Below are 258625 nucleotides of genomic sequence, written 5' to 3'. Positions count from 1 at the left end.
AAGAGTGGAACGAGTTGATCGAATTAATTTGAAAAGGCAACACAAACTGCGGAAAATAGTTAAAGGAATCGTTCCACAAATGATGAATTCCGAATGTTTCAACCAAAATTTCACATCGTAAACAATGGACCAACGAAAAGTTGCCGGGCCAATACGGTACACTCAAACACGAAAACGAACACACATTGCATCATAAATCCACGCTTTTTACAAGTATTGATTGGCGACGGATGAGGCAATTCGCCAATTTGTAATTGATTTTAGTGTAAGGTTTTATTTCGCTTAAAAACTGATTCAATAACTTTCCGGATTTCTCTTGCACAAAACATTTTAAAAATACACACGGAGATCAATGACAATGCTTTGATTCATACCTGGACTGCCGGTTCGTTTTTTCTGTCAACAAGGTATGAACGTTAGAAAAGTTATTTAAATGCCTTATATCAGGTAAAAAAATCAATTTCTATTTTCTAGTTTGTCAATTTGGACACTAATGCATACGGAGTTGAATACTTGAAAACCGCTTTAATACAAATGAAGGAAACATCTCTTAGAGCAATGAGGCACTCAAAGCATGTTTATCCGGAGGAAATTGAGGTTTTCCTTTTCCTCGTCTTTCTATATACCACATAAATTTTCCCCTTGTTAGCTCTTGTAATTTACTGGCGCACCGGATTGCTGCAATCATTCCTGGGTCTTTATCGACAACCATTCAACCTGCTGCTTCTTTAAAATCGCGCTACTGATTTTCTTAATTCCATTCATCGAATCATATTTCCTGCAATGCCGAACGTTCTTTTTGACAACAGCCTGATAAATTTACAGGATTATTGATTGAATTTTTTTGAAACACCTTTAGACAACACAGACCTATCTGATTGCAATAGAGACAAATGGGCGCCATTAACTAGAATCGACTTGACTACATCAGACGTTGCATAATTTACTATCATATTTCAATTTATTATGATGAGTCTGAAACTGTTGTCATTGCAAAATGTTGCCCAATTATAAGGCAGCAACAGTCACCTACCTCTTTGTTGGCTGTTGACTATCTCTCTATTTTTCTTACACGCGCATTTAAGTCTCTCACTCGCTAAAGCCCAGAAGTTCGAAACACCCGGACTAAACGTGCGATTTAACAAAGCGGTTGTTCGATAGATTTGTAACACCAAACTGCCGATCATAAGATGGGACTTTTTTCCAGTGTAATAGTTATAGCAAGTGACGATGTCACAAGTGGCCTTCTTGAGTGATATCTGAACATTTTTTTCGAGTTAAGACATCAACCGAATTACGAGCATGAAAAAAAAAGGTAGACAAGTGGTTTAACCCAGCGAAACTTTCAAATTACTTCAACGCCACTTGGCAACATGTAAAACATTATGTTTGCCGGATTCCTCGAAAGTTCCGACTCCTTGAAAGTTCGTGGAGGGAAAATGAGGGTTTAGTCTGCGGTTTGCCAACTCCGATAGCGGTCCGCTGAGCGACCACATTACGACAGACAGGAGGATAGGTGAGAGAAGATGCCGTTTGTTTTCGTATCGAATTATGATCCCTACACCTGACCGTTCCAACGGTTTCGTCGTGCTTCGGCACAATGTCGCCAGATCGTCCATTGTAAGTCCTTTACACCACATTGTCTTAAGATTGAATATGCGGTTATTTATGCCACCATTTGATAACGATGCGCACCAAACGTCTCGCGTCATTCTTTACATCTACATACTTTTAAAATGTTGGCGTAGAAAACCAACTGATTGAAAGCATCGACTAAAAAAATATAGGATTGGAAATTATCCCACCATTTGATAGAGCTCGTATCTACCCTTACTTTACTTGCATTTAGCTAAGGCGTCGTACTCCGAGCTATTCTTTCGAAACCTTCCTTCCTCAAAAAGACTCATGATTTAGTGCGATGACAGGAATCTCACTACAGCTCACCAGAAAACGGACAATTTTTGCGATTTTCGAGTGAAATTCAACAAAGCAACTTTGGAATTGGGTAACAGAAATTTGAATAATAGACATCCGACAAGAGAAAATTATTTCAACAAAACTATTTTAAATTAGTTAAAGATCTACAAAAACTTTACTCAAAAAAAGTTAATTTTTTGCTCTGCAAAAGTCGATTTGTTAGGTTATTTACTTCTTTCTCATTCCAAGTATTGGTGACTGTAACTTCTCTTAAGCAAAGATGAAGGGCGCTTCTATAAATGCTCGAGGAGAAGAACTTCCTTCTAAAAGAAAACATCTTTTCGTGACCATTAATAGGGAAATAGACCTAAACGCAAATCAAGAGCCTGAAACTGAGATATCCACGGACACTTTGACATCACAATTTCATTGTGCTTTGGGCACAAAACAATTTCAATGCAAGCAATATTTATAATGTCTCAAAATTTGTGGTTCACAAAACGCGATTTTGAGACAAGGCCATTTGATATTTATGGTTGTCAAGTTGAAAAATCTATATATCCTCCATCTAGAAGGATAAAAATTAAAACTGACAGTGAATGTTGCGTTTGAACTAGTCATGACGTATCCATGCATTTAAGCGAATCTAACTGGCGTCATTTGGTGATGATGAATCCGATAAAATTACGAGGGATTTGTAACAGTTTTTCCCCGGGATTTTCCATGAAACCGTCTAGTGCAAATGCAGTTTAAGTGGAGAAGAAGGTATAGCAACAATGCCGTGCTTCGCGAAAAGAGCATTTGTACATAGGGGATTCCACTGGAGATATGCCTTTTTTGCTACGCCTGGCAAAATATTGCGTGATTCTTTCCAATCAATACGCTCAAATACGAGGGCAATTTCGAGAAAATTGCCTATTAGCCCTTCTATTTGATATCATTATTGTTACGGAAGGGTCTTAAAGTTCCTAAAGTTGCTCGACAATGATCGGAAGAAGTACACACTCTTTGTAGGAATTTTTAGAAATGCTAATATCCCCATCCGTTCTTTTAATTGAATTTTGATTATTTTATTATCCTTGCAAACTTCGTAATTTTTCAAGAGTTCGATGTGCTCATACGTTTTTAAACCCTTTGGATCAAAAATATTTGAATTATATGCTCATATGAACAGTTAGAATGACTCATTTTCAACAATCAATTTTTAACTAAATTTTTTCATTTGGAATGATAAAAATATTTAAAACATTATACTTAACTTCATTTTAAAGTAAAACTACTCACAATCAGTATCGATATTGAAAAAGTATGAGCCATTTCTTCGTAACATCTACGACAAAAACATATTACAACGGTACTGAAAACCATTGGCGATTAACTCTTCGAAAGAGAGAAAAGTTGTAAAAGCACCCTTTACTTAGACCCAAACATAAATGACTCAGCAACGCACAGTTCCTCATGCAATACAAACGTTTGCGACGAATTGAAAAAAAAACAAGCACTAAACAAAAAATGAACTTGATCCAAGTTTTGAGGTGTGTGTAGTGGTAAACCTCCTCGAGGGAACTAAACACAGCATGCAGAACTGAAAAAATGCAAATCTCTGATAAGACGCAAGATCCAATTGGTTCACTTTTGAGGTTTCAATGGACTTTTGCTGAATTCACTGCTGTAAATCCCTTCGAAAAGTGACACTTAAACCCGCAATCAATGCTCGATGCGCTCATATTTTCCACTCGAAACAATGAAGGGACCGGAGGGGGGGGAGAAGAAGAAGAAGAAGAAGAAGAAGAAAAAAAAAAAGAGAGAGATAAAAAACCGACAAGGGTATTGAAAATTTTTAGGAAAAAAAGGAATAGCCTGCATCATCAAATTCGTTACCCGTTACGAATATTTCTGATGAACATGAAATGATTACACTGTTAAAATCACTAAACCAGATGATGAAAATAGTAGAAATCAACACACAGACACAAAAGTTATCCTTGCAAATATCATCTGGGTTGATGGCCGTTGACGAAGAGATTAACACTGGAGGACTACATACCTAAAGCACTAAAACTATATACAGTAGGCGGCGGAGCGGTTACGAAAAACTAGTGCGAAGACGTGTGGATGTGTGGATATATACGCAATATGCAAGAATCCGTTAGTGACCTGCGTGGAACTCGATGCGCAGCTAACGTACCACTGAGGATGGCCAACGGGTCATTGCTAGCGCGCCGAGCTTCAAATCACTTTTAACTTTTTCTCCTCCGACTTTCCGGGGGACGGCGGCCCCCGAACCAACCTCCCCCTCATTTGCCCCCTCTCGCAAGGTCTCTTCCGAAATTAATTCTGCTCTGTTTCACAGCAGCCACTGTTCTCGTGAACGGTTCAAACGTATGACCATAAACAAGTTTTTAGAAGGGATTCGGTAAACTTTTCGGACTCCTGTACTGGAGGTGAAATTTTCGGGACACAACTCCTCCCTTTTCGATAGCCTCCCCCCGTCCAGACAAAAAAAAACGAAAAATATTATTAGGTCGGATTTCTTGTGGGACAAATGATTTTGCAGCTCCTAATTCTCGTCTGCCACACCCAAATTCGTATTTTATTTACAAAAGGAAAAAAAATTCTCAAGGGACAAAAAATTGGGAACTTTGGGAGGACAGGCATATATGGCGTTTGGGGGTCACAGATTACCAGAGTGCGTTGTAAGAGCCACTTTGTATGTATATAAAAAATTCTCGAGCACTCCTTCCCTACTTTTTGACCCTATGAAGCGCCATTTGGATCCAGCTTCGGATCATACGCAGAAAAATGCTGAGGACTTTGCTTTTATTATAAGATCTCCTTTGCAGTCTTTGTTCGTAATTAAGAAAATACTCGGTGCATCAAAATCACGATTAGTTTCATCGAGTATAATTTTAATGATGCCGACGATAGTTTTTATCTGAATCGAGGCTAGGTCTCTACACTGAAAAAAAACTCCGGCCGTGGGAGCCGCAATTACGGGCTATATAGACATACCGTCCGTCCCGGGCTCAAAGGCCGAATATTCCGGCTGCTGAAGCCGTAGCTTCGGCCTCTGAACCCGGAGCAATCGAAGCTACGCCTCCAACAGCCAGAATTTTCGGACTTTGAGCCCGGAACGGACGGTATGTCTATATAGCCCGTAATTGCGGCTCGCACGGTCGGAGTTATTTTTTTTTCAGTGTATAGAGAATTTTCGTGTGCCACGTGGAAAGAGAAGTTCTGACAGGGAAGTTTCATTTTTTTTCTATGTGTACTTTGGAGGCACCCTATGGATTCACAGAGAGCGGAGGTGAGGGCGAGAATAATTATTAGTGGGAGTATCAAGTGCCGTGAGCCGGCGGCGGCGGCGGCTGTGGACGGGCACGGCATAACCAAAAGCCGGAGCCGCGCTGCCGAGCTTGGGAAGAACCGCGCAACTGCGCTCGCTTTTCATTGGAGTTAATCGGATCTTCCCTTTCGGGGACCGAGACAAAGGGCGCTCGGACCCGAAGCTCGGATCCCACAGAGGAGGTCGACGACCGAGCTAGAACGTCTGCAATTTGCTGGCTCCATCTTATATCCAAGTGGATTACAACTCATTGTAGTGAGCAGGAAATAGGAGTAGCGGTGACCCATCGCTGGTCCCGTCCGTTCGACACCGACCACCGCTCCAACGGTTCTAGTGCACCGGGAGTCTGTCCGAGTGCCTGCCCTGAAAGTTTTGGAACATCCCGACCTCTTGCACTGAGGAAATTCGATTCATTACAAGAATCAAGACAGTTTCCTTACACGCGTCCTGATATCGATAACACTCGAAGACTTTCAAAGACGATTTATGTTATCTAATGAACGATTCTAGCCATGTTCAAGGTTTGATTGATAATCGTTTTAGGCACGCAGTTTCTTAACCTCCTAGACGAGATTAAAGTTTAGTGCTTAGCCTGAGTTATTTAACTTTGAGCGCATGAAAAATTACGGTACATAGACAGTCGTTAGGTGAAATACACAGGCAACGGTAATTTTTACAGATTAGAATAGGGACACCCTCTGCGTACGAGTCACTATTTACTGTTCACAGCTTAAGAAAAATCAGCTTCTCTCCTGTCCACAATCAAATGAAATAATTTCCAAAGAGCTGAACAAGCAAATAAGATGTATGTAATTAGGACAGGCACATTATCTATCATCATATCAACACCCTTAGACAAGAATTTGATGGCGTATTGGGGCTGATTGCGACTTTTTACAACTATCTTCTCAGTGACTTCAACGAAAGGATAGGAAAAAATGCCAGTTTAATATTTATGCGAGGTTGCGTTCCTAATTGCCTTGCATCATAGATAAGAATTTTCCAGCGTATTAAGGCTAACTGCGGCTTTTTACGGTCATCATTTCAGTGACTTCAACGAAAAGATAGAAAAAAATGCCAGTTTTATATTTATGCGAGATTGCGTTCTTCATTGCCCTGCGCGACTTTTATAAACTCAAGAAACACCCTGATCCTAGTAATACCTTGCGAGATTTTTAAAAATTGACTTCAGTTTAGGTCACTACGGATATCTTTCGAGTCATTTTACTTCGAATAAGGGTTGGTTTCTTATTTTGAAGTCACGCCGTAAAACGAACAAGCCAATCTTGATTGCATGTATGCTAGCGTCGCCTCTTAAATTTTTGTTGTTAGATTGAAAGTAAGGTAGTACTTCCGGGTAGCAATTAGAAGTATATAGGCTACAACTGGCAACCATGTTCGTTTACAATAGTCCCTGGGAATTTTCCTCTCTCACGCAATCACCTAACGGTGGTCAAACGGTTTTTACTAACAATGATATGAAGTATTTCTCGACCGTATAGTTTTTCACTCAAAGTTGCCGAGGGGGCAGTGGGGTATTTAAAGGACATTTTGCGTTTAATGTACGCGCCAGAGGGGGCTTGTGAAAAAAATTGTCGCTCACAAAACAGATAATAGATTAACTTATGGATTCAGTTCCGCTCAGAGCTTATAACCACCACAAACCACGGATGGATTAAAACTGCTATAAAAAGGCGGTACCATATTGAGGTGAGATAACTTTTCTCTAATTATCCATGAAATTGGAGCTTTCATTAAATAATTACTTTATTTAATGATATGTTAATTTTAGTTCGATTCTCTTGTTTTCTCATACCAGCTGATAGAGTTGTGTCTGTTCTCTAATCAGGTACAGTGCAACGAATAGTTCAGGGGCAAGAATTCACTAAAACTGAAGTTAAAGTTCATTGGGGTTTTCTGGCCGGAAATTGAGAGGATAGAGCACGATGTATTAACATTCGAGAGCGAACGTACAAGTTAAGCCTGCTCCTACTTCGCCTTCAATATTCGAGGTAGGCCACTAATCATACTCCGTCCAGAGATGGTGATCTGTTCGAGAGTTCGTACCTCGTATTGGCAAGAAATCTTGCTTTGCGGTGTATTATGTGAGGCTCCTTCTGTCTACTTTTATCAAAATTATGAGTCAATATGTTATGAAACCTTTTTCTTATCGATTTTTCCAAAATTTTAATGCTCTTACTATTGGAATTTTTAATTTGGAAAAATCAGTAAGAGAAAGGTGTCATACATATTGATAATTATGACCGATAGAGTTAATAAAAGAAGTGAAAATTATAAGTTACTCCAAAATTCTTTTAAAGAGCGACAAGTCTCTAAATTACACGCGGGAATTTCCACTGATTCGGTTAAACTTTAACGTTTTCTGGCACAACTTGACGCCAACGAGAGGAGGGTAGCTGACGGGGGCACCAAGCAGTCAACTCCAAAGCTCGAAACAAAGCGGGGTTGCCAAATTCAACGAGAATCACCGGACATATCCTCTTCGAGCGGGGGAAAAATAAGCGCAGTTAGGCATCGCTCGTCTCGCTCCAGAACTGGATTCAACTTTCTCCTTGGCCGCGACCGCGAGCGCGGGCCGGAGCCGCGCCGTTGAACCCCACGACCTTCACCTTGACTCCTTACACTTGATCCCACTAATTTCATTTGTCACCACCCTCTCCCGCCTCCCTCCCTACAACCACTAAAAAACAGTTAACAGCGTTGCCAGGCGAAACGCTTTACTTAGTTTTTCCCGTCTCGACGCGTGCCGAGAAAAAAAAATATGTCGCACGAAAACTGACAACTTTGAATCAAACAACATTGTCAGTTTTGGAGATTCATATCAAAATATTCAGGAACGTATTCTCATCGCAGTTCGCCTTTCCTTAGGGAGGTCGTGTGTGGTTTACATTGTGATTCAGGGAGGTTCCTTCAACATAGCATTATAAAATGGACAATTTTACGAGGCTTATGTAAATTCAACAGTTCAACATTGAAAGTAAATCCTTACAAAAGCCCAAAATGATTTGTAATTTCAAAACATACAAAATACCAAGGAAAATGTTGCAGATATTGCAAATATTAATGTGGGACTCAACCTCCATGATCATAGAATATTTTCTTTTGTGATTTCCATACGGCGCACACTGGACCAAATCAATAGGAGAAATCGGACAAACTTTAAAAGCTTATAACTCCGTTTAAGCAGAACTTTGAGGTGCTGAAAGTGGTTCCATTGGTTTCCTCGTGGAATTTTTTTCTAGAAGACTCCCCTTTAATCCAATATATGACGAAATAAACATCAAATTTTGCAGTTTTGGTCAAAAATTTCATGTCCGATCTCTCTGATTGACTCGATCCACAGTGCGGACGCTTTTACTCAGCGAGGTGGTTTTATGAATGGGAGCGGCAATCTCTTAGCGTCGGCATTAAAACTCGGTCGATGGGCCGTTTGGGTTGCTACCGCTACCCGGCCTTTCGAAGGAGCCGCGCCGGTCATTGACTGCATTCCTACGTGAAGATATTTATAAGCAAGGGCCTCAGCGAGAATCACTAACGAGTTAGATCAGATCAAGTGAAAGCGCACACTTATCCTCATGGTGTCGGAATGAAAGGTGACCATAACGAAGTATAAGCACATTTATGAGATTACGTCGAGAAATGGGGCCAAAAAATATTTAAAAGTTTGGGACATCTCTTGCAGAAACGACGTAAAAGCTTTGCAGAGTGCATAGATTGTGAAAACGTAAGTTTGAGGCAGACTTAAAAAACACACATGTTAATTACTTTAATCGAGAGAATAGTGATCATAAATCTGTCTCAACATACGACGAACGAACTCCGGCGTTTATTCATCAATGAGAGACATTGTAAATCGAACAAAACAATTCGAGAGAACGTATGAAACAAAGAAAAGCTTAAAAGCCATTTCTACCGACTGATACTTAATCTCCGGACTGACCCAGTTAAATGTCGCCGCGACTGAATGATTGCCAATATTTCCACATAAGCTCGACTCTTACTTTTACCGGCTCCATATTTGGTAATAGACGTGAAAGCGAATGGAATTGAAAGACGAAGAAAACAAGAATCCGAAAGAGAGAGTGAAACGGGAACAGCATGGGAGGGGGGAGGGGGGAAGGGCTCTTCGCTGCAATACCCCTCCTCCGAACAAAAGGTTTGAACCGGCTCACCTACTGCGACAAATTGACCTACCTAATCCGATCTTGAACTTGGAAATGCTGCAGATTGAGAAGAGAGAAAACAAACAGACAGACTGGCGCTGGAAACGCATCCGTCCAATTATCGAGCTCTTTTATTCTCACGAATTATATTCTTTGCTAATTGCGATCGATGTACGTATTAATTGTCGTCATCTTTTTCCTCCTCTTAGTACGCTTTTACTGCAGATGTCGTTTAATCAGAATCGGAGGCGCGGCCTAATTTTTTTTTTTGGGGGGGGGGGGGTGCATTTAGGGCCAAAAATCTCACGTTGGGGACGGGAGGCTCTGAGATGTAAACTTCTTAAAAACTGCAAAAAAAATAACGTTTATTTGGGAAATTTTCCAGTCGTAGGGTTAGGGGGGAAATCGAAATAAAACAGGCTTGTCATGGGGCTATCTCCAATCTATATCCCCAAAAATCGCGCTAATCGCTCCGGTAGATCTTTAGAACGAATCGTAACAAAAAATCAAAATTTACATTTTTTAAATGGGAGAGGTCACAACTGTTTCATGCAATGTACAAAAACTTCAGTCATAATTATAAAATTTGGATATAGCGTGCTCTTCTGGAATAGGCATCACCTATCATTAGCCACAAAAATCATGAAATGTGACCGTGTGAGAACGGTAGAACGAACTGTGACAAAAAAATTAAAATTCAGAGGGTCAGAGAGCTTTTTAATGATATGGGAAAAAACATGGATCGCCTATCTTTTGGCTAAAATGTGTCCTAAATTGAGGCTGAGTCGAGGATTCCTCTGCCTCGAACGAAGTCAATCGCGAGCTACGCGACGCGACGCAGCGTCGAGAAGAGGAGAAAGAAGAGTGAACCAAGAGGAAGCTCCGAGAGAGGAATGAAGAGAGGAGAGAGAAAGGTCGCAGAGAAGGGGAAAATTGGCCAGGTTCACGACTCAAAAGTCCGGTTGACAAGGCGGAGCAGGCACGGAGGAGCAGGTAAATTAGGAACTTCAATTAACGCCACGGAATGAATGAAAGCTTAAGTTCGTTTCATTCTAGTTTTTGCTCAGCATCCGTTCCGAATAAATTAGATGCACGCTTTCTCTTTGTCAAGCTTTGGCTCCGAGTCGAAATGCGTCTCCTCTGCGGGCCGAACCTGCGTTTTTTCATGCCGTCGGCTCGCACTCGACACACGCGAGAAAAATGTGAGATTCGACGATTAGCATAAATTTTTAACACCGACTAAGGTCTCGGTCGCCGGAAAGGACAACGAAGGAAGCCTGCAAATAACTGTACAAACCCTGAGACTTTTAAATATATCGATTTTGGAGAGGAATAACAGATAGAATTTTGTATTCCACAAAAGATGTGCGGTAGCCCTTCCATTGACCTATAGCATATGATCAATTCTCATCTCAAATTTTCTCATAATGCTCATTTCATTGTTTTCGATCCAATCAGTTGGGTTAGGAAGTTGCCTTAGAGGGTAGCTAAGCGTGAAGTGGGGTTGGTAAAAAAAAAAGCTCTTTCCTATCTGCACCAATTCTCCTCGATTATATTCATCATCCTCTTAGAAATAAGCTATTTAATAACCAAATGGCATCCCGTAGATTCCCACTGGAATGAAAAAAAAAAAAAAAAAAAAAAAAAAAACTTAAAATAAGAAGAGCAGTAGAAATAGCCTATCTATCACGGACCCTCACAAGCTTTAAAAGCGACGCGCAGAATGAATACGCGAAGTGAAACGCAGCCCTCAATAATCGAGGCAATTAAGGAACCATTTTTGAGTAAAAATCGTCTAAGCCTTTAATTTCCAACAGCAAAAAAAGATATGTCTGCTTGCATCGCCTAAGTGAAAGAGAAAAGAAATGGAAGAAATGAAAAAAAAATTCAAGGACAGAAATTACGCATCTTCTACAACTTCTCACTTGTGTCTGTGATTATTCTACAAAATATTTCAAAAATTCAACTTACAAAATCTAAAAGACAAGTATGGCTGGCGAATCTCAATGTTAGAACACGTATTTTTTTATGAAAGCAAGCAATCTTTGATCGGGTCTTCAATGGGAATTTTTGTTTCTAATGGAATTATTTTTTCGAGAAATCTGGGAATCCATTATTTGAATAAAGTTAGTCACCAATGCGTGATTTCAAACAATTTGGAATATTCTTCACTTTTTTTAATATTTCTTGGTTTAATTATGGTAGTCAGGAACGTAGTATTATAGTCTAGTTATTTGAATAGCGTCGTCAATGATATGAATAAGAAGATTTAGATAATAATGCGAAAAATAGAGGTTCAGAATTAAATTTTAAGTGTTTCCCAATTGTGTTGATAATTTTTCGAAGGAATGCATACATAAGAGTGATCAAGAGACTTTTAACTGATAATAAGAATTCGTATTTTTAGGGGTTTTTTTTTTACTATGCAATTTTTGAAATTTTATATTCTTGTTACTATCGTTTCATTGGTGATTTTAAATTTCATGTGAAACTAAATGTAAAAAAGCACGGCATGAGCACTTAAAGCTTGATTTTAGACGCAGATTGACAGTAGTTACAATAATTTAACGGGAATCCACATTGTTTTATTAATAATAAAACATATTAAATTAATTGGTCTTGATCACTTAAACGTTTAAAATTTCCCTCCGCTGAATATTTTTTACCGCACATACAGGGGAAAGAAAATTGTATTTTTATTAAAATTTAATTGCGTGGGCAATATAAATAAGACTGAAAAATTGACTCACGATCATGATTCCGCCAATGATATTCAATCCGAATTTGACGGTTCACAATTCAATCGATCATTTTGAACTATATATTAGAAGAAAAAGCTCTACGGCCATGGAAATATTTTTTTGCACTCGATAGGATAGCAGTATCTTGGACCAAAAGATTTGATAAACAAGAAGGCTTTCAGAGCAAATGGAACATCACGCTTGACAAAAAAAACGTTGCCAGCATCAAATCAAGCGCAGCGTGGAATCGTATCGGTAAGCAAACGAAGCGAACAAAAAAAGAGTCCTTGAGAAAATGACAGAAACACTTACAGTCCTGGTAGTAAGAAGAGGGAAAATTGGGAGCAAGGCGACAAAATGAGGAATAAAATGCGGGAAATGGTTGGAAGGACGAATCTACACACAATACCGTTCGAGGGCTAGCAAGAGTAACACCGCACTGCAAAAGGTCAACGCACGTTTCGGTAAACGGAACTCTTCGCGACGACGTGATGGAGAAGAAACAGTTTCGGAGATCCTTGTCGAAAAAAAGCCACTGAGGAACTCGAAGGAACAAACGACGAGAATACAGTGAGACAGATATGAGAGTAATAACTGTGGTGAATGGATACTTACAAAGGTAATGTGAATTAAACTAACTAACACTAAAAAATATATCTAAGTCGGTTATCGCGGCGGTCTAAACCGTTCGGGCGTTCAACACAAAATAACCGGTGAGCGCTCCAGCTGGCGCGGAGAAGACACAAGACAAGAAACCTGTTAACGAGGATTCCGACTTTATTATAAGTAGGAGGGAGGGGGATAGACGCGCTCAAATCTTCGATGCCTTCGACATTTTTTCTCCTCTTTTTCGTCCTTTTTCTCTCTTCGATAATATTTCAGCCATAACACGCTGCTGCGACACTCTCGCTCGAAAAATGCCTCACGGAATCACTTTTAAGTATTACCAAATTTATCATCGGCGCACCCGGCCCGAAACTACCGCTAGGTAATGCTCCCTGGTTACTCGAGTGTTTCGATAAAATTCGCATTTTGTCATCGAAACTTCCCATCGGTTTTCGAATTAATCAGTAGAAGAAGAAGAAGAAGAAGATGAAGAAGAAAAGGAGAAGATGAAGAAGGAAAGGAGAAGATGAAGAAGAAAAGGAGAAGAAGAAGATGAAGAAAAAAAGAAGAAGAAAATCATCCTTTATTTTTACCCTTCCGGGTTTATGAAGTTGCAAAGATACAAACTTAAGTAAAACATGTCTAAATCGATATCATTTGGTATTTAAAGGTTTAAAAGTTTTCATCAATTTAACAGCCTAAAAATTTAAAAAATGTTAAACAGTGGATTACACATTTAAAAAGAAATAGATTCATTGCTAAAAATTACTAAAAGTTGAGTGCATTTATTGATTATGAAGGAGCGTTTCTTCATTGCAGCAGATAGAAATAAAAACAGAGACTTTATGTGTTCTTTAATGGAACTTTTTTCTAAGATCTGAAGAGTTTTTGGTTTGTCTCTAGGAAAGAAGTTCCTGGCGTCATTATACAAAGGGCAATCAAATCTTTCTTCAAAAATCACATCAAACCAAGGGTGTCACTACCGCGATGGGTGACTTCTTTAAACGAATTTTTCAAAGCGCGATAACTCTGTTAATATTGGACGTAGAGAGTTGATTTTTGGACGAATCTTATTATTTTTAGCTAATCTATAAGAAAAAAAATACGATTCTTTGACCAGCGCAACTGACCCATGGTCAAATTCTATAGCAGCTCCCTATACCCGACGACGCTTACAATTTCCACACTTAAAATAAGCTCGCTATTTTTCTAACCTTGCGCTCAAGTCTCTTTGATTTTTGTTGTTTCAAGATACTCCGATGATGTGCTTCAGATGATATAGCAACTCCCTATACTCGACGACGCTTACAATTTCCTCACTTAAAATAAGTTCGCTATTTTTCTAACCTTGCGTTCAAGTCTCTTAGATTCTTGTTGTTTCAAGATGCTACTAACTTTTGGGGATGAACGGCACAGTCCACCCATGTAGCAAAAAAACGTCAAAAGACAGTGTTGATCTCCCTAAAGCATGATCAAGGAATCGCACAATGACTCTCGCTTCAATATAGGCGCGTCAACGTACTAATTGCATTTTATATGCCATTAAAAGATCAATGGTTTTGTATAGTCTAAGTCTCACAATGACAGCGGTGTGACTCAGTATTAGTTTGTTTCTTTTTAATTTTTTCTTTTTGTGTGTCCAGTTGAGAATGCAGGTGTGAAAACTGCGAAACGTCCCGGCTTTTATTTAATGTTTCATTTTGCAGGCTTAGTCCCATTTATCTTTAATTGATTTAATTAATTTACTTTAGCTAATTTAATTTTTATCAGGCTCCTAAGGAGCGGAAAAGTCTAACGGTGATGAAACAGATGATGTAATCAATATGTCAGCCTTCTTCAAAAATTGAGTACTTCTTGTCCTCGCATCAGAGCCTTTCAACTCGAGTACGGCAAAGTGTACCTCATTATAATTTCATTTTGACTGCAAAGCGTCTTTTTAAAAACAAACGCAGTGAAAGAGAGGCATATGTTCATCACCTTCTCTCCACTGTTGTGCCATTTTTCTTTCATTTTAAACGGTAACAACTGCTCATACAACGTCAAGACAACAGAAATTAAAAGACTTGAACGCAAGGTTAGAAAAGTAGCAGATTAATTAAAAAGTGCTGGAAAAATGTAGACGGACTGCGCCACTTTTTCAGTTTGAAAAATCCCGTACATAAATCGCAGGCCAACTGTAAAATTTGGAATTTTTTGAAATGCCTGGGCGAATAGCCAAATATTCTCACTTAGATTAAATTTAGCATAGTTCGCTTGATTTTGGATGTTCAATATGCTTTGAATACGTAAATAAGAGTTCTCAGTCGAATTTCAGACTATTTACGCGGTTTCAATGATTTCCAGAGCAGAAATGAACTTTCACGTCGAAATTTAAATTAAAAAAATGCCTCATGAAGTAAAAATACAAATCGAAACTCAAACATTTCTCAGGAACAATGTTAAGGGTGAAATTCCGTAAACATCCCCAATTTGAATGGGGTCCACGTCAAAAGTATGGAAAAATCGTAGATCTGCAAATTTGAGCAACTGCCTGGGCATTCGTCAAAATGCCTATCTTGATTACCTGCCTGCTACATATGGATGATTTTTTCAAAAAAATTCAAAAATCGTTCCGAACCAGTGGCATGGCGTATTTTGCGATATATCGATTTGTCTGCCATTTGAACCTAGGAAAAAGGATTGATAAACAGGATGTTCGCAACGAACACCTTAAAGATCGATTCTTCACCATAGCCTCAAACGCACTGAAAAAAAATTCTCGGCGTTTTTACCAAGGTCCGTTGGTACCTTTACCATCTCTCTTTTTTTACCAATTATTGGTAATTTTACCAAGACAGACTGGCAAGCTTACCTAAAAACCGGTATTTTTACTGTTTTTTTCAGGTAAGAATACCACTTTTATTGGTAATCAATTCCCGGTAACTTTGCCATTTTATCTCGGTAATTCTACCACAGTCGATAAAAAATATTGGCGTTTTTACCAAGGTCCAGTAAAATTACCGAGAAAGTTCAATAATTTTACCGAGATTTCTTGGTAAAATTACCAATTCCATAAATGGTAATTTTACCAAGAAAAAACAGGGATCAAATAGAACCCTGAATTCTTAGTAATTTTACCCTTTTCTTAGTAAATACACCGAGATTTTTTTTCCAGTGCGGGGGAATATCGATAATCGATCGTTGACGCCTCGCCTCTGCTCCGAACTGAAGCGACAACGCTGGAGGAGATTATGACGGCGCGTCGCCAAAGGGCCTCTGCTAAGCGCGGCGTTGACCTACTGCCGTCTGGGCTTCGGCAGGCATCTACTATTCCACAAATTTCACTACTACACTATTTTCACTATCGCACGATCTTCGGCCATTTTATTTACGTGCAGCATTGCCGTGCGGCCCGAGTCGAGCTCGTTCTTCGATTGCCTTTATTCGTCTGCAGTCCAGACCTCCCTCCCCTTCCTCCCTCCTAGCGCTCCGATTTCGATTTTGCCGACTGCTTACACGATCCGAACTCCGGGTAAAAGTGTCTACGCAGAAAAGGCTCTTTCCCTTATCCGAAGCCACGGATTCAGGTGTATCTCGTTGGATACGGATTTCAACCAGACATTATATATATTCCAGAGACCCCGGACGGATCTTCTCTATAGTGTAAAATTGACTTTCAGAGGTTAACCCTCAGATTCGCCTGCGGACTGATTGTTGAAATTGATAGACAAAGCTATAGACAAATAGGACATTAATTTGGATCCTATTGGTGGAAGCGGGTTGTTGCAATGGACAAATAAGGTAGGTAGTAGGCGAATTAGCTGCAATCGGTGAGAGAATCTACTGTTAGTCCATCATTTACCCCTTGGTCTGAGAACCACCCATTTCAACCAGTAAGATCGCTCCATACTCTCCTATGTCTTCTTTGTCTGTCACTTTGTCTATACATTTCAACAATCAACCTGCTGATAATGAACAATGACCAATGGGTTTCGCATTCCTAGCCGAATTTGTGAAAACTCGCCTTATAAAGTGTTCACCCCAACTTTTACGAAGACGTTAACACCTTGGATACTACTATCCATGCTCGACTGTTGTTTGCGTTGCATAGCTAGTGAATTGAAGGCGCACAGAGGTTCCGTCCGCTCAACCAGCGCGTACCGAGTTTGAATTGAGGGTTTTATACCGAATGATGATGAAAAACTCGCCTGACAAATTTCTCATCCCGATATGTATCAGTCATTATTCGGCGAATTTTATAGGATTTTTTTTCTCAACAAATTACTCATCAATCAGCATTAAGCGAGAAGTAGCATTGAAGATCACATATGATCACAAGAAAATCGAGTCTACAGGTAAGATTTCGCTCATTATGGGTTTCGAAAAACACCTCTTATTTCAATAAATATTCGAGTCTTTTATGAGAAAATGGTGTGTAGTTCTTGGTTTAGGGAAAGTTTGCTAATATAGGAAAAAGCTCCGTTAAAGAAAGAGTCGATTTTATAAAATCCTTCCCCCTAAAAAAAAATCTGCAGGTGGATAAAAATGTGTTATGCACCATCAAAGTTAAAGATTATTAGGGCACTAATCAATAAAATGTCTGCCAGGCAATCTGCTATCAGAAACATAGTCAGACGGATTAACTCCGTCTGGATCTGTGCGAAAAGAGAGAAAGGGAGCTCAGGAAAAGAAGGGGAAAGCAATGAAGGACCGTCCTAACACAATGACTTTCAATCATCAAATATAATAAAACGATGAAAAATCTAATGGCCTCCCGCCACCAACAATATTTCAATTAAATTTCTCTATTTAGAGGCCTGTAAAAAAGTTAAATTTCATGCACGGCGTCCGAAATGTAAATCTGCGTGCCCCGCAGTTCAGCAGTTACCGGGAATCTCAAATAGGGGGGCAGGGGTGGGGGGCATTGCTCCAAATACGGAGACCTTCCATGTCCCTCTGCATTGGGGGGGGGGGGGGGGGCTAAAAATCATTTCACTTCCACCCGAGGGGCCACTCACCGGTTCCGGTGGTAGTCCCAACTCCCATTTCACCGTCGGCCTTTCGTAATATTTCAGCCTGCAGTTGCCAAACTTTAGAAATTATCAAAATTTGTCCCTGGGTCGATTTCCGGTTTACAATTCCTGATTCTAATTTTTATTTTTTATCTGAATTCCTCTAATTTAAGTGCGGGCCAATCACTATTCTACCGTCCTGTTGCTTACGGTGTTCAGACCATGTTCATGGTTGGTTTTTCTTTAATTTTATTTTGAGCAGATTTGGCAACGGCCTCGAGCGCTAAGCGAAAGTGAGTCGACCGCTGCGACCCCGGCGGATGAGCCGCAAGTTCAAGTTGAAGTCGCAGAATGCAGTCTTGAGCCCGAAATCGCTGGCCCCTAGCCCCACCGCCCCAATGCCCTGGTATAAACGTACAAGTTTGTGTAACGCGTCCTTGGTAATCTCCATGATTTTCTTTAAAACAATTTTGGAAGCTAAAATTTATTTAGTGAAATTGTGTGAAATTCCTTCGCCCACAGAGAAAATATCAGCTTACTTGGAGCGCTAAAGTTTTTGATTCAGATGATCGGATTTTTTGGTTATGGAACCGAAATAGATCAAAATTCAATTTGTGTTAGAATACGTAGATTGGGGAAATATCGGTGAGAAGTTCAAATGTCCAAAAATACATGTCCAGAGTAAAAAAATGTCCAAGGTAAAAAAAGTCCATAGGTAAAAAATGTCCAATACCGGTAACACAGCCAAAATAAAAAATGCCCAAAAATCCAGTTCCTATCAGTCATAATTGATATTGTCATTTACCTGTTTGTAGAAATTCTCCATTGGACATTCAAGATTTTTGGGCATGTTTTACATATGAACTTTTTTGACTTCAGACATTTTTATACTTCGGACATTTATTTTTTGCCATTTCGTCCCATCACCGGAATATTGCCGTTTCCTCTAATCCCCCCCCCCCCAAAAAAAAAAAAAAAAAAATTGTGGTGTTTTATGCTCACATTGAACGTATCCGTACATAAATTGGATGAAGAAAAAAAACACGTCAACTGCTCGGATTTAATTGTGTCTATGCATGGCATATTTACCTTAATCATTTTCTTCAGCCATCCGACAACTTATTTTCATAATGGACAAGAAATCTCATTGAATAGAATTACAATTCATTTTTTAAAATCTTCATGTCATTCTTATTTGAAGTATTTACATATGTTGTAAATCCAAAGAATCGCACTGCACAAGAAAGCGGATTCGCAAAATCGAGAGAAAGAATTCAGGTTACTTTTATTTAAAGCCCCCGAATCCCGGACTATAGAGCTTTATAGCGTATTTGACACTAATTTGCGTCTGTTGCCGTACTATAACTCATAATTATTGAGGCAAACGATTTGGTCAACAGCCGTCGAAGCATAATGCTTCGAAAAATTCCTCGCAGATAATTCATTTCTTCTTTTCTCATACAAAGCTGATTGCCTCTTTGGAATAGCTCAACCCACTTAACTTTCATAGCTTTGATATTTCCACACTCAATCGCAGGTTGGACCTTAGCCAGAAAAAGCAGCTGAATAAAGCTTTAGTTAAGAATGGGCCCTAGACGAGATTTTCTTTCCAAAACTACAGATTATTTTACTGCAAAAGTCTGTGATTTCAAGAAATATCAATGTATGTAAGGACTTACTACACACTTCTCAGAACCTGCATTTTATTTTCTTTCATATTTTGCAATGACAAATCATTGTGATTCCCTGTGAGCAGGGACGTGGTGTCCATGTAAGCAAGGGACACGCTGCTGCCCCTATATTCTTTCAATAGATAATGTAAATTCCTAGGGCCGACAATTGAAAAGATAACAAAGAATTAAGAGACGAGTGCAATTTAAAATAAAAATTGCAGTTTTAGTTATTTCACCTAATCTAGTCTCCGAGAATATCGTGTGAAAAAACGAGTTGTGGAACTCACTTTTCTTTCTTAATGTGTAACGTGTATTGGTGTCGAAAGGTGGACGGTGCCCTATAGCGCAAACCCCAAACGTGAGAAATGCAAAGCTCAATAGCACGAAGGGAGAGTGCCAAGACTCACTCCAAGAGAACAAATCCCTAAATAAAAGAAAACTTAAGAGGGAACATATACATGATTTTTGTTAACGGCTTCACGAAGATTCTCTGGAAGGAACTTTAGGCCGGCTTTCATGACCGTTCTTTGCAAATTTTCAGCTTTTGCTTTTATCAGCTGGTGTGACGCACATTATTTGCACTGGTTGTTCAAAGTGAAACTTGGATAAAAGCAAGGTGGAAGCAACCAAGGGTGTCACTACTGCAGTGGGTGATGCCAAAACCCCGACTTTTCATAAAGGGCGATATCTCGGCTAATATTGAACGTAGGTTGCCGTTCAGACAGATCTTATTAGTTTTAGCTGATCTACAAGAATCAAGCATTCAGCGTTTATTCTACAAAGACATCTCTTAGGGACGAACAGTTGCTCTAAAAATCATGCTCGGCACATCGCCGTACTAAAACATAAGTACAAAACATACTCAAATCCCTCGCCCATGTGCAAGTATGTTTGCGCAATGGATACATTTGTGGTGTAAACGAAGAATGAAAGGCGCGTGCCGTCTTATTTTGATCCTTGCAGTACAACCCGCCGCAACGCTGCGCCCTGCACCGCGGTTAAAGCGGTGAGTTCCTGGAAAGTCAAAACGCCTTCAACTCTGAGCGTATGCAACACGGACATCCGTGGAGTTCGAATAGTTGTATCTTTGCGTTACAATGAAGTTCGTTCAAAGTTCGTCGCACCCGATACTAACTAGGGGTGCTTTGCCTGTTTCTTTCACACCTCAACTTCATTTCAGCGTCGCCCATCGCGCCAATGAAGTAAACATATATTAGTTTTTATCATAACATCGGCCCTTTTCCCGAAAAATGCCGTGTTTCGTATCTTTTTTTTGAAATTGTAAAAGAATTGTGATCCCTCGAAAGTATTCATTACCAAAGTTAATATGTTTTAATTTTCTCCTGACTCGTGCTCTCCTTTGAATCGCGCTGTACAGCACAAGAGGCCTTTTAACTTCAAAGGCTCCTTTGGTCACCATGTAAACCGCACCGGGCGGCCCCCCAATACAAAAAGGGGCAAATTCAATCTACGGTTATAGTTCGGTCTTCAAACTGATTCAGTAAATGTTTAAGAGCACAAGTTGATTGCATTTTGCAAAAAGGAACCACTAGCATTGCAATGTTGCTAAGATTGTGCAACTTCTTTTGTCTTGGAGGAAAAACCCGATTTTCCATTAATAGTTTTTATTTTACTCGCTAAAAACTGTGAATTTAAGACAAAAATTACCATCTAAATTTCATGGTTTTTCACAATTGCCGCAATTTTATTGTAAAAGATGAAGTTGCACAATCTTAGCATCATTGCACTGCTAGTGGTTCCTTTTTGCAAAATGCAATCCAAGTGTTCCTTTTCTTCTTTTTCCCCTTTTTAATTGTCCTGTCCCCAGCGGGCTTATTGTTTAAATTTATTTAAAAGCTATAGACGAAAAAGACATAAGGAGTATGGAGCGATCCTATTGATCAAAATGGGTGGCTCTTATAGACTAAGGGAGAAAATGATGGACTGATAAAGGGTCTCCTACGGGTTGCCGTTAGTTAGACTATTACTTATCTCCTTTGTCCATTAAAACCACCCGCTCCCTCCATATCCTCTTTTTCTTTTTTGTCTATAGCTTTGTCTACCGATTTCAATGATCGGCCCGCAGGGGGGTTGGGCATGAGTGTGCCACCATGCCCCCCCTGGATCCGCCACTTATCAGGTCTTCCCAAGGAAAGGAGCTGTGTGAGGAACGACTATGATTACGACCCTGAATGGCGATGCACCGACAGACAACGGGTCTCTAGTGCGGTGCACTGACCAATAAACGGCCACCGGCCACCGGTCACCGCTTACCGGTTCGACTTCGGTTTGGTCAGTCGCACTCGTCCACGCAACCACCGGATCGGATCGTGCCCATGCGTCTACTCGCACACGCGAGAGAAGTCCAAGTTGAGCCCTGGCTCGCCTAAGAGCCAACCATCGCCACGACTCACGTTCCGAATCGGATACGCCTCTTTGACCACTCGCGTACTGGAGCACCCCGACTTGCGTCGAGCGACCGCTAAGGATAAACCACGTATGGGCAATCCAGTGTTGTCGATTTCTCTCGATGAGACATTGATTTTTAATTTTTTAGGATTCCAACCCGCGTTTAACAAACAAGAAACCAAGCGCATGCGGGGCCGAATACCAACCCCTAGTATCCTAGCGGTACAAATTTGTACCATCAAAAGAACAAAAAATATTTCTTTTTTTTATAAAAAAATTTATTGACGTAAAACGCAACTACTACAAGAATAAGTTCTGTATCTATCGACATGATTTAAATAAACGAAGATAATTTAATTAAATTTACAATGTAACGTTCGATCATAATGATCTGTCTTTTTTTAGAAATATTAAAAAACATAATTTGCTAGTTTAATTACTTTTCATTCTTCCTTTCGCTCTCCATTCACACTCTCATACACACACATAAATAAGATTCAGGGAGGTTTCCGGCATTTTGAAGATTCAAGGAGAGGGGTTTTCAGGAGTTGGCAACATTTTTCTCTGGGTGTAATATTTTACTTGTATGTACATCCATAGTTATGACATAGGTCACATCTCTGTTCGTCCTCTTGTAGCGTCCTCGTGTCTTATTTTGTCCAGCCCTTCTTACTGGTTGTCTTTCCTAATTTTTTCACCCCATTTCCCTGCAAGAAGCAAGACTTCAATAAAATCCCGAACAATTTAAGTTGACAAAAATTTCCGCAGGAGAAATCAAAATTCCTGCCTAAGCAAATGGTCCCCCTACCTGAGCCAAATTAAGCTGGAACGGATGAAAAGAGGTTCAAGTTCGATCCCTCCATATAAAACTCACGTGGAAAATAAAGTTCTACCCCTTTTTGACATTCAGAAGATTCATTCTCGACCTTGACTTTTCGATTGGAAAAAATAATTGATGGAGCTAAAAACCATTTGCAACTCCTCCCCCCCCCCCTCCTCTGACGTGAATTGAGTCTTCTTTTAAGTGCTTTGGTATTCTTCCCTAATTTAGCCTACCTTTTCTCAAGATTTTCGGATCTTAAAAAAACGATAAAAAATTGTATAGAAAGTGTATTGTTCTAAAAAATGCTGTTTGGACGTATTTATGCTAAAAGGAACTATGTTACACGCAATCCCTATGTACATAGTACCTTTCAGCATAAATATGTTCATTTTATGGTTAGAAATCGGGCAGCGTCCGGATGCTCATACGTCGTTTTTCCCAGCAGAGGAGTTTGGTTCGTGCCGGGCTGCTGGGGCCAGGGGCTGAGGGGGGAGGGGGGAGGGGGGGCTCCGTGAGCTGAAGGTAGAAGTGGAGAAATTGATGGCCCGGGACAAGTTCATGTGTGTTTTGAGGTCAACAAGAGTGTGGAAGCCGGAACACGGAGCAACCTAGCCAGGCCATCTGCCCTGCTCGAAGCCTCGCTTTTAATTCCCCGCAACCTTTTTTCTCCTCCTCCTCCGGACCCCTCCTTCTTCTCCTCCCCCCCATTTTTTCTTCAAATTCCGAGCTGCACGGGGACCCTGGGGGCCGACCGTGAGTAAGTTTCGGTTTCCAGTCAAATTCTCCGTTTGGGCGGTCGGGAGATCCGATCGACCGCCCCACTCGCCGGACCTGAAAAAAATTGGAGTATGATTGCCAGGTGGATTTTAAATTATTTTGAAATTTTATCGAAAGACTTGGTAAATAAAAGTTTGAAATAAACACTTAAGAAATAGTTTTTCCCCCTTCAACTAGGGTGTACTTCCCCTGATCGCTTCGCGATCCGACCCCCCGAAATGCTTTACACTTTGGGCATTATGCGTTACTCTTTTAATACAGAGTAGGTTATGAAAAAAGCCTCTCTTTTTGTAACATCGACAGACCAAGTGATTTGTTTTAAACTTAAAAAGAAAAATAAAATAACATAAGAATGAAATCATGATGAATAACATAAAAAAAAAGTTTGTAAGAATTTGAGGCAATTTAAGAATTTTTGTGATTTTAAAAACAATTTTTAGTCGATATTTCACTAAAATAAACCTGTTTTAGAATTTTTTTAAAAAAAATCATTTTTTGTGGAAATTTTAAAATGTCATTGATGTGATATGGGATCAAAGAAACACGTATGTCTCACTAAGAATTGAGCTCTTTATTTTGTTAGAACTTCTGAAAAAATCAGAATGAGTGTTGTTTGTCTGTTAGTTTGGTTCGATGCAACTCACATTCGTAATTACACAATCAGCAGCACTGCACGTCGTTTTTGCCAAGAATGTTTGATTTTACAAAATACAGTTCCCTCGTTTTCCTCGTGAAGATGCAATAGAATCGAAAACTTTGAAACGCCTTAATTATGTGGTGGTATGTGGTCTCCAAATTTAGCCGCGGATATTGTTTCCACGACTTCCACGGCAGATTGTTGAAATTTTTTCAATTTTTGCGTCCTCGTCGGAAGGGGCCAGGGGGGCTTTTTTAGACCAAATCGGCAGCTACGGATTCCGTTTGCTTTCTAACCTCCCGCCGTCGCACCCGTTTTGGAGGTGGCAATTTTTTTCTACCGCCCTCCTCCCCTCGCCCGGCCACTATCGACGAAAGCCTTTGCTGAAATTTATGGATTCCGATTGGATCGGACGGCGTGGAGCGCGCGTACATAATCGCGCGCACGTATTTAGCGCACGTGCGTGATGGTGGCGGCCCGGCGCGGGGTGAATCGCGGCGTGGGACACCTACGTGTCGGGTCTCTTGGAGGCGCAGTATTGTCCTCGGCGGGCAACGTGTTTTGCGATACATCGATTGATTCGGCATTTAAACCTATGAAAAAGGATCGATATGCAGGGTAACACTTTAATATCGATTCTTTACCATAGCCTCGAATGTAGAAATATCGATAAGCGATCACTCTCCCTCGCAACGGAGAGGAGAAAGAAAGTCGTGAAGAGAGAGGAGGAAACATCCGTCGATTAAATGTCCGGCTCGCCACACTTTCGGTGTGCCGTAACCAGGTGAGAGGGTGCGTCGCGAAGAGTGCGAAACATGGAAAGGCGCCAGCAAAATGGTTATCTCGGGTCTGACCTGCGAAGCACCCTCAAACAAAAGTTAATTTGGCACAGAATCCGTAAGAGGATGCTGATTACATCAGTGCGCATGAATGACGGTGATGATTTCTTGAGTCAATCGAGTTCCCCTTCATTTCTAGAGATAGGCAATATCTGTCCTCTACACGCACGAATAGTGGTAACAGGGTGCGTCAGAATGACTCAAAAACGTGAGATAGGTGTTGGTATAGAATGGTGTTGTATGAGGCGGGTACAGAGAAATATTATTTACTGACTCCGGGATCGAAAAAGCGGATGATACAGCAGCATTTCGCATTTTTGGGGGTATTATTCCTTGTATCAAAGCATTACCCCTTTATATGCCAGATTAGGCAAAATCGGTTTTCTTCACGTACTGATGGCGATAACAAAAGATCACAGGGTCCGTTTGAGCAACTCAGAATCATGGGATGACAATAATGAAATAAAACCAATACACCATAGTTGCGAGAATGTCGCGGCGTGCCAAATACCCGCAACCAAAAATGGGAGATACTAACAGCGGAACCGTTAAAGACGATGTTGAATGCGAGATTTGCGCAAGTATGGACTTTTTGAATAAAAAAAAAAAAAAAGTGATCCTCATTTTCTACGGTAGGCATAATCAGTCCTCTGCACTTACGAATAATGGTATCCAGGGCCGGATTTAACCTCTTGCCGCCCATGGGCCGCTAGTATTTTGCCGCCCCCTTCTGATTCGTTTTGAAACATCAATGATAACCATCAAATGAACGCGCCAGCGGGGGAGGGGTGCATAAGACGCTTTTACTGGTGTTGAACACATTTTTTCGGAAAGCCCTGTCAACGCTACTAGCAAAAGTTCACGGAACTTTGCGCGAAAGTTAAGTTTCGTGAACCTATCTCTGTGTGGACAAGGCCTTCCATTCATAAGAAATGAACAAAAAAATTATGAAAGAACAAACATAAATGTGGATTAATGATTTTAACTTCCGCCGCCGCGCTTCGCAGACCGCACTGTGTTAGGCGCAATGCGTGAAGTATTCACGCAGTCTTGTAGACGCTATGCGTCTCACGCTGATCGCACTGTGTTTGCCGCAATGCGTGAGGTATTCATGCATTCTTGTAGGTGCTATCCGTTTCACGCTGTCCGCAATGGCCGCACTGTGTTTGATGCAAAGCGTGAAGTATTCGTGCAGTCTTGTAGGCGCTAATATGTGTTACATGCCTATCGCCGCGCCGAGGGCTTCTTCTTTTCATCTCAAGTCCTCGTCATCATTTCTCTCTAGGTAAGTCGCGCCGTTCCAGTTCAAATTGCGTGTTTGGTTTCTCCCTTAACTCGACTATTTAAAGGTGCTGTCTCTTGTGTCACTGGAAGACGACAAAAGTAGAAATTACAATACTCTCAGAAAATTAGAGATTTTGTCGCCTTTTCTCGTTTGTAATTTTCTTTTCTAAATCCGAATTTTTTTCATACCTACATTTAAAACAATTGCAAAATTTGCCGCCCCCTATAGATTTGCCGCCATGGGCCGCGGCCCATGTGGCCACCCCCTTAATCTGGCCCTGATGGTATGTAAGTTCTCAGTAACATGAGGGAACGTCCTTCCTTGCCTCAACAGCTCTCCTCTTTTTTCGCAAAAATCCGCGAAGTGGATTACGTTTATACGTTTCACCTTTAAAAATTGGCAAAGCGAATATGTTAAATTCAAATGCGATTGAAAACATGAATATTAGATGCGCTAAATTTAGAAATGTTTGTATTTAAGGAGAGAATGGTTGAAATTACAGGTGTAAGCAACACGAGTTCTTGTGAATACCTTTTTACCTAATGGGGAGATGTGACTTTAACGCCATGTCAGTTCGCCTTCAATTTTTAGTGTAGGCAAAATGGGCTCCTTCATGCTCGAATAGTGGTATCGCTGGTAATGTCACGCTCATTCGGTTGACACACGCGAAGAAGTGGCTTTGACGCTTTTTGTAGCTCGTCTGCAATTTCAAATTGCTGTATCGCCGCAAGGTGTATTGTAAGCTAACGTTTGTATGGCCTCCATAAAATGGCAAGGTTATGATAAAAACTAGAGGGTACGCCCCCTGACCGCTTTGCAGTCCAACCCCCGAAGCGCTTCGCGCCTTAGGCGTTATGGGTTGCGCGTCACTCTTATGATTTTATATTGAGATTTTAAATTTGAGAGTGAGGTACGGTTGGAAAAATGGATATTTGAAGCGCTGACCTGAGAAATATGTGTCCTTTTAAGGAAAGAATAGTTGAAAATACTTTTCTCCTATTCCCGGCAATTGATGACAATTGCTGGAGTTCTTTGAATATTGGAGTTAGACATCACTATCATAATCCAGAATAAGCTTTGTTGAAGTTCGTCAGAAAATTATGAACTCAGGATCGTTTTCAAGTTCGTGCTGTTGGTTTTTATGCCCACTTACGCGACATGAAATGAAATACTTGCCGAAGTTCTGAAGTTTAAGAAACAGCTATGAGTCATAATGCCCTTGAACTTACAAAATCAGTGAATCTGATGACTTCCATCAACTTTGTTCGTGAGATGAAGCTGAAGCATCATCTCTGACGACGCCCTTTGCCCTTTTGCCGCTAAGTGGAGAGTTTGTGGAAAAATTCGTCCATCTCGAGAAACGCTCGTCTCTAACTTTCAGACTGGACTGGCCGCTGGTCGGGACGGGAGATTATTTGCCAGATCGGGCCAAAAAATCATCAATTTCTCGTGAGATGAATATTCTTCAACACGCTCTTCGACAACGGCGAGTTTTGAGGCGGGGACCCTTGTTGCCAACTGTTGAAAGTGACACATGGAAGCCGAAGAAAGTTGGGGAGTTTCTCGTGGCGGGAGGGACAACACCGGCGGGGACATCCGGTTTTGCGAGCGGCGATGGTCGGGGGTCAGGGCCGTGGGGCCGGGAAGGGGGCATACCGCCGGGGGGACCGGTTTTAATTTACTTAACCAATCCATTTTTTCGCCGCGGCAAAGCCGTCAATAATGTAGCTTTGCGGGTTGCTAAATTGCACAGAAAGTTGAGTCCAGCTTTCAAAAAATCCAAGGACTCAGCGAGAGTGTCGCAACCGGGGCGGGCAGCGTGGCTCCGAGGGAGAGGGGGCGGGCGTAAAAGTCATCGGAGACATTTTCACTTTTTTCTCCTTTCAAATATTCGTTTTGCCGGATGCGTATGTGCCAAGTGTCGTCTGGCCGAAGACGCACTACGCATACGCGCCGATCATCCCCGAGGCTTGGTCAGAGATGCAAAATTTCAGGAAATTGTATCGAAATTTCATTAAATTGGTTTGGTTGGAAAATTGCGAAATGGGCCTATTTCACGCAAGAGATAGAGCCAAATAATTACATTCGCTGCAGGAAAAATCCCACAAAAATCCACTGGAAGAAAAATGCGCTTGGATCTAGAGCCCAGGCTCTCGAAAACAATGACAAGAAAAAATACTCTTGATTCAATCGAATTTTTGCTTGAATCAAAAGGAAGTCGGATTAAATTAAGATGCTAAGTTCTTGATTTAAGCAAAAATCCGATTGAATCAAGAGTATTTTTTCTTGTCAATGTTTTTAAGAGTCTGGACTCTAAATCCAAGCGACGTTTTTTCCAGTGTCATGCGTCAAAAAAGTCTGAAGTTCATTCCTTAGCGCGTAATCTGTGTAGTTGGTAACACGTTTCTTAAAGTTTCCCGCGTCTGAGAGCAGATTTTTTCAGTCACCACCTGCAAGATTTGCACAGGAAGAGGAGTAAGAAAAAAAGAAACGATTTCACCATCTTTTTCTGTTGTATGATTTCAATTGTTTTCAAGCGTTTGTTTACATTTTCTTTCTTTATTTTGCAAAAACAAGAGCTTGAACCGATTGAAATCTCTCTCTCCGGGCAAACCCGACTACCGGCCGCCAAGAAAAACTGCCCGCATACGCGGTAAATTTGAAAAAGCGTGCACAGAAAAAAATTTAATTGCTGATTCAACAATCTTGTAGTTAAAAAAATTTCCGACATGTTTCAATGTTCATTTTACAATAGAAAAATGATAATTTAACTACCCCCGTGAGTATATTAGCTTTCCACCATTGTAAAATGTACATTTGGAACATGTCGGACACATCTTTCAACAATTTAATTGCTGAATCAGCAATCCATTTCTTCCCGTGATGTTACAAACTACGCTGATTGCACACCAAGGAGTGGATTTCAGACTTTTTTGATGTGCCCGACGTGATTCTTGCGAGAATCATCTCTCAGCAAGTATATTCAGTTGGCTGTATTGTATACCTCTTGCATGCAACAGACCCATTTAAATTTAAAAAAACCCTCAATTTTACATCACGCACATCACAATTTTTAGAAAATATCAAGTTATACACACGAATCCCTCGTCTTTTGATTAAGTGGACGTATCTCAATCATTTTTTGACCGAATGCCATTTATTACCAAAAAAAAACAAAAAAAAAAACGAAAAAAAAAAACGAAAAAATAAGCAGCACAAGTCATACCAATTAGGTCATGAGAATGCTAAAATTCTTCTCATGGAGAATGAACAGTTTACTTTGTCAACCAGACGCTTTCTTCATCAAGAAAGTTAATTCCCTTTCGCTAAACATCACATTATAAGCGAGCTATTTAATTAAAAGAAGTTACATCGCCATCGAAGTTTAGGTGCTTACGTCGAAGTTAGTGAAACAGTAGAGTTAATTGCGCGGGAACGAAGAAATCTTACACATCGAATAGGCAATGATGACATTGTGATCTAATGAATTCTTACAGCAAACCATGCCGCCTTCATTTGAGGGGATAGGCAACAAAGAGCTCTCACGTTTGAATAGTGGTATCAAAATATCATGCTTTACGTTGAAGGCGAATTCATTTCTTCGAGAGCACTGCTGAGTCTCTCATACGTTAATGACTGTTCATTGGTAAAGGGTAAAAGTGCTTGAACCCAAATTCGAACCCAATCTTCATACGGCTGAAAGACCAAAAATTAATAATGTTTAATAAATTGCGACTCTAAAAAAAGTTATCAAGTCGACAAAACATCCGTTGACCGAGACCGTCTGACCGTCCGACTATTCTGCCGTGATAACGAAGAGGGCAGTAAGTGTCAAATTTTCGAAATCGAGTTTCCTTCAAATTCGTCTAATCTCTTTCAGATGGAATCACTGAAATAGCTAAAGCAGCACATTTCATCTTACTTGTACCAAAACGAGACACATGAGAAAGCTGTAAGTGCGCAAAAAATGACGTAGTTTCAGGCAAGGCAGCAGTAAGTGATAATAATCCTCCAGAGAGCCAATGAAAACAGTGATTTCAAGTAAAATGCCGTCCTCTTTTGCCAATTTCTAACCCGATAATGCGTTTGTTGTGTGTCCAAGGCGCCACTACGAAATTATGCAGAAGATAGCACTTACGGCTGTCTTGCCTGACAATAACCTAGCATGAAAATGAAAAATAGGTAGGTTTATAAATAGGTTATAACGAGGTACCTTATCATGTGATTGAAATAAAATCGGTCGATTTTTAATCATCTAAACGATTTCTAGGAGTCTTTCGGATGATTAGTGGCAATTTGACAAAACAAGGAGGCTCCTTTCAATAAAATTTTTCGGTCACCAGCATGGCCGGATTTACCTACTTGCCGCCCATGGGCCGCCTGTATTTTGCCGCCCTCTTCTCATTCATTTTGAAACATTAATAAAAACCATCAAGTGAACGTGCCGGAGGGAGAGGGGTACGTAAGACGCGTTCACTCGTGTTGAACACATTTTTTGCGTAAGCCCTGTCAACACTACTAGCAAACGTTCACGGAACTTCGCGCGAAAGTTCAGTTCCGTAAACCTATCTCTGTGGTGACAATAAGGCCTTTCATTTGTGAGAAATGAACTAAAAAAAAATTAAGAAAGAACAAACATAAATGTGGTTTAATAATCTTAACTTCCGCCGCCGTGCCGCGCTGACCACACTGTGTTTGGCGCAATGCGTGAAGTATTCATGTAGTCTTGTAGGCACTGTGCGTTTCACGCCGCGCCGACCGCTGTTGAGCGTACTGTGTTTGACGCAATGCGAGAAGTATTCATGCAGTCTCGTAGGCGCTAATATGTGTTACATGCCGATGCCAACCGCCGCGTCGAGGGCTTCTCCTTTTCATCTCAAGTCCTCGTCATCATTTCTCTTTGCGCCGCGCCGCTCCAGGCCAACTTACGTGTTTGGTTCCTCTCTTAACTCAACTAATTAAAGGTGCGCAGTCTTTTGAATCACTGAAATACGACAAAATTAGAAGTTAATGAACTCTCAGGAAATAAGAGATTTTGTCACCTTTTCTTGTTTGTAATTTTTTTCTGAATCCGATTTTGTTGTACCTGCATTTAAAAAAATTGCAAAATTTGCCGCCCCCTAATTTTGCCGTCATGGGCCGTGGCCCATATGGCCACCCCCTTAATCCGGCCCTGGTCAGCAGCGTCTAGCCCGTATTCTCAAAACTTCATTTTTGCACTTGCTGCTCTCTTCGCTTTCACGGCAGTATAGCATGGGGAATAAATGTATGTTGCAGAGAACAACATTTCGAAAACTGATGTGTGTATGTGGGGGGGGGGGGGGGGGGTGAGAAAGAGAGGTGAGAGAGAATAATTTCATAATCGAAGTATATAGGTATTTTTGTTGAAAGGCGTTATTTGGCCCTCCGAATGCATCCCGAGAAGTTTCGACACATTTTTGTTCAAACCATTCTGCCTGAAGTGGTAGTGATTACCCACTTCCATCCCGCTTTAAATAATCGCCGAACCCTTGTTGAACCACCCAAGTTGAACTTACCTATCTCAGTTCTAAAACCGGAAACTAATATTTTGTAGTTTGTACGTACTGTACCGCGAAAGCTTGAGCGTTTCCGCTTCCGGTCCTGATCTTGTTCACTGCACGTTTCAAAAACATTTTCTCTGTGCTGACTGCTGAGTTTGTAGGTTATGTTATCACAACATACACAACAACTTACAATGAACATACATTAAAAAACGTGAAAATTCGATTGTGGAATTCCTAATTTTGCATTTCTCTAATTCTTCGTGTCATTACATCGACTTTCTGTGATCAGTCAATGTGAAATCATGCCTTGCGGTATCTTGGGTTTTCGATTATTTTTGGAATAACTAAGCTTTTAATCAAAATTGTCTTTGAACTAACTTATACTGTATTGTTGAAACCCCTAAGTTCTTCCCACCTTTTTGTGAACTCATATAGCTTATGCCTAACTTGCAGGTATCTCCAAATCTTCCTATAGCATCCATATCTTTCCCTGCTTCTGCTGGGTAAGATGTTGTTTGAAGGAACAGTACTGTTTTGGCATTGCATCATCATACAGCACATCGCATTACTCGATCGCCTCCTTGAAGTTAGAACTAGTTGATTCCACGATGGCAGACCAGTATCTAGTTTTTCCTGGCACAGATGAGCCAAGCACTTCCAGACAGCATGGCACCGTGGTCGTACCTCAATTAACTAACAGAAGCGGAAAATTGTTGCAGGTGAGATATGTCAGAAAGTTTAAATCTAAATCTAAACCGAACAAAAACTTGTGAAATGAGCAGAACAAAAGCTAATAGCTCACCTACTCAAAAGTAAATTTCAGTTTAATTTTGAGCGAGTGAGGTTTAATCTTTGCACCATTTATTTTCATCAACTGAATTCTCTCCTGCGTACAAGCATGAAGTGATAGATCATAAGAAAACTTGCCGTCAGAGCTCCCGTCTAATTTCAGCTATCTTGCAAAGTGTGTCAGAAGATGAAATATCTTCACAATATGATTTAGTGTGCAAGTCATTCGATATTTATCGCTGCCTATTTGTTTCAATGTAGGTAAATGGACAAGAGCTCAGTGTACTCTTATGAGGGTGGTGGAATGCATTCAAGGGTTTCTTAGAATCGAAATTTCTTTCGTTTGATGAGGATTCAATTTATTTTTTATTTATTAATGATCTAATAGTAACAAGCTGACAAAATAAAATCTATACTGAATTTGGACTTGAGTTTGCTTCATCGCTTCATTGACACTAGGTATTTAAATTCGATATTTCAAGTATTATCAGAAGGTTGTAGCCTCTGAATCAGTCTGTTTTACCATTTAAACCAAAGGAAATAGAAACTGTTCAACAAACCCCATGAGAGCCAGCTAAGAAATGTAGCAAAAACGTAGGTCCTCTGCAAGGCAGGTACACTTTTACTCTTTCAGCTGGTCTGAAATAATGGGTGCAGAAAGTTCTTTGCTTTCATAGGTATCACTGTCCAAGTGTCCACATTACCTACACTACTTTCCCTTCACATTTTTTGAGGCAGCCATCACATTTTTCCACATAAAACTGGGCGCTTCTCTATTTTCCTTGCATAATAGAGAATGCCTTTCTTTTGATAGGAAAGAGTGGCTCAAAACCATCAAATATTAATTGATTTGGGTTACTAAGGAATATCGACGGTGATACTACCAGTACCTGTATCTTGTTTGCGGTATTTAAAAATCTCTGCTCCCATTTGATGGAGAACAAATCAATTTTGCTCCTTGGTGTTTTTACAGAGTTTTCTTTGTAAGGAGAAGAAAGATTGTGGAAGTTTTAAAAAATTGACGTTGAGTGGTTTTCTATGTAAAAAATAAAGTGTAACAGGAAGTCGACAATGTCGCAAACGGAGATACGTAGTCTGGTAGTTTCACCATTGATATGTGTGCTCTTAAGTTCATCAAAATTATACTATGATAACAAAAAAATGTTTCATAATTTCAAATTGTCATCACGTCTCTGTCTGTAGCAGTTTCTTTTTGAAACATTGTGAATTCTATTTACCATAGTAATGCCATATACGGGAATGGGAAATGAAGAAGGAATTGTACTGATATTTTGGGATAAAATTACATCACATTAAATGCTAAGAATGCATTCATAGTTTTTCACCTCAATGGAATTTTTTTTTTTTTCATATCTTTGTCCTTTACTAATCACTTAAAATCTGCTTAATCAGATAATTTTTTACTACATTTTTAGGCTCTCGATTGTTGTAATTTTTGGCTGATTCATACTAGAATACTTTCTCACATTCATCAAAAGTCTTTCATGCATTACAAAAAACAGACGGGTAACTTTTTTTAACACCCCTGCTTTTTCATATTTTGAGCTGAGATGAGTGCCAAGTAACAGTTCGTACCATCCTTGGAGCTACTAGTATTTAGTGAGTGTTTTTCAAAAAGGAATGGAAAGTAAGATTTCTCTCTGAAAATGAAAAAATTCATTCTTTTGTTTTTTGTTGCAGATTTTGAATTCGATCCCTGATGTTGAATCAGACGAAGAATCAGATGGCGAGGAAGTTAGTTCTCTCGCTCCAGGGCAAAGGTCTGGGTCCTCTTCTCATCCGCCGAAAACTTCATCTCATTCAAAAATGACGGATGTTCTAACCAATCTAGATCAACTCTCATTTTCTTTAGAACGTCTAATTGTTCAGAAGCTTGAAGAAATTGACGTTAGGGAAGCGGAAATTAATGGGGAGTTAATGGAGATTCAAAAGCTGATAGAAGTTGATAAGGTAAGCTACAACAAGAATAGTGTCAGTTGTTTTGGAATGCCGTATTTCAAAACGCTTGACTTGCAGCCTTTCCCAGTAAACGAGGATTACCGTTTAAAACTTGAGAATGATGAGTTCATCTACCATGATTTACCCACAACCACATTCTGGAGTACCAACGAAATTCTGATGCTTGAAAATGCTGTTGGAAAAGAGATAAAGAATGGGACCATAAAGCGATCATATGATTCAAGCGAAGATCCTTGGATGAGGAGGAAAGACCGCATCAAAGCTTCAAATTCATCGGACAAAGCTCCTTTTGTGGAAATTTTGGAACATGAGGATGAAGATTTTGATTGGAACAAAATTGCAACCATCAATTTTCGTGATCGTCATTCGGCAGAAGAATGTAAACGCATGTGGCGCTTATATGCCAAGCCATCTATTCTCAAACGACCATGGTCAAAGGAAGAAGATAACAAGCTAAAGAAAGCTGCAGAAAAGAATAATTACCAAGATTGGGATGAAATCGCTAAGGAATTAGATACAGGACGTTCAGGGTATCAGTGTTTCATGCAGTACAAACGGAGGCTAGCTCCTATCAATAAACTCGGAAAATGGACAGAAGAAGAGGATAAATTATTAACTGACATTATTGAACAGTGTCGAATAGGATCATACATTCCATGGACCAAAGTCTTATACTACTTTGAGCATAGATCTCTACGACAACTGTTTAATCGATGGAAATACTCTTTAAACCCCCAGCTGAAAAAAGGCCATTTCACACGGAGCGAAGACTTTGGATTGTGTGTTGGTGTCTCTCTATACGGAAAAAATTTCAAAAAAATTGCTAGCATTTTGGGCAATCGTAGCGCAGCTCAAATTCGGGAACGGTATAAGGCCAAAATGAACGACTCCAGATCAGGTAGTTGGACAATAGAAGAAGACCAACAGCTGATTGAGTTGTTTAATAAGTATGGTGACAAAAAGTGGTCTCAGATCTCTAAGCATTTGTCTCGCGATAGGACGCAGTGTAGGCTGCGCTATAAAAGACTGAAAAATAAATATAATTTCAATTTAGATATTATAAAGAGAAATGTTAAGTACAGACCTCTACACACATATGAAAAACAATGGTTCAAACAGTATTTTGCCAATGGTAAAGATGAAAATACTTTGAAAGCCGTCTCCAAAAATTTGTCTCTAATTAAAAAGAGAGGACGAAAGGGAAAGTCAGGCACTCTGATGGAGAATCAGCTTGTTGATTATTTCTCTGAGTCATATTCAGAATCACACAAAAATTCCTTCAAAAACCTCACTGTGGTTGATGAAACAAAACTTGAAGGGGCCGCTGAGGTGATTGTGCAACTTTTAAAACTCTTCAAAGCTAACCTATGCTTCCCAAAAAACATCAGTGAAAATTTTATCAGGGCTCGTGACTCTAACCAAGTGGTCAATAGTTCCATGCTCAAACTTATGATGCTTGTTGCTAAATCATATAATGCGGAAGGAGGCGCAACTAGCTACAATAATTTTTCAGTTGACGCGGATAATGATTTTGCTGTGACCGAGCTCGATCCGCTCAAAGAAACGAAAATAGACTATGATCCCTCAAAATTTGCCCACTTGTCAATTAACCTCGAACGCTCCTTTCAGACAAGTTACAACCAAGCCTCCATGTCCAGTTTACTTTACGGTGATACAGGAGAATTCTATGTGGAGCCAAAGCCTGTGGTTACAGAAAATAACGATCCAATTGCAGTTCCTGCTGAATCATCAGGATTCAATTTACAACAGCTCCATTCAAGGAGCAACTTCTCCAACGAAGCAAGTCATCCATCTGTGTCAGAAGAAAAGGCAAAAGTTGAAACGCAACTTGATTATCTAATTCCCCCTTGCGCTTCTTCTATGGTTTCACTTCGGACATACATGTTAGCACGCCGGAAATTGTGGAAAATGATCGGCAAACAGGAATTCCGCGAGCGGTCAAAACTACCAATGCACAACTTACCAAACAAATTGTCACCATTAGAAGCACATAACTTAGCGATCTCTCGGTTTTCGTCCCTGCTGTTTTGGCCTATGTTCCTGTCCGCACATAGGCCATCGAAATTCGGAATAAAAAATTTAGCTGAAGAAAGTGTGGTAATTGCAAATGACAAATCTAGTTTGGGTTCAGGAGAAGATAGTGATGCTGATGCTGAAGATTTTTATGTAAAAACATTTGAACCGCCTGCTCCCCCCAAGAGGATTCCGAAGAAAAATACAGTTCTCTATAGGAAGAAACTGAAGCTAGATAAGAAAGCAGAAAAGCTAAAAGCAAACGCTCATCTGCAGAAAAACTGTGATAGCGTCAAACCTCCCGAATTAATTGGCTGTGATTCAAGTTTGAATATTGAGCAAAATCTGGCAGCAAAAGTGTCACCAGGAAATTCAAATTTGCAAACCTCAAGCAAAGATTCTGAGACGAAAACCAAAAATGATGCTGCCGTCAGATGTACTACGATGAAAACAGGAACCAAACGAAAGAATTTCTCTAGCGTGGGTACCCGACGAAGTCAAAGATTGAAGCAGCCAAAGGTTGATGAAGAAATAATAGCAGATCCAGAAGTGAAAGAAGAACAAGTTGAGACTGTAGATTTAACTTAATTGTAAGACAAAAAGTCATCTAATTGCTTCTAGAAAGTAATTTCACTTTCATCGTTAGGCATCTTACATTTACAAATACGTTGGTAGACATTTATTGACTCCCACCAGGCTCAATGTCACAAGCAGGAATTTCTGCCAGTCTTTATAGTTTTTTTCCCTTTAGTTTCGAAATGAATTGAATCCCGTATATGAGAAGCAAGCTGTTTCATTTTGTTAAATACTTACTCGCACAGCTTTTTCGACCAATTTAAATCCTGCCATTTGCAATTCCCTCTGACAGTAGTGGAGTTATAGAATAATGAAAAAAGTTATTTTTATCAGAGGTAGAAAAGAAGGCTCGGAAGAGATGGCTCGTTTTCAAACGGGGTAATTCAACTAAGTCGGTCTCTGGTAGAAAGGCATGAATTCACTAAACCATTTTACCAATCTATTTATCTGTTAGAAAATTCTGAAGTAATTTTATTCATAGGAAAGTTTATGTAACCTTTTATGCTAGTTTTTAAAGTTCGGACTTTACAAAAGAATTAAGGGAAACTGAGACATTTTAAGGAAATAAAGTAGGTTTAAAAAGAGTTTAGAAACGCGTTTATCACTCCTGTTCGTCATTTATAGATAATGTAGAGTCACTGATCTTCCCAACATATAAAAAGGAAACTTTGGACATCTGATTCAAGCAAGTAAGATGAAACTAAGTTTTGAAAGTTTGGTATATTATTTTTAGAATCACAACTTTTTCGGAAATAATGACACTACTCTACAGAACTGGGTTCAAATGCAGGAAAGCTCCTAAAGTCTTAGTGTGTTTTAAGAAAAAAATGAAGACTCCTTGGATTTTTTTTTACATGAGAATATAAGGCAAGGCTAAGTTCCAAAGGCTTCTGCCAGTGGGACTTCCATAATTTTCTTAAAAAAAGGGCAAGTACCTTTCAGAGGGCTAGAAATGCAGAAAAATACACAATTCGAAAATTTTGTCCTTGCCTTCTTCTACCAGAAACCGATACAATTATAGTCATTATTCACAAAAATTCAAATTCTTAACTTATATCTGAAATCTGTGAAACTCATTAAATTGACGCAACGAAGAGCTTCAAATTAGCCACCATATTTCGTAGCTAATGCAATATGTATGCATTTATTTGAAAACCTCTGTGAAACTCTTAATTTAGGGAGAGTGAGGAGTTTGTAATTATGATTGATGAATCATGTTAAGAAGAGATTCCTGAAATGATAAAATTTACTAATTTTGACCTTTGAATCATTTTGTGAAATGAGACATTCTAATATTATGCTAGCTTTGAAGCACTTGTTCAAGGATTGCTCTTGAGATATTCTATTCTTAAAAGGTTGTATCTCACTCAATATTTTTTGTAATACATATACTTGCATATCTGTTAAGTAAAGTGCACCATGTTGCCTTTCAAGAACTGGATGAGGTAGTGAAATTGGCTTTGATATTTTGATTTTGATGCCATAAGTTGAAGAACATAAACGAGGCAGCGTAATGTTGCATATCCATTCATTCACGTTATTTCTAAGAAAGAAAGAAAAAAACTTCCTTCTTGAGGATTAGCTGTAATTTTTACTTGATTTAGATTGCCTTCGTCAAAAAATTTCAAGTAGTATTCAATGAAATAATAACCATAATATGTTTAAACATCAAAGTTTGAATGTACCTCTTTTGATAGTGAACGTTTGACCTGCATTGTACAAGTACAATCCCTCTCCTCTATTAATTGAAATGCAGTAATTATCATCTGGATATAATTGCGTGCATATTTTACAATATTTCAAAATTTTTGGTGAAAAAGTACAGCCCATAGTTTGTTGGCTTTCATGGAGTTTAGAGTAGAAGTTGGTCCTTTTACTTACAGGAACTTAGGTATTTTCTGAGAAAATAAGTTGCCTATTATTATTTTCCCTAAAGAGGCTGAGGAGTAGAAACTTCAGTTACGAATTCCGAAAATAGGAGGCATAAAATCGAAGTATCCTGAGCATGCATTTTTTTATCATTTTTTTTATCAACTCAGGTATTGTAAAATTTCCTTTTTTAAAAAGAGTATTTTTGTTAATTATGTTATATTAGAAGACAAATGCTGTTACTTTTGTTACATTGGATTTATTTGAAAGAATATTAAAGAAAAATATACCATAAAACATGAAATACATTGTATTATTTTCAGGTTTCACTTGTGATCCTGTTTTCCTTTAACTTGACAGACAATATGGTCCATTTTCAATCATCCAAACTACTTTTGAGGTTTTTAAGATGATTAATGACAATTCACCAAGTACAGAGGATTCTTTGATAAAATATTCACCTCGGATACTATTGGACCCATTTTCTTAGAATGTCATTTTTGCACTCAGCAGTAACATGATAGCACAGGAAAGAAGTAAAGACAAAATACTAGTTTGCAGTATAAATTTTATTTTATTTTCAAAATATTTTGCTGTAATTTACATATATACTCGAATTTACAAAAACAGAAACAAAAGCAGAAATACCTTATTTCCTAAATAATTTCAAAATTAAATTACAACGTAGACTAAGTTATAAACATCCTCAGTAATCTGAGTTTTCTAGGACTTTATATCTCAAATGGACAATGATAACCATGATGAAAGATAAAACATGATTGATGAAAAAAACTGCAAATGGTTGTAAGAAAAGTACTGAGAAATGGCACACGGTTGGAGAAAAATGCTTATTGTCGCTTAGCTTATAAAACCTTTTTAGTATTGTTTCAAGGGAAAATGGCAGCTCTAAAATCGGCTCCACCTTGTTTAAGTAATTGAAATATGTAAAAAAAATATATTTGGTTAGTTATAGTTATTAAAAAAATCAAGTAAATGCCTCTTATTTTGAATCAAAGAAGAAAAAAATAAATGGAAATTCTAGACTGGAATGACTGCTTTCACAAAAAAATATCAATGTCTTAATGTAAATTGTTCTCCTTGATATGAAATGGATGAATCAAATGAAGAAAACTATGAATATGAATGGGTAGGTACAAACAACTACCAGCAATTACAAATTCACAGTGAAAAGTTCATTTACCTTATGAAAACTATTTGTCTAGAGGGGCCTTGAGATTAAAAGCTCTGTAAATCGGTATAAGTACTTCAATTAAGGTTAAGAGTTGATTAGCATTACTGCTGACGAACATTGAAAGGAGAACTGATATACATGTAGGATTGTTGCTGACATTTTGCAGCATCAACGAATTAACTGCTGAATGGTTGCAGGTATATATTTCCTGGGACGCCACCATTGTAAAGAAACCCACCCTGAAAAATGAAGAATCAAACCTGAGAAAGTTTCTGTGGTGTAAATGTTGTCCCAAACCATGTTCGTCATGATACATAATAATATTCAAATGAACCGGAAAAAGGATTTAATTGTTTTTCCGTGACTACTTGGTTAATTCTATCTGATTAACTTTAAATTATCAATTTCATTTGTTTCATTTAATTATTGATTAAAAAGGCATCATAAATATTGAGATCGAAAACTAATTGCTACATACAAATTTGTTCGCATGAACCTTTGATGATAAAAGCAATTTCTTACGAAAACTGCACCACACCAAAAAAGGATTAAAAACTTCTCTTTCAGGACTTACAAGACTAATGTAAAAGGTATTCAAAATAAGGCAACGATCAATGAATCAGTCAAGGTAAGCACATCATCAGCAGTTTCATATTACGATCTTGAAATTTACCTTGCTTATGGTTCGGACACATTGGATTTTCAATAAGAGAGTAGCTATTTACAAAGTATTCAGAGTATACCATGGTTCATGCAGCCTCAAGAATAAAAAGAAATCAAGCACTTCCCAAGCTTTTTAAAGAATTTTCAACCACTTTTCACATTTGTAGTAATTTTTAAGAGAGAAGAAATGCACCGTTTTCTCCCCGGATCGTAAGCCCCATTTGTGAATTTTTTGTACACTTTGAAGGCAAATTGAATTTTTTTTGTTATTGGGATGTCTTTCCAGTTAAAAGGCAGACGCTATGTTATTTCTTGAACATTAAGCTATCAGTGCTGACAATTAGTACAGAGAAAAATTCAAACACTTTTTGGGCATCTTTCAAAACATCAAGCACTTTTAAAGCATTAAAAATTTCAAAATCAGGCACTTTTTAAGGCCGCACGAACCATACATTCAAAGTTGATCTTTCGTCCACTTCAATTTTTTGCATGCTAAACACACTGAAGCAACATCGCTGGAGACTGACACAGTACAATTTCAGTTACAGAAGCAAATTAATCACTTTAACATAATGGAATTACATACAGGCACCTGCTTTGCATGAAAAAATATACAAAGTTTCCTTCTAAATATTATTGTTAGTTCATCTTTCATTTTTTTTTAAGGTTCAGTACATGAATTAAACAGTACCTTCCCCTCACCTTTTTCATCTGTGGAAAATTCAAGGTCATACAAATGATTTTTTCTCAGTCAAATACATTTTTCAACAGACACCACTTGACCATCCATCTATTGTCGGTCCACTAACTAACACGAGGGGAAATGATCTGGTCTGCTTAATTAAAGCTTATGCATTCTGAGAGATTTTACAAAGGGCTCTAAGGCACCTGTTTTCCGGGTATTAGTCACAAAGCGAAATGTTTTATTAAAAGCGATAGAATGTAAAATAACAGTAAGGGTCATTTTCCACAAAAGCTGAGAGGTAAGTTTACAAAAGCACCATTTTTTGAAAAGCAAAAGGAGGAGAAAAATCACAATATTTCATGGAATTTTTTTTTCATTTTGATTTCTATCATCAAGTGAGAAACCGAAGCACAAAAACATCGACATTAGTCTCAGCAAGAGCGTCATTAGTACAAGCAAAACTGAAGGTGAGAGATAGAGCAAGAGAATTTTTTTTTTTTTAATTAACTGAATAACAAAAGACAACCGACAAGAATAGATTCGAAATAGCTACGGTTTTGATCATTTTACTCACTGCTGCTTAAAAACATTCTCAGTTGGCAAGGGTTTTGCACATTTCTTAAAATGCCCATTATCAAAACACAGGCTAGCAGAGGACTTGCACATAAAAATAATAGCACCAACAAAAACATCAAATGCAACAAGGTTATCCAAAAATAAAAGACTCTCGTCAGCACGGTTGTTTCGGCGGTAATTTTGTGGTTAACTGGGTTGTTTCCGCTCTCGGAGGAGGGGGCGGTGGTCTCTTTTTCACAATGGGCACTGAATCAGGGATAATTACAGGGGAAGGGGGGAGATTGAATGTGACAGTCTTAGGTTTATGCGTGCCTGGGTTTGAGTTAGTATTCAAAATTGTACTTTTGTTAGGCGTGGATTTAGCAAAGATATTCTCATACAAGTTATATTGGCTAGAATTTGTACTGCTTCCATAATGCTCTTGCACCCAATTGCTAACATTTGTCTCGCGATAGTCTGCTTCTCCAGGCGGAGGATCTCTGAAACCGAGAACTTCATGAGGTGTCATCTTTACATCTAGTTTACACTTCTGGGCAACTTGCCACTTGCGCCTCATGACTCTCTGCAAATCCTGCAGGAAGTCCTCTGAGGGAGGTAACAGTCTAGGTGGAGGGGGTGGGGGTAAGTCCACCTCATCATCATCTTCATTTAGGGTTAATGAACTTGCAAGAAGCTCAGGAGGAGGAGGGGGTAAGGAACTAAAACTTGGAGATCTTTCAATCATCGCTTCATCGATTTCTCGTTCGACAAACAGATTGGGTTTGTTGTCAACTATTGGCCGTGTGAGAATAGCACTCTCAATAAATTCACCTGAACCTAATCTATGACTATTTTTATCCAGACTATTTTGATGCTTGGAGACAGATATTTCATTTGTTCTTCTATCTGTTCCGATTGAATTCTTATCTAAGCTACTTTGACGCTTGAGAGTCGCACAGTTACCATAAATATTGTTCCGTTCGAGGCTATTAGATACAAGCCTTTCTTTCGGACTGTTTGCAATATCTATACTTACACTCACACGCCTTTCAGAACAATGATTTACATCTAACGGTTCTTCCGTTAGTCTTCTATCTACATTTCCGTAAAGTCCATTACTCCTATCAAGAACAGCTGTGCTGTAAATTTCTTCTTCTCTTCGCAGAGAGAACATGTTTGAATTTGAACTTGCAATATCCTTCAATTGACGAGTGGTTTGTGTCAAAGGGATTTTCGGAGGTTTCCTTTTGATGGTTCCAGACGGGAAGTCTGATTCAAAGGCAACATCACAGCCAGAGGAGCCGGAGTCCGATTGGTCAAGAATTTCGTTATCAACTTCATCCCCATCAAGAACTGAGCGATAATTATCATAAAGCTGACGTCCATACTGAAAGCAAAGAGCATAAAGAAATCATTAAATTTTCATAAACAACTGGAAATTTTCCATGAATTAGAGTTTCCACAGAGGTTAATAAGAAACTTGTCCTTAAATATCTGCAATACAGATTGTACTATTACTTTTCCGTGTGTCCTACAGAATCTAAAACAGAAAGTCTAGCCTAGAGTTGACCAATAGAGAAGGTGCAAATATAAGTTACAATATATCATTTCTCATCAAAATTTCATGCACGATCAAGACCAATCCACACAGGCCAGTCATTCCCAAGACAAGTGTTAGAACTCTACTGTGCAGTGATGTAAAATTGACTGTCTGCAATGTGTTTCTAATGGGAGCAACCAATGTGATGTCACATTGGCTGTTGTCAAGTTAAAGCTGGCCAGGGCAAGGGATTTCAAAAAGATGCGCAATGACAGACATGTGTAGATTGGTCTTATGCATGATTTGAGCAACATTTGACACATTTCGATAACACTCCATTAATTGAAGATACGCCAATAGTAATGTAGTGTGTATAATTTGAAATAGTTTTCATGCAAACTTTGCCATTCTAAACGTCAAACCCATTCTAGAAAGCAAACAAAGGTGACTCGACAACTTTTTCCTGTCACTTTTGTCATTTTTGGTGGAATTTCCAGGTTTTCCAGTTTTTTTTAAATTCCTTGCAATTTTCTGGTTTTCCCCATATTCCCTGACTGTGGCAACCCTGCCATTCTATCGACACTAAAATTTTTCATCCATATCACAAAACTCAACAATCTTTGCAAGTTCTCAAATAAATGTCAAGACTGTAAGATGTTAAAGGAACCAAATTTAGATATTTCAAGAAACAGAGGTGAGAAAAAACATACCTTGACAATGCGAATAGCTATAACCCATCGGTGCATTGTGATTGAATCTTCTGCACACAAATATTTAATGTGCTTTGAGGATTTTGGCTGCTGCAAACAAGGATGCTTGATGGCAAAACCAAACTCTGTTGGTGCTTTCAGTTTCTTTTTCCAGCCTACTCCATAATAGACCTTAAAAGAAAAAAAATCAATACATAAATAACCAGAGATTCAAATATGTTTCTATTTACAAACTATCTGATGGCACTAAAAATAAACCAGACCCTAACGACTTTTCCTTGCTTACAGACGTGGGGGAGGGGGTGGTGGTGGTGGTGGTGGTGGTGGTGTTAAAATCAGAAAAGCATAACATAAAATTGTTCTTGTCATTTAAACTGATCTGTATGATGCCAAACCTGGAAAGAAAGCAGGAAGTAGGAATCTTGAATTCTCAGAATTTAGGAGATATATTTTAATACATGTATCACAACCAAAAAACTCACAGCAAGGGTATTTTGTGGGTTAGTTTAATCTGATTTTGCCCTATTTCAATTTTGATTACTCCTACCTGACCCACCAGGCAATTTCAATTTCCTGTTTGATCAGCTCTTCCTGAGAAACTTCCTTCAAGGTTTTCTTATGGGACATTCAGCTCTAAGAACTTCGAGCACATACATAGGATGCTATTGTTGATGATTGATTGAAAGAGATGCAACAAAATTTTTGCTTACACATGCTCCACAGATTAAAACAGGCAACTGCGAGGAGATTCAGTTTAATTGAAATGAAGCCTAAGCTGCTGACACTTACCTCATTGTTTTCAAATTTGGTCAGGCAGATCATATCCTTCGGAGACCGAGAGGAAGATTTGTCTTTGGGTAAATAGTACAGTCCAGAAGCCCTTAGAATACTCTGATACTTTTTCCAGCCCTTTCGAGATTCAGTCTTAATGTACAGAGAGCCTTCTATGTTTGGGCCACCTGCTCCACTCAGAAGTTCCTGAGAAAAGGCAAATTACTCCATGGTTAGTTGAAAATGATTATAAAATGAGCGCACAGAAGACAGAAAGGAAAATATATACACAGCTGGATGGTATGAAGAGGATAATTAAATAAATTTGATTCATCTTAAATTCTTCCTGGGATTTCGAACATTCATCAGGGGAAAAAATTCCTTAATTGATAGATATTCATTCCATAATGCATCTTAAAAGTCTTAACTTTCATTGTTGTTTTTTCAATGAATGGAAAGTGTGTAAATCAGATTTATCCATGGAGATATTGTCTCCCATGGAGAAATTGTCATAAATCTTAGTAAAAAGTCTTGCCTCCTCAGCAGATACATAAGATCTAATTGAATTAAATGACATACAAAGAATTGAGCTCAAATTGAGGTCACTTTAGGAAGAAGTAGTTTGAAAATTTATTGTTTTAAGTATAAAAGTTTCTGTGCCTACAGTATTCCTTGCATAAATTCCAAAAGAGGCTGGAAATGTTTTGTTAGGTTTTTCTACCTCATACAGTTCAGTAATCTGTAACTTTATGAGAGTGCTACTATCTACAAGAATAAATACTACTTTTGATTCTTCAACTGCCACATTAGGGGTACAAATTATTCTACATCCATCCTCCTTGAGAAGGTTAGGTAGGAACACTGCACAACTAGAAAAACGTTCCAACTTTTTTCAGAAATAGTCAACGGTTTAGAAGTGTGCATTTTCCTTTGAAAGCAATCATGATGTAAAAATTTGAAGCTATCAGCCCTAGTTCTTATTTCTCCATAAAATGAATAGATAAGGCTTAGACGCCGAGCTTACCTCAATTATACTATTCTTAGTGAATTCATCCAAGGGCTCAATCAGCGGCGTGTTTAGGTGATCGTTATGGAACAATTCTGGCCGTTTGAAGAGTAAAGTTCGCTCAGGCCTCTCAACAAAGTAAAGTTTATTTTGAGAATCTCTCGTCCATAACATCAGATTATTGACTAACATTTCGTGATCTTCATAGACACGCTCTACACAAACACAGAAAAAAGAGCATAAACATTATTTTCAACACGACAAAAAGAAAAGGATAACAGCCAAATCATCTCAACCAAAGGTCCTTCGAGGCATGATTTTTTACCGCAAGTGCAATCATCTACAGAATTTAACCAAGAAGTAGGAACTGAGAAGTTTGAACACTCATGGTTCGAGTCTATACGACTATTAGTCTATACGAGTCATTCATCATGATCTCTTCTTGCCAATAAAGGAGATTATAAAAAAATATCTTAAAACATGATGTAAAGATTCACTCCTGTGAGGAATAAATTATTTGTAGACCATGCCTCTATGCGCTGGTAATTTATGACTCAATATTGAGATTTCGTGAACTAAAGTGCCTTTTCCCCAAAACAATCACATATTAAGTGATACTTTCAGGGCTTTAGAGTCTGATTAGAGTTTGGAATAAAAACGTACAATCAGCCAAAATTGAGCACCTTAAAAATGAAATGTAAAGTTTAGAGCTCTTTTGTAAAAGTTAATTTATGGAAAAACTTCATGAGAGAACATTCATGACAGATGATCTGTCTGTATGAAAAAAATCATACTTCCATGAATATTATTGAGAACTTTGTTGATTTTATACTGAGTAAATAATTTTTTCTGTCAGAATTTGAAAGGCTCAAGTCGAACTTACCCATGTGAAGATCGTTAACATATTCAACAAGGCCCCAGGAGGGTTCCAGACTAGTATGATTCTTTTCAGCTAGAAGTCTTGTGACATATCCACACGTCATTGATTCATCAACCAAGAGGGATTTTGCGGATCCATCTAGACTGAATACTTTAATGAATATTTTCTTGATATTTGCTTCCCGCATTTTCTGAAGCGCCAATCGGATTTTCTCTGTTTTCCCATTTTGGCCAGCCTACAAAAGAAGGAAAAAATAAATATAACATACAGAAAGTAAATGTAGAGTGAAAACTAAGACACTTCTGTCACTTTTCTCCATCATAGAAACAAATGTAAATAGGAATTCATCTCTTTTTGGGTGGAGTCACTGTCAACTCCATTCCAATCTGTATATCCTCAATACAAATGGTATGAAAACAAAATAAATGAAGGCCTACACTCAATTTGAGTTCTGGTTCAGTTCTGTTGATGGTCTAGTTGTACAATAACTTACGTACCATAACTGACTTGTTTCAAAGAAATAAATGTGCGGAAGACTTTTTAGATTTTTATTCTAAATTGAAATAATTTACTTCCCTGTCTAGACTTTTTCATAAAGGCTTCCATACGTAATATCAAGAATTTTGGCACTGGCCAAATTTTAGTATTATTTGATATGCCATTCCTAGTGACCTCTTGAGCCCGATAAGTTTTTAAAATCAAACTTTCTATGTGCTAATGCCAAGAAAAGCAGGGCTGAAAAGCGAATTTTTGGCAATTTCATTCTTTTATTCATATTATTTTCCCAGTGAGCGAAGAAAGAATAGCTCTTCCCGAACACTGATTTCCTATTGCAACATTTCTCCTAGTTGATGCATGTTTCAATGCTGAAAACCTTAATTTTCAGCTTTGTTTTTCTCACGATTGACGCAATAGAAGTTTCATTTTATAAGCTGGTCATTCTTAGGTGGTAGTCACAAACATCATATTGAATAATATCAACATTTAGCCAGTGCAGAATTTCTTAGAATTCCATGCAGTTCTTTGAGATTTTAAATAAGATGTAAAATACTGACCTGATTTGCACTGACTGACGAGGATGCTGTGGCATCAGTTCGACCACTTGAGGCAGAACTTTCACTCGACAACAAGGATACACTGTCAGAGAATGCTGAATCATTGTCTGGGCTATCAGTGCGGGCTGGAACAGATCAAAAGTGCATCGTTTTATTATAAGAGATCTCTTGAGTATTCAATAGACAGACTGAACAAGGGATTCCCCATAGCCACAGCCAAAACTCTTCATGAGCGCTCTGGAGGGCGAAAAAAATTTCGACCATACGACTGGGAGGTCCCAATAAAAAAAGGAAACGCCTTAAAAATGGGAAAGACTGGTGCGTTAGCATATAAATTGTATACTCTTCACAAAATAGAGATGAGATTGCGCATCTACTTGCTACAAATAATAACAGTTATTTTGCACATCGTGGAAATCTGAACCGGAAGAGAAAAAAAAGGGCCATTACTATAATATTTTTGAGGAAAATGGGGTTTTTAAAATGGGGAGGCCGATTTGAAAAAGGGAAAGGCTAAGATTCTACATTCCTGGAGAGCTATATGTAACCAGAACACTTACAGGGAAAGGGAGCTGCAGTCATGATTATAAAATCTGAAGGCAGTAGGCTTTCAAAGAGAGTACCAATGTAGGGACCAGGATCCCTAACCTGTTATTAGCCGAAAAATGATGTAGATGACACAGACACCTTTGGGTATTGCAATGATACTTATAAATTATTTTTCCTTTCTCCTTAAAGAGAAAAAAAAGGTAGACCAGGGACAAAACTCCTTGAGAATAAAAAAATAGGTAGATAAAGAAGAAGCTAATAGAAGTTGTGCGTCTTCCCTCATATTTTAACAGAAAAAAAGAATTACTCACCAACACCATGCGCCTCCGATGGACTTCTCCTGTGTTGAGAAATATCTGTTGCACCTGAAATGAAGATGAAAAATATGAAAAGATATGTAAAATAAAATAAAACTTCACTCTTTTGACCGACAAACAGTTACGGATAATGGACAGCTAAGGTTAAAGAAAAATTTTAGTAGAGAAGTTTATGATTGGCCCAGCAAATTTACAATAGCAATATTTTAGCAATTGTATTTTAGCAAATTTTTATGCTCTTCATTGCCCTCTTCCCCCATTATTCTATTTTTGTAAACTTTTAACTGCCATAACTTCGGTTAAGTTTGGCATACCTGGATTATTTTGTTTTACACAAAATTTTTATAGTGCATTCCTCTATACTCTGTGCACCTCAATTTTTCCTGTAGATGTGCTCAAATGTAAATAGGGAAGTGGAATAGAGTATGTGCAAGAGGGTTTCACCGGTGCCCTTTGAGGAACGGGATCATTTTTAAATGGAAACCAAAACTAGTGAATGACACACTATGCATTTTTTTAAAATGACACAAGATTTCTTTAATTTTTGAAGGCAAGAAATTATTTTTTAAAATAAAAACATGAGTAAGTATCGAAGAAAGAAAATTGTTATGAAAGGACTTGTAGTCCTTGTTGTTTGAGCGCTCTCATAGATAATAAAAGGAACCAAAAAAATAAATTACCTGATTTGTTGAGAGAAGTTTGAGACAACTCTTTGTCATACTGAGACTCTAGGGCACAAAGCTCACCAAGAATAGCATCTAAGTCCACATCTTGAGTATCTGTAAACAAAAAAGTCAACAATATTAAACTTGAATCATTTAGAAGTCACATTGCTAATAAAATATGAGGGATTTAAAGGGTACTATGCAGAGACGAAGAAAAGCAAGGATAAAAAACCTATCTGTTTCGTATTATTGTGTTGTGAGTAGCTATTTTATGACAAAGTTTTTATTTCACTGCGGCAGGAGCCTGAATCCAGACCTAAGTCTGTCGATTCAATGAAGTTCTTAGTAAAACTTTAACGAATTTCAAGTTGAATCTGATGCAAAAGAAAATAGTAAGTAAGTAATGATACATTTTGGACTAGCACATTACGCAGGTCTAAAAATGATATTTTCAAGATTTTGTGAGTGTTAGCAGAGAGAACAAAAAAATTGAGTTCAAATTTGGCAAATACTCAATTTACTTGTTGAAGCAAATACATTTTTCAAAGCCTCTTTTAAAAAAGAATAAACACGCCCTTGCTTTGAAAAAATAAATTGACAATTACAACTAATGATCTAAGAATTTTGATTTAGGACTTCGACGAACTTCGGGCTTTGGATCAATTCATTTCTACACTGAAAAGAAAAAAATTAATAACTGCATCTTACGGTATTTCAAATCCCCCCCCTCCCCCCCGCAAAAATTCGTAACGCAGCCGACGTCTCTCATCCACCTGAAGGCGTTACTTATTCTACGGAAAGCTCCGAAAGACACACGGCAAGAGAGCCTTCTACGAGATTGCGCACGAGTATTGCTTATTGCATTACACGGATTTGAAGGCAAAATCTTGACGCACCGGTGCAATGACAGACCAGATCCACACGTCGCGTCGGCTTAATCGCTTTATAAAGCCTGCGATAGGGCTTTTGACAGTTCATCGGTTGCTTTTGTACGCCGATTGTCGATCGATTAGCAGGTTTGTAGAATCACCACGAGGCCTGTTCGTATCAGTTGGTGCTCGAATAATGGGATCATTAAGGAGTTCTCGATCGCGGAGCGGGGCATTGAACAGGGTTGCAGGTTTTGACGAGAAAATAACGGAGTTTTTCCTAGCTTACATAACCAAAAAAATCCCTGACCGTGATGTGAGAATGTAGAAAATGTACCATTTTTGGCATTATTTTCACTGCAAATGATAGAAACATGTAAATCTTTTTTCTTCGGGTCAGTAAGTAATGATTGTTCAATTAACTAAAATTGAAAACCCCCAATGAAAATGATTGCCCAATTCACTACTTAAGAGTGTGACTACAAGCACTGAAACTAGTGCCAGACTGAGTTTAATTGTATGGACAGCGCTAAGGTTTTTCTTTTTTTTTTCTTTTGGATTTTAATTTTCAAGACGTTTCAAGTTTCTAGTGTTTTTCATAAAATTCTCTAATTTTCCTGACCTGATAAAATTCTTCGACCATTTCCTATTTTCTACACCTACAGAAATCCTGTCGACTTTTCCTATTAAAAAATTAACGAAGGTAGTGAGCGATTCGTGCAATGGGAGGTTCGGAAATTGTGCGTCCATCAATTGTGTGTTCACAAAAAGTGTTTGTGAGTCGACTTTGCCGCATTCGTGATTTTCAGATCAGTGAAGGGCCGTAGTCAAAATTTTAGGAAGGCAACGTTTTAACACGATCATCGCATTTTTCGGAAAATGTACGATGACGTGATAAAAATTAGAATTAAATTACTTCATTGGCACAATGGGCGACGCTGGAGTTAAGTTATGTTGTGAGAGAAACAAACACAGCGCCCTCAGTTGATAACGCATGCGACTAATATTGACGAATTCCTTTACAACGCCTGGATACGACTATTCGAACTCCACGGATGTCCGTGTTGCATACGCACGGAGTTGAAGGCGTTTTGACTTTCCAGGCACTCTCTGCTTCGCCCGTAGCGCAGCGCGGTGGCGGGTTGTACTGCAAGGATTGAAAATGACAAATCGCCTTCGAAATCTCGTTTATACTACGTGACATTTGATGGAAAGGCATCTCTTAGACATGAGGCACAACACACATGCGGGAGATGCGAGTATCTTTGATGCTTTAGTACAGAAATCGCGATGTACTGCGATGATTTGTGTAAAGCAACTTTTCACGCCTAAAAATGTCTTCGTTGCATAAAAAAGAGTTCAAGTAGCTACGTCTTTTTCTATCCTCGCGGTGCTGCCCGCCGACGCTGCGCCGCGGGCGAAGCAGTGAGTGCCTAGAAAATTAAAACGCCTTCAAGTCCGTGCGTATGCAATACGGACATCCGCGGAGTTCGAATAGTTGCATGCATGCGTTGTAATAAAATCCGCTCAGCATTTATCGCGTGCGATATTAACTTACAATTAGGGCATTTTGCTTGTTTCTCTCACACCTAGACTTGATTCCAACATTGCTTATTGCACCGATTGAGTAAACAATTACTGATTTGTATCGCAACATGGTCAAAGCTGCAATGATTGTTAAAATTTCCAATCCTCGAAACCGGAGAAAAAAACATAAAAAAGGGTGTCTTAACAAGATTTAAAGGGTTTCCTTCAACCTACATTAAGGAGTCGTCCTTTTTTTAAAATTTTTTCCTTTTCGAAAAATTACTTCAGACGTATAAAAGCGAAATTTTTTAGGAACAATCCTGATGCATCGCACGGAATTTAGAACAAAAACTACGACTTTTCGTCCCTCTAAAGAATGAAATGCGACAGGATTTCTCAATGGCAATATTTGAATTTTGGGGTGACGTTCGATTTTGCCCTAATTTTCCCGGTCTTTTGTAAGTAAATGATTATTGTAATTCCCTGTCTTTTCCAGGCGATCCCGATTTTCTGTTATCTTTGTGAACCCTGTTGACTTACCTTCAAGATTGGCCATCGAAAGGCGGTATGTATCAGTCCTAGGAGGATTCAGATCTGACGCTGGCCGAGGGTTGCACGAATTGGAGCCAACATTATCCAAACCCTGCACAGAAGAACAGACGACACATGTTAGAACATTTTTGAAAGATATAATCATTGAAAGAAGTACAAAACATGTGATCAGAAAATAAAGCTGCTGCGGCTGTGGCAAGGAAAAGTCTTTGTCGCCCAAAACTTTAAAATGTAAACAAATGATTTCCTCGTTTAAAAAAAAATTGTAATGAGTGACGTTTCATTGTCACAACTAAAATTTCACTTGACGCATAGGAGTGGAAGTCACTTCCTTTACCATGTATTTTCCTTGGCACAACGATGGATACTTCGCGAGTAATGAAGAATCCCAGATCTATCAGAGTGATGCATTAATTAATTTTAGCGACGGTAATAAAATCAAGAACTCGAAAACTGACCAGTCCTCATAATTTTTAGCGCTGAGATCATTCATGGTCTCAGAAATTTTGAAACATCAACTTGTAGAATTCCCAGGCGTTTTACGGAATAGGAATGATGATTTCCCTAAGACTTGTGGGGAGGAGGGGAGGAGAGGGGCGGAACTCCGACTGACTCATTTGGAAACAACTTATTACACGCTTTTGGAGGTCGGCTGTTCGACACTGGGACGCCCTGTATAGTGGATGGTTAAACCACCCGGTGAAACAAGCGCTACACTGTATAAAAACAGTTGTTTAAAACTGCATATCTCAGGCATCTTTTGACAGAAATTCAGGACAAAAAGACAGGAGAAAGGGCCCCCGTCGGAGGATACGTGACTTCCCCGAAAAGAGGCGCGGAACAAAGGATCGGCCGGAGAAAAGTGCAAGGAAGATTAACTACCTCCTGTCTGAGCGAGAAAAACGGCATCGATTCTGCAGTGCGGGCGCCGAAAATATTCCACGGGGGGCTACATCCCGAGTCCCGGCCAACTGGATCCTTAAATAAATCCTCCAGCGGCTGAAACCACGGCTCGAGGCAGTTCCAGAGCCTCCGAGCACCGCTTATTTTTAAGCTAACAGCCTCGAAGACGGTAAAAACAGCGTACTCGATTCCCACGTCGAAAAGAGCTCCATACTCCGCCCGACGCGACACTCACGCACAATCCCGGAGCACTGAAACGGGAACAAAATCAGCACGACTCCTGATTTTTCGGAACAAAAAAGAAATTCTGAGAAGAAGACCGATGGGAACGGACCGCCGCGCGGAAATCGGATTTCAGCTGATCCTGCACTTAGACCGCACAATCGAACTTCACACGTCGATTCTCGAAAAAGAATAGACGAGCACAGAAAGTGATGATCTACACGTGATTCATGAAGAACCGGAGATAGTTGTAAACACACTTTCACACGGTTTCAGGGTAAAAAGCCCTGAGAATCTGAACTCACTTGGCGAATAAAAAACGGAGATCAACGAAAGAAACACCGATAGACACTAACACTGTCCTTCGGGGTTAGATTAAGGCGCAAATACTCCTAAAAATGCTACCTTTTTTTATTTTAATCATTTAAAAACCCAAAACAAAGGAACGAGAGAAATACAAAGAGCGCAGTGACAAGTAGCAGAGAACGCACGCACAATCAGCACAAAAATCAGTGTGAATAAATGATAAACCGTACCGCGATTTTTGACGAAAACGAGGGATTCAAAAACACAATTTAATTCAATTTGAAAACGCGAAAGATTTCCGAAAACAACGCTGGTGGCGGAGCGTCGCGGTGCGAGGCGCCGTGGTCCCAGTCGAGCGCGAACTGAGGAGCGGCAGCCTTGGGCCTTGGCCCTCAGAGTTCGCTGCTCGCGCGGCGCGGCGGCCAATGGGAAGGCGGCGTTGCGTCGGGAACGGAACTAACTGAAGGGTGACGGACTGACTGACTGACAAACAGACACCAGGACGCGGCTCCCCGAACTGGGAACCGCGCGAGAGAGACGAAAATACTTTCCCCGACCCCAGCCCCCCGAGCGGCAAGCCTGGCGTAGGCAGATGATGAGGGGACGATGGTGCGGTGCGACGGTTTGGCAACGGGGTTGGAGTTCCAGCCCCGCCGCCGCACAGTGCGGCACTCCGTGGACAAAAATCGAAAAAGTCATCAAAAATTTTTTTTTGAAAACGCACAATTTTTCTTGATATTCATGGTGAGGAACGTTTTTCTGACAAGGAATGATAGTTTATTTGTGATTTTCATTCGTAGATCACCATGGATAAGCGGGAAAAGTTGAAGGAAAAATCTCGGGAATGAACTTCCCCATTGAAAACATATGGGGAAAAGACAAAAAACTTAAAATGACTTTTCTCGAGAAATACTCAAAATACTCCTAGATGTTAACATTTTCTTATTCCTTATGTATCCTACTTTGATCGTGCCAAAGGGTTTTCCTATGTTGCTGCTAATATCTTTGTTATAAGAAGTTAAAGTTTGGGTATTTGACGTTGATTTTACATTGCTAACATAGGGCTGATTCGAGGTTGCCAACTTTAGATGGACTTTTCTCGAGAAATACGCAAAATACTCCTGGACGTTAACATTTTCTTATTCCTTAGGTATCATACTTTGACCGTGCCAAAGGATTTTCCTATGTTGCTGCTAATAATTTTTTTATAAGAACTTTAAATTTGAGTAATAAGTGCATGCGTGGATTTTACATGGGTAGCATAGGGCTTATTCGAGGTTGCCAACTTCAAATGGACTTTTCTCGAGAAATACGCAAAATATCCTGAGATATTAGCATTTTCTTATTCCTTATATGTCCTAGAATGACTGTGCCAAAGGATTTTCCTATGTTGCTGCTACTTTCTTTGTTATTTGAAGTTAAGTGTTATGTTTTCAACCTAAAATGCATCAATTTTTGAAGGCGGCAACATAGTATGGGTTTTCCCATGCGGGAATTCCCAAATCCCACTGGACAGCGTTCATGGTAAACAAAACAAAACATATCTTGTGTTTTGTTCGTCTCGCTTATCAATAGATACAATCGTATTTAGCCAATTTAGCTCAAATCATGTGCATGTGCCGAAGTAAATTCGCTCAGATTTAGCGAGAAAATTGTGATCCATTTCGTTCAGTTAACCGGAAGTGAAACATAGAATAGCTAGCTCTAGAAATGTGTGTCTTGGGTGCAAATAAGTACTTGGAGATTCGTGGATTTCGTTGTTCATTCTTAACCATGGTAACAAATATTTACACCTTCTTATTCAAATGTATAAAGCTTCCAGACAAAGTGCGGATTTCTACCTTTACCCGGCAGAATGTATGATTTTCAATGTTCTCACTCTCAGTGAATTGAATGACCTGATATCTCAGGCCCCAAACGTTTTCCTCCCATAATTGAATGAAGTAAGGTTTCTCTATTGTTCAGGTAAAGTCTGCCTTTACAATTTACCTCCTTTCAGCAAGTGGAATTTCTTGATTAGTGAGTATTGACTGTTACGCTGAGGTCAGATAGTGCGGAACGTTAACAGTATAACCTCTAATTCTCATGAAAGCAAGATCCATTGCTCAATTCAATAGTAGCTGTAAAATTATTTAAACAAATGGCATGATCACATATTGTGCTTCAGCTTTGTTTAAAAATTTAGCAGTGATAATTCATCTATACCTACTTATCGTCACATTGAATACTGTGCGCGTTAATCAAGTCATGTTCGGTGCTTACCATCCTATACAGTTCTTAATCGTTCCTTAGTTTTTGAATCTCATAAAAGGCTGTGCTCCTGCTCGTTTTCAATCATTATGAGAATGAGTGAAATACTCCTGAATGTGGTGTGTGACTAAATACTTACTCTTGAGTATTTTTCCTTCTGGTTTGTCCTCAGGACACTTGCGTGGTGAGTTTCATTTTCTTTCTACTCAATAGAAAATTTATTTCCTCCTTTATATTTGAGCAAATCAGGGCCTGCATTTTGTTTCATTCAGGACCCTTAATTAGGAAGTTAGGTGTTTTAGTTTCCAATTTCTGCATTCTTAAAGTTACCATTATTTCCTGCATATTCGTATCATGATGCCAACCATTATCAGTCTAGTCACGAATATATTCTCCTTGATGATTTGAGAGGGATTCTGTCATAATATGTCATGCCAAGATTTGACCCGTATTAAGTTAAAACTCATTTGCGCTGCAGCACCAATCCTATGATGTCATAATTTCTCATGTAGAATCAGCATTGCCCAAAGCGCAGAATGCTTAAGCGCATACGCAGAGGTTAAGAAAGTGCCTCCACGATGCTACATCACTAATTAATGGATTTAATTACCTACTCCTGCCACTGACTATACTTTGGCGTCAAATTAAGGGAAATATATTTCAGGCTGTTATTTCAGGCTGCATTCATTTGGCCAAAAACAACCGTTTTGGGAGATGGCATGTGTGCAGGTCACTTGGTTTGCAGTGTTCTTCATACAAGTCAGTGATGATTAGTGTGCTTTTGATTCATTTTAATGAATCATGCAGGTATGTGTATTTAGAAATCTGTAGAGGAACCAACTGTGACTTTGCTCATTCTATGATAAAGATCAAGATGGTATCTTTGGGGCATGGAATTATTATCCCTACAAAAATACAAAATAAATATTTAGTTATTTTTCACCCAACTTCAGTTTTCCTCATGAAGAATGAACAAATTGAAATCTTGTGGCTCATAATACTTACCTTATCCGTTTTATTCCAATTTTTCGTTACTTAATGAGGAGATTTTTTTTTTTTTTTTTTTTTTTTTTTTTTTTTTTTTTTTACTACCATACTGCTTTTAAAGCCATAAATTAAGTCCCAGAGAATTTTAGGTTGTAGAATTGGATTCCACGGGAAAAATTACATGGGAATTGACACCTCAAAGACCTGCATCCGTACAATTCAAATTTTGCATTATTGAGAGGATCATTTTGAGGTTTTTTGGCATCCATCTTGTATTTGAAGCCAAAATTTCAGTCCTAGAGAATTTTAGTTCGCAGAATTGGGTTCTATGGGAGAAATTACATACGAATTGATACCTGAAGGACCTGCATCCGTAGAATTCAAATTTTGCATTATTAAGAGGATCACTTTTAGCTTAGGTACTTGGCAGCCATCTTACTTTGGAGCCAAAATTTCAGTGTTAGAGAATTTTTGGCTTCAGAATCGGATTTTACGGGAGAATTTACAAAAGAATTAATACCTAAAAGACCTACATCCGAACAATTCAAAATTTGTATTATTGAGAGGATTATTTTGAGGTTTTTTGGCAGCCATCTTGTTTTTGAAGCCAAAATTTCAGTTCTAGGGAATTTTAGGTTATAGAATTGGATTCTACGGGAAAAATTACATAGGAATTGACACCTCAAAGACCTGCATCCGTACAATTCAAATTTTGCATTATTGAGAGGATAATTTTGAGGGTTTTTCGGCAGCCATCTTGTTTTTGAGGCCAAAATTCCAATCATAGAGAATTTTTGGCTTCAGAATCGGATTCTACGGCAAAAATTACTTCAGAATCAGCATTTTCTTGGGCCAATAATCCTTTTTTCATCGTTGTAACGATTTTTGTCCACATCGTCCATAAGCATGCCGCACTGTGCGGCTGGAGTAACTGTACGCTCCTCTGTCAAACTCGAAAACAACTGACAAATCATTCCGACGCACGCACCGCCTCGCGTTTGTCGGGACGCAGCCCGCAACACGCCAACGCTGCCGAATTCCACCGGAAAACGACGCGAGAGTGGTTGCAGTGTCCAATGATATTCGAGGCGAATTGGATTTGGTCAATTTTAGCGACCAGATCGGCAGGGTTGCAACCCAGAAGAGAAGAACTCTCTGCTGAAGTCAAGAACTAAACTCTGTTGCTTGATGAATTCATGCCAACGTTTGCATCCATACACTTTCCGACCAGTGGTCGTGTGCTCCCGCCCTCTTCCACCCGGCTCGACCGAAAAAATGAGGGGAAAAGGGAAGAAAGAAACAAAGAAAGGGATGAAAAAAGAAAGAGAGAAATAGAGAAAGAAAGAAATGAAAAAAGAAGGAAGAAACGGAGGAAAGAAGAGGGGAGGATGTTGGTAATCATTCATGACAAAATTGACTCAAACTGCAATTAGGATGCTTTAAAATTTTGAAAATTTTCGGGGGAGCCCCCAGGATCCCCCTCTCCCGTTCTAAGTGACTGGATCCGCCTATGTTTTGACTCACCTCGGGAGGAGAGTCGAGAATTTTGGATACTGTCGTTATTGATATCGGCACCAGCACGAAAACCAGATATTAAATGAAGGATTTAACTATGAAATTGCTATCGTAATTCACTTACAGAAGAGAATTCAAAGAGGAAAGTTGGCGAGGGTGGGAAAAACCTACCAGCCAATAGCCCATGTCCAAAATTGAGAATGAAATTTCAGTACCTAGTAAGCGCCATTAAATGTTGCTCACATTAAAAGTGGAGTTCCTCGCTGCAATGGAACCATAATGCTTTCATTTCATCAACTTCTCGTTAAAAACTTTACTCTTACTATTATTACGTCGCGAGAATTATTATTCCTAAAGCCATGACATTCAATAAACGAGAGAGAAAATTTCAAAACTTTAGCAACACCTGACGGCGCTTGTCAGGTTTAGTGTTTCCACCCTTCCGACATAAACGACGATTTCGATTGAGCTGAAGTTGATGGATCGCGCACGAAGCGGCAACAGAGGCACGCACGCACCGCATGACGCAACACTTCTCGAGCGGCCGTTTCATTCAATTACTGGTAATAAGCTTTTGGACATCTTTTAAAGTTTGACACCTCCTCTTTTGCTTAATTGTGTGACGCTATTGAAACCATCCTTCTTCTTCGCTCCGGAATGTGCGGCTCACCGCAGCGCGGTCCCGTGGTAAGGACTAGAAAAGACCAGAAATTAGAATGACCGAGTGTTAAGTTGAGAGTCTTCAAGTGCTGACAATCGTGTCCCACAAATCGACATTCTTTCGACTCCGAGAGTATTTTTTACTTTTTCGAGTACAAAAGAGAGGCAGAAAAGAAATTGAAAGAAATAAAACACAGGTAATATGAGAGTTGCAAGAGGATGGAGGAACGGAAAGAGCTCCCAAAAATAAATAAAAATTAAGTTACGAATAATAACAGTGAGCGATCGAAAGGTAAACGGGATCGGGTCGATGACTATTCTAACTCCCATGTCGAGGGGTGGCATCATCATTTTTCGAAGGCGAATCTAACAATTTAACTGTCGGAAAACTAGCGATGGTTTTTCTTTGAATTTTTCGGAGAATTTTATTCTAAAATTTATCTAATTTTCAAGGTAAAATAATTGCTAAGCTACAAAATACATGAACATATCGTGGGAAATTTGGCAACATCCGAAAGCTCCCACTAGCGTGGCAGTCACTGCACTGTCTACAATGGAGTAGCTGGACCTCCGGGCCTTGCATTGAGCTCATGTGGCGGACCGAAAGGTCAGCCGAACGAAGTGCACCGGGTATCACTCTGGACATCGGGCACGCGTTCTTTGTAGCTTTCGAGAGTGTCTACTAAACTTTGATTATGAATTTTCCTGATTCTGTCTGATACTTTAGACGAAAGTTCTTTATTTTGCGCCCGAATAAATCGGCACTAGTTTGATTTAAAAAATCATCATATTCGATTAATTGAATCAAATTTTTTGAAGAAAAGATTCAGAATTATCTGACCGATTTTCCTTGCATTATCCTGTTTTTTCCGGTTAACATCGAATTTCCTGATATTTTCGTGGTTTTACTGATGATAGGCACCCTGGCACAGAATGGCTGCGACGCACAGAAAAAGGACTGAAGAAATAGATTCCATCAATTGGACTACATTTTGCAATCAGGAACTAAAAGCTCAGGCTTATCCATAGAAACACCTATCTACCTAATGGAACGCATGGCACATACGTTGTTTCTGAAATGAGCCCGAAATTGTAGTTCCCAATTGCAAAATTTGGTCTAATTTTAAATCATCTGCATGCAACGTCCGCCGTTTTTCGGTGCCTAGGATCCTCGTAAAGCGCAGCGGCTGCACCAATCAAAAATGGATCCTCCACTGTCCATTCCATACTCTAAGTCTAACAGCAGCAGTGCTCGAAACTTGGACGTGACATTTTCAGTGTCGCATAAATCATCCGAAATTCGGATGGGCGCGGGCATCAGGGGTCAATTCGGACTCCCGCGGAAGGAAAGAGGTTAGGAGCGCCCGGCGCCGCGCGTGCACTTGTTCCGACCGACAAAAAAACACGACACCCCCCCCCCCCCCCGCCTCATCCTTGTTAATTAATGACTGGAGCAATGAATTAAGTTCGGGAGAGGGGCCGCGGGATTGCAATGAAAATAACTTTATTTCGGGACCGGGCCCGCTCCTGTTCTGCCGCGCTGGTGAAAACCGCCGTATGATCCTACAGACGTTGTCAAATTTCCACTTATAAACACCGGATTTCCTTCAGGACCATCGTCTATTTTTCTTTGAATTCCACATAGAACTTTATTCGCGATCTAATCTAGAGTGTCCGCAATTATCAAAGAAAAATATTCAAAACTTATCGCGGAAATACATATTTTGTCTGAGAAAATTTTGCAGTATGCGAATGTCCATGCGGCGTTTTTCTTAAGCAAAATGGTGTTCTGGGTGTTATCCTTGGGACTGAACAGTCCACTTCTTCGTGCACAAATCGAGGAGCAGCGACAGAGCTCATCATTTCATTTTCCAACACAGAGAGAAATTTCAACACAAATGTTGGGTTGATGCGGGGAGTAAAACACAAAATAACCCTAGCCTTCGGTTTCCAATTTTAAGAGAAAATGCCAGCTGTTTTTCTTGAAGAAATTCAATAAAAAACGAGTGGTGAATACCAACGTTGCAATTTGAGAAATACATTCTCCCAGTCTGACCATTGTTTTCTGCGCTGAATTCACCGCAAACTGTACCAAGATCACCACAAAATTTGTGTTGCTTTGTGTTTCACTTCTCATATTTACCAAAACTAACACAAGAACACAAATATTTCTATCAGTGAAGGAGGAATCTCACCGACGGAGTTCCTGATCAAAATTAATTTTTTGCTCCGATTTATTTAATGTTTGGCGCCCCACGTGACTGCCTTAATTCTATGTCTCATCCGACGAGTTTCGTTGCGAAATCCCTGGAATGAATTCCGATGGGATCAGCGAACACGGAAGGGCTACGCGAAATTTTAATTAATGCCCGGATCGATACAGAACGGGCTCACCGGTTCGGATTGATATCGTGGCGGCTTTGTACTTGCCGGGAATTTAATTGGGAAAGTTGGAGCGTGGCCGCGGGAAATGCGGGAAAAGCGGGCGTTTTATATTTTAGAATAACGTTGATTGATCGCCGCGCCCGCAATCGCTCCGCCGCGAGCGATTTCGTTCCGCGGTTTCCTTGCTTTTTTTCGTCGCCGTTCAATTACCAGGCCGGAGTCTGCGGCTTTGTGTCAAGTCCATGTCGGGCCGGGAGAAAATCCGATTTAGCCGAGGTGCGAGTGCTGCGACTGTGGAGATTTCCCCGTGGAAGGAGGTCCTTTCATCCTTGCTAGTGCTCGAGCCGCACAGTGGATCCAGTCAATAGAGAATTTGCAGGTGTCTGAAATTGTGTGAATTTCATGTTTAAAATGATACTCCTACGAAAACTGAGCATGAGGATATCCTTGGTTTCTAAATTGGACAAATATTGGAGAAAATATGACAAAATAACCTAATCTGCTAAAATGCATGTGTTTAAATGGAAAATGCCGCCAGATGACGTCACAAGGCTGCAAATTACCTCACTTGTAAATAAATTTTTCTGCAATTTCCCATGTCAGAAAAAAATTATGAAAAATACTGCGAACTCAGCTCATTAGGCACTCTCAGATGAAGCAATACAATTTTTGTGTGCAAATTCTCCATTAGAGAGGTCGGACATGACATTTTTGACAAAACTGCGAATTTTGATGTTTATTTCGTCACATGTTGAGGTTCAAGGGGAGCTGCTAGAAGAGTATGGTATCTTTATGACGCCACCCAAGGATCCCTCTTTGACGTCATCAACGAGTGTCTTGATGACGTCACGAATACGGAATACCCCACGAAATTCCGGATGTAACTCGGAGAGAGGGAGGCGGAAGGAGATTTAAATTTCCTCAAAATTAGGTTCTGTCTAAGGTTCTATTTTATTCTTATGGCTAAAAAAAAGCATGGGCGATGATTCCTGTTGAGTTTGAACCGATTTTCGTCGGAGAAGGAGGGGCAGAAGCCGCGGCCTCGCTCTGCGGCTGCGCGCGTTATTACATCACACTTGCGGGTGGCGGGTGTCGAGAGCGAGATTCTATTTCATCGGCCCGCCCCCGCCTCCGCGGATCGAACAGAGAGGCATCGAAAATCGATGGATCGCCGTTTTGACGTTGGGTTGCGCAATGCCCTCCGCGTTTGCAGATCCCGCCGGATCCGGATCCGACAAGGCCGATGCCCAGCCAGGCCCCCCAGAAAATTCAAGTTGAGGATGGTGAGGGAGGAACCGATGGTGGAAGTCGAGATGAGCACTTATTGCCAGATCTTCAAAAAATAGCTCAAGCCTCCGGCTAACGTAGCCAAAAAAATTTCATTCGCTTGAATCACCATCAACTTACATTACATAGTTATTAGTTAGGCTTAGGCGCAAACACGCAGCCTCGAAACCTACTTTGCGCATTACATGCGATAGAATCTTCCCGTCCTAGGCCTCTACTATGGCATGGTAGACGACAAGTGCAGGATGTGATAACCATAGAAGGTTGGCAATAAACACCTCTACTTCTGATTTGTCACCATATTTTGGGGTCGTAAGGGTGTCAATGCGACCCGTTGTTCATCATCTGGACGAGTCATCATCCACGCAAACAGCGAAGGCTCTTTCGCTTAGTAAATGGAGGAGAGAAGAAAACTAATAGGAAGGAAAGCAGAATAAAAGAAGAAGAATAAGAAATGGAAGGAGTTAGAGAAGGGGAGGATAAAAATCAGGTTTTTTTAAAGCGGAAAGAGGTTTCTTTCACGCCATGTCAGTTTGCCTTCAATTTTTAGTTTAGGCAACACACGCTCCTACGTGGTCGAATAGTGGTATCATTGCTCCTATGATAGTAAGACGATCCAAGTAGATGAATTTGTTATCGGCACGATAATTTTTGTTAAATTAAGAAGAGGGAGAACGAGAAAAGGGGGAAAGAAAAGAAGGAGAATAGCGAGTAACGGAAAGAAAAAGGAGGAGGAGAAGGATAAGAAGATAATGAAGAAGAAAATGAAGAGGAGAAAAAGAAGGAAGAGGAAGACAAATATAAAAACGATGCAGAGAATGGAGAAGATAAAGAGGAAGCATATGAGAAAGGAGGAGAAAAGGAGAGGAAGCAAAAGAGGAAGGAGAAGAAGCGTAAAAAGTGAAATCTCTGAACAATTGAATATGTAAAAGGGATGCGCAAAAATGCTGGCATTCTACGCGAATGCGTACTTCGAGTTCCCTTCGCGACGGACATGACTACTTTTTACAAGGCATTGCGACGATAAGTGTCAAGATGCACGGTCGAAGAAGTATACTTTTAAAAAATGTTGAATTTGAGTAAGAGAATGACAGCAAGGCTCGGAAGATCCACTGCGTGGCGAGTGATGAGTGCTGACTTAGCGGCGCGTTTATCCGTTTTTTTATCGAGTTCGCAAATTGACTGCGCGAGCGAGTAGGCTCATCTGAGCCCGGGCCTGGCTCAGCTTCCTGTCTTTATTGTTTTATTGTTTCGTCTTCCTCTCTTTGAAATTGGTAAATTAGTTTCATTCAAATGACCGGCTATGGAGACCAGGCCTCCGCGCGTTACCAAAGCTCCACCATGTTCCTTTTTGCTCTTGCAAAACGGTTTTGCGATTTTGCGAATATCCCGGCCGTTTCCGGGCCTTCAAGTACGTTCTCCCTGTAAAAGTTTCACTCATTTTTCACTTTTTCTTTGTCAAGTTCACTTTTCATTCATAAAGTGAGGGGCTTGGAGGACGAGGCGCATAAGTGCAGTTTTTGCTTTTTCAAGAAATACGTGTTTAAAGTTTCAAAAATACGTGGAGCCTTGTGGCAGAGAGTGTTTATACTCTCTTTTTGACGCTTAAAAGTTGGATTTTAGTTGTGAATTTTTTACAGAATACTTTTTCAAGCTAGTTTTAGTTGAGTTCATGAATATCTCAATTTTTCCAGAAACTGCACTTTTGTGCCTTATCCTCCAAGCCCCTCAAATTATCCACAATTTCCGCAAAATCAAAAGTTCATCCGCAAAAGTGTGATTACAAAGTGCACTTCAAAAACCTTTTTCACGGCTGTCCTACTTTGTTCGCACGAAAAGATTCTGCACCCCTACGACGATACAGATCCAAACTTGCATTACTTCCGCCAACCTTCAAAAATAAAAGGGGAGGGGGAACCGAGGCTCCTCGACAAGATCAGCGTTTTTTTTTCGAACAAATGAGGGGTTGCTTTTATTATCTCCTATCCAGATGATGGAGGCATCGAACTCATCTCCCTCACAAATCCAATTTCCAGTGGATTATCCTAATAAACCCAAAAATTGGCTCTTAACAGGGTATCGTGTGGACAAGCGCTGAGTAATGTTACATGGCTGCCAGATCGCACTGATTATTCGACCATTCAACGTCTTCTCCCGCACGAATATTTCCATTTCGGGGTACTCCGCTTCTTTTTAGATCACGTGAGGTTACTCGAGCGTGAAACCGATCATTTTCGGACGCACGCTGTCGTTCGAAAAGTGGCCACCACGCGGCATCGAGTTGTCCTTGTCTCGCCGCGAATTGGAGGGGACTGTCACATGTCAGTGAACCAACTGGTGTTACATGAGAGACCCTACGAGGGGGTTGAGTGTAATACGGGGCGGGGTGGGGAGCGGTATCCGAAATGATCCATAGATCGTAGATAACCGTGATACTGGTCGTTTATTAATTAATTACAGCATTTTAATGGGCCGCATTTGCGACCGGCCTGGTGCGATACGACGAATGAACAGGGCTGGGGGCACTCTGTGGGTGATGCCAAACCTGAAGTATTCCCACGAACAGAGTGCTCGATTCCGGGAAATTCTTAGTTCTATGGTCCAGTTACACGATCAAACTGAGCCATCAAATTGAAGCTCTGGTGGAAAAAGACCTGAGGTGAGGATGCGACCAATGAGAGGCCCAATTTGATGGCTCAATTTGATCGTGTAACTGGACCTCTAGAGTAGCCATCACCTCTATCTTTGACCGTTTCGAAGGAACTTACTTCAAACGAGAGGGCGCCACTTGACTGTTTATGAAAAAGGTTATTTTCAGTGGTAAAGAAGCACCATTCGATCATATAAGAAGGAGTTTCTTACCAGGCTATCAAAGGAACTACATTTGAAAAATTTAAATTCCGGGGTTGTAAAAAAAATATCTACAGGACAGTTTTCGAAAAAACTTATATCCGAACACCCCTGAGCTTCACTAGTCAATTTTGGTTGAAGCTCATTTCTTGAACACAAGCTACATTTGAACATCTTGACGTAGTTCGTAGTTTCACGATAGAAGTAAACTCAGCCTAGCTATCGATGGTTTGAAAAAGAGCTTGTATTGAGGCTCCTGGGGGAAATTTTGCGTATAAGGAAGGGTTTTGTTTGAAATTCAGACCCAATTTTGATTTTCAAGTAAATAAAGGGGCTCATTTGACGCAAATTTGATGGCCCAACTGGCTACGTTGCGGACGCGGGTCTAAAAGTGTGAGCGCAATAAATGTAAACAGTGGCGGAAAGCTGCGGACACGCAAGGCGCGACGGGAGTGCTCCCGGCCGAGTTAACAAGGAAGAACAGCATATTACCCTTCAAAGGTTGCTAAATCTCCACAGATTCAAAACCAATTTTCAGAGAAACTAAGGAATATTCATTGTTCAAGTTTTTAGCGAATTTCATTCTCGATTTAATCTAGAGATTCTAAAAATTTCAAGGAAAAATCTCGACAACTTTCCTCAAAAATAAATATTTCATCGGATGGAAATTCGACGACGCGGAAACGTTCGCATGCCGTTTTTTCCCGGGACGGCAGAGCGGATCCAGAGAGCGTTGTACTTCCGACCGCGACAGATGTCTCTGACTCAGAGTGACTCACGGCCTGGCAAGATCTCACGATCACATGCGAAAACGCCCCCTCCCCGTGCACCCCCACCCTCCGCCCCCCGTGCGCGGGGCACGCGGGGCCAAGACTTTCGGGGCCAAAGCCAAGAAGTTCACAGCCACCGTTGAAAAGTGGCCGTCGTCGAGAAGGAAAGTTCGACGATCGAGTTGGTCGTTTCCTGGGCGGACGAACGAACGTAATGCCATTCCAAAACTTCAAAATCGATTCCCGGGTTTCCTTCACCCTCTCATATTCACAGAGATGGTCTTTTGCAAAAACTAGCTAGTTCTGAACAATTTAGGTGGGGGGGGGCGGCTTATTTCACATTTTGATCAATTTGTGAAAGCTTAGTGATCGCGGATCACCTGACTGATATATATTATGAGATCGGCGTCAAGGGTGTCTACTAAAACAGGCTGGTCAAAAATCAGTACTTTCACAGTACTTTTTCAGTACATTTCCAAGAAATTCAGTACCTCCTCAACAGAAAAATTCAGTACTTTTTCAATACCTTCAACTGACGAAATTCGAAAAATTTCAAAAATTTGAATTTTCCGCTCAAATTGCGACAAAAATGAAAAAATTCCGGACTTTCTGGCAAAATTTCCGCACTTTATCAGTACTTCCGAACCCCTTGAAAAATCAGTACTATTTCCGGACCTTCCGGACTTGTAGACACCCTGGGCATGGAAAAGGATCAATTTTTCCGGACATTCTTTTTGACAGCAATTTTCCGGAATATTTTCCGTTTCCCTGGTTGTAACTGCAAAAATAATCACACTTCTTCGTCCTTATTTTTAAGACACGATCTTTTCGAACAACCTTTGGATAACAATTTCTCCTCAACTGCTCTGTTATGCATCCTGGAGACATTACCAATCTTCATGGACTAGCACGGAGAGAAATCACACCGGTATTTCCCGACGCACCGCGAATGCCACAACGAAAATAGACATTAAATAAGATAGAAATAAAAAATAAAAATCGTGATCATAAAGCGAGAAAGAAACGAACTGTTATGATCCCAGAGCATTAGCGACACGGGGGCAACAAACAGGTAATGCAGCGTGAACGTTCGAATTTTCCGCCGAAAAAAGGAGCGACGAGCCAACCGTTGAACTCGAAACGGCGTTGCGATACCATTCCGGAACTGCACTATTTTCCGGAATGAAATCACAGGGCTGGATTATCCAGGCGGCGATCCGGCAGAGGTGCGAAAAAATATTTGACGACGAGTGCATTACCGTGGATTATCACTCTCTGGACGGTGATAAATTTTCACTCCCCTGCCTGGAAAGCTCCCATCGCCTTTTGGATTATCGCCAGTGATTAGGTTAAGTAATTTACGGTCTGTGAAGGAGCCGGCGATATCAAGTCTATAATAAATCGTTTAGGAGAGCGGTGTTCATGTTTTTCGGGTCGTTGGAGCAAGATGTGTATGTTCGTTCACACGCCGAAAAAATAAAAATCGCGCAGAAAATGTTAGAGTTCACAATTATTGGATGAAAATCTTTGCTCAAGATTGCACGAAAACGTTTTTAACGAGAATTTATAAACACAGGATTCCTTGAATTTGAAAACTAAATGAAAAATTAACAAAATTAATGAGCCACTAATATCCACGAACACATTCAAGATGATCCTGCTCACATTCGAAGAGAATCACGGAGGGAGACTTCCCTAATTTTCTCCTCGGTTTGGAACAGGCATGCATACCCCAGTCATAATATACAAGGTGATCGATTGAAATATTCCGTTCCATGCACTGAACAAGATTAACACGCTAAATAGTCACAAAATCGCGTTTTGATGGTTTAATTTTTTAGATTACCAGCAAAAAATATTCATGTCTGCATAATCGCTAAGTTCTTACGTCCAAAATCAACGGAGGGATCGTCCTTCGAAAAACACGAAGTACGACGTCATCTACCACGGTGACGCATTAATGGCTTTCATTTATGTTTTAAGTGGAACAACCAAAGCAAACATATTTACGAAAATCAAAGGTGGAAGAAACCATGGTATGTACTGCCGCGGTAGATAATGTCATACACATACATCGAGTGTTTTTCGAAGAGAAATCTTTCCAGTCATGTTGAACTTAGAAACTAGGCGTTCCGAAAGACCATATTATTCTTTGCTTATCTATATTCTGAAACGAGGTTCTGCGACTAGTGCAAGACTGCCAGACCTGTCCTACGGCCCTTGCATCACTTGCATGATACAACTATTTCGACTCTCGAGTAGCTCAAATTGCATATTCACTGTGACGAAGGCGCACTTTATTTTTAACGTCGATTTACACTTGCTGAGCGAGGGACTCACCGGGAATAAGGAGAGGCGCCTAGCGAAATATCCGAGCGGGACGAAGAGCGAAGGGTCGCGGGACCGAAAACGGAGCGAACTCATCATTCGCACTTGCTAATTTCCCGGCTGGGCGACGAATCCGCCGGCGACGGAACTCGGAGGCCGCCAATATTTTAAGCTCGCGACACGACTCGACTCGGCCGATGCGGCTCACGCTGGAGCTGGAGACCGCGGAAGACGCCGCCGACTGGGGCCCACCCCCACCCCGGGCCCCAGGGCAGGAAATAAAATAAAACAGCGCCACGGCCAAGAAGCCGATGCGCCAAGAGCTCATCGCCGCCGCGAAACCCAAGTCCGTGTTTCGGGGCCACCATCACCATCAGGATCCACTCTGGGCCATCGCGAGGGTAGTGAAAAACACGCAAACGAATTTGGTGTGTAAAAAAGAAGAAGGAGAAGTTAAAGGAGAAGAAGGGAGAGAAGAAGAAAATGAGTGGAGAGGAAATAGGAGGAAAAAGAGGTCAGAAAAAGAACATGAAGGAATGAAGATGAATTAGAAGGAGACGAATGAGAAGAGGAAGAAGGGAAGGAGGAAGAAGAGAGGGAAGGAGAAGAGGAAGAAGAAGAAGAAGAAGAAAAGGACGAAGAAAAAAGGAGAAGAAAAGGAAGAAGAAGCGGAAGAAGATGAGGAAGAGGAAGAAGAAGAAGGAGAAAAGGAAGAAGAGGAAGAAGAACCTTGTCTAGTGGTCATATTGTGGATTTGACCATTTGAGAAGAAGAAGAATGAGGAGGAGAGAGAGAAGATGAGACCAAAGAGACTCAGAAGGTGGTTCAATGGTTATTTATTAGGTGTCGCGTAGGGTGCCAGTGCACTGATTTAGCGAGTTACTGTGTACTTCGCACAATATTCAGCAGTGAAAATTGCACACACAAAATATAAAAAATAAAATAATTTAATTTTAAAGAAGCCCTCCAGTGATTGCTTCAACTAATAGTATTCGAGAGGTCTTGCCCGTTGATCCATTTGATCTGAATGTCTGAATGAAGCATGTGTTACACTGAGGATCTTAAAGCTCAAGGATGGTTTTTGATAACTTCCCTCTTGAGCTGAAGGCACCCAATCCAAAATCTCCCGGGCAATATTTCATCGGAGCAACAAGACAAATGAAAGCCTGACGCTAGTGAGCCTCGAAACCTTAACGACAACGTTGAGAGTTAGTTGAAAAATCGAACCGGGGCTAATGGGAGTCATAAGACACTCAATCTCATGGGGTGAAAAAGCACATGCTCGCTTCGTTGTCGAACTTCAGCTTCAAGTTTTTTATTTCTTGTCAGAAAGAAAACATTTTTGTGAGAAATAGGATTTTTAATTTAACCGACGAGTCATGTGAGTGCGCAAAACTTGACGAAAAAAAAAAACGAAGGCACCTACGATTTTGTCAAAAAATAACCCCAAGACTACAAGACTTCAGTGGCGTAACGGGCGCCCCCGCAGACCCTGCTATGCAGGGGGGCCCTGGCGCCTAGGGGGCCCTCGGCCGCCGGAATTTTTTTTCTCTCTCTCTCTTTGATGCTCAGCTTTGGTTTCAAACTTTGGGACTTCACTTATCGAGATGGGGCTTCTTTCCTTTGATTTTTATTGTTAGCTCGGGGTTTTTCATATTTTTCTTGGACTGTTCCTAACTTTTTGTTTGCTGGAGGGCCCCTGCCTTCCCATGTCCACTCAATGATTCCTAAATAATTTTCTCTTCTTTCGTCACTTTTCGTATTTCGGGTTTTGGGAGGCCCAAGAATCTGAAAGCCTTGGGGGCCCTTTGATTCATGGGCCTGGGCTGAGCCCCCGCTTTCCTTTAGATCATTGATCCTTTAGGGACTCCATTTAATCGGGTACTTTTACGTTTTTATTTTTTTTTAAATTTATTTATTTGCGCAAACATGCAATTGAATCAAATTCCACCTCAGAACAAAACGTAAAAGTAGGCTAAATCCTGCACATACCATACCTCAAGGTAAAAAGATATAAGCTAGGTACTGCCATTTTGATTTTTTGGTGGTTAAGGCTGATTTTCTCAAAAATGTTCGTGCTGCGGGCCTAGACCATGCGAGAAAAAACGGGAAGGGGTGAGGAAGGGAGAGGGGGGGATAATTTTGGAATTTTATCGACATGGGAGGCCCCTAGAAAAAATTTTGCAGGGGGGCCCAGCGGAAGTCCGTTACGCCACTGCAAGACTTCTTAGGTTAAGAGCGTAATGGAAAAGCTCTACAATTTGTAGGAGAGTCCATCTTCGCATACAGTGAAATTCTCTGGGCAGAAATGGGGCTGATGATGGGCCTGTTGCAAACTTCAGCTGGAGCAAATTAAAGAGTTGCTTCACAAAGAAAATAGCTCAAAAATCACGATGAGCGTACGGGAAAAGGCTGAAAAATACACCCCTAACTTTACAATCCACGTAAGAAATATGTGTTTTTTAAGCTCCCTGTTCCAAAAACGATACTTCGGCACAGGAGATAAACATTTCGTAAGAGGAGTCTTTCTGGAAAGAGGAGTCATTCTGGAAAGAGGAGTCATTCTGAAGAGAGGAGTTTTCCCGATGCGCTCATCGTGATTTTGTAATTTTGAGCCATTTTCAATATTAAACAACTCTTCAAGCTGAAGTTTGCAACAGGCCCATTCCAAAATGTGAAGAATATTCAAACGGCCTTGTTCGGTTTCGACCAATTTCGGTCTAAACATACAGCGATTGAGTTGGGATGGCGATGCTATTTGGCAGCTGGGCGCGGAGGCACATTACGTTTCCTCGAGCCGGTCGGAGCTTCCGGCGCTGGAGTCGCGGCTCGCGGGACCGGATGTGCAGCGCAGAAGGGAGAATAACAATTATTAATAGGAGAGCCGAGTGAAGATGACGTTTTCCATACTTCCCGGCCAGGGCCCCGGTGGCAGGCTACTCGCTGAGGTTAGGTTCCGGGGCATCTTTGCCCCGTCCACGGTCCGGTCCGCCACCTGAGACTGGGACCTTTGAACCCTCATCCCCCACTTTGGCTACTTTGCATCCCTATCGAGTCCGGGGATGGCCCCAGGGGAGAGGCTTGAAAGGCAGCAGACGCCTCTGAAAATCGATGGCCATGTGCGAAACCACGTATCGCGACGCCGCGTATCCGTTCGCGACGTTGCATACTTCCTGTCATACTTTAATTTTTCTTTGGAAAACTAGTCAACGTGATATCTTGTAATACTCCTTATTTTTTCTGCTCTGTTGGCAGAATATTCTGCTTTTTCAAGCTAAAAGATTGGCTTTTTTCCTGGAAAAAGTAAAGTAGGCGTGAAAATTCTGAAACACAACATTGGAAATATTGGGTTTCGATTTGATGATTGGTTGATAGCCAAAGGGGGCTGTTGCATGATCCGAGAGTTCTCTCTACACAAGATATTGAGTTCTTCAGTCCATGCGATTATTTTTGAAATTTTAATTTTGGCCTATGTGAGGGGTATCAGTTTTTCCTATGAACACCAGTTGTTCAATTTTTTGTCTCTTTTTTTTTGAGAGTTGAGAAAACTTTTCTTGCGAATGATTATTAGAGAATTTCTTTCCTAGTCCTTAAAAATTTCTCATCTGCAAGGATTCTTTGAGGAACCCTTTTTTTCACTCCTCTGAAACGACTCATCATACAGCAGCCGTTTCATACGAAGGAAAAGTAGAGAGGAGGAATTGGACAAATGAAAGAGCAAGTGTTCCCATTCCGGCTGCTTGAGCGTGTCTACTGCGCGATGCAAAGAAACTCGCTGACACGGCAGCGAACTCATCGGATTTCAATCGAGCATTAATGGTTACCTGCAGCTCTCGGAAATGCAATTAGCTCGTTTCATTCGAGTTGCCAGTTCTTCAATTAGCCTTGACTTTCATTTAAGTACCACTCACGAATTATTCAGTAAAAATTTCTGCATGTTCAAACTATCAGTTGCGCGATAGATGCTTATGCCGACTTGCCTTTCATTAAAAGTATCCTTAGAGGGTATTGCAGCATATGTTGTGACAAAACTCCTTTCTGCCCCTAGAATTAATTTATCGATGCCTTGATTTCCCCACCACGAATTCCAGACATATTCCCGGACTCTCATCCAGGTTTCAAGAGTCGAGACAAGCTTCCTTCCTCCTTCCTTATCGCACAGCGGCGCAGCGTAAATCATCATGATTCCCTATTCGGAGCAATGGTAAAGAATCGATTGTTGAGGTGTTCGATACGAACACCCTCATAATCGATACTTTTCCACAGGTTTAAATGGCAGATCAAACGATCCATCGCTGAGCACAACCTAGCGGGAAGCGCGGAGTCAAAACCGGGAACAAAAACACGACTGCCAACAATCGGGACGTGTTCCTGGAACGATCATCGGCTGATAACAGCGGCGGGGCAATAAGGCTATTCCCAACCTGGGGGAGGGGGAGGGGGAGGGGGGGAGGCCCTCCAGGAACGAGGAGGCTCATTCCGCATCATTTCTCAATCCGAGCGGGTCCCGACTATTTTTAAGACGGAGTTAGCCTATCCGGGGGACTTGGGGTGTTCTTGCCGAAATGCGTCTGTCAATAGTACGATTATTAAGGAGACGCGACTGATCGGATGGGGGTGAAACGGAACGGGCTGGATTTGGCTCTGTTCCCACGTTGTCGCGCGACGACTCCCGAAAACCCGATTTTCGGAGTCGCGAATGTGGTTCTCACCGATTCGCAGGGACCAAGGGGATGTTGCCGGATCACAAGAAAAAACGGATTTTTTTTCAAAACTTTTTATTTTAAATTTCAATCTTGGGTATGGCCACTTTTTTCAATCTTGCTTTTTTAAACATTCTTTGGTTCATGGTTTCCCCCATTTTTGCACCCCTTTTAACAATACTGACAATTCAATCGATCGGATATGAATTTGACTTACAGGTCAGAAGAAAAAGAAAGTCACTTGATCTGACCAGTCATCTTTTCCATGCAACTGCGGCAGGTCCCGCGTCACAAGTCATCCCCGCGAAGCTGTTAAGGGAAGCGTCTTTCCGGTCCCTTTTCAACCCTTCCTCGTGCGAATCTCAGCGCCTTTGTTGCTCCTGTTTGTGTCTCTGATCCCAGGCTGCGAAATCGCCAAGAGTGAGTCTCTCATGGCCAATCTCATCTGCCAGCTGCGTCGTTGGATGTGTCCCAAAATTTTCTCGGACCCTGCAGCAAACTAGGGGCTTGGCCTTTCTTAATCATCTGTCTTAAACATCCTGCATCCGGTCAGAACACATTCGAAGGAAGAAGGGAAGAAAGGGATCGCAAGAAATTAGCCTTTTGCATGGATCCTTGTTCGAAAAATCGCAAACGACTTAAGATTCAAAAGTCCCAAAATGTCATCGCCGAAACTATTTATCGCATCCCTTTTCAGTCGATTCCTAAAACATGGGTTTTGGATTATTATTTGTTTTTAAATTGTTTACTTCATTGATACTCAACGATTTTTCACAATACATACATTAATTGCGAGCTCTGTCGGTCACTTCATCGTTAAATGTGGATATAATGTAGACAAGTTGAAAGGGCCCAAACTTTCCCGTTGGCAAATGATTTTTACTGTACAAAAAACCACGCTTACGCATCAACGAGACAGGAGGTGATGCGTAGCTTCGAACAACTGCGTTTAACCTTTACAGCAACCCCTGTCAGCTCTCAAGGCCAACCTTTGGCTGACATTTCACGACACGTGTGGGCGCATCCGACATTATTCGCAGAGAAGATGCAGTGATATTACACAAAGCACACACTGAGGAGTTTTATTTTGAGCTTTTTAAAACAAATATTCAAGTAGGAATTCGATAGGGAATATTTGAATCTCTACGGCGCGTTCTGTCTTGACAGAAATATGATTATTTGATGGGCGCAAAAGTTAATCCATTTAATCTAAAACTTTTCGAGAAAAATATCCGTGCCTCTCCTCAAAAATAAATATTCTATCGGAGGAAATTTTTTAAAAGTTCATACGTCGGTTTTTCACGGTAGAACAGTTTTAAAACAAGGACCTAATTCAGCGAATCCGATTAAAATTGGTTCGATATCAACAGTCGCGGCCAATGGGGAAGTCTTAAAAACGAGCGTAAAAGTATCCATAAAAACCGGCGCGGCGCGGCGTCAACATCGAACGCAGTGGCCGATTGATTGTCGTCCCCCGTTGAAAAATCAATGGGCGACGACGTTATGTCAGCATTTTGCGTCGACGATAGAATGTATGTATGTGCACTAAAAAATGGCAACCTTTAAAAGCAAAAAAAAAAAGCTTTCCTCCTCCCGCCATTATTTGCGGATGCTACTGGTCGTTAGCCTACCGTTCGTGTGAAGGGGAGGGGGGTTGCAGCTATTCCGACGGGTGAGGGAGGGGGCGCCAGGTTCTGCCGTGCTGAAAAACACCGTATGAGCTTCCAGAAGTTGCCAAATTTCCTTAGATAAAATGCAAATTTTCCAGAAAACCTTTAAACAAAATTTACCCTCACTTTTCGGAAAATTTTGTTCGCAAAATGATTTGAAATATCCGAAAATTGAATATAAATTATTTACAATTTTCCTTAAAAATACATATTTTAAAAAAGAAAAGAAATGGCAACGATTGAATGTTCATACGACGTTTTTCATCAGTACGGCAAGGTTACGGCCTCACTCCACTCCCGTTCCTCTTGACAACGTGTCCCTGCATAGGATTGAGCCCATCAGACACATTCATGCGCGGTTATTGTGCACCGTGCGGGTGGTGGTCGTATGGTCGTAGAGATTCCAATGAGTAACGGACATAACGGAATTCGCAGGGTCATGCAGTAAACCATCCAGATCGAATTACATTCATTGTTTCCCGAGCTACTATTGGACTTGATTAACACTGACTTTCCATTGATGGAAAAGCAGAATACACAGGGAACAAGAAAAGGAAGAAGGATGATAAAAACAAATCGAAGAAGAGAAGAAGGAGAAGAAGAAGAAGAAGAAGAAGAAGACAACGACGACCGAACCGATAGCTTGATGAATGTTGACGAAATCATTTGGTGATCTTTTCCCGAAAAAGAGAACACTCATGATTAAATCGGATTTTTACTCGAATCGAAAAGAAATCCGCTTAAATTAGGAGGCTTGGCTCCCGATTCAAGCAAAAATCCGATTGAGCCCTGAGTACTTTTTCTTATTAAATTTTTCATAAGTCTGGACTCCGGATCCAAGAGAATTATTTTCCAGTGCAGGATTTCCCGACTTTTCAAACGCTTGTTACCCTGTAGTATTTCCAACGTTTTCTACCCATCTCATCACATCGATCGCGCTGAAGCTTGGACGTGGACTGCCGTGCTAAGGAAGACAGCCGTATGAAAATCCGGGTGTTGCCTAATTTCCCATCGAAAAGCATTTACTTTCGGAGAAAATAACGAATATTCTTCCTTGAAATTTTCAGATACTACTGATTAAATTTTCAATTAAAATCTTCGAATAATCGGGAGCGAAATCTCCACACGTTTCCTTGAAAATTCGTATTTTATCAAACGAAATTTGGCAGCGTCTCAAGGTTCATACGGCGTTCTTCCTTAGCACGGCGGACAAGGTAGATGCGGGGGAGCCGGTAACGTAAACACTTTCCCGGTGTGCGGGTGTTGTTGATTTAACGAGGCCATCCATAACGTGGCGGGCGTGAGCAACTGAGCATCGCCCCTGGATTCCGGTTGCTGCACTGGGAAACAGCCCACGTGTCACTGTTTACACGTGTACACACGTGAGTCCGGGTGCACTGGGCAGCCACGATGGGAGCCGCGGAGTTTCCTCGCCGAGTCGCCGCTATCGATCCCCGAGTCCCGGGTCCGGAACCGAGGTTTTCCCGAGTGAGGATGAGTCATCCCGCGGCTCCAGCGTCTTCACCGCTGAGTAATCCACTTCGGGATTCCGCCTTGTCACATTCACTGCATATTCTCAATTTATAGGGTGTCCAAAATAGGGAGTCAATCAATGAAAAGCGCCTTCAACGATGACGAGGTTTTTTTTTGTTTGTCTTTTTCTTTTTCTTTTTAATTTGAAAATTCTCATACATAGGCGGCTCCAGACACTTCAGATGGGAGGGGGCGGAAGGGGGTCCGCGGGGCTTCCCCCAGATAATTTCGAGATTTCAAAACATAAAATATGCAATTGGAGTCAATTCCGTAATGAATATTTACCAAATATGGACGTCCTTCGTACCTCTTTCCTCCCTCCCTTCTACTTTCTTCCTTCCCTTTTTCTTCCTCGTTTTTTCGGACGAATGAGGGGGGAGCGTATGACCCCTACGCCCCCTTTTGGATCCGCCTACTTTCTCAGAATGATTATTTCGGCATGATTCCTCATGAAAATTTCTGCCAAGAAAAAAATTTTTAGGGCCAGGTTGCTTGAGTTGGGTCAGATGTGCTGGTCATAGAATCGCGTTTTGAATTTTGATGGTTCAAACTTATAAATTATCAAAAATAATAGGATTTTTTCTAACACGTTTACATTCAATAATAACAGGGGTACCGACTTCGACATATGACGTCATCCACCACCACAGGGTACACCACGGTGTCTTCCACCTTGGATTAATCAGTTAGTGATAAACATATTTATACCTGTTGCTCGCCGTAAAACAAGAATGAAATTGATTACATTTTGCAATTAGAAACAATAAATTCTAGCACAGTTTAGAAACAACGTATGTACATAAGTGTTTTTACGGACGAGCCAGAAATTTTAGTTCCCGGTTGGAAAATGTGGTCCAAACTATGCTGAGAAAACAGCATGGTATAAAGTGGATAACGTCATACGCCGTGTTTTTTAAAGGGCGATATCTTCGTTGATATTGAACAAGGAAACTTAATGTTTAGACGGATTTCATTATTTCTTGCTGACCGATGATCGGAAACCATCAAGACGCGATTCTCTAACTAGCGCAACCAAAAATGCAAGATTTGCTTTACTTATTTAATCGGTGGTAAATAACCCAATACGGCAACTTCGCGACGCAGACTCCTGACTGATTGCGCCCGATAAATCTCGGCTGGGCAACCCGCAACCCCCGTTGACCTCTCGACTCGCGGGTAGCCGTCCCCTTGTGAAGACTCTTGAGAGGAGCCATTGCCATTACCATTAGCGAAGAAAAAAGCGGGCAATTATAGGGGTTCCGACGTTTGTTGCGGCATTTCGGTGCATCGCCTCTAATTTAATTTGAATTCCTCCATTTCCTCGGTGCCGCTCCCCCTTGAACTCGTGTTGATTTCACTTCAGGCCTGTGGTCAGGCTAAAGTCACTGTGGACCGCAAAAAGCCGCGTTTAGACGCGCTGTCAATCGTGAAGTCTTCATCCGCGCTATTTGTATTACCTCATAAAAAACTACATAAATCAATTGACTCTCATTGGAGGCATTAAAAGAGATAACGTTCTCGTTATTGTTTGGATTCAATTAGATACATCGGAGTATGGAGTGATGTTATGTCGTCGGGACTTACAGCGCCAACAGGAATTCTCTGTTATAATGAATTAAAAAAAAAAAAAGACAATATCTTCTTAAAGCTTAACTTAGAAAATGCGTAGTACATGGTGACCTTAAAAATTTGAAATTATAACTTCATGAATTTTTCAGATTACTTCTCAAAAATTCCAAGGATTTCCAAAAAAATTTGAGATAGAGCTGATTGATAAAAAAGAAATACTTTTAACATTTCTGAACCAACTACGAGAACGAGGTGAAGCTTTAGAACGTGACCCTGGAGAATTTGCAAATTACAGGTTCCCCTAACTTTCGATCCTTCCCTCCAATCTACTATTTTCCCCTCTGTTTTCCAGATTATTCCTAATACTGCTATCATCCTGGTTATGACCGAAAACTCCTTCATGAACTAAACATAATCATTATTTCTTAAGCAAAAGAAATGCAAAACTTACACCATTAGCAACCAACTCCCAGAGCCGTAAGAATGAAAATCCAAGTATGAAACAACTGAAAGCGATTCTCCCATTTCGTTCGCATAAAAAACTTGGTTACTAGTCAAACTGCGTCAACTGCGTGAGCTTTGAAAGTTTCCACCCCTTACGCGCGGAAATACGAGCCTGGTCGACGGGGTTGACTGCAAGAAGCTGGTTATACTTTGTCAAACAGAGTCTCGTGTAGTTACAGAGATTAGGAGTTGAAGACTTAAAACACGAAAAGTCACTAATGAGAGTGCTCCTATTTCGACGAAAAACACGCTAAAAGCGGAAATGAGCTAGAAGAGAGCAGTACATGGGCAGAGTCGTAAAAGACAGGATAACATTCTCAATCGAGAAGACGCGAAAGCTCAACTAAAGTTTCGTGGGAGGACAGTTAGGACTAAAATGAAATACAGCGATGCCGGCTCATGCGAGTGCAAAATTTTTGTGCGTTTCAGAATGCGTGAGATTAGTCGAACAAAGTGAAAGAAAAGCAAAAAAGAGACTGTTTGCGCCTGATTTCCGGGTGGATATGCAATTTGAGCTACCGGGGAGTTGAAATTGATGTATTACGCATTTAGGTCTTCTTGCGTCACGATTTTACATTTATTAACGTCGCGATCTACGAGAAACGGATCGGAGCAGGAGCTGAAAGCTTTGGAACGTTTAAAAATTACGAAGAAAAACTCCAATTTTAAGATCTTGCTCTGGTTCTAGGTAGTAAACGAACAATTTTATACTGAAGTTAAAACAATATATGCTCACGGAATTTTTCAAATTCGAAAATCTTTGAATTTGTCAGACTTTTTTTGCTCATACTGCGTTAAAAAAACGACTGAGTCAACATTTAAACAAATGAAGCATCCAAAACTTGACCTTTTCTCCAGTCATGCTATAACGTACCGTGCCTGGATTCCCTGCATTATCAGGCTAGATGCATCGAATGTTGCACAGGTTTTCACCAAATTGAATTCCCTGTACTTTCCACACTTTTACCATCATAAAACATTATATTGCACTACACCAGGCAAGTATACAGTTAAAATCAACTTAAGATTTTCTGTTATTCCATGTTATTTATGTTTTTACCTGGTGAAGTAACGTGGTAAGCCGTAAACTAACACAATAAAAATGAGGTAAGACTATGAAAACTACTGAACGATCTACTGTATTGCTGCTTGGGTTATTTGAGCTTGAGTAACTGTTTACTTTACTTTCTCAAAAAGAGAACATTTTCATGAAATTGGAAAAAAGCGAGAAGTTTGGCGTCCGAGACAATGTAAACGTGTGAACACGGATAGGAGGTACGGACCAGCACGGAAACTTGCGTAGGTGCGTGAGCGTGAGGAATGAGAGTGGGGGTGAGATATAGGGGGGTCTCAACTTCGAAGGGATGAGAGGCGGGGATGCACGTGAAAATATGTGCGTGCTTTTTGACGCCGAGTGCTGAATATGACGTTTAAAAATAGGAGAATAAAGGCGCAGGCAGGCCGGGTCCATTTACGCGGAACAAGCAATGCCCCTCGGGGTTAAAAAGCAAAATCATTGACAGAGTAAACATTCCACGCGGGCGGGGAAAAGTTAGTAGTCATGTTGCCGCATTGACTCGAGTAAAAGAGATTGGATGGAAATTGAACTTTTTCTCACCTGTGGGCCCCCTCCGATGAGAAATTTTGGTTTTTAATCCCCCCTAACAATAAAAAATTTCTGGCTACACATTGAAGTATAGTACCTTTATGGGGAGAGTATTGACAACTCGAAAATTTGGAGGTTAGGTTTGATCACGTCATGTAGCTCATGGAGCCCAAAAGGGCAGCCAACCTATGAACTCGAAGTATCCAGTGGTGCTACTTTTCACATATCAACTATTTACACTAATCAAAAATTACAAAAGCACGTATAAAACTTTGATTTCGCATAAATTATGTCAGTTTCAAAGTCTTTTTCCTTAAAGACGTTTGTTTACAATGCGCTGTCGGTCATATAAATTATCTTTCAAATGCATAGGTTGGCAGCGGCACTTTTCTAGGGATTTTTGTTTTCCATACGTTGTCGCCCTTTTGGGCCCTGGGAGCTACATAAATCGAGTTGTCCATACTCTCCCTATAAAGGTACTCTTCACTGAAGACGAAAAAAAGTTGGTAAAGTCACAAAATCCAGTTCTGAGTAAGGTTCGCGGTGGATGTGGCAACGACGGACTAATGTCATCAATGAGGGGTGAGTTGAGTCAGCACAAAGAGGGGTCATTTGAATTCAGAGTCAGGTGGATAATGCAAGCTCCTGGGCGAACGTAGTCGACTTTTTTTAAATCACGTGTGTACACGATAATCCTCGGCGCGACATTCAATTAGGGTGGACCGCGAGCGTGTCGTGACGTCATAAAAAACCCACCCCAACCACTCGGCACTTGCTCCTGCCTCGGCTTTGTTTACCTCGAGTGTTTACAGACTCGTTGGCGCTCTCATTTGCCACTTAGGAACGACAACTTTCTCGTCGTGGAGGGGGGGGGGGGGGGCACTTTCGTCGCGAGGCGTTCGTGTGGTGTTAACAAAATGGAAAAGCAGGCAAAGAATCAGCCATGTTTTCTGCCTTTCCACTCTCACGGGGACATATTTCGTCAAGCCCCACTGGAAGGAAGGTATCTCCATTCCGAGACTGCAAAATCGACTATTAAAAAATACATTTTTCACAAGTGTATATCAGAATCAGTGCATGATTTTTTTCTAGAATCAGAGGAAAAATCAGTGAAATTTTCAGTGAGAAACGCCTGACAATAGACAGGTAAAAATATAATTTGCGAGGGAAAATTTTGCAATGTCGAATGTAGTTACTTTTCTTCATCTGGGAAACGACGAATTAAGTTTATGAAATCTGGCACACGAGAAAATGTAGGAAATGGACCGCTTGGGGAATAACTATGGTTCATTTCAGTCTGTATGAATTTCTGGATTCCTCCTGAGGCGAGTGATTTCCCTCCTAGATTTACTTGAAAAAGAACTTTAAAGACTCAAAAAATCGGACAGATAAGGAAGAAAAATGAGCAGCAACTCCATCAACAGACAAAATTCCAACTTACAACGACAGCGATCGTGGCCGGTCTCTTGTTCTTGCCGCTAGGTTCCTGCTGCCTGCGGAGCTTGGCCTCCTGCCGCGGCGGCGCGCGGGTCACCGAACACACCGACTCCGCGTCACCGCTGACGAAACCGCTGTCCTCTTCGTCGGGCTTCGACCCGGGTCGCTTCTCGTAGACGGTCACGAAGGACGTGTGCGAGAGCGACGAGGTGGAACTATCCGTGCGCTGGAGGTTGGACCTGGGTTGCGCCGAGAAGGACTGCGACCGGCCGACGTGCCTGCAACCCCTACCGCGGCCGCGGGTGGAGGCGTAGATGGAGCGGAGCACCGACTCGTAGTTGGGCCCGGCCAGGTTCTCGATCTTCCGGAGCGGGACCTGCTGGACCTGCGGGGGCTGGTGAGGGCACGGCGGCGGCGGGAGCGTGCCCACGTAGACCCGGCTCACGGGCGTCACCGTCGACCCCGTGTTGAAGCTGCACGAGCGGCGGACCCGCGGGTTCTGGAGCCGGCCGCGCGTCGACCTCCGGACGTAGTCCCACGGGAACTTGGGGTTGTTGGGCGTGGACGTGGCCCGCGGCTCGGAGAAGCTCATCGCCCGGCCCAGCTTGTTGTTGGCCGTCGCCGAGTCGACCCGCTTGAGGGTGTTGATGTGGTAGTACGTCGACGGCACGGCCGTCTCGAAACTCGTCGCGATCACGTCAGAGTTCCCGTAGATTGGCTCCGCGTCCGAAGACCTGCTCCGGACGTGGTCGTACAGGGAGTCGTAGATCGAGCTGTCGTTCGTCCGGTTGCTCAGACGCGAGTTGCAGCGACTTGGGGGGTTGCAGTTCGCCCGACTTGGGACGTAGCGACTCATGCTGGAGTTGGGGCGGCTCGGGGGGTTGCAGTGACTCAGGCTGGAGTTGGGGCGGTTTGGGGGGTTGCATTGACTCAGGCTGGAGTTGGGGCGACTGAGAGCGGGCCGATGACGGGTCGAACTGACTCGCATGCTCTGGGTGCGGCGAAGACACGGAGTGTTTTCGTTGGTTTCCGACTGGCGCTTTGGCCGCAACGGCGCGTAGACTTCCTCTTCTTCGGCCTTGGACTCGGTGATACTGAGTGGCCGGCGGCTGAGGCCGCACAAGATTTGCTGCGAGCACAACATAACTGCACTTTCCGCGAGGGTAGATAGTAGAATGCGTATATATCTGCAGAGGCAGATCACTGGGAGGGAAGCAACGGCCGCGGCCAGTGCTTCGGGAACAATTCGCGGCGGATCTGCTCCATGGAGAAGAACCGGTTCGCGAAACACCAAGTCCGAAAGTTACACAAAACACCGAAATCCAAAGTCCAGGAGTTGCGCGGATTATTAGATGACACAAAGTACAGTCCAGGTTTTGGGTTAGGGGTGCGCACAAGAATCCGGGTTCCGAGGGTGAAACACTGATTTTCGGGAGGGAGTTTCGAGGGATGCAGCTCCGACGAGCAACAGTTGTCGACTGATCCTGGGCCCGGAGGAGGTAACCCGGGCGACCACCGGTTGCTTGATAAAAACTGTGTTTATTGGGAGCAAATAAATAGAAATGGGAGAGCAAAACACCTGGCGTCCTTTGAGAGGGGACCGGGCCCGGGCGGGGGCGGGGGTGAGGGGGCTACGCGCTGGAATATCCGATGAGGCACGGAGGGCCCCGTCGCGGCTCAGATACAAGATTTGGGCAGCAGAAAAAAAGCCAGGTCCCGCGCGGCTGTCAGCTCGCCAGGAAATCCTCCGCACACCTGAAGATTTAAAATTCCGTCGCTCTCTTCGAAAAGGTGAAAGATTGTGGGTGTTTAATGGGGGAAACTTTTTAAGGTTCAAAACACAAGCATTCGACGGTTTATAAAATTGCGAAAATGGACCAAGATGATTTACCGCTTTTCAGATCAAGTTGAGGAAGTGATAAGGTCAAATTGCAAACTGAAATTTTAGGACTTTCAGAGGATTTGGTACCATACCCCAAAACTTCTAAAATTGTCCAAAAACACTTAGAATTTTCCGATCTCGTTTAATTTTTCTTTTATTTTCAAGAAAATTCTTTGGCAGAAATTCACTTCATTTCCCAAGTTCGAGGAAGACTGTCATAAATGCTAATTTTCGGTAAGATTCGTGAAATTTCCAAAATTCCGGGGATTCCGGTGTACATTAAAGAAAAAGGCAAAACGAAAAATCCAATTTTCAAAAAATCCGGGGGAAAATTCCCATTTTTCCGAAAATTTCAAAAAAGGCCGAAGTTTGGGGAAAACCATAAAAAAAAAAATCGAAACCAAAATAAAAAATTTCCAAGTTCTATTTTCAATCCGTACGGGTACAAACGACCCATATCACCGAAAAAGGTATTGCGGAGCGGCGCGACAACGAAAAATTTCTAGTTTTCCGAAAATTTAAAAAAAGGCCGAAGTTCGGGGAAAATCATTAAAAAAAACTCGAGGCCAAAACTAAAAATTTCCAGATTCCGTAGTGATTCCGTAAGGGTAGAAAGGCCCCAGATCGGCGAAATGGGTGTCGCGGCAACGCGGTGCGGTGGCGGGTGCCAGGTGCACGCCACCACGTGCCGCCAGATGATGGGTGTACCACTGCGCTGCTTTTCTCGGCCTCTCGGGATCCTCCGCGTCTCGGCTCTTCGGCCGCCTCCGGCTCCACTTTCGGGTTGCACTTTGCAGCTGCCGTCGCGCGTCCTCGTCGCCCTTCGCCCCGTCCAGATTCCTCTACTCCGTCTCCTTTCCTCCTCGTCCTTTTCCTCCCTCTCCTCCTCCTCCGCCGCCGCACAGTGCATCGAGTCAATCAGACAGATCGCACACGAAATTTTTGACAAAAACTGCGAATTCCTATGTTAGTTTCGTCACATTTTAAAGGAGAAGGGGCTCTACTAGAAGAACCTTTCACGAGGAAACCCCTTTTAGAACCTCCAAGTTTTGTATGAACGGAGTTATAAGCGTTTAAAGTTTCTAAATTTTGTCCGACCTCTCCTACTGGCTCGATCCACTGTCCGGCGGCGCATCTTCGCGGCCTCTGCTCCTGCCCTACGCCAACCTCGAACGAAATCCGTCTTACGTAATTTACGCTACTCCTTTTCTCCGCCACTCGACGGGACCGGGGTCTCGAAATCTGGATTCGGGAATTCAGAACTGTCCGAGCTACTGTAACAAAGTGTCTTGGATTTAAAAACTTGTGCTTTTCCTCATTGAGGAATTTTTTACAGGAAATTCTTAGACTTTTCATTGATGGGGGGCGGGGGGGGGGGGGTTGTTGATTATGGAAGAAGTTTTAGTCCCGCAGGATGACAGCTTGACTTTTCCTCGACTGGTGCAGGCTGAGTAAAAAAATCTGACCGCTGCAGGTTTTCCCTGGTTCCGCGCGAACCTGTCACCCTCCAGGGTGTTTACTTTTCTGTTTTTATTTATTTATTTATTTTTTTTTTGGTTGACGAGTTTTCAAGGTTGCTACAAACCCTGGATCTTAACCTCAGAGCCTTTTTTTGTGCAACAGAGAAACTGTTCAGATAATTTTAAAATATTCTCTGAAACGAGCCGAAACGATAGGCCCTGCTCTCCCCAACTTCTTTCGAAACATTTTTTTTACACGTGCATCGTTCAACAAGTTCATCGATTCCCGTTCAGAGCGGAAGCCCTCAGTGCGTGGTCAAGATCACACCATTACCATTATCGATCGATAAATACCATTGCTAAGATAGGGAACTATATCGCTCGCGGTCATTCGATAGTGATTCAACAATCGATCCGCCGAGTTCCATAAAATTACCTACACTCGGTAAGTCTCGCTAATCGAAATGTCCGGTTTTAACGCCGACCGGCGGTGGCTTGATTGGCGAGAAGCGATGCGCTCGTTAGAAGCGGTCGTAATGGATCCGATCTGCCGTGCTTGGTCAGCACCACGTATCTACACATTCGATTCCCGTAGGAGTTGAGCGGTTCTTGCTTGTACGGCACTGCAGTAACCGCCATCCACGATGCGAGAAAAGGAAAGTGTTCGGAAACGGCCGTTTCCGCCAACGTACCGGTTTCCGCGACCTCGACGGTCATTACAACTTCATCGAAGCGCCACACTTTAACGTTGTAAGAGAGCAGAGAAGAGGGTGTGAAAAAATATTAGATGACGGAATCATTTTGGGGTAAAATGCATTTTCTTTTTATTTCCTGTGAACAGATATGGATAGACTTTAAGACTCCGGCAACTTTTTTCGTTAGGTTCTTTGGAAAGCCGAAGACTTGAAAAATCTTGTAAATCCTGCGAGAATGTGACAAAAACCTATTGAATTTACAAGAATCTGATACGAGGGAACGGAAGTACGAAGGAAAAGCTTTATGTTTAAGTAGCATGAATCAGGGTGTCTACGAAAACACACTGACCAGAAATCAGCACTTCTTCAGTACTTTTTTCAGTACAAGCGGGATCGTTATTCCTGCGAAAAATAGTTTTCCGTAACCCGCCATACACTTTAGTGCACCGCTATAGTGGCCACAGAATAATAGCTCTCGCACCGACTCTACATTCACGACTTATCAGTTATCAGCGATTGGGAATCCCACGTTTATTTTCTTGCTCTTTTCCTCTTTCCCCTACTTTCATCGTTGTCTCCACGGTCAGGCCAATCGGTGATAGCTGTATGCCTTCGAGGCTTCCCTCCGGTTCCATATCTTTTCCCCATTCCTCACCACACCGCAATCGGTGGCGAGGCGTGATTAATCGATTATCGATATTTCTCCATTTGAAGCCATGGTAAAGAATCGATAATTGAGCTGTAAAACACCCTGTCTATCGATCTTTTTCCATAGATTTATATGGGAGATCAATCGATATATCATAAAGCACGTCACGCCACTGACGGTAACAGTGTTGAGAGGTGTAGTGAGCCACAACGTGGACATATTGGATGAGAAATGGATCCCTTGAAAATAAAAGTTAGGTTCATGCTTAAGCGCCCGCAGTAGGTCATCTACAGCCAAGGCCAAGCCATCAAATATTAATAGCATATGACTAGATTTTTTTTAGCTGTAACTCAACATTTTCGCTCCTATTTTATTTTTTAAATAAATATTACAATAAAGGATGGGTGCCATTAAAGTCTGATTTGAAGTAACTTTAGCTGCTGAATCCGAAAATGGCCTTGATTTTAAATATTATGCACCGTTTTCCCAAAAAAATTGAATCAAAATTGAATTTCCCCACAAAAAACTCCATTTTTTTAGAAACTCTATTTTGTGGGAAGATAATGGGTCAACGCAAAAAAACTAAGTTCAATTTTGAACTCAGCAATACAAATTACATAGAAGCTTGTCAACTATCTAGTCTACCATAAAGTCCACCGTGTTCAGATTTTTTCCATTTTTGGAGACCTGTGTTTTTCTATGATCAGTGACTTTTAAGTGCCTACTATTCCTAAAATATGTAACTTACTGAGCTAATATGGGCGCTTCTTAATGCTTTAGTGTCTAAACTACAAGAATACTATAAGGTAGAACGGTCAAATCTGTCCACCACCCCCCTCCCCAAGTGAGACTTACTTGTTTAAATCAAATCAAATGTTGCACGGTCTTAAAATGGTTCCATGTGCTAAAAAAAACGCCAAAAGGATTTGGAAAAAAAAATTTAACGCGGCCCGCACAGCACCTACAGATCGTTATTTTTCCGATATTTTTGGCATTTTAACCGTCTTTTTTTTATAGTTTAGTTAGTGACAAAGATTTGACGCTAAATGTTAACGCCAAACATGGAGATGGATTAATGGAGGTGTTGCATGTGTGAGAAATTTGCGATTCGACTATTGATTCTTTTGTAAAAGTCCGCGAGAAACACGATGGTCCCACTGATTTTCTCTGAAATCAACTCCCAAGCTCCAAAACGGTCTCAAAGTTGAGGCTGTAATGATCCTGAGAGTCCACGTCTACGTAAAGACAAACTCTCCATGCAAAGATAGGGAGCAAATATATTAGCAGGGTAACTGAAAGCACGGCAACCCTAAGCGTTGCCGTGCCTTCGTTGCTGCTCGTGTTTTTAGAGTCCCCAAGTAAAATGGCCAGCCCTGTCAATGTATTTGCTCCCTATCTTTGCATGGAGAGTTTGTCTTCACGTAGAGGTGGACTCTCAGGATAGCGTGGAATATTTATTTTGGATAATACTTTTGGTGAGAATTTTTGGTGATACTAAACTTTTGGTGAAATTCTCAAGCAGATCATTATCATTTAAGTATTTTTTTATGAGTATTTTTGAAAACAAGCAATGAAAGAGAAATTGTATTGGTCTTCTTAAATTACCGAAAACTTGGGAGAAAAATTGGAATTGTGAAATTAGACCTCTTAAGTAGAAACAGTAATAGCTCATGCCTCTATGCTCATAATTTCAATGTGACTAACTTCATACCCTAGTATTCTATGCTGAACTTTTATTGAAAAACCTGAAAAATTTGGATAGGGTCTTCTACTACATGAATTCGTTGCTTATTTTGATCAAAACTAGCACTGAGCTTACTGCCAAAGCCTGAAATTCACTCCTGCTTGACTGACAAAACTTGTGTAACAATTACCACGATTTGAGTTTCCTACGAGCATTCCCTTCTTGGAGAGGAGTTCAGAAAAGTTTGGCAAAGCAGCACAAGTTTACGCTATTTTCAGGTTCAAAGTTTATTAATCGTACTGAGTAAAAATTGTAAAATTGAACGTATTGAAGTGACCGACAGACTTCTAAAATTCAAGAAAACATAAAAAATTAAAGCCTTTCGAAGCATCCAAGCACCATTATTTCCATGAGAACCGCGTCAGTGCTGCGGTTTACACGAGCTTAAGACGTGGGTCTAAAAATCCATCCTAAAAATTATCAGACAAGAACCTGAAAAAATAAGAAATAACGAGTATCAACACAGCCGACGACAAGGAAGACGTAATCGGGCCTCTTTTTAACTTTTCCTCCCGAATCGGAGCGACACCTCATTGGCAGCATACAGCAGAGCATTGAGCACTCACGCTTCACGTCATCGCGCCTTCAATTTTTCAGATGCAGCACGGACGTCCATCAAGTACGAATAGTTGTATCTCTGCGCCGTCGTGAACGCGCACCTTCTCCCTCCCTCCACATCAATATTGTGTTTGTTTCCGTTTTTCTCATTCGTAATCAGAGACAAAAGACCCTCCACTAGTATCTTGTCCATTGTGGAAGCTTTTACTTTTGGGACTTCAGCACTCAACTGTTGACTTACCTACATGGTTGATGTTCAACAACGTGTTGGCAGTTACGTTTTGCAAACAAGCCGAAAAATGGCCGACGTTTCAGAAACTTGTTTGGCTCATGACGTCCTCCGAAGCTCATCATCGACCATGTAGGTAAGTCAACAGCCGAAACTAGGGTGATGACTGTTGCTCCCTAGTAATTGTCCATAAGGAATTTTTGAAACCCCGAAAGTAAAAGGTTCCACCTGTCGCTAGGAGGCCAGTGGAGGGTCTCTTGTCTCTGTTCGTAATAGTGCTTCAGGCACTACGTGAATATAACACAGCCGCAGGTAGGAGAGATGTGTTCGGGCCACTTTTTAAACTTCCCTTCCGAATCTGAGCGACACCTCATTGGCAGCACATAGCACAGCATTGAGAACTCACGCTTCGCGTCATCGCGCCTTCAATTTTTCAGACGCAGCACGGACGTCCTTCAAGCACGAATAGTTGTATCTCTGCGCCGTCGTAAACGCGCACCCTTTCCCTCCCTCCACTTCCGTATTGTGTTTGTTTCCGTTTGTCTCATTCGTAATGGTGCTGCAAGCACTACGTGAAGAACACAGCCGAAGGTAGGAGAGATGTGTTCGGGCCTCTTTTTTAACTTTTCTCCCGAATCTGAGCGACATCTCATTGGCAGCATGTAGCACAGCATTGAGAACTCACGCTTCGCGTCATCGCGCCTTCAATTTTTCAGACGCAGCACGGACGTCCTTCAAGCACGAATAGTTGTATCTCTGCGCCGTCGTTAACGCGCATCCTTTCCCTCCCTCTATTTCCATGTTGTGTTTGTTTCCGTTTGTCTTATTTGTAATGTTGCTTAAACTAGAGCGGGGCATTGCGAGTTCACGACTCACGCCATTGCGTCTTACATTTTTCATGTGCAATCCATCTTGCAAGAATAGTTGTATTGTTTTTAATCGCCAAATCTTCATTATTTTTTTAAACAGTCAGTTAATCGTGTCAGATATTTAAGTCGAATAAGCTATGCTATAGGGTACCAACCCCTATGAAGTTCCTTCCTTTTGGGTGCTTCAAATGCTAATCAAGGTCATCCTAGCTCTTTCGGCAAGAGATATGCCACCCTCCTCTCAACATTCTCAGTATTACTTGGTTTTACAACATCTCGATTTTATTGTTGAATATTTGGCGTTTGGCCCATCGTTGACCCTGAAAAAAATAATTTTTTCTAGCTCTCTCATTATTTCCTCCTGGTTCCTAACAATTGGCGAGGTGCTTTCTACCAAAGTTAACTAATATTGAGGATTTAGATTTCTTCAATACGTCTTCAAGGACAGGCGCGTCAAATACAGCGTAGAAGATTGTATTTATTTTTATTAAATTGTTTTACAATTAGGTCAAATGAAATATAGAAATCTCATATGGAGCCAGACTATAGCTTTGAAAGGCCTTGGGCTTCAACTTTTTTATTTTGTTGGTATTTTTGTTAAACTTTGTTTCTACATTTCTGTTGACCTATGATTTTTTTAAAATGCTGTTTCATTTCCACTCCTCTACTGATGATATAAATTATTTTAATTTCAAAGATACAAAACTTACATCTTTATTTAGCAGTTTCCTTCTTCCTGATTGATTTATTCTATGAATTGATCACATTATTGGAAGGAACTCATTGCTTGAGACAGAAAATACATTTAATTTAAATTTAATAAAAATCTTCAATAGCATTATTTAGTACTATTCACGAAAGCTTTCATAAGAGCAAAATATTTCATCCACAAACGACTGAAGCATTATTTACAGTTTCTTTTTCTTATCAAGTTATGCCCTTATATCAAATATTCCTTTTTTTCGGGGGGGGGGGGGGCGAGTATTAAATAAAAGGAAATAAAATACTATGAAGATTAAACACGATTGAAACATGATTAATATTTTTTTAATTTCGTATCATAATCAAGACAATACCTGATAAAAGGAAGTGATCCATAACAAACGACTTGTGTTACACAAGTTTTGAATATTTTGACTTTTTAAAAGAAAGTAATATTAAAAAGAAACAAAAAATCGAAGTAATTTTCAATTAGCTCAAACACAAAGGCTGGTTGCCCCCCCCCCCCCCCCCCCCCCCTGCTTGCATGGCGCCTTACTTTGGCGCCTAGATATCAGCAGGGCCAGGGCGCCAAGCGCGATGGATCTTCTGTCCTCTTCGAGATGAAATTAAACTAACCGACTGTTGACCCAGTGAGACAAATCTTGTCTTCCGTATCAGTAAAAGTGGGCGACGGATTCGATCAGATAATTATGACGTGTGATCGTATATTCCGGATAATCGCAATTTGATGCATGCTGCAATGAGGGGAAACGAAGATGTGAGAGATACGGTCGGAGAAGGTGCGATATCAATGAGGGGAAAGGCTTTCTTCACTAACATGACTTCGAGCCCGGGTAATCTCCTGTGGTCAATTGAGCCATGTACGGCGGGTTACGGAAAACTATTTTTCGCAGGAATAACGATCCCGCTTGTACATTCTCGAGAAATTCAGTACCTCCTCCATAGAAAAATTCAGTGTTCCAATACCTCCAATTGACGAAATTCGAAAAATTTCAATTTCTCGCTCAGATTGCGACAATAATGACAAAAAATGAAAAAAATTCCGGACCTTTTTGCGGAATTTCCGCAATATTTCAGTACTTCCCGACCGCCCTTAAAAAATCAGCACTACTTCCGGACTTGTGGACACCCTGATGGTGGTCGAAAATACTGTTGAAGTAAACCTATCCGATCAAACATCAAGTTCTTCATTACATCTACTGAATTTCTGTCGGATAAATGCGTTGGATTCACTTCGAGCACTTGGCCAAGCGGTCAATCGAGCGCCTGTTCTGCCTTGCTAAGGAAAAACGCCGTATGGACCTTCAGACGTTGCCAACTTTGCTTTGATGAAACTCGAATTTCCCGGTAAATGAAAATTTTCCTTCCAATTTTTCAGATAATTTTGTTCGCAATTTCACCTGAAGCGCTTGAAAATTCCAAGGAAAAATAATCATGAAGTTCTGCAAAAATAAACATTTTATCGAGGGAAATTTAGCAACTCTCGAATGTTCACACGGCGATTTTCCTCAGCACGGCAGTATTTAACGGTACCGAAGAGAGGGTGATATAATATCGAGACGTTCAAATGAAGACGAAACGATTAAAGAGGCGAGAGGTCTTCTAGGTAACCACCACCGCAAACCGCACTGACCTAGTAATTAAGGCGCCAGCCGCAGCCGCTAGCACCACCCCACGCGGCCTACGCCACAACAACCCCTTCCAAAATAAGCGCTTGGCATTTTCACTTGGGCACTGTCTGGTAGGCCGCATTAGAGTACATGAATAGAGAGAGTATATATGCTCCACTTCTTGTAGGCTCAGCTACCTCAAACTTCATACAGCTTATAGGCTAAAAAAAATAGCTGGTGTTACATAAAAATAATATGGTTTTGGTGGACTATATCAACGTTCACTTTACACAAAACATGCAGTTAGGCATATCTATGCTGTTTCAAAACCTATCTTTTTGCATTACATTTGGGAAACAAATTTAACATGAACATCTACTATCGCAAGATTGGTAACAGGTGCAGCAAGTGATACATTTTCAAGGTTGGCAACAACCCTTTCTCACTCGCTACCACCTGGAGACGCCGCCATTTTTTTTTATCCTGAATGTCGCCGTGAGAATGAGACTGGCTGTCCAATGGACACAGAGTCTTACCACTGGCCATATACCCTCTCTGAATAGGTACTCTAAGCCGTGTAGAGGGTACGGCATGTGCCCGCATCTCCAGAACGCGACTGCAGCATTAGCAAGGGGGAAGAATCATCTGAGTTACTGAGTAGGAGGGGCACTGGTACTTCCTCTCGCAAAACGTGAGAGGACTTTTGAGTGGGAGTTCAGGAAATGAGACAAATATGATGCGGTCACAAGCCGTTATTATGGGAAACCCATCCGATTGGGTGGAGTGGTTTCAATTTCTGATAAAACAATAGTTTTGATGCATATGACTGTTCTCCTTCAAAGAGTACGTACAGAGGTGCAAATTGTTCTAGGCCGCCGCAATTTCCTGCAATGCGCTGGGTTTTCATAAAAAGGTCAACAAATTAACGCTCTGATCAAAATTCTGCAAGATTGTTCATAAAAGAATGTGTGACGAAGTCGCATTATTCTGCAAAAGAGTTGAAAATCTGAAAACTGTAACTGAAAAAAATTCAGCCTCCACAATTTTTTGAGCAAGTCCACAATTTGATCGCAACTGCACAATGAGAACAATTTGCACCCCTGAGCACGTAGAAATTCGTTCAAAGGTAGACACGGTATTCAATCGCACTTTGAAGAGCTGCCAGGAACTTTCCCAGGAACGTTCCCAAGAACTTATTAGTTCCCATTTTCGGCACTTGACTTTCACAGGAAAATCTGATTCCTATAATCAACCACATCTACGGATTTATCACAGGTAAGGGCGTTTGATTTGAATCGCGTGTCCACCGTTAGTCCTTATCTTTACCGGTGGCTCGATTGCGTGCATGTCCTCTCGTGACGTCATACATCCACGTCACCGCTGGCAACGAAGGGTACTGCCCACGGAGTCGTCATAAAACGAAAAGCAAAAGCGAGGCAATGATGAGCATCGCTCGTAAAAGCGCAGGCACGAAGCGATCGAAACCTCATCAAATCGTTGTTTATTGTGCTTAATGGAGTCACCGCAGAGAAGGGGGTAGCGGGGGGAGGGCGCGTACGACGAAAACACGGCGGGAAAACACATTTTCCCGGACCAAAATTACTTTCACCATTAGGATAGTTCAACGCTCGCCACCGCTCGAGCGGTGTGGAGGGGGCCGACTGTGTCCTCTGATCTGAAACGGTGATGCCGGATGATAAAAAAATATCTCACGCTACTCATGAGGATTTCGCACCAAAGAAAATATGCAGTGAATCAGTGTAAGAAGTTCCATGGCATTAGTTAAGTTTGTACTTTAACTCATTATTTGGATGGTTCCCAGGGCGTCTGCTGAAATTTAATTTTGGATTTTCTTGATGTTTCCCTGATATTGCAGCAGAGATTTCCTGATTTTTTGTGCGAACAAATTGGCACTCGTTTAATTTAAAGAAATGAAAACATTTAATGAGATTAATCACATTTTTGAAAAATGCTTAAAACGCACTTAGAATTTCCTGATCCATTACGGATTTTTCTGATGTTTCCTAATTCTAATAACAACGAGTTTCCTGGTACGACACCCTGCCCTACTTCAAAAAGGACACGATTACCATCTCATTAAAACATCGGTTCGGAATTACTTACATTTTGCCTCGTTAATTTGGTGAATGTAGTGGATTCATTTCTTTAAGGCAATGAATGAAAAACATATTAAAACTCACGCCCAAATTATTGGATGTAATTCTGGTTGAGATTCTTACCTGAAACAAAGGAGAAAATAATTTGTTAAAGAGAGGTACGAGAATTTTTCATGGGTTTCTCAATCATTCAACAGGGCTAAAATCTTCAAGAACAATAAAAAACATGCTTCCTATATACCCAAAAATTGCACTTGTCCATCGCTGGAAAATTCTTCGAAATTTACCCGATTGGGGTCCCACATTTATATCTGTTCTCCGATTCCTTCATTTCATGCCACACGGAGAGAGTATCGTAGGAACATAAGAAACACCAAGTTTCGCAGGTCAAAACTCTCGTTCATAGGAACCGAACTTCAGTTCAGGTAACTAAAATGCTTGTTAGGCACACAAGACTAATATTTTTTATAGAGAGCTCCAGGTATTTGAATCGAAGTTCGGTTTGTACGACTGAAAACTTCAGTTACCTATGGCGAACACTTAGGTGTTCCTTATGAGCTTGAAGTTCAGTTCTTGTAACCGAATCTCCGTGCCGTTGCGAGGTCAGAACGTTCCTGCACCCAGCAAACAATGCTAAAAGGAAATCAGTGTCCTGAATCTGATACCGGAGCTCTGCAAAGGAAAATCGGCAGATCCGCTTGGGCGACACCTGTCGGTGGCCGGTCGACGGCGGTTTTCACGGCTCGCGCGTCGTCGGTGTATGTCGGCGGCGGCGCACGGAGGGTCGAGTCAATAGGAGAAGTTGGAAAAAAGTTGGAAACTTTAAACGCTTATATCTCCGTTTATACAAAACTTTGAGGGGTTAAAGCTGGTTCCATTGGTTTCCTCGTGAAATATTCTTCGTAAATCACCCCTTAAAATGTTAAATGAGACGAAATAATCATCAATATTTAAAGTTTTGGTCAAAAATGTAATGTCCGACCTCTCTAATTGAACCGGTCCACTGTGCGGCGATGCAGCGTAATGACAGGGCGAGGTCCGGGTCCATGCACCGCACCCGTTCACCCGTGGCGGTAAAATCTGCGCGCCGAAGCGTCAAAGCGTGCGCCAAGCGTAGTAGTAGGAAAACGGACTGATTTAGTGTCTACGTCATTCGATACATCGCCGTTCGATTGTGGCGATCTTGAAAAGCGCAGCAAAAGAATCGATATCGAAATGGTTAATTTCCTCAGGGTGGACCCATCGAATATCGAATGACGGAGTCTCTGAATCGGTCAATTCGTTCTTGCGGGGCGACGAAACGGTAGCGAGGCACGGACGAGTAGATTTGCGTAGTAAGTTCCACGACACTCCCGATTGAGTGTTCTCTCCACGAGCACTGTTCGGATAATTGGACTACATTTTGCAATTTGGAACTATAAATTCTAGCCCGGTTTAAAATCAACGTATGTGCCTTTCGTTTCTCTATGCACATAAGTGTTTTTCTAGAAGAGCAAGAATTTATAGTTCCGAATTGCAAAATGCAGTCCAATTCGTGTCCGGATTCTGGACCTGCTGGAACCGAAATGTTGCATAAATTGAGTAAGAAATCTACCAAGAATCCAAGATTTTATATCGATGCAACGTGTCACACGAAAGTCGGACCAAACCCGAAACCTGAGATGAATCATACTTTACAGTATAAAATCAGAGCCTAACGCTGCGCAACCTTTCACTTCATCAACCCTCCCTGCGTATTCAACGCCTACTCAATCCGCTACCCCTTCTTATTCAGAGCTTTTACTCCACCTTCACCTACCATTCCTGCTTCAGGCCGCTTTCCCTTCCACCTTTCTGACACTTTCTTTTCCGACCATTCCAGTGGCGTGGCGTGCTTTGCGATATATCGAATGTTATGCCATTTAAACCTATGGAAAATGATCGATAAACAGGGTGTTCGCAGCGAATACCTTAAAAATCAATTCTTTACTGTAGGTTTAAATGGCATAACAATCGATACATCGCAATTCACGCCACGCCACTGGACCATTCAGATTTTTTCGAAACCAGCTTTTTCTGCGGTTTTGCGACACGCTCTCTTTGGTTCATGTGGTTTAGCTAGGTACTTTTTCTGTCTTTTAAATTATTTTACAGACTTTCGGGGGTATTACGTTGTGTAGCGGCCAGGGAATGCACCCCCTCGTTGGCGTAAAAAACCTCCCGAAATCAAAGCGACGCGCCCCTGGTCTCTGGCGGGTGCACTGACCTTGGTCTCGGCGAGCCGTGGCCGACTCCTGCTCGAAACCACAATGCGCGACCGGCGACCGTCCTTAATTGCACGAGGACCCATCTTTTCAAGAAAAACACCTCGAGTGGTACTCAAGACGCTACTCTGAGGGAAGGCCGGCCTCAGACCGATAGGAGGGAATAAATCTCGCGCGAAAAAGGCCCACCTCATCCCTAAGGGTCCAGACGTCGCGAACGCCCCCGGGATCCCTGCTGGTCCCCTGATGAGCCGCCCGGCTCGCCAATCAAAGGTTTCCTCGGACGGCTGGAGATCCATTGTGCTCGCCGAGACCAGCGTTGCCGAACTGGAAGGAAATTCCGTAAAATAAAGCTTGTCGGAATGAGGGAGAGTCGAGTCTTGTGGGGGGATGTGGCATCGGGGTCCAAGACGCGCCAGAAGCCTCGTTTTCACGCTGTTCTCGAATTTGAGCTGTCTTTTGGAAATGTCCCCGACTGCGGGAGTGCGCGGTTCGAGAGTCGATAATGTGGTCGATCGGGTCTATGAACACCTCACCTCGAGAGCTCTGGTGCCAGATAGTTCAAATATTTTGGATATAAACGCGAATTCTGGATGATTCAAATATGTAGAATTGTAGATGGGTCAGTGGCACAGAATCTCATTTGGATGATTTCAGACAATGAATCGGCCAAAAAATTTTGATAACATCCAAACGCCAAGTTTCGACGTCCAATGACAACGAAATTACCACCCTTAATAATCACAACGTATGATGTCATCCACCGCCATGGTGCATGCTATGATTTCTTCCATCTTGGTTTCATCCCTGTTTTACGTGGAGCAACCAGTGCAAATTGAGAGAAACTAGGGTGTGCGCTACCGTGGTGGATGAAGTCACACACCGTGTTTTTCGAAAAACTGTGCCTCCTTTCATATTGGATGTAGAGATTATGCATTTGAACCCTGTTATTTTCTCCTAGTGGAACTTCGGGTGGATTTCAGCCATGCCAGCTTTCTTGTAAGGTGATATTCTGGAAATTCAAGCATATGAGAAAACTAGCTGGGAAAGAACGCCAATGAACGACTTTCAGCATGAAAGTTCGGGATTTTGACGGCATAACTTGAAGAAGGGATTTTGACGGCATAACTCAGCATTACCCCACTTAAGGGTAATGCTGAAATTTCAGTTCACATCTTATTAGTGCTTAAATGATTTCATTTCTAGGAACATGTGCTCAGAGCTCATGGTAATTTTTGACTTCCAGACTCCCTGTGCTTCCGAGATTGAGTTTGACTTCCGAGTTAGTGAGGCGACGCAAAAGATAGAATTGGGATCAAAATAATCCACGCAATGGTTCCGAGCCCCTTGTGCTTACAGATTCCTTCCGGTAGAATTAGGTAGGACCGACATTTCAGGATATCCTTTGGGGATGTTCTCTTAAGTTTTCGGCCTCTCTGGCGATCGAATGAATCCAACCGAAAGAAAAAAAGAAAAAAATTGACTAAAAAATCCGGAATATCTTTGCAGAGAAAACGACAACACAGCATCACACCCCACTCGTAGCTTGATGACACGTTGAAATCGTTTTTTTAAGAGAGAATCGGTCGTTTTTCGGCCAGCTGAACGAGTAAGGGGCGGGGAAGGGAAGTGTTCCACACCCACATACGCCTATGCTACTCGAACGATTAAATTATTTCTCTTGGGCTTGGCCAGAGATCCTTCTTTTGTTGCGATCCATGACAATGACGGAAAAAACTGAATGAAATCCACAAACTCTCGGCCTCGCCATGTGGTGACATAAACAAAGCCTTGGATGACATCGAACAGCGCGGATGGCGTGTCCATTTGGTGAATGGTGAGCGGCGAAAATGGCGGGAGCGCTGCTTGCATAATTCGAAATCGAAACGAATCGGTTACGAGGTGTGAAAACTGATGCTCTAAATAAACTTGATATAATCCGAATTTAGAGTTCTTAAATCAACTCAAATGGTTTTATTTTTGACGAAAGAAAATATAGAGAATTCGAACAAGTCAAAAAAAGCTTTTTGACCTTCTCAAGCATTGAGATTGTTCTATAGAATCAAACGGAACTTTTGGAATTTTGGATAGCATTCTATCAACAGGCTGGGGAAAAAATTCATTTTTGATGCAGAAGCATTAAGAGTGAACAGGGCCGGATTTACTTACTTGCCACCTATGGGCCGCCTGTATTTTGCCGCCCCCTTCTCATTCGTTTTGAAACATCAATAAAAACCATCAAGTGAACATGCCGGAGGAGGAGGGGTGCATTAGACGCATTTACTCGTGTTGGACACATTTTTTGCGAAAGTCCTGTCAACACTACTGGCTAAAGTTTACGGAACTTGGCGCAAAAATTAAGTAATTCCGTAAACCTATCTCTATGTGGACAAGGCTTTCCATTCATATGAAATGAACGAAAAAATTATGAAAGAGCAAACATAGATATGGTTGAATAATTTTAACTTCCGTCGCCGCGCTGACCGCACTCTGTTTGGCGCAATGCGTGAAGTATTCATGCAGTCTTGTAGGCGCTATACGTTTCACGCCGCCCACTGCTGCCCGCAGCGACCGCACTGTCTTGGACGCAATGCGTGAAGTATTCATGCAGTCTTGTAGGCGCTATTATGTGTTACATGTGTACGCCGCACCGAGGGTTTCTCCTTTTCATCTCAAGTTCTCGTCATCATTGCTCTCTGCGCCGTGCCGTTCCAGGCCAATAAGTTCCATGTTCGGTTTCTCTCTTAGTCTCAACTCGACTAATTAAGAGGTGTTGTCCATTGTATCACAGAAAGACGACAAAATTAGAGATATACTATCAGGAAATGAGAGATTTTGTAATCTTTTCCCGTTTATAATTTTTTTCTGAATCGATTTTTTTTTATTTTTCGATTTCGATTTTTCTTTATGCCTACATTTAAAAAAATTGCAAAATTTGCCGCCATGGGCCGCGGCCCATGTGGCCACCCCTTTAATCCGGCCCTGAGAGTGAATCTAGGGAACTTCGTCTTTTTAAATTCAAAGCCTCAATTTTTCGATACTTTCTACGGCAATCCTTGGGTAATTAGCTTTGAGGAACTCCATACTTCATTCCGGGCTATTTTTCAAAATATTCAACATTCCATTCTCTCAAAACAAAAATGTTAAGGTACCCAATGCCTGGTTTTAAATCGACGATCGTAAAAGGTCCCTCTCACTATTTACCGTAATTTTCATATTTGTATTTTACGTGTAAAATAGTCCCACTCGAGACGCAAAGGATTTCTCCTTTATGGTCCGATTGTGACTTGACATCTTATATTTTCTTTTTTCTATCCTCACTGACATCTAGAAAGCTGCGCGGGGTCAAATTTGAAAGTCAGTGGCGAGACGTGAATGATCGATTATCGATATTTCCCCATTTGAAGCTATGGTAAAGAATCGATTATTAAGGTGTTCGCTGCGAACACCCTGTCTATCGATCCTTTTCCACAGGTTTAAATGGCAAATCAATAGATAAATCGCAAGCACGCCACGCCACAGTTGAACATCATGCTGAGCGGGATCGACAACCAGACAGAGACGTACAGGGCATGTCTGCAAATATTCGAAAATTTTTCGATAATCTGCATAAACATAACATTGGAACACCAACTTTCCGCGGAAATTCGACAACGTTGTGGCGGATGATGGTACGAGCGCAAACATATGAAAACACTTACGAAGCGATCATAATGAAAGTCGATGAGAAATTTGGGAGCCGGCGGGGGTACAGACGACGTCTGGTGCATGTAAACGTCCGATGTACTCGTGTGAGGGTGTGTGTGCGTGTATGTTATTGCAGTAAAACTATGACTGAGAGCAACAGGAACAGCGACAGTGCAAAAACGATACCGCTAAAATAAGTGCGATAAATTCCCGTCCAGAGAGCGCTCTGCGCCCGTTTCGAAATCAGTGGCTCGGACTTTTACGAGCTGCAGCTTTGAGTAAATTACCGTGTTGCCGTATCTAAAGGAAATGACAGAGTCTCTCATGTATCCCTTCCCAGATTATATCGTAGGTTTTGGTTTGGAAGGCAGTTTTCGGAGAGGAATTAATTCTAAACCAAAAGGTTGGTCACAGATCATAATGTCGGAATAATCACAGCACGGAGGCCAAAATAAATAATTAAATAGTGGTGATTCATGGACTGTTGTTCGGCTTCCGAGAAATTACGAATTATCCAAAACTAGATTTCTCTCAACTAATTAATTAATAATTGTTTCATAAAACGGTTAGAATTCTCTAGCTTTTTTCCTTTTTCAAGCGCATTGACTGAAGCGGGACGCAAGTCGTATGTAGCCAATCATTTTTGGGAATTGGCCCCTAGACAAGGTCTACACTACAAGTGAAAAACACAAGGTATCTTTATACATAGTATAAACACATAGTACTATTTACACACATCTTCAATACTTTGCGTAGAAGTCGATTCAAGCGACGGAAAGTTCGGAAATCAGGTCCTAAACGAGATCCCAACACATATTTTTAACACAGATCAATGGAAGTTAGATTATACAAATGAAGTCATGACTATTTTCCCGATTGAACCAATGTTAATTGCAACTAATATCTTGTTAAGGAGTTGATTTCCAGAATTCTCGTCGTAAGATTCGTTTTCCTCGTAAAACTTTGAAGAAAATACATGTTACATACTGCTTTAATTCATACCCTATCTAGTGGCCCATTTTAAGCCATTTGTCGCTACACGGGAGCTTTTGGCCGCTATATTTATGGAGACTTCGAGAGGAAAGAAAAGAAGATACCATCAATACTTGCAACCGTTTATCTCTGGCGATTCTAAGCTTGGTGAACTACCACCATCTATACAGCCAATGACGTCACTACTCAGAGTTCTCTCTACGACCGAGTTTAATTTACTTGCACTCGCCGCGAATAAAAATCTATCAAGCTATGCATAACGGCGCAATAAATCCAAGATGCTGCAGTCCAGGAGATTTAGGTGGCCATTGCGGGGGGATGAAACGAACGGGAGAATCGATGATTCGGACGGCCACGCAACGGAAAAGGAAGAGGGTTCTGCAATGACCTCCCACACTCGTAAGAACAAATAAAGAGCGTGGCTCAAAGCGTAACGCACTTACTGCTCTACTGCGTTCGGCGCGAGGGGAAGAAATGCTGGCGCACCGAACACATGTTGGCAGTCGTACCGGTCCGTCCTGGAAACGGTTCTAAATAAAAATAAATGTACCCGTACTTCCATCCCCGCTACTTTTTTCGTTCCTGATTCTGGACCACGTACGAGGCAAGGTGTTCCGAGAGTGCCCGAAAATATAAATCAGCCTCGGATTCGATGCCTGGACGGAAACAATCAGGGGAGCTGCAGCGCCCCGGACAGATTAAACAGTAGGTCGCACCTGGCGCGCGCCAGCATCAGTTGCCACCTGTCATCTCTCGCATCTCCTCGTGAGAGGGGGGAGGGGGAGGGGGATGGGGGCGCACGCACGGCAGACTCCACCAAACCACCCCCTCTCCCCCGAGCGGAGGATCGTCTTGAGTTCGACCATCTGCCCTGATTGGAGTCGGGGAAGGGTCGTCGTTTTCGGAGCTGAGGCGAATTCTATCGCTACGAGGTTTCTGTGGTTCCTCGAGATGGTTTGTTCGATAATTTTGAGTGTAAAGAACCCATTTTGTGAAGGTTCCGTGACGCGGTGAGAGAGGGTTCGGGGAGGGGAATGAGCGAGGCTAAGCTATGATATCCTGCCACGGAGTCTGGGAGTATGAAGGGATTCAACGGCGTGAGACTGCAATAACGATTTCCGATCGATGGTGGTGTTTAAAAATCACAGCTCCCGATTCGTGAAGTCAAGGGACGAATAGGCGAAATACATTCAAAGAGCCGTATGCAAAAACGACATTTTTCGCCCCCCCACTAAAACTTATTCAAACTTCGTCTATCAGTTACTAATACTGGAGCGCTTCTTTTCCCAAATTTTCAGACCCCTAAAAAATTTTGGGGGGGCGCTAGGGGGGGTGGAAGTCAAAACCTGCGACCCTCGATATCTTCCGAACGAAACAAGATATTGAGGCCCGGTTTGGACGAAAAATCGTCTAAAATTGCATACTTTAAGATTCTAGAGGTCAAAATCCCAAAATTAAATTTTTAACTTAACTTATGTGCTTTTTTTCAGTTTTTGAGGAAAAACAATTTCTTTTAAACAGATTAAACTGAAATTTCACATTTTTTGATTTGAACCAAAACCAGTTTTTTAAATTGTTCGTCTTTTTCCGCATCCAACGAGTGGTCGTATAAGCTGGGGAACCGAACGGTTCCGGAGATATGATCGATTGAAGTTTCCGCTCAACGCGCGCCGACCGATTTTCGCGCGCAAAAAAGTTGGATTTGACTGTTATTAAACCAGATTTAATGTTCAAACTGAGCAAAATGCATTATTAGGGACTCTTGAGGGTCGCTGAGTCCAGAAATTACAGATACTTCCAAAAAATTCACGTTTTTAAAATTACAGCTCCGTACAGGACCACTGAGCGGCCGGTCGGCGCTCAGTGGGCCTCTAAAATAGCGCTACGGAGCTGTAATTTTAAAAACGTGAATTTTTTGGAAGTATCTGTAATTTCTGGACTCAGCGACCCTCAAGAGTCCCTAATAATGCATTTTGCTCAGTTTGAACATTAAATCTGGTTTAATAACAGTCAAATCCAACTTTTTTGCGCGCGAAAATCGGTCGGCGCGCGTTGAGCGGAAACTTCAATCGATCATATCTCCGGAACCGTTCGGTTCCCCAGCTTATACGACCACTCGTTGGATGCGGAAAAAGACGAACAATTTAAAAAACTGGTTTTGGTTCAAATCAAAAAATGTGAAATTTCAGTTTAATCTGTTTAAAAGAAATTGTTTTTCCTCAAAAACTGAAAAAAAGCACATAAGTTAAGTTAAAAATTTAATTTTGGGATTTTGACCTCTAGAATCTTAAAGTATGCAATTTTAGACGATTTTTCGTCCAAACCGGGCCTCAATATCTTGTTTCGTTCGGAAGATATCGAGGGTCGCAGGTTTTGACTTCCACCCCCCCTAGCGCCCCCCCAAAATTTTTTGGGGGTCTGAAAATTTGGGGAAAGAAGCGCTCCAGTATTAGTAACTGATAGACGAAGTTTGAATAAATTCTAGTGGGGGGGGCGAAAAATGTCGTTTTTGCATACGGCTCTTTTTGCGGAATACACTTCGCGAAGACAGAAAAAGTCAAGGATTTTTTAAGAAATAGAGTTGAATATTTTATAATTTAAGGTCTGTCTGTAGCGTCGCAGACGGAGATAAGCATTTTTGCAGTTTGCCGTAGGGATGATCCCGGAATATAATAAGACTTACACCCTTTACGACCGACATTACACTTGATCGGCAAAATTCTTGATCAGTATTATTTTCAAGTACCTACTATTTTCCTATTTCTTTTCTCCGCTTACTTAGTTTTCTATGAACTATTTCTTCCATTTCCTAACGCATTACATATTATAATTCCTTAAAATTTCATGGGATTTCTAAAGGTTGTCTTAAGGGATTTGAACATTTCCTCCATAATATTCCCCTGATTTCATAAGAATTTTCAGCATGATATTACAAGACAGGTTCAATGCAAAGTTCAAGATTTGTCAACTGAAAGTCATTCGATAAGAACCATTCAAGAGTTTTGAAAAACCAAGACTACTTACGCATTTATAACAAAATTCCCTGATTCCCCCTTCACTAATCTAAAACTTGTCACCCTATTCTTGGAGAGAGATCCATCCCCTTTGGCTACTCTATTTTTTTGTTTTTCCAAGGGTTTGGATTAAACGATAGGACGCATGACTTATGTGATTTTTGTATTCCTTTCGACAATTGCTATTAAAACACCAATACTACTTTTCGATGAATGCTGGCGGGAAATAATATGAATTTTTTCGTTGTTTTAAGCTAAATGTTCAAAATATATTTTAAGAAAACACCTCGTCATTTATTTTCATTTCCAAAAAATGTGGATCTAGGTGATCAAATTTCAATCAATATTCAGCGAAAATGAGCTGTCATCGTTTGTCGCCTTCCTCTTGGGAACTTGTCTGCGATCAATCCTCATCAATTGTCAAGGAAAGTAAGCTGTCATCGCTATTCTCGTCGTTTAATTTAGACAATGACGATTGTGTGATGTTGTCGTATGTTGCCGTGAGCACCAACAACTAATGAGCTCCCAATTTCTCCAGGCAGAGTAAAGATGCAACGGCTCACGAGCTCCTGGTGCTCAAATCATCAATGGAGCCTTTCCGTTAGAGAACGGGCGTAAACCAGAGTGAATGATGAGAGCAGTATATGTTTCATTAAACACGACACACACCGCGTTACCATCAGGTCTCATTTTCTGAAAACGTCATGGGAGCATTCGAATATTGCCAAATTTTTCTCGAATAAAATGTGAGTGTTTTAGGAGCCCTGCGAACATAGCTTCCTGGAATTTAAAAGCTCATTCAAGAGTTTTATTTGCAGTTCATTATCTGATGTAATAAAAGCATCCGTAATTCTCAAAATGAATAGAATGTAGAATAAAGCATACTTTACTGCTCAAATTACTACAGAAAATACTGCGGAGTGGAGTCAGTTGTAGAATGCAGAGTGTGTATAAAACTACAAAGGTTACACGGTAAAAAATATCCTATTGATCACTCCTCTAGCTATTTTCTTGTATTTAATGAGACTTTCATTTCATCTGTCTTTTTCCTACCATTTGAGAATCCTCGTTGGTTCTTGGTTGTGCTCATGTTTACCTGGCGTTTATGTCCTTTCATTAAAGTCTATATCTTTACATTATAAATATTAGAAGGACATGTTTACCTCTATATTCTCCGTTGTCCTTGTCACATGAATTTTTTTTTTGCTCATATTAACACGTCATCAAACAGGGTGTCTAGTTTTTTTTTCACTTCGAGAAATCCTTATTTTTCCTGATTTTTGCCTGCTAATTCCTGATTTCATAATTTTATTAAATCCTGACTTCACGAAAGGGGAATGTAACTTTACAAAAATAGCTCCATAAAAAAATCCGATCGGACGGCCGACTGTTCATAAATCCTGATTTTACGACCGATTTTACCCTCAAAACCTGATGGAATCGGGAAAATTCTGATGCTAGACACCCTGTCAAAGGAGACAACGTTGAGACGCTCATAGGACGTTCTTATGTAGTATGGCAGAGGGACTCTAGAGGGAGTGAGGACATCCGAACGGAGTCGACAATTAAACTCGGGTCTGGGATATATCCATCATTTTGACAATTACAGGCGAGCGAGCCTAGACCGCGTCTTGGAACTTTTAACGGGCCTGGCTGATTGATCGAGATGAAATCTAATTTGAAGCGCACTGCGCCCGGGCATTGAGCATACGCGTCGATTCGTTAAACTCAACCCCCGCTTCACGACCCACTCTCATCGTGCGCGGTGCCCGGATCGGAAGTAGAGGTGGAGCCTAGCTCGAAGAAATCACGATTCGATAATTATCAATCGATCGACGAGTACAGGGTTACCACAGAATGGGGAAATTGAAATTCCCTGACAATTTCCCTGATTTCCCTGTCGCATTCTGGTAAATTCCCTAAAAATTGAAGATATGCTAGATGTTAGAAAGACCTAATTTCAAATAGTTTTCACTCAAAATCTATTGTTTAAAACGTCAAACCTAGTCTAAAAAGTAAAAAAGTGACTTGACGATTTTTCATGACATTTTTGACATTTTCGTAATTTTACTCGACATTTCCAGGTTTTCCTTGACATTTCCCCGTTTTCCCTGACTGCGGAAACCCTGAGAGTAATAACTTCGGTCATTTCACTGAGAAAAGGTTCCTCGGAAATATTGACTGTGGGGCACAAAAAACTCTAGGTCTCTTATTTGCAGCGAAAATGTTTCATTTCTCACGGAAAAAAAGGATTGCACATGTAACAATAATTAAATTGTTAGAAAATATGTCCCGACATGTTTCAAAAGTACATTTTACAATAGTGGAAAGCTAATTTAACCGAAGGGGGTAGTAGGATTGGCAATTTTTTATTATAAAAAAAAAATACAATGAAACATCGATCACTTTCTTCAACTACAAAATTGTTGAATCAGCAATATCATTTTTTTCCCGTGCTATTCGCTTTGAACTTGTCGAATAAAACTATTTATGCGAAGAAGGAATGACTTGCGTCGTTTTTACTGATTACAAACGTATACTTAAAAGAGGCACGCTGAGCTGGCATCCTCGTAAGGATGGCTCAAAAGGAGCAGACCCTTCATTCCAATCCTCAAAGTTGGGTTCGGGTCGGCTAGGCAACTAAACTAACGTCGGGACGGAGCAGGAGTATCACGTGAATCTGAAGGCGTTCCTCAAGACAAGGTTCAAGAACACGAATCAACATACTATTTTTCATTTAATACACGTTCAATGAAAACCTGTTACATGATTGGCAAAAGCGCAGGCGTGTGCGACTGCAACTTGAGGCCCCTTCATTTTCTGTGATACTCTACGCTTCGCCCCGAGGTTAGTTTAGTTGCATGACCCAACTGAACCTAACTTGGGACATGGAATGTCAGATACATTGAAAAGCTGCGAAGGATGCTCAGAAATACACGGTTCTCGAACGCTGCAGTACTTTTTCGTCACTTGAAAAGTTTGTTCAATGTTTATTGCAAAATTTACGACATTAATAAAACTGTTGACAATAAATGCGGTTTGAGGGGACAAGATTCATCATTCAAAAAGGGTCAAAAATAAGAAATAGCCGGTACTTTCTTGTATTCTACACATTTTTATGCAGGCCCGGAAGTAAAATGGCTTTGAGCAAAAGGGATACATAGGCTTGATAATTTCTTCTGCGAAGTAAAAACTTTCACGTAAAAGGTAAGGGATAAAGGCTTAAACATGGTTCACCGTAATACTGGACTCATTTACTTTGACTGAAAAAAAGCCTTCGTCAAAAGAAAATCATAGCAGGCAAATTGAATCATCAAAATTCTGTGAATTTTTTAGAGGACGAATGTGATGAAAATCCGAAAATGTAATGTACGAAACAAGTCGTGGTGAGGCGAACAAAATATTTCATGAACTTTAATGTGACTTGCTAATTGTGAGTAGGCATTTTAGATCCCATTATACCTACCATCAATCCTGACGATAAATCAAACCAAGAATTAAATTTTTATGGTATGAAATAAGAGTCTTCGAATTTTCGCCGGAAAATTAAGTTCAAGATAAACTTGCGATGGGAAACTTTGCCAAGGAAACGCGATTCAAACTTTGAGACGAAAGCCGTGCTTTAAAATGTTACAGCTGTAGGAAAAATTACACAAAACTTGAGTGATTAAAACAAACAGTTTGCGAAATTCTTGGAAACAGTTGAAGAGCCTGGATATATTATTCATCTAGAGCACTTTTGAGGCGAACGACCCTTGTATCAGGGAGGGAGGGGCGAATGGAGGGATAACATGAACGCATGGATGAGACATTGACTTAGATAGAACCGCCTTGTGAGCACTGTTAATAATATTTATGAGGAGGATTTTTTTTATTTTTTCCCCCTTGAATTGTTTTGGCGCTTGAAGACATTCAAAGGGGTCAATGTAACTATTTCGTAACTATTTCTTCCTTCCTACGATAAAAAGTTTTAAGCGTTTATGTTCAAGACGGCTTAGAATATGAATATTTTAGATAACGCTGATCGGAAAAACAAATGAATAAAGCATGAAATACATTTGGCTCACACTTCTTAGGTGCAATATTGGTGCTAGATCTTCCAGCAAAACTATCCCTTTACACGGAGATTGAAAATCATAGAAAAAATACCCGGCAAAAACACGAGCACTGATGTGTGTATTGTGCATATAACAACCGAAAAATAGTAGTTTTTGGATGTAATTTTGCCGGGCATACCCAGTATTTTATCTTAGTTTCCTCCCATTCGAAAAGTAATTGCGAAACTATCGTTAATCGCGGCTTACCTACAAATCCTTATTGAAAGCTTCTCATATTTTAACTCACAATGATATGAAGAACTATTCCTTTCGATTTTCTCCAGGTCACTGCCTAGGAATTAAAGATGCATACTCAAAAATAATGTATTTTCTTCGGAAAATACTTTGATAGCATCTTTGAGTTGTTTCCAATGTATATACACATTCATTTTTGAAGAATACTCATAGACCCGACATTAAGAAAAGTCCGAAGATCCCAAACATGAAATTGAATCTTCTTTACTAAAATAAATAGAGAATGAAGATATGACGTCATAATAGATGAGTCTAGCGAGACCGCGTCAACCTCTGCTTAGTGGATGAAGTTTTACTTAAAAAACATAATGCTTAATCATATAAAAACCTAGAAAATTCATTTTGAGCGTGTAAAAAGGAGCTCACAACTGTAGATCGATCGAAGAGGACCGTCTACTTTTGGGTCTCTCTTCCGTTCTAAGCCCGACGACAATGTCAACGTAAGGTGGAAGCAGTGCATTTCACCTACGGACAGGATAATCCCTCTATTCCTCTCCTACTTCCGGACATGACAGTGCACACAAACGGTAACGAAAGACGAAGGGAAGGGAATAGAGAGGGGAAGAAAGCACACGCAGAAAAAAAAAACCATGATCACCCGATATCCTCAAAGCAGTGTATTTTTGTGTCTGCCTGGAGGCATATAGCTTGCACCCCTCGAAAAGAGAGATCAAAGGTGAGCATAAAAGCATTCCACTTTCGCCGACTGCACGCTGCTGCCTCGCTGAGGAAGAACCACTCAGCTCCGATATAAAATTTACGATCAACCACGGTTTTTGCTCGGCACGGTAGGGTGTCCACCCCCTTAATTCCTATTGTCGGGCGAACCAGCAAAGCGGGTCGATTGTCGGATAGTTATCGAGTGACCTTTTTGATACATAACATTACTATTATGGGGATTTCTCGAAGGTCATTCGATAACTATCGAACAATCGACCCGTTGGCAGCGATAAATCAAAGAATACCATGGTACTTAGTAGCGTAAAAAAGCACCCAAACAAACGTTACCCGCGGATAGATTCTTGTAGGGCCGCGTTTCGGGATTTGGTTGTTGCCTTGAGTGCTTCTGATCATGGCATTTAAGGGTGGAAGTTTTGAGGATGGATTCATCTCGGATGGCGGTAAATTTAAAGCCGTCTTTCTATTCTTCACGCCAACTTATGCAGGAAGATTTGATAGCGGGATTTTCAAAGGAATCGTGTACCGGAGGGATTTGTTTAGTTTTGACTGTGAGCGGTTGAGCGAGGTCAGTGAACCTGTAATAGCTCTGCACAGGAGACATGATAGACGCTGTTATTGATTATGTTGCGGGGGATGCGGAATATTTGATAGGTATCGATTTATTCTCATTGAAAGTATTGGAAGGTTTGGAGTTCATTTTATTGGATCCTATTGGATACAATCGCTATAATTGGTCGAGCTGAACCAAGCGTTCGTGATGAGTTGTTTCAGACTGTTGTAATTAAATGAGTGTTTTCTGATTTTCCGGGGTTTTTGGGTTTCCAAGATGTTTTAATTACAGAGGAGTTACAGTTGAGTTACATAAAAAAATTAGAAAGTTAAAAATCAAAAAATTAACGACTCACTTGCATATTTTTTTTTCTGGACCGGTTTAGAGCACGTGGCCCATCTTCAGCGGTAAACGCGATCCCGATGTTCGAGAACTCAATGAACGAGATGTTTTCAACTCGAAGCAATATTACTTTTTCAAATCATTGTGTCCGACGAAAAACAACTAAGGCACACTAAAAGTTTCGTAACATTAGGAACTTTGCTTACTTTTACCCGAAACTGAGCTTAAAATCTTCGGTTACCGGGACGAGAAACTTATTCGTACCACAGAAATCGAATTTCGGTCCACTTTTCTCCCCTGAGTGGTCAGGAAAAAGCGAAAAACAGAGTAAAATTAACTGATACTTCCAATGATCGGTAGTATACGTTTCCGCAGCCGGTTGAAACTGGTCCATGCAGCGTCACATGCTGCCTCGCTAGTCGCTACGGAGGAATGCCGTAGGAACCGTATCAGTGACGTAGTCTGCGGGCCAATTAACGCGATGCGTCAGATTACAATAATTTGCGCGGACCGTGCGTAATAAAGTTCCCAGAATTCAACCCGAATTAAAGGTTGCCATCTGGACCGAGAGCGCAGGCCCTTCTGCCGTGCTGATGAAAAACGTCGTATGAACATTCCAGAGTTGGCAAACTTCCTTCGATAAAATGTTTATTTTTAGGGAAAGCTAGGGATATTTTTCCTTGGAATTGTCAGGAGCTTTAGGTGAACAGGGTGTCTACTAAAAAAGGCTGGCCAAAAATCAGTACTTTTACAGTGCATTCCCAAGAAACTCAGTACCTCCTCAACAGAAAAGTTCAGTACTTTTTCAGTACCTCCATTTGACGAGATTCGAAAAATTTGAATTTCTCGCTCAATTTGCGACAAAAATGACAAAAAAGTGAGTGAAATTCCGGACCTTCTTGCAGAATTTCCGCACTTTTTCAGTACTTCCGGGCCGCCCTTAAAAAATCAGTACTATTTCCGGAAATTCCGGACTTGTAGACACTCTGGTGAAATCGCAAACAACATTATCTGAAAAATTGGAAGAAAAATATTTATACGTTTACCAGGAAATTCATTTTTTAGAAATGGAATTTTGGCAACGGCTGAAGGTTCATACGGCGTTCTTCCTTAGCACGGCAGCTTACGAATTGGAAATTCCAGTAGCGGGCCAAATCCGGCACCACCGCCTTGGTAATGGTCAGTTTGCACCGGGCCGGCCGGGCGCATAAATATCGCGCTTTCGTTCATGAAATCGTTTTACCCGTGACGTCTTTATAGCGCGCGGTGTTGCCAAAACCGCGGGACTGCGCCGAAGACCAAAGGCGTTTTTCGCGGGTTCTGCCCGATCTGGCAACACCCTCGTGGCGTCGAAAGAAGGGACGAGGAGCAAGAACGTACGTAACTACTGCTGCACTACTGCATTAGCGCCAATCACGTACTCCGATGGGGGCAGGTGCCGGTGCTCTGGTCCACGGCAGACACAACTCGCGTAAATCAAGCCTCGCGGCCCTCTTATTTTTTTCGCACTTGTTACCCCGACGAGGGCTCCTTATGGCGCCTTTGTTTTGATCGCATCACCTGCCGAAGGATCGTATGAACATATTTATGCTTAAAGGAACTAGTGCATAGGGATCGCGTGTAACATAGTTCCTTTTAGCATTGATACGTCCATATAGGCAGCTGCCTGCTTATGCAGCTCATAAATGGGAGACAATGAGAGAACAGGTTGGAAAGGAGCTTATTCGGTGGGGCTGTTGCATTATCCAAGACTTAGGAATTGTTTAGTGAGTACTTTATTGCAAAAAACTTGTTTTCGAACATGAAAAAAGCTCAAAAAACAGCTTTAGAGCCCTAAGAATGAAGACCTAAGGTTTGATTAAAACTAAGGAGAAAGTTTCTCATAGGCGGAATGCTAATGACGGTATGAAACACATGAAAAAGAGGAAGGGGTTGTTGGATGATATGAACATTCCCGATTAATTGTGGTGATACCCTAGTCTGTGGTGATGGTACCCAATTAGTACTAAGTTTTAGGTTAACCCAAATATTGCGGTGCTACAACAATTGATTGGAAATCCCCGTATCATCCAACAAATTGGGGTGGTGCCACAATTTTAGGGGATTACTCCTGGAACTTTTTTCCCCTGAAACGTCGTTTCTATATCATAAGAGCACGAGTCCAAAAATCGACTTTTTCAGGAGAGAGAAAAAACTAGTACGTAGTTGATGTCAGTTTGAGATTTTTTTAAAAATAATTGGATAGTTTGATAAAAAAAACCGACGGCAAAGAAATTTTCAAGACATTAAAAAGAATAAGAGAGGAATTAACTCACTTGACAGTTTTCGTTGGGATTTTTGTTTTGTTAGAAATACTGCGGATTCGTCCCTTTAAAGGTATGTAAGAAATCGATATGCATCAAGGCAAAATCTCGCCTGCAATCGATTATTTATAAATGGACAAAAACAGTATTGCCACTTCTTGCGTATCGTTTTTTTGTGTAGACATGATATTCTTACCTGTAACAGAACAAAACAAAAAAATTAATTTCTTCGAAACAAATGTAAAGAAGAGAAACATACACAAATCAAAAGATAGCTGTGCTGTATCATTAGCTAAAATGGTGTTGAGGCCAGCAGTAAAATCTTACTTAAAAATTAATTTTTCGCGCAGAATTCTATACGTTTAGGGGGTTCAAATGTAAAAGAGATAATTTAGAAATGAATTTAGAGATTAGACAACGGTCTGGACGAAGTTAGAAAAAGCAGAAGACGAAACCTCAGCGGGAAAGACAAAAATATTCCCTAACTTGCTCACCCTTCTCTTCCCGTCTTAGCGTGGAGACAGGAAGAGTATAAATAAAGAAAATTGCAAGGAGACGAGTCTAGCTCGCGCGGCACTGCGATTTATCGAACGAATAAAATAACGCGAACTTAATTAACTCGTGGAGCCAGGAACCGATCAAAGTCAAAACGGTGACACAGTACCCGTAAAAATAAAAATAAAAAATTGAAAATAAAAAAAAATATGGTGTAAACGTTTTGGAATCATCCCCCTTACACAATGTTGAACCACTGGAGAGGATCCATTAATTTCCTAGCTCGCGTAAGTGCTGAGATTTTCTAAGCTCGGAGTGGAGCCCAAAATGAGGAATTTCAAGGCTTGTTAGTTCTTGACGTTTACGCGGTTTTATATTGAATGTTTCCGATCCTATTTTTGCGATTCGCCACGCGCTTGTTTCGGCTGGTTGGACAGCCCTGTTTATCTTCTCTACACTCCGTTTCCTTCCAAGAAGATAAATTTATTTCGCGACAACGGATTAAGATGTGAACTGGATGATGTACGGACTCCGTTGTTGCGCATTGGGGCTCACTTGAAAGTCGATTTCTCTTGAAAACTGGTTTATTTAAAGGAAAAAAGAAATAGGAGATGTACATGACGGACTCATACCAAAATAATTTTTGTTACCTAGTCAAAAAAGTTGATCGACATCTGTTCATTCCGAGGGAAAATTTTACATGTTACAACCATACTAGAGATGTAAATCAGATAAGGCTCCACTGAAAACGGACATTTTTGTAACTTTTGATTGATTGCTTGATAAATTTATCAGCATCCTGCATAGAGCACGTTGAACGTAACGAAAAATTCCTAAAACTTACAAGAGAGAAATTAGCGTTGGCAGTTTTCATCATAAACACAAAATTTAAACTTCCCGTTCGCTTTAAAAAAAAAAAAAGAAAAAAAAGAAAAAAAAAGCAAAAAAAACGCTATTGACGTAGGTCAAATTATAACTTAAAAACAACTTGGGCGCCAGGAAAATAATTGAGTTGAGTTTAATACGCGCTGTCTATCTGCTTTGACACACAGTGCCTTTAGTCTTAATAAAAAAGTGACCACACAAGAAATTTTTTCAACTGTAAAATACACCGATATTAACTCAAAGCTCGAACTGTCTAAAGTAAATTTCGGTTATTCAGGAGAGGAAATTAGTGTCAATTGAATAAAAAAATATTTTTTTCTAACTTCGGAGATGGTTTTGGAATGTTTTAATTCATTCATCGTAGCGGTGCTTCATTTTGCTCGTTGAATGTAGTTGCCCATTCTTGAATTCTGACTGAAAGTTGGCAACCCTGTGATCAAAAACTGCCATAGAGATGCTTAATTATTACACGCGAGACACCTTATCGAAATAGATGCTGTATCAAATGACATTCAGTGACAGGAGCTCGGGATTGTCGCAACGTGAGCTATTTTCATTCATTATTTTCGAGAGCGATGGCAAGCGAGCGAAACGGAAAAACTTTTCTTGCCGAACCGTGAACTTTGCGCGACACTGTAATTAAAGCAAAGTTGCATCGCAGTGGCGTTTCCGTAATCATTGGTAATTAATTGATGAATGGGAGGACGAAATTTTCCCAACTTAAAGCGCAGTTTCACTCCGCTCATTCATGGATACAAAGCGTATTGAATGGGCGATGAAAAAATGACATAGATGCCCACGTGCTATTGTCGTTTAGTAATGGAAATGTTGTCTTTCAAATTGATAGTCGGCAAAAATCATCAACTTTCAACTTCATGTATGAATATTTTTGTTAGTACACCACACCAGATTTAAATGCTTAAACTACTGAGAAAATTAAAGATAAAAGAAGGGTTTTTATTTTGCTCTGATGGAATTAAAAGTTACACAGGTAGTTTACACATACGTATGCATTAAAAATGCATAAAAATTTGGATAGATTTGAGAGGAAAAACAAGCTTAGGACAGGAATTACAGGCAACGTAATTTCATCCCCCGGTCTCATTTAGGGAGTATCGGATTTCCATTACACGTTTTTAAACTTAAAAAAAACTTTTTTAATTAAATTTATCATCCGAGACTTGAAATTATACAGTCCTTTGATAAGTTTCACTTTCTCGCTTCGCCCTCGCGAACACCCAATTAAGGAACTAACGTCTCGCCGGTCTAAGACCGATCTTGTCTCCCTAATCATTAAGTCTATTCACTATCCAATCGACTGCTTCGCAGTTGTGTCGATGGCGCTAAGATCCAAGAAACATAAACTAATAACCCGCCACTTATAAAAGAAAGGAAACGAAGGTCGCTGTCGTTGTAAAGACCGTCTCTAATCAGTGCAAGCTCTACTAATTATTGGACGCACCGATCTTCAATCCATCGCAATTTCAGCGTCATTTTCAGTCTACATCGCTAGACATGCGTCCATCCATTCAAAAACTTCAGTTTTTCTGCCAAAGTCTGAACAATTGATCGTATTGATCTATTAAAACGTGTCTTTCAAGGCTCCTGGTCATCGCGTTTCAAAGACTTCTCCTGGACTCACTTTCTAATCTGGACTCACGCTGTGGTATGTGGTAATAAAGTTACTGCTTCAACGGCTGCCTTTAGGGACTCTCAAAATGACTTTATTCGGGGGAAATTAATTGAGCCTAAAGCATAATATGAAAAGTTAAGGGTCGTAAATGTTCATCTAGTCATTTAGTTGTGAATCGAATTGACGCGATCAATAAGTTTTCTTATTCTAAGGAAAAAATAAATAAAAACAAAAAACTAAACCTAATTGTGACCAAATCTGTGAAAAGGGACCGGATCTTCCGGTAGCAAGTCGTCAAGGAGAGTCGAAATTAGGGTAAAAGATCAAAATTGGCGATTTTGAGTTCTGGACGGAGAACTCTCCCTAGAAGCCTTGAGAAAAAGTTGCGAGCAGTTTCTGATTAATTTTCTCACCACAAAGGGCGATAGCTGTTCCTTCTGTGTACAAATTTGTGTGCCAGACTTCCTAGTCGACATTTACCCTTAAACTTTGACTTAATTTACAAATATTTGTTGTAGAATTTCAAAACACCATACTTCTCTCAATTTTTGAGCTTTCAGGATCTAACTTGCATCAACATGTCTAGATTTCCCTCTTCTATGCAGTGGTACCGATAACTCCAATTTGAATTTTTGGAGGATAAGGTCCCTCTTTACAGATCCTATCACAATGATTTAAATCGAAGAAAAACCGTGCTGCCAAATTTGCGAGCGGCTGGGCCCCGACTCCCACATGTCCGGCGCCAACAATGAGTTGGCTAATTTCCGATCGGCTGCTCAATATGCAGGGCGCGGGCAGTTCCATCCGCTTTTTCCAGGCGTTGCGCAAGATCCCAAGGCTGAACGCAAATCAAAACGCGCGGCCGAGGCGCCGAGACGACCAACGGACTGTGGTTTCGCCAATTAGTGGCCGCGGCTTGAGGGGCCGTATTTGCATTTCGGGCCTCGTTTACACGTCACGTCACACCTGCCCGCTCCCGCCGCGCCGTTCGGGGGCAGCGTCGCGTCGGGCACCCGCGCCAATTTGCATTCGGCAAACAATCCCAGCCCCCCTCCCCCCCCAAGTAGTAACACAGTATACAAGCGGGAACGTTGAACTGAAAATCTAGGTGCAGCTGCTATGAGGCCGTATTCCTGGTCGTTACTTGAATTTGTCTTTGCCTCGGGCCTTGTCTCCATCAGGGTGTCTAGTAAAACAGGCTGGCCAAAAATCAGTACTTTTACAGAACTTTTTCAGTATATTTCTGAGAAATTCAGTACTTCCTCAACAGAAAAATTCAGTACTTTTACAGTACCTCCATTTGACGGAATTCGAAAATTTTCAAAATTTTGAATTTCTCGCTCAAATTGCGACAAAAATGACAAAAAATGAAAAAAATTCCGGACTTCCTTGCGGATATTCCGCACTTTTTCAGTACTTCCGGTCTGTCCTTAAAAAATCAGCACTATTTCTGGACTTCCCGGAAATTCCAGACTTGTAGACACCCTGCTCCACGGAGCGTTTCTTGAGATTTGTCCCAAGTTCGAATCGCAGGAATGAAACTTCTGGGTCTTTTCTCCGTTAAACCAAATAACAAGATGTTTTCTTCTCCTCTCTGAATCGCTCTTAGGATTCCATAAGGACTCTGCTGGGAACTGTAATTAGTATTGACTAAAGCGTCCTGCCCACGCACAAACAAGGGGCTTCACAGAGGCTCATCGATGGAACCGTTGGCTGTTGCCTTCCCAGGTAACCGATGTGTTCGGGACGCATCACAGATCAGATCTTGAAATTTTCAAGGAATCACGTAGAAATGGCTGAGCAATTGGAAAACTAGGCCAGTTTGAGAGCCTCAGTTTGAACGTGGGCTGGACGCTTGGATCAATATTTTTCCCGGCTTCGGAAATGAGATTCCTCCCTGAGACAAATCCCACGAAACGTCCTGTGGGGACAAGGCCTAGGGCAGCGCCCTATGTGGTTTACATTGTAATTGAGGGGGCCTTCAACAAATCATCATGAGGACAATTTTCCCGAGCATGCAGCAAAATTCAGCAGAATTTTTGAAAACTCTAGTTTCCCGATACCTCGAATACGAGAGTTGAGATAATGCTCCGCGGAGATGAGCCATTTGAACGGATATCCGGATAAAGATATAGACCTATACCGATACAAATGCAAACATCTACCCTACCACTCGCATAACCAGACACAAAACGGCCGATGCAATTAACACAATTATGAGGCAACAACATCCAAAAGCTTTGAATGTTTTTCTTCACAACAACACAACGAGTTTCCACAGCCATCTCTGTTCAAAATGAGAACTTGATCGGGTCTTGAAAGTGTATCACAATTTCCAGGCGCCTCTCGAAAAATACTGACATTTACGATCAACTCACTTCCCTTCTCCGGGCAGTGATGCACGAGTTTATTCAAACGAAACCGCATTTCAACTCCATGCACTCCACTTTTTTATGTTATTTTTTCACTTCACTTTTTTTATTTCTCACTGTAAATTTCGAGCCGCGTTCCTATACGTCGCTGATGAATTTGTTATATTGTTTATACTCGCGCGAGTGCGGGATTCTGGGTTTTTATGAGCTCGTATAAATTGTCTCGTTATGAGGCGATGCAGTGCTCCTCAGGATCGCGTTACGGCGTGTCTGAACCGGGGCGTAAATGTTCGATGTAAGACAATGATCCTTGCTCTGCTGAAGAAACGCGTATGTACGCTTTGAAATGAACCCTACCGTCCATTCAACTCGGTGCTTTCCAATGCTCATGCGGAAATGAAGGTAGGCCCTTTTGTTAGCAGGGCGACGTGATATGCAACCCTCTTGTTGCTGTTTAAACCGTCTGTGGCTGGACCAGACAGAAAGTCAGAGAAAAAATGAAGTTTGAGAAAAACCCCCGAGAATTCCATTTTATCTTTTCCTTTGACCTTCCCTAGAATTCCAGGGTTCCGGCGCACGAAGTCCTTTAAATTTCAAAGAATGAATACACGAACATGATGCGAATCAGAAGAGATTTGGAGTTGAGGGCTGTCTCAAAGAATCATCAGTGGAAGTAGACAGGAGTACGTACAGGCTGGAAAAAGAGTGCGCCTTCAACCCAGTGAATATGCAATTTTACCAACTTGAGAGTCGAAATAGTTGGATCACGCACTTTGAACTCTCAAGACTCTCAGCGCAGTTTCGGTTTTCGGCAACTTACTACACATGGAACATCTGAATGGTCAAATCCAATATTGGACCTTTCTACAAAGTTCATTTTCCTCTGTTCCTTCCTCATCAACTTCTTCATCTCCTCCTATTCCTTTTTCTCCTTCTACTTCTTCTTCTTTTTGGTCTTATATATTCCCTCTCATTCTCCGCCTACCTGTTGATCTCCTCCTTCTTGTTCTCTCTCATCCCTCATCAATTCTTAGATGTAAGGAGGGGAGAGAGTGGCGCCAAATTAACCATTCGCGTGGGTGACAATTCACCCTCTCGACGATCCTGGTCACGAGCGGGGACCCTGGCCGGAACACTCGCTGACCGCGTCCGCGTGGGTGGTGGAATAATCTGCGCCGCGTCCGACTCCAACTCAGACTCGGGCGAGTAAGGGATCGTAAATAAAGGTGGGGGACAACAACAGAATTCAATCAAAATGATAAAACTTGTTGCATCGCCCCAACCCCGGGCTCCGATGCCGAATCTCACCATTCATCCTTCACCTGGCGCTGATTTTAATTTCAGGTGCGCACATTTCGGCAACGCCGCTTCCAAGTCCGCATGATTTGTTGGCATCGGAACGGTCTCTTCTCGTCTATCAACACCGGGATCGCCCGACGCGAGGCCCGTGTAGTCCGGGATCCGCGGTCGCCGGACCGGGCCCCCGGAACCCTTTTTCCGGACTCGAAATCCGGATTTTTCCGGAAATCTCCCAACGTCGACTCGGATTATGAGTGAGTATTCTCCGCGTCTCGAGGCTGATTATTCATTCATAGCTGGGCGCGCGTCTTCCTTTTTTTTCGGGGTGCAACCACGATGTTGTCAAAGCCAGATTAATTTTGAAAAAATTCATAAATGGAGTTTAGGTGTACTAAATTTTATTTTTAACTGAAAAATTACTGTAGAAGTGACTACATTTTGCACCTCGGAACGACTAGCATGTCCGCGTTGTAACGATTGCGAAAGTTCTTAGTTTCTGAGAACTAAACTGAAAAGCTTCTTGGGGAAGAAACAGCTGAAATGTCCTTCTAGGTGTGATGGAACCGTTCTGCCAAAAGTTTAAGAGAAACCAGTAATTTAGCAATCGGAGAGTTTCAACACGAAAGTTTGGTCAATACGGGAAGTAAAACACAAAATAACTCTACCTCTTAAATGACGATTTCAAGAGAAAATGACAGCTAATTTTCTTGAAGAAATTTTATAAAACAACGAGTGGTGACCACAACGTCGCCATCTAAGGAATGCAATTTCCCGGTATCTCTACTTTTTCTCTGCGCTAAATTCATTGCAACATCATGCATGTACCAAAATCAACACAAAATTCGAGTTGGTTTGTGTTCCACTTCCTGTATTGACCGAAAGCAACACAAGAACACAAATATTTTTATGGGTATACGGACTTCGCTGGATACTTCGCTGTTGGTTTACTTTCGGGGTCGTACACGGAGAAAAAAACTTCGTGCGTGGGACCCGAAGTTTAGGCATATGGATCCGTGAAGTTTTTGGATTGAGCATCTGAACACTTTAGGTCCAGCTCCTGAGGTTCGATTAACATCTGAAACTTCAGTTCTTACATCTGAAGTACTTCGGTTTTCACATCCGAAAAACTTTGGTTCTCAAATCTGAAGTACTTCAGATGTAAGAACTGAAGTTTCAGATGTGTGATCCAAACCTCAGCAGCTGGACCTAAAGTGTTCAGATGCTCAATCCGAAACTTCAGAGATCCATATGACCTAAACTTCGGGTCCCACGCACGAAGTTTTTTTCTCCGTGTATCACTTTAAATCCGATGAGTAATCACACAATGTGGCATCCGAGTGACTGCGTGCGCTCCCACGCGCCTAATGCTTCATCTCGGTTCGTGTCATTGAATGGTAATCTCATGGCAGCGTATGAAACACACGCGAATCGCCACTCCGGACTCCCTCTGGAGCCAGAGAGGGGTGGGTAAAGGATGCTGTGATCAACTTGGAGGTGGGTTCCTGTCCCGAGCACGGACCTACGGGGCTACGGACCGGACGAATCGGGCGAACAATAAGTAACTGGCAGGGTGCTCCACCGCAGCTGCTGAGTATCAAGTTCCAAGGTAAATACTCTGTCATTTGTGTACGCTCGAGCAATTTGTGAACGTTCAACCCCGGGAAATTTGGGAGTGAAGCGAGGGGAACTTCTATTAGGCTTCTATTTGGGCATGTTTATGCTAAAAGGAACTACGTCACACGTAAACCCTGTGCACATAGTTCCTTTTAGCAAAAATACGCCCACTTTACAATAGGTTACTTCCACTCCACGTGCTTCTTCATGAATAGTTAGTGAATGCCTTGCTTCAAAAACGGTCGAGCTCGGAAAAATTGAAAATCCCGTTTTATGGCAGGAACATGGATTTCAGCGACTTTCGACTTCCCCTCCCCCAAGACAGAAAAAATTGTTTTCCATTTCACATCGAAGAATAGCCACGAATTTTGCTTTTTTGGGGGGTTTTATGGGTTTTTTTAAACTAAAAAGAGCTCTAACACCTCGGTTTAACGAAGTTCATATTGCAGCAATACAGGCCCGAAAAGTTATATATTACAGGATACGGGGCCCTTGGAGACTGAAAAAGATCAAGTTTTCGGCAAATTTCTATTTAATAGTGTTCAACTATCAAAATAATTTAAAAAAAAAAATTGAAAAATGAAATTTCCAATCTTCCATTCCTTCCTTACGTTTCATGCCACCCTGCACTTCTTAAGAACCCCTTACGAACGACCTCAAAAGCAGATCCCCGATTCGCGAAATGTCTCCCTTACTTAAAAGCGAGTGACTGGAAATCGTGCGCGGATAGGCCGCTCGGAACTACCGACGCATCATCCGCACGATTCGCCAGAGCCGCAACGGGGGGGGGGGGGGGGGGGGGGCGTTAGGGGGCCCGACCCCGACGGGGCGGCGCCCTCCTACGACCCGAAGCGGCGCGGATGCGGGACAGAAATAAAAACACGGGTCTCGCGTCGCAACGAGCGGTAATGGTAAGTCATGTCGAGTTCCAAAGCTCCGAGAGTAATGTTCGGGAGACGCAGAGTTTCATTGCCCTCCTCCTCCCCCTCCCCGCTCCCCGCCCGGACGCCGACTTGATGCGTTCTTTGTCACGGCTAATTTACAATTAAGTCGACCTGCCCCGTCCGTCACTCCCATCGGCTCCAAGGTCGCGTCGAGGGACTCGCGACGGTCAGGGAGGTGGTGAATCATCCACGATGCGGGAGCGCGGTGATCTCGGAACGCCGCGATCGGTAGACCTCAGAGCCGCCGACTCGCACGAGTAAAGTCTGCTGCGTCGAGCCGAATTGAAGGCGTTTTGGGACCCAGATGGAATTGAGTTTACCTCTCCGCTGGATGTGGGCTGATCGCTAGTTTCCAAGAACACGCCCAATTTTTTTTCTTTTTTAAAATATGTCTTTCATAAAATTCTACTTACGTTCTTTCTTTTCGTCTTATAAATCGCATGAGTGTCAGTAATGTGAGATCAAGAGATTACTTGGATTACTGTCATGTATTGAAAATTTTACATTAGTTGTGACTATACCTGTTACGAAGGTTCCTATTTTTAATACTTCTCACATTCCTTTTTCATTGGGTACGAATATATAGTTTAGTTGCAACATTCAAAGAATAAAATAAAAAATTGAAAAAAAAATGATAACATTAATTCATTGATTAACCATCTTATCAGCATTAAATGATAAAAATTGTTGCTACATAAAATAGTTCTACTACTTGTCGATGGATTTCCATTGAAACATTGTGAGAATATAAATATGAATCTCATCACTGATTATGTGCTTTGCTAACGTAAGCATGATTTAATGGGGAAAACAGGAGAGAAATAAACAACAATCAGCGAATGATTTAACATTATGCCAGATAAAAGAGACTTTCGTCCATAACGAATTGATCGGTCCTCAGCTTTAACTCAAATGATTAGACTCCTAAATTTGAGCGTTTGTATTGGATAACTCATTGTTTTCTGTAATTACGAGGCGCGGTAAAATCTTATTTTTTGTTCGTGTGGATATGAGGACACCGGAAAATTATGAATACAGATGTAAGTCCATACCATAAACTATGTCGCAGTGGAATTGAGATTGTATTGGGGAAGAACTCGCGATTGAAAAACACAAGCTATGAAAATAGTTTAGAGACCCGACAGAAGAAATGTTGAGCCAAAGATTTTAAATTATGGACAGACACGGTAGGACACGCAGGTCCAGTTCGTGTTTTACCTTAAAACTGGCGCAAGAAACTTGGTAACAAGTTTATTACACGTGTATAAAAAGTACCATAAAGAGTTTGAACTAGGATAATTAATAGTACAAACCGATGAGCCATCAATTTTTACGATAGCGGCGAGGAGGGGCTGATGAGCAATTAACGGAAATTGCACCGGCTTATCGAACATCGCCATCTCGCCGCTGAGTTATCGAGGTGATAACTCGCGAAAAAACTACTTCCAAGAATTTCTCCGATCGCCTCAAAGTGAGACATACTCGGTCTGTTTTGCTTGATTCGACCAATTCCACCGTATAAGGGCAGTGCTGTTGGGTTTGATGAATTTACAAACTAGACGCGCTGTATTTACAGTGTTTTGAGGTGCTGCTTTCGCGATAAATTAACTGATAAGGAAGTACCAGATTATTGTGCAAAAAATGTCTTTCTTAGTTTCTGTAGATCTTTGACATTAAGCACATAATCAATTAAAAAGTGAATTTATAAAAGAGGCTCTTTATTTACATTAGGCAAAATGACTGGCGACACTCAAGTTTTTACAGCTTTTCCTGATGACCGAGGTAAATTATAAGGCGTAAAAACATATTGCATCCGCGCAAATAAATTTTTGCGCCATTCATACTTTTTCAGAGTTGTTGTTGTTTGTTTGTTATGATGAAGAATGTATTCTTGCTCACGTTTGAGGGAAAATTACTGATTCATCGCTTCGATTCCCTTCATTTATCCTGTTTCCAGGTTTCTCCGAAGCATTTTCTTACGTTTTCCAGATTTTCCTGATTTTCCCAGAACTGGCAAACCTGATTTTTTAGTCGAATTTTTCCGTTTTCGGAGATCTCGCCCCCCCCCCCCCCCCCTCTTGCACAACTGGCACAACCACAACAGACTCAAATTGCTAGAGCGAACACGGGTATACTATCTGGGAAATACGAGGGCTAAATTGAGAGGCTCTAAAACGGAATCTCCAGTTTACAGCCAAAACGTTCGAGGGGCGAACACAGAACACGCCGAGAACCCGACAGAGACGTCTGGCGGCCCGAAGCGGTCTGCTATCGTCGACTATCGATATTATCCCGTTTAGAACTATGATAAAAAATCGATTATTAAGGTACACCCTGACAGTCGACCCTCTTACATAGGTTTAAAGGGCAGATCAGTCGATTAATCGCAAAGCACGCCGCGGCCCCGACTCGACTCCACTCCGCGGAGGGCGATCAAACGGGCCGTTATGACACCATAAACCGCTCCCGATGGAGATCAAACCCGGGAAACGGCCCGCGGCCCAATGGCGAACCCGAAAAAAACACTTTTGGACAAACGCCCGGTGTAACTGCATTTTTATACACTCGCCTCGCTTGCACGCCTGTTTCCTCGAGATCGTCAAATTCATCGCTCCCCCGACGTAACAGAGACGTAAGTGCTCTTTGAGATAAGGCGTGTCCTCCGTATGAATCCGTGTTTTCCCGGACTCGCGGGTAAATGAAGTTGCGTTCTTAGGTGAAATTACGTCGCATGCCGAATGAACTCTACTTTCTGGAGCCGAGAAATGCACCGAGGGAATTCGGAGGATGATATAAAGAGCATATACGACATGGTCGCTTGAGTGCTTAAGCAAGTAGCGTCTGATAACTTGGCATGCGGAGATGATTCAGATCTTGAAATTTGTTAGCAGAACATAACGAAGCCATAATTCGATGGCTAAATACGAAAGGTACATTCATAAAAGTCGCTCCTGTTACGCACACTGGCGTTCTGCGACACCCAAACGCCACGTGTGCCATTCCTCCCAATGGTTATTGGGCAACTGACAACGCAAAATCTCTTCGACATCGCTCTGCCGCCATCCCTTTTTCGGACGTATACGAAAAATAAGTATCTAAATTTCAACGTTGAAAAACCTCCTTGTCATTTTATTTTCTTCAAGGAAAACTAGTGAAAATGTTTCCTTGCGATTAATGTGTGTGATTTGTTTTGGCAAAAGCGCAGAAAGCTCACAAAAAATTCAAGAGAACTGTTGGATGGTTAGTTCCTTCGTTGTTTACAATAAATAAATCCTCCTGACTTTCCCCTAAATTTCTGTCCATGTATAAACACCTTGAAATGTACTTTCGTAGAAAACGTGCCGAACATTCATGCGATGGATTTTAATCTTAACGATGCAATCGTCATCGGAACAAAGACAAGTTTAAGGAACAAAAAGGCAATAGCGCACTTGCAATTTCTATTTTTTTCGCGGAAGACGAACGCCATTCGCACAAATCGTCGCTCATCTGTCGTAAGGGCGTATCTAGATTTCCGCACGAGCCCCAGAAAGCATGGATTTATATGTAAAACAAGGCTCACGGGACATTGAGATAGGTCCTTATGTCAGAGCAGCGACGTCATAAGGCCGTAGCCGGTGTATGACTACGAGAGTAAACACAATTGCATCAAGAACGGCAAACACAATCGGCCTTACGATGAGGTCAAAAAGAGGGCAAGGGGATCGGTGAGAGGTCGCTAGAGGTTTCTGAGTTCCGACTGAGCGAGAGGGTAAAGAAAAATGAGGAGTCAAAAATTAGTGGCAATTTTTTACACGATTTCTAGGTTTTTCAGGGAGGAAGAAATGGATGGGCCAATACACGCTGAATTATAGAATAGAACACAAGACAGTATACGGAACTAGGCACCATAATAGATGTTCTCAAAAGCGATTCGATTAGAAGTTCTTCATAACTAACCTGATAAATGTTCCTGTAGTGCAACTCGTAACGACACCACTGAACAGCGACAATGATCGCATAAAAATGAACCGATACGAAGCGATTACGGTTGGAGAGTATGCAAATCCATTTCCAATGCGAATGCCTATTTTTGGTTTGCAAACCGAATCGAGTTTAGCATTTCCTAAGAACCGGCTCAAAATAGTCTACTGCAAAGCTTTGAATATTTTGATCTTCATCGAAAGTAAATTTTTGATATTTTGGTTTATTTATAGGACATTGTGGGAACGCCAACAGTTGCACTCCTTTAACCCCGCTCTCAGTTCTACATGCATCGGCTGACATTTTCTCAGAAAATACGAATGGACATTAAACGGGGGAATGCTCTTCTAAAAACATACGTTCCACGTGGTCGAGCAAAATACGTGTACCGACTTTTGACCTTTTAAAACATCCTTCTACGAGGAATTTAAAACCAATCACAGTCTAACTGTTATATTCCTGTGATATTTCTCGGAAGAATTCTCTCTAAGTTTGGAGAGATCTCTTAAATTTGAGGAGCTACAGGTCAATTTTTTCCTCAGGAATATTTTTCAATGGGAGATATTATTAAATTAAAACGACAGAATCTTCATCGAAAGAGAATTACGAGAAAAAAATAAACTTACAGAGAAGTCATCAGATAACATTTTGGTGATCGTTCTTACCTGAAAAAAGAAGAAAAGGAAAAGAAAGTTAGTTACGTTAAAAAATAAGCAAAGGGACGGATTAACAACAGCGGATTGATACTTATTCACTTACCCTGATTCTCGATAAATAAAAGGATGATATCAACCAAAAAGGGCACAAAAATTCACTGATTTTAGACGATTAACATAACTTCGGTTCGTAAAGAGAGTTCTCGTCAAAATCAAATTTCCGATCATACTTCGGACACTACGACCAAACTTTCGGTCATAAAATTGTGGTTTTTGGGCACAGAAATAGAACTTTGGTTGGTATTTAAAGTTTTTGGTAGTCATATATTGAGATGCGTGCCGGTTACCGAAGACTTAATTAGCTGAACTGTACATTAGTTTCAGAGACTGAAAATTTTTGATAGTGTACAACCATTAAAAATTGAGAATTTTGATTCCCCAATAGCACCAAATTTTGCTGTGCGAGATTTTTCAGGCTTAATTCGCATGGGAAGGAAGGAGAGAGGGAAGGGCTCTCAGGGTGCCTACATACCCCGGATTTTCTCGATCTGGAGCACCAACAAGAAACTCTTTGAGCACGATGATTTTTCGCCCTGTGATTTAGACGCATGTTTTTCTACGAATTTGGAAAAATCCAACATTATCAATCCGTGGGACATCAATGGCAAATTTGCACGAAAAAATTCAATTACTTCATCTGAGAGTGCTTGATGAGCCGAGTTCGTAATATCTTTCATAATATTTTCTGAAATGGGAAAATGTATAGAAAAATAGACTTAAAGTGAGAAAATATACCGCATTGTGGCGTCATCAGGCGGCATTTCCCATTTAAACACATGCATTTTACCAGAACAGGTTAATCCGTCTAATTCCCTCCAATAATCGTTCAATTTAGAGACCGAGGATTTTCTTATGCTCAATTCTTTCAGTGGTTTCATTTAAGATATGAAATTTACAAAATATGCTCAGTTCTCTCAGTGGTTTCATTTTAAGCATGAAATTCACAAAATTTCAGACACCTACAAAGTCTCCATTCCTCAATTTTCAACCGAATCATCGACAAGAAACCAAGTTGGCCAACGGTTCCTCAGGTTAACGGCTCTCTCCTTCCGCTTGCTTGCGCTATATAGTCGACCACATCAGCATAAATCACCCAGGTCACCTGTACCGCTCTCTGTGTTTCGAGCGTAAAATTAAATTAGGAGCCACACTGCCGTGCTAGGCAAAAACACCGTATGAGTCATGAGGCGTTGCCAGATTTCCTTTGAAAAAACATGAGTTTTCAGGAAAATGTATGAATATTTCTCTTCCGATTTTTCACAGAATTTCGTTCGTAATTTGATCTAAAAAGTCGGACAATTTCAAAGAAACATATTTGTAACTTTCTTCAAAAATTGATTTTTATAAGGAAGAAATTTGGCAACATTTGTATGCTTATACGGCGTTTTTACTTAGCACGGCAATACAGTCCTATGGCGATCCGCTCGGGCGCATAATATCGCCAACTTCATAGCTCCTCAGGACCCGCCATCGTAAATCAACTAAATCACCATCGACAGCATGGCTGGTAATGCAAACATATCGCGAGAAAGTCGTGCTTCGGCCCGGCCAATTAACAACAAGAATCGCCTATCTACGACGGAGACTCTACGCAAATCCGCGGTTTTGCGCCAATCGGTGGATAAAGAGCCCGGTAACTTCCTCTGATTGGAAAAGCTCAGAACGTGGGTGGTTATAGCGCTGAGACTTTAGTTAGAACGCTATGCATGTCTTTCGTTCGAAACCACTATCAAATTTCCGTTTCTCGTGAATGCTTGTTCTACAGGGAGACTCGTGCAGAATACAGATCATTTCTGAGTTAGGAACGATAAATTATTGAGACATTTTAACTGGCTATTTCATGGCAGTTGTAGACTTTATTTAGAAGGAGCAAGTGGTAAAAAGGGTGCGCAAATAACTGAACAACCCCTTACCACCACGAGTAAAATTACAGAATTTGACTAAATTTTTCGATGAGGAACTAGAACTACTATTTTTTGCTCATTATAGAAACAATATATTTGCCATTAGTTTCCGTTTGTAGATAGGAGTGTTTATGGATGCGCCAAAAATCGTACATTCCTCATAACAAAATGCTGTCTAATTGGCCTATGGAGGTAAAAATAAAAATTACGACTAAAACGTTATTTTTTGGGCGTGAGTAAAATTGCTCCAAGTAAAAAAATATGCGCTTGACATAAGTTTCTTTTCATTAGAGAAGGAATTCTAGAAGTAGCACAATGCCCCTGGAAAAATTTAGCCCGAAAATCTTTAGAATGAAGTACTATCTGCCCTATAGTGTAGGAGTTATTTTCTGGAGTCAAACTCAGATTAGCTTCACAATGACTGTGACTGATGACCAAAGAGTAGCGCAACTGGTTCAGCAATCCTAACTAAATTTTCGATAACTCACGTACGGCGCGACGCAAAGAGGAATGATGATGAGGACTTGAGATGAGAAGGAGAAGCCCTCGACGCGGCGGCGGTCGGCATGTAACACATATTAGCGCCTACGAGACTGCATGAATACTTCACGCATTGCGTCAAACACAGCACGGTCAACAGCAGCGGTCGGCGCGGCGTGAAACGCACAGTGCCTACAAGACTACATGAATACTTCACGCATTACGCCAAACACAGTGTGGTCAGCGCGGCACGGCGGCGGAAGTTAAAATTATTAAACCGCATTTATGTTTGTTCTTTCTTAATTTTTTAGTTCATTTCTTACAAATGAAAGGCCTTGCCCCCACAGAGATAGGTTTACGGAACTGAACTTTCGCGCAAAGTTCCGTGAACTTTTGCTATTAGTGTTGACAGGGCTTACGCAAAAAATGTGTCCTACACGAGTGAACGCGTTTTATGCACCCTTCTCCCGCCGGCACGGTCACTTGATGGTTTTTATTGATGTCTCAAAATGAATGAGATGAGGGTGGCAAAATAAAGGCGGCCCATGGGCGGCAAGATGGTAAATCCGGCCATGAAGGAACTGTTGAATCCCCGAAAATAAAAGTTTCCACCTGTCGCCAAGAGGCCAGTGGAGGGTCTCTTTGTCTCTGCTCACGTAGCAGACACTTCACCTGGGCACTTATCAGTGATCATTTAGCGAATTTTATGCTAAACACATTGCTCACCAATCATCATTAGGTGAAAAGTAGCGTTGAACTTTTGCCTCGTCCGATTACATTGCTTAGATTGTCGGTTCGGGCTCTCTAAATTATTTCGTCTCTGGCTGATACATTAGAGGTAATCCGTTAAACTTCCAAGTCCTTGTCTAACTAGAGCGGGGAGATAATAAGCCCTAATAAAAATTGGGTGAATAATGCCTGGCCAGTCACTATTATACCGGGGGCGTGAGTTGCAGATTAGGAACTAATTAAACGAGACCGGCTTCAGTTCATTTTCCCGGCAATTTTCCTTCTCGCTCCGATGTGCTCATCGATAACCCTACATCGTCCGCACAATGTACGACAAGAAACGCGTACCTACATGAGGTTTCAACAGGAGTTACGCGCTTTTTAAAAATCATGCATGGATGAGGATTAGTTGGGAACAACGCCGCTGATGCTGATGCGAAACTTAATGAACGCTAAATGCGAGAATGCAAGAGGCACCTCGCAACTGACAATGAGCTCAAAGTCTTGTAGGAATCGTCGAGTGGGTGGGGGGTGGAGGGTGAAAAGTCAGGGGGGCTGAACTGAAATAAATTACAAGTCTGCTTTACCAGACGCTGAGAATGTTCCGAAAGTGCGACGTGAGCTTTTTTCAAGGAGCAATTCGGAGCTTGCTCCAGCAAAAGGAACCTGTCTGAATTTTGAAAAGACGCTGCTGGTCAAACAAGTAATTAAAAACTCTTTGAGCTTCCTCCTTTTAATCCCGAAAATTTCCGACGGATTCCTTAAGCTTCAAAACGAAGCAGCCACGGCTCACAAGCTTAGCGTTCGATTTAGTCATACAATTTGCTACAAGTTCTAAAAAAATGGTGAAAAAGGATAAGGGATTTTTTTTATTTCAATCTGCCTATAGAATTCTAGGGAGCAATGCGTTCAAACGGCGTATCAGCTAAAAAAAGAGTTGACGCGGAGAGGGGCCTGATATAATTGGAATAGATTAATCTGTTCCCGATATTCTCTGACTGTGGCAACCCTGACAATTTTCCCTGACGCTTTCGCTAAATTTTCCTTGACATTTCCAGGTTTTCCTGACTTTTAAAAATTCCCCGACATTTGCCAATTTTCCCTGCCTGTGGCAACCCTGATTGTATAATGCGACGAAGGGAACGTCAAATCAGTTTTACAAACAGAGATTTCGATTCCGACCTCTACGAGCTCCCAAGGCCCGTTCCATTGTGCGTCGCGTCGAAATGGGAAATTGAATTTCTCAATCAGCGAGTGGTAAAAACATGGCGAAGAAACAGAGAATTCCCTAATTCGGTATTTATAAGCGGACGCACGACGACGCCGAGGGGTGGCGGCGGGGATTAGTCAAGGTAGGGTCGGGTCGGGGGTCGGCTATGATTTATCCGCTAGGAAAAGCCTGGGATCGGAATCGGGCAGAGGCGCCTGGCTGATGGACGCCGCTAGATTTATTCCTTCTCGCTTATAAATAAATGCCTCTTTTCGTGATAAATATCCCGCGGCTGCATCCCATTCCATTCGGCAGGCTTTCTACCAGGTTTCCTCGTTTCGCTGCAACCGCCGGCATCGTTGCCTCATCAGTACAACACCTCTTTTATTCCTTTTTTTTGCTGTCTTTAACAGGATGTCTACTTTTTAACACTTTGGGAAATCCTGAAGAAATCGTGATTTTTTCTGATTTATGACTACTATAAATCCTGATTTTTCCCGGTAGGCAAACTGCGGAACAACGACGTCATCACTTCACGCAAGGCGAATGTAACTTCACAAAAATAGCTCGATAAAAATATACGATCGGATCAGTACAACACCTCTTTTTTTCATTTTTATTTTGCTGCCTTTAACAGGGTTCTACTTTTTTCATCTTGGGAAATCCTTAAGAAATCGTGATTTTTCCTGATTTTTGACTGCTAAATCCTGATTTCATAAGTTTTTCAAATACTAATTTTTCGCGGTAGGCAAACTGCGGAACAACGACGTCATCACTTCACGCAAGGCGAGTGTAACTCCACAAAAATAGCTCGATAAAAAAAATCTATCGGACGGCCAACTTTTATCTCAAATCCTGATTTTTAGCACCAGTTTTCGGACAAATTCTTCGAATACCCTTCATTTTCTGAAGACTATCAGTTCCAAGGTCCTAAAAACGTTGGTTAGGACCTTTTTCCTCTCAGCAACTGCTATTGGACCTCCGGCAGGATATCCCTCAAGTTTATCAATTGAGCAGAGTTCGACGCACAGTGGATCGAGTCAATTAGAGAGGTCGGACATAAAATTTTTGACTAAAACTGCAAATTTTGCTGTTTATTTCGTCCCATTTTGAATTTAAAGGGGTGTTTCTGGAAGAAAATTTTACGAGGAAACCAATAGAACCACTAATAGAACCTAAAAGCTTTGTATAAACGGAGTTATATGCGTTAAAGCTTCCAAATTTCGTCCGACCCCTCCTATTGACTCGATCCACTGTGCAGCAGAGCGTGCAACGCTGCACCTGTGCGATGTGCTATGTCCTGCGGGAATGTTGGCGTCTCGTGCGGGGCGAGGCAGTGGTGGCGCGGGCCTGTGTAAACAATATTCGTGGCTCCTCCGATAAAAGGACGTATCTTGACTTCCACGTGACCCCTGATCTCCGTACAACTCTATGCTGCTCGAGGCTCATGTGGAGATACAGATGCGCCCTTACGTCGGGGGGACGACGTATTAACACGGGGTTCACGAAGCGCGGTTGGATCGCGGGCCGGCACACGACAATGGGTCCGCCGCAGCCAAGAACAATCACGTTAATGAAATATTGATTCAGGTCTTCGCCTCCGCAACCACCGCCGCCGCCCCTCGGACCCGAATTCCCTTTTTTTCGCTCAGCCTCCGTCGGAGGATCCAAGGCCAAGGTGCCTCGCTGGGAAATTGACGAGTGCAGTCAATGCTCTCACCTTCCGCGGATGCATTTCGGATTTGTTTAGGACCCCGCGCGGATAACCTAAAGTCCCTTTCCAAGGAGAGTTGAGACAACGCGGCTTGTAGATGCCAAAAACGGGAATTAAGATTCCACAAATCGGACGTTCGCTGTCAGAGACGGATCTAGCAATTTGGCAACACTAGATTTTCTCCATTTAAACCTATGCTAAATAATCGATTCTTGGCCGAGCACCTGGCCCTTTCAAGAATCGATACATTTTCACAGGTTTAAATGAGGGAAAGACAGTGTTGCCAATTAGCTGGATCCGCCAATGTTTGCTGTAATCTTTGATCAACCCATTCCCGAATTCCTGTCTCCGCTCCCACTCTCATTTCATTTGTCCCTTGCCGTGCGTCCTATTCCCGGTCCATTCCAGTTTATAATCTTTGAAGTTGGTGAAAATGCGTTTTCCCTTTTTGGGAGGTCAAAAATGAAAAAAAGCGCTAAAAATTACCCCCAATTACCAATTTTCATCAGTATTGGTTGATAAACATTGTCACATTGTTAAAAAGGACGATTTTTTTCTCCAACTTTGGGGGGCCATGACCCTCAGGGGAAGCATTTTTAGAAAAAAAAGGTTATACCACAAAAACGTCTTATTTTGACCCAAATAATCGACTCTTTCATTATTCGTACTTAATCCTGGGCCACCCTGTACACTCTAACGGCCCCGCCCCGTACTGATTAGTGCAAAGAGTGAGTGAAAGTGATTACAGTATCGGTATCTCTCAGAAAACTGATTAACGCGCAAAACCAATAATCTGGGAGGAAATCTTGGTGAAAAAAGACAGAGAGTAAGAAAAAAAAGAGACCCCGTGAACCAACATCCATGTGCCCAAACCAGAATCACGGCGAATTTAAGAGTCATAAAAGCGTGATTCGATTGCGCTACCTCCAGTTCCCGCTCGTCGTAAAGCGGAAATGATTGCCGAAAAGTGGCTGCAATAGCCCCATTACAAGATTACAAAACGATGAAAAATCATCTTTACGAGGCGCGTCCCCGCCAAGACGACGACGACGGCTTCTTCTGCAGAGTTGTGAGGGGGGGGGGTGCCGGGTAGCGACCCTCTAAAACAATTTCAACGCTACTGTCATTAAATCATAAAACTATATAGGAATCACTCCCCCGCGGAGATAGGCATTTTCCAGACTGCAAAGTCGACATCTCCTTCCTGGAGGCGCACAATAGTCCGCTCGAATAAGAGAAAATCAAGTCTAGGGGGATGATGCAGATGCAATTCATCGTTTCCAAGACAAGTAGACGTAGCTACGGCCATTCATGCAAAATAGCAAAAGTTCTACTTAAAAATTGATTGTTTTTCCAACAGAAACCTGTCGGGCACTTATAACCGAATATTTCCCTGATTTTTCCTTAGATTATACAAAAAAATCAGAACATTTTGGAGAGAACTTGTACAGGAATATTCCTGTAAGGAGTCTTAAGAAAAGACTTTTATTTTTTGTGTGAATTCTGACAGCTTGAATTTTAGTTACGTTCCTTTGCCTGGGAAACGACAAATCGATGTCAGTGAATATGATGATGTGTGTGGATAAGGATAATGCCCCTAATAATGATGGTCAATTTTCTTGTGATTAGTTAAGTTTCTTAGAGAGAAATAAATAATCAACACCAATTTGAAAAATGTAGATTTGAGATTCGACTTTCTTGCTTTGGATGGCAAAATTGTTCTATACTGAATTTCAGTTTATTAAAAACCGCTTGTTTCCATGAATTATTTTCCGCAGAAATGATAAAAAGGCAATCCTTTCAGTCTGAGAAAAACTTGAGTTAGCACGGTTAAAAAAGCGCACTCTCAAAAAGAAATTTCCGATCACTCTTCCGGAGAAAATTCGAATGGGTCCTACTGAGCGGCAGCTCGAATGAAGTCGTCGTGAGTCACGGCTGGCGGATCAGAGCGACTTAACCTCCCCCGCGAAGTCCTTTTAATTTCGGCCCATTACTAAGCCGCGGCCGAGACAAAGAGATGATATCGGAAACCAATTCGAGGGATTATACGAAGAACGACATAAGCAGCACGGGCGCCCTAGGATACTTACGCCCTTCTTCGAGGAAGCCGTCCGATTGGAGGGCGATTCCGAAGGGTGCGGAACCACGCAGGGGGCGAGGTGGAAGGAGGCCCCGGAAGAAACTTCAAAGACTCGAGGCGACGAAGGAGTAATAGATCGATGCATCGATCGACGACGGTCGCGTCTTCCGTCTAAAATTAAGTTAGAAACGAAACAGGAAGCGGGAAGCGCCCTCGGAAAGGCTCAAGGGGTAGCCTCCCCCCCCCCTAACCCAAAAATAAGACCCACGAGCAGAGCCCAAGAGCAAATAGCGGCTCGTACGGGGATGCCAGACGGCACAGTGCATTAAAAAAAGGGGGTCAAAAGGGTACTCTCCAGTGGCGTGGCGTGCTTTGCGATATATCGATTGTTATGCCATTTAAACCTATGGATAAGGATCGATAAACAGGGTGTTCGCAGCGAACACCTTACTAATCGATTCTTTATCATAGGTTTAAATGCCGTAACAATCGATACATCGCAATTCACGCCACGCCCCTGGTACTCTCGGTATAGACTTGACCTCTGGCGTATTTCGACCGCACCTTCATCCAAAAATGAGCTCCGTTTTTTCTATCACCCACCGGTTTTCCGGGATGGCCAATTTTTTAAGGGTAAATGCTGCGAAAAGCTCTAAGACAAGATCAAAAGTTTCTCCGGTTTGCAGAGCTGTACATCAAGCGTTTTAAGATGCACTGAATCCGAAATTGATAACCCTCAAGTTTATTTTTATAACCCTCAAGTTTTCGAAAAAAACCAATTTTCTCTGACATAACTTCATAAGTACACCCTTTAAAAAACAGCGTAAATAGCCCTGTCGAGAACCAATACCTAGTTCTCCTGAAAAACTGGATGAGAAAAACTTTGGACATTTCCGGATTCAGTGGCTACCTTTGGAAACTCTTGACTTTGTTCCTTGCAACGGCAAGACTAGAATTTCGCAGAATATTTTGGGGAAAAATTGGGTACCCCAAAAAACTGGAGGGTGATACGGAAAACCGGGAAGTATTTTTGGACTCAGGAGATCAAAGTGCGCCGAGAACGTTAGTACTTTTCGTAGCTCGAAATTTCAATAACACTAAAAAAATCTCGTTGGCGGCGCTGAATTTATTTACGCAAATTTCATTAATTTTTAACCATGGTGTGTTGAAACGTTGTGTAAAGGCATGATGAACAGCGGAGATGTTGCTACCCTGCATTTGATATGAGGGAAGAGTTGAACCGAGGGATGGCTGGTTTTGGTTCTTGTAGGGATTGAGGTCCTCAGCCAGAGTGCGGGGTGGCAAGGAGCACGCTCAGCGATGAAAAAGGAGTTTCCTGTTTCGGGAGAAAAATACAGCGAGCATCAAGAGCACCACTGATAAAGAAAACCTTCTCTCCCTCGCTTTTTCCGCTCTAGACAGATAGGGATTCCCAGTTGCCATTTTTTCTGGGAGAGAAAAAATCCAGATTTACAAACATAATCAAAATTCTAACTTTTCCCTTGCTTTGCTCTGTCACAAAATCGTGGACTTAAATCCCTGATTTTTTTTATAAATTTAACAGAAAATCCCTGAATACGTCTGTAGAATTTTCTTGACATTCCCACTTTTAACGTAATATTATCAATTACAAGAAGCGGAGATCCGTGAAGAAGGGAAAAATGCATGATTCCTGTACCCGCATAGAAACAAAGAGCGATTTTGACCGGGATAATAGCATAGCAAAGAAGGGGAGGGGGGCACCACTGGCAGATTTCCCCTAAAATAGTTATTTACCGTGATTTTGGGAATTGTTTCACTCTATCGCCTCCTCTCATGAGAAATATTTGACTACAGACCTTTGACTCCACCCCGAGGAAAATTTTTGACAACTTTAATGACGGGGAATAATTTTAAGACCATAATCGGAATTCTCCAATTTACCTATTTTTCTTTAAATATACAAAATAAGCATGCTTCGACGTTTTAGAGTTCTCTCGCTCTCTCACTCTCCCTCCCTGGTAATCCGATAGTTTAGAGAATTAGAGAAAAGGGGCGAATAAGCTTTTGCGGCTGGGTCGTTCGCATATACTTTTATTTGATTTTCTAGCCGTTATGAGCTTGCAGAAATTAAAAGAAGACAAACATTCCTCTCTGACAGCTAAAGCTCACAAACAAAACAGGCTTAATTCTCGGTAACCTTGTAGCTAGTGTAAAGTGATAAGGGTGTCCGTTATCTGAACAAAAAAATAAAAAAAAGATGAAATAAAATAATTGAGGCTTGGCCAGAGGCAACGGGCGATAACAGAGCCAGTGAAGTTGATGTCTGCCTCTTTTTGCAATATTTGAGGAAAACGAATAATGAAAATATTTTAGACTATGCAAGGGATTGGCAATAATCGAAAGATCAAAATTTCTCAGCAAAGACAAATATTGCAATAAGGGCGGAGGGAAAAACTAAGGACACTAGTGTTGAGTCCGACGAAGAAAGAAGGGGGGAGCAGGGGAAGATGAGGGGGTGAGAGACGGAGAGAAACTGCATTATATCATCACTGATAATTATAATTCTGGAGTGAGAAAAGCTGAAGTGCTACCGCGACTTCTAAAAGAAAGATCACTAGCTTACTTCGTGCAAGATAACGGTGAAAAGGAATTTTATCTGCCACACGAATTGAAAGGTTATAAAAAGCCTGAACTTGCATCATTTCCGGCTCAAGGCTGAACTTGGCACGAAAGCACAATAAGACTCTGGTCAGAACTTGAAATGCTTTCTCAATGATGCTCATTCGAAATATTCAGGTGCAACTTTTAGCACGGGACTTTTCTGTGCAAAATCATGATTAATTTAAGGCGATGGGACGGCACTCTCGCAATCATTGGGTAGACTAGTACTATCACTTCATTTTTTTAATGGATCAGCATTTCTGACATAAATTTGCAGCATTGGGACATAGAATTATGTATATCTTTTGGACATTGATTCTTGCTGATCTTCAAGGTGCAGCAATTTGAAAAGAATAAATAGAAAAAAATAACGAGTCCGTCTTTGTTGCAACTGCCCTGTCGGGAAGTGTGAAAAGTACAAGAGAAGTTGTTATCAACAAATGGGAACACAAGCCCAGCTGAATCGTGATACTCATAAATAACTTTGGTTAACCCGATCGATTTGACTATTTTAACTCGCAAGAGATGTTTGAGCATATCCACGAAATTGAAGGCGCACGGCGACTGGAGAGTGGCGTTTCTCGGAAGTTGCCGAACACTGTTCAACCTTCATTTAAATCAATTTTTTATAATATTCGATGCAAGGTGGGACAGCCTACTTCAGTATAATTCAATTAACATACATATCAGTGGGCGAATTCTAGTGTTGCCAACCTGCAGAAATCCTTAAAAAAAGACTAGAATATAATAATCAACCTCCATTTCCGCCAACATGTGCGAACAGCAGCGTAGGTTTGATTTCACGAGGGTCTTGCGTTGTGCCGACCATTCGCAGACACCATAAGGTGCTCTCGCTTTATCTTCACTTAAATAATAAAACACACCCACTCAGTTATTTTTTGTTATTTAATGCTTTTGGTAGTGATTTGAATATCAAAAGGGCAAGCTAAGACATTGATTCTGACCCATACTCGTTTTCAGCTTCATCCATTTCACAATCGCGTCATTGAAATGGAGTTACGTCCCTTCGTCTAGGAACCGACGATTTTTGGGCGTATTTTGTGCATGATGCATTAAACTACATTTTCTCTGAAATGCAGAGAGGAGGAAAGCAACTTAAAAATATTATTCTGACAGAAGAAAAACGTCAAAATTATTTTATGTAGACCCATTAATTTTACCGTATTTTGGAGTACAGCATCTGGACAGGAAAAAAATGAGAAAGAAGGCACATAATATAAAAGCACGTGCCATTTGGATTCAGACTTCAAGCTCACTGTTTACATGTTTCGTTGGTGACACTCGCGTTGCGATAGTAGAACAGTTCGCCGATCACCGTTGTCGGGCTCTGACTGAAAACTCTCTCGAGTAATCAATTATCGATATTCCCCCGTTTGAAGCTATGATAAAGAATCGATTATTAAGGTGTTGATTGCGAACACCCCGTTCATCGATACTTTTCCATAGGTTTAAATAGCAGTGGCGTGGCGTGCTTTGCGATATATCGATTATCATGCCATTTAAACCTATGGAAAAGGATCGATTATCAGGGTGTACGCAGCGAACACCTTAGTAATCGATTCTTTACCATAGCTTCAAATGGCGATATATCGATAATCGATCCTTCACGCCACGCCACTGTTAAATAGCAGATCAATCGATGTATCGCAAAGCACGCCACGCCACTGAAGATCAGCCCTGGTGGAGATTGAGCACAGCTTGGGAGGAACTTTTAACAGCCAACGATCCGTAAACACGCTGCAGGTCGTAGTCACTTCGTAAAATAACCTGAGTTCAATTTGGGAGCGGGTAATAAGTTTCTTTACGGCGGCCGTAAACAAGACGGACATACGTCCGTCAGACGTTGTCGCGAGATCACGAGCATGATACCACGCGGAGTAGCCAAAATGCACATTGAAACATCATGAACAGGGTGAAAACATTTCACGGGTTTCAACATTTTCTGCTTTTCTCGTGCTCCTGCAAAGTTATCTCGGAGAAAGGTGGAATATCCTGGCTTTTTCTGACTTCGTAAGGTTGAAAAGTATGAAAATTAGACATTTATGTTCCCTAACATTAAAAAATGAAAAGTTCAGGCATTTCAACTCGGAAGTTGCTCTTCGCGATCATACGCATGCATGATTCATAGATATAAACAGACCATCGCAGAGAGATTTTCATATTATATTTCCTAATTTTTTAATATGTTCATGTTAAATTATGAAACTATAAATAGTGGCTGATTAAAAAAACTAAGTTCAAAGACGAGAGAAAGAAAACATTTTACATTTTACGTCGATAGGGCCGTGAGGAATTGTGGTTACATACAGATGAAAACAGTTGAATCGAATGCTTTCAAAAATGAGCAAATCCATATCCAGATGAGACCTAGTTTACTTGTCTTTTTTCGCATTTCAGGGCTCATTGAAAGAAGGCTTTCTCCCCTTCAGAAAACAACCGCGATTCAAGATCGGTTAAACTAGGTTGTTACAGCTGGGAGATAATAATGCAAGATTTAATGATACAGTTTCCCCAATTTTTCTTGACTTTTCATGGAGTTAGTGACATTTCCTTATATTTTTAGAAACTAAATCGCCCTGCCGAACATCGTTGGACGTATGGACGTTCTAATAAGGAAAATCCTGTTTCCGAGATTAAATCGGTTGATTTTCTCGATGAAGCGATCATGAATGAGATGCCAAGTGAATGAAATTATGTAGTTCAAAACTCACAATAGGCAAGGTCTCCTCTTTCGCTACATTATATGGTCAAGGTAACCGATAGTGTCAGTAAATAATGCAAGGGCACGGTTTCATTAACTGATCCCGAGAGTTGGTACAATTCATGCTGAGATGCACTGAAAATTTAATATAGAAAAATGATAGTTATTTTCAAGAAATCATAATATCAGTTCTAGATAAATAATTTTTTTAAAAAGAAAAACAACTCTTACTTGAAGTCATTCCCGAAATCTTAAAATGAATAAATTAATACTATGTTTCTTTGGAAAAATACCTGTCGATTCTTTTGGATGGATTTCGATTTCTCGGCATCGAAGGTTAATCGACAAATTCCTGTGCTCAGTATTCTTCGACAGTAGGTACTTTGTACTTTATTCCCAGATTCTAAGGGATAGTTTTTTTTTATTGGGGGGGGGGGGGGGGGAGGTTGTCCTTCATTCTGCGCTCATCTTAAAATTGATACCTCGATTTTTCAAAAATCGGTCACTAATTAACATTCATTAATTACATACCGACAGTCTGGGATCAGCGAATTGACTTCGATTGTGCGACACACAGGTCAGTCGTCAAGGTCAACCGAACACCTCGGAAGGTGCCAAGGTGGGAGACTACATAATGGATCGCATCACATTATCTGATGTGATTTACCAAAACTATGAGTCACCTGTTCTCGCTCTTTCAAATGTGGGTGAATCACAAGAAACACCATGCGTCACTGAGCGAACTTTAATCATAGACAAAAGACTCTGGAAAGATCAAAGAATTTGCTGGGATTCTTAAAAAGTTATTTGGGGGATACATTTGGCGTCGTTGTTGAGTTAAAATCTGCACAGGGCAAAGTTGAATCCCAGAGCTGCATGATATAGATGTAGGATTAGCAAGATGGATTGTTGCTCGGGACCGGGTTAGCTTTTTGATTGCTCTGGATGCGTATACTACTCCCACACAGTGACATCCTTTCACACCCTAAAATCTCCCCTCTCCCCCTACTACCCCTTTTAAGAAATTTGCAAAATTGGACTAAATTTCGTAACTAGGAACTACAATTTCTTGCTCATCTGTAAAACCACTTACGTGTACAGGGAAACTAATGGTACATACATTGAATCTAAACTGAGTTAGAAATTTTAGTTCCCGATTGCAAAATGTAGTCCAAGGGCTTCAGACTCCTGGGGTCATGTCTTTCATGGGATTTGTCCCAAGTTCGAATTGCAGGAATGAAACTTTTCCCAGATGCTGTCTCCACGGGTCGGGCTGTTACGTTCCTCCGACAAATTGCCGCGGGAAGATAAATTACTAAAAATCGAGTGTTTGGCCGCGATTAAGAATTAAAATAATAATTGAAGACGATCAACAATTAAACAAATTATTATTTAAATTAAACACAAACAAGCGAGTGAACAACAAAATGTCGCACCGTTTGCTTTCTCTTCATCTTCTTCTCTCAGTTAGTCTTGGATACCTCTACAAGGGGTACAAGGACCATACTTGGTACTCAAGGGGTATAAGTAAGGACCATGCCTGGTACTAAGAAGGGGGAAGGAGGAGGAGGAGGAAGAAGAGAAAACAGGATTTATTTTTCTTCATTTTTCCTCTTGCTTCTTTTTTTTCATTCCTTCTCTTTCCTTCTCGTCTTCTCCTACTCTTCCTCCTTCTCCTCATCCTCCTCCTCCGTTTTCTTCTTCCTCTCTTGCGTCTTCCGATTTGGAGGACGTCGGACGAGGGCTACGTTCCCATGCCTCTTTCTGAGGGTCTGACGTTTACGGACGGTCCCCGAGGAAGAATCCAAAGACGTGCACGGACGCCTTATCGCTGACGTCAAAACGTCGTGGACTTTTAGTCTCACGTCTGGTCCGGGTCCTCGTGCGCGAATTCAAGTTTATTGACGCGACCTCACGGTGTGAGGCAGACGGAGACGTCGCGTCGCGTCGGGCCCGAGGCCGGAGAGTGACGTCTGACGTACCTGGGCGACCGGGGCTCTCCTGGGCCTCATTTAAATCGTAGCGTCGCGCGTCGCTGATGGGCGCGGCGCGGCGCCAACCGGACTAATGGGCTAATTACCAGTACCCACAGCGCCACTCTCCGAGCCTTCAACCACGTGGGTGATGCTCATGGTGCATTCCGGGGAGTTACGACACGAGGATAATCCCGCGACTTCTCGGGGCGATCTAGGGACGAGATCTGCCGCTACGGCGCGCTGCGACACAGTATAAGTCTTTGAGGGGCAATTAATAACTATTGTAATACACTGGGAACAAGTCCCTTGGATCCAGAATCCAGCCTCTTCAAAAATTTCCAAAGAAAAAATATACTTGATTCAATTGGATTTTTGCTTGATTCAAAAGGAAATCTTAAATTAAGAGGCTGGGCTCTAGCTTCAAGCAAAAATCCGCGTGAATCAAGAGTATGTTTTTCTTTTCGAATTTTCTAAAAAGTCTGGATCTCTGGATCCAATTATTCAGGTGAGGCAAAAAACTAGTGAGAAGTCAAGCATCAGCTTTCCTTGGATAAAACTGTTTTAGGAATGTTCTTTAGAAGCCAAATGAGGTATGCTGTGAAGTATTTTCAAACCTTCGGGTAACCCACTCAAATTCAGCCATTTTGAATTTTTGAAATGTTCCCTTTCCGAAGCTGACGAGTTTTCATCAAGACAAAAACTTAATAATTCGCCTGTAAAAGCTAATTAGGTTACTTTTTACACATACAAGCTAATTATGTAACGTCCTACTTATAAAAGCTCAATTTGTGCTATCCATCGGTTTGATCTTCTTATCGGGAGCCAATTTGAGTGAGAAGTCATTATCAGTAGATTCAGTAGTTTTTTATAGTTTCAGAATTTCTAAACTCATTTTATGGCGCACCTAAGCTCTTACTTATGGGGAGAAAAAGTGCAATATTTTCCCCGCTGGTAAGTTATTTTTCATCGATGAGAAAATGCCAAAAAATCAATTTCCAATACTTTGGCTTGACCCCTTTTAGAATTTGTACTTATTCTTTGGAAATGGTTAAAATTAAGCCCATTTCAATGCCACACTTTAACCAATACAAATTGATTCAGGGCGCCTGCTAGGATTTCATCTGATAGTTTCCTGACTTTTCCTAATATTTTAAATGGTATTTCCTGATTTTTTGCACAATTAAAGTGACATTCGTTAATTTCACGAACCAACGCATTTTGCGAAATTAAATCAAATGTTTCACTTGTGCATGTGCTAAACTGCAGGTAGTTGCAAAACGCTTGACGCATTCAGAATCCTGATCCATGACCTATACTGCCGTGCTAAGTAAGGACGCCGTATGAACATTCGAGAGCTGCCAGTTTTCCTTCGATAAAATGTTTATTAATAAGGAACGTTAGGAATATTGTTCTTTGGAAATTTCAGGACCCTTAAGTGAAATACCGAACAAAATTATTTGAACGCTTGGAAGGAAAATGTTAGAAAGGTCTGTTCCATGAAAATTTCAGGACCTTTAGGTGAAATGCCGAACAAAATTATTTGAACGCTTGGAAGGAAAATGTTAAAAAGTTTAACAGAAAATTCGACTTTTATAAAAAGAAATTTGGCAACGCCTGAAGGTTCATACGGTGTTTTTCCTTAGCACGGCAGTATTATATTCCTAGTTTTTCCTGATGACATAGAATTTCATGATACTTTGTTCGCGAGCAGCAAACAAAGGCAAGTGCGGAAATCATGCGGTTCCAACACCAGGAACCGACCCATATTTCGACGACTCTCAGCTCTCCCAAATATTGATAGTCAAACAAACTCACCTCAGTCAGGGTCCCGAGCTCGCCGAGGAGGGTCTCGAGGAGTTTCTCAGGGTCCTCGAGGTCGGATCCGGGATCGGACTCCGCATCCGAGTTCAGGGCCGCGTCTTCGGGGGTGCCCATCGCTCGCTCCTGCAAAGCACACACACAAACACGAGGATTAGCACAAATACAAACACACAGACACCAAAATCCGCGGAAGGAAAGAAAACCAAACAGATCTAGGAATCCGCGAGAAAACAACAAAAAAACGTCAAGATTCACGGAGATGGCTCGTCGCGAGCGCGCTCGCCTCGACTGGAGCCGGCCGGTGTTGATTCGAGCAGCGGCGAGATAGCCGTCGAGTGGGGGATGGATGGTGGGGGGCGCCGTGCCCTGCTCTTTGTGAGAAAACCGCGTAACTAACGGGGCGAATCCGGTGTACGAAAGTGGTTTAAGTTTGTAGCGCGCTCGAACCCGGCGATAAGACCACTCAACTACCTACGCTAATACGGATCCCGCGATGGATGCTATTGGCGTTGTCAGGTTAGGTAGTAGGGATTTATCTAGAATCTGCCTAACTGTATTTCATTTTACTTAACTTCCTCTCGTGTTTATCTTTTCAACAGCGAACGGAACGACCTTACGCCTTACGCCTTGAGGCTTCCTCTGAAGTTTTCGGAGACTCTGACGAATAAATAGTTGCAAATTTCAAGTCAGGATATTGCTAAGTATTGCTTAGTAAACAGATTTAAAAATGAGAGTAAATTCGGCAAAGTTTAACAGGGTGTCTACTAGACTTTCATTTTGGATTTGACTAGTTTTTCGTGCTAATAATAAAAAAAAGAAAAGAAAAAAATCCTGATTTTCTGCGGGAATAAATCCACACTTGTCAGATTTAAAAAAAGTAACAAATTTAATTAAATGAATTAAATGTTTGGGAAATGCTTGAAACGTTCAGAATTTCTTGATCCATTTTCCTGATAATTTTCTACTCTTTTCTGATAAAAATTTTCTTATATTTTCCGCTTTTCTAGCTTGTACACTTAATTAGACGGTAGACACCCTGTTCAATATCCTTAGGCTAATTCTGGTTAATGCTATGTCCAGTTATTTCTCCTTTTTACGAAGTTAACGAGTTTTACTGATGAAATAAAGAGTGCCCATTAAATTCCCGAATTCCTGGTTTTTGGGGAATAAGCCAAGCAGAATGGGAATGTCTACCTGCCACTGGGATACTTGAAGCGAGGCCCTTTGAAATGAAAATTAACAGTTCAAAATTGTTCAAAATCCGTGTCCTTAATAAAGCAGGACGAAACAGCATAGAGGTTTGATCGTGATTCTGCCCAACCATTCGAGACCTTTTCCTACTTTTGATGAGAAAATATTAGGAAAATCAAGTGAAAAAGGCAACCTTGATTCCATGGAAGCCGCGAGAAACTGAGCAAAAAATTGATAAAGCACACTTCTTTCGAAACTCATATCAAGATGATAGTGGGTCCTGAGTGCTTACATGGCTTTTTTCGTTTTTTGTAGAATCACTGAATCTTTGATGACCGAAGCACTTAGTATGTGAGGAGGTATGGTTTGAAGTCCAACTGCGTTCAAAAAATTGATTTCTTCAACTCCAGTTACCTGAGCATCATGGGCTAATGACAGTTGGCTTGCCGATATGGTTGTGTATTCAATAAATGAACCGTCGATTTCGACTTGTTTTTACAACTCCGATTCATTTTCATCGACATCGACTTACGGATTTAAAATTTTGTTTGGGGAGGGGATGGGGGGCGGTGTTACGCCTTGGTATGAAACTAATATGTGCCAAAACATTCTTTGAAAACAAAAAACATAAAAACTTGGGTCCCGATTACACATTTAGTGTCAAAAAATCACATTATTCAAGCTGTTTTTGCCAATACATGGATCCTTCATCCTTCTACCTGATGCCTAGTCCCACTAACTTTGTATTTTCAATTAATTGATACATGAAAGCTGCCCGGAGACACAGTTTCCGAGACATCTCATTATTTACAAGGCAACAGACTCAAGTATTATTGAAAGGTGATGTTGCGACAGGCGACTGTAGAGAACGACGACGCATAAGAAACGCCTTCATTGGGAAAAGATACTTCCTAGCGTGGCCTCAGAGGCCGAATAGTTGCATCATTGAATAACCCTGTGGTTGTGGCATCACGCAGATTAGCAGGTGGTGCGTTTGCTTGACGTAATTATTTGATGAAGAGTGCGACGCATAAAAAACGCCTTCATTGAGAAAAGATACTTCCTAGCGTGGCCTTAGAGGCCGAATAGTTGCATCCTTTAAAAACCCAATTAAGAGTGTAGCACTGTAGCAGTTGAGTTGCTTGCGTAGAGAAGAAGGGCGAGAAGAAGGAGAAATGAGTGAGAAGAAGAAAAAGAAGAAAAGAAGAAGGAAAAGAGGGAGCAGAAAAAGAAGAAGGAAAAGGAGACGAAATAAAAATAAAAAAAAGGAAAAGAAGGGGAAGAAATAAAAATGGAAAAAGTAAGAAAAGAAGGAGAAGAAATAAGAAAAGAAAAAGAAGAAGTAAAAAATAAGAAGAAAAAAGAAACGAAGAAGAAAAAGAAGGACAAGAAGAAGAAGAAGAAGAAGAGGAAGAAGAAAAAATAAAAAGAAGCAGAAGAAGAAAGAAAAGAAAAAGAGAAAAAAGGAAAAAGGAGGAAAAGAAAAGGAATTAAGAAAGAAGGAAAAGAAGAAGAAAAAAACAGAAGGATAAAAGGCAGAGAAAAAGGATGAGGTAGAAGAAAAAGAGGAAAAGATAGGTTAATAAACATTAGAATTTCTTAGAAACTGAATACCCAAAATTAATATGAGATTTTGGCGTGAGAGGGTGCTTTTTGTGGCCCTTGCTAAGGATCAAGGGGCCATTGGTGCGTATATCCGAGGTTTTTTCCTCTCGGTAAATTCGAGAGGACGTATTCCCGTGGCGTAGCGTTCGGCGAGGCCGTGACGCGTGACGCGACTACGACTGGACGGACGTAAATCGGCGGTGGTCGTCTGCGCAGTGATTAGCCGCCGCGCGCCGCTCTCGGCCTGCAAATTAAGCCATTATTAGCATTAGCGGCGCTCATTATGCCCCCGGTAACTCCCATCGTTTATTATGAGCACCTGCCCCTGTCTCGCTAATTCCTCAACCACTTCGTTACCGTCACGAGTATTTTCGCCCGTCCGCCCCTTCAATCACTCCAGACGCGAACCGCACTGCAGGTACGACGCCGCAACAAGTGCGCGCGATGGTTCATTCTGTGGCCACCATTTGCTGGAGCGGAAAAAAGCCCTGGTAAAAATTGGCAGTAGAATGTGTGTTCCAAAATACTATAGACCTAAAGCCGGCTGTAAGATTTCCAATAGCTTCTGTAGCCGGCTGTACAATTTCTTATAGCCTTTTATAGCCGATGGCGATTAAGCAACAGCCAGACGATAAAGTTTATGCTAAACGTTACTAAATACGGAAACTAGGACTTAGTTAGTTTTTGGACTGCCGATCTCTTTTTGTGCCGTAGTATCTTGATTTATTTTGCGAGGAAAGCTCCGTACTTTTGAAGGATGCCTGTCATTCTTAATATGTTGGAGCGCCTTCAATTTTTTATGATATTGTGCAATACCTCTGGTGTGAAATAGATGCTTCAGACGCCGTGGCACGCTTCGGCGCGGCGGGCGGGCAGAGAGCGCGAAAGGCGCATTGGTGCCTACAAACCTAACAGGGATACTTCACGCATTGCGCAATGCGTGAAGTATCCCTGTTAGGTTTGTAGGCGCCAGTGCGTCGCCGCTCCGCTTTGGGTTAGGCTCTAATATTTAATCTCGCGGAGTCAGCGTTTTTCAACTCATGATTTTGAAATGTTTGCACACTCTGTTTGGACTATTCTCATTTTAATTGATGAAAAAAAATATGTTTTAAAGGAAAATATAATGTGTGTTTTGTAAATATTAGGTAGTTCCGTATCAAACTTAATGATTTCTAAAGCACACGAATTTCTACACTATTTCTTATAGCCTTTTATAGCCAATGGCGATAGTGTAAAGCCCGGCGATAGGAACTATAGCCCGACTGTATACTTTTTTATAGCTGCGTATAGCCCGGCTATAGGTTTAGGTATGATTTGCTCAGCCTTCTACGGCCAACTATATGATTTTCAATAGCCTTCTTTAGTCGGCTATAAGAACTCCTATGGTATTTTGAAACGCAGCTCCTATCGCCAATTTTTACCAGGAAGAGTAACCACAAACAGAAAATTGTTTAGACTTCACGATGCCCACATTGGAAAAGTAAAAAATTTACGCCTGACTCAATATATTGTTATGATCTATAAACAATTTTTATGTTTATTCCATCTTTACTATTTTTTTCTGCATGCAGTTTAATTTTGTGTAATTTCCGTGCGTTGGTTAGCAAAAAATCCATATCCTGTCGAACGATATGATTAATGTCACTGCCTTCATTACAGTTAACATTGTTCAAGGAGGTAGGTGTATTCTACTTTGGAAAAATCCTAAGATCTGCTTCATCCGTATCAGTAGTTTTCAATACTTTCTCGATTTCCTCATTCGAAGAAATCGTCTCTTATCCTGATTTTATTGTGCAGAATCGTTGTACTCATGATTGATTTTTCATGAAATTTTCGGAAGACAAATCAAATTCTGACTTTTTTGAGGTCAAAACTCTTGACTGCTTACGTTCTTCCTCATTGGATTGAATCCTGAATCTTTCAGAGGTTTCAGAGGTTTTCTGCGATGCTTCACGCTGGGCACGGAAACAATTATTGTTTAGAGGCACTATCTGATATAGGGTCGTCCATTGATGACCTCAAATACCCAGGGGAGATAAGGGGGTAACGGTAGTTAATAAGAATCGGTACAAAAACCTCTTGAAATGACGGTAGGCGAAAAAGAGATTTGACTTTAGGGGGGAAAGAGGGGTCATAAATTGGTAAAAGTGCCCACACTGGAAAAAAAACACATTGGATCTAGAGTCCAGACTCTTGAAAACATTGACAAGAAAAAATACTCTTGATTCAATCGGATTTTTGCTTGAATCAAAACGAAATCCGCTTAAATTAAGAGGCTTGATTCTTGATTTAAGCTAGATTCTGATTGAATCAAGAGTACTTTTTCTTGTCGATGTTTTAAGAGTCTGGACTCCAGATCAAATGTGTTTTTTTTTCCAGTGTGATGTCATTAATGGACGGCTCTTTGAGTAAAACGACTTTTGTTCTTCTTTCCATTTTTCGCGTGGTTTGCCATTACCGCATCACCTGACAACAACAGTGATTAAATAATTAAGATGAATGTAGAATGTTTAAAATTTTCAATTTTTCTTACAGGTAAAACCCACCGTTTCTGCTTATCTTAAAGGACAATTTTGTTCAGAAAATCTGGCAACAAAGTCAGCGGGCACGCGAGCGAATGACGCGCGAACGTTGCATAGCCGCGCACGCGCGTATGCGACCGGTAGCGCCATGCACTGCACATGCCTCAACTCGCGAGTCTGCGACTTTCGTACGTTCGTAGAGGTACTCACGCATAGTTGTCAAATCGACAGGACAAGGTAAATGTTTTGTTGGATTCAAGTGTTGAATAGGGCAAATCTGGCAATCGTAAAAGCGTTTGTATTCACATTCACTCCCATCCTGGACTCGCAGAAAAAGTTGGAGACCACATGTTCGCTGAGCAGTTTACATTCGTTTTGGCTCTGGCATTACTGCTAAGCACGACCTCACACTAAGTAAATGATAAGGCAGGACAAATGATTCAATTGATCACGTTAAAATAATTATGAAATAAAAAGCCCATTGCAGCAAACGATAAATAAATTGAACCAAGAGAACAAAATGATAGTAGGTACATTATGGAATCAATTAACATTTGTTGACAGGCTTTCTATCGCTCCTCCGTTCTCATTGGTTGTAAAAAAGTGACACAAATAACACAAAATCTGTGACAGAAAACAATTACTGCGGTGAACAAAATACGATTCCAGTGTACTTCTTTCGAACACCTTCCGCTGCCTCTTTCCTTAAAATTTGTCTGAAATGATGCTCCAGTCAGGGTCGCCACAAAATTCGGAAAATTAAATTTCGAGACATTTCCCGGATTCATTGACACATTTTAATGAAATCCCCTGATAATTGAACAAGTGTCAGATTGTTAGAAAGACATAAATATAAATGGTTGTCAGGCATAATTTGGTGCTTGCAACGCCAAACCCACTCGTAAAGCAAATGAAAGTGATTTGACGATTTTTCCCAGACATTTTCGTCATTCTCCCTGAAATTTCCAGGTGTTCCCTGCTTTTTAAAAATTCCCTGGCATTTACCGGTTTTCCCAGTATTCCCTGACTGTGGCAACCCTGTCCAGTGTTGCACTAGGGACATTTTTATGCAAATTCGTACCAACCACTACGTAAAAAAACAGATCTCACCGTTCTCGGGGGGAAAAAAGTATTTTTTCTGAAGATCGGGTGTTCCATTCATCCGCCTCGACAGGGTGTACAATGTGCATGCGAGTCGAATTTCCAGGACGCAGCGGGCGGTTAACTTCATTTAATAATCGTCATGGGGAAAGCCAATACGGGCAGACTGCGAGAGGAGCCAGACGAAAGGCGAAAGTTCCTCGCTTTCAAAAGTTCAACGAATCGCCTCCCTCTTTTTTTCTTGCTTCCCGTCTTCTCTTCATCTGCTCTCCATCATGCGTCTCGACTTCGCCCCCCCCCCCTTCCCCGCCGTCCCAGTTTTCCTGCTTATCCTCGCCATTTTTCACTCGTACTCCTCCGGAAAAGTTGCCGGAACTCGAGTCAAAAAGTTTCTCTAATCCGTTTATCAAACAGTTTCATCGATCGAGATGCGAGGTTTAATAGCCTTTCGGGGTTTTATTGCTTCTCGCGGCTTCTCGGGTTTGCGATTTTCTCCATTTCGCAAGATGACGAAGTCCGAATTGAAGTATTTCTGTACACGTTTGCTCTTCAGAAAATCAGGAAGGAAGTAGATGCAGAGAAAGGGAAAAGTTAGAAAGTAAATTTCCGAGCTGGACCCTGGAAGCTATTATCTAAGAGTAATATTTCAAAACTCATTGTTTTTCCAGGATTTTTTTTAGAAATGGAAAACCGCCGAACACTGGTTGCGGGAGTGATAAAAATAAATAATCTAAGGTATTAGCTCGTATTGTTCCCATTTTGTTGTGAAATTAAATATTTAAGGTTGACTCGATCAGAATTACGAATGCTTCAATCAATCACTGGAAAAAAACTCATTTGATCTAGATTCCAGACTCTTGAAAACATTGACAAGAAAAATGACTCTTGATTCAAGCAGACTTAAGCTTAAATCAAAAGGAAATCCGCTCAAATTAAGAGGCTTGGTTCTTGTTTTAAGCTTAAATCTGATTGAATCAAGAGTATTTTTTCTTGTCGATGTTTTTATGAGTTTCGACTCAAGATCCAATGTGTTTTTTTCCCAGTGCATATTACTGTTGGCTCAACTAGAATTCTACGTGAGTTAGGGATTCAATTCTAATGGATCACCCGTAACCGGAAAGTACAGGAAAAAAGCCCGGTTTGGAGACAAACCTTTTTTTTTTAAACAGAAAACCTGACGTTTTTGGCGAGTTTTCATCCTTGATGAAATGATTTCCCTTTTTAATATTAATTGCTGCACCAATAGAAATTGTTCACAGGTATAGATTTAATTTGACTTCAGGGCCGGGTGGAATTTGAAAATAAATTAAATCATTCCTTTCAATTATGTCGACACAGCGATGAGCAGATTGCGATTTAATTCTCACACGAAATCGAATGCAAGTTGATTCAGTCTTGGTATATTCAACGGTTTAATTTTCCTGTTCAATAGTGATGTCACTCTATAGAAGAAGTGATTGAGCCTTACAAAATGTTCAAAAATTGAAAGTTCAAATTGTTCAGTGCAGCTAGAAACTGATTTAGGGTCAAAATTATAATTTTCAGTTTTCGATGCTGAACTTTTCCTACTATTCACGAGAGGATTGGGTCGAAGTTTTAAGCAATAATTTGCATCATTAATGATGTTATAGCCGTTTCAACTGAAACGTTCGTACAACTGATAACAGCACCGGTGAATTTTAACAGTGGTTTTCTCAATTTCCCGTTGAATATTCTCCAGCCAACTTTAGACAATGTTCAGTATCCGTAGACATCGTGGGATCTCCATGCTCCAGGCTTTTCCAATTTTCAGTTTTGGGTATGTTATTTGGTCCAAATGTTGCAGTGATAACCCCTCTGAGCTATGATGTGGTCATCCTACCCCCCTCCAATCTTAACGCACATTTTGCCTGACGTCACAAAGAACGAAACATTATGGACACAGATGATTAAATAGTTGTACGAGGCTTAGCGCCACCCGGGCCGCATTCAATGGATGTTTGCCGAGAATTACGATTCCGTACGGTAATGGCTCAAAGTTGAAAGAGTTTCCTCGGATTAAAGTTCGACATGTCTCCGACGGCTCCAATTTTCCAAAGATGGTCAAAGTGAGAGGAGATTACGCTGAAATGAGAGGCTGAATCGATAATTCCTAGCGGTGGTTAAATCCGACATGGGCATTTTATTGTCACCCGCTCACTCGCTATACCCAGCCAACGACGGCGGCGGCGCACGGTGGATCGAGTCAATTAGAGAGGTCGGACATGAAATTTTTTACTAAAACTGAGAATTTTCGTGTTTATTTTCTCACATTCTAAATTTCAAGGGGTGTTTCTAGAAGAAAATTTTACAAGAAAACCAATGGAACAAATATTGGATTCCAGACTTTTGTATGAGCGGAGTTATAAGCGTTTAAAGTTTCCAAATTTTGTCCGAACTCTCCCATTGAGTTGATCCGATGTGCGGCGCGGCGCTGCACTGGAGCCGGCCCGACGCGCCCAAGAATGGGATAAAAACGAGATAAAATAATCATTAGATGGAGTGAAATATTTGTTTCGCATTATCTTCCATCTAATTTTGTTTGTATCTTCGTCACAGGGTTTCTCAGTCTCCGTATTTTTCCGCCTTTTGGAGTCCAGTATCCGTCCCGTTGGACTGAGGAACGGGAGAAAAAGAAGTGATGCTGCGTCTTCGGATCATTCGGACTTTAGCAGGGAGAGGCAACTGAGATGCGGTACGCAATAAGTATAAGTATAAGTATAAGTATTATACTCATTTTAAGCGCATCCGTATCTGCACAACGAGACTGATTGCGCACATATTGTTTCTAAGATGAGACGGACAATTTCGTTCGATGCTGCCAAAAGTTTGCAACTTGTTTTATCTTCACCTAAAAATTTGACCTGTTTCTGCTTATGCACCTAAAACTAGCAGTCGACCGAGATTACTACCCTGTACATTTCAATGATAAATTGGAGTATACATTTGGCAATCAGGAACTACAATTTCTGTCTCAGTTAATAAACAACGCAAGTACAATTAATTTCCCCGATGGACATTGTGTTTTTACGGATGAGCCAGAAATTGTAGTTCCTAATTGCAAAATGCAGTCCAATAAGTTGAATTTATTGTAAACGCAGAATCTCAGCAATATTGTCAAACTTGTAGTTCCTTGCTGCAAAATGTAGATAACTTGAAACAGACGAGGCAAAATTTATCGGAATTATTGAAGGATTTTAACTTCCCCCGTCCCCCGGTCACATCTAATTTTTAGTGAAAAAGTCTCATGTCCAAACCCCTGATTTAGAATATTCCAACGTTGGAGAAAATCAGATTCACTTAAAGCACCTTCCTTTCTTTGGATATTCATTTTAATCTCCGATGACCAAAATGATTGACGCTATGTCACAGCGAACTTTCGTCAATACCACTCTTCGCTAGACGGATGGTCACATCTCTACAGATCTGATGGAGGAGTTGCACCTATTTAGTTTTGAAAGATAGAAGAACAAAAAAGCGTGTCCAATTATTTACTCTAATGACATGAGCCTCATTGCTTAACACTCTTCGGAGATGGATTTTATCTGCTTACTAACAACCAATTGAGATACCTGTTTTCTTAGTCTCCCGATCGATTATCATGTATTTCAGTCCAATTATAAAGGAACGGACAGTCACTTGAAACCTCGATGGGTGAAATGATGTGCAACCCTGTCGTGCTAAGGGAAAACGCCGCGTGAGAATCAGAACGTTGCCAAATTTCCACCGATAAAATATTTATTTTACAGGAACTATATATGTTTCTTTTCTTCAGATTTTTAGATATATTAACTTACTTCCCAAAACAAACTCTTCGAAAATTGAGAGAAAAAAATAAAGTGTACAAATTTCCCTGATACACTGTATTTTACCGAACTGAATTTGGCGACGGACTGCGCGGGTGAAATGAAAGTTATGAAATATTGACAAGTTCCGTGAAATATTTCAGAAAATTTCACCTAAGAGTCGCTCTCACAGCGCTCTTTAGCGCTCTGCGACGCCTACCCGCCACAAAACTCGGTCCTCCCACAACCCATCAGGGGGTTGACACTCCCTCATCTCAAGTTATGAAAAATATGCAACACATTTTCAGGGGCTGGGTATACAACACGCACCATGAACACAAAAAAGCAAAAACCGGTCGCCTTTCATTTAATGTTGCTTTTAAATTCGAAAAAGATTTTCCAAAATTATCATATTTTTCTGAAATTTCATGAAATATTCCCACGAAATTTAAAGATTTTATTTTTCATGGAAAACTACAACCCTGTGCGAGCTCTCTGGACTCCTCCCGACCAAGTGCTACTTTGGGAACCGCTGCTTTATCAGCCTGAACACGGATTGGGAGTCGTTTCAGAGAGAAGTCGTGGTCTCAGCCCTACGAGGGGGGGGGGGGGGGTCGGGGGGCACTGAGGGGGTGAGGGAGCGAGGGGGCTCCCGGGGTACGAGGAGCTTGTCTCTCATGCAGACGCCACGATTCGTCTTGTTGCGCTATCATTTGCATCGCGCCGCTGTGTCGCGCTGGACCGGACCTCCAGAAGTCCACAAGTCGTCGATGGAATTTCGTTTGACGTAACGCGTGAAAACCGATCATCCATCGGTAGCGCGGATGCCCAGCATTAATCCACATCTGTCATGTCCTCAGTTCGACCTCCGGTCGGACCGTCGCCACCGTCGCACAGTGGAACAAGTCAATCGTAAAGGTCGGACAAAATTTGGAAACTTTGAACGCTTATAACTTCAAAATTATGGAAAATTTGAAAGTGGTACCATTGCTTTTTTCGTGAAATTTTCTATCAGAAACATCCACTGAAATTTAAACCGTGACAAAATAAACATCAAAATTTAAAATCTTGGTCAAAAATTTCATGTCCGACCTCTTCTACTAGCTAGTTCCAATGTGCGTCAGGCGGCTTTTCTTGGCTCGCGCCGCGTAGCTCATTAGTGACTTTCGTAATGTGATTTCCCCGGTAAAATCGTCGCTTTGAAACTTAACTGGGAATGTTTTATTGGTAGGATTTTGTGACTGTAAGAACCTGAAAATGCTTATAAATGCATAATAGATGCTGGATAATTTTTCGTTGGTGAACGAGGACGGGATAGACGATGAGTTTGTCACTTTTAAGGGGAAGAGGAACGAATATGAACTTAAAATGGGGCTGTTGCATAATCCAGGAATTGCGTTGAAAATAAGTGTTCCTGGCGGAAGGGATCCGATGATTTTTACAAGCTTTCAGAAAAGTCCAGTGACAACTTAGTATTTGCACTCAAGAAAGCAAATAGAGGTAATTTAACAATTTTTTCCTGACGTTTTCGTCATTTTCCCTGACATTTCCCGGTTTTCCCTGACATTTTCCGGTTTTCTCGGTACTCCCTGACTGTGGCAACCCTGGAGAATGCGGCGATCCTGTTAGTTTTACGAGTATTTGTTGTGGACTGAGGAGGAAAATGATGGACGAACTACAGGCTATACGTATAGGGTACCTCACGGGTTGCTGTTACTTATTCAATTATCTCCAGTGTCCATTGCGACCGCGCTCATTAACCAATAGGATCCCTCCATTTTCGCTTTGCCTATGAATTTTAGTAATCATCCCAGGACAAATCAGTCTCCGAGTCCCGAAAATTCCACCGGGTTGACGATGAACACGGAGAAGAGCTTATCGTCAGTTCCGAGCTCGCCTTGTAATCGCGTGTTTCAATACATTTGCACGTCCGTCGTTCACGTCAACGCCACGATCAGTCGCGATACGAGCACGTGCGAAACACGGCGTCAACGTTCCATGCGCCCGTTGCCAAAGCTGCCATGCGGAGGAAAAACGTCGTATGAGCCTACATATGTTGCCATATTTCCTTAGATAAAAAGCAAATTAGAAGGCATGAAAATTGTTTAAAACAACCTCAGGGTCGGGTTCCGCTCCACTGGGCAACTAAACTAACAGCACGGCAAAGCGGGCAGTATCAAGTGAAGTTGAAGGCGGCGTACGCCTTTGTCTTTCTTAGGATTTCTTAAAATGAAATCTTATTAAGTGACCTAAGTTGGATCTTTTAAAAAATTGGTAAAGAGGATGATCAGGAAAATTGGTAGTACCATCGGGCTACATTTTCCGACGAGTTGAGAGAAATTAATTAAACATTTGAGACAACAGTTGAGAGAAAGTTCTAACAACTCGGCTCACTATCTCTTCCACGCAACCTTTATCAATAACCATTGAAATAAGGCGCGCTAGGTTGTATGTACCAAATTCTTGCCCTCTGCATTACTTGTACAGCCAATGTTCCTTGTTAATTACCCGTGATAGCGATTTTGGACAAATTTAGGCCCCCTTTTAAACGCATTTCTTCGTGGTATAAAATGAATTATGATCTTCTGGCCGTTCGACCGAAATGTTCCTATTCATAGAATATTGCCCACTATTGCGATAGGTACTGACATTCGACGCTAGTTTTAGGGGCAATTTTTCAATTTCTCGTAGTAAAAATTCTGCATTGCTCAAAATTTGAATGAATTTCTAGCAATTAAGGGGCGATACTATTCTAACAAAAATCCTCGGGAAGAGACATAATCATCCACTCCGGCTTATTTTCTTACTTTAAACAAACATCGCTCAGCAGTCACCTAACACAACATAATCTCCGTGCAAACTGAGGTCAGTCCCCAGACATTCCTCAACACTGTTTGATGTGCTGCCGATATCATACATCGGCGTCCCAACGAAGCCGCAATAAATCGCACGAGCTCGATTTTCCTTAATAAAACCAACAACAAACACAATGAACCCGATAAAAATACGTCAAAAAACCGGTACGAGGACTCATTTTCGGTTACACTGTCACTGGTTCATTTTCAAACCGGTTTTCGTTGTCGAACCGACAACCGCAACCGCACCGAAGATCAGCGCAATCAGATTTCACAGGCGTCTTTCATCGGGCGATATTTATGTTTCCTGGCACAATCAGCATGAACTCTCTTCCCCCCTTCCGACTTTCCACCGCGAATTCGGCATGCTTTTCGCATGAAAACACCCCCTCACCACCGCTGGGGGACATAGTCAAGGGGGGGGGGGGGCGAAATTTACGACTCGGTGCACCTCATGAGACCGATGAGACGGACCGTCTTGACGGAGAGACGCGCATGGAATGAAGTGTGACTGTCTCCCAGACTCCAGACAGCACGTATTACAGCCCCTCAAGGATTGCGCCTACCCACGGTTGCAGTGATATAGTATTCGGAGGGTGCATCATGCTTTGCGATTTATCAATTATCGATAAATAGGGTTATCGATTATCTATAAAGAGGATGTTCGGAACGAACACCTTCATAATCGATTCTTTACCACAGCCTCAAATGTGGAAACATCGATAATCGATCGTTCACTCCTCGCCACTGGGGTGCATCTTACGGGAGGAAAGGCGTGTATTTATCGGTTTCGGCTGACATCTCATGTAAATTCATAGGCAAAACATTTCAAATCCGTAAATTTATTGGCATCCAGGCGGATTGAAAGTGAATAAAGAAAATAATTTTAGTAAGATTCAGAGATCATATCGTCATTTTTTCCATTAGCGATTTCTTGTGGTATTTTCCACGATTTTCTCTCATTTTTAAGCAACTGACAGTTTGGTAAAGTAAAATTATTTTCTCCTGTCTTCACTGCGTATTTTGTGTGAAAAGCAGGGTACTGGGTGGCCTTTATAATTTTTTGAATCAGTTTTGGCCTCTTTTCCGAAACGATGGTTACTTTCCATTGTTAACCGGTAAATTTTCTGGTACTAACGTATGACACTTTTTTTGCGACTATTACAGAAATGCATAATGAACTCACCATACGGAAGTAACTTGGCAAAGAAAAAGATTACATAGAATTTGAATGGATGCTCACCTGAAACAAAACAAAAAAAACTGGTTCAAATGACAAGTTGGGAAATACACAATGCTAAAGAGCGAATCAGGAAACTCCCATAAATATATATGTTACGATTGTTACACGGGAAAAAGTGTTAGGGTTAATCCCCTATACACAGAACAATTAATTATGGTACCACCCCAATTTGTTGGATGGTACGGACATTTCCAATCAATTGTGATAACACCGCAACTCGAAATGAGGTGATACCGCAACATTTGAGTTAGTAACCTACTTTATTGGGGGTACTATCGCAATGAAGGCGACGGCGTGGACTTCCTGGGAAAGGTTGGCGACAAGGGGTGGAGGAGGAGATCAGAAGGTGCCAATTGCCTGATGATCTCTAGGAGGATAGGGGGCAATGGCGTTTGGGCGTCGCAGAGCGCGAGGCGGTGCTATAAAAGCGGCTTTATGTATGTACTATCGCAATTAATTGGAAATGTCCATATCATTCAACAACCCCGTGCTCTTTTTCCCCGTGTGCTTATAAATTCCTTGTAGCAAGATTCCCTGGATTTTCTTTGACTTTTCAGGATTGGGAACAATTTCTTGACTTTTCCAGGTTTTCAACAAGGTTGTCACAAAATTGAGAAAATAAAATTCTCTGACAATTCCTTAATTTCCCCGACACATTTGAGAAAAATTCCCTGACAATTAAAGATATACCAAAAGATTAAAAAGAAATAATTTGAAATAGAAATCAGGCGAATTTTGCTGTTCAAAATGTCAAGCCCACTGTTAAGAGCAAATAAATGTGAATTAACAATTTTTCCCTGACACTTTCATCATTTTCCCTTGTATTTCCAGGTTTTATTCCCTGACATTTCCCAGTATTCCTTTCAACCCTTTCTGGCAAACCTGTTTCAATAACTTGAATAACTTTTCAGCCCATCATAAGATCATCCTTTTTCAAAGGCAAGGTTCTTAATATTATCAAGGCACTACCTCGCGAGTTATTCTAAGCCCATGTTTGTATACCCTGTTTGTGTTTCGCGCAGAGGTGAGAGAAGTGGCGATTCCGACTCAGCGTGCTGTACCGGGTACCGGCGATGACTAACCGCGCCTGATTTAGCCGATCGATTGAAATCCCGTGCGGATTAATTTATCCGCCGTTCGTTGCTCAATCGACGAGGCGCTTCTTCGAACAACCCATGACGCGCCCCGACGCACAGTGGACCGAGTCAATAGGAGAAGTCGGACAATAATTTGGAAACTTTTAACGCTTATAACTCTGTTCATACAAAACTTTGAGGTTCTAAAAGTGACTTCATTGGTTTCCTCGTGAAATTTTCTTCCGTAAGCACCGCTCGAAATTTAAAATTTGACGAAATAAACATCAAAATTTTCAGTTTTAGTCAAATATTGTATGTCCGACCTCTCTGATTGACTGGATCCACTGAGCGACGACCCGCCCGCGCACACACACACCGTGACCGTGCCGCGACGCCCGCGCCCCATAAAAAGCTCAGCTCGGAGCTTCGTTCTGCGAACGGGCGAAAGTTGACCGGACCCCGGCCCCCACGCCGCATCTGATAAGCAGCCTCCTCCAAGAGGCCATCGCGGCGTCCGACCAATGTCAAGGGTTGAGGAGCTCCGACGGGCGCCGTATGACCCATCAGGCGTTGCCAAATTTCCCTCGGCAAAATTAGAATTTTCAGGAGAACTTGTAAATATAACTATTCCGGTTTTTCAGAGGTTTCCGTTTGTAAATTAATCTAAAAAGACTGAAAATATGGAGGAAAAATAATCATATCTTTCTTCAAAAATAAATACTTTCTGAGAGGAAATACGGCAACATTCGAATGTTCGTAGGGATTTTACTTGGCACGCCGGATCTGGAGAGCGACGATTCTCGCCAGTTGCTGGGGTTTGTACAGAGACAATACTTTTAGAGACCCCACACTGACCAAGTAATCGAGGTTAGGCAAAAGTTAAGTTCGATGCCAACGCTGTTTTTCGCCTAATGATGATTCATGAGCGACTTGCTGAGTGTAAAATTCGCAATCTGATGACTGATGGCAACCAAATGATACGGCCGACAGAAACACCTTATTACACTGCCGTGCTGAGGAAAAACGCCGTATGAATACTTCGAGAGTTGCCAAATTTCCTTCGATAAACATGTTATTTTTGAGAGAATTCATGAATATTTTTCCATGAAATTTTCAGGAAATTTAGGTGGAATTGCGAAGAAAATTATCTGAAAAATTGGAGGAAAAATATTTACAGATATCCCCGAAAATTCATGATTTACCAAAGGAAATTTGGCAACGCCTGAAAGTTCATACGGCGTTTTCCTTAGCACGGCAGTACAGTTCATATGACCGAAATTTTTTCCCGGTGTATGAGAACGGCAACGCGGTCCTGGAAGCACATCCTCGGGAGTGTGTTAATAGTCTGCGATTGATTTACAGCGGAGTTACACAAACACAATAAGTGCGGTTGAATGTATGTTCGAGGCGGGAGCGCGGGTGGCGGGTGCAATGTGCACAATGGCCGGGCATCAATAGGGCACCGCACCGGTGTCCGTTGCAGTGCACTTCTGCATACATTACGCTGCGTATAAATAATAATTTCGTGTACGTCCCGCCGCGGCCGTAGTCGAGTCCTTGAGCGTCATTAGCGTCACGCACCTCCCAAGTGGCCGTCTTCAGGGTCTTCTTTATCCGCTTTCTAGGTGAGCAGTGAGCACTTACGGGCGAAAAATCACTCGTCAAGAGGGTTTACGCATCCAGTTGGCACAGAGACCCTTTAACGCTACCTTGGAAATGCTGTCGTGCTAAGGAAAAACGCCGTATGAACATTGAGAGTTGTCAAATTTCCTTAGATAAAGTGTTCATTTTTGATAAAAGTCATGAATATTTTTCCTTGACATTTTCAGGAACTTTGAGTGAAATTGCGAACAAAAACTGAGAAATTGGAAGAAAAATGTTCAAAAGTTTGCCAGGAAATTCGTGTTAAATCAAAGGAAATTTGGCAACGCCTGAAGGTACGGCGTTTTTCCTTGGCACGGCAGTATGGTAGAGGCTTTTAGGGGACGTCCATCAATTACGAGGGTCATCCAAAAAGTAAGTTCACCCCTTTCATATTTCCGAAACTAAAAGGGATAAATCAAATCGGTAAAAAATAACTTCTTACTTATATCCTCAGCTCTCCATAGGTACCAAGATTTTTAAATTTGGACCACTGGTTGCCGAGATATTCGATTTTTACGTGAACAACTCCCGGCCAGTTCCGTCCACCAAACGATGCGCTGCGATTCCCGTCACGCTACCTGAATTGACTGTGTTCCCCACACATCTACGTAGGAATAACCAACTCAAATATTCTAAGATTGGCTTTAAAACAATCTTACCTTATTTTTCGACGTAATTTCCGTTCCTATAGATGCATTTTTCATAGCGTTTCTGAAGCTTCTTAATGCCGTTCTCAAAGAACACTTTTGGTTGACTCTTGAACCAGCCATTGACTGCTTCCATCACCTGCTGATCGTTCTCGAAGCGCTGGCCACCTAGGTGCTTCTTGAGTTGCGGAAAAATATGATAGTCACTCGGGGCAAGGGCTGGAGAGTATGGAGGATGAGGTGACACCTCCCACGCAAATTTGTCCAACAAATTTTGGGTCTCTTTCGCCGTGTGAGGTCTGGCATTATCGTGAAGGAATAGGGGACCACGAGACAAGAGACCCGGTCGCTTGTTTCTTATTGCCAATCGCAACGAATTCAATATTCCACAATACCGTGGTGCATTGATTGTACACCCTTTCTCCAAATAATGGACGAGAAGTACTCCTTGAGAGTCCCAGAAGACAAAAGCGACGCGACAGCGCGCGGTGCATCTCATATCAGCGCGTCGTTTGGTGGACGGAACTGGCCGGGAGTTGTTCACGTAAAAATCGAATATCTCGGCAACCAGTGGTCCAAATTTAAAAATCTTGGTACCTATGGAGAGCTGAGGATATAAGTAAGAAGTTATTTTTTACCGATTTGATTTATCCCTTTTAGTTTCGGAGATATGAAAGGGGTGAACTTACTTTTTGGATGACCCTCGTACGTAACGCTCTAGGGGGTGGGTAGAGAGGTGGTCAAGGAGAGCATTTTGCCACTTTGTTTTTACACGTTAAACGTCACAGAGGCGTCAAGGGGGGGGGGGAGGGTTCAAAAATGCCGAAAAAGTGTGATCCGTAATTTATGGACGGACCGCTGGTGCCTTATGCTGCAGCACCCCGGCTGATCCGGTCCTGCTGGGTCGGCATCAGAACATTAAGAGGACATTCGGTAAAACAGCCATCAATACATGTAGTGCCATTCGAAATCGATCAATCGATGGATCACTGCACTGAATAGACTGATTCGGATTGTATGTAGTGTTCCATAGGGAATCTTACTTATTAGTAGCCCCGTAAGCCGTAGGTGCATCCTTTGGATGGAGAAAAAAGACGATTATTCAAACCGACTACCGAGTAAATGAAAGGATCCAGGAGGAATTTCACCGGTGGAATTTCGACTTCATCTCATCCTCCACCGCTGCCATATCCCGAAAGCCGCAACCTACAGTCGCTCGCCCATGACTTTCAAATACAAGGCAGTTGACGTGAAGTCTGGCACGCTGCTTCTATCTCTTGCATAGTTCCAGATTTTCAAATTCCACGTTAAAACGACTGCATTGCTCCCGTAATATCATAACCCTGAAGGTCGTGGAGTCCGTCGTGTTTAGATGCACAACTCTACTGCCATACAAGGAAGAACCTCTTAAGAACAATCGGACGATGCCACTTTTTTCACATGACACACGAGTTTACGAAGATACTTGCCGATTTTCCTGCTTAATTTTTTAGGAAATCTTATTCGCGATGGACAACCAGCCCAAAAATTTAATTTCCACAGGACTTGATCCCTGTAAAAAATACCACGCTAAGCAAGCTCATGGTATCGATATTTTCGAAATTAAATTAGAAAAGAGATCGTAACGATTGTAGCCTGCATCAGAAACAATCAATGCGAACTTCCCACACTTGCAAAATTAAAATCAACGTAAGTCATACAGGCCACTATAAGCACGATCTCATCGGTTCGAAAAATACTTAGCAGTAGATTTCACGAAATTCAACCCCTCATTTAAAACTCTCAGAAACTTGAAAACCTATAGCGAGCGGATTTCAGCACATGAAACGAGTTCTTCTTGCCGATATCAGTTTAGTGTTCATGCGTTCAATTTGGAATGTTTTTTAATGTAATCACCGTGCATTTACCGGGAAAATTCAAGAAGAAGACGCGTTTTATGATCCGTTCCATCGAGGCTACCTGAGAATTTTGACTGATTGTGAGTATATCGGGAGTATTTCTGAAAAATAGGCTTTTATCAGGAAAAATGTTGCAACATTCAAATATTCATACGGCGTTCTCTCCCTCATACGGCAGCCCAACTATACATATAGAAGTGTCTGTCTGCACAGAAATATGCGGCATTTGGACGGGGCGTTCGGCTAAAAAAGTCTGCCTACATTTCAGCATGAACATTCAAGCGTATTAGAATGAACTAAAACTAAAGCTCAAGCGAAATTCTAGAAAGACTTTTCCAGCTTGACGCTGTCTTGGCTTCTCGGCTTGGCGATGAGATGACAAAGGAAGATTAACACCGAAATAATTGCGTGCGTGAGCCCTTCCACGACAGCTCAGAACTGACCGACGCGATGGAATTCTCCATGATAATTACATTAAAAGCATATTTTAAAGAAGTTCAGTCAAGAAAATTGTGCTGACGAAGTTAGAGGTAGAAGTAAATGCCAATGAAGGGAGAAGATATGCATTCCTGTTGCACCGAGTTCGCATCTCGAAAGCTGAAGCACCGTAAAAATTTGAACTTCTAATAGCGCTGATAGAAAACGGAGAATAATAGACACCCAACAATTTTCAAGCACAATCTAATAAATGGTAATATAATGGCGAGATAGTAGAAATATAGCTTTAAGTAGCAATGATATTTCACGTTTCTGGAATGTCGGCGCACGTTCGGACATTCGACAAAATGCCTGATTTGACTATTTGATTTCGACATATACACAGAACAATTCACCCACAGCTAAACAAACTTGAGAGTGATGTCTTGACCAAAACCTACTAAGAAAATCGTTCACGATAAGAGGCAACAGGGTTACTATTAACATCGGAATGGTACCATAATAACCGAGTTCACAGACCAGCACGGGATGATGCGCGTGGGCCGAACGCCCGTGGATTTGCATATTTTTTTCGGGAGGTAACGCACGGATTAATCGGTTTGCATGGGATGCGACCGCGATGGGAACGGAGCGATTTAGCGCCTGGACCGCCCGGATTAACAGCTTTTGTGCGGTCGCCATTCAAAAACCGCTTATCTACTGGATTTCACGTGCTGTAACTTGATTTCTTCATTAAAACACAAAGCAGCAACGTGATCTTTCTCTCCAAAACTACGACCTCACCGCAGTTCGAACTCGGATCTCAAATCTCACCATAAGGCGGTTTTTTACGTCAAGACTAGTCAACGGTCAACTGATGATCACTGCCGTGCTATGGAAAAACGCCGTATGAACATTCGTCAGTTCCCAAATTTCCTTTGATTAAATACCAGGGTGTCTATCAGTTATAAAAAACCAAAATTGGGGACTTTCGGGGACTTTAACGGTTGTTTTTTCAAGAAAATCGGGAACTTTTCCCCCGAAATAGTAAGAAAAAGGAAACTAGTTAGAGCGTTAAAAGGCGTATTTTATACGACTAATGTTACAGGTCATGTTGAACCGATGAAAACATACGAAAAACCAAGCAACACTTCCGCTTTTTTATTCTTGGTCATTAGGTGGGAAAATGTGGAAATGCCGGGGTTTAGGACGATTTTTGTCATTTTTTGGGGACCTGAACAAGGAAATTGGAGACTTTCGGAGATGTCGGGAACACCCTTCCAAAATCGGGGATAATCAGGAGGGACATTGGGGACTTTTGGGAACCGGTAGACACCCTGAATACGAATTCTCAGGAGAACTTATGAATATTTTCCGTTCAATTTTTCAGAAAATAATCTTCGTAATTAAATCTATATCATCTGAAAATTTCATGAGAGAATGTTCATAACGCTCCTTAAAAATACACATATTATTGGAGGAAATTTGGCAACTCTCGAAAGTTCATACGGCATTTTTCCTCAGCACGACGGAACAGATGTTGGTTCGATTAAATAAGTAGTGAGATGCATGGGCAGTGTCGAATCTCGCAAGTTTTTTTTTCCGTGCTTTAAAAACCGCTATAACTAGTCGATTCTAGGTAGGGCCCGCTTCGATAGGAGTCGATTGTTTGGCATACATTTAAATGAAAAAATCAGCCTACAAGAATCGCCACGCAGCGTGGGTGGCGGTGGTCACCTTAATTTTGATCCAGCTTATCCTCTTTCCGCGGAATCTCGCGGTTTTACGACGGATTCTTTCATAAGTTACGAGACAGGTTACGATTATGGGCAGTCAAACTTCAGGAATAAAAAATGTGGTTTGTCTCGTGGAGACTGTCACTTGAACATCATTGAGTATAACGCACCTTCCTCCAGAGGAAACTGTAAAAATCAACGTAATACGTAAGTCAATTTCGGAGTCTTAGAAGATACACGTTTTTTTCTTCTTTTTTTTCTTAGGAATACCTTGAAAGAAATGGACCATTTCTGCTCAATCTCGGATAGATTTACACGGGGGAAGAAGGTGTTAGCAATCCCATTTATACTTTTTTCTTTTTTGCGACTCATGTACAAATGACGTTAAAAAAATCAGGCCCGCTATTACAAGAGAATAACTTTTCCTGGCAGTTTCTGGCTGCGCTGAGGAGAAACCTCCTGGCGTCAAGAGTAACACGCCAAATACATAGGATGTTAAAAAAGTTTTGCACATTTCCGGGTTTTAAGCAAACGAAAGCAGCTATCGATTTGCGGTTTAAGTGTGCTTAAATGAGACGTAATTACCAATAAAACAAGACCAAGAACATTTCTCTAGCTTAAGAAATGACAGAGCTACAGGGTTTTGAAAATGGCATGTAGATTGACCGTCTCCAGGATTTTTAGCTACAAATACGTTTGTCAAGAAAAAAAAAGTTCAATAAGAATTGAGTGTTTCTATCGAAAAAACTTACAAAATCGTCGTATGGACATTCGGACAGTGCCAAGTTCCCCCGATAAAATATTTATTTTTAAGGAAACATATCAGTATTTCACCACACAATTTTAAAATGCTTCATAGATCGAATTGTATATGAAACTAGGGGGCTATGCCCCCTGGCCGCTACGCGGCCCAACCCCCTGAAGGCGCTTCGCGCCATCAATTGGCCGCTTCGCGGCCCTATTTTTACCCTCCTATCAGTGTTAGTTTTATGTTTCCCCTAAAAAATTACGATATAAGGTATACTTTAATTTTAAACTTTACGTAAAATTACTTTAGAATTAAAAGGACGCGTTTTGAAATGACTGCTGGATGAATTATCGCAGTAAAATAATGAACAATGATAGTCAGGTAATAATCAGCTTTATCATGAGTCGGGAATCGAACCCACATCGAATTCACAGTGGACGAATTCTACGTCTTAGACGACTCGGCCACCGCTCTACATGAGGATGTCAGCGCAAATCTTGTGTAGATAAGTGTAGAGCTGATGCGCAGGCTACCCAGCTACTGCGCAACCTCCTCGACCACTGCGCATCCTCCCGCGCATAGCGGTAGCAGTACCGGATTATTCTGTAAACTCACTCAGTTTTATAACGTGTTTTTAAAAAAAACCTAGGTCCTTTTTCCAAAATCTGATTACAGCGGGCTCATCTAGGGCCTATTACCTGTCGATTTACGCAAAAATCATGGAAATCGGCCCGGTAGAACGCTCAAACGAACTATGACAAAAAGTATAAATTTACATTGTTTAAATGGGAGAATTCGAAACTTTACCACGTAATATAAAAAAACCTGGGCAATATTTTGAAAATCTGAAAAGAGTTGGCTTATCTAGAGACAATTGCCCGTCGATAGCCGCAAAAATCATGAAAATCGGCCCGGTAGAACGCTGGAACTAAGCGTTACCAGTTTCGCAAAATTAGGAGGTCTTGGAGCTTATAGTATAGATTTTTTACATACGCACACACACCCTCGCAAAAAAATTGGAAAACCCTCGCAAGTTTTTCTGAAAATTCTTAGTTTAGTTACGGAAATGAGGCAATGTCTGAAGGCTGATACGGCGTTTTTCCTAAGCACGGCAGTGCTTGGCTTATACGGTATGCAGCGTGGAGAAACCATCGGCTCGGCCAGGGATCCTGATGAGCGTGGGAACGATTTACAATTCGGTATTGTTTCTGAATATTCACATTTACCGATTCGGCTTGGCGCACGTTAATAAATTCGCGCGAGCAGGAGAAATGAAAACCGGTTTCCATGACGAATAATTATTATTGCACGGACAAAGTGCGGTCATTGTTATCCTCCTTCATTAGTGCCTTCGGGGAAATGCGCGTGGTTTGCACATCAGGAAAAGAGCGCCCTCGGGATAGCGAATGCGTTGCTTCGTGCCCGCATGTCCGACTCTTCGCAAGGTTTTGACGCGGAAAGTGAGCAATGATGCATATGATTGCGCATATGATTGTGAGCATTTCAAATCAACGTGCGTTGTGATGGTGATACTCACAAATTGTATTTTAACTGAGATATCATTTCAAATCAACGCTCGTTGTGACGGTGATACTCACAAATTGTATTTTAACTGAGATATATAACGTCATCTACCGCGGCTGTGCATACTACGAATTTAGGTAGATTTCGAAGAAATATCTACCTATTGCAGACGGTACGATCTCGTAATTTTCGGGAATTTTTGCCCAAAGAGCATCGATCCTGAAGCCCTGAGTTGAAAAATGTAGGTCATAATTCGAAGATACCTCCGTTAATGTTGAACGTAGAAACTAAGTGTTCCGACGGATCTTATAACTCTTTGCAGATCCATTGGCTTAACCGATGAAACGTAAGTTTGACCCATTTTTATACTACAGTCCCTTTATACTGAGAGTAAAGTCAATGCGAATCCATTCCTGATTGTTTCCCGTATTTCAGGCCTTCACAGTGTCACACACGTGAGTAAAGATTACACTTTCACCAATTGCAAATATTATAAACCGGAATGGACCGGGAAATTGGGGGTAAGCAGGGAACAAATGGAATGAGAGAGGGAACGGAGACAGGAATCCGGGAATGGGTTGATCAAAGATTACAGCAAACGTCCGATTTGTACAATCTTTATTCCCATTAGTGACATCCACGAGCCGCGTTGTCTCAACTCTCTCTATAAAGGAAGTCTAGGTAATCCGACGGATCTCATAATTTGTTGCAGATCCATTGGTTTAACCATTGAGACGTAATTTTGACCCATTTCAATATTAGTGTGCGGGTGAAACGAATCAAATCAACAGAGGTCTCCGCGACGAGCCGTTGCTTCTGCGCGTAATCTACGAGCGACTAATGAAGGAGGGTTGACCATACGGCGAGTGCCAAGAGGGCACCCATCTCCCGGGCGCGAGCTAACGGTTCAGCGCACTCCACGGCTGCGGCTACGGCGGCGTGCGCTGGGAATCCGCAGTTGGGACCACCCCCGGTCACCCCGGTCGCCGTCGTCGTCGTCCGTTCGGACGTCCGAAAAAGGAAGCAGACGAGGAACCAGTCTCGGCCCCACTCGACCCATCGTCCACTCACCCAACGGCGACGGCCTATCTTCGCCACGAGATGAGCCCTGGCGTCCGTTTGAGCCCGTCGTTTTCGCGGCTCACGTAGTCGTGTCCGCGAGGTTTTACGTTTCACGTTACGCGGCGACGAACCGACGAACCGCGAACGCAGCCGCTCGATCTATAACAGTTAGCGCTGGAAATTACAAATTTCTCTCGAGGAGTTCGCATTCGCATTCCGCACTTCGGAGACAGACTCGTCCGGGTGGTTCCCTTGGTTTTTTGACTCGTTTCGTCGAGCTTTTTGGATGCACAGAGAGACAACCCGTGGTTAAAACTACCGACCTAGTGTGTTCCCGAGGACAATATGTATATGTATGTCAGAGATCCCCTAATGAAAATCTAAGCAATGGAATCAAGTGAGGCGAAAGTTAGGTTTAGGGGTCAATGCTAATTTTTGATGGTATAGGTCGCTTTATAGCGCTCCCTCGCGCTCTACGTCACCTAACCTTCACTGTTCTCGATCGAACCACAACCCTATTTTTTGATAGTACAGTTGATAATTACGGTTGGTATACAGGTGTCATGAAGGCTATTTTCACTTACATCTTCCGTCACATTCATACGGCGCAATGATACAACTATTTGAACTCTCCGGAAAGCGTGAGGTATCACGCCGCATTTGAAGGCGTTTTCAAAACAGCCAAGTTCCGATACCGGAGTATCGTTTTGCATAGTTCATATTCTTTTCTTATATTCTGTACCACTCGTTCATTTTTAATCCTCGTAGAAAAACCACCCATTTGCTAAATACAATTCTAGCTGGAGCGCACTTCAGCTATGCATTCACCACTTCAAAAATGTCAAAGGAAATCGACAAGCCCTGCGTGCATGGAGGCTATCTCCATTTCAATCTTCCGTCACATACTTTCGGCGCAATGATACAACTATTTGAACTCTCCGGCTTTAATTAAGCTTCTTAATTAAAGCGGATTTCGTTTTGATTCAAGCAAAAATCCGATTGAATCAAGAGTATTTTTTCTTGTCAATGTTTTCAAGAGTCTGGACTCTAGATCCTATGTGTTTTTTTCCAGTGCTCGACTTTTTATCGTAGCTTCTCATAAAACTTGCAAATTTTACCCGAATGTCGTAGAAAATGCGCAAGTTTTACGCTAATACGCGGCGACCTCCCCGTTTTAGGGTCCTCTCACTTTAGCACGTGACCGACAGCGACTCGCAATTGGTGAGTACGCACGTTTTTACACCGCTGATTTTCACTAACAAGCATCTGATTGGCCTGTCATGAATACTGGGCGAAACGACGAATAATGGGGGGAGGTGGGGGAAAAGTAAACAACACGCGACTACGGCCCGTGCCCGAGGGCGAAGTCGGGAAACTCAGCGCCGTGGCGGGGAAAAGTAGGCAGAATGAAGACGAATTGAGCGGCGGCGTCTCGTAAATATCGAGGGGCTCTTAATAAATACTCGGCCTGAACTCGGTGCAAGGGCTCTCGTCGCATAAATCAAGGGAGATTGACTCCGAACCCCATAAATCCAGAGCCGCGAACTACGGCTGGCAAGTTACACGCCGGGACACGAATACTCCGAGACTTCATCGGAATCGAGGGTCGGTGCCCCGCACCGCCGAAATTCCATAGCTCCCGAGTCCCGAGCTTTCGGTCCGTTGCGAGCGTGAATCGTCACTGATGGAGAAAGCAAACCCCCGACCGACGACAGGGGTGCAAAAATGGCCGATCTGGCTACCCTAGGATCGCGGCAAGCGTAAGGCAGTTTTCAAAAGTTATGACCCTTTTTTTGACTTCAAAGAGGTGCGGGGCAAAGCGCACATTATTTACCGGGAAATCTGATATTATGTTGGAGAATTGTACGTTTCGCTGTTAGGGTCCACTCAAGTATTACGTAAAGCACTTAGGGGGGAGGAGCGGTCAGGGCAGCGTTACGTGAATCAAAGGGTGGGGGGGGGTGGGGAAGGTTGCGTTACAAGGGGTGAGGGAAGGGGTCAAAAATCGGAAAAAGGGCGTTACGTAATACTTGAACGGCTCCTTAGGCAAATCGGAAATGTTCTTCGAGGCAAAACCACCGGATCGCGGAAAACGCTGGCATCTTGGAACTTTTTGCATCCCTGACTAATGAATGGAGAGCCGAAAAAGAACTAGAGAAGAAGAAGAAGAAGAAGAAGAAGAGGAGAGAGGAAAACAGAAAACAAGGACGAACATAAGCATGAGGAGAGAGAGGGAAGAGAGGAAGAAAAAGAAAAAGAATAGGAAAAGAGGAAGAAGGAGGAAATTGGGAAGAAGAAGAGGGAAAAGAAGATGATCAGGACCAGTGGCGAGGCGTGAATGCTCGTTCCATTTGAAGCTGTGGTACAGAATCGATCATCGATTGTTGCGAACACCCAGTTTATCGATCCTTTTCCGTAGGTTTATATGACAGATCAATTGATACATCGAAAAGCACGCCACGCCACGCCACGCCACGGACCAGGATGAAGAAGAAGAAGAAGAAGAAGAAGAAGAAGAAGAAGAAGAAGAAGAAGAAGAAGAATGGGAAGATAACTAAACCTGGGGATCCTCGCGATGTTTTAAATTATTGTAATTCTTACCGGGGCTAGTGGTCTATCCGTGGTTTCTCCACGTCCAAGACGGGGTGGATTTAAATCATTTGAGGGTCAACAGGACGTTATTCCATTAGAGACAGTTGACAAAATCAATTTGGCCATAATTGAACGGGCACAAGCACCGTGGATGCCCGTCGCCTCGACCGGATGCCCGCAAACCGGAGCCGGAAGGAAGGAAGGCCGGGCCGCGGTAAAGCGCGCGAAGAGGATATCACGTCGACGGGACACCGAACCGTTCCACACTCACAATCGACCTGAGCACTATCGATACTTTCAACGGTTCTTTACGGCAAATCGCCGTGTGGATCCACTATCGATCCGGGAAACTTATTGCCCGTTTTGGATAGAAATCTATCGAAGGCATTCGATATCGACCGATCGGGAACTTCGATCGTCATCGCCACTGGGACCGTGGCCAACGAGAGTTGCATAACCGATTAAGCGGCATCCCGCACCCAGATAGCCCCCCAAGGAAATTTCCGCGAATCACAAGATCCGAGAAAATAAAGGCAGATGGATTGCGAAAAGACGGTCCTCGCGAAATATTTTAATCTAAAGGTTGTTGTTTCCATTAAGACGGAAGGACGAAAAGTCAAAGTAGAAGTTTCAGTACAGTTCAGCGGTATACCATTAGAAATTAAATCCTTATAAGGGATGGTAATGATTTGACAAAGCAAAAAGTACTCGACAAAGAGGAAACGATCGTCTTTTCTTCTGTGTTTTGCATTTTTTGTGGCGAAAAGTCGCTGTACAGTCAAGCTAGGATCCATTTTCAAAGTTATACTGCTACATTTTATTCAGTGTTCGAAACGAATCGTTATTCAGCGTGTTTGACCAGTTTTAAGTCGATAAACATTGAACAATTCGGATAGATGAAAGAAGGGTTTTTCTACTGCGACATTGTTGCATTCGATTCAACAATGAATCTGTCCGACTGGCGAGTGCAAAGTTTTGTGCGTACAGAAATCGATTTACAGGTTGCTGCGAATTTTGGGCAATTTCCTTTTCATGGAATGATTCTCCAGACTCATGGCAATCGGTCCCGAGTTGATGCGTGAGCAAGTCTAATATCTGCAAAACCACGAATCTTTCATACTTATTCGATGCGATGTATCGCACGACAATTCGTACCAGTCAAGGACTGAGACCGAATATTTCAAAAGTCACACTCATTCAACGTTGACGTTGGTTCACGGGACCGTAACGTTCTGCCAAACGGAACTATGTGCATTAAAATATGAGCCCCGAGACCCATAAGAATATATGCATAAAAGGGCTCACGTCATTATGAACATAGTTCCGTTTGGTAGAAATACGTCCATTTATTTGATCCGGCTGTTTTTAATTTCAATTGGATCGACCTGACAACACAACACAACACAACGCCGATAAAGACAAACCAGGAAAGATTCGAAATCCGCAAGCTTTAATACGAATCCGTCTCGGGTGAGTTCCCCCCACGGCAGCGCCGTTCCAGGACTTCCCTTGGAATTCAATATCGAGCCGATATCCGATCGCGATAGCCTTTTCAATCCCGTCCCCGGCCCACCCCCCTGGCCCAGGCTTCCCCCTTTGATTGGCACCAGGCATCCCTACTCCCATGCCCGACTTTAAAAACCCATTTACATTCATTTCCTGGCGCGCGACTCGACCCACGATGCGCCATGAGCAGATCGTCAGTTAATTTGGCTAAATGACATGATGTTGAATGGAATCTTAAGGGACCGTTCAAGTATTACGTAACGCACTTTTTCCGAGTTGTTGGTCCCATCCCTCTGTAACGCACCCGACTTACAGTCCTACACCCCCCTATGAATTACTACGTACCGCTGACCTGACTCCCCCCTCCCATTTACGAAAAATCTTCAAAAATTTCCAATTTTTTTGCACGTTTCTTTCGATTTTTTATCTACCGGCTTCAGGGTGTCAACGAGAACATGCTGCCAAAAATCAGTGCTTTCACAGCACTTTTTCTGTACATTCCAAGAAATCAGTACCTCCTCAACAGAAAAATTCAGTACTTTTTTAGTATCTCCATTTGACGAAATTCGGAAAATTTCAAAAGTCTGAATTTCTCGCTCAAATTTGCGACAAAAATGAAAAAATTCGGCACAGTCTTGCGGAAATTCCGCACTTTTTCGGTCCTTCCGGATCGCCCTTAAAAAATCAGTACTTTGATTTCCGAACCGGACTTGTAGACACCCTGGGCTTGGATTCGTTACGTAACGCTGGGCTTGATCCCCCTCCACCTTGTAACGCTGGCTTAACCCCCTCCCCCCAAGTGCGTTACGTATTACTTGAACGGCTCCTAAGTTTCAACGAGTTTGGAAAGAGAACGAGATGAGAATTACAACGCTCTTTGTTGTGTTGTACAACATTCAGTGCGCATTATCAGTAGTTTTTACTTCCTTCAAAAGTGGCCCACAATTTTTTCCCCCCCGCGCGAATTCCACAAGAAGGAAGACAACGCTGCGGTTGAAGATTCCTGTAATCAAGCGATCAAACGCGAGCTTAGACGAATGTAAACAAACAGATTTAAAACCGCCAGAATCGAATTCCATCACCGAGCGCATTTTTCAACTTAGGTTCGCCTCAGACGCAACATTACCCCCTGCCTAACCCCCCCCCCCCCACTTTAAACCCTCAAAGCGCGGTGCCTCGCACGTGGACAGCACTGCTTTGGGCAGGAAACTTCAGGGTTTTCAGTTTAGAGAAGGGTGCTCGAGCGACGAACGAGAAGGTGGGTCAATGTTAAAACCGAGGGATCAAGTGATCCTCATACTGCACCGGGATAATAGCCCCCAATTCACCGTCGCACGGTGGATCGAGTCAATGAAAGAAGTCGGACATGAAATTTTTGACAAAAATTGTGAAATTTTACGCCTATCTTATCACAATTTTAACTTTAAAGGATGCTATTGGTAGAAAATATCACGAAGAAACCAATGGAACCACTTTTAGATCCTCAAAGTTTTGTAAAAACGGAGTTATAAGCTTTTAAAGTTTCCAAATCTTGTCCGACCTCTCCTATTGACTCGATCCACCGTGCGTCGGGTCAGGGGGTTGATTGCTGAAATTGATAGACAAAGCGATAGACAAAGAAGACATAGAACGTATGGAGCAATCCTGTTGGTTGAAATGGGTGGCTCTTGTAGACTAAGGGGATAAATGATGGGCTAACTACATCGAGCTGCCGTTAGTTAGTCTATTACCTACCTCCTATGACCATTGCAACCGCCCGCTTCCAACAATAGAATCCCTCCATATCCCTGTTGGCACTTTTTCCTATAGCTTTGTCTATCAATTCCAACAATCAGCCCGCAGGTTAATCCACTCTCGCATTCAATGGAACTGCGGTGGATCTGAGAAATGGCCTGAGGGGGACTTGGTTTACTTAAAATTGGACGCAAAATAGATGGAGCAACTTAGTTACTGAGATTTTTGAAAGGCTGGAGGGCTTTTTCTATGGCCAAGAGCATAAAAATTACACTTATTATTGGAATCGTGCGATAGACCAGTTCGGAAAAACTAGACTGGACGGAGACCTAGAATAAAAAAGTCATCTTACAACTGATCTCCACGTTTTGATTATGGACTCCATTGCTTCGACTGCCGAAATTCCAGCGGGTGTCATATTCACTGTAAACACTGAGCATCGGCTTTCAGGCGGCAGGCGATACCAATTCTAAAGTAACATCTATTTCTTCTAACTTCCATTTTTTTTCCGATCGACGCGGAAGAAAAAAAATCAATTTCAGAGATGACGTGAACAAGAAAACATGACGATAACGGTCAGAATGATTGTTCCACTTGGAAATGGATACTTCCTCGTTCTGAATGACTTTTTTCAATTTTGACAGAACCCTCCCTAATTTCCACATTAGCACGAAGATTTGTTTCGAGCTGTGCGAGCTTTGTCGACGCACAGTAGATCGAGTCAATAGGAGAGGTCGGACACAATTTGGAAACTTTAAAAGCTTATAATTCCGTTCATACAAAACTTCGAGGTTCTGAAAGTGGTTCCACCGGTATTTCCGTGAAATTGTCTCGTACAAGCGACCCTTAAAATTTAGAATGTGGCGAAATAAACATCAAAATTTGCTGCTTTAGTCAAAAATTTCATGCCCAACCTTTCTAATTTACTCGATCCACTGTGCGACGTAATCACAAAAATCATCAGACAGCGGTGCTGCTCCCTGTGAGGCTTTATTTTTTGCTACGAGTCGGTGAGGATTGACCTCAAACCTGAATCAAGTCAAGGTGCTCTACCCTTTAACACGGAGCACTAGAAATGGGGGGCCCTATCCACCGCACATGGACGTGGGACTTTCCTCTGAAGGTCACTCCGACTTTGCAGAATTCGCGTTGCACTGATCTCGTAGGTATTCCGTAGGCACGCTGCCATCCTTCTGCACGCGCCCGTTGTGAAACTGCGACGGAATTTTCAAAGACCTGATGGAAAATTACGAATTTTCTCGACATTCCGACAACCCCGGTGCTGGACTCGGCGACATTCAGCGTGTACTAATACCGCGTAGGCGGCACCTTCCTCATCTCGACATTCCCTCCGAGTCCGGCGCAGACAGGGTGGTTGAACCGTTGCCGGGTGGAGCGGAATCTATAATACGAGCAAGGATAATATTTAATTTTACAGGGTGTTTACTAAGATTCCATTTGGAATTTTCCTGATATTGAAAATGAAATTTCCGGAAATTTAGCGTGAGTAAATTGACACTCTTTAATTTAAAACCAAAATGTTTACCTTATTTTTCATATGTTTCACTTCCGCATGTGTTAAATTGCAAATGGTTGAAAAATACTTGACGGACTCTAATCCAAAACTTATTTCTTTTAATATATTCAAGATTTTTCCTGATATTTTCCGGGGGGATTTCTGACGGTAGACACCCTGAAAACCCAGATGGAGCAGTACATTAAGATTATCATGAACGAAAACTGAGTTTCGGAATGGTCAAAATGGAAAACACTGGATGACATTAGTTTCAAAGAATTTTGAATTTTCCCAAATTACAGTATATCCAAGATTTGAAAGTTCAAAATTAAATTGGTATGTCTAATTAGGTAATTGAGACGGTAAAAGTTCAAAAACCAGTGCTTTCACAGCGCTTTACCAGTACATTCCCAAGAAATTCAGTACCTCCTCAAAAGAAAAATTCAGTACTTTTACTAAAAAAGTTACCTTATTTGACAAAATTCGGAACATTTCAAAAGTTTGAATTCCTTGCTCAAATTTGCGACAAAAATTGAAAAATTCCGGACCATCTTGCGGAAATTCCGCACTTTTTCAGATCTTCAGTCAAAATGGAAAACACTGAATGACATTAGTTTCAAAGAATTTTGAATTTTCCCAAATTACAATAAATCCAAGATTTGAGAGTTCAAAATTAAATTGGTATGTCTAATTAGGTAATTGAGACGGTAAAAATCTTGAGAAAGGCTATTCTCCCGTCAAAATAGTCAGTTGTGCGATCTTCAAATATTTTTTAATGATTGAACCGAATAATTAAGCGGTTTTATAAAACATATAATACGATTGATAAAATACTCGCCGAGTAGCAGGATAAAGAACCCTGTGAAAAACAAATCTAGCCTTGACCTCTCGAGGACACACCTTTTCAACATGATCAAGTCCTCTCTGAGATCTCATTTATTCTCTCCCTGGAAAAGCATGCGCTCGGTCCATCGAATGACCCATTAAACACCAGGTGTGCTCCTAACCGGTAGTCAAGATTTCACTTCAGAATTGACTCCCTACTCACGAGCACACCTGGAGTTTTATCGAGGCTCCTTCCCGGGAAAAGGTTTTCCACATTTAAAACACGGGCCAGTAAAATATCAAGCGTGTGCTTCGAAGCGGCGCACAGTAGATCGAGTCAATGAGAGAGGTCGGACATGATTTTTTCTGTTACTAAAACAGCAAAATCAGTTGTTAATTTCGTGAAATTTTAAAGTTTGAGGGGTGCATTCTCAAGTAATTCTTACGAGGAAACCAAAGGACCACTTTTAAGACCTCCGCTTTTTGTAATAATGGAGTTACGAATTTTTAAAGTTTCCAAGTTTTGTCCGACTTCTCCCATTGACCCGATCCACTGTGCGGCGGCGAAATCCTATCACCGATATCAACACCGTCTTACACGCACACCTGCTGTTTTACACGTCGTTCTATCATAAAATATTTTGATGAGCTATAATCACTCTGTTTTCTTTCCGAGTAAAGAAGACTTTGTTTTTATTTTTCAATTAATCTTTCCGAAAATGAGAGTATACTTTTTCGATCTTCCTCACTATGGTTGAAATTTGAAGTCTTACTTGGTGTAAATAATTAAACTGATAGTTCAGTTTTGCGGACAGGGCACCTATAAAATGAATATTATCTCGATTTCTTGGATTTTAGAAAATCTATCCGTAAAATTTTGTCTAGCTTTTGTTTGTGCTTTTGATGAACGACACAAATATTATATTTCTTGAAGTTTTGCGTCTGTCTAGGTGAAAACGACACATTTAAGCATTCCTTAATATTAAATTAATCTTGATTCCTGCTTCCAACCTACTACAAGCTTAGAGAAGCTAAACACATAGAAATTGCTCCGTTAGCGGTTACTCTGCGTGGGCTAGATTCCTGTAGGTTAGGTCAGCCAAACCGATTTCGTTACTCAATAAAACCATTGACTGATGAATGCTTCGAATTAGGTGAATTTTTGAAAAATGTTAGGTTTCCTAAACTACATGCTCAACTCTTCCGTTCTCTGTCATCATTAGGTGAATCTGAGCGTTGACTTCCGAAGTGCCGAAAGTAGCTTTTACTAACGTCTCTGGCATATCGTCGTTCCTCGGGCATTAATGCGTATCTCAATTTCCACGTGATTCCTGGGGTCCGTACGGCTCAAGTGAAAATGAAGATACGCCCTCGCGTTAGAAGAATAGTTTCCGAGACTTTGACCCTTGATGACGTCATGGAACGGCAACGATGCACAGTGGATGCGCGGCGCCTGGATTTAGGGCCGACCTGAGTTTAGGTGGGCGGACCAGTGTCAACTGTCAACCGTGTGCGTACACATGCCGTGCCGTGCGCCAGTGTGAGAGAATCCAAATTCCTCGGCCGAGAGCCGGACTGCATGTTAATCTCATTGTCAGTCGCAGGACGTGTGCTTTGGGTTTTACGTAACACGTTAACAAGGCACGGGGTGACTCGGCCAGAGCACGGGCTAAGAGCAAAGGGATGGTTCCGATGATCTCCCGATACCAGCGTCGCATCCTCCCAGCGCAGCGACGGGAGATCAAGATGGACGCGTAAAATATGATGGGCCTTCGAAGGGGTCGACCTCGTCAATGCATGAATGTTAATGGAACCCTGCGCGCTGGGCAGGGTGAGGATTAGAGTATCTACACAGGCAGAATATTGCCATGTCAATGCCTTTCTGTGATTGGTTCACAAGTTTTAGACCATTCATGGGACTTTGATTATTTCACATGACGCCCGGAGGACTGCATGAAAACTTAGAACTCCTGGCTTTACGAGAGAGGGCGGTTTTTCTCTACACAGAGAGAAATTTAAACAAAAAAATTCGTTTAACACGGGAAGTATAACACGAAATAACCATAGCCTTCGGTTGGCAATTCCAAGAGAAAATACCAACTAGTTTTCTTGAGGAAATTTAATGAAAAAACAAGGGGTGAATACCAACGTCGCAATCAGAGGAATGCATTTTCCCAGTCTCTCTACTTTTTTCTGCGCTAAATTCACCGCGCAAACTGCACCAAACTCAACACAAGATTTGTCAGTAAGTTGGAAAAGTAAGTTGGGGGGACAAAATTTGTGTTGGCTTGTGTTTCACTTCCAATATTAGCCAGGAGTAACACAAAAACACAAATATTTTTATCAGTGTACTAAATTCGTTAAGAAGGCAATTCTCTCCCTTTCATTATAGGTATTCGCACTATCATGTGCAGTTTCACCAGGATTCTTACTAGAATCACGCACCGAATCCACGCTTCCGTTCGTAATATTCTTTATTGTCAATTAAGATAAACCCTTTAAATTATCTTCCTGTTGGCTGTTGATGAATCGATTCGCTTCTTGGATTTAATATGGATGTAGAGCTAGAAAATAGGTCCATTTCCCAAAACTTTCGAACATCAACTAACAGATCTTATTACACTGCCGTCATCGACTCCTCCCACACCTCCGATAACGGAATAATACGGAATATTGGGTTGAAGGTCCAATGACGGAACGTTCGCTATCATATCGTGGGAAACAGAAAACGATCAGAAACCGACCGGATATTAATTCTGCCTGTCAATGTGTCGCTTCTCTGCTTTTACTATAAGGAGCGGAGCTTACAAACACTCGTGTTTCTGAGTTCGCGAACGCCGCGAAAATAACATCTTGTTGGACATACAGCCGCATCGCAACACGGACATTTATATTAATCTCGAAAACACCTCGCGAGGTGCAGCATCTGGTGGTCGGGGAGCTCTGGGAGCAGGAGGGGTGGAGGGAGGATCCATTGTAGCTAAATTAAATGGAGAGGAGGGAGACGGGGGACAACTCGGCCGCGATTAAACGACCAAGTGGCATTTCTTCCTACTCCTCGACACTTCGGGATGCAATGGGAGCGGGAAGACAAAAAGCTAATTTCTCAAGGCAATAAAGGTATCAGAGAACGACTTGCATCCGAGAGAAACTCATCATACAAGATGGTACTCGAGAGTGAAGTTGAGTTCCAAAGTTGCCAAGTTGAGAGTTCTCAGCACTTGAGCTGGGTGGCTCTATCTAACCTAGAAAGTTCTCCTTTACGTGGGTTTTTCAAGTTTTGGAGGCTCCTGCAAGGAACCTGTCGGGGCCCTCTGAGCCACCCGTCAGAATTTCTAGGGTGCTGAAGTACCGTAGCACCCCTGACTTTAGGGTTTCAACGATAGCCTGCCTGGCGGGCTGATTGTTGAAATTGATAGACAAAGCGATGGACAAAGAAGACATACACGGAGAAAAAAATCTCGTGCGTGGGACCCGAAGTTGAGGTCGATAGGATCGCTCAATACTCCCTCACGGAGAAAAAAAACTTCGTGCATGGGACCCGAAGTTGAGGTCATATGGTTCTCTGAAGTTTTCGGATCACGTATCTAAAAACTTGAGGTCGAGCTGCCGAAGTTCGGGTCAGACATCTGAAGTACTTCGATACATTCCGAAGGGTTCGGGTCACACATCTGAAGTACTCCGGTACATACCGAAGTGCCTCGATGTTTGACCCGAACTTCGGCAGCTCGACCTCAAGTTTTCGTATGCGTGATCAGAAAACTTCAGTTCTCTGACCATATGACCATATGACCTCAACTTCGGGTCCCATGCACGAAGTTTTTTTCTCCGTGAGGGAGTATTGAGCGATCCTATCGATTGCAACTGGTGGTTCTTAAAAACCAAGAGGGAAAATGATGGACTAACTTTCGGGTCTCTTGTGGGTTGCCGTTAGTTAGTCTACTATCAACCTTTGTCGGTTGCAACCAACCGCTTCCACTAATGGGATCCCTCCGTCTCCTTTTGGTGTTTCGTCTATTGCAACCAACCGCTTTAGGATCCCTCCATATTCGTTCTGCCTTCTTTGTCTATAGCTCTGTCTATCAATTTCAACAGTCAGCTCGCTGAGCGTACTCCAGTTCCCGCTGATGATCTGGACGTAGCCGGCAACCTACAAGGCGGGCAACCTAACCTCCAAAGCGGCGGCGACGATGCGGCATGCCCAGCTCGGCGGCGATTAATAATCGCATGTCTCGGTTATAAATTGAGCGAGGGCCACCGCCACCCTCTCGACACCGGCTACACGTGTACGCTCATTCGAAAGCCATAAATAATAGCGTCTCGCACCTATGACATGGAAACAACCGTCATGGAGATGCCTCGCGCCTCGGGGTGGAGGGTTCGCGCCTCCTCCGCCAAGACGCTCCGCGGACACCTCCGATTCCCCGGCAACGGAGAAACTCCTTCCCGCGAAAAGGGATCGAGGGCGAGGCAAGACGATCAACGATTCCGTTCTTCGTGCGAGGGTCAGCCGCAAAATGCCGTCACACATTACCGTTTACGAAGTATCTTAACGATTGCTCTATAATGAGATAGGATGGATCTGATACGCAAGAAAGATGCGGACAAATGAGGCTGAATAATGAACGAAAGTTTGGTATTATCCACTAACTTCTTGGCGACAGTGGATGGAAACTTCTACTCTCAGGGATTCGACACTTTTTTACGAAAAATTATAGGGCAGCAACAGTCATCACTCTTTTTTCGGCTGTTGACCTGCCTCCATGTTGGATGATGAGCTGCGGGTGACGTCATGAGCCAAACAAGTTCCCCAAACTTCGGCTTGTTCGCAAAACAAAACTTCCAACACGTTTTTAAACATCAACCATGTAGGTACGTCAACAGTTTAATGTTGGAGTCCTGAAATTAAAAGCTTCCGCCATGGCCGAGATACGAGTGGAGGGTCTCTTGTCTCTGGAAGCACCTCTCAGATTAGAACTCAGATGCTAACAGCGCCAATGAGGAGGGGATCGGGCACTAGAAAAAGAGTATAAAAGCAGAAGAAAGGTAAAATTAGCTATTCAACGACTTGAGGAGCGAGGGTGTTGACCTTGGTTTGAACGGGCCAACTCCCTCACCACTCACCGGCTCCAACTCTTGTCACCTTGATTCTTTCAAAATACAGCGCGGCACCACGCGCGAGGCGCGACCACCGGAAATTCTCCAGCAGATTCCTTCGCTCGCCGAATCCCGTACACAATTGAATTCGGTCAAACGATATCATCGTTTCAGACGGCTTTTAACCGACGTGCGGGGCATCCTAGAGGTAAAAAATAAGCCTGTAAGATAGCGTGTTCCATCAGCCGAATTGAGACCCTTTTTTCATCTTACGAAGATACTTCTGAAAAGGCCCGCAGTTGGATCTAAAGCCCTTCCAGTTTTTGAAGAAATTCCGTTTTTTTTTTTTTAAAGAGAATTTGCAGGTGTCTGAAATCTGATGAATTTGATGAAACAAGGAGAAAAAAACCTCGTGCGTGGGGCCCGAAGTTTAGGTTATATGGATCTCTGAAGTTTTCAGATTGAGCATCTGAAATCTTTAGATCTTGCTGTCGAGGTTTGGATCACACATCTGAAACTTCAATTCTTACATCTGAAGTACTTCAGATGTGAGAACCGAAGTTTTTCGGATGTGAAAACCGAAGTACTTCAGATGTAAGGACTAAAGTTTCCGATAAGTTATCCGAACCTGGACGGCTAGATCTAAAGTGTTCAGATGCTCAATCCGAAAACTTCAGAGAACCATATGACCTAAACTTCGGGTCCCGCGCACGAAGTTTTTTTATCCGTGTACATGTAAGAATTTTAATCGTGCAATTAGAAAAATTGAAATAGAAAATTGGCAGAAAAAATTCGGGAATTTACTTACAAAATCAGAGGGTTACCACCGGTTAAATAACAGGTTCGATTTATATTTCCGTAATTAAAAACTCACCTGTGAACAAACAAAAAGGATTATGAGAAACATAGAAAAGGTTGATCAGTCAGAAAAAAGGCGATAGCCAAATAAGCCTATACGGGAAAACAAGAAAAGGCATTCGCCAGGTTAACAAAGTTAAAAATATTAAATGATGAATAGCACGCATTTCTACACTCTTAATTTAAATACAATCAGACTCGCAACAATAATCAATGGACAACGTTTCATTCTTTTGTTTGCCTTTAAAGTTTTGCGATGAGTTTTCCCCTGTAGCGTGTCTAACAATAGGCAGTAAGAGCTAATTCTGTAGTTGCTTGACTGCTTGAGAGATAAAGTTAATGTGAATGTGGTGTAATTAATAGTAAGCCCAATAAATTGAAGCCTTTGAATCGCTGCTGATGCATTAGTTGCCGAGTTGAATATTGACTGAGGAAGAATGCTTTCATGAGGATGAACCGATGATAAAATGGATGTAACCTTGGCCCTTGGCGTTATGTCAAAGAAGCATAAAAAATCTTTATTCCTCGGTTTTTAATTAGGGCAGAGCAAAGGGTTAAGAAATAATTTACTGCTGTCCTTGCCTCGACAAGTTGACGGGGATCATGAAGCATCAATGTGTGGAAGTCCTAAGCTTTCCTAACTTTTGCTAGATGATTAGCAAAATTCAAAAATACTGTTTGAAAAAGACGCCAAATTTTCTCGAGGGAAAACAAGAAAAAACGGATTGTTGAAGGAACGAGTAAAACCTAGCTACGCATGCGTAGTCATGATATTGTGCATAATTGTCTCTTTAACGCCCTGCATGATCTCTCTGCATCAAATGAAATTTGCCAAATTCCTTTTCATGAAATTGTTAACACGTGGCCTGGGCTTCAGAAGTAGAAGAATTGATGCTTCATGAAAGAACCACCGAAATCATGAACAAAATCCACTCGAGATTTGAGTCAATCTGCTGCGTGTCAGCGCGCGACGGCACAATGCACCGAAAGATTCACTTAACGCCGGGACAATTTACACGGATCAAATCACAAAAATAGGGCAATCATTCCTTGCTGCCATGTTTGTGAGAGAAATTCCACTGGTCTTCGTCTCCTAACAAGTAACAAGGGAATTTCTGGAACAACCTGGCAACTGCTATTACAATCGACACATTTAAAGGATATCGGACAGAGTGATAAGAATTCACTTAAATTAATAACGACTAGCGTTCTTTTAACGCGGTTTGGTGATAAGATGCGCTCTTAATTATGTCTATGTCTCCGCGGATCCATTTGGAATGCGAAGTTGTCAAATTTGACAACTCAACTAATTTAACCAAAATCAGCCAGATTGCATTAAACGTTGCCAAATTTTCGCTTGTCGTTCAATGTCTAAACAGACACCTAAGCTGCATTTGGACTTGAAACTTGGTGAGTGTACTCCAAACGTTTTTTTTCATTTGTTTAGTTTTCCATTAAAAAAAAAACATGGGAGGAAATTCAACCACATGAAATGCATTAAAGCTGATTCAAGTTCAATTCGTTTATTTAATGGATACCTTACCTTTAAAACCACGTAAATTAAGGAAGAAGTTCGATTCCAGATACTGAATTTCGGTTTATATTGAGCGTTGAACTTTTTCAGTTCAGGTAACCAAAATTTTTGGTCACAGAAACAATCATAAAGCGCAAAGCGCAATCATAATGAATGATCGAACGGAAAATAATTCGTACGACGCCTTACTAGAATTTGTCATTTTTCGCAGGTATCTTTTTCTTCAGGATTAGGTCCCTCTATAATGAGAATATTTTTTACCATAGACCTCCCCCCCCCCCCCCTACACGAAAAATTTCTGGCGACACCATTGATACGGCAAGTGAAACAATAAAGAAGATTGACTGGTAAAAAAAAGGGTTTCTGACGATAGCGAGCTTTCCTGCTTAATTTCTTCCGCTAGAGAGCGGTTGAGTGTACTCGATGATTAACTAAATGAGTAATCCACACCCAACACCCCCCCCCGTTTCTTCTTAAGCCCGATAGGCGTGCATGCGAACAACTAGAATGCACCTATTCTCTTCGAATGCAGCGGATGGCAATCCATCAGCATCGCATTAGAATATGAATTGATAAGATAAAACTATTAAAATCGCTACCAGCAGGGTGTGGTCAGGCTATGAAAGATCCTTTCAATGGAATGAAAAAGCTGAACTCTCCGGCAATCAACATGATTATTTCGAAGAAAACTACCACCGTTTTTCCTGAACTATAAAAATGGCCACAACACCTTTGCTTCCGATCATCTGATCTTGGTTATTTTCAGTTTATTCCTTCGAATTCACACGGGGTAAGCAAATCTTCGTTTGTGAGACCCGAAGTTTTGGGATCGTGAACCCGAAAACTTAAGGTCCTGCTACCGAGGTTCGGGTAACCCATCTGAGGTACCTCGGTGCTTCTGTGACTACATGCTGAAGTTTCGACCGAAGCCGGAGGTACTTCAGATCAGATGCCTATCCTATACTTCTGCTGGATCTCAAGTTTTCGGATCGAAGATCCAAAACACCTCAACTTCGGATGCTATGCACGAAGTTTTTTTCGTCCATGTGGATCTAAATCTCAGTAAATCCGACGAAATACTCGAAAGTCATCGTTTCTCATAATACAAGGGAACTTACCTCTATTTCAAGGTTGCAAAATTGACGCAGACAATTCAACTTTTTACAAGAAATATGACACCGCAATTTCTGTCCAAAATGCTGCCAATTTCCACGTGCGATCAGTCATTTTTCTCATTGTCAGTCTTGGTTTTGATAATGTTTGATAATCGATAGATTGTTCGGTTAGGTTTCGACCTACCTAACCTAGCCTAAATTCGCCAAACCTTACCCAGCCCAACCTAGCCCAACCTAACCTAACCTAACCTAACTCAACCCAACCCAACCTTGTTTGAAAGAGAAGAGTTGCGTCATGACAGACGTGCACACGTTCTGCGGCGACTGGAGGCGTGTAGAAAAAGGTGCAAGACGAGAGAAGGAGAGGGGCGCGGGGGAGACGAGCATGAATTTGCGGGTATATTGTCCACAAACGTCTCTAAAAATAGCCGGCGAAAACAATTGGATGCAAGTCGCGAGATGGGACAGGTCTTCCTATTGTCTCCAGGGATCCCAGGACAGTTCTCTCAGGTCAGCGCAGTTGCCGGACTCGGACTTCTTCACCTCGAAGATCCATGGGCTCGGAGAAGCGAAAAGGTAAGGTATTTTAGCTTTGATATGGAATGGAATCATGAATATTCTAACACGTGGCAATGTTGGAATGGAGCATCTCTGTCACATGGCTCTCAATTGAAATGCGCGTGATCAATGGAGCCGACGACGGACTGTCGATTGCGTATTGTTCGCGTTGCTCATCTTATCCGACCACCACTGCAATGTATGCACTGCAATGCAAGCAGAATTATTATTCCGGGACGAGCTGGATCGACCAGATAAAAGCGTGCAACTGCATGCCGGGACGTGATACGTCACAATTCCCAGAAGGCCTTGCGGATCTCCGGGCATGCGCCGATTCTGCCGTGATAGCGAAGAGAGCAATAAGTGTCGAATTTTCGAAATCGAGTTTCCTTCAAACTTCGTCTGATCTCTTTCAGATGGAATCACTGGCATAGCTAAAACACCAAAATTTATCTTAATAATACGAAAACGAGACTTATGAGAAAGTCGTAAGATGCTTAAAAATGGCGTAGATTATGGCTGTAGTTTTCATTGAAAAGTCTGAAGGCTCATTTGGCGTTCTTCCTTAGCACGGCAGTATTAAGGTTACTAAAGAAATATAAGCCATTATACCGTTAGAAGGAAGAGGAAGAAAAGAAAAAAAGAAGAAAAGAAGAAAAGTAGTAGTAGTAGTAGTAGTAGTAGTAGTAGTAGTAGTAGTAGTAGTAGTAGTAGTAGTATAGTAGTAGTAGTAGTAGTAGTAGTAGTAGTGAAAATATAAGTTTATTTTAAAGCGGTGCTTTAGCATCTAGGGGCATTTACACCTCTGTGTGTTTACATGGAAATCAAGGTTACATCAGTAAAAATACAGAAAGGTAGTAGTAGTAAAATAATTTTATTTTAAAGCGGTGCTTTAGCATCTATATTCCGGGATAATGTTCAATACAGAAAGGAAGAGAGGAGGGAAGAAAAGAAGAAAGGAATTAGGGAAAGAAGAGATGAAGAAAAGAAGAAACAAGAAGAAAAGTAGAAAAGAAGAAAGGAAGAAAGGAAGGAAGAAAAGAAGAAACAAGAAAATAAGTAGAAAAGAGGATGATAAAAAAAGAAAAAAAAATGCGTGTCCTTGATATTTGCAAATTGCGACTACAGCCATGGCGCCGCTCGCCGGGGAAATTGTGGCACTTAAGTCGCGCCGAAACTTTCACCGGGCGCAAAAGTTCCGACCGAAATATTTCCGGAGCCTCTCGACGAGACGCCCATTCGTTTTTACAGGCGTCTTTTCCCGAGCCGTTGCGTTTAGGGGGCTCAAAAGCCAACTGCACCGTGAAATCTGCGAATCAGCGGAGCCGGGAGTGCGCTCTTCCTGCAGGAGGAAAAACCGCGAAAACGCACGCTGGATTCCCTCGGGGTTACGCTGTTTTGGCGAGCGGGGCCCGGGGGCGTCGGAACAAGATGGCGCGCCTCATTACACAAAGCAGGAGCGCCGTCTCGTTTGCAATTTTATTGCCGCATAATTAAATGCAGCCGACGACGCAATCGTCTCACGGCGCTGTTGACGCTGTCGCGGATAAGTCGGTACATTTGGACGTGTTTATGCTAAAAGGAACTATGTGCATAGGGTTTGCGTGGGACATAGTTCCTTTAGGCATAAATACGTGTTCGTTTCAGCCGGGTTTTTCTTCTAAATTTCGGATTTTTCAGGCCGATCTCCGCGATTCGGCATCGCTGACTCAGAAACGCCACGACACGCTTTCAGTCAGAAAATACGGTGTTTGAGGAGAAGGAAGCTTACGCTTTTCAGAGGAGAAGTACGAGCACGCACCTGACAAACCGATTTAGGCTTGAATTTAATTTTCTTTGCCTATTCTCTCTCGTTTGCTTACTGTTTGGATGTTTAATAATGCCGTTACTTGTGTTTTTCATTCATTTTCGAAAGAGACCTAGGAAATGAGAATGACCGCAGTATTCTATTTGTATTTTCCGTTCAATCACATTTTAGCTGAGAAAAGTACTTTCAAAGTAACCAAAAATCTAACCCGACATTTTCTGTCATTTCCTCTGACATTTTCGTCATTTTCCCTGACATTTCCCGGTTTACCCTATACGGTGTCTACTAAAATAGGCTGGCCAAAAATCAGTATTTTTGCAATACTTTTTCAGTACATTCCTAAGAAATTCAGTTCTTTTTCAGTACCTCCAATTGAAGAAATTCGAAGAATTTCACAGATTTGAATTTCTCGCTTAAAATGCGACAAAAATGAAAGAAATTCCGGACCTTCTGGCGGAATTTTCGCACTATTTCAGTACTTTCGGACCGCCCTTAAAAAATTAGTACTATTTCCGGACTTTCCGGAAATTCTGGACTTGTAGACACCCTGCCCTGGCAGTTTCGCCAAATTCCCTGACATTTCCCGGTTTACCCTTATTTTTAAATTTCCCTGACATTTCCCAGTTTTTCCGGTATTCCCTAACTGTGGCAACCCTGTATCAGCGCGAGAGGTTCGTTCCGAAAATAATGCCACAAATCGAGACTTTACAAAGCTCGAGGTGCTTCGGTTTCTCCCTGAACAGTCTTCCAGCGTAACGTTCCTGGTAAAATAGATCAAACTCGGCTCCGAGGGCGCGCATAGGGCCCCGAAAGGTGGGGTACACGCCCCCCGTGGGGAAGGAGCGTCCGGCTCCACCACCGCGGCACCGGTCGGTAGCGTGCAAAGGTGCTCGCAGACAAATCGATGAGGGAGCACGTCCCATAAATAAATTGGACGTATTTGTGCTAAAAGAAACTATGTGCATAGGGTTTACGTGTAACATAGGTCCTTTTAGCATAGATGCGTCCAATTCTGATTGAGCCGCTGCCGCGGAGCAGTGAGGGCTGCTGAGATGCGACTTACGAATATAATAATTGATGAGCACTGCGCAGCGCTGTGTTTACTCGGACGAGATTCGGTGCTCGCCAGACTGATCTCGTTAGCGGCTACTCGAGAACTTATTCGCCGTGATTCGCGTACAATACTGGTTTAAGTAACAACATCCGGTGGCGTGTTGCCGTCGTGCTTCTTAAATAAATCAGCCCGCGCCATCGAGAATCTACGAGCGCATCGAGACTGATTTAGTGACTACGTCATTCGATATAATATCCAGCTCTTGATTCGACTTTGGAATCGACTAGAATGCCTTTAAACAGAGAAAAAAACAATGAGGGAAAACGGGAAACAGGGCTAAAATACACAATTAATAAAAACTGAGACGTTTCGACTCAGAACTGAGTCATTTTCAGTCGGAAATACAATAAAAATTTTGAAAAAACTTGAAAAAAACGTCTCGGTTTATGATAATTGTGAATTTTAGCATTGTTTTCCGTTTTTACCCCTTTGTTTTTTTCACTGTTATCATTGTCTCGGACTGCTCTTAAAAATTTGTATCTATAATACCTTTGAAGGGAGAGTATGGACAACTCGATACTCGAAAATTTGGAGGTTAGGTTGGATTAGGTCATGTAATTCTTGGGGCCCAAAACGGCAGCCCGCATATGAACTCGAAGTATCCAGTGGTACTAATTCAAACTCTGAGAGTGGGTACACAAATCAAAAATTAGAAAAGAACGTATTAAATTGTGATTTCGCATACATTTTCTTAGTTTCACAGTCTTAATCCCTAAAAACGCTTGTTTACAATGCGCTGTTGGCCCTATTGATTAATCTTTCGAGTGCATAGGTTGGTAGCGGCACTTTCCAGTGATTTTCGTTTTTCACGTTGTCGCTTTTTTGAGCCCTAAGAGCTACATAAAACGAGTTGTCCATACTCTACCTATAAAGGTACTCTAGAATCGACTTTCGAGAATCTTTCGTTAGTTGCTCGTTTCAGAGGTTATACTCGTATTTTGGGGCACGTTTCGACTTTCGAGACATCGAACCGACAATATCGTTCGGTGACGTCACCATCAAATGCGTCGATACCTTCTGGTGCGGGAATGCACCATCTCACAATCTGATGAAGAAATCTCGAGGTTTCGCAGTTAGTCGTCTTTTTCCCTTAAAAGTCCACAATCAGGTAAAATTGTTGACTCTTGTATGTTCTGAAGAAAAAAACTCCGGCTTTGGAAGACGTACTCACGGGCTACATAGACATACCGTTCGCGTTCCGGGCTCAGGGGCCGAAAGTTCCGGACGTAGCAACCGGAGCGATCGAAGCTACGGTTCCAGCACACGGAACTCTCGCCTCTGAGCCCGGAACGGACGGTATGTCTAAATCGCCCGTAACTTTTTTTTCAGTGGGTTATTCCTACAATGTCCAAGATTCAGCCCTCCTCATCCTTGATTTTTAGTGGCAAATTATTTGATGAAAACTTCGAGTTTTCTATCTGAATACTCTATAAAGTGGTCCTCGGACCACTGCAAGTCAACGATGGCAACGCTGATTGGCATCGTAACGAGTGGCTGGCGTCCGAAGTCCGGACTGGTGTAAGTGCGAGCGTCACACCTGATAATTAATTTCCGATGTAACATCGCAACGACTCTGGCCCGGACGATTGCGACGCCAGTGCCCAATGGCCAATCTGCGCTGCTGTTCCGGGCTCGATTGTCCGGGTCGATATCGGCCCTCGTGCGCGCCCGCTTATCCCAATCCATCGCACCCACCTGGAGACCTGGACACGAGGAACCCACGTCAATCCGATCCTGCAACCGCTCGCTTTCAAGCTCCGTGCACACGATTAGCACAGGCACACAAAGGATCGAGCAAATAGGGAAGGTCGACAAAATTTGGGAAATTGAAACGCTTATAACTCCATTTATACAAAAATGTGAGGTTCTGAAAGTGGTTCCAATGGTTTCCTCGAGAAATTGTCTACTAGAAGCACGCCTTAAACTTTAAAATGTAACGAAATAAACATCAAAATTTGCTGCTTTAGTCAAAAATTTCATGTCCGACCTATCTAATTGGCTCAATCCACTGTGAGGCAGTGGCGCGGCGTGATTTGCGATAAATCGATTGATCTGCCATTCAAACCTATGAAAAAGGATCGATTAACAGGATGTCGCAGATAATCGATTCTTCGTGCCTCGCCACTGAGCACAGGATGACGAGGGATCATACTGCCGTGAAACTGATAGAGAGGTTACTTTCACGCCATATCAGTTTGCCTTCAATTTTTAGTGTAGGCAACAAAAGCTCCTACGTGGTCGAATAGTGGTATCACGCCCCTTATGATAGTCAGACGTCTGTCTCTGTATCCACGAATTTGTTGTCGCCACGATAACATTTTCGTTAGAATCAGAAGAGAGAAAGACATGAAGGAGGAAGAAGAAAAAGAATATGATAGGGAGTAAGAGTAAAAAAGAGGGAGGAGGAGATAGAAAAGAGAAAGAGTAAGATGAAGAGGAGCAAGGAAAAGAAGAAGATGAAGAAAAAAGGAGAGACGCTGAAATGCATGAGAAAGGATAGGAAAAAAAGAGGAGACGAGGATACACAGAAAGAGAAAAAGGAAGAGGAATAAACATGGAATCTCGGAGGAATGAAATAAATAAAAGAATTGCGAGAAATGTAAGTATCTCTACGGTTGGCGCCCATCATATAGTGATTTCTTCTTGAGACTCTCCTGATGGATCTGATATTAGCAGATATTACTAAACACATTCAAAGTGAATCTACAACCAGCGAACTTACAGGATTTTTTTTAGATGAGCAAAAACTTGTCACCTTGCACTGACACACAAAATCAAGGAGAGGAAAGGAAGAGCCTTAGAATCCGAATGTGATTTGGGGATCGTGGGCGAGGCTGAGCGTGAATTTTCGACGACGCAAAATGGAAGATCTTGACATAAATATGAAACAGCGAGGCGAATGCGATTAAGCGAGGAAGAGCATCCAGCAGTTGGCTGGAAAGTTGCGGGGGAGTGATAAGATACCACGTTGGCCGTTGGTGTTTGCGCAAAGGGGAAGCAACGGAAGCTCACTATCCACGATAATCGCGTTTTAGAGGTCGTTTACTCGAGTCCGAAACTGTCAAGGCTCGCTTGGTGACAAGTTACAAAACACCACGGATATCTGGAAACCCATATTCGTTTTCACATGGAGAACATTTCACCGTGCTGCCTACATTTTATAGTTACGCGAGGCCGTTGGACTGTTTTGGAGGACCAAGGAGTAGATTTTACCCATCTTTTTTTGCCGAGAATTTAAAATGGTAATGACAGGAATGCATCCTCGTAATTTCAAAAGTTGGCGATTCGCGCGTATGAAGTGGCTATGAGGTCAGTTTTTGGGCGTGTCGTATAGCAGATTAAACGAAAAATGAAGAATGGAAATCATAACCTGGTAAGCGCTGATCCAGCCAGCTAAGTGCAGGTTACACATCTGAAGTACTTCGGTTGACTCCATAGGTTTAGTGCCAGATGCGTGACTCAAAATTGGATGGTACGATCCGATCACCCGAGAAAAAAGATTGGTAGAATTTACCATTCCTTCACGCTGTATTTTACACAGCGTGAATTCAAAGTCGTTTCAGAGAATGGTTACCTGAACTGCCGTGCTAAGGAAGAACGCCGTATGAACCTTCAGGCGTTGCCAAAATTCCTTTGATAAAACTCGAATTTCCTGGTAAACTTACGAATATTTTTCTTCCAATTTTCAGGGAATATTCTTTGCATTTTGATCGAAAGTTCCTGAAAATTTCAAGGAAAAATATTCATAATTTTCCTAAAAAATAAACATTTTATCAAAGGAAACTTGGCAACTCGTGAATGTTCATACGGCGCTCTTCCTTAGCACGGCAGTGAACCAGTATATAGTAACGTTTATCTTTCTTCTGACAGAATTGACTCTGAATTATTGACGCTGTGTGAAATACAGCGTGACGGAATGGTAAATTCTACTAATCTCTTTTCTCGGTGATGGCTTCAAAGATCCATATGACCTGAAATTCGGGTCCCTGTCATTCAATGTTTTTCTCCGCGTTAAAATAAATAGAGTTGTCCGAAGTTCCTCAATTTGTGTCGGAGCCAAAGAACTATGAGAGAGTTCTACACTGCACCATCAACCCCTCACTAACAATAGGCCTTGTCACTGCTGGTTGAAACTAGATCATTTTCAGTGGGCATGATGGCGCCTTGATGTAAGGACTTATCTCCAACTCCACATGAGCCCTGAAACGCGTTGGGTTTTATGAACATTATGAGGCTAAACTCAAAAAGCAGTTACACCCTTACGTTAGAGTCGACGCGAGCGTATCCAGTTAGCTATGACGGTCCTTCAGTGAGCGCTCGAGCACATAAACGCTGGAAATTAGGTTAGAGCGAGGAGGCGCTAAGCTCGGGGTTCCTCCGGTTGAGCTTGCACCGCTTGTGACGTCACATCCTGCCGGATCAACAGGTGTAAACGGTGAATGATCCGCGGGCCAAGGTAGACACCCCCACCCCCCGCCACGCCGTCGCGAGCCGTTACGTCACGCGTTCATTCATAAATTCCTGCCCGCTTTAAAATTACTACTCGCGTGGGGACATACGAGCCGATCCCACCTAACTCGCCGAGAGGGAAAGGTGAGCGAAATGTAACCGGTAGGTGTATTGCGGACGGTGGGAGGGCAACTTGCTCCGTTACTCCTACCCGGTATTTCAACTGTTTCCTCTCGAAAGTTTTATGAAAATTGACTGAAATTCGAAAAATTTTGATCTGTTTTGAAATTTTGATTCAGAAAAGAAGTGTAACGTGCTTTAGAATTTGCATAGTTAGTCCGTTGATCCTTGATTAGCTCCTTGCTTTATAGGAGGCTCCATAGGGTGCCGTCCATAAATTACGTAACGCTCTGAGGGAGGGGAGGAGGGGGGTTGAGGAGAGCGTTGCGCCATTTTGCTTTTACGTGTTTTAAAGGATAGGGACCTACGTCACAAACGCGTTACAAGGGGGAGGGGGTCAAAAATTCCGAAAAAGTGCCTTACGAAATTTATGGATCGGCCCCTAAGGTTTATTATACAGTGACTATGGGGGCTTTAAGGAGTCCCTGATTTAACTTGAAGAAATTTCACACAAACTTCGAAGTGAAAAGCAACAGTTCACGAAGCTTCGTAATATTTGTAAGTACGTAATACTTAAATTTCCCTTATATGATACATTAAAAGCCTCCTGAAAGCTTCCACAGCCAAATCGTAAACCAAGTGGATCCTCCTGAGGAAAATAGCTGATTAAAGAACAACTAGGAATATAGCCCATACTGCCGTGCTGAGAAAAAACGTCGTATGAACCTTCAGGCGTTGCCAAATTTCCTTTGATAAAACACGAATTCCCCGGTAAATTTATGAATATTTTCCTTCTAATTTTTCAGATAATTTTTTTCGCACTTACACCTGAAGCGCCTGAAAATTTCAAGGAAATACAATCATAAAGTTCCGCAAAAATAAACATTTTATCGAAGGAAATTTGGCAAATCTCGAATGTTCATACGGCGTTTTTCCTTAGCACGGCAGATTAGTCTTTCGTCATTCCTTCGAGTCTGTCATTGGTTCTTCATTATTGGAGTTGACCCAACCGATGAAAATAAAGAAATGCCTGACATCAAAGGCGATCGTGATGAATGACTTGGAAGCTTGCACCCCAGAACTCCAAGCCTCGCCGCCTATATACGTTCCGATTCGTAGAAATGTCAACCTGGCGGCGGTCGCTGTGCGCGGCGAGCCTCAAATGGATCCGTATCCGACGGACTAAAAAACGAGTTCTGCGCCTGCGCTACCTGCGACAATCCACCGCTCCACCTTCGAATCGAAGAAAACCATTTTATAAAGCGAAAAACGGCCTGTATAAAAAAAAGACCGACGATACGCATAAGCCAGATCTGACCGGTGTTCCGCCCACCAACAAAAACAAACACAAACACACCTACTGATTCATTGATTACACCGCTGGGTTGCCGTATCGAATCGGCTTGAAACAGAAATAAAACAAAATGCATCGGGGGAAAGTAATCTGGCTGACAAAAGACGGCATCTACAGGGTCCCGCACCATTGGGACCCGGCATTATCCTTGCAATTTTTGAAAAAAATGAGAAAGAGACTTGAAGTTTTTGAGTGCTGCGAATTAAAAAAACGACTTTTGCGAGCCCACAAAATTTTAAAAGGACCAACCTGGAAGGAGGCAAGTGCCTGGGGGGCTAGGACGGGAATTTCGGATCATCCTGTATATTCGGTCCTGTACATTTCTAAAAACCGTATCCTAAAAGTTCATGCGACCGAGCTTTCGCAAGAATCTATTAGGTTCCAAATTTTGGACAAGCAATGTACGAGGGGAGACAAAAGTGCGATTAATTTAGTACTGAGTCCGATTCAGAAACATGTCGATGGCCAAAAAGCAAAACCGCGTTTCTCTAAAGCGATGTTTCAAAATTTCCGCTACTTTAAATTCCTTTAAGATATTGAATTGAATATACATAGCTTGAAATTTATACTCCACTACCGAATGAGAGCGATCAAGGGAGTTTTCAATGAGATCATTCGTCTCCTCCATTAACACTTAAATTCTCTAAGGTTCGATGAATATTTTCCTTAATTCGATAAAGATAAAAAAACGTGGCCCGATTATATATCTATTCCATCCTCAGCTGTGTTGCTCACGTAGCCCTTAAAGCACCACTACAAATAAGACAAACGCAACCAACTCAACATAGTTATAGAGCTAAGGAAACGACGAGTGTGGACGACGGCGCAGAGATACAACTATTCGTACTTGATGGATGTCCATGTTGCATCTGCAAAATTGAAGGCGCGATGGCGCGACGTGTGAACTCGCAATGCTCCGCTCTGTGCTGCCAGTGGGGTGTCGCTCGGATTCGGGAGAAAAAAACGAGACCCGATTAAGCCTTTCCTATCTTCGGCTGTGTCGACACTCAATTTTTTTCTTTTTTTCTCAATTTGATGTTTGATTTTTTTCGTGTGTATTTGATGACGTATATCTTCTATATACCGATGGCACCAGTATCACCATTAGAATAATTCAAAATTTCCGGTCTGACTCAATCTTTCTGAAGAGAAAACAAACAAGCCAACTTTCTAGCTTGAAAGTATACAAAATATGCTGATAATAGAAGAAAAATCAAAGAAATTTACAAGAAATTACGTTGACTTGCTTTCCCAGGAAAAAACAAAGTGTGTTAGGAAGTCTGCAACGTCACAAACGCTGATACGTGTATTCGCACTTCGACCATGGATACGGTCCGATATCTTTGACGCGATACTTCAACCAAACGAACCTTCAAAACAGCGGTTTGACAACACAGCGCGGTAGATTGAATTAAGCGCGGCGAGTGCTCGTGGGTGAAATTTGCAAGGAGTGGAGGGCGTTCGTGGTAAATTAAAAGGTCTTTTGCAGGTAACTCCTATTCGCTACGCCTTTTTCTCCTCAAAGGTTTCCGAGGCCCGGCGGACTTCTCACAATCGCTGATCTAGTTCCAGACCCGACAGCACGATTTCAACAGGAACGCGTGGACGGCTCCATGCAGATGTTTTTCGCCGACAACTGATTTTCAGTGATTTATGAGGATGACCGCCATGTTACGTGCGGAGGCGTCGGTGGAGATAACAACCGTTTTCCGCGATGCAACCTCGGAGTGAGGAAAATATACCTACGAGTCGTATTCATGGTCGTTCTTTGATAAAAGAAGACTTGGAAAAATCAGGGAATTCGAAATCTGAATTCTCGTGACCACTGTGACTAACCTTGGAGTGCGAAAAACATACTATCTGAATCATATTCATAGTCGTTCTTTGATTATGAAAGACCTGGACAAATTAAGGAATTCCAATTCAAAATTCTTGTGACCATTCTGACTTCTGACTCTAAGCGACGAGGACAATTTTTTGTGGAGTAGGTGCATTCAATTTATCGTTCTTTCATCAATTCCTTTTCTTAGAGGATCTCCTATGGTTTACATTACGGTTATCGTAATTTTAAGGGCGTTAACATAGCATCATGTAAAGGACGATATTACGAACCTCCGAGTACAATTCAGTTGTGTACCCATTTCCAAAGCTATACTTCCGGAATTTTCCTTGAAATTCGTGAGAATCGTCCTTTACATGATGCTATAATGAAGACGTCCTTAACCCTACTTGCTCAAAATGGAAAAACACACGGGCCCTCCTGCGGGAAGAGGCTGATTAAATGCCATAGAGAAAAAAAAGGAGGTGTTTGCATTTCGGGTATCTTGGAATTTTTTGATGATTTGATGACGTAGGTCGGTACAGCGACGTTTAGCGTGCAGGGGACGTCGCTGTACCGACCTACGTCATCAAATTATCAAAAAATTCCAAGATGCCCGAAATGCAAACACCTTCTTTTTTTTCTCTATGATTAAATGCTAACTATGAATACTGGCATGAGAGATTCTAGCTTTTCCCCGACGGATTCAGGGAGTTTTCTCATTATGATTTATATAGCGAGTAACAATCAAATTAACTTCTTACTTGTCTCCGTTGCACTCAGATTTTGAAGCTCTGTACAGGAATCATGATATGCACTTACCTGTAATCAAAAAACAAATAAAAACACAATTAGTCTCCGTTATTAGGTTATTTTTCGTTAAGAAACAGGTTAATACAAATTGACAAAAAGAACCAACCAACATTATATTTTTTACTGAATCGACCTCTAAAATACTTGTTTTGTCTCTCACAGAGAGAGAGGGAGGGAGAGAGAGAGAGAGAGCTTCTGGGAGTACTTATCGGATTTTTCGACTTACCTCCCTACGTAACGCTCTCTTGGAACCCCTTCCCTTCCCTCTGAGCGTTACGTATTGTAAGATCAGCTCTAGACACACATAAATCGCTTCGTTTTGGCCTTGTTCCTTTCGAGTGAATTCTGAGTATTTAAAATTCATCTTCAGAGGCGAGTTTTGACGCATCGATGCCTAGAAACTCATCAATATCAATTTTTCCCACTTGTCAGAGGATAACTTTTTCATGAGCTTGACCTTAAAATACTGCGTCGTTGTCAGGTCACTAGTGAAAATTACAAAACTCCAGAGTCAATCATAGGGAAACACAGAATGTATATATGGTGCCTTTTTTTGGGGGGGAAAGGGGCACATACACCCTACACCCTCCCCTCCCTTGGAGGTTTTAGATGAGATTGACTCGGACTCCCCTCCTCATCGTCATTTTTTTACACCCCGTGAAGCGAACCAGTGCTCCCATTTTCCGGAACTACAGATCGAAATTCGGAACTTTTTCAGAATTTTTCCCGGAACTTTTGAAATGGACCACTAGATAAGGTACAAACTTTGCTAGCATTCAAATACAGTGTTTCTTAACCAAAATTCTCGTAAAACACGATGAGCGCATCGGAAAAGTCCGAAATGCAATCATAACTTCACAGTCTGCGTAAGAAATTTGCGGTTTTTTGAGCTTCCCGCTTCAAAGCGAACTACGCGCACAGGTGAACATTCTTGTACGAGGAGTCGTTCCATCGTCGCGCTAAACGTCATCATGGCCGACGCCAATCCGCCAAAACACGTGTGATGGACGAGATAATACTTGAACGGCTTAGACCAGCTATAACAGATTGGCGGTTTTACGTTCATGTTTTCACACCCGCATTGATGGACCATGAACATCTCCTCGAATTACGCGCAAACTGCGCGCAACGTGTCGGCCAGTGATGGATATCGACCGACGATGGAGCGACTCTCTAACAAATGTTCACCTGTGGCGGTAGTATCAGATTCTCGTTAGCAATGGGAAGCTAAAAAAACGCAAATTTCTTACGCAGATTGTGAAGTTATGAGTGCATTTCAGACTTTGCCGATGCGCTGCATCGTGATTTCTGACGGCAATATCTATAAGAAACACGCTTATGATTGCTCCAGCAATAGTCCTTGCAACAGGTCCATTCCCGAAATGTTCCGGATCTTTTGCATTTTCCGGAACTTTCTCGGAGCTTTTGGAAAAAATCTGAAAAGAATCCCGGAACTTTTCACGGACATGGAATGGGAGCACTGAAGCAAACTCAGTCCTCCTTCCCTTTAACTGGCATGTGCGCAATACTTGAACTTCTCCCTGATTTTTCCGAGCTTCCAGATGTCGTGTGCGTAAATCCCGCTCTACGGCAACACAGGATCCATTAACCCGTTTTACGAGCTACCGTAATGAATCCAGAATCGATTGTGCACTTACGACGGAGGCTTTACGGACTTGACCCATATTCGTCACCGGGGGCTCAAGTCGGGATGCCGACGACGGAGGGGTCCCTGAAAATCCTTGCGGGCCTCACGGTCGCCAATTAATGCGAAGGTAATTTTCATATCTGCTTAGCGTTTCCCCCAACAACACACAACAACCTCCGAGGCTGCTTGACCCGCTTCGGGCTATGTTTCGCAACGCGGATGCTCCAATTAATCGACGACACTGCTGACACCACTCTTTTCGGGTGGTAGAGGGGGGAGGGAGGGAGGGGGGGGTGTACTGAATATCCGTATGACGATATGACAATGGGAAGGATTGAGCGAGGCTGGGAAAAAATGTGTCGCGGGGGATTTCCGCGGGGTTCAGCGAAAACTGAGCCCCGTGCGCGCACTCCACTGCGCCAACCGAGGGAAAAACACCGTGAGAAAATTCGGACGTTGCGAAATTAGCGTTCATTTATGCTTTAACAGGGTGTCGAGTTTTTTTTTCATTGTGGGAAATCCTGATTTTTCCTGATTTTTGAATGCTAAATCCTGATTTCATAATTTTTCCGAAACCTGATCGACTCCTGATTTTTTGCGAAGAAAAACTAACTGTATGTAACTTCACAAAAATCCGATCGGACGGCCGACTTTTCTCAAATCCTGATTTTACGACCGATTTTTTCTCAAATCCTGATGAAATCGGGATTAAATCCTGATAGAATCGGGAAAGTCCTGATGCTAGACACCGTGTTTAGAAAAAAAAAGAACGAATGAATTAAATCAAAAGGAACCATTTGCATTACAGAGGCGAGTCCTCAAATTATCGTGATAATCACAAAAGCATCAAGAGAATCTGAAATATTGCAACTATCCAGTTACAGCTCTTTTGCTAGGACGGGGAGGAAGTTTGTATATACCTGTAAAGGCTTGATAAAAATGAAGTCTAGAAAAATCACGCAAAAGACTGTGAAAAGACTTAGAAATGAGCCATCGCTAGTTCTTTGTTCCCAATAACCTGTTCTGACTGCATGGCTTCTGAACTTGGAGCAGGTTACTGATGAGTCACACGCCTCACTCTGCGTTGAGCTGAGTGACTGATGTTACATGTGACTCATGCAGCAGTCTCATGCCGAATTATGTTAGGTTTCTCCACCCGGAATTACTTTTCCAGCTATTATTGGGTATTTTCTTCCACTCTCTTTCCTCCATCTATCCTTCTTCTCCCTCTCCCCTCTGTCGATATTTATGGAAACTTTGAAAGCCCATGCTCAGATGCAGCAGAGAAATGACTCGTTTATACGAAGTTAAAGTTGGTGGTTGAAAAAGGTATAGCTTCTTCTCCCCCTCCCATCTGTCTATATTTATGGAAACTTTAAAAGCCCATGCTCAGATACAGCAGAGAAATGACTCGTTTATTCGGAGTTAAAGTTGGTGGTTGAAAAAAGTATAGTGCTACGACTACTTGCCGGATAGAATTACTTAAATGAGTTCATGTAACTACAAGCGATTTAAATAATCACAATCAAATTTGACCATATTTTAATGGATTTGACTGTAACTGACTTAGAATTAGTCTGATTGACTCCAAATGACAAAAATGACATCAGATCAACACTAAAATTGCTTCAGTTCACTCGGAATTACTAAAATGGCAGCCGAGTTGGCATTGATCTCTGGTCAAATAGACCATATTTCCATGAATTTAACTGTACTTGACTAAAATTAGCTTGACCGGCTCTAAATGACTCTAAAATAACTTTATTTAACTCTAAAATTGCTTCGGTTGACTTGGAATTACTAAAATTGCAACTGAGTTGGGTAACAATTGACTTGATCTGTGATTCGGTTGATCAGACTTATCTCCGATACGGGAATCATTCATCGTAAAAGAGCGAGATACGCTTCATACTCCATTGGCATCGCTAGCATAACGCGGTCATGAACCTCGTAAAACATATAAAGCTCGCGAATCGATGAAAACTGTACGAAAGATGCGATCTTTCCCAATGCCCGCGGGATTACTTTCCACAGCGTTTAACTTACAGCCTTAAGTCGTATTCCTATTTCATCCGCAGCCGGGTTTGCACGTTTGGCAAAATCCATGCAGTCACTGCGCTGCTGATAAAATTGCTTCCGTTATACCTTCGGATATTGAGTTATAATCGCGACGTGAGCTGACGTTATTAGGGTTCCTTGCCTGCGCTGAAACTTGAGCTCGCTCAGGGAGCTCGGATTCAATTTCCAGCCGGGAAATCGAATTTCCGGGACCTCCTCACCTCTCATTTATCCGCGAACGATGAAGAAAAGTTTTCGGGTACGCTCCACTCAAATTATTTCCCGATAACTCTTCTGAATCCAAGAGTGGCGCAGGAGATTCCCATTATGTTAGGAATTTAGACTGGAAAATTGGTTGTTACACCAAACTCAATTTAATTCACCAAACATAACTTAATAATTTACGAGTTTCAAAGCTTTTGAATGGGGAATCCAACTGTTTAAAAACGAGATTCGACCGACATAATTCATTACTGAGAATTTCGTGTATTTTCAATTGCTCTGATACAATACGTCACCTAACGTACAACGTGATCTGGAAGAGAATGTTCTACAAATTCTGAATTAATTAGATACCCGAAATATACTGCCTCAGCGGGTCGATTATTGCATTGTTATCGAATGATCCTGGTCGATCAGGGTGTCTACTAAAACAGACTGGCCAAAAATCCGTACTTTGACACAATACATTCCCAAGAAATTCAGTACCTCCACAACGGATACATTCAGTACTTTTTCAGTACATTCAATTGACAAAATTCGAACAGTTTAAAAATTTTGAATTCCTCACTCAAATTGCGACAAAAATGATACAAAATTTTAAAAAATCCGGACCTTCTAGCGGACTTTCCGTACTTTTTCAGTACTTCCGGACCGCCCTTAAAAAATCAGTACTACCTCCGGACTTTCCGGACTTGTAGACACCCTATCGATAGATCCCAACCTTTGAAAAGATTTTAATCGATCAAAGTTATTCTGTATCGATTGAACAATCGAGCCGCTGGTCTGGGCTCAGAATTTCCGCACTTTTTCAGTACTTCCGGACCGCCCTTAAAAAATCAGTACTATTTCCGGAATTGTAGACACCCTATCGATAGATCCCTACCATTGCAATGATTTTGATCGATCAAAGTCATTCAGTATCGATTGAACAATCGTGCCTCTAGTCTGGACTCAGGATCAGTTGCGAGCCCATGGTGGATGGATACCCGCGCGAGCCCTCTCGCTCTCGAGCTGCATGGCGATGCATTCCTCGGATGACGTCATGACGTGGAAGACGGGACGGGTAATTCGTCCGGTCCGGGATCCAGCATCCAGCCCGGCCTCGGCATGGCATCTCGATGCGATCGATGCACAGTTAATCGGATGGGTAACGGTTGTCATACGTCATGTCTCGCGTCTTGTCATACGCGCAGCGCAGAGCGCACTCCTGGCAATTCCTCCGCGGTCCGACCGTCCTGAAAAAATTGGAAAATCTCCGCGATTTAAAGTCTTCAACGCACTATTCGACAGCGGAGCGTTTTGCTTCTCCAGTCTCCTGTTGCTAGATCGTTCGAACCAAGATACCTACTTTGTAAAATCTATGGATTAGATCAGTAGTTTAGAGCAGAAATGATGTATGTATTGCCGTGCTAGGGAAAAACGCCTTATGAGCCTTCGGACGTCACCTCAACGCACTATTCGACAGCGGAGCGTTTTGCTTCTCTAGACTGCTGTTGCTTGATCGTTCCAACCAAGATACCTACTTTATAAAATCCATGGATTACATCGATAGCTTAGAGCAGAAATAATGTACATGTTTCCGTGCTAAGGAAAAACGCCTTATGAGCCTTCGGACATTGTCAAATTTCCCTCGTTAAAACACGAGTTTTTCGAGCACCTAGAGAATATTTTCCCCCCGAATTTCCCACAGAATTGTATTTGTAATTGTATCAGAATTAACTGAAAATTTCAAGAAAATAAAATCATTCCTCAAAAATAAAGAGTTATAATCGCTGGAAATGTGGCAACATTCCGTCGCCCTCCTGACATAAGGGCGTAACTACACTTCGCGATGAACCGTGTCGTCCACACATCTTAATACTTTCCCGGGGCTCATCTCAATGTGTAGTTACGCCCCTTTGTCAGCCAAGCGACGATCTGATTGTTCATACGACGTTTTCCTTAACACGGGTGAATATTTGTTTTTCCATTTAGCGAGAAAACTGGGCGGCGGAGACTTTTAGCACCCCTACTATGTTCAGTACTGCGGTGCTTTCTCTTGGTTCTTCCTCTCTTCCGTGGGGCTTTATCTTAATTTTCTTTATTTTGATTTTGCTTGAAAATAGGGCAACAGCGAGGGGCGCACGAAGCTATGCACGGGCGGTGGCTCTTTAGAGGCTGCTGAAGACAAGGAATTCATGTTGCGCGGGTTGCGCCCGGGGATGATTCGCCACCGCGTATAGCCGGAAATCCCGAATTCCGTTCGCTCATTCCCTATTTCCGATGCATCTCATTGTCAGTCATCGTTTGTTGCAAAAGTATGGATTCATTGCAGAACATAACATCATACTGAGCTAATATGAATTGGACCGCGTTAAACAGAAAGGAACCAAGCCACATCAGCTATTGCCAAATTTAACAGGGAAATTTCATTTTTTACGAGAGAACGTCAGTGCAGATTCCTTTGAAAATTTTAAGGAATTTGCCTTGTATCATTGAGAAAATTCACTGAAATTTGCACGAAAATCCGCACAACCGTTTTCGTGTGAAAAATTAAATTGCCCGATTAAATTTGGCAATAGCTGATGTGGCTTGGTTCCTTTCTGTTTAACGCGGTCCAATTATCGTCGCCCCTCTGACGTTAGGGCGCACAGTGGATCGAGTCGATTGGAGAGGTCGGACGTGAAATGTTTGAGTAAAACTGCAAAGTTTTGATGTTTATTATGTCACATTTTAAATTTTAAGGGGTACAACAAAATGAAAATTTTACAAGAAAACCAATGGAACCAATTTTGGAACCTCAAAGTTTGTGTAAACGAAGTTATAAGCGTTTAAAATTTCCAAATTTTGTCCGACATGTCCTATTGATTCGATCCACTGTAGGGCGTGTCTCGTGTTTAGTTAGACATGCCCAAGATTCTTCTTACTAATATTGCACTGATATGACATTTGGCAACATTGAAATGTAGCTACGTCCTTTCGTGAGGGAAGCCAAGAATTAAGGCATTGTATTGAAAAATATTGCTTACCAAATAGTGGCATGACATGTATGAAAAAAAAATAAAATAAAATGAAAAATTAAAGAACGATGCTGCGAGGCGCCATTGATAGCACGGATTCCGGGGGATCAGAGGTGGCCTCACAAAAGGTAAATATTCTATGAGGCCGGCTCAAAAAAACTGATCACTTCTATTTTAACGCCTCACACGGGAGATAATTGGATCGTTAGTGGAGGTAATTATCGTGGTTCACTGAACTTTCGCATGAAGGCGGTTGTTTTAAAATCAACAGACCAGAACAATTCGCTGAACACATCAAAATAGATTAACGAACGCAGAAATCTCAATCGCGCATCTCAGCTATTTGCGGGCAAAAAATCCACTTGTTTGCTTTCCCCCCTTCAAGACTCGGATTCTTTTGGAAAATAAAGAGGAAAGAGAAAAAGAAGAAGAAAAGTAGCCCAGAGGTTTTTTGAAACACTCGGCGCCCCCTCCAAAAGCACCGGTTGCCCCGGGTCGAGGCTGCCGGTGGTGGTGAGATAGGATCGCGCGAATATCTCGTGCGCTTGCAACTTTTCTGTTTTGAAAAATTCGGAATTCGCTCTCCTTCCAGTTCATACGCAATTTTTCGACGAAAAAAAATTCGAATCTTACGCTAAACCAGCTGCCCGATTGCGAAGGAAGACCGTAAATAAGATTCATTCAAGATTTGTGTGCGGCCGCGTAAAAGATCGGTAAATAGAGACTTTTCCTCAAGGTGGAAAATCAATATTGGAGAGTTGAAAACATGTTTTCCGCAGATGCGTCACTGCACGAGCTGTTTATTGGTATTGGCCGGTATTATTATTATTTTTTTTCTTAAAAAACCAACAAATTGACCTCCTTTAAATTTAAGGAATTTTTTTCAAAAATGCAAAATCTTGTGGATTCTGAAACTGACGATGGCTCTAATTCGTTTCTACGTAACATGCGTTAATACAAGTGAAAACTTACTTGCCTACGTTGAACGAAATATAAAATACATCCGAAGGACTTATCAGGAGACACGGATATTGAATCGCGTCACTACCACTGGAAATGGATCGAATGAGATATTCTTTCTTCGACTCCCCCCCCCCCCCTCCCCCGTACCACACTCGCAGAGAAAATCGAAAATGCATGACCGAATACGACCTATTGTGATATTATTCGCGGATTGATGCTTTTCAATTCATCACGATCTCTCATTTCGCTTTTCAATTGCAAGTTGTGGGTCTGTGTTGTCTGACTGGGCTCGGGGTTTTAAGAGGACCGATGAGAGTGGTCCAAGCATAGGATTCAAAATATTGGAGCTAAAGTTTTGCTATCCTAGGATTGCAGGATAAACCGCAATTATTTGTCATTTCTGGGTGCTCAATTTGAACCTCCGTATCTCTTGAAGATCAAAAGGAAGAGTATTGGTAAGAGCCGTTTTTGGGCCTACTCAGAATTTTGTCAACCTCACGATTTTGCTCATTGAAGCTGCATAAGTTACGGGATCACGATTTGGTCAATTCAGGTCTAATATTGACCTCAAAATTGGTCTGAACGCCGATTTTGACAAAAAAATGCGGGTTTTCTGGCATTCGACGAGCTGTTTCATGACGGTCTCATTGGAGAAACAATAATTCCTTCAAGGATTCGAAATATATGAGTCATTCTGAGCAATTTTTGTCGATATCAAACTTTCAGAGGAAAATCAAGAAAATGGAAAATTCAGAGTAGACTCAGAAATGGCTCTTAGAATTGCCGCTCGATAAGCATGGAGATCAAAAATTTCCCAATACATTCGCTATAACTGCGACATTTTTTTGGTGTGAAAATTCCTGGATTTTGAACAAAAAATCTCAATCAGGAAAACGGGAAATTCAGGGTAACCCCAGAAACATCCCATATCGATACCCCTCACTAAGCACGACGATGAATAGCAAATTCACGCACTCAAACTGCGACATTTTTCGAAAATTGAGGACTTTTTGGTCAAATGTCGTATGAGGCTTGCAATGCTGCTAAGATTCTACAATTTTTTATGGCATTTGCGGATGAAATTTATTCACTGTTGACTTATTTCCTTACAAGAGTGAGGAGATACTCTCCGCGGAGCAGATTCAGGGAAACATTGATGACAGAACTGTTGGATCAGTTACAGCTAGAAAACTACGTTGCACAATCATAGCAGCATTTTAAGTCTCATGCGCCCTTTCACCACACAATTCCTCAATTCTTGAATTTTCAAAATATTCCAAACTCCGAACACGGAAAAAGTACAAGAGGAAAAAGTGTCTGCACACCTCTGTTCTGAACTTACACACGGAATCATCCGAAACGAGTCGGACGTGGAAATTGTGTGATTGGGTCGGGCAAGCTGGCGGCAGCTAGCGCGTGGGATTCCTGACCTGTCCTGGCGGCCTGGCATGCCGGCCGCGGCCGGTCCGGCCCAGGTGAGGAGTTAAGGGCCCCCAAGAGGAATTCGGCCCGACCGCGGCCACGAGATTCGCTATTCGCGTGAAAAAATCCGCGTTTCGTCTTTCGTCTCACTCGACCGCGGCCCAGCGCACAGTGGATTGAGTTAATGAGAGAGACCGAACACAAATTGGAAACTTTACAAGCTTATAACTCCGTTCATACAAAACTTTGATGTCTTAAAAGTAGCTACCTCGTGAAATTTTCATTCAGAGACACCACTTAAAATTTAAAGTGTGACGAATTAAACATCAAAATTTGCAGTTAGAGTTAGAAATTTTATGTCCGCCCTCTGTAATTGACTCGACTGTGCGGCGGCCGTGTCTCTGACTCGAGTCATCGAACCCCGTCCAATCGCCTCGCCAGACCCCGAAATTCAATTTTCCGCGTCTGAAAGTTCACAACTTACGGCAGAGTCCACAGAGGTGAAATAGTGTTTATAGGGTTCCATTTAAACAAAGGTGGATTTAGGGGGAGTTGTAGGGGGCGTACCCCCCTCCTTCCCGATAGAGATACGTATCTCTATCGTGAGGTTTTTAAATTTCCGCTCTTGTTTCATATATTCTTGAAGAAAGGCCAGCTTCAAAGCTTGGAATTTAATACGGAATATTCTGTTATTGAAAAAGAAAAATAGACGCGCAATTTCCAAAAAATTGCGTTGATTAGCTTTCAAGGGGTAAAATAAAGTATGAGAGGAAGTTTGCGACGGCGCAAAGTGATAAGTGGTTTCTGATAATTTCAGCGATTGATAATAACATGAGACACAATGAGTCTGTTGCAAAATTTTACTGGAGCGAAGAGAAGATTAAATTTTTCACAGGAATAATCAAAAGCCACAACATGTGCATCGAGAAAGTCTGATTCACTCATTCACTTTATCGTCAGGTGACACAAATCCTCGAGTAAAACTAAACAACAAAGTTATTCCCAAACTCATGATTAAACTTAAATTGTACAATAGAAAACTAAAGATGTCTATGTACTGTATTTGTCATATTGGACGTTATTTTAGATCGGACCAAAAGACCGATCTCGACTATTATATGAATTACACACCTACCGTGTGTGTGCACTTGTGAGGCCACCTCCATCTGTCCCCCGTCCAGACCTCCCCCTACGAGCTTTTCATAAACCGAGTTCATTCACGGGTCCACGACGAACTCATCGGAAACAAAAGAGAATCGATTCCATTCATCTCCATTGTGACGTCACGTCATTGACTCGATTAAAAAAAAAACAACAACGAGAAAAAAGAAGAAAAAATTTGGACACCCTCCTCGCCTGTTTTCCACCTCATTGTCCGGAAGCCGGGTTTTGTTCGGCGCAATGGAGCGAATTCCCCGCGCACCTAGGCCGTTGTTTCGAGTCGAAAAATTACTGCGGCCATTATCGGAGGAATCGCGAACGCCAGAACAATATGCATTATCGGGGCGAGCTGCCGGGCATCTGGCCGGGCCAGGCGCGGAGCATGAGGCATGACTCCCCCGCTCCATGCTCGCGATTTGATAGGAGAGAAAGTGATCGGCGCTTTGCTCTCTGGGTCAGCACGTACTCGTTGAAAGCCGCATTCATTCTAATTATGACCGTTTACTTTGCGGAAGAAATATGGTTCGGGAAGCGGCGATCTGATGGGAGATCAAACCTAGAGTCCCTTTACACCGAGAGTAATCAATGCGAATCCATTTCTGGTTGTTTCTTTTATTTCAGGCTTTCACAGAGTCACTGGCGGGAATAAAGATTGCATTTTTACCAATTGCAAAGATTGTAAACTGGAAATAATGGAATGGACCGAGGAATTGGGGGTACGGCAATGAACAAAGCGAATGAGAGAGGGAACGGAGATAGGAATTCGGGAGTGGGTTGATCAAAGATTACAAAAAAACGTCCGATTTGTGTAATCTTTATTCCCGTTTATGACATCCTTAAGCAGAACCCTATTTTTTTTTTATTTTTTTTTTTTGGGGGGGGGGGGGCTCCTAGTTCCGAACATGCGGAGGTAGAGACACTTTGAGTTAAACAAAAAAAAATAGATGACCTATCAATACGCGACGTCACAATAAAACATTCTTGCTGGCCGGTATTTGCGGTCGAAGTTAGTTCGTTGCGCGGCAGCGGCATCTGCGAATTCCTTCGATTTACGTCAGTGCTCAGCTCATCTCGGGTGTGAGTAATAAGTGTAAGTCGCCTGTTCTTTCGCCCGCCTCTATTTACTTAGGCACTTCCTGTCGGGGGTACCGGGGGGGGGGGGGGGGGTTGCGTCAGGGATGACTTCCGTTGTTCCTGCGTGGGATACTAACCATTCGAATCGAATGAGAAAATTTCGATTCGAATCTTAGGTGTCATACATTTTTGAATTTGATATTTCCAGGAATTAACCGGGGTCTTCCATACTCCTCAGACCCTCCGGTGGTACAGGCGCCAAGCCCTCCCTACCAAAATGACCTAGGTAGACATATATGCCAAAGGCTTCAATTGGACTGAATTGCACAAAAATGAACCACCTTTTGCGGTTCACCCGTAAAAGCATTCAACTATTCAACAACTTAAATGGCACACATGATTTTTCTAAAACAAACGAAAACTAACGGGAAAGCTCTAATACGCTCGTATTAGAGTTAGAGAAGTGCTCAGATGTTTACTATGTAGGCACGTTTTTAAATTCTCTGAAGAGGATAAACACCGTTGAGATGAAAGAACTCTCTAACCAGAATTTTAACTATCTATTGAGATAACTACCCCTCCGCTAAAAAAAATAAAGAATAGAAAAACGATTAGTTAAATAAAGGTATCACAGACTAGTCTAATCTAAGAATGTTAGGTCCCTCTCGGCCATCTTCTTGATGAGCTGGTGCGCCATTCGAACGCATTGGCACTAGTGAATTAGAATTCTAGAGGCTAGTTGAAAGTTGAAATCTAAAAGCACTCCCTATCGGCTGAGCGCTTGCAAGTTGGTTATTTTCTGCTCAGTGCAACCTACTTGTGTTTCACTCTCGTCCGTAAGAAAATTCACGGTGGAGTGTGGACATGACATCACTCCTGTGATCCGAGCGACGGCGATGCAGAAATCAGGTTTTGACGAATCGGTGCCTTGGACGTAACCCAAACACTCGACGGGAAGACCTAATTTCCCGAAGTGGCAAGTCCGAGCCCTGGAGCTCTGCGCTAACACGGAACCGTGGCCCATGAACCAAGTCCATCTCGAGCCTCATCAATAATGCAGCGAGGAATTTGTATTTTTTCTTTCTCTTTTTTTCTTTCTTTTTTTCCTCTCGCTCTCGGCTTTCAGTCGATTACCGTTGCTCTCAACCAGTCAGTTACCATATTTGTCGACGCTCAAGCGTGGTCGCCATGACGACGCGCATTGCTGACGTTGCCATAGAACTCTGGACGTCTCGACGGACCTTAACTTCCAGCACCCTCAGCAATGAGCGTTGGAATCATCGTCGGTCTACTTATTTCCATGCACGAATACTACCGTTTATTTTTGCGATTTTTTGGGATTAAAATTGGTTATTCTCGGTTCATAAATTGACCACATTTTGCAATAAGGAACCACTATTTCTGGCTCATTTTAGAAACAACTTATATGCCATTGGATTCATTACGCAGAAAGGTGCTTTCATGGAAGAGCCTGAGATAGTGGTTCCTTATCGCAAAATGTAATCCGAGTGAAGAAATGTACATGACTATAGCACTCATATTCTTACGTATTTTTACACGTACAGTAAGTACACTCTGGATTATCCGGATTAATTGGTGCCGGGCCCGATCCGGATAAAAAAAAATCCGGATAATAATAGTAAACACAAACACCACCAACCAACACCACAGTATTCTTATTATACATACATCATGTACAAACCAACACAAATTGAAATTGTTAACGCCAAATTGAACGACTGATGACACGCTGATTGTAAATGGTAGCTGACAACGATAAATTACAATACAACGATTAAAGCGCGCAATGCGTGAAGTATTCATGCAGTCTTGTCGCCGCTAATGTGCGTTTTAGGCTAACTAACCGACTGCACTGCGTTTGGCGTAGTGCGAGAAGTATTTATGCAATCTAGTAGGCGCGAATGCGCTCCACGCCGATCTCACTGTTTGGCGCAATGCGTGAAGTATTCCTTCAGCCTTGCAGGCGCCAATATGCCGTGCGACCGCTTCTCCGCGGATCCGCTCACCTATCGTAGAGTCCCTTTATACTGAGAGTCAAGACAATTCGGCTCATGGATGTCACAAACGGGAATAAAGATCACAGAAATTGAACGTTTTTCGTAATCTTTGATCGGCCCATTCTCAAATGCCTTTCTCCGTTCCTCCTCTCATTCCGTTTGTTCCTTGCCGAACCCGTAATTCCCTGGTCCATTCCAGATCATAATCTTTGCAATTGGTGAAAATGTAATCTTTATTCCCGTTTGGGACACAGTGCGGAGGCCTAAAATACGGGAACCAATCAGAAATGGATTCAAATTGTCTTGACTCTCAGTATAAAGGGACTCTAACCTATCGGAATGCGTACGTAGTTACATAGTTGCAAAATCGATCCGGATAATCCAGAGTCCGGATAGTACGAAGCCGGATAATCCAGAGTCTACTGTATATAGAATCGATTGTTAATGTTGACGGGTCGACATTTTGATAATTTAAATGGATTTCATGCCACTTTTACGGAAAATCGATAGTTCTAATAGAGTAAAATCGGAGAAATGTACCCGACATGACTGGAGCACTTTGACTTTTACTAGATTACGGTTGCTCTCAATCAATCAATTACCAGTGTGATCAACGATCATTGGAATCATAATCAGTCTACTTATTTCCATGCACTAGACAGGGGAAAGGAATATTAGTTTTATGGTCGATAAGCATCTAGCCACGTGTGTAAGAAATTTTAAAAATTTAAAAAATAAACCAGTCTGAGGTTCGATTGTATTGTTGAATATTAAATAACCGGGTGGGGACAAACCATAAACTTTTCTTCTTAAATCTAGTCGATCACATTTAGCAAGTAGTTTCTTCGCAGGGCTGTTAGCAAAGTAGCAATATGGAATTTGCGGGGAGAAAGGGTTCCCGAAGTATGAGATATTAACTTCTGGACACCCTGTATGCATCCTTTCACCACTTTCTGACTTTCTGACTGCAGAAATGGTCTCATAAGCGGCAACGCTGACTGTAGAATCTCAAGTTTAGGAGCGTGGCATCTCTTGGCGTCTAGCCGCTGCGCTCGCTGGAGCCGCGGCCAGCTGATAAATGATTCCGATCTTGGGTGGAAGCACAGAACCGTGTTTACTTGGACCCCGCTCATTTCCCCTTGTTTTCTTCAGTCTTTTTTCACTGGAGGGCGATTGCATCGTAGTCATCGTCTCAACTTCTCGAGCTGCTGTGATTACAACTGTACGCACAGCATAAGTCAGTTGGGCTACTCTTAGAATGGACCACTAGACAAGGTACGAATTTAAGCATTCTCATTCATACTTTTTAGACAGAAGTTCAAGTGGAGCAGGATTCTCGCATCGAAAATTACTAAAACGAACTCCTAACGAAGATATTAACGTTTTTATTTAAATTGGTTACGGGAAGTTTGAACTGCCCACTCGCAAGAAACTCAAAGCAATTCGCGCACTTCAACAGTTTTAGCAAGCCTCCTAATCGAGTAATATTTCCTCCCCTCTTTCTGTTATGAAAGTGTTAACAACAAGCAACGGCTGAGCCAAAGTACGGAGATTGAGATTGCCACAATTCCATACCGCAGAGATTGTTGCGGCAACGTTTAGTGCGCGATTTGATTTAGGCGTAGAGCATTGAGTTTTCATGAGCGGAAGGTTTGAACCCATCGCATCAAGAAACATTAGATATCTTCGTTACGAGTTGATTCCAGTGATTTTCACTGCGCGCATTGTATTCAACGTGAAATTGTGGTTAAGAAACATGTATCAGAATGCTTAAATCCGCACCTTGTCTAGTGGTTCATTCTTCGATATCCCCCGATACCCTTCATTTCCTGAAGACTATCAGTTTTCCCAGGTCTTGAAAACGTTGGTTAGGACCGTTTTCCTCTCAGAAACTGATACTCGGACCTCCGGCAAGATATCGAGATATTAAATTCGCGAATCTTCATTTAAAAATAACGAAAAGCTCCGAGACAGACGTCGCTCATTAACTCAATTTGTAAAAAGAAGTTATCAGAAAGAAATCTACCCATCACTTCCTTTCGCAGTACTTCGTTCCTGGCTATGCTTAAAGAAGTTACTGCACTTGTAATCTTGCAATATCTGCACTCTTCCCATGAGCAAGGCTCGTACGAATATCGTCGCCTCTCTGGCGTAAAAGGGTGTACCTCAATTCCGGCGTGAGCCTTCTTCTCCATATAACTGTATGCTTTCTGTGGCTAAAGTGGAAATAGAGATACGCCCTTACGTTAGCGGAGCGACGATATGCGCGATCCCAAGGACGCTTCTGATGGTCCTCGGTTTCAAACAGAGCTTCCAGGAGTCCACCTCACGTTTTTACCCCTCCTGCAGTCTTTATGGTTGAATTTTACGACGACCGCGAGCAAAGGCGGGACGTACTTTGCGATACATCGATTGATCTGCCGTTTAAACCTAAAGAAAAGGATTGATAAACAAGGTGTTCGCAACGAACACCTCACTGATCGATTATTTACCCTGACTTCAAATGGAGAAAAATCGATAATCGATTGTTCTTGCTTCGCCACTGCTGCTGCCGCTGCTGGATACAGCGGACACGATCACCACGTCCATGGATCCGAACCGATATCGCTTCGATTAAGATTTAGACCGTTTAGTAATGACGTTACGAGTTCTTCGACCGATTAAATGGCAGCAGCCGAGTTTCCTGCGGTCGATCGAGATATCGAAGCAAGACTCGGACTCGTTGAAAAGGGACTGCGTCTTGAGACTCCTATACGCTGCCGTGCAAGAGTAAAACGGCTTGTACAAATTGAAACGTTGCCGGATTCCTCCCGATTGAAAAAAGACAAAAATTTCTGGGAAATTGTTCATTCCTTACGTTGCAATTCATACGGAGAATTTTTTTTACGATCTGGGAACGTTGAAATGAAATGAACGATTTAATCCAGAATCAGCCAAACTGACTTTCGCATTTCATTACCTCATTTTTAAGCTAAAAACCAAACAATGTCATGCCTTGGTACTTGCTGTACCTGCTGTTCCTGAAATCTATCGATCATGAAGAATGGTATACCACTCTTCATGACTTTATGAGTGTACTAAAAATGTTCATGGTAAAAAAATTAATTAATGGTTATCTGATGAAGGAGGAAAATAAGTGGGGAAATTGGACGGCATACGTGCGTCAAGTGCGTACGGTCGCAGAGAACAGATATAGGCTCTGAAATATTATATTAGTTTGTTTTGGACTTCAGATGACACGATGACAGTTTTCGCACGATATGGCAACATTCTCCGAGAGCCGGCTGCTAACGGCCGTATTGGTTCTTGGACAAGTCAATTACTGTTACTGAAAGGACTATTGACGATAAGTACGATTCCGTAAGTTCCGTGAATCGTGTTCGCCACACGGCTTTAAATGCGACTTTTCCCCCGATGCGACGCGACGATACGTAGCTGATCTGAAAGTAAGCACTCCACTCGCAATGCGACGTTTTAGAACTTTTGCTTTCTCAGACAGCGCTGTTTTCTCTCTTCTCTCCTCCCCTACAAAAAATGACAATTCCAACCTAGGAAATTATCAAACCATGGGAAAGTCCTAAACCCCTCCCTGCCAATGCCACATATTAAATTTTTGGTTTGCGCAGCATTTTCATTGGAAATCATGCAAGTTCTGCTGGGTCCCTAACTCTACATAAAAAAACCTTGACTCTTTGTCGTTAAATGCAGCCCGACAAACTCCAGCTTACAAATAAGGAGTCACGACCTGGGAAACTGAGCTCCAGTTAAAACGCCGAGGAATGGTAGGAAACTATCGATCACCCGACTTTCTGCTCGAAAAATGTAAACTGATCTGTGGTCCTTACGGATCTTCAATTATTATTTTGGCCGCGCGATCCTCATAACAGATCAAAGCCATCAAGATCTATATTCAACTGACAATGAGTAATAAACAGTATTCGGGCAGAGCGGTTTTTGCGGTGCGGTGGGTCTATTGGCTCTGAAACATCCGGTCTGGTCGCGCCTCTCCGCAATTTGCATCCCCCTCCCCCTTCGACCGACCTATTCTTGTTCTAGTTGATATTGGTTTTAGCGACTGAATTAAGGCGGACAAGAAAAAAGCCTTACAGTGTTGCAAATTGCCATTTAAAAAATCTCGCTGACCAGATGGAGAAAAAATGAAAAAGAAAAAAAAATTAATTGAAGAAATGCATCCACCGAGAGTAACACAGGACCACAAATACTTTTCTCACAACCAGTGCGGGTACCTGAGCCAAAAGTTTTGGTGTGTCATTTATGGATCGAAAGTCTGTCCTATATAAACGAGGTCCTTTATCCGTATATCTCGCGAAATAAGTTATCGGTGGGAAATCATTATATACCATTGACTACACTTTCATTACAGATGGGCGTCTGAGAATGGCGGCAAAATTTGGCAATGGAGGTTGTACTGCGGATTTAGACATGGTGTCAGAATTCGCCTACTCGCGACGTCTTGAATCGTCGGAGTTTTAAATAGTGAACACTCCTTCCCCCTTTTGTTCATGCAAATCCCTCCGTTTGGTGGGTCAAACCGCGAGTTGAATGAATGGTCAATAGGCATAAAATTAGAATACCTATACCTACCGACGCTGGCAGGGCACAGAGAAAAAAAAGGAGAAAAAAAGTGGGGTACGAATGCTAATCTATAAGCATTTGCATTAATGCACCATTTCCCCGTGTTTCCACCTGATGAATAATACAACCTGCTTGTCAGAGAGACCGAGTTTGAACATTTTAATTTGCACCTTTAAATCTTACCTTCCCTCTCTTACAAAATTAAAAACAGAACGTCAAGAGGAATAGAAAGTGCATCTTTAATTAATTTTCTTGTTTTCTTAGCATGCAGCGAAATTACAACACGCCCACGATTTTTCACAATTCCCTCGATTGCAGTATTTTAATGACGTTGTTTTTTGTCCAAGAGAGGCTCGAAAGAAACATTTCTAGTTAGAAAGAAACAAAAAGGAAGGTGGTTGATTTCCAGTCAAAGAGCAACAAAAAGGAGTGCGGAGGCGACTCAACTTTTCGCATAGGACATCACTAAATCACTTAGCATCATCCCCCTTCCCTTAGTCTATAAGAACCAATCATTTCAACCAATAGGATCGCTCCATACTCCTGATGTCTTTTATGTACCTAGCTTTGCCTATCAATTTCAGCAATTAGGCCGCTGCTCTCTTCGGGAGCACGCGCGGCGGCAGTCTAGGCAAAACGCCATATGTGCCTTTAGGCGTTGCCAAGTTTCCTTTGATAAAACAAGAATTTCCCGGTTAAGTTAAGAATATTGTCCTTCCCATTTTTCAGGTAATTTTGTTCTCAATTTTATCTATAGTTCCTGAAAATTTAAATGAAAAATAAACATAACTTTTCCCCAAAAGTAAACATTTAACGGGGGAAATTTGGCAACCCTCGAATGTTCATACGTCGGTTGCCAAATTTCCCCCGATAAACACGTATTGTTGAGAAAAGTCATGCGTATTTTCCTTGAAATTTTCAGATACTTTAAATGAAATTGCGAACAAAATGACCCGAAAAATGGGAAGGAAACTATTCATAAATGTTCCGGGAAATTCTTGGTTATCAAAGGGCACTTGGCGACGCCTCAAGGTTCATACGGCGTTTTTCCTTAGCACGGCAGTGCTGGATTCCGAGTTGACGGGGAGCGTCGGTTTGGCGTCGCGGGAGCGGCGGGCGATAGCGGGGCGGAACGTAACGGCATGGCGATAAATTTTCGCGCGAGCAAAATCCGAAATGGGACCGACTTGGAGGCTGGCTCTGGCTGACCCTAAAAGGCACGGGAACGGGGGAACAGATGCAGATAGCGTGAAACGTGCAGTTTGTCCGGCTGAAACGCTCCGCTCCAGCTTCGCTCCGAGCCGGAAATATGATCTCCGAGTATCACGTACTCCGTACTCCGTACTTGCACCGCGGCGCGCGCGGCCGGGCCAGGGGACTGGGCCTGGGCCATGGGCCACGACTGCGACGCCGCAGAACTCCTGACGTTTCTTTCGGTTCACTCTGCATATTCGGATGGATGCCGACCCAGGATAATTTGGACGTATTTCTGTCAAACGGAACTATGTGCGCTTTAAGACATGAGCCCTGAGACCCATAAGAATATATGCATAACAAGGCTCACGTCATGATGCATTAGTTCCGTTTGGAGGAAATACGTTGATTTAACGGATGATGCTGGTCCATCGTCGAGCCGATATTGAATGACACTCATCGATAAGTGACGCTGCTCAGCAGGGGTGCAAAAAATGCCCGGGCCGCGAGAAAATGTCGAAAAGCCTCAAAAATGTGGAAGGAGGGAGTATATTCGGGGGCCGAGAGTCGAAAATAAAAGGAAAACAGAAGAAAAACGTCATCATAATTATATAGGTGGGAAATTTTGTGGAAAACTGATGAGAAAATGTGGGAAATCGGCTGGCGGGCGCGTGAAAATGTGGAAGCTTAGAAGATTCTGCACTCCTGCTGTCAAGATAAGTGTAAATCGGTCAAGGTCATTTCAAGACGATTTCAAAATTGACCCATAAGTCTTTAGAAATTTCCAGACAGGGTGATTTTTCCTGGATTTCAAAATTCTCAAACGGAAAAAACGTGTTAGGGGTTATCCCCTAAAATTGTGGTACAACCCCAATATGTTGGATGATACGGACATTTCCAACTAATGGTGGTGGTACCGCAATTCGAGTTGGAGTAGTATCACAACATTTAGGTTGGTAACCTAATTTATGAAGGTAGTACCACATATACTTGGGGCACTACCGCAATTAAGTGGAAATGTTCATATCATCCAAAACCCCGTGCTCTTTTTTTCCGTGCAGACTTTTCAGAGATTTTGGACATAAAATTCCTTGGCTTTTCTCTGAATTTATTCATTCAATCTCTTCCCACGTGATTTTACATGAAATTTCTTTTCACGAAAAACCTTCGGGCGCAAATAATCTTCAAATTAAAAAAAGCAATGTTTCAGCGGGAGAAGAAAATTGCAAGATTCCGCGGCTAAATTCCTTAAAATTTCCAAGTTGGGCAAATTTGTTTGACTTATCAAGAACTCGTCACTCTATCAGATCTCTCCCTGCGTCTACATTTTCACCATCACGGACAACTTCGGAAAGAACTTAATGTTGCTGCGCAGCGACTTATCCGGAACTTCGAAAACTTTCCACACGCACAAACTACCTCATCCATGGGTGTGAGTAAATCGCAAACCTTCGTAACTCGAGACACGAGCTGTGCATTAGCGATTATTCCACCCCCATCGCCACCGCTCCGTGCAACTTGCCCACAAGGTAAATTTACAACAAGTAAACGACGCAAACTTCAGGTAACTAACAGTTCCAACTCTCCTATCCGCATCCCCGCGCATTTACAAATCGAGCCCAACCACGGGATCCGATAAGACCCTGCGACTTTGCGGGCAGCAGTAATGTCGCCGAGGTGTTGCAAATCATGCCAGAAACGAGTTAATTAAACCACCGTGAGCTTGATCCTGCGGCAGTGAGCTTCAAATTCAAATTACCGGCAAGCATTACCACCCCCCCCCCCCTCCTCGCGGCCCAACGCCGCGACGCCTTTTGTCAGGGTCAATTTCCTCACCTTTGGTCTCGTTATGAGGTGGTGCGGTGTTGTCGCGCAGGTGAAAAGACTGCATTTCACTTCAGCACGGTCATTCCTACGATTCATTTTTCCGAGCTTCATGAGCATTCAGTGGCGTGGCGTGCTTTGCGATATATAGATTGTTATGCCATTTGAACCTATGGAAAAGGATCGATAAACAGGGTGTTCGCAGCGAACGCCTTAATAATCGATTCTTTACCATAGGTTTAAATGGCATAACAATCGATACATCGCAGTTCACGTCACGCTACTGGAGCATATTGTCACCTTCCGGGTTAGTGATACAAGCGCTTTAAGACAAGGTGCTTCGGTGCAACATCTTTCGAACTTTTCCAATGTTTTGGGAAATATTAATGAACAGAATCACTTGAAAATTTTAGGTACCAGGTATTTTTTTCCCTATCAATGATACTTCCTGAAATTTTCATGAAAGTATATGCAAACGTTTTAAAGGAGAAAATAAAAGAATTTTAAGACAAAGCCAAAATACGCGGTGCTAGAATCTGAATGAAACTTAATAATGTAGCCGGTGAGGTGAACTTGAGCTACGAAGTCTTCTCTGAACACTGAAAAACATTTCTCTTGAGATATTATTTTGACTAGAGGCGTTAAGTCTTGTCGACAATTTCGTTTTAAAAAAAAAAAAACGGTTCAGTGTTTTTTAGTTAAAATAGCGTCGTTTTGTTATCGTTAAGTTCAACTTAAAAAAACGATAGGTAGCAAAAAACCGTTTCTTTAACTTAGAACAATCTGACTTTACGTTAAATCTGCATGGATTAAACTAGAAAGAAAAAATTTTAAAAAAAATTTTGTCGACAAAAAACGACGCTCTAAGTCAACATGATATCTGCAGAAAAACTGATTGCGGTGAAATAGGTATTAAAAAGTCGGTATGTAAATAATATTTTAGACTAAGTTGGGGAAGGGGTGGTCTTCCACGACGAAGAACGTCATCGCAAGGAAACAGAGATGAGAGCGAGAGGTTGAGAAGGTTGAGAAGCCCGACGACAGATGTCACAGGGCGGAAATGGGTGGCAATTGGGGTGACAGAGACATGGGACACTCCTCGGGTCCCTGGAAGGCTTGACTCCCCACAGCTGTTCTCCTACCTACCGTTACAGTACTTGGTCCACCCTCGAATTACGCAAAAAAACCTCCGTCGCGCATAGCCAGAGGATATGAAATCCAAAATAAATTCAAGCAAGCTCATGATCTATTTTAACCAATTTGGCCACAAACCTGGCTTCTCCAGTCCTGAGAGCACGCCCAAACAAAAACTTTTTTGAAAAAACTTTCATTTTGATTTTGAGGAAATGAAGTTTTAAAAAATACTTATAAAAAATTGTAAAGACATTTTGAAGAACAGCTTGGGCGTTCTTGGTTCTAGAAAGTCTCTTTTGAATGTTCAACGTATATTTTCTTTTATTTTTGGGTTTACAAAAAAAAAGTAAAGATATTTAAAACATGCTCTTGAAACCCCCATTTTAATCGAAAATTTTAGAAACATATGTAAGTAATGGTTGGTTATAAAAAAAGTTTTAAAATTATTACATGAACCCTTTTAAAAATGTTGTTAAACCATTAAAAATTCCTTTAAAACTTCAAATGTCCGTGACTTAATGACTTTTGACGCTTTAAAATTATTAAAAAGTGATTAAAACATTTCAAAATAACGCATGATGTACACGAGACCATGACTTATCCTTTTAGTAAATCCGTCCAACTTTGTTATTTACGGATTCTCTTTTTCAGGGCGCCTGAAGTGAGAAAAAGAAAACATGACAATATTGAGTGCACGACTTTTGCATAAGGCCACTTTGTCAACCGTACAGAGAGACAGGAGGCCTTTACCTACCTTCTCTCTTTCTTACCTCAAGGTTTATGATAATACTTTTTTTCATAATCCACTGTTTAAATACCCTCTTTATTTGTACATATAAAACTCGAGTTCAGGTGAAAATATTGACAGAGAGATGATAAGAGGTACAGGTACGGTCGCAGCTGCATCTCTCACAGTCTCATATCGCGCGAAACTGTTTAATAATTGAATCATGACACTTTGGAATGACTTCCCTACAATTATAAGGCTAAAGTTTAACTAAGGCATAGAAATTCTTTCCGACATCCATACAATTTGTCATTTCCCAGACGAAAGAGCAGAACTACATTTCAACGTTGCAAAATTTCTACTCACAAATTGTACTTCAACTAGGAAACTGTCAGGCCTTCCTGACTGAAATTTTACAAACTAGTTTTAACTTGACAAAAAGTAAAAATTACCAAAATTTTTGAAAGAAATCGACCGGTCTCATTCCCGTAAAAAAAAGTTTAAGTAAATGTTGTAACATACAAGTGTTACGTTCCTCCTCTAGGGAAAGGACGAATTATATGACCTTACGGACTGACTTTAAAAATGTTGTGTTTGTTGGGGTGGAAACACAAAACTAAGGATAAATAAAGTTATGTGATTGGTCGGTTTCATCAGTCGTCCTCTTTATCGTACCTAGATCGGGTAGGATATACAAGCGGAAGCAGGAATTTTTTGAGGGAAAGAGACAGGGGGGCAGTTCATAAAAAGGGGTCGGGGGGACACCAAACCTACAAGAGTCCAGGGAAGCTCCTTCAGTTTTTCATGGGGGTCGGGGGGGGGGGGGGGAGGCTTCCTCAGCTCCAAAAAGAGGTCTTGAGGGCCTCCACGAGAAAATTTTGAAAAATCGAATAGCATCAGGAACAAATTTAGATTGTTATTACCAACTGATCAAGGTATACTATCAAGGATGAAACATATGTCACGAACTTTCCAAAATCCCTCACATTTTCTAGGGGCCAAGTGGATTTCAGCGAGGGCGCCCCCCTTCTCCCCCTCGGTTTCCCACCAGTTTCGCTCAGGGTGGAATGCTGTCAAGCTATCGAATCGGCCACTCAAGAGAGGCCTTTCGGGCCGACATACTGCCGTACTGAGGAAAAACGCCGTATGAACCTTCGCCAGTTGCCAAATTTGATTTTATTAAATACGAATTTTCAGAAAAACTCGTGAAGATTTTCCATTCAATTTTTCAGAGAATTTGCTTCGTAATTAGATCTAAATTAACCGAAAATTTCAGAAGAAGACATTCATAACTCTCCTCAAAAATACATGTTTTCTACGCGGAAATTTGACAACTCTCGAATGTACATTCGGTGTTTTTCCGCAGCATACTAGACACGGAGAAGAGGATGACTGACGAACGCGGCCGTAACTCCATTTCTCTTGGATCTTGTCTCATCCAGTCGACATCCACAGCATTTCTACAATTTAGGCCGCTGCTTTTTATCCATAGTAAGGGATTATTGCATGAAAAACTCACTCACCAATGATAGGGCGACGCCGGGGTAATCCAAATCTGTAAAAAAGAAAACACCAAATCAGAATTCGAAAGAACAAGCGCGGAAAACACTCGGAAAAGCGTGTGACAACAGCGGTGGCGGATAGCGAGGCGCGGCGAGTGACACTGATACGGGGCCGAGTTGACACCGACAATGACCTAGAACTGCAACGAACGACGACACAGCGACGGAGTGCAGTGAGCGAGAAGTGGCACCACACGTTCGGTTCGGCGCGCAAAGAGGAGGCGACTGAGGAGGACTCACAACACGCGAGAGAGAACCCGCCTTCCTTGCAGTTGCACGCCGCGTTGGCGTGGGGGTCGCTGGTCCCGGTCGCCCCCCCCCCCCCTCCACGCCCCCAGGGGGCAACGGCTCCCGACTCCGGGATGCGCTCCCAACACCAACTGGGTGTCTGGTTTTTTTTTTTTTTTTTTTTTTTTTCCCAATTGTGGGAAATCCTAATTTTCCTGATTTTTGACCGCTAAATCCTGATTTCATAATTTTCCCAAATCCTGTTCTTTCCGGGAATCCTTCAAAATTTCTGCATAAGCGTACGCGAAAGCAGAAAAAAAATCCAATCGGATAGCCGACCTATGTAACACATATTAGCGCCTACAAGACTGCACGAATACTTCACGCATTGTATCAAACACAGTGAGGTCATTGCGGTCAGCGTGAAACGGATAGCGCCTACAAGAATGCATGAATACTTCACGCATTGCGTCAAAAACAGTGCGGTCAGCGTGAAACGCACAGCGCCTACAAGACTGCGTGAATACTTCACGCGTTGCGTCCAGCACAGTGCGTTCAGCAGCGGTCGGCGTGAAACGCTTAACGCCTACATGACTGTCGGAATACTTCACGCATTGCGCCAAACACGGTGCGGTCTGCGCGGCGCGGCACGGCGGTGGAAGTTAAAAGCATTGACCCACATTTATGTTTGTTCTTTCATAATTTTTTCGTTCATTTCTTATGAATGGAAAGCCTTGTCCACACAGAGATAGGTTTACAAAACTTAACTTTCGCGCAAAGTTCCGTGAACTTTTGCTAGTGGTGTTGACAGGGCTTTCCCAAAAAATGTGTTCAACACGAGTAAATGCGTCTAATGCACTCCTTCCCCGCTGACACGTTCTATTGATGGTTTTTATCGAGTTTCAAAACGAATGAGAAGGGGGCGGCAAGTAGGTGAATCCGGCCATGGTTTGTTTGATGAATTTCGTGGTTTAAAAGTTAGAATTACTAACTGAACTGAACACGAGGATACCTTTCGGTTCATAAATTGAGCAATTATTAAAGGAGGTATGACAAAATGATGTAATCTACTTAAATACATGAATTCAAATAGGGAATGCCGCCAGATGACGTCACTAGCTGGGTGGTGAATTTTCTTCACTCTTGAATCTGTTTTCATACGATTCCCTAAAAAATGAATGCAAAATCGGCTCTTTCAGCACTTCCGAATGAAGCAAAGAAAAATGTGAGTGCAACTTCTCCGATAAGCATATTCAGTTATAGTTAATTCCTGCATTTCGGAAAAAAAGAGTTGTGTTGACACGGTGTGTACCGTGTGTACGTAGCGCAATTCCTCCAGAAAATTTTAGAAAAACCATAAGAACTGTGGCTGCGGTTTTCGAATCTTTCAGCGACTATTTTCATTGGCAAGGTAAAATAGGTCAGTTACTCGTAGGTAGTTAATACGACTGAGAAGACTTTTGACAGGCACAGGATTTTTGAATTTCTAGATTGTTAAGCTTCGGAGAAAACAGCTATCTGAGCCGGAATCACGGGTCCAAAAGCGGAAGAGCTCATCGTACGCGCGCCACCCTTCGGAAACGGAAAACGTGCGCGATTACCGAGAGGGCGCATTTCGAGACCACCGTAACTCCTGAGACTGCAGCCGTACTTAAAAAAAAACGTCGTAAGTACCTTCAGGCGTTGCCAACTTTCCTCTCATAAAAAACAATTTAATTGGGAACGTGGTACATACATATCTGTCTTCAAGATTTTCCGAAAAGGAGGGGTATCAATTAGGGCCTTTTTGCCCCCCCCCCCCCCTCCTACAATCTGGAAATTTATGCGGGTTTTCTGAGTTGACTCAATGTAGTTTACGGTAATAATCATGATTTGGTCCATGGGCCGCAATTGATAAGTGTTAAACGGTTGCCCGAGCATAGGTCTGCAGGCGCATTTTACCGAAAAATGCGGGTTTTTCTATCACTCAAAGGCTTTTTTGACACCTAGCACATCGTCTGACTAAAACGAGCTTTGGATATGTTATCAAGGAGACATTAGAATACATTTTAACCCTGGTTTGGTTTTAGTTTGATAATGTGCTCTATAGGGGGCCAAAAAAGGTCCTTATCGATACCCCTCCTTCTGCTCGTATTTTCATCTAAAATATCTAAAAATCTCAAAGAGAAATATGCATAGCTCCCTTCAAAAATTAATTTTTTATCAGGGGAAATTCGGTAACATTTGAATGCTCATACGGCGTTTCTCCTCAGCGCGGGAGAGTGCTAGGGAAGATCATATCGTGAACCGCGGAAGGAGGAAGGAGAGAGTGCAAAGTGGGTTATCTGTCGCCTTCAGTTTGTGTTTCTCTCGTAATTAGCACCTCCTCCACACCACCGGCACCAGGTGACACATCTCACATGCAGAGCAGAGGGCCCCTTGACACGAACTGCACGGACGCCCGTCGTTGCTATTTCTCGCTGCAAGAGGCACGGTTGCAGGCGATCGTTAAAACTGAAATTTGGAGGGGTGGTCGAGGGGGGGGGGGGTGTAATCTGTGATAGCAAATCCAAAAAAGGACCCCGCAAACCTCTTATGGGGCGTTGTGCTATGATCGATTTTCAAATGTTTTATTTTATTAAACTCGTCTACGGATTCTAATCAAAAGTAATAATTGCGCCAACTCGATCTCTACGAGTTACCGTTTTTGCACGATCCGCGAAAGTTTCGCTATTTCCTTGAATAAAAGGAGGCCGGCACTAATGGTTCTCGCTAGAGTCCCTTTATAGAGAGAGTTAAGACAACGTGGCTCATGGATATCACAAACGGGAATAAAGATTATACAAATCGGACGTTTTTCGTAATCATTGATCAACCCATTCCCGAATTCCCGTTCCCTCTCTCATTCTGTTTGTTCCTTGCCGTACCCCCAATGTCCCGGTCCATTCCAGTTTATAATCTTTGCAATTGGTGAAAGTGTAATCTTTATTCCCGTTTGTGACAGTGTGAAGGCCTAAAATACGGGAACCTATCAGAAATGGATTCGCATTGTCTTAACTCTCAGTATAAAGGGACTCTAGTTCTCTCTAAATTGCGAAGTCTTCAAACAGAACGATGAGCTTCTCGGAAAGTAGCGCTGGAAACGCATACTAAAAAAAAATAAAAATACTTCCGCATTCTTTGATCCTGCACGCGGTGGTGGCTTACACCGGACTTGAATCAAAGAAAATCGATCAAAGAGTCCTCTCCCGAGTTCCTGACATTCCGAGTAATTCAGGATAATCACCAATTCAGAGGCAGACCAGGATTTAGGGTTCGGACGGAGGCGTTAACGCATTGTAAACATCGGAAACGCATCGTGTACTTTTTGAAAACGCTCGATCGTAGATATTAACCACGTAAGCCCCATGCAAACTTCACATCGGACAGAGGGCTAATGGAATACAAAGATCACGCTTTTTGATGCTGACATTTTGATGTTTAGATACTGAAATACGCGTTTTCGGCCTGCAAATGTGGAGGAAGCACAATAATTAAGAGCAAATAAATTAGGACGCCTTATAATGTACAATAATCCGCCTTGACTTCATTCGGAACAAGGGTTGAACATCAAGATAGCTTCAATGAAATTTCAGTAATTCTTAAAGATTTCCAAAGATGACTAACTCGATCATTTCCCCCAACTGATCCCAGCTTTCCGTTAGATAGCTCAAGGGATTCCTATAGCTCGGAGGGTGGAAACGGGACATTATAGTCAGTGGCGTGGCGTGCTTTGCGATAAATCGATTCTCTGTCATTAAAACCTATGGTGAAGGATCGATAAACGGGGCGTTCTCAACGAAAACCTTAATATTCGATTCTTCACAATAGCTTCAAATGGGGGAATATCGATGATCGATCATTCACACATCGCCACTGATTGTAGTCCATGCAATTGAGCCCCCATGCCTCCCATAAAAATGAGGGTAAAATCTTATTTGCCCTTCAATTTCATTGCCCCTCGATCGGCGCGCGTCCATTACTTAGACCAAATTAAAAAAGTATCGTGAGGGTGTGTGCTTCTGACCTAGTTTTAAAAACGCGATCAAAGGGGCCGGCTGTGCTGCCAAGCTGGCGACAATCTTTTCACTGATTCCACGATAGAGCATTGCACTAAAACTACAAGTAAAGTAGAGTTTACATCAAGAATTTTACTTTCGCCAATTCCTGGACCTCTTTTCCCCCATATCGATGGCTAACGAACAATACCGCCTATCTGCAAACAGTGCAAACCAACGATTTTGCAAAACGAAGAGAGAATTTCGTAATTTTTAGGATTTTAAGATTAGATTTGCTTTTTTTCATGCATTACAGCATCTTTGAAGCGCTTCCCTACAGAACTGGAAAAACTAAAATCATCAGGCTAACGAACCATACCGCATGTATGCATACAGTGCAAACTAACGATTTTGCAGAACGAAAAGAAAAATTCGTGATTTTTAGGATTTTAAGATTCAATTTGCTTTTTTTCCATACATAACAGCATCTTTGAAGCGCTTCCCTACAGAAATGGAAAAAAACTAAAATCATCAGCTTGCGTATTTTATATGCGAAAGTCTCTGGCTCTTTTTTGCCAAACTTATCGGTAAGTGCCTGACTAAACGATTTGGTGCCCGAAAATTCTTTATCCGCGAAAATTCTGTGGAATCTCACCCTACAGTACATCCTTCAAATATAAAAGTATTTGGTGGTTAAACTAAATATTATAACTTAGAATAATTGGATATCATTTCCTTGTCTGAAGAAGTCCGAATTGCATATTCTTTCAGAGGAGCATCTCGACCAAGCAAGTAGTGCAAATATCTTAACAAATGTCAATGGGATTCTCGTCATAAACAGCCGGACCGAGCGATACCACTATTCTAACTCTTAGGAGCGCATTTTGCCTACTCAACGAAATTGAAGGCGAATTAGTAGATCGCGCGATAAATCTGGGAACTTCCTGCTCTTTACGCTCCCACGTAGTTTGAGGGAAAAGAACTCGCGTAAAACTAATCATCCAGGCGTCTTGATCATTCTAGTTTTTCAATCAGAGGATATTTTGGTGCAGAATAAAGCAATGGCGAACTGTAAAATCAATATTTCGATTGAAAGTTTCCGTTCGTACTTATTATTTCCTTATTCTTTTTAGAGTATTGGCGTGTATTTTCATATGAAATTTTTAGTGAACGTCTTCGAGAGGATCCAAAAAGTTCTGACTAAACTGGCGAGAATGATGATCGATCTTTGCAACATCGCGAACTTCGATACGCATGTTTATCAAATATCACTATAAACATTTGTTCAACTGCGTTTGATATAGGCAAAATCAAAAACTTTGTTTGAATTTAACTATGTGCTTTCTTTCGTCGATTACAAAAGCAAGCCTTGGATCATAATTTAAATAAAACATTTTGAACCTTCAAAAGCTTGTTTTCTTCTGATTATAAACTAAGGGTGAAGTAATGTCTCGTCTCCACTGCGGAGACTTCTTGAACTGAGAGTGAATATTGCACCTTCACGAAAGAAAATGCGCTCCAAACGAAGGAGGCTAGCGGCTGTCCATTGAACTTAGGCTAGAAATATTGGCAGGCGTCGGTCGAAAGATCAAATCCAGCGTAATTTGAGGCTTATAAAACGGTACTGAAACGGTCTATCTGGCAGGTGTAAACGCGGGCAGAGGCCGTGTTGTCAATTCAGTCCGGAATTTTTGTGAACGTGACGAGTTTATGGGGAAAAATAACCAGCTCCAAAGTTCTAAACCTGCTCTTTCGGAACGAAAGTATCGCTTGGAAAGGCCATCAAACTTAAACAAAAAGCATCACCGCCCAATGGGCAATAAAATACTTTTACCAACGAAATTTCGTGGATTTTTTTTCTTAGTTACATAGTTCTTAGTTTCTTAGTTTTCTCGCATTCGCAATTTCGACGCTTACGTGATTTGGAAAATAATCGGTTCAATTAGACAATAACTTGCGAACCTAAACGTATAAAAATTGGTTTCGAAACGATAAGTAATTCAATCGAAATTTGAATTGGTTTATCGTTTTAATGATCTTCCACGAGTAATACCAGCGGGCAATTTGTTGAAATTTACAGATAAAGCTATGGACACAGAAGACAAAAGGAGTATAAAGCGATTCTATTGGTTGAAACGGGTAACTATTATAGACTACGGGGGAAAATGATAGACTAGCTATGTAGGCGTAGGGTCTTTCGTGAATTGCCGTTAGTTAGTCTATCACTTCCCTCCTTTGCCCATTGCAACCACCCGCTTCCACCAATAGGATTGCTTTATTCTCAATTAGTCATATTTGTCCATCGCTCTGTCTACCAATTTCAATTATCAGCCCGCAGAGTATATGCTCTTTCACAAGAAACTAATAAATTTGGCAACACTCGATGGACGGCGCGTGTAAATAGACGGATGGATTTTTTACTTGATAATGCACTATGATTGTGAGTAAACAGGATATGATGGCTTGGGGAGAGCGGGTCGGTAAGCGGGGGGAGGAGGGGGGCGAGAAGAGAGGAAACACGATTAATAAGAGAGCTCGACAAACAGTATAAACCGATCAAAGTTCACTGCGATTGGCTAAACATTCGAGAATCGACGTGGCGGGCGATGGAAGGAGAGAATTGCGCGTTGGATTCAACCGCAATCGATATCTTTCGACTCGAGCAGGGAGTAAGCATGGATGTTGAGGCTCGATTAATCGAAAAAGTCTTCATTATCTACATCTCAATGGTCTCAATATTAAACGGTAACGCGGGTCAAATCACAGCTAGATCACTCGACTAGGGCTGATCGTGAGTCGGTAGTTTTCGATAGCGGCAGCAATTTTTGCGATTCGACAACACTGTTTTTCTTACATTCACATCTTTCATACAAAAAAACATCGATTTCAGATGAAGCAGTACGCTCCGATATATATCGATGTATAAAACGCGGTTGAATGGGCGACGCGGCGTGGAAAATGTCGGAAATATTGACGATTTGCAAAGAATGGACTGAAACTGAACAAAGGAAACTCCAACTGTCTATATTGATAATTTTATAATTTGATTCCTTTTAAGTACATGGACTGTGTCATCGTGCTCAAGGTGCTTAAGGTGCTCAATCCCCCAAGATTTGTGGTTTGAAAGAGAGCAGTGGAGAGTAGGAGTCGTAGAGCGCGAGGGAGTGCTGTAAAGCGACCTTTTATGTATGTACTGTGTCATCGTCAAGAAAAAAAAAGAAAATTACACTCCATTGAAGTTTAAGATAAAAATATCATGAATTTGAATGGGCTTTGTGATAGTAAAATAAGTTTGGGTAAAAAGGCATGGATCTATTAACTTTATGCCCACATCATAAGGTATACTTTGAAATTGTTCTGCTTTAATCATGCTAAGTAGATCTGACAATAAACTATAATTTGAGCTTGGGCTGAAAAAAATGTATTATGTTAAAAAAAATTACTCTTATCCTGCATGCGGATGCGCTGAACGAGCGATACTAGCACCGCGGTCAGCTGATCCGAAGGTTACGGGGTCAACCTCTGACAATAGCGATGGCGACAGTAAAAACCGCACAAAGAAAGCGAAGTGCACATCGGTGCTCGTTAGCAGCGGCTGGGCAGCTTGAAGTCCTCCAAAGCAGTGCCAGATCCCGCGGGAACTTTACTTTCTTCTGTGTGAAAGCTCAGGAGTATTCATAAATATGGCAACATTGCATGCCCCTTCCTGGCTGCAGCTTTTGACTTTCTGCTGCGCGTCAAACGCTGAATTCGAGAGCTTTCGCGTGGCAGTCTTCGGAGGCTGCCGCGTGCGGGGAGAGCAAGACGACAAATTGTCATGGATTTTGAAATACCCTGACTTTCCAAATGTTTCCCGGCATAGTTTCTAAAAAAAAAAAAAAATATTTTTATACAAAGCTTTGCACGCATTATCTTCAAATTGAAAAATGTTTAGGTTTTGGCTGGATGAAAAAGTTTTTAAGCTCTGCAAAAGAATTCCCGGACATTTCGAAGGCTTTTTGGGACTTTTTGAGAGTTTATCACAATATCACAAGCGTACGTCACGTGTGTGACAGTCACATCATTAAACGAGGATCGGAAAAGATCAATCGCCGAGAACCAAAAAAAGGGGATGACAACTGACTGAAAAGAACACTGATGAAAAGGAAGAGAGGGGCGTGGATTCTGCCGGTCGAAAACGTGGTTAATTGGAGACGGGCGAAAAGCTAAGATTTTCCTTCAATTCCACGTGATACCACATACCTACTCCGGAGTTCGAATAGTTGCTCGCTTCATTTCCGCTTGATAAAACTTCAGAAAGTGCGCGGATTTCGTCCCCATATCGCGAGACGTAGGCGATATTTCCATTTTGGATACCCTGAATCCTGAGAAATCACGCGTTTTGCAGCTAGGTTTCGCAGGGAGTGCGCAATTTTTTCAGCCGACTTAAAAAAAGTGAAAATTAAGGACTACAAGATCAGCTTTCCTCTCAATTTCAGGTACTCGACTACTCGTCGTGCTTTTCAGGCCTTTATTGTTTACAATTACGAAAATATAAAAAAAAGAAGAAAATAGGGTGTTGAATTCTTCGCCCCAATACAAATGATTCCTCACCCTCGGGACTAGCGAGATTAAATATTCTTCTGCTATCTCACTCGGACCCTAATAAAGCGGCAACCGCTGACCACAAACAATATAACTATTCCGTAGCGCGTAGAGGGATCAGTGTCCCCGTGACCGACTAAGTATTAATTATTGCCTTTATCTATGACGGGAACCTTCGTAAACCTCAACGGACCTCCCCCTGGTCCAAAAGAGGAGCTTCGCGAGGCTGCGCTTAATAGGTTTTGCGTGCCTTTGCGCTGTTTATGTCGAGCAGAGTTGCCAGATCACACGGAAAAATACTCATTTCCGACAGCGGTTCATGAGGGCGTGAGTTAACTCTAAAGATATCCGGCAAGGACGACGAGAGGTGAGAAGCTGCTTCGAGCAAGCTCGTCTGTGAGCTATGGATCTCAGATTTTATCACACGATCAGTCAATCGGTTTAAATGTGTGAGTACATCCTTGGACAGTTATTAAAGCGAAATTGACCCGGAAAAGCTTCAGTATTTTCATCGTGTGCTGAGGCACCGAGGCTTGTCCTATTTTCAAAGCCGATATTTTGCTGGTACTTTTACATTGAGATTGAAATTCAGTATTTGTGACGTTTCAAGGGAAGATGGACTTTGTGTCCACGCTCAAAGTAAAATAACGCAAAAACTGTAAAATATATTGAGAAACACGATGGTGCCTTTGGTTTTCTCTAAAATCAACTCCCAAGCTCAAAAAAAGCTCCCATTTCCTTCTAAGAATCATGTTTTCTTAGCTATATTGTGATGCATGGAATATAAGGGAGGGGGAGAAGGTTTAAAATACCAAATGAGAGGCTTGGAGGACAAGGCGCATAAGTGCAATTTTTTACAAAATTGAGCTATTACTAATTTCAAATGAAACTGGTTTTAAGGCATATTCTGAGAAAAATTTGCTCCACAATTCCACTTTTTAAGCATCAAAAAGTCAGTTTGAACATTCTTTCCGCCATAAGGATCCAAGTTATTTAGAAACTTCAAACAAGTATTTCTCGAAATGGCAAGAGCTGCTTTTGTGCGTCTTGTCCTCCAAGCAGGCCCGCCAAAAGGGGGGCGGGAGGGATACTGGGTCCCTGGAACCGGGGCCCGGGCCCGAGAGGGGGCCCATGTTACCCGTGAAAAACCACTACGAATTCACATGCAACCCTTGTTTCGTAAGAAAAAGTGAAAAATTTACCCAAAAAATTTCGCAAAAGGTAAATAGATTTTCAGAAACACGCTGGGGCACTGTAGAATTCTTCTTAAATTTTCCGAGAAGTATACTTCTTGGAAAACTTCTATCTATTTTCAAGATTTTCAGTACAGAGGGATATTATTAGTAACTGCGTTTCATTTTCTTCCATCGACAGATGCTAAGAGTCTCCAGTCTGGGCATCCTCGACTTCAATGGCTCATGGCTCAACTCCCTTGCCATAGACAGACAAAGGGGGAGTTCAGGGGGGCCTGGCTCTCTTAGAACTGAAAATAGTACCATATGCCCCCCCCCCAAAAAAAAAAAAAAAAATTTTCCAGATGTTTTGAATGCAACAATTCGCAAGTATTTTGTGCTGAAATAATAAAAAAAAACATAATTATTCCGCAGAAATTGATGGAAATATTCTATATGGAAGCTTCGAAATGCGTCGAATTAGTTGTATAAATTCTACAATTTCTCGGGGGATGCCCCTCGGACCCCCCCCCCCCCCCACTGAGCTTGGGGCCCGGACCTTAAAACTGGTACCAGGGCCCGAGATGGGATGTGGCGTGCCTGCCTAAGAGCTATTTCCATTAAAATCTTCCGTCACATTCATACGGCACAATGATACAACTATTTTAACTCTCCGGTATGCGTGAGGTATCACGCCGCATTTGAAGGCGTTTTCAAAACAGCTTAGCTCCGATACCCGGATTATCGTTTTGCATAATTCATATTCTTTTGTTATATTCCGTGCCACTCGTTTATTTTTAATCCTCGTAGAAAAACCAACCATTTTCTAAATACAATTCTAGCTGGAGCGCACATAAGCGCATTCATGACTGCAAAAATGTTAACGGAAATCGAAAAGGCCAGCGTGCATGAAGGCTATTTCAATGGACCACTAGACAAGGTACAAATTTAAGCATTTTGATACATATTTTTTGACCAAAATTTCACGTAAAACACGATGCGCACAACAAAAATTACCGAAATTAACTCCTTACGATGATACTAAATGATTCTTGATGCGTGAATTCAAACCACCCGCTCATTAAAACTCAATGCTCTACGTGATTCACATCGCGCGCTGAACATTATCATGACAGTCTTTGCGATATAAAAATCTGGCAACCTCAATTTTGACGCTTGGGCTCAGCTATAGCAAATTGCTTTTAATTTGAACAACACATGGTGGGTTATGAACAGTGATCGATTGAGAGACTAGCTGAAACTGTTGTGGTGCGCGATTTGACTCAAGTAGAGCTTTGAGTTTCTTGTGAGCGGGCAGTTCAAAATCCGCGTAACCAATGTGAAATACAAAGTTTAATATCTTCATCAGGAGCTGGTTTCAATAATTTTCGTTGCGCGAATCGTGTTCTACGTGAAATTCTGGTTAAGAAACATGTATCAGATTGCTTAAATTCGTACCTTGTCTAGTGGTCCATTGCAATCTTCCGTCGCATTTCTATGGCGCAATGATACAACTATTTTAACTCTCCGGAATGCGTGAGGTATCACGCCGCAATTGAAGGCGTTTTCCAAACAGCCAAGTTCCGATACCCGGATTATCGTTTTGCATAGTTCATATTCTTTTGTTATATTCCGTGCCACTCGTTTATTTTTAATCCTCGTAGAAAAACCAATCATTTTCTAAATACAATTCTAGCTGGAGCGCACTTCAGCTATGCATTCACTAGCGCAAAAATGTCAAAGGAAATCGACACGCCCAGCGTGCATGGAGGCTATTTCAATTGCAATCTTCCGTCGATTTTCTAAGGCGCAATGATACAACTATTTGAACTCTCCGGAACGCGTGAGGTATCACGCCGCATTTGAAGGCGTTTTCAAAACAGCCAAGTTCCGATACCCGGATTATCGTTTTGCATAGTTCATATTCTTTTGTTATATTCCGTACCACTCGTTTATTTTTAATCCTCGTAGAAAAACCACTCATTTGCTGAATACAATTCTAACTGAAGCGCACTTCAGCTATGCATTCACCACTGCAAAAATTTCAGAGAAAATCGACATGTTCATCGTGCATGAGGGCAGGCCCGCCACAAGGGGGGGATACTGGGTCCCTGGTACCGGGGCCCGTGTTACCCGTGAAAAACCACTACGAATTCACATGCAACCCTTGTTTCGTAAGAAAAAGTGAAAAATTTACCCAACAAATTTCGCAAAAGGTTAATCGATTTTCAGAAACACGCTGGGGCACTGTAGAATTCTTCTTACATTTTCCGAGAGGTATACTTCTTGGAAAACTTCTATCTATTTTCAAGATTTTCAGTACAGAGGGATATTATTAGTGACTGCGTTTCATTTTCTTCCGTCGTCAGATGCTAAGAGTCTCCAGTCTGGGCATCCTCGACTTCAATGGCTCATGGCTCAACTCCCTTGCCATAGACAAACGAAGGGGGAGTCCAGGGGGGCCTGGCCCTCTTAGAACTGAAAATAGTACCATATGCCCCCCCCCCCCCAAAAAAAAAAATAAAAATTTTCCAGATGTTTTGAATGCAACAATTCGCAAGTATTTTGTGCTGAAATAATAAAAAAAAAAAAAAAAACATAATTATTCCGCAGAAATTGATGAAAAAATTCTTTATGGAAGCTTCAAAATGCGTCCGATTAGTCGTATAAATTCTAAAATTTCTGGGGGTGCCCCTCGGACCCCCCCCCCCCTCCGTGCTTGGGGCTCGGACCTTAAAACTGGTACCAGGGATCGAGATGGGATGTGGCGGGCCTGCCTCCAAGCCCCTCAAATATAATTTCCGCTTTAGACAACACCACGGAGGAGCGAGACGCCGTCGTTGAAAAGGATCCAGCGGAACCGACGACGCCAAAAGGTGACAGTGCTCGTTGAGAAACCACCGAGCGAGGGCGGGTGGGGAGGGGGCGTTATTGTTGCGAAGATGACCAGGCCTAATCGGACGGGGAAAACGAGTGGGACGCATGAAAGAAAAACGCGAAACCAAAAGCTGGCCTCTCATAATCCAATCGGAGAAAACCCGACCGACCAACTGCGACTCCGTACAGCGTACACACTCGACACGAACATGACCGCGCGACAGGATGTCCGTCCTCTCGGGCAGAAAACGAACACGCGAGGTGCCGAAGGGCGCGTAGAGGGCGTGCTGCCGTGCTGAGGAAGAACGCCGTATGAACATTCAAGTGTTGCCAAATTGCTCCGGATAAAACATGTATTTTTAAAGAAAATTGTGCGTAATTTTCCTTGAAATTTTCAGACGTCTTGGATGAAATTGGGAACAAAATTGTCTGAGAAAATTGAAGAAAAATATTAACGATTTTCCTAGTAAATTAGGATATGATTGAAGGAAATATGGCAGCGTCTGAAGGCTCATACGGCGTTCTTAGCACGGCAGTATGGAGCATGATGCGCCCGCACTCATGAGTGCTTGCAACGTCCCACCCACGGACCTTCCTTCGAGCCGACACGCCACGAGTTGTGCATTTGGCGACGCTCATCTTTTGAGCAAGGGGAAGAGGAGGGAATAGGGAGTGGTAGAGCCCTAGAGATACCTGAGACAATTTTCTCTTTCTTTTTTTGAAAGTTCGGACAGTTCGGAAGGAGTTTCTTCTTAGCAGACACCTATCTCGGTAGAAAAAAACTAATGGCAGATATGCGGGGTTTGGAGGACAAGGCGCATAAGTGCAGTTTCTGCACTTTGAGAAATGTGTGTTCGAAGTTATGAGTTTCGAAATTTCATGGATTATTATGGCGGAAAGAAAGTTAAAATTGACTTTTTGATAATTAAAAATTGAAATTAGGCAGCAAACTTTTCAAAGAATATGCATTGAGACTAATTTTACATGAAATCATTAATATCTCTATTTTCTCAAAAACTGCAGTTACGTATGCGCCTTGTCCTCTCATGCGGTGTTTCTGGAATGAGTCAGAAATAGTAGTTCTCAATGGCAAAATTCAGTCGAATTCATTCAGAAGTACTCAGATAAACATTATGTACTGTGCTAAGTCGCTTGCATTCGCACACTTAAGTTTATATAATTATAAAGTTAAACTGCAACCTGCCATCTTTCTATATGTATTGAAATTGAGAGAATAAAGATGGTAGATGTGTTCATGCATGTTTAGTTAGAACTGGACTGAGTTAAGCAGAAAGGAACCAACCCACATTTTGGAAAAAATTGAGTTATGAATGGTTTTGAACTCAACCACTGCTCTACTATCTATCGCCAAAAATTCTAAGTTTTTGTTGGAGCAAATTTTGCAGAAATTGAACTTGAAGTTTATGTTTTACATTGAGTCTTATGCAGGAGCCAAACTTTAAACCTCTTGTTCTCGGTTCGATCCCGATGTGGCTTGGTTCCTTTCTGTTTAACTCCGTCCAACTAAGGTAGATTCTAAACACTGACAATGAGCCAGGAAGTATCCAACATCAGTCCAGAGTCGTTAGATGTAAAGTACCAAGAGTCGACAAATTATAATGTGCTCATTTTTCTTGGACAAAACAGAGAGTATGTACCTGAGTGATACGTGGAATTGGACTGATGTTGGAACAAAAGCCAGTTGTAAGAAAAAAATGAATTAGGTATGGTTTCGAACGGATTGTGAGCTAAGTGGGATTAAGTATGTCCCCTATCAAATATTCGAAGGCAAAAAAAAAATATTCTGAGTGCAAAAACTAAGGTTATACCCTGTCTTGAAAGGTAGTGATAATCATATGAAGAAAATCCAACTTAAGGTGATTACCTAGTCACAGTTTCTGGCATGCGATAAATCGCATCGATTTGGTCAAAAAGCTCGACAGATTTTGAAATTTTAGCTATAAAAAGAATGATCGCAAGAATGATGTGCATGGATCTAAAGAATCATTCTAAACCAAAGGATTGGCAAATTTTAGAGAGATGAAAGCAAGATCCTTGTTGGAAAATAACTTTGCATTCAATACAGAAACCGATGACTGTATCGAATGGGAGGTTCTTTCAAAAAAAGAATACTGCTTTCATGTCAGAATTCTGCCAAATTTTTACTTCAGAAGGATTCTTTAGGCTCATATACAAGGGCTGTTGTTCTATGTCAGGCTTAAAGTTCAAAATCTTCAGAGGTTTTTGAGTGAATCGATGCGATATATGGCGCGTCGGATACTGTGACAAATCTCCTTAAGGAAGAATTACATGAAGCTTTTTGCCTCACAGCTAAACTTAGTCTACTATGTGTTTTTAGCAGAGGTGCTAATTATTTAAAGAGTAACGGACTCAAATCTGTAGATTCGCGATAGAAGATATAAAAATGAAATATTTATCACAGTACATGGCATCAGCAAGGACCACTCCCTTGAGCTGAGGAAGTGATCCCAAAATGTGAGGGTGAGTAATAATTACAAGATTGCTACAGTACTTAAGTATAAGTAAGCAGAGAATTCAAAATAAAAGGAACACTCACAGGGGCTGAATGTCGATTCCAGGTTAGGGTGTGGGATTTAGTGAGTGTACATCGAAACCAAAACAATCGCAGACTGACCGACAACTGGGGTGTTCCGAAAATTCACAGCAATTCTCTGTCTCCTGATGGAACGAATAGTGAAATTGAAATCAAAATTGAAATTGGCACAGTATTGAGACGGAACGAAACGACAGAACTGGATAGAACGTTAGATAAACGCAAGATAATTCTTATCAGACGGATAGTTGGCATGCATTTTTGAGGTTACATGCAGCTGTTCCAAATATTATTGAATAATACATTAAATCCGGCGATAGAGGGAAGAGAGTAAAAACGATGCAACCGTCGCGAGAAGAAAATAAAATTAGCGCTAATAAACGAAAAATAATTTCTGATACCTAACGATTATCACGAAATTTAAACTGCGAGATGACTCATTGCACTATTATGCATGCACTCAGACGCAGAATGCACTCATAGAGAAAAAAAAGGAGGTGTTTGCATTTCGGGCATCTTGGAATATTTTGATGACTTGATGACGTAGGTGGGTACAGCTGGGTACAGAGACGTCCCACGGAGGGCCAGCAGCCAAGTTTAGCCGGTCAAAAGTCCTCAGAGGCGCCTGAACTTACTAATATGAGAGAATGTATGTTTTTAGGGGTAATTTAGGTCGCTGAATCCATATTTTGGGTTTCTTTTAAGAAATTTTGAAGTTTTTGATGAGAATTATTAAAAAAAAATTGCTTTATCAACGGGTAATTAATAGCAATTTTTCACTCAAATCTTCAGAGGTACCTGAGATTGTTTTGTGTGAAGAAATTGGTTTCTGAGGGTTATTTTAGTGAGTAAATTACAGTTTTGCTTTCTTTGTTCAACATTTTTCAGTTTAAAATTTAAAAAATTTGAAAAATGATGATTTATCTCTGGGTAATATATGGGAATATATGTCGCGTATTTTTCAGCAGAATTAGCATTGCATCTCATCTCGCCCAACGAAAATATTCATAGCCCAGAAAACTGCCGAAAACTGCAAGTGAACCAAAGAAATTCTCAAATTTCTGAGTGTGCTTTTACTTAAAATTGACAATTTGAACCCTTCAGACATGTCCAGAAAATTCAGGAGTCGTCTGCATGTCGCGTATTTTTCAGCGTAATTATAGTATTGAATCTCATCTCGCCCAACGAAAATACTCATTGCTCAGAAAATTGCGAAAAATTGCGAGTAGACCAAAGAAATTCTAAAATTTCGGAGTGTGTTCTTACACAAAATTGACCATTTGAACCCTCCAGACATGTCCAGAAAATTCAGGAGTCGTCTGCTTGTCGCGTATTTTTTGGCGGAACCAATGAAAATATTGTTTTGAAGAATGCACTTCTTTTGCCAGAAATTAGAAGATAGAGAGGCAAAGCCGGAATAAAACCTTGAATTAGAAAATTTTATTCAGAATCAGTCATAATTTAACCCCAGAAGTCGGGCAGCAATTGTATGGACATCTATAATAACAATATAAGTAGATTAGCGTAGGATAGCGCCATTATACGACATGCTTGCAATTTGGCAACACTGTCTTTCATCCATATGAACACATCTACGATAGAATCGATATATATCGAAAATCCTAACCTAGAATCGATTTTCGTTAGTGTATTTACAATGAGAAAGAGCATTGATGCCAACATGCAAGAATCGCCAATGCCTGGCACGTGAGTGATCTAATATAAGAAATTAGCATAAAATCCTCGATCTTGCGTCACAAAAAAATTCATAACTCACGGTAAGGCAAGAAAAGGCAAATGAACCAATGAAAATTTAGATGTTTAGGATGTACTGAACCACATGGTAGCGGTCCGTAACCTTACAGATCTTTACAGAAAATTGCAGACCACTTTAAACCTAAAAATTAGGACATTTTCGTGCCCAGTTTTTAATTTTGTGTACCAGACTATACAATGCACAAAATTGATAAAAATACCTTAAAGTAAAATGAAAACATGTTAATCTAACTTGGTAAAACACTCGTTATGTTGGGAAACACTCGAAGGTTTGTGGAACATAACCTTTTGGATGAGCGTTGAACCAAGCCAGCATATAGGATAAATAAACACACCACGCGCGCTCGGGAAAATCTTGGCATCGCAGTCTTATTAGTGATAAGACCCCCAAACCCAGTGATGTACAGATACTCCATGATATACCTCATCGCTCAGTGGTGTCTATTTTCGAATTTTCCGGACAAGCCAAAATGGACTTTTGTCCAGCTAAATTCGATTCCTGGCCCTCTGTGCGTCCCCTTCACACTGTACCCACCTACGTCATCAAGTCATCAAAAAATTCCAAGATGCCCGAAATGCAAACACCTCCTTTTTTTTCTCTATGGAATGCACTATCCAAGGTTGTCAAGTTGCACCCAAGTTGAAAATTTACGGCGAGAGATCGCACCACTGTCGTCCTCTACCCTAAAGACCGCGAATTTTAAAATTCAGTGACTTTCAATATCAGTTTTAGGTTGTAGGTTCAGACGAAAAATCGAACGTTTCTTCAATGTTTTCGTTTCGAGACCCGAATCAGTATTTACTAGTTCGACATTATAAATATTTAATTATTTACCGATAGAGGGTCATCCCATGGCCCTACTCCTAACAGAGAGCACTCCTGAAAAAAGCAAATACCAAGTTCCCTCTCATGATTCTTCCTAGATTCTACAAATATACAACTAAATCAAGGAATGGAGAGCTAAAATTCAATGATCAAGTACTTAATTGCGAATTTGGAAATATGATAAGAAATCCACTTAGTTATAGTTCAGATTTGTTTTCTTTTATTTTCCGTTTAGTTTGATCAAATCTTCACGCAGTAGGTATTATACGCAAGGGACAAAATTGGGAGTTGTGATCTTCTGTTAACGTTTGACTTAATTTTATTGAATTTACCATGAATTGGCCGATTAATAATGAAACTGAGAATCATATAACCATGCTCTTAAACTACTCACTAAACAGTCAAAAATACCAAAGAAGATGGTGAGTTTTTAAGAAATGATGCTGAGTTATTTTTTTAACAAGACCATGAATTATGCCTGAAACCTACAGCGTCACATACCAGAATATTTTCTGCAGTTTCATTGTTGATGTGGGGCTGCGTATCATCAACAATTCTGTTTCATGTATTTCTCTAGTGCAGCATTCAAGTTATCTTTCAACTGTTTTAGGTGATTCTTCTCAATTGAAAACCTTAGTGCTACATGCGCACATGCAGAAAAATTCAAGAGGAGTCTTAAAATCTGGGCTTCTAAAAATGTGTGCATTAACTTTGAAAAATTAGTGCAATAAAGAGGCAATTTAATTACGTAATGACTGGTTGATTTGAAAATAAGTGGGAACTAATTTTGAAATGACTTGGAAAATATATCTGACAAATTGAAAAAATCAAAATATTTACTTTTCCAAAATAAAAATACATTGGAGCAACAGAGTGAACAGTACAAAAAGAAAATGAATATTTTAGTTCCTGACAAAATGTACACTATTCACAGACATGTTGGTATCATTACGATAATAGCTTGACAATAAGCAAGAAAAAAATGGACAACAAAATGGTACAGCTCTTCAGCTATTAACCCTGAAAAAAACATTATAAAAGTAGAAAACTCTCAGGAAATGGAAAATACATAACGAACAATATGAATAAAAAGAACTAAGAAAAATATTGTTGCTAAATCAGGAAATTACTTTGGCGATCAAAATTTAAACTTTAAAAGTAAATTTATTTGTTTATAAATTCAAACTTTAAACTTTTAACTACTATCTAATAGTTTAGGATTGTTCACGGCATATCTGCATTTAGATGTTCCAGATATGAAGAAGAAGCCGCACAAGATACCAAGTACGAGTATAATAAAATGCTGAGAGCGTCACAAAATTAGGACACAAACTATTTCAACAGTACATACTTTACACATGTGCCAAATACAACAAAGCTCACTATTTCACAAAGTTTTGATTTTTTATTGTAGCTTCGATATCTTTAGGAGGAACAGGCACCGTGAAAAACGAAATCCTCCATTAAAAATAACCAATGATGATTCTTGATTTATATAACTTTTTGAGAACATACAACGAAAGAGATATGGTACCTAAGTCAAGTGGTTAAAACGTTTTAAATCAAAGAGTATAAACAGTGAGATTTAATTTAATGAACACAATTTTCAAAAGGAAATGAAAGAGGAATACTACAAAAAGCTTTGGATAATTGGAAAGATTGATGATAAAGGGGAGTGTGGATCTAATTCTTTTTCTTCTAAAATTGATGACACCTGTAAGGAAAGCTCTTTCACATCTCACAATTACCTCAAGATAAAGTACAGCTGGCGTCTGGATATGAAGGGTAAAAACAATTTTCTAAATGAGTTAATGAATAAAAATGTGCTTTCATTGAATATTCTGACTAACTGATAAAGTGGGGAAAAGCAAAAGGTATATCGACGGTGAAACTGCAGACGCGCATATCTCGGTTAGCAACTTGGCAGATTTCTTGTCATACTTTATTTCCTACATGAAAAATTGCCGAATGTTAAAACTTGAAAGGACAGATTTTCTTTCACTGTGTGTAAAATATTCTGTGAAAATTTCAAGTAATGGTATGGGTTCAATTTCCTGGAAAAATTAAATAGGAGCAGAGATTTTAAGATGCACTAATCGAAATACACGTTTTTGCAGTCCCAACAATGAGGATTTGATAAGAAGATTTTTCATATTATTCATTTTTTCTGGTAAAATTTGTATTGCTTCTGAATATCTGAAAAATACTTGGAGCGTAAAAAGATGTTCCTATTTTTATCTGAGACTGTCAACTAAAGCTTAAAATGGCTGGACAGTATTTTTTGAAAAATCTAGATCAGACATTGTTTTGAGGATAGAATGAAGATAAAAGTTAAATGGAAGTTCAAAAATTTGAGACCAATAATGAACTTTGCATCTGCTCCCTTATATTAATAGCTACAGAGAGCATTCCAGTATTGCGAATCCTTACATAGCTGGTGCAGTATTAAACTTATTTTCTGTTATATCCTGAATTTAGTCTGTACTAACAACTGTGTCACAGAAATACTTGTGGTGAATGAAAAACACATTCTTTAAAACTTGAAGTATTTCCGTGTCTAATGATTTCAATTACCATCAAACTTTCTTCCATTTACAACAGGCTCAATGCAAAGTTTTTTGGGGGTCTGTTCTCAACAAGAAGACAAAGCTTTTGTTGTTAAAACAACATCAAATTCTGAGAATAACGCACCTGAAAATGAAATTGGAAGTGCTGTAGAGGCTTATTCATTCATCAACACTATCACTTAAACCGAGGAGTTTATTATACATGGTATTTTTGCGCTCAATTCAGGTGCTTCAACCTTAAAATTGATACTGAACCTTGAGACCAGTACCTGACTTTTCAGTACCCTCTTTTTATACCTTACCCTCTTAATAACCCTTGTGAAACTTGAAACATATTAAAAATTGGACCAAGTTTGAGAAATATCAAAATTTTGCAATGTAATGCCAAAAAAGACCTGTGGCCGAAGGAGATACAATCAGAATGAAGACTCTAGAGTTGACTACTCACAGATAAAATTGCACAGGAATCTCAAATTAACCCTGAAAAGCACAATTAGCATAGTTTCTGGGATTCATTGTTAAATTTACTGCGCCCAGGGACACTTATTTCTTAGTCTTCCACAATCAGGTTTGCCCAGAAAGAGATGTGTAATAACCTAAACGAACGTTCTGGGAAACTGCTATAAATGTCTCTCATGTAAGATTTCAATCTACTACATGTTTTCTTCTAATTTGATTAAAAAATCAAAACCAAATGCTTTAGAATGATTGAATGACATGCATGAGAGGTTTATGACAGTTCCCAAGATCTTCTTTATATTTAGGTTAGGTTAGCTTTGACAGCCACTGAGAAAAAAGTGACCATGGACTCATTTATGAAACAGCATACATCAGACTTTGTAAACTGTGAATTTGTAGAGTACTTTAGATATTTATATTGTTTCACAATACGATAACTGTGCAATTTTACTGATAAGCAATGAGTGCAATCAAAATTAATGAAGGCTTTTAAAAAAAATGAGATTTGAAGGATAAAGTTATCATTAACAATTGAAAAATATAACTACTCTTGTTCGAAGAGCAATTATACATATTATACTAATAAATTACAGTAAATTAACCCTGGCAAATAATCTGAAATAAGATTGATTCAAGGCTGAGGTGGAGAACAAGTGCAGAGAAGAGCTTCTTCGTTTGCAGATCACCGCAAAGGTTCAAAATCAATTGCCAAGCTTTTCGATTTCATCAACATCTTCTGAATCTAACTTCATTATTTTCTTGCCTGGGGAACAGTAAAAATAAAAAATACAATGAGAAAACAATTCTGATATGGGCACGAGCAATAACTTTGCATGGCCTCATTTTGTTAAAACTTTGAGAGCTGTTTCAGAAATGACTATGGGTACTGTCCCTGGCCTCCGTACAAGTAAAAATGCAAAAACAGATGGGTAGGTTCTTTTTTAAAAGGCCTGACTTAGACAGATCCATACTATTTATTGAAATTCAATTTTTCACTTTCATTTGTTTAAGACCTGGCCAAATGAGGTTTTTAGGCCTCGAATGAAATCGAATATAAAAGGAATAATTTGGAGGTGAAATCGAATTAGATATTTCCACTTATTTATGATCACAACCACCTCTTTTTTATTCAACTCAAAGGAAAATTGGTTTATTCATTTTTTTCCCATTAATATCTCATTAATAAAATTATTGAACTGCCCCTGTGCCCCACAAATCTCTGGTCCTGCACTGCTATCCTCGCGCGTCATACACTTTTGGGGATCCGTCCACAGACCTACGTTGGCCAAGACTCAAGTTCCTCTGCAAGGTTTTTCAGTCAGGACCCTCTTGGGGGTTGTTAAAATTAAAAAGCCGAATCAAAATTAATAGAATCAAATAAAAATAGAAACCAAAACCAATCAAACAGAGGCAAAATAGAAATTAATCCAAAATGGAAAGGAAAAAGACCTATGTTAATTAAGAATCCAAATCTTTCTAGATAAACTATAGAAAAAAAGTGAGATAGCATGCAGACAAGAGGATCGCATTAAGCAAAAAGGGACCGGCGCAATTACAGTGTTTTAAAAATCATTCAACTTCTTCTTTTCTTTTAAATACACTTAATATATGTTCAGAATTGAAAAGTGCACAATTACTTTCCTTAAAAATTAAAAAATTTTTGGTAGGAAGCAAAAACTAGTTGCTATTTTGGGGGATTTTTTAGATAATTATGAAGAAGCGACATTTTAAAAACACTCTGTAAACCCCCTGGTTCCTTTATGCCAAATGCTGTCCAAGTATGAGTGATGATTGTGTTTAAAATATCAGTAAAAAGATGATTATACTAGCAACTGCTTTTTTAACTCTCTTAGAACGTTAGCTAATTGGCTACTCTCAATCTCAGAAAGGCCTCGATAAAATTTTCATTATGGGAATTGTACAACCGATTGCAGATGCGATACAATTATCATTGAAGTTGTAGTTGTTAATTTGACTGGCAAAATTATTAATATCTTACGCAAATGCTGGAAATTGAGTATTTAAGATGCTCTAACATTAGCCCAGCTCTAATTCGTTTTAAGGTCAATTGCTTCCTCATTCATATCTACACTCAGAGTATGATGACAGAAAAATGCTTCAGTAAGTATTCAGAAGTCATGCAGTTCATTCTTCCTGAAGTGTAATAGAGATCAAGACCACAAAAAATACTGAAACTTACCAAAATGCTGTTCAATCTGTTTTAGAACAGCAAAACTTTCGGATCCATCGACTAAGTTGATTGCAATACCAGCTTTACCAAATCTACCTGTCCTGCCAATTCTGTGAAGGTATGTGTCACAATCTGCTTGACGCTTCATGTCAACTGGTAGATCAAAGTTAACTACAATTGTGACTTGTTCAATATCGATACCTGAAGAGAGAGCGATGAAAGAATGATTAAAATTTTATATAATGCATGATTGACCAACAGCATAACAATGTAGAAACGAACTTGAAAAAAAAGCATTGAGAACAAATTCGATGCAGAGGTACAGGAAGTTTGAAAAACATGAGGCAATTACTGTTTTACTGAAGTCATAACTTAATCTTTAATCTTATCCTCACAATCTGATGATTCTGAGATCAGACATTTGCCGTAGCCCTGGTTCAGAGCACTCCTTAGACACAAAAAACATGGCAAAATTCATCCGGCATAACTAAACTTGGCTTCCACCTAGGACTGCTTTTAGTATTGGTTAATAAGCGCTTGTACCAATGTGGTTCTTTGCTACAATTCCATGACAGTTTTTCTCCACCACCAGGCTTTGAAACAGAGACCTATTGACCTAGAGTCAGAAAAGCTAACCACTAGGCCAACCATGCTGACCAATATACAGATTAATAAAGAAAAACATTGCAAGAATAAAACAGGACCTTTTGTAATGCAGCATTGTCTTCTGGCTATCTTAGAAATTTTTCTTTTGTTTTTTTCCTGTTGTGGTTTTTTATTGAAACATTCTTAACGCAATTAATCGTTTGGAGGAAATAGACAAAGGTTTCTCTAGTAAGTATGCAAATCAGTAATATAAATATGAAAGAAAGTTCAGAGATATAAGTTGGAGGAAAAGGAGATTACCTCTAGCTAAAACATTAGTGGTGATGAGGACTTTATCTTTCCCTTCTCTAAATCTGTCGAGGACTGCTATCCTTTGTTCTACTGTCAGCTCACCAGACAACATGGCAACAGCATGACCATCTTTCTTCATCTTCTCAGCAAGCCACATGGAAGTTTGTCGTGTCTGCAGACATATGCATAAAACAAAGAAAAGAAAAAGAAACAATTAAAAAACATAAAAAAAGAGATCGCTGAATATGATCTACAACTTACAGGGAGAAAAAACTTCGCTACAATTTAAATCCCTCACAAAAGGGTTCCAATAATTTCTTCATTTTCTAAGTTACCTGACTTTTCTCAGACCCCAAAATTTCTGAATTTTTTTACTTTCCCAGGTCTTTGTCTAATCATCAGACTCTTTTATTTAAAGTGTTTTTCTTTAGGTTGCGTTGACTTTTGCTAAAATTAGAACAAAATTTCCACTTCAAGAGATTCAAACTGTGGGAAAAAGCACTTGAAAGATGTTTTCGCTTTCTTGGATGGCACAAGCTGAAGTTGCTAAGCTAGGGTGCTTTTCACGAAACTACCTGACTTCCTCTGAATTTTTTAGGTCGCCATAAATTTCCTGACTTTCCATGTTTTCGAGACTGCCAGAAACCCTTTACGAAAAAATAGAAATTACTTGAGAAGCGGTGCTTTATCGTTCACTTCGAAAAAAAGATTTCAAGCACCTAATTTGTCAACCCACTCTTTCTTAACCTGACGAATCTCTCACTATAAGACAATCTTAGTTTGATGATAGGTTTACAAAAAATTTATTGTCAAACAAGAGGACCATTTTCTTGTCGATATTGGGATCTCAAAATTTTCCAAAAATTCATGATAGTTGCAAGGATCAAAATTTGCAATAGCATTGATGCCACTGTCTTGCAAGCTGGCAGTAACTAGCCTTGAATAGCGATTAAAGTTTCCTGAGAAAATAATTGGTAAGTCGTTTCTTCAAAATTTGAATTACTGCTTTGTATACGTGCACTTATGTTTTTTCTTCAGTCGAGTAGCCAAGAATTCAGGATGATTGGTTGAATTATTGCTTTAATCTCTAGCCTTGAGTGACAGCGGAATAATGGATGGGCTACATGCATAATTCTCTACTCATTCTTAGTAAACGGAAAGAATACAATACGGTTAGTGCAAGTTAATTTATTTATGATGACCCGTTGAGGGTTGATTGTGTTAAAAAATCCATAATATTTTGGAAAAGAGAATATAAAATTTTGGTTGAGAATTGAGGCTAAAACAGCCTTGCAGAATCCCTTTTTTCTTTCTGAAACAATATGATAAAAAAAGATTCTCACCCTACAAAATATCATTGCTTGACCAATTGTGATAACACCGTAGATATTGGAAATGGCTTGATACTTTTCTTCCTTATCCTTGCATTGAACATAGTACTGCTTGATGTTGTCTAAACTTTCTTCCTCCCGTTTTAACCTAATAATGACTGGATTTGATACTATAGCTTCTGCAAATTCCATAACTTCTTCATCGTAAGTTGCTGAAAAGAACATGATCTGCAAATTTGGATTGGTGAGACCTCTGCAAACAGAAAAGAGTAATTAAGAACCGAGAAATAATAATTTGAAAAAAAAAAAGACACAAACATGCAGACATTTGGAGAAGTTCAAAGAACACTGTATAAAACAGTTTTTTTATTCGCTCTTTCTTTTGGCAAAAGGACGATTTAAAATTCTGAAAAGAATTCATCATTTCTAAAAATCATGAGCAAAATTTCATTCCAAGGTTGCGAAATGTACTTAGACATTGTTTTTGGTGCACAAAAATGATCTTGCCATTACAGTTCAAAATGTTGCTGAGTTGTTGCTGCAATCTGTCAGAAAAATAGTAAAATTTTCCATGCAAATGTTTTCAACAGCTTTGAATAAAAATACAAATTAAGAGCATTGATTTGACAACATATAAATGGAGTTACATTTTTTTGACTGGGAAACGTCAAATTTAACTGTACAATTTCAAGGCTCCTTGAGAGCATTTTAATGAAAAGTAGGTACCAATCAGATTTGTGGGAGAAAATTCTGTGACACATGAAATGGATTTCTTGATAATTTGAAAGTGGGACTATTTCTTAATACTTTCAAAGCAGGACTATTTCTTAATCTTTGAAAGCAGGACTATTTTTTAACACTTTGTAGGTAAGTATCTAGAAGAAATTCAAAATAAAAGTTTAAAAAAAAAAAAAAAAACATGAAATGGAAAAAATCTAACCGGAATCATTTCAACAGCAATTCACAGTGCCTACTTTCTTCTTACGTTTTATTATTTCAACAAAAAACTACACAATATATTGCCTCAAAACTGTCTATGAATAGCTCTAGATACACGGAATGTACACACAAAATTTCAAGACCGCATGAAGCTTAGTTTTCTGTTGAAAAAATACAAAATGAGCAACAATTAGGCAACATCCAACGTAGTTAGACTGATTTCAGGTTTAGTTGTCCGAATAATCCTTCTGAGAGGCTCTATGATTAAGAACATCATTCTAAAATTTGTGGAAAAATTGCTTTTAGGTACTGATGCTATTATTGAGGAGTAAATTCTTGCCACTAAAAGAAAAAAAAATTGGTTCCAAAATTCTCAACAGTACTTTATGAGAACTTACTTGCGGATTCTGTAACTTTGGTCTTGGTGCCCCTGAGTAGCAATCATGACATCTGCTTCATCCAGAATAAATACGGTGATTTGGGCGAGGTTGAAAAATCTAAACTTGAGAGCCCAGTCCACCACTTTACCAGGAGTGCCGATGATAATGTGTTCCGTAATTTTTTCTCCTCGATTAACTATGAAGTAAAAAAAGAGGGTATATATTATTCACTGAAAGAATGAAAAATATTTTGATAGAATGATGTTTCACATGCGAAAATTGAATTAAATTTCTTTCCACCAAAAAAAGGTGACATTGTGCTCAATTTATCTTGCATTTGACGAGGATATATCACCTTTCAAAAAATCTTTTTCAAGCACACAAGTGAAATCTTCAGGGGTCCTATTTCGATCAGTTCTATCACTTTCCTTGATTAAATCTTGCTTCACCTTAATACACTGCCAAACTTTGGCTCCGGTGATGGGCAGATTGTCCTCGGTAAAAACGCTTCACTAAAATTTTATTTCATTCCCACAAATGTACTAACATCAGCATACAAGAGATCCAAACAGCAAAAAATACACAGAAGTTTGTGAGTTATGAATTCATGTTCATCAGTTTATGTTACCGGCTTAGTCTAAGGCATGTATCGGTCACATCGTTTGGATTTCCAGGCTGATAGCCGCTTCTGAAGAAGTCTTCCTTTAAAAGAATTTGTCTTGGAACCATTCAAAATCATACATGAGGACGTACGGAGATCTGTGGCACGTCATGTCCATTGTCTACGTGATAGTGTTATTGTTATATGCAACTTTTTCTGTTATTTTACAAGAAACAGTTTGCATTTTGCCTGCAAAACTGCAAGCTAAAAAAAATGTTTCTTTCAAAATTTCCAATAGCATGGCAGTGAAAGTACGAAGGTGAACCTAACCTTTTTTTCTGCCTGTGTTCTTGACATCAAAGACAATACCACAAAGTCCACTTGCAGAGTGAATAAAAAAATAGTAGTTAAAAAAAATGAATTACCTTCTTCTCCTCTGACAGCAAATCTAATTTTAATGTCTGGATCATAGGAGGCCATTCGAGCAGCAACTTCACCTGTTTGGATGGCCAATTCATAGGTTGGAGATAAACACAACACCTAAAACAAGCAATTATTGTGAATGTAGAGTGAGAAATTTTAAGATTAGACTCATCCTAATTGGAGAAACCATATTTTTGGGGGGAGAACTTGGGTTCTACGAAATTGATACTTGGCAGGATTTCTGAACTCCATATCAACGGTGAAAGTCAAAAAACGCGTACCTCAGAATGCTATGTTTTTAGTCTCTGCTCTTGTTTTTTATTTTTATAGAGAAAAACTAACCAGAGTTACTGATGAACTTTTTTTTATAAATCTTTCACTCATTCTGAAAAAACCGGATCGAGGCATATTGACTTATTTACCTTATGCAACATAAACAATCAGAGATTTTTAATCAAGAGAATTGAGATACACATTTTTCACATTTAGCCATTGATAAAATGCTCCGTGCACTTAGTTTTTCTTTGTGAGTTAAAGTTAATCTTCAGAAGTACAAAGAAAGGCCAACTGCCACCTGGTTCCTTTCTAGGACCTAATACTGCTGTCTGAAATTCTACATGACATTAGGTTTCGAATCTCAAGTAATTGACAGCAATTGAAAATACAAGGTATTTTTTCCACAACGAAAAAAGGAGATAAAAAATAAAAAAATAAATGAATTGGACACCGAGGAATCGCAGAAATTATTACCTGCGGGTAATCCTTGGTTGTATCCACACGACTGAGCATAGCAAGAACAAAGGCAGCCGTTTTACCAGTTCCTGATTGAGATTGGGCAATCATATTCTGTGGCCTAGATACGACCAAAACAACACCAAAGTTACATAATTAGTTAGTGATAAGATTTTGTATAATCTGTATTGCAAAAATAATTTAAAAAAATTTAATTTAAAATTGTTAATAAACAGAGAAGCGCATCTTGCCTGCTATTTTTGTGACTTTTGTGACTTGCCTGCTACTTTTGTGACTACTTTTGCTACTTATGAATAAGTGAATTTGCTGGATATCAATATAGGGATTGTCAAATGTTTGCAGGAATTATAGGTCTTTCGTTAAAATTTTTGGCAAAAACATTCTCACAGAGTCTACAAATATGATAAAAAGCATTAAAAACTCTCTTTTTTCTTGATAAGGGAGAGATTAAGATTAAGATTAACTTATCAAGTTAGATGCAATATGCGCTCTTTTAAAACTTGTTTTTTCTCTTCAAGTATTATTGACTGGATGTTCTTAAAAGGAAATTATTCAAAGTGAAACTTACGGATCAGCTAGAAGAGTAGGTAAAGCTGTTTCTTGAATTTTAGAGGGTGCATAGAATCCCATGGCGTAGACTCCTTTCAATAGCGCAGGTTTCCTGAAATGAAAACAATTACTTAAGCTGAATCACACTTGAAAGGATAATTATCACATTGCAACCTAATGTTTCCTGATGAATACTTGTCCATAACAGGCAATCAGCCAGGATCCAATGCAGTCTGGTACATTTATCCTACGACAGCAATTTCCTTCACACACAATTATTGGACATTTGAAAGAAAATTTAGCATCAATAACAAGCTGAATGCCGAAAGCTTGAAAACTGAGCTAATAGGTGCATCAAGGCCACCCTGCTGCACAACAAGCCGAGTGCTTTCAGCCCTAAAGTGGTTTGTATAATATTCCAAAGGGATCGACTTTTATTTTAATGATTTTTTAAGGTCATTTCCATGTGTTTGAACTTTGTTGATTAATATTGATAGGCTGACAATTTTTTCTGTGACCAGCAATATTATAAAATAAAATATACTACTTAAAAGCTACTTGAGAGCATTAGAGGCTCATTTTAATGTGCATTGATAGTTCTTCGGGCAATATGAAATTCCCTTTCTCTGACGCCATTTTTTTCTTCTCCCTCTGGTAAAATCGACCACTTATTGCTGCTGGAATTCATTTGGCTATTACCAATTGATAAATTTTGCCATCAATATGCTTCAGCAGATATGGTATCATCTAGTTTTTCTTTCTTTCTTTGTTTAATTTCAACACCACGAATGGTTGAAAGATTCCTAACTGTGCTACATATATTTATGATCTGCTCCTCAACAGTGTGGATGGAAATTTTGCTTAATTAGCATCAACTTCTTCATGGAGGGACCTGGATAGGTTTTGAAAAGCTTCAAAATGAAAAATTTCTTGAGTAAAATTCCTATTTTGGGATGGGAAAAATTTGCCCACTTGTGAATCTTGAAAATGGGAGAAACATACAAAGTTTAAGGATGATGCCTGCAAGAGAAAATTTGAGAATGTTAAGCACTTTTAGTATAGGTTCATAAAAAAAAGACTCACAAATTCATAGCCTCAAAGGTTTTGACGTGATACAGCGGTGAAGATGGATCTTTCCGTTGAACTTCAATGTCATTTTTATTTTCGATAAGCCCTTTTCTGACAATTTTCTGTAACAGGGCCTTCTCTGCAACTGATATTTCTTCATCGTCTTCCTCTTTCTTTGGGCCTCCTATTAGAGAAAAAAATAAAAGGAACGGAATAGTTAGAAGAGAAAGTTTCTATTCATTGGGGCTTCTAGGGTGCTAGTTCTTTCATATAATAGAGAGATGAATCTAAAAGAAAAACAAATCTAAAATAAGATGTACACTATTTTTAACCATGGCCAGCAAAACCAAATTTTCAAAGAATATTTCTTTAAAAATCAGAAGCCACAAGCCGTACTTTTGTATTCTTTGAAAAAAATATTACAGTAGATTCGGCCTAATTTTAGGACCTCATACAGTCCTTCGTAGATAGATCTACCCATGAAGTCAATCAAACATCTCAAGAGGCATAATTCTGCACGTATTAACATCAAAAGAAATATGACTTAATGAGGACTGCTCGTGACGCAATCACTCATGGACATCCAAAGCATGCCAGAATATTGAGAGATGGAGAAAAAATACCTCTTCCTTGAGCAAAAAAATAGTGTTCTTTGTATGCCAATGAGAAAGTATTTAGAAAAAACTGAAAGAGAAAATAAAATCATTGAGCAATCCATGAACTAACTAGGGAGATTGAAAATTAGTGAAGGTTTTGTGCATAAACCAAAGACATTGAATCAAGTAGACCGTGTGTCCAACTCAGTTCCGTACAGGTGAAACATAAGAAGCTTCTTGGAACTCCATGATGGGCAGGCGGAGAGGACGAGAGAGCGCGTGTCTCAAGCATTCAAAGACACTGCAGAGAAGCAATGGAGAATTCATTAGCACTCTCGGTTTTTCGCAAAAAACTCGTTTTGAGTCCACTTTCAGACAAGATTTATAAGGACTAAAGTTGCAGAGCATAAAATTATGCGACCAAATTGCATAAATTCACTTTTCCGAACTACCACTAACCGAGAAAAAAGCCTCTGAATCTGACAAAAATTCACGTAGGTCGCTACTGCGCATGCACAGACGTGTCCGATTGGGCTAATTGAATTCACTGATGCAAGGTCAGCACTCAACATTCATCGGTTGGTGCGCCATGCAAATTTTTCAAATTTAAAACGCCTCTCATAACACAGGATGCACTGTCTACATGATTCAATGTTTTACGCAATTTCCCACTTCCAATTATAAGCTTGTTCTGTTTATTCCAATAATTTACTTCTAATTTAAAATTCAAAAAGGATAATGAATGGGTAAAGAAAAAAATTTACCCTCTGCACCTCCATTCTCTACTTGCTCTCCAGGTTTTCTGAGGCCCAGTTGCTCCACCTGTAGCAAAAAAGAAAATTAAAATAAAAATATAATTTCAATATTTGATTGAAAAGTGATAAAACCATTTGTTCACAAGCTTAGCTAGAAAATTCTACTGGTATGAAGTTGAATAGGTTTGAAATATTATTTTGTATAAATTTATGTTGAGAACAAAGTTTAGTGACTATATTCAAGTTCTAAAATTCTTATAATGAGTTTATTGCAACCAGTGACATTCTCCGGTTACGCCTGTAGAAACTCTTCCCCCAAGAGACCGTGACAGAGCGCCAGTAGGTCCCTCCAGAAGAAAGCAACCATACCAATCAGTCGAACTGAGTGACAGCTAACTGTTCAGGCCTAATTTCCTGATGGGTTGTAATCAAAGCAAAGCTAAAGGGTATACACATTACTCATATGCTGGAGTGATCATATATTATTCATACACACGAGATAACAGGCTAGAACTATCATCAGATGAGTTGGCAGTTGTTAACCCTCCACTGTCTTGCACAGTAGATTGCTTAATTTTTCTGTGCATGGCTGTGTTTTTACCCGCGGTCAATTCTTAACGGCTATTGAATGACTGCAGCACAGCTCCTTGCAAACTAAATGGAAACAACCACAGGACTGTCAAACGCGAGTTCTACGGCTACCTTTAGGTTATGTTCTTTGAAATCATTTCAGGAGACTTCAGCCTTTAAGATGACTGTCAGATTATCTTTCTAACACTAAATTTCCATGGACGAAACCTAGCAATATTTTAGGCATTCAGCAACCTCAGAAATAAGATCAGTGCGTCATCCCAGCAGGAGATCACTTGGAGATAACCAAAGTTCAAGGGGCCAAAAGGAGAGAATAATGAATGCTGGTTGAAGAGAAAGATTTACGCTTAGGAAGTGGGAAAATTCAAATGTAAGTGTAAAGTTCGGATCCGACTGATATTGTTTCTGGCTTTAGCAGATGCATGTGATACAGGTGTTCGGACGTTCAGGTTAGGGCTGTGGTAATGGGATCAATTTAGTTGAAAATTACGAACCTTAGAGGCAAGGGCGTCAGTTGAACTTGCCGCAGCACTCATAGTATTAGCTACAACACTAAAATAATACAATTTCGAGGTGTACAACAGCGAAAACTCGCATTCAAGCACTGTGTTATGAACTTTCGTGAAACTTGAAACTTTCCTGAAAATTTCCGGTGAGCGAATGACGGAAAGCAACAATCATCAAAGACGAAAAACATCAAGAAACGCGGTGCGGCTCCGCCATTTTTTAGTTTGGATTGTCGCCACAAGAGTGCTGTAGCGTAGATATTCAAAAGTTTACGCGCCAAACTTAACAAACTTAACCTGCGACTTTCGCCACCTTAAATCCTTTAATCGGAGGAATGAGAAGTTCCGTTTTACTTACTCACAGTGGTTACTGCATCGGGGTAACTTTGGGCTACCGAGGATGACTGGACCCTTGTATTTTGTTGGATTTTTTTTTTTATTTGGGTCTTTGGGAAGGGGGGGGAGGGGTGACCGCCGAACACCCGTGCGAATTTTTTCCCATCTTTGGAGGGGATGTTTTAATGTGAAAAAACCCGGAAATTGCCGTCATACGGTACCAAATTTTTAAAAAAAATTCCTACGAGAGACCAAGTGTCGTAAAGGAATGGAATCAATATTACGTCCTTGCGGAAATACACTTCCACTATCAATTTTCCTTAGTGCATCCGTTTAGAAATGTTTCCACGAAGGTACCATAGACTCCATATATATGGATTCCATATGTACTCATCCTTACGGAATACATATAGATAAATGTATCCATATGCACGAGTCAATATTATTTCAAAATAGTTATTCCATACGATTCCATTCCATATTGTCAAAATGGAAACGATATAGAAAATCCATATTAATACCATTCCACTACGACGCTCGGAGAACCTCCGTGCCAGGGTGGAAACCCCACAGATCCCATCTCGTTTTTATCAAATGCCCCCCCCCCCCCCCAAACAGTTTCAGCTCACACGTCGACGCGCCATTGAGTCACGTATCGCAAGTTGGTGGTGTTGTGGACTTCACGTCATTTTCTCTTTTTCAGTGAAAAACTATCTAAGGTTGCTCTTTGGAAACCTCTATGACACCGTATTCTCTGTATGAAGAATATCTTTTGAAAAATTTCACAGCATCATGTTTATTCAGTCTCCATTAAGAGAATGAATTAAAGGAGTAGACTCAAAAACATCGAAATTGAGGTACGGGGTTGGGGATATTTTCCGTTGATATGCGACCGTGCGGGCAAACGTATTACACAGTTAAAAATATGGTCCGTTTCAGTCATATAGTTTTCTCTCGGGCCGCCAAAATGACAGCTATAGAGTTCCCTTAATTATCCGTTCATACTGCGAAGACATCTCTTAGGCACAAATAGTTGCTCTGTACAATTCATACTCGGGACATCACTGCATCAAAACTAAAGCATAGAAAAGATACGCACAGTCCCACTCACATGTACAGCAATTCGTGCATAGTGAATGTCTTCGCAATATAAACAAAAAATTGGAGGCACATTGTCATTTTGGATCTTGCAGTGCAACTCACTGCCGCGTCGCGTCGCACCACGGGAGAAGTGGCGAGTGCCTGGCGACTCAAAACGCCTTCAATACCGTGCGCATGCAACACGGACATCCGTGGAGCTCGAATAGTTGCATCCAGGCGATAAAACTAAATTCGCCCTGTGCTCGCAGCATGCGACACTAGGCAACTAAGGGTGTTTCGCTTGCTTCCTTAGATCCCAACTGAATTTCAGTATTGCCCATTTCACCGATGAAGTAAACTATTACCGATTTTTGTCGTAACATTATCAATTTTCCGAAAAATTCTCTGACTGAACGTATTACAACGTTACCCTTCTGAAATTCGGGCTACACACACTTCTGACCGAAGAACGAAGGATGCTGCAGAGTTGTTTTATGGACACTTCAATAATAAATTTTCCAGCGCGTATCCCAATTTATATTTTTTACGGCAGAGTTAAAAAGAAGTTCAGTCAGAAAATCCTTGGGTGCACCTCAATATGCTCTGACCATTTCTCAAAAAGTTCTATTCAATGGAGAATTTGCACTTGAATTTTTATTGCTTCATCTGAGAGTGCTTAAAGAGCTGATTTTGCTGTATTTTTTCCAAGTTTACTCTGGTTTGGGACATATTTTAAAAATAGATTTAAAAGTGAAAAAATGCACCGCCTAGTGACGTCATCAGGCGGCACTTTCCATTTAAACACATGTATTTTAGTGGATCAAATAATTCTGTAACATCTCCTCCTATGATTGTTCAGTGTATGGACCAAGGATATCCTTGTGTTCAGTTCACTCGGCGGTTTCGGCTAAAATGCGAAATTCGTCAAATTTTAGACATTTGCAAATTCTTATTCATTTAAGTGGATTTTTTATTTTCCACCATTTTTATGCCTCTGCCAAGGAATAGGATTTCCGAAGTTGTTCCCTCTAAGGAACGACGCGTTCATGTCACGAACAAGCCTCGCGAGATCGCACAGGAACATGGGGAATATTCAAAAAGGGTTGAGCAGCGTCCAGCGCGAGGCACTCACGCTATCGTAACACCTCGAAAAGTTGGAGCGGAGCAGCGATCTCCTTCATCCGCGGCGAAAAAATCAATTCATAATTAAAAAGAAGGCGAATCTTGGTCAAAACAAAGACGGACAAAAGAGCAGGGACGCAAATGAGATAAACAGCGAGATAACAATGTGATATTGCACAGGAAGATCCGGGAAATGGGGATGTAAATGGGCAGGAGGGAGGACGGAGCCGGGAGAAAGGAGAAAATAAGGAAGGGTGCTGGCGGCGGGGAGGGGCGGAAGGGGTAGGAGAGAGAGAGGAGATTAAGACAGAGAGAGGGCGAGCTGAGAAGGCGATTTGCGAGTGGACATGGCTCGGTAGAGTGATAACAAGCTTCCAGCGGAGGGGCAGCGGCGCACACTGCCCGTAGTCCACCCCGAAACCCGGCCAGGACTCAAGAGACGGGTCCCGTCGTGGCCTTTTTTGGCCTTTGGATTTAAACACCTCAAAAAAGTTTTCGAATAGCTGTACCTTCTCATTTTCATATCCTCAAGACGCCGGTCTAATGCTTTTTACCGACTGAAAAAGAGAATTGAGAAAGTAGAACTGAGAAGAAAAGGGTATGGAAGAAGTTGCGCTCATTCTTGTTTCGCCTTCAATTTTCGACGTAGGCAAGCAAGCATCTTCCGTGAAAAGATATTTGTGATGGAGTCAAGCAAAATGTGCCTCAAGGAGGAGAGTCACATTACTCAAGCGTGCAAACTAAATGCTTCAAAGAGGCTCATCAATGGAATTGTTGACTTGGACCTGTAGGTTCGGGACCTATCAAAGATCAGATCTTGAGATCTTGCATGGGATTGCATACAGGTTTCACCTCTCTATAAGGCTAGATATTGAAAATCAAAGTTTCCCCCATTTTACAATCAAAGTGTAAGTATGTCTCCTCAACTTTGCATTTTTAACAAAAGACAATATGCGGCTAGTTGAGCTCAAACCTAATCTTAACTGACTTTTTCCCATCAAAAATATGGCTGCATCTCT

General features: G+C 41.4%; 3 protein-coding genes across 6 annotated transcripts; 1 reads left to right on the top strand and 2 right to left on the bottom strand.

The window, feature by feature from the left end:
- Positions 1-31902: 31902 nt before the first annotated feature.
- Pbp95 (proximal sequence element A Pbp95) lies at positions 31903-39305 on the top strand. The gene is made up of 2 exons (XM_019060130.2): positions 31903-32472; positions 34244-39305. The coding sequence occupies exons 1-2, from the start codon at positions 32362-32364 to the stop codon at positions 37142-37144; spliced, it is 3012 nt and encodes a 1003-aa protein (XP_018915675.2). The 5' UTR covers positions 31903-32361; the 3' UTR covers positions 37145-39305.
- Positions 39306-39552: 247 nt separating this feature from the next.
- Positions 39553-238239, bottom strand: pico (ras-associated and pleckstrin homology domains-containing protein pico). 4 transcript variants are annotated; one of them, XM_072304221.1, is made up of 12 exons: positions 237862-238239; positions 222370-222402; positions 143918-144046; positions 52526-52628; positions 49605-49703; positions 48919-48972; positions 48059-48183; positions 47007-47238; positions 46142-46338; positions 45136-45324; positions 44347-44517; positions 39553-43483 (listed from the first exon to the last, which is right to left on the bottom strand). In XM_072304221.1, the coding sequence occupies exons 3-12, from the start codon at positions 144035-144037 to the stop codon at positions 42272-42274; spliced, it is 2502 nt and encodes an 833-aa protein (XP_072160322.1). In that variant the 5' UTR covers positions 144038-144046; positions 222370-222402; positions 237862-238239; the 3' UTR covers positions 39553-42271. The 4 variants fall into 4 exon arrangements, with proteins under 4 accessions (XP_072160322.1, XP_018915676.2, XP_018915678.2 ...); XM_019060131.2 differs by lacking the exon at positions 237862-238239 and having other exon boundaries at positions 222370-222618; XM_019060133.2 differs by lacking the exons at positions 222370-222402; positions 237862-238239 and having other exon boundaries at positions 143918-144233.
- Positions 238240-241280: 3041 nt separating this feature from the next.
- On the bottom strand, positions 241281-255251 carry Dbp80 (putative ATP-dependent RNA helicase Dbp80). The gene is made up of 11 exons (XM_019060267.2): positions 255057-255251; positions 253981-254038; positions 252636-252804; positions 251572-251664; positions 251001-251103; positions 250253-250367; positions 249245-249422; positions 247920-248160; positions 246586-246748; positions 245689-245880; positions 241281-244251 (listed from the first exon to the last, which is right to left on the bottom strand). The coding sequence occupies exons 1-11, from the start codon at positions 255096-255098 to the stop codon at positions 244190-244192; spliced, it is 1416 nt and encodes a 471-aa protein (XP_018915812.2). The 5' UTR covers positions 255099-255251; the 3' UTR covers positions 241281-244189.
- Positions 255252-258625: the final 3374 nt, after the last annotated feature.

The sequence above is a fragment of the Bemisia tabaci genome, chromosome 1 (genome assembly GCF_918797505.1).
Source record: "Bemisia tabaci chromosome 1, PGI_BMITA_v3".
Classification (NCBI taxonomy): Eukaryota; Metazoa; Arthropoda; class Insecta; order Hemiptera; family Aleyrodidae; genus Bemisia; species Bemisia tabaci.
This window is presented reverse-complemented; position numbering and strand designations above follow the sequence as displayed.

Coding starts and splice junctions, on each gene's coding strand:
- Pbp95 (XM_019060130.2), top strand. CDS start 32,362: ATGGCAGACCAGTATCTAGTTTTTCCTGGCACAGATGAGCCAAGCACT. Junction 32,473..34,243: donor GAAGCGGAAAATTGTTGCAG/GTGAGATATGTC, acceptor TTTTTGTTGCAG/ATTTTGAATTCGATCCCTGA.
- pico (XM_072304221.1), bottom strand. CDS start 144,037: ATGGGCACCCCCGAAGACGCGGCCCTGAACTCGGATGCGGAGTCCGAT. Junction 47,239..48,058: donor CGTCAGTCAGTGCAAATCAG/GTCAGTATTTTA, acceptor CTTCTTTTGTAG/GCTGGCCAAAATGGGAAAAC. Junction 43,484..44,346: donor TAGCTATTCGCATTGTCAAG/GTATGTTTTTTC, acceptor CTTTGCTTTCAG/TATGGACGTCAGCTTTATGA.
- Dbp80 (XM_019060267.2), bottom strand. CDS start 255,098: ATGAGTGCTGCGGCAAGTTCAACTGACGCCCTTGCCTCTAAG. Junction 251,104..251,571: donor CCTACTCTTCTAGCTGATCC/GTAAGTTTCACT, acceptor GGTCGTATCTAG/GCCACAGAATATGATTGCCC. Junction 250,368..251,000: donor CAACCAAGGATTACCCGCAG/GTAATAATTTCT, acceptor TGCTTGTTTTAG/GTGTTGTGTTTATCTCCAAC.